General features: G+C 39.5%; 1 protein-coding gene and 2 pseudogenes across 1 annotated transcript; 1 reads left to right on the top strand and 2 right to left on the bottom strand.

Annotated features, from left to right (window-relative positions):
* Positions 1 to 30,698: 30,698 nt before the first annotated feature.
* LOC140243471 (putative nuclease HARBI1) lies at positions 30,699 to 49,282 on the top strand (annotated as a pseudogene).
* A 14,959-nt stretch (positions 49,283 to 64,241) lies between these two features.
* Positions 64,242 to 239,794, bottom strand: LOC140243862 (transmembrane protein 198-like). Its single transcript, XM_072323535.1, has 5 exons — positions 239,646 to 239,794; positions 172,471 to 172,809; positions 134,461 to 135,024; positions 98,955 to 99,088; positions 64,242 to 65,249 (listed from the first exon to the last, which is right to left on the bottom strand). Exons 2-5 carry the CDS (start codon positions 172,682 to 172,684, stop codon positions 65,025 to 65,027), a joined length of 1,137 nt encoding a protein of 378 aa, XP_072179636.1. The 5' UTR covers positions 172,685 to 172,809; positions 239,646 to 239,794; the 3' UTR covers positions 64,242 to 65,024.
* On the bottom strand, positions 88,900 to 97,249 carry LOC140243954 (uncharacterized; annotated as a pseudogene).
* Positions 239,795 to 247,982: the final 8,188 nt, after the last annotated feature.

A 247,982-nucleotide genomic window follows, 5' to 3' on the forward strand; every position in this document is an offset into this window, starting at 1 on the left:
GAACTTTGTATTTAAGAGAAATGAAATTTAGAAAAGTGGGTTTAAAAAATTGCACACCACTTTGCTAAGGTTTTCCTACTCGATGGTAGATATGAGGAACGTCCTATTTTGAGAGCACAAGTCACCTGACATTGAAACTTGCCAGCTTTTTTCGTCACCATGTAGTTAAACTGTCTGACGTATTTGTAATTTGCTTCTCTGAATTATATTTGTCTGCAATATATTAAAAACAAATCTTTATAACGCACTTTGAGAAGTAAAACAAAGCGGTGTACGATTTGATGAAAATGGTAAACATAATAGTTCCCCAAAAGAAGATATAGTCATTTTTGTCTGTAGTCTGGGAAGACACGCCCACACAGCGGGCGCTCATATGCATTTGATTCGCGCCCTTATCTTTGCGCGCACTGCAGGCTTTATTACTACACTGCAGTGCGCGCATTTTCACTCTTGTGCTGTGCAAGGTCACGGGCAAGACATCCGTCTTACGTTATGGAGGAGAAAATTATGGAGGAGAAAATTAGTAAGTTGGAGGAAAAGCTTGATAGCTTGAGCTTTATGGTAGAGAAACTCTCCTCTACACGTCTTTCTTCGCAGCCCTCCCAACAGGAGCCCGATGAGGCAATAGTTACTTCGCCAGACCAGGCCACAGTTTCGGTAAAGTTTACTTCGTCACTCTTTACGTAGAGCTGTCTGATGCATTTTAGTGAAACACATGTCACTCAAAGTAAAATCTGTATAAAACTGACATAGATGCAACTCTAAGTGGAACATGCGTTTGATTTCTAAGAAAAGTGAATTATGGACAGTCGATTTCGCTTCTTTGGGTATAAGTAAAGGTAATATCGGCATTATCGCACTTTTTTCGTTACACTTTACACACGGGTAAATGATGAATTCCAAAACTCGTAACTGGTAGAGCACTTCACCGGGCAAATCGTAAAATGCTTGTGCTAATGCACAAGGAATCTTTTTTTTTTTCGTCGTTACTGTAAATAACGCAAATAAGCGAACGTAGTGTCATGACCCTGTTCCAGTATTTTATGATTTATTCAATTTGGTAAAACGCATTAAATTCCTTTTCACTTACCCTCTAATTACAACTGACTGATGTATTCGCAGAACAAGCAGCATCCATTTCGAAAGAAAGTATAATGATTGAAGGTTCCATTCAAACACGTAGCTGGCAATAGTTACGATTTCGTTGGTAAATCGGTGTGCGAATTGATGAAATTGCTAAACATAATAGTTGGCCTGAAGAAGATATCGTCATGGTTGTCTTTATTTTGTCAGCCTTTATGGTAGAGCTGTCTGGTGCATTTGCGTGCACAAAATGAAACACAGGTCAATGGAAGTAAATTCTTCATCAAACACATTGATATACAATGCAACTCTAACGAATCTGGAACATGAATGTGAGTTATAACAAAAGGAAATTATGGACTAAGTCGATTTCGTCTACCTTGAGCATTTGAAAGCAAAATACATGTGTCCTGGAGACTGCCCTAATACATTTGAGATATCTAGTCCAAAGAACAAATCGCTAGTTTCAAATTCGTATCAAAACCAAATGAGATTCGTACAAAGTAATATCATCGTACAATACATAAGCATGTGCTTATGTATTATACGATGTGTGCTCTATCCACTTCGTCACATTTGCCGCCTTTTTCCGTCGCATTTATATTGAAGTAACTCGTATAATTTCAGAACTCACATGGAAAGCACAAATTTGTTGGAGATAACGTCTTTACTGCCTTCTTTCGTCATCTTTTATGTACTGTCTCAATGCTTCAGGAATCAAATCAGAAAGCGTCCATTTTGGAAAAAAAAAGCAGGATATAGCAGACTGAGAGGCACTTTTGGTCACAATACGTATAAACCAAGTATCCAATGCAAAGCGAGAGTCTTTTGGGAAAAAACTTAGTATAGCACATTAAAAAGCATTACCTGTCAGTAAAACATTATAAAGATATCTGAGCGTACTGGTGGCTAAAGCGATTTCGGCATCATTTTATTTTTTCGTCACCCTTTACATAGGGGTAAATGATGAATTTGAAAACTCTTGTAGAGAACTTTACGGAGCAAATCGTAAAATGCTCGTGCTTACTCAAATAATTTTTTTTCAGTTACCCTTTTCTTACAAGTGACTGATGTATTTGCACACTAAGAAGTATGCATTTCGAAATGAGGTAGTATAATGATATCAGGTTCTATTCAAACATGTTACTGGCTGAATCGATTTCGTCACTTATTATCGGTATAAGTAATATATAAAATCGCTATATCACTCTACTCTTAAAGTGCTTCATCAAGAACTTTGTATTTAAGAGATATAGAATTTAGAGAAATGGGTTCAAAGTACATTGCACACCGCTTTACTATGGTTTTCCTTCTCGATGGTAGATATCAGGAACGTCCTCCTATAATAGAGAGCACAAGTCACTTTGACATTGCAACTTGCCGCCGTTTTTCGCCACCACGTAGTCAAACTGTCTGATGTATTTGTAACTCGCTTCTCTGAAACTGACACATGTATTTTAGCAATCAAATGGGAAGCACAAACTTCTGGGAGAAAAACGTCTTTACTGAATTCGTTCGTCACCTTTTTAGTACTGCCTGTACTTCACGAATCAAATCGTGAAGCACTTCAGTTAAAGTGAAGTCCATGTCAATTTCTTCAAACTTTCCATACCGTAACTTTGACCCATCCGATGCCCAAATATGTAAATAAAATCATAGGTTCATGTGCTTGCTTTTCTTCTACGGGACTTCTGCCGTCCTGTACCCAAATGATAGCGTTACAGGATCAAGACCAGACTGGCACAAAATCTGCAATGACAGACTTAAATTCCCATAATTCTTTCAAAATCCACGTTATTTTCTCCAAATTTGCAAGAATTGCAGAAAAAGAGACGCAAAATGAGGAAAATGGTTTAAAGTTAGGGTTTACACTCTCATTGTAGAGCATGAAGCGACCTCACGCTTCAGAAAACACCGAAATCTCTCAAATCCTCATCGACGTTTTCTGTTTAGGGGTGAGCTAAAGGACAAGGTTCATAAAACGTATTCTGTACATTCAAAACCCCTGTCATTTTCACGAAACTTCAAAGTGTAGAAGAAGGCTTACTAATGAAAAAAAAAAAGAAAATAAAAAGAGTCGGGGTTCATTTGCTCGTTTTTGTGCTAGCAGCGCCCCAATACGACATATATTATCGTAAGTCCCCAAAATCTGGTCACGTACCTTTGCAAGGATGCCCTGACAGGGTGAGTTCATAAAACTTATGCTGTACATTCAAAACCCACGTCATTTTCACGAAACTTGACCAAATTGTAGACGAAGGCTTACTTATTCCAGAAAAGCAAGAAAAAGCGGGGGTTCATGTGCTAGATTTTGTGCTGGCAGCACCCCGATATGATAGAAATAACCATAGGACCCCAAAATCTGGTTATAAACCTATCGTGGGTGCCTTGATTAGGTAGGGTTCATGAATGTCATGCTGCGCATTCAAAACCCATGTCATTTTTACGAAACTTTATCAAATTGTAGAAGAAGGGTTACTTAATGCAGAACAATTGTAAAAATGGGGGGTTCATGTACTCGTTTTAGTGCTAGTAGAGCCTCCTTGCGACCGATATCATTGTAAGACCCCCAAATCTGACCAGGAACCAATCCAGAGATATACCGTGCTAGGATGCATGAACCTCATGCGGTTCACTCAAAACCCCATTTCCTTCTTTTTTTTTAATAGTCAGAAATTAAGGTTCATGTGCGTTTTTGCTATCATTTTCCCTACACAGCCATAATGATATTATGTGGACGAAAGCGGAGAACTCCACATAGACATGCTTGTTTGTTTGTTTTCCCCACTTGCTGTAACCATGTGCAGAAAGTGATAATGGAGGAAGAATATGCGGCACTTGAACATCAAGGTTGACGAAAAAAGGCGGTAAGGATTGACGAAGTGTTTTTTTTTTTTTTTTTTTTTTTGGGGGGGGGGGTACTCAAGGTACATCTCCATAGTTTACAACACGCGCTTTACCAACCACTGCAACAACCAACACATGCAAATCAACTTCATTATATTAAGATTTGTTTTCCTTAAAGGACCATCCGACTAATGCCAAAACTGTCATTTCCTTATATTTATTCTTGCTTTTCTGGAATAAGTAAGCCTTCGTCTACAATTTGGTCAAGTTTCGTGAAAATGACATGGGTTTTGAATGTACAGCATAAGTTTTATGAACTCACCCTGTCAGGGCATCCTTGCAAAGGTTCGTGACCAGATTTTGGGGACTTACGATAACATATGTTGTATTGGGGCGCTGCTAGCACAAAAACGAGCAAATGAACCCCGACTTTTTATTGTTTTTTTTTTTTAATTAGTAAGCCTTCTTCTACACTTTGGCGAAGTTTCGTGAAAATGACAGGGGTTTTGAATGTACAGAATACGTTTTATGAACCTTGTCCTTTAGCTCACCCCTAAAAGAAAACGTCGATGAGAAGGATTTGAGAGATTTCGGTGCTTTACGAAACGTGAGGGCGCTTCTTGCTCTAGAATGAGAGTGTAAACCCTAACTTTAAAACCTTTTTTCTTGTTTTGCGTCTCTTTTTCTGCAATTCTTGCAAGTTTGGAGAAAATAACGTGGATATTGAAAGAATTGTGGGGATTTAAGTTTGTCATTGCGGATTTTGTGCCATTCATGGTATTGATCATGTAACACTATTATTTTGGTACAGGACGGCAGATTAGTCATTATTCTTCAAAGTCCCGTAGAAGAAAAGCAAGCAAATGAACCTAAGGTTTTATTTACATATTTTGGCTTCGGTTGGGTCAAAGTTACGCTATGGAAAGTTTCAAGAAAACGACAGTTACTTCACTTTAACTGAAGTGCTTCACGATTTGGTTCGTGAAAGCACAGACAGTACCAAAAAGGTGACGAACGAAGGCAGTAAAGACGTTTTCTCCCAGAAGTTTGTGCTTTCCATTTGATTGCTAAAATACATGTGTCAGTTCAATATAAAGGGTGACAAAAAAGGCGGCAAGCGTGATAAAATGGATTTAGCCTCCAATTTGCTTTGCTTATGTATTACGGTTATATTACTTTGGCTAGAGTTGCATGAATCTCATTCAATTTTATTACGAATTTTCTGCAAGAGATTTGTCCTGAGTACTAAATAGCTCAAAAGCATTAGACAGTCTCCCGGAGACATGTGTTTTGCTTTCAAATGCTCAAGGGTTACGAAATCGATTTAGTCCATAATTTGCTGTTCTTATAAGTCACATTCATGTTCCATTTCCGTTAGAGTTGCATGCCTGTCAATGTGTTTTATAAAGAGTTTACTTCCATTGACATATATTTCGCTTTGTGCACTCAAATGCATCAGACAGCTCTACATAAAGGGTGACGAAATAGAGACAACCATGACGATATCTTCTTATGGCCAATTACTATGTTTAGCAATTTCATCAAATCGCACACAGACTGTTTTATTTCTGAAATTGCGTTATCAAGAATTTTGTGTTGCAGACAAATATAATATAAACGGGTGACAAATACATGAGACAGTTTTAACTACAGGGCGACAAGAAACGGAGACAAGGGCCACGAAAATACCTTTAGCAAACGATATGCAATATACCAAATCGTTATTCACATTGCACATTAGTATATATACTGGTGCTTTGTATTCCAGTGCTCAAAAATATATGAGGCACTTGAACATCAAGGTTAACGAAAAGAGGCTGTAAGAGTGACGAAGTCTATTTACCCCACAATTTGCTTTGCTTGTACATGACGAACATTTATCACTTTGGTTCCACTTGAATTCATCTCATTCTGTTTTATGACGAATTTTTTTCAAGTGACCTGGGCTGTCAAAGAAGTTCTTGATATCCAATATCGAGAAGCAAAATTTTAGAAAAGTGTGCAATTTGATGTAACATCTAAGCATATTTGTTGGCCAAATGGATTTCTTCACACCTGTTGCCTTTTTAGTTCTTCACCTTCAATTTACAGCAGTTTGATGCATTTCAGGCAGCTAATTCAAATCACTTGTCAGTTGAAGAAAATTCTTCATAAAACACATTGAGAAACTCCCAACTGTAACAAAAGTGGCATATCAATGTAATGTATAAACGAAGCAAATCGATTTCCCTTGCCGACTTTTTTTTTTTCGTTAAGTGATACTAGGAGTTACAAAAAAAAAATTTCCCACTTTTGATCCTTAATAGTTCAAAAACTATATGTCAAATAACACTCACATTGATATGAGCAAGCTGAATAGTGTACAATTCTGTTGGAGGTAATTTGAAATGATAGCATAAACCAGTTTCACTAAATTCAAATTTTATTTTGAAGTTAGGCTTTATATTTTGCTCTGTTTTCAACCTTCTATACAAAATTGGTGTGTATGGCAGTGTGTGGTTAACACCCTGACAATGGTCCTGAACAATAGCCAGGATTGGAATGCTGTATTACATATTCAGGAAGAAATTGCACTGTCACAGCTAGTCTTTATTCATCCTGAAATGTAGGTTATACAAGCACATAAAAACATGTGCCTATTTTTTCATTGTGCATGCATTTTACCCGTTACCATGAATTCAGACTAGCAGTACCCAGCAGGGCAATCCATCTTGAATTATTAATCAAGCATTAATGTGCCTTGAAGCAAGAGTCCAGAAGCCTAGTCAGCAGAGATCTGAAAAGGTGGTATTCGTGGCATTCATGTCTTTTTGTTGAGGGTCATTGTAAGCACACACTCACATACACATCACTGGTTCTTGTGTAAAGGCCAATTTTGAACAGAGGGTTCAACTTTGACCAAAATCTGGAACTAAACGAAAAAAAAAAAAACGACAACCATGACGATGTCTTCTTGGCCAACAATTTCATCAAATCGCACGCACCCTTGTTTTACTTCTCAAAGGGCTTTATCAAGAACTTTGTATTGAAGACAGAAACAATTGATAGAAAGCGGTTACAAATACATCAGACACTTAAAGGCATAATTTACCATTTGCAGATGAAACAAAAGCCCAGCTTTAGTGCTTCAAAATAGTTCTAAAATGTGAGTTAGGGATGGAAACAACCAATGTATAAAAGTTTAATCAGTATAATCAATGTTAAGTATTGTTAAACATACAAAATGTGAACAATAAGTCTAATAAAAAATTTTCTAGACTAAACCGTCTACAGTTACGGTTAGTTGAGAAAAATGGTGATGCCTCTTTATGTTTTAGGCTTTATTGCAAAATTCTTACGCGGTATAGGATGTTTTGTGATACAACTGACCTACACTATTGCATTAAATGTGATATCTTGAACATTTATAAAATTGCACTCCCAAAGGTAAATAGAACCTTTAAACTACGGGGTGACCAAAAACGGTAGCAAGGACGACGAAATCCCTTTAGCAAACGACTATGCGAGTAATACACCAAAAGGTTATGCCAAATTGGACAGGAGTATCTTTACTGACGTTTCGCCCAAAGACTTGTGCTTTGCATTCGAATGCTCAAATATATGAGGCAGTTGATCATAAAAGGTGAATTCATCTCATTCCGTTTTATGACAAATTTTCTTCAAGTGACTTCTTCTGTCAAAATAGCAAGTTGTTTATGCCTAACATTTAAAAATAAAGCTATTTAGTAAAGTGGTGCGCAATTTGATGTAACATCTAAGCATATTTGTTGGCCATATAGATTTCTTTGTAATATTTGCCTTTTTAGTCCACGATCAATTTTACGAAAGTTTGATGCACTTGAGCCCTCTAATTCAAATCACTTGTCAGTTGAAGAAAATTCATTAAATACATTGAGAAACTCCCAACTGTAACAAGAGTGATATATCAATGTCATGTGGAAACGAAGCAAGTTTTTCGTCAAGTGGTATGTCACACTGCTGCATGTGTCTAAATAATCTAATGCAAAGCGGATGTTTTTAAAAGAGAATTTAGTTCGGCTGACACATTGACAAGCATTGAAACTCGAAAACGAAGTAGTATGACGATATTGTATATTTTCTTTGGTTAGATAGATTTCGTTGCAATTGGCACCTTTTTTTCCGTCATCCGATAGGATGTAGGATGTATACTTGCTTCTCTACATTCTATTTCTCTTTGATACAAGTATTTCTTGATAAAACACTTTAAGAGTATAGTGATGTAACGATTTTATATATTACTTGTACCGACGAGAGTTCTTTGAGAATATAGTCATATAACGATTTGTTTATATTACTTATATCAACAATAGTGTCGAAATTGTCACTATTGCCAGCTACGTGTTTGAATGGATCCTTCGATCATTATACTTTCTTTCGAAATGGATGCTGCTTGTTGTGCGAATACATCAGTCAGTTGGAATTAGAGGGTAAGTGAAAAAGAATTTAATGCGTTTTACCAAATTGAATAAATCATAAAATACTGGAACAGGTTCATGACAGTACGTTCCCTTATTTGCGTTATTTACAGAAACGACGAAGAAAAAAAATGATTCCTTTAAATAATGCAGAAGCATTTAACGAATTGCCCGGTGAAGTGCTCTACCAGTTACGAGTTTTTAAATTCATCATTTACCCGTATGTAAAGTGTGACGAAAAAAGTACAATAACTTATTACTTATACCGACAGAAGCGAAATTGACTGTCCATAATTTACTTTTCTTAAAAATCACACGCATGTTCCACTTAGAGTTGCATCTATGTCAATGTGTTTTATAAAGATTTTACTTCGAGTGACATGTGTTTCACTAAAATGCATCAGACAGCTCTACGTAAAGAGTGACGAAATAAACACAAAAATGACTATATCTTCTTCTGGCGAACTATTATGTTTAGCATTTTCATCAAATCGCACACCGCTTTGTTTTACTTCCCAAAGTGCGTTATAAAGTTTTTATATATATATATATATTGCAGACAAATAGTAATTCAGAGAAGCAAATTACAAATACGTCAGACGGTTTAACTAGATGGTGATGAAAAACGGCGGCAAGTTTCAATGTCAGGTGACTTGTGCTCTCAAAATAGGAGGACGTTCCTGATATCTACCATAGAGAAGGAAAACCTTAGCAAAGTGGTGTGCAATTTTTTAAACCCCATTTTTCTAAATTTCATTTCTCTTAAATACAAAGTTCTTGATAAAGCACTTTAACAGTAGAGTGATATAACGATTTTATATATTACTTATACCGACAATACTGACGAAATTGATTCAGCAAGCAACATGTTTGAATAGAACCTGATATCATTATACTACCTCATATCGAAATGCATCCTTCTTAGTGTGGAAATACATCAGTCAGTTGTAAGTAAAGGGTAACTGAAATGATTCCTTCAATAAGCACAAGCATTTTACAATTTGCTCCGTAAAGTTCTCTACAAGATACGAGATTTCAAATTCGTCATTTACCCGTATGTGTGACGAAAAAAAATACAATAATGCCGATGTCACCTTATTTATACCAACAGAAGTGAAATCGACTGTCCATAATTTGCTTTTCTTAACTCGCATTCATCTTCCACTTTGGTTAGAGTTACATCTATGTCAATTTGTTTTATAAAGATTTTACTTCGAGTGACATTTGTTTCACTTTGTGCACTGAAATGCATCAGACAGTAAAGGGTGACGAAATAAACACATAAATGAAAATATCTTCTGGTCAACTATTATGTTTAGCATTTTCATCAAATCGCACACCGCTTTGTTTTAGCTCTCAAAGTGCGTTATATCAAGAATTTTGTATTGCAAATATTAAGAGAAGCGAGTTACAAATACATCAGACAGTTTGACTACATGGTGACGAAAACGGCGGCAAGTTGCAATGTCAAAGTGACTTGTGCTCTCATAATAGGAGGACGTTCCTGATATCTACCATCGAGAAGGAAAACCATAGTAAAGTGGTGTGCAATGTATTTTGAACCCATTTCTCTAAATTCTATATCTCTTAAATACAAAGTTCTTGATAAAGCACTTTAAGAGTAGAGTGATATAACGATTTTATATATTACTTATACCGACAATAAGAGACGAAATTGATTCAGCCAGTAACATGTTTGAATAGACCCTGATATCATTATACTACCTCATTTCGAAATGCACGCTTCTTAGTGTGCAAATACATCAGTCACTTGTAAGAAAAGGGTAACTGAAAAAAATATTTCAATAAGCACGAGCATTTTACGATTTGCTCCGTACAGTTCTCTGCAAGATACGAGTTTTCAAATTCATCATTTACCCCTATGTATAGGTTGACGAAAAAATAAAATGATACCGAAATCGCTTTAGCCACTTGTACGCTCAAATATCTTTATAATGTTTTACTGACAGGTAAATGCTTTTTAATGTGCTATACTAAGTTTTTCCCAAAAGACTCTCGCTTTGCATTGGATACTTGAAAATCCTTGAAAAACTTATGTATGTCAGGACGGTGAAATTTTTTAATGTGAACCAAACCTCCAATTTTCAATTTGGTTTTCGTGAAAAGCACACAACAAGTAATGCTATTTTACATTTTATTGATAGAATTTCTACGGCATTGGATAATGGCATGCACACAGTGGGTATTTTTCTGGATTACTCCAAGGCTTTCGACACTGTTGATCATACTATTTTATTACAGAAGTTATCTCATTACGGAGTAAGAGGGAAAGCCTTGGAGTGGTTCACAAGCTACTTATCTAACAGGAGGCAGTTTGTCTCACTGAATGATGCAAAATCGGGGTTACAAAATGTCACATGTGGAGTTCCACAAGGATCACTACTTGGACCACTATTATTTCTTATATATATTAATGATTTTCAATATTGCTCTGATGTATTCTCATTTATCTTATTTGCAGACGACTCAAACATATTTTTATCACACAAGAATCCTCAGGTCCTTTTACAAACAGTTAATATTGAGCTAAGTAATATTATAACTTGGATTCATGCAAACAAACTGTCATTGAATTTTCAGAAGACCAATTATATGCTTTTTAGTAATTCTGTTAAAATACTACCAGGAAATGTTTTGTTTGGTGGAGTTGCGTTAGATAGAGTGAACTCAACAAAATTTCTTGGTCTGTATATTGATGACAAACTGAATTGGAAAATACATGTGAATAACAATTGTAAGCTCTTATCACGAAATACTGGTGTTATATGCAAACTAAAAAGAGTTATTCCCAAAGAAATATTGTTTATCCTATATTCTACTTTAATTCTTCCATATCTTAATTATGGTATAGTAGCGTGGGGTAATTCTTCAAAATCGCAAAATGAAAAGCTATTTTTGATCCAGAAGAGAATTATAAGAATAATTTGTAATGTACATTTTCGTAGTCACACTAATGCTCTCTTTCAACATAAAATTCTGAAAGTGGAAGATATCTATTTAATGCAGTTAGGGTCTCTTATGTATGATCTTAATGCAGGTGAACTCCCACTGGCACTAGCACAGCGTTTTAAGAAAAATAGTGATGTTCATGGATATAACACAAGGCAGGCTTCAGGTTTGCACTTAACCCGTGCAAGGACACAATTTACTCTTAAAACGCTAGTACATACTGGACCCAGGTTTTGGAATTCGCTTGATGCAAGCATTAAACATACTTCAAGTAAATCAGCCTTCAAGCGTAGGCTTAAGTCTCATCTTTTAAATACTTATTGTGTTGATTCGTGATGTCGTTAAAACAATGTTAACAATGTTAATGTCAATAACTGAAAGTAAGTCCTGTATGTTATATTACAGATGCATATACTTTTATGTCAGACTTCCCCTTTAAAGAAAAGAAAGAAAGTATCAATGTATAATATTATTGAAACCCAGTTGTCTTCTTGTCATGTTTTGTTTTGTTATATCTTGTTTTGTTTGTTTTGTGTTTTTGTGTTTGTGTTTGTGTTTGTGTTTTTGTTATAAGTGTGTGTGTTTTTGTATGTATTTCATCGTCTCACATAACCCTTTTTTATCCTTCCTTTCCACCCCCTCCCTTCATTCCTACCCTTGTTTTATGTACATAATCTCCCTTCACCCCATTACACATAGCCTCCCTTGTCTACTCCCTGTTTCCGTTTGGAATTGTGTACCTTTTGTTATTTTTTTCCCACTACGTATACATAAATATATATATATATATACACAATGTATTTTTTTCCATCTTTTATTCCTGAGGGACCTTGTCTCACAAGCTATGCTTCACTAACGTCTCCTCGTTTGCCTTTCTCAAAATATTTGTTACCCTTTCTTTATCATTTCTGGTATGTAATCATATACTTATGTATTTGCAAAAATTTTAGTATTAGTTGTTGTTGTTCCTATATATTCTTCAAAGAAAGTGTCAATGTTATTGTTATGTTATTGTTATATTGCCTATTGTTGGAAGAAAGACAAATGAATAAATAAACTTGAAACTTGAAACTTGGTTTATACGTATTGTGACCAAAAGTGCTTCTCAGTCTGCTATATCCTGTTTTTTTTTTCTAAATGGACGCTTTCTGATTTGATTCCTGAAGCACTGAGACAGTATATAAAAGGTGACGAAAGAAGGCAGTAAAGACGTTTTCTCCAGCAAATTTGTGCTTTCCATTTGAGTTCTGAAATTACACGAGTTACTTCAATATAAATGTGACGGAGAAGGCGGCAAATGTGACGAAGTGGATAGAGCACACATGGTATAATACATAAGCACATGCTTATGTATTATACGATGATATTACTTTGCACGAATCTCATTCGGTTTTAATACGAATTTTAAACTAGCGATTTGTTCTTTGGACTAGATGTTTCAAATGTATTAAACAGTCTCCAGGAGACATGTATTTTGCTTTCTATTGCTCAAGGGTGACGAAGTCGACTTAGTTCATCCTTTTGTTATAACTCACATTCATGTTCCACTTTCGTTAGAGTTGCATTGCATGTCAATGTGTTTGATGAAGAATTTACTTCGACTGACCTGTGTTTCATTTTGTGCACTCAAATGCATCAGACAGCTCTACATAAAAGGCTGACGAAATAAAGACACCCACGACGATATCTTCTTCTGGCCAACTATTATGTTTAGCAATTTCATCAATTCGCACACCGATTGTTTTACTTCTGGTGCGTTAGCAAGAATTTTGTAGTGGAGACAAATATATAGATGGGTTACAAATACATCAGACAGTTTTCACTACAGGGCGACAAGAAACGGAGACAAGGGCTACGAAACCCCTTCAGGAAATGCAATATACGAAATCGTTATTCCACATTCCACAGGAGTATATATAATGGCGTTTCTCTCCCCCCCCCCCCAAGACTTGTACTTTGTATTCCAGTGCTCAAAAATATATGCGGCACTTGAACATCAAGGTTGACGAAAAGAGGCGGTAAGATTGACGAAGTGATTTTTTTTTTTTTTTGGGGGGGGGGGTACTCAAGGTACATCTCCACAGTTTACAACACGCGCTTTTACCAACCACTGCAACAACCACCACATGGAAATCTACAATCAACTTCATTATATTAAGATTTGTTTTTCCTTTGAAGGACCGTCAGACTAATGCCAAAACTCTCATTTCCTTATAGCTATTCTTCTTGCTCCATTATCACTTTCTGCACATGGCTACAGCAAGTGGGGAAAACATACAAACAAGCATGTCAATGTGGAGTCTTCCGCTTGCGTCCACATAATATCATTATGGCTGTGTAGGGGAAATAATAGCAAAAACGCACGTGAACCTTCCTTTCTGAATATTTAAAGAAAAAAAGGAAATGGGGTTTTGAGTGAACCGCATGAGATTCATGCATCCAAACACGGTATATCCCTGGATTGGTTGCTGGTCAGATTTGGGGGTCTTACAATGATTTCGGTCGCAAGGAGGCTCTGCCAGCACTAAAACGAGTACATGAACCACCCCCCCCCCATTTTTACAATTGTTCTGCATTAAGTAACCCTTCCTCTAGAATTTGATAAAGTTTCGTAAAAATGACATGGGTTTTGAATGCACAGCATGACATTCATGAACCCCACCTAATCAGGGCACCAACGATAGGTATATAACCAGATTTTGGGGTCCTAGGATGATTTCTATCATATGGGGGTGCTGCCAGCACAAAAACTAGCACATGAACCCCCACATTTTATTGTTTTTCTGGAATAAGTAAGCCTTCGTCTACAATTTGGTCAAGTTTCGTGAAAATGACATGGGTTTTGAATGTACAGCCTATGGTTTTATTTACATATTTGAGTTTCGCATGGGTCAAAGTTTGAAGAAAATGACATGGACTTCACCTTAACTGAAGTGCTTCACAATTTGATTCGTGAAGCACAGAGAGTACTAAAAAGGTGACGAACGAAGGCAGTAAAGACGTTTTCTCCCAGAAGTTTGTGCTTTCCATTTGATTGCTAAAATACATGTGTCAGTTCAATATAAATGGTGACAGAAAAGGGGGCAAACGTGACGAAATGGACTTAGCCTCCAATTTGCTTTGCTTATATATTACGGCTATATTACTTTGGATAGAGTTGCATGAATCTTACTTACTTACTTACTTAGACTTAGTAGCTCCCGCGTCGCCCGACGCATGAGGCGGTCATCTTCTTCCAGCTTCGTCTATCGGCGGTTAGGGCCTTGATATCCTCCCACTCTTTTAGGTCTTTGACATCTCTGCAGACAGTCTGTTGCCAGTTGGTTCGTGGTCTGCCTCTTCTCCTTCTGCCTGGAGGAACCCACCAGAGGGATTGGTTAGCTATACGATCAGGTGGAAGTCGTGCAGCATGCCCAAGCCACTTAAGCCGCCTTTTACAAATGATGGAGGATACTGGAAGTTGATTAGTTCTCTCTCTGACTTCCTTGTTGGTAATGAAGTCATTCCACTTAATGTGCAGTATTCTTCGGAGGCATTTTGAGTCGAATGCATCAAGCTTGGACTCTTCAGATGTTTTCAAGTTCCAAGTTTCACAACCATAAAGGAGTGTTGATAGGACATTTGAGTTGTAGAATCGAAGTTTATTTTTCAGGCAGAATTTCTTGCTTGACCAGATCGTGTTCAGCTTCTTGAAGGCAGCCGAAGCCTTCCCAATACGACAGTTAAGTTCCTTTGCAATCACACCCTCCTTGTTTAGAGAACTCCCAAGATATGTGAAGTCATCCACAATGTTAATCTTTTCTTGACCAATAAAGACATCAAGTGGAGGTTGGTGGTCGCCTGATAACATATTCTTTGTCCTTTTAGTGCTAATAACCAGGCCCATTTTCCCTGCTTCCTCACTTATACTTCTAACTAGTTGTTGAAGGTCAGATGGTTTATCAGCTATAGCTGCTTTATCATCAGCAAAGTCAAGATCAGATAGCACTTGGTCCTCCATCCAAGTAATCCCCCGCCCTACTGTTGCTTTTTTCATCACCCAGTCAATTGCTATTGCAAACAGAATAGGTGATAAAATACATCCTTGTCTGACACCAGTGAGGACTTTGAAACCAGTCACTGATCCCGTCATCTGTTCTAACGCAGCATCTAGAATCTTGGTAGATCTGCTGAATTGCATCAACAACTTTAATGGGATTCCATAAGAAACGAGAACCTTCCATAACGATGGTCTATGAATACTGTCAAAAGCCTTACTAAAGTCTATGAAATTGACTGCCAATGGGACTTGATACTCATAGCTCTTTTCAATGATACGCCTGAGAGTGAAAATCTGCTCTGAACAGGAGCGCTTGGGTCTGAAGCCAGCCTGTTGTTGGCGAAGTTTCCCATCAACCACCTCTCTCAATCGGTTCAGAATCATCTGACAGTACACTTTTCCAGGGACGGATAAAAGAGCTACTCCTCTCCAATTGTCACAATCAGCTAAATTTCCTTTCTTTGGAATGCAGACAACAGCCCCATCTTTCCAGTCCTGGGGCACCTTCCCACCATTCCAAGCACTGTTGCAAATTTCAAGTAACCATGCAATGACAGTCTCTCCACCAGCCTTTAGCATCTCTGCTGAGATCGCATCCATACCCGGCGCCTTGTTGTTTTTCATCTTCTTGATGGCTTCTCTAATTTCTGCACGGGTGAAGTCATCAGTGTTAATTGGTAAGGTCTCATTAGGTTGGACTGGTTCAGCAGGTGATTGTGGTGCAGGCCTATTGAGTACACCTTTGAAATGTTCAGCCCATCTTTCAAGTTTCTTTTCCCCTTCAGAAAGAAGTGTTCCATCTTTTGCTTTAATTGGGCCAGCTCTCGAAGCAGAAGAATCTGTGTGAGTTATCTTCTTTGCTATGCGATACACTGTTCTCATGTCATTTCTCGCTGCTGCCTCCTCAGCTGCATCAGCTTGAGCATCCAAGCCATACTCTTTTGTCACGTTGAGCACTTCTTTTCACCTCCCTGTCTTTTTGCCAGTAATCCTCTCGGGCTGGGTCAGTGTTATTCTGTTGCGCCCTGCTTAGATGTCTTCGGTGGATCTGTTTCCTTTCTTCAATTAGATTCCAGGTATTATCGCTTATCCAGTCCTCCTTGAGTGATTTTCGATAGCCTAGGATCTCCTTGCCTGCTGAATCCATGGCATCCTTCAAGCTATCCCACCACTCCTCTGAGTCAGGTTGGGGTTCAGCAAGGGTATTGAATCGATTCTGAAGAGATAATTCAAATTGGTCCCTTACATTCACATCTTTCAGCTTAGTAACATCAAAGTTCTTAGATGTCTTTGATTTCTTTTGCTTCTTCAGTTTTATCTTGGCAATTTCAAGAATGTGGTCACTGCCTATATCAGCTCCTCTGTAGCAGCGTACATCATGAATACATTTTGCTCTCCAAGATGGACCTAAAGCAAAATGATCAATCTGATTTTTTGTCACATGGTCATTAGAAATCCAAGTAATCTTGTGGATGTCTTTATGTTCAAACATAGTAGATCCAATTTTCATATCATTCATGGAACAGAATTCTATGAAACGGTCGCCATTATCACTTCTTCTGCCCAGGGCATGGGGTCCTAATATAGTTTCAAAGCCTGCCCTGTCACCCCCTATCTGGGCATTTAAGTCACCCATGATGATCTTGATGTCATGGCGCGGTATCTCGTTAACCAAGTCTTGTAATTGAAGGTAAAATTCGTCCTTGTTGTCCTCTTCATGTTGGTTTGTAGGGGCATAGCATTGTATAATTGAGACTCTTGCATCTCATTTGATTTTATTACGAAGTTTCTACAAGAGATTTGTCCTGAGTACTAAATAGCTCAAAACCATTAGACAGTCTCCCGGACACATGTGTTTTGCTTTCAAATGCTCCAGGGTGACGAAATCGATTCAGTCCATAATTTGCTTTTCTTATAAGTCACATGCATGTTCCATTTCCGTTAGAGTTGCATGCCTGTCAATGTGTTTTATGAAGAGTTTACTTCCATTGACATGTATTTCACTTTGTGCACTCAAATGCATCTGACAGCTCTACATAAAGGGTGACGAAATAAAGACAACCATGACGATATCTTCTTATGGCCAACTATTATGTTTAGCAATTTCATCAAATCGCACACGGATTGTTTTACTTCTCGAAGTAAGTCGAAGGGGACGGAGTGTGACCCGATTGGTGAAATAATTTTCTCGAAGTGCGTTATTATACAAATGATGCACAGGATAGAGTGTGTTAGTGAAGGTGCGGCGCGCTCGACAGTATTGACAATGGTGCGACATGCACGAGGCGCAGCCGAGTGCATGTTTGCAACCGTTGTCAATACTCGAGAGAGCGCCGCACCTTCACTAACGCCACGAAATAATCCTGTGCATCATTTGTTTTATAAAATGGGTCGAAAACTAACAGCATTTTACGTACCTTTGTGGGTCAATACCAGTCAGCTACATGTAGCACTCGCTCAAAAGTCAAGATGTCCGAAGATGTTCGTCCCAAACATTTACGCACGTCGCACTCGGAAATCCCGCACATAAACTGTACGTACGTACGTATAAGAGTATACGTACGCCACGTACTGTTATGCACATAAAGGCCGCCGGCTGTTGTGGCAGCCCGCGGCCCGAACTAGAAGTTGTTTACAGGATTGACAGCGCGTATAGTAGCGCGTGACGCACTTGTAACAACTGACTGAGTGCGCACTGCTAGTGTAAACATTGTGACGTACGTCAGGCCAGGGAGGTGGAAGAGAGACTCTTCTTAGTGCATACCTGAAGAAATTAATGCACGCACACGTGACTCATTTCAGCGCTTTCAGTTGGCTACATTCTTGAACCCATTTTATAACAAGAATTTTGCGTTGCAGACAAATATAATATAAACGGGTTACAAATACCTCAGACAGTTTAAACTACAGGACGACAAGAAACGGAGACAAGGGCCACGAAATACCTTTAGCAAACGATATGCAATATACCAAATTGTTATTAACATTGCACAGGAGTATATATACTGGTGCTTTGTATTCCAGTGCTCAAAAATATATGAGGCACTTGAACATCATGGTTGACGAAAAGAGGATGTAAGAGAGACGAAGTCTATTTACCCCACAATTTGCTTTGCTTATACATGACGATCATTTATTACAGTGGTTCCAGTTGAATTCATCGTTACTTATACCGACAGGAGCGAAATCGACTGTCCATAATTTACTTTTCTTAGAAATCACACGCATGTTCTACTTAGAAATGCATCTATGTCAATGTGTTTTATAAAGATTTTACTTCAGGTGACATGTGTTTCACTAAAATGCATCAGACAGCTCTACGTAAAGAGTGAAGAAACAAACACAAAAATGACTATATCTTCTTCTGGCGAACTATTATATTTAGCATTTTCATCAATCGCAGACCACTTTGTTTTACTTCTCAAAGTGCGTTATTATAAAGATTTTTTTGAAATATATTGCGGACAAATATAATTCAGAGAAGCAAATTAGAAATACATCAGACGGTTTAACTACATGGTGACGACAAACGGCGGCAAGTTTCAATGTCAGGTGACTTGTGCTCTCAAAATAGGAGGACGTTCCTGATATCTACCATCGAGAAGGAAAACCTCAGCAAAGTGATGTGCAATTTTTTTCAACCCACTTTTCTAAATTTCATTTCTCTTATTAAATACAAAGTTCTTGATAAAGCACTTTAACAGTAGAGTGATATAACGATTTTATATATTACTGACGAAATTGATTCAGCCAGCAACATGTTTGAATAGAACCTGATATCATTATATAGGTTTTCCCATCCATTTTCGCACTTATGTCATTCAATTTCAAAGATTTATTATTCAATTTCGTCCCGAGAAGCAGGTGGAACGCAAATCCTGACTTCAATTTCGTCAATTGTCATTGTAATTCGTTTTTCGTCAAACATTTTCGAAGACATAGCATTCAGAATCGTAAATTGTCATTTAAATTCGTCCCTCCCGCTGACGGATCGCAGAATGTGAAGATCAAATTCGTCTTTGTTCACACAATTTCATGAATTTTTCATTCAAATTAGTCAGATATTGTCGATTCTTTATTTTGATGGTTAACCAACTTTAAAGGGTGTGTCTGGTCTGTTCTGTTCGAGGTGAGGATTTAGCTTTAAACGTTTTGTGAGATATTCAGAAACCAAGCTATGAGATGTCAAAGAGCATGCAGTTCTAAGGGGTATCAAAAGTTTATTCGATGAAAATCGGTTTCGAAATGGCTGACATATCCAAAAACAAGGTGAAACAAAGAGATCCTAATAAAGTTGTGGCATGTCGCCTTTTATTATTAGCACTTTTTTGGATATCTCGGCCATTTGAAAACCAATTTTCATCAAATAAACGTTGAATCCTTCTTAAAATTAAATGCTCTTTCATATTTTATGAGGCTTTTCATTATCTCACTCAGGAATGTTCAAAACATGGATCCCCACCTCAACCAGTACTATACAGTCCCTTTAAGCCGACATATTTTTACTTTCTCTCGTAAACTGTATCGTTACACATTATTCCCTAACCATTTGCTTTAACAATACACACAAAAAACAAGACTGCCAACGAAAATGATTGAAGAATAAAAATGTCAGTGTCACATTTTGAACTTTAACTCGTAATGTTCAGGTTTTCGCGTCATAATGCATGAAGCAAAGTTTAAATTTTTGTACCCTGGAAAGCAGCAAACATAATTATGTTATCCATTCTTTGACATTAAACAGGCGACAATTCTACACTTAAATTTTGTCTTTAATAATGTTTGCCTAGAAATCGTTTGTCAGTGTTTTCGTTTGCGAGACGGTATACGTCTGTTTGTATCAGTGTGTACTCGGATTGCTTGTGTGTGTGTGTGGGGGGGGGGGCACTTGTGTGTATGTTAACTTCTGAATGTAAAATGTGAACGGTTACAGAAAAAAAAAAACAATACATGAATGACTGGAAAATCACACCGGGTAGAGATATGAGACGAATGTGAATGAAAATTTAACGAAAATGATTGACAAAAGACGAAATCGATCCTGCTGTTTTGAGTGCTGCGAGTGAGACTGACGAATTTGAACTGTAAATGACGAAAATGTATGCCAAATGACTAAACTGAATGGACTTTATTTGAAAATGAACGACGAAGGACGAATTTGAAAGTAAGATTGGCCTACTCCCGACATTCCGCGACGAAATTGAAGTAAAATTTCGTGAAATTGAATGAAAAAAGTTAGAAAATTAATGGGAAAACCTATACTACCTCATTTCGAAATGCATCCTTCTTAGCGTGCAAATACATCAGTCAGTTGTAAGTAAAGGGTAACTGAAATGATTCCTTCAATAAGCACAAGCATTTTACGATTTGCTCCGTAAACTTCTCTACAACATACGAGATTTCAAATTCGTCATTTGCCCGTATGTGTGACGAAAAAAATACAATAATGCCGATATCACCTTATTTATACCGACAGAAGCGAAATCAACTGTCCATAATTTGCTTTTCTTAACTCGCATTCATCTTCCACTTTGGTTAGAGTTACATCTATGTCAATTTGTTTTATAATGATTTTACTTCGAGTGACATTTGTTTCACTTTGTGCACGAAAATTCATCAAACAGCTCTACGTAAAGGGTGACGAAATAAACACATAAATTACGATATCTTCTGGTCAACTATTATGTTTAGCATTTTCATCAAATCGCACACCACTTTGTTTTAGCTCTCAAAGTGCGTTATATCAAGGATTTTGTATTGCAAACAGATATTAAGAGAAGCGAGTTACAAATACATCAGACAGTTTGACTACGTGGTGACGAAAAACGGCGGCAAGTTGCAATGTCAAAGTGACTTGTGCTCTCATATTAGGAGGACGTTCCTGATATCTACCATCGAGAAGGAAAACCATAGTAAATTGGTGTGCAATGTATTTTGAACCCAATTTCTCTAAATTCTATATCTCTTAAATACAAAGTTCTTGATAAAGCACTTTAAGAGTAGAGTGAAATAACGATTTTATGTATTACTTATACCGACAATAAGTGACGAAATCGATTCAGCCAGTAACATGTTTGAATAGAACCTGATATCATTATACTACCTCATTTCGAAATGCATGCTTCTTAGTGTGCAAATACATCAGTCACTTGTAAGAAAAGGGTAACTGAAAAAATTTATTTCAATAAGCACGAGCATTCGACGATTTGCTCCGTAAAGTTCTCTACAAGATACGAGTCTTCAAATTCATCATTTCCCCTATGCAAAGGGTGACGAAAAAATAAAATGATGCCGATATCGCTTTAGCCACTAGTACGCTCAAATATCTTTATAATGTTTTACTGACAGGTAAATGCTTTTTAATGTGCTATACTAAGTTTTTCCCAAAAGACTCTCGCTTTGCATGGGATATTTGGTTTATACGTATTGTGACCAAAAGTGCTTCTCAGTCTGCTATATCCTGTTTTTTTTTCCAAATGGACGCTTTCTGATTTGATTCCTGAAACACTGAGACAGTATATAAAAGGTGACGAAAGAAGGCAGTAAAGACGTTTTCTCCAGCAAATTTGTGCTTTCCATTTGAGTTCTTAAATTATACGAGTTACTTCAATATAAATTTGACGGGAAAAGGCGGCAAATGTGACGAAGTGGATAGAGCACACATCGTATAATACATAAGCACATGCTTACGTAATATAGATGATATTACTTTGCACGAATCTCATTCGGTTTTAATACGAATTTTAAACCAGCGATTTGTTCTTTGGACTAGATGTCTCAAATGTATTAGACAGTCTCCACGAGACATGTATTTTGCTTTCAAATGCTCAAGGGTGACGAAATCGACTTAGTCCATAATTTCCTTTTGTTATAACTCATATTCATGTTCCAATTTCGTTACAGTTGCATTGCATGTCAATGTGTTTGATGAAGAATTTACTTCGATTGACCTGTGTTTCATTTTGTGCACTCAAATGCATCAGACAGCTCTACATAAAAACTGACGAAATAAAGACAACCATGACGACATCTTCTTCTGGCTAGCTATGTTTAGCAATTTCATCAATTCGCCCACCGATTGTTTTACTTCTTGTGCGTTAGCAAGAATTTTGTATTGGAGACAAATATATAAATGGGTTACAAATGCATCAGACAGTTTTAACTACAGGGCGACAAGAAACGGAGACAAGGGCCACGAAATCCCTTTAATGCAATATACGAAATCGTTATTCCACATTCCACAGGAGTATATATAATGGCGCCCCCCCAAGACTTGTGCGTTGTATTCCAGTGCTAAAAAATAACTAAAATATATGCGGCACTTGAACATCAAGGTTGACGAAAAGAGGCGGTAAGATTGACGAAGTGTACTTACGCCACAATTTCCTTTGCTTATACATTACGATCATTTATAACTTTGGTTTCCATGTTAGCATGCCTGTACAGTGTCGGGCGATCGTTAACGGCCGTTAACGATCGCTCCGTCACTGTACAGACATGCTAACCTGGAAACAATAAACTGCACATTACTTGAATAAATTATGAAACCATTCTGAAGCAAATAATTTTCACACAACAATAGATATATAATGTACTCTTAAATGAATCCCAAAAGGATTGGAACAACCATACCCCAGCATTCCTACTGATCAGTTACTAGCCATCCCCCTCTAAAGTAAAGTAAAAAGCAATTAAAGTACAATGTAGAATCAATTTGATTATACATATAGAAATTATGTCATTCATTTGTATGCGCATACGAAGTCGTGTGTAATGAAAGACAACTGTAAATTCACCAGTGTTTTCATGCAAGAGTGGAGTTCGCCAAGGTGAAAACTTATCCCCAGTACTCTGCAATATTTTAAATGACTACCGGTAAGCAAATTTTTAGTGACAGGTAAACCGGGGTAGAAGTTCTTACAAATAAAAGAAAGGTGTTGTGAATCAGAATGAAATTTAAATTTTTATGAATTTGAAACTACGTACAGCTGACTATGTACTCTATCATATATACAGATGATGCCCTAATTCTTGCTGAATCTGTATGCAAACTTCCAAAATGCATTAACTGCCCTATCCATCTGCTGCTGCAAATAAATGGTTTGTTGGTGTACGATGCAAAGTGATGGACTTTGAACAGAAGTACATGAGTACTGATCCTTGCTATATTCCATCTTGTCAGTGAAGCACCGAGGAATAGCGCCCTCTTAAATGAAATTCATTTTACAAAATCAGATTGAGCATTTGGAGTTCAGAATCTGTTCAGTATTTTCAGTCCACCCTGAAAGTTGTTTGTCTAAATTAAAGCAGAAAATGACAGGAACAGGACACTGAAATCTGAGCAACTTCTGATCAAAACTACATGTGTAGGAAAGTTATTATTACTATTTTTTAATGTTTTGATCAACCAGACACAAATTAAGAACTTTGTGATGTAATAATTACATGAGCTCACTTTCCCATTGTCGATCTGTGCGTAAAATTCCATTACCGGTAAATCTCTCCCTTTTCATTATTGATGATGATAATGATGACATATATATATATATATATATATATATATATATATATATATGATAAAACCTAAAATGGTATTAGACTAAAAACGCTTTATTCTGGCGAGGAAAGCGTATGATATAGAAACAAGACACCAAACAGGTTAGTCATCGCATTCAGTATTCACCAGCGACCAGGATGCAATGTCATGTTAGATTAAAATCCGTTTCTGAAGCAGACATACACACAAGGGTATACGTACATAATACGTATACCCTTGTAATAATGTCACAATAAAGGAATGCATTAAATGCCAATTGCCTTGATTTTATTCAAAATCCGAATTTTCGGGGGCCTCCCCCTTCGTCAGGGATGACAATGCGAATGAATTTTCACAGTGATATCAACAGTGAGATGTTAATATCCTACTAGCACGCGTAATCTCAGTGTAACCAAAACAAGAAATAATATACAAATGATGCACAGGATAGAGTGCGTTAGTGTAGGCGTAGTGCACTCGAGGGTATTTACAATTGTGAAACATGCACGAGGCGAAGCCGAGTGCATGTTGCACTACATTGTAAATAGATAACAACAAACGCATGTTGCACGCTTTATGAGTGTCATACTTTACGTCATAATAGAGAAGACGTCACAATGGGATTGCGCGCGCTGCACATAAGGATCATGAGACAATAATAACAATAATAGTAGAAACGTCATAATGGCAATGAAGTGATACAGTGAAAAGTGCCAATGGATTTTTCACAGTGGTATAACAGTCAGACCGCAACACCCTGAAAAGCCTTCTCATTTATCGTACGCGTATGCATGGACCTTGCGGACATGAATACGTAATGAGCTGGAAGACCATATTTTTAGAGTTCCTGTAAATCTAAACGACATTACCAATCTTCCTGATTAATACATCGATAAAAAGCTGAAAAGTTGTACTTTAATGACATCCGACTACTTGAAAGGTTGTGACATATAAAATATACTGAGCAAGGAAATTATAAAACATAAAATTTGCATATTTTTCATTTTTCTTAGGGGGTACATTAGAACAATGAAATAAAGGTGGACCAAAATCGAAGAGGTATGAAATGAAAGAGGAAATATCATACTATGGAAATATGATGACTTCATGTGGACTGATTATTGGAACGGGTCAGGTGATCGAATAAATCATTGCGTTGTACAGTTAATTTTTGACGAGATTTCAGTTTGCCGCGAATACGCGTTTCTGATTGGTTAATTCCCTCTGAGTGGAGAGTTGAAACAGTTGGTCAGCGCGGAAGGACAGTAAACGTGTGCTGTACATACAGTAATACTCTGTGTGTAGATTAAAGTGTAGGACCCTATGAGTGTGTGTGTGCGCGCGCACGATGTATGTATACGCGCTCGGGCTAAGATCTCCACGTCAACAACAAGAACAACACTCCACTCTGATCGACAGTTCAACTTTGGCTTGGACTTTGTTTACTCAGCTAGCAGTAACTGTTGCATTAATGTATGGCTCATTATTAATCAATAATAAAAGATCTAAAACTTATTGTGCACACATAGTTCTTTGGGGATCTCTATTGTGAATTACAATAATTATTCCATCTAATTCCACTGTATACATCGCTGAGTAATTTAACTAATGATACCCTGAGAGCACATGATCATGCATGTAATTTGAAATTGCCACTCCACGATTTTCACTCGACGAGACTTTTAATTTTTATAGTTTTCTAAGCGAGGGACCAATTCAGTTCTTACTGTGCTATTATAACAAGAATCTCTAGAATGTTGGATATCAGTAATGAGTTGATTCAACTTTGGAACGGGTCGGGTGATCAATAAATAGAAAGCCTTGTCATAATATGTTCTAGGATCGTTTTAAAAAATGTCAGTAGGATGCGGTGATAAGAATAACGGTATCATAAGTTCATTTTACATGATATAAGCATTAAAAGGTCTGATTAATATCAAATATTCACAAATCATGTCAATTAGTCACGGAGAGTAGATCTTCATGTCGTCAATATATGAATCTCGTAGACCATGCACTTTGTCTCTCAATTATCTCGCAAAATCTCGGGTGTTGAGAAGGACATGCGCAAAAACCTGCGCGTACGATAAATTTTTGATTTGAGCTCATTAACAGCAGCGTTGCGGTCTGACTGTATAAACAGTGAGGTGTTTATGTCCTACTAGCGCGCGCAATCTCAGTGTAACCAAAACAATAGATAACAAATAATAACAACAAACGCCTGCTGAGTTGCGCGATTATTGGTGCCATACTTTACGTCATAATGTGCTTGTACGCATTATATAGAGAGAAGAGAAGAGAGAGCAATAAGTACGAAAGGAGGAAATAAGGAGAGAAGAAAGAAGAAAACAAGAAAAAAAAATAGAAATGTCGCTATGGCGACTGATATGCCTCCGCCATAATGCATGATTCTCCTAATAGGTCTATATAGTACATGTGGACAATGTGTGATTACATTTTCTCAAAACTGGCAAAATATTGAAATGACAAGTTTGTCACAAATGTGTTGAATATTCACCTTCCTTGACCTTGGTTTAATTGGATGAATAGGAGAGCATGTATTTGGGGATTTAAGGACTTTAACTTGACTTTGACCCACTCATACATTTATGCATTTAGTAATTTTCATGGTACCGGTATGGAGAAAAAGTGCAACTTCTGTACTGAATAGTAAATTGTTACCATGTTCATCTAGTCTTTGACCCTAAAATTCATAAGATAAATATGCAGTAAGTTTCACGATAAATTGAGCTACTTCCGAAATATGGAGGAAAAAGTTAGTTCAGCACTTTCACTTGATCTTTGACCTTTTGACCTTTGAGGCAAAAAAAAAAAAAACTCTCCAGAGAATTTCTATTAGGTTACACATGCATACACCAAGTGTAAAAAAAAATAATAATCCTGCTGGCATTGCATGAACATGAGGGAAACAGTAAAATTTTGAAGTGTTGCACTTGACCTTTGACCCCCTGACCTTTGACCCCATGAACCCTACATTCTCTAGATAATCACTGCCAGTCAGTACATGTATATACTATGTTCCATGAAGATACCTTGAACAATTTTCCAATTTACAGAGAAAAAAAGAACTTTTAATACTTTTACTCGACCTTTTGACCTTTGACCTTTGACCTCATGACCCAAACTTTCACCAGAGAATCTAAATTGGGTAATACATGTATACACTAAGTTTCAAGAAAATATCTTCAAGCATTGCATAGATATGGTGGAAATAGTGAAATTTTATGTATTTGACCTTGACCTTTTGACCTTTGACCTTGAGCACGCGCACCCAAAAGTTGATAGGCACAACTTCACCCCCTAATACACATACATGCCAAGTTTCATTAGGATACCTCAACAGCTTTTGATAGTTACCTTGTCCACAAAATTCATTACGGACGGACGGAAAGACGGACGGACGGACGGACGGACGGACAACCCGAAAACATAATGCCTCCGGCACCACTTCGTGGCGGAGGCATAAAAAAAGGGGGTGAGGAAAATGCCATATAAATGTGGTAGTTTTACTAGTAACACATCAAGACTGCGTAAGTTGTCCAGTACCAGTAAAATAAATTGAAGACCTCTACAAGGGCGAAATTATCATCAATAGCGGAATAGCAACTTCAATTGATTATCGGAAGAAAGTGTATGGGCTGAGCCAGGAAAGATCTTTGTTCGTGCCTGTTTCAAAACTGCGGCTCCGAACAATGGATCGCAGTTCTGCCCACTTCCTGTCTTCTTCTGATTTGTAACCCCCGCCAAAGATGCAGACTTTCAAGTCTTCCATCGAATGGCGGGGGTCACTGAAGTGGTTCGCTACTGGAGTATCTTTTCGCTTCTTCAGGATTGAGCTCTTGTGATTATTAAACCTCATACGGAACTTCGTGCTGGTCTCACCTATATATGACACCCCTGGGCATTTAGTGCACATGATACAGTAAAGAACATTACTGGAGTCGCATGTCTGGTCCGGTGGTTTGATACTGAGTGACGGAGAGATTTGTACCACTGTTTATGTCACCAGGTGGTTACAAAATTTAATCTGACACTGTGGTTTGCCGCGCCTCTTGTTACCCTTTTGGGTTGCAGGTTTGTTAACTCACTCCGCACCAGAAGTGATCTCAAGTTGGGCGGTTGTCTTTGGGAATGTAGAGGGGGTTCCCCCAACACTGTAGAAAGTTTGGGATCAAAGTTGAATGTTCGCCCACTCTTTCTTGGTAGTGGAGACAAACTTTTTGACCTGTGGGTGGAATGTGGTAACAAGAGGGATGCGATCGTTCCTCTCATCTTCAGGTTTAGTGTCTAGGAGGTCACCTCTGCGTTTTTCGCTGACTCTTTTGAGGGTATTGTTTACGAGGCGAACCGGATAACCCCTTCTGATGAAATGTTTTCCCAGATTTACAGCATCTTCTTCAAACACTTTGGGGTCAGATGTGATGCGTTTGTACCTGACTAGTTGGCTGTACACAATTGATTGCTTTGTGTGTAAGGGGTTGATTGCTTTGTGTGTAAGGGGTGGAACGAATTGTATTCCAAGTAGGTAAAGGAGTCCGTGGGTTTAATTTACACAGTAGCAGAAAGCATATCCCCATTCTTAGATACAATGACATCCAGGAAGTGGATTTTCTCTCTGGAGTTCTCCATTGTGAACTGAATGTGACAATTGTGTTTGTTAAATGCCTCGTGAAAGGCTACAAGGTCTTTTTCACTGTGGGGCCAGATTATGAAAATGTCGTCGATGTATCTCAGATACATTGACGGTTGGAGAGTGCATTTAGAGAGGAAATCTTCTTCCAGGACAGCCATGTATATGTTAGCGTACACAGGCGCCATCCTGGTCCCCATGGCGGTACCTTTTCGTTGAAGGTAGTGTTTGCCGTCAAACTCAAAGTAATTGTGCTTCAATATGAACTCTGTCATGGACATTATATCATCGATGTCACTGTTAGGTACGTCCAGTTTTGTGAGGAACGTACGGAGAGCGTCTACATCGTGATCGCGTGGGATGTTGGTGTAGAGGCTCTTCACGTCCATGGCGACGAGTATGCAGTCTGGGCTGAGGGTAGCAGATTTAATCTTATTCAGAAAATCCGTCGTGTCTTTCACGTAACTTTTGATTTTGGGTAGGTACGTCTGAAGTTTTTTGTCAACAGTTTTAGACATTGGTTCTGTCCGAGAATCAACGCTTGAAACGATAGGTCTGCCAGGACGGATTACATGCTTATCCCTGGCTTCATTAATCATTTTTTGAACGTCAGACACGTACCCCTGCATCAGACGCTGTCTCCACCATATTGGGAAGTTTGTGAATCTTAGGTAATAGGTAGAATTTACTCACCCGGGGATTGTCAGGGACCAGTGTACGTTCAGAGCTATTAGCAGACTTAAGGTTCTTTACACATTATTGGGCTTGCTCACGATATTCTGGGGTGGGGTCTTCAGCCAGGGGATGGTAGAAATCCTTGTCCGAGAGCTGGCGTTGAGCTTCAGCGATGTAGTCCTTCGTGTCTAAAATCACTACGGCTCCGCCTTTGTCCGCAGGCTTGATGATGATGTCCGCGTTGTTCTTCAACGTGTTGATTGCTCGGAGTTGTTCCTTCTCTTGTTGGCTGGGTCGTTGCTCGTTGACGTGACGTAGGAAATTGTCGAGATGTCGCTCCACTGCAGAGGTGAAGTGGTCAATGTAGGGATTCCTTCCAGCTGGAGGGGTCCACTTAGCCTTTGTCAGCGATGATGGCTGCGAGATGGGTTGAGAAGGAAGCCAGGTATAAGCATGTAATCCCTCCTGGCAGACCTATCGTTTTAAGCGTTGATTCTCTGACAGAACCAATGTCTAAAACTGTCGACAAAAAACTTGTACGCTAAAAAACGTGTACGCTAACATATACATGGCAGTCCTGGAAGAAGTATTTCCTCTGTAAATGCACTCTCCAACCGTCAATGTATCTGAGATACATCGACGACATTTTCATAATCTGGCCCCACAGTGAAAAAGACCTTGCAGCCTTTCACGAGGCATTTAACAAACACAGTCGTCACATTCACTTCACAATGGAGAGCTCCAGACAGAAAATCCACTTCCTGGATGTCAATGTATCTAAGAATGGGGATATGCTTTCTACTAGTGTGTGCATTAAACCCACGGACTCCTTCACCTACTTGGAATACAATTCGTTCCACCCCTTACACACAAAGCAATCAATTGTGTACAGCCAACTAGTCGGGTACGCATCACATCTGACCCCAAAGTGTTTGAAGAAGATGCTGTAAATCTGGGAAAACATTTCGTCAGAAGGGGTTATCCTGTTCGCCTCGTAAACAATGCCCTCAAAAGAGTCAGCGAAAAATGCAGAGATGACCTCCTAGACACTAAACCTGAAGATGAGAGGAACGATCGCATCCCTCTTGTTACAACATTCCACCCACAGGTCAAAAAGTTTGTCTCCACTACCAAGAAAGAGTGGGCGAACATTCAACTTGATCCCAAACTTTCTACAGTATTGCGGGAACCCCCTCTACATTCCCAAAGACAACCGCCCAACTTGAGATCACTTCTGGTGCGGAGTGAGTTACCAAAACCTGCAACCCAAAAAGGTATCAAGAGGTGGGGCAAACCACGGTGTCAGATTTGTAACCACCTGGTGACAGAAACAGTGGTACAAATCTCTCCGTCACTCAGTATCAAACCACCGGACCACATGCGACTCTAGCAATGTGTTTTACTGTATCATGTGCACTAAATGCCCAGGGGTGTATAGGTGAGACTAGCACGAAGTTCCGTATGAGGTTTAATAATCACAAGAGATCAATCCTGAAGAAGCGAAAAGATACTCCAGTAGCGAACCACTTCAGTGACCCCCGCCATTCGATGGAAGACTTGAAAGTCTGCATCTTTGGCGGGGGTTACAAATCAGCCGAAGACAGGAAGTGGGCAGAATTGCGATCCATTGTTCGGAGCCGCAGTTTTGAAACAGGCAAGAACAAAGATCTTTCCTGGCTCAGCCCATACACTTTCTTCCGATAATTAATTGAAGTTGCTATTCCACTATTGATAATTTCACCCTTGTAGAGGTCTTCAATTTATTTTACTGGTACTGGACAACTTACGCAGTCTGGATGTGTTACTAGTAAAACTACCACATGTATATGGCATTTTCCTCACCCTTTTTTTTTCTTGTTTTCTTCTTTCTTCTCTCCTTATTTCCTCCTTTCGTATACTTTTTGCTCTCTCTTCTCTTCACTCTATATAATGCGTACAAGCACATTATGACGTAAAGTATGGCACCAATAATCGCGCAATTCAGCAGGCGTTTGTTGTTATTATTTGTTATCTATTGTTTTGGTTACACTGAGATTGCGCGCACTAGTAGGACATTAACACCTCACTGTTTATAGCACTTATCATTTTGTACCCATTGTAATGAAGAGAAAATTGGTGATGAATTTCACTACCTTTTTTCAGTGTAGACTCTTTAACGAACAACGAAAGAAATACTTTAAAAAATATTACTGGAAATACCCAAACACTATGAAGATGGATCAATTATTTAATTGTCAAAAGAAAACAGTCCTTTCCAACTTAACCAAGTTTTGTAATTATATAATGACACATGTTTAGATTATTAGTATTTTTTATCCTTTTTGTAAATACTACATGTCTTTTTTACAGGCTGTGCCTTCTTTTATTGATATATAACTTATTTGTCTTTTCACTCTCTCCTCCTTTTTTCTTCCATCTCTCTACTTCTTCTTCTTCTCGTTCCCGTCTCCATATTTCCTTCATTCTTGTTCACTTAGCGTATGGCTTCATTTCCGTATGTCTTTGCGTTTTTCTTTTTTCTGTTTCTATTTTTCTTTTTTTTTTCCCTGAACCAAAAATCACTCGTATATCTTTTGTTAATTCACCAGTCTTGTGTCCTTCTCACTCTCCCTCTTCACCTCTATATCCCTTCTCTCTCTCTCCTCTCTCGTCATATTTCCCTTTCTTTGTTTTGTTTTGGTTGTTTGTTTGTTTTTTTCCTTTTCATCAATCGCATTTCATTCTTTCTTTTTTTTTTGGTTGTAGTTGTTTTGCACACTTTTCAGAGTTATTTGCAATTATCATTTATTGATATTATAATGTGCTACCGGTATATGTTTTTCATTGGACTCCGATACCCAGAGTTTGGGTTATGAGTAAATAAACTTTCAAACTTTCAAACTGTGAAAATCCATTGGCACTTTTCACTGTATCACTTCATTGCCATTATGACGTTTCTACTATTACTGTTATTATTGTCTCATGATCCTTATGTGCAGCGCGCGCAATCCCATTGTGACGTCTTCTCTATTATGACGTAAAGTATGACACTCATAAGCGCACAACATGCGTTTGTTGTTATCTATTATTAGCCATGTCTACACCTATCCAAAAACTTGTAGTTGTACTACCTACGAGCGCAAAAAATGCGTTCCCCTAACCACGACAAAACTTCGATGCCGTTCACACCTACATGCAGTTAGCAAAACCTCGAGGTAAAGATAACTACGATAGAAAATAAAGGGCGCCTAGTTTGCACATAGGGTTGCGCACTATTGTGGAAAAACTGAGCGTCGTGGTTAACAAAACTCCGTTCACATCTGTCATAGTTTAAGCGCGCTTAAACCACGACAACACCCTAAGAAATCTTGTGGTGTTGTCGTGGTGTCTTCGCCTTAAGGTTTTGTCGTGGTTTTCTAAACTACATGCGTGTACATCTACGCTAACTTGGAGTTTAGTGCCTCGTAGTTTACAAAACCTCGAGGTTTAGAAAACCTTAAGGTAAAGGGGCCTAGGTGTGAACCTCACTATTTTTTTGTTTTGGTTACACTGAGATTACGCGTGCTAGTAGGATAATAGGGAGCTTTAGATTTTAGACGCGCGGACGTTCAAAGAGAAAAAAACATGATCTGAGTGTGCGCAGTAGCACGGATCAAGTTACTGCGCACGCTCAGATTATGTTTTTTCTCTTTGAACGTTCGCGCGTCTAAAATCTAAAGCTCCCTATTAAAGCCCAAAGAAAGTTCTGGTACGCCTGCAAAAGTTGTCAAATTTTGCTCCAAAATGTGAACGTATGCCTAGGAAATGTGCGGAATAACGCTGTAATAACAAGATATTCGATGGGTAACGACGAAAATGGGAAATATTAACCAAAAACAGTCAGTCTCAGAACTTACCAGAACGGGGTCAGGCTAGACTCGGACTCGGGGATAACTCGGTCTAGCTTTGTTTGACGGCGGGATGAGTTGTATTGGTTGTCCCTCTGGATTGTACAGCGTTGTATAGTAAGGGTACTAGGTCTCGCGCAGGGACCTAATGATCGCGCATAGCGTAACTGCGTATAGCAAGCGATATTACGCGTAGGACTAAGCGCAAAATTTGCCGATACGCCCATGGAATAAACATACCTGACTTACCGCTCAACATGAGAAGGAAGCAGGTAAGAAATTTTGATTTCCAACAAATTTTCCACTAAATTTCCAATTTTTTACCTTGTACAAACCTACCTTCCCTTAAAATCTGTTCTAAGGATGTGGTAGCCTAGACGTGTCGTCTCGCTTGTCTCGTTCGTAGTCGATAGAATTCGTAATTTGTTCGATCGATCGTTTACCACGTGACGTCATCATACACAAGAACAATGTATGCTGCCAGCTACGCTGAAATACTGTTAATAAATGTTGTTTTAAGTCAAATTTTAACACAACGATTATAATATTACAAAGGAATAAATATTTCAGTCTATCGAAGTTGAAGTGTGATTTCAATTTGAATTTGCTTGTGATTTCTTGCGCTAACTTCTGATATATTTGTGACAGGGGAGGGCCATAATGATACTGAAGAAAACAAATTAGATGAGAGTGTGACAAATGGGTGACGAAAATGAGAGGGTGACGAATGGGTAAGCACACACACAAGCACACACACACACACACACACAAAATATATGTTCATATTTTACTTTTTTCCATTTTATATTACGTGTATATTGTTGGTTAAAGTGATTAGAAATATTGTAAGAAAACTTTATAAATGAAAATTATTAACGATTATGAAAATATCAATGATAAAAATAATGATAATAACAAGGATAAAATGATAGTGGTTGAAGTGATAATAATAATAATAATAATGAAAATGATATTGATGATGATGATTATGATGATCGATGATGGTGGTGGTGATAATAGTAATAATGATAATGATAATAATAACAATAATAATTAATAATAATAATAATAATAACACATATAATAATAATAATAATAACACATATAATAATAATAACAATAATATACACAAGTTAGGTAAAACTGCTGTTGCTTAACAGGGACAAATTTAATATCAAGTGAAAAAATATTCTACGAAAGCCGGAGCACGTTACAGCCGCAGAGGGGCAGACACTTTCACGCATGAAACTACAGAGGGCAGCTGCGCGATCTTTACATACCCCGAGAAATTGAACGCATAAAAAAAAGTCCGACATACAAACGGCGACAGCGCACTACTCCGTCATCGTATCATCAGGAGATTCTGGGAGGCGATTTTTCTGCATTTTCGTGATATTCATTGAGAAATTCAGGTACGATTATGGAATAACTTCTATTATAAGAGCATTTCAAATTTTCGTGCGCGATATCTAGACCCCTCAACCATACTATGCATATGGGAGCGGCCTGTATAAACAGCATTGTAGCGTTCTGGCTACTCGCAGTAATGGTCCGAGTTGTTACAACGCGCGCATCCAAAACCTCTTTGGCGCGCATGCAAAATTAGTGTGCGCCTCTCAAGCACCTCTAAAAACAATCAAAGACGCTTGATAAACAACAACAAAAACTTCAAAGACCGCGCGTCTCAGCAACTGAGGTGATGTGCGTATTTAGGCTTGAGGACCGCGCGCTGTCCATTTGTTTTGTACAGGATTAGCACGCACTTTCCTGTCTGCTCATCAAGGCCTTGTTTGGTACCCGTAGTATAGAGTACTGATGAACATGGCGATCACGAACTGTGTGTAAATTGTCTGAAATAGGGTCGAGTTTTCCTTGAGACCGAGTTAAGCCTGGAGCCTTCTGGAATAAAAGTCGGTCTACCGACTTTTATTATTTTTCTCACAATACTCCAAAACGACTCATCATTCCGGCAAACCGCGTCAGCCAGGTAAGTTTCTTTGTAGACTCTTTCGATATATTGCAAGCAAATATGAAATGGTGTCAGACGGGTTCTCAGGCCCTTACCAGAACTTAGTTTTCACTTTAACATCTCACTGTTAAAGCCCAAACAAAGTTCTGGTACGCCTGCAAAAGTTGTCAAATTTTGCTCCAAAATGTGAACGTATGCCTAGGAAATGTGCGGAATAACGCTGTAATAACAAGATACTCGATGGGTAACGACGAAAATGGGAAATATTAACCAAAAACGTTCAGTCTCAGAACTTACCCGAACGGGGTCAGGCTTAGCCTTTTGTCAAGGCCCTCTCGCTGTAATGGGCGAGCGAAGCGAGCCCAGCCGAGCGCGCCAGCGCGAGGGCCTTTTGAGATCTGCTTTACACATTATTATTCATGAACGTGAACCCTTCTGAATACTCATTTTAACGGGTTCCGGTCAACCAATGGAGTGGCGCGCTCCCCGCATCCTCAGCCTCGGTGTTGTCATGCCTGTTCGCATGCATCACTGACCGCCCGCGGAGGTCTGCCACAGAACTCTACACACTCTGTGTGTATAGAGTTCTGTGAGGTCTGCGGCGTGCATTCGCTCTATTCAAATCGGGTTCGAGCAGACAGACACGCTGATTGGTCGTCGACTTTTGCTCCCAAAATCGGGGAGCAAAAGTCGGTAATTCAAAGGGCTAACAAAAGGATGCGAAGCAGATCTCAAAAGGCCCTCGCGCAACCCCACTCAGCTGGGCTCTCTTTACCATACAGCGAGAGGGCCTTGACAAAAGGCTAGGTCAGGCTAGACTCGGACTCGGGGATAACTCGGCCTCGCTTTGCTTGACGGCGGGATGAGTTGTATTGGTTGTCCCTCTGGATTGTACAGAGTTGTACTATGCATATGGGAGCGGCCTGTATAAACTACATTGTAGCGTTCTGGGGTGGTATTCTGAACACCGTTTTATCTCTGTTGTAACTTGTGTTGTAAGTCCGTGAGTTACAACACCGCTAAAACAGTTGTAAATCGGTATTCTGAAAACTGTTTTAACGGTGTTGTAAGTCATGATAACCACGCCCATCGCAATAATCATATCCAATAGGAAATATTGTTAGAAGTAGCATCTAAGGCATTTCAACCAATAAGATTGCTCCCTTGGGCAAATGCGCCTTGCTTAACTCTGCGCGTTTTAACAAGCGCTCATTCTCTGGCGTGCGCACAAATAGGACAATGGCATGCGCAGGTAAAGAGAGCCAGAGATAAAATAAAGTTACAACAGAAGCTTGATCATTATAGTAGACCAGCCAAACCTCAAAAAAGGCTCTAGATAAGGATTCGACGGCATTTTTTGTTAATGCTCTGTTCTCATGATGAAAGTCTTGCAAAAATACTAAGGAATAGCGTACGGCCGGATGTCAAGCGTATTTTTGCCGAAAAATGCCATTTTTAGCTCAAAATTTAGAAGCATGTCAAAAATCACGATTTTTATTTTTTGCTTGCATTCAATTCATATTTGAAAGATCTTGAGTTTCAATTGTCCCTTTTCATGAAATTGCAATTTAAATGAGTTTCCTTAGCATTTTAAAAGGTCATTTTGTACAGCCATATATGGGGCTCTCAAATGTTTGGGTGTTGTTTTCTCGAAATAATATTCACAGATTAATTAACGTTCTGCAAAGTTTGTTTTTCCAAGCTAATTAGATGATCTTCCAAAAGTAATTTAATGTTTTATAAAACTACAAATGCTTCTTTAATTGAATGTGTCAATATTATTTCCAAGCTAATTAGATGATCTTCCAAAAGTAATTTAATGTTTTATAAAACTACAAATGCTTCTTTAATTGAATGTGTCAATATTATTTCTAGTTTTCTTGAAGAAATTTTTACTTTTAATAAAAACTCTGAACATGTAGGAACTTAGAAAATGCATTTTCGAGCATTTTCCAGTAGCCCCGCGCTGCTTGTGTGCGCGCAAATACTGAATACGTGTGCGTACGTCTACAGGTAAAGTCTCTCGCGCGGGGATCAAGGGACTCGACTAGGTATAGAGCTGGGGTGGTATTCTGAACACCGTTTTATCTCTGTTGTAACTTGTGTTGTAACTTGTGTTGTAAGTCTGTGCGTTACAACACCGCTAAAACAGTTGTAAATCGGTATTCTGAAAACTGTTTTAACGATGTTGTAAGTCGTGAAAGCCACGCCCACCCAAATAAGCATATCCAATAGGAAATATTGTTAGAAGTAGCATCTAAAACATTTCAACCAATAGCCGGGTTCACACGTACATCAATTAGCGGGATACAAATCTCGAGATTTGCATCGCGATCGTCATCCCGAGTTTTTTGCACGTGTGGACAGAAAAAACCCGAAAACTAGCGGGATAAGCATCGCGATGCTAATCCCAAGAAATCTTGCGCTGGTTCGCCAATTAGCGGGATAATTGGCCCCGCGCTGGTACGTGTGAACGGTCGGGATTAGAATCTCGAGTTTTTACATCCCATCATGCAATGCGCACATCACAACAGCGAGGCCTCTGCGAGGAGGTCCTTCACCTCTTTGGAGAACAATAACAACAGCGCGCGAACCACACCAATGACGCGTAAAAGACAATGGACAAAGGAAAGTGCGCACAGGTGGTGATAGAGAAGGGCGCTGTGTGACCCAGTTTGCAGGCTTTGCTGTTATCTCTATCGGCAATTAGCGGGATAATTCGGTACGTGTGGACGCTCGCCAAATTAGCGGGATACCGATCGCGATCGCTATCCCGCTAATTTGGTACGTGTGGACGCTCGCAAAAAAACTCGGGATGAGCATCGCGATCGTCATCCCGCTAATTTGTACGTGTGAACCCGGCTAATAAGATTGCTCCCTTGGGCAACTGCGCCTTGCTTAACTCCGCGCGTTTTAACAAGCGCTCTTTCTCTGGCGTGCGCACAAATAGGACAATGGCATGCGCAGGTAAAGAGAGCCAGAGATAAGTTACAACAGAAGCTTGATCATTATGCCTTCTTACCGGTTTTGACGTATAGTTGGTGCGGTAGGGGATTCGCAAAGCTATCTCAGATTGAGTCTTTCTAATTTTGTTTAAAAAATAAGAAGATATCTGGCGTTTATAAGAGGAACCCAAATTTCATGGTTTATGGGGAACTAGACGCTTCTAAATTAAGTTAAGCCCTTGCAATGCCATGTTATCATTATTATAAGAAGTAGTATAATAGAAGTAGAAGTATTAGTATTATTGTTGTTGTTCTTGTTGTCACTATCTTCACAAGATATCTCTTGGAGATCAATATCACGTCAAATTCCATCATGGAGCCTTAGACTTCTAAATACTTTTCTCAGGATTCGCGCCATCCCCAGCAATAAATATTTTTGAAACACTCAAAGGTACTGATAATGAATTCTTATTGGTGAAGATAGTGAAATCATATAAAAAATGTTTAATATTTTGAAAGATATTTTTTGAAATGAAAAGTGCTTAAAACAAACTGCCGACGGTGCCGGTAACCTTTCTGTTCATGTGTTTGTGTTTTTGTCTATGTGCATAATTACAGTATGCTACGCGTATGTACTTGCAATGTTACTGTTACCAAAATTTGTATTGTGGAATGAGTTTACATTTTGTCAAACTGCTATATCTTTTGCCTTTCTGTACATACATTGTTTTTATTTTTTTTGTATATCTTTCTTATTTTGAACTCGCATACCACAATATTGAGTTAATGATTTACCTCTCTATCTAACATAAGTTAAAGCGAAAGTTACAACGGAGTTAAAACACCTTCACCCTGTTTTATCTCAGAAGCATAAAATGCACGGGGCATGACTTACAACAGAAGATAAAACAGTTTTCAGAATACCGTGTAATCTAATGGGTGTTCAGGTTTGCGCCCACTGTTACGCGCGTGCGCATACCCTAAGACAATGGTATGCGCAGGCAAAGAGTGCGCAAGATAAAACACAAGTTACAACAGAAGTTACAACAGAGATAAAACGGTGTTCAGAATACCGATTTGTTACAACAGACTTACAACAGAGATAAAACAGTCTCAGAATACCACCCCTGGTAGTCACTGATCAAAAACGAACAGAAGTACATATATATATATATATATATATATATATATATACATATATATATATATATATATATATATATATATATGTTCAAACATGTTGCGAATTCACGTATTGGCTCCAATATAGCGAAGAATCAAGAAATAAACTAGTAATGCATTATTTCGCCAATAAGAATGAGTTTATTGAACAACTCAAATTTTCGGTGGCCTCCACCTTCTTCAGGAGTCTCGACGGGGAATGTCAATACCAAAACATAAATTGAACATGAAGAGCGCGCACTCACGTACACAGAATTGGTTGCTATGAGAGTGCGTACCCTTCACAATGATGTTGCCATGTAGACGCAATGTAGTCAAGGTACCCCACGCATAAGGAGAAGGCGACTCGCTCTGCGTGCCCCCGTATAGCGCGTTTACCCTACAAACCTGTTGGCCGGCGAGCGGAGCGAGCCGCCTTTATCCACTCGTTCAGGGATGTGTACTTTTGTCGTTGTTGTTGCTTTATATTCTTTCACAAATTTGCGTACAAATTTGACGCAGAAAATAAACACGGCACCAAGGCAAGCCTCGTTAATATTAAGTAGAATAAGAATAGTTAACCAATCATAATAAAACCTGCGACATATTCTCAAACTTTCAATTTGGATTCAGGGAAAATCACAGCACAACACACGCACTACTTGCCCTCATCGACAAAGTCACACAAGCACTCGACACACATTCACACACAATAGGTATCTTCTTGGACTTCTCCAAGGCCTTTGACACGATTAACCACGGAATACTTCTCGCCAAACTGTCTCATTATGGAATACGTGGAAAGGCCTTGGAGTGGTTCACGAGTTACCTATCAGAAAGATCCCAATTTGTATATGTTAACGGCTTTGACTCTCAAAGTAAAACAATTGCATCTGGTGTTCCACAAGGGAGTTTATTAGGCCCATTGTTATTCATTATTCATATTAATGATTTTCATAGATCCTCGGAGAAACTATCATTCATATTATTCGCGGATGACTCTAACCTTTTTTTTTCTCACCCTGACCCAAACATTTTAATAAGAACAGTCAATGAAGAACTGAAAAAGGTTATACAATGGATATACGCAAATAAATTGTCATTAAATATTCAAAAAACAAAAGTTATGCTTTTTAGTAATTCTTTAGATAGCCTCCCAGGCAAAATAACATTTGATACTACTCCCTTAGAAGAAGTTTCTTCCTTTAAATTTCTTGGTGTTTGCGTCGATAACAAGCTTTCATGGAGGAATCATATTGATAAAATATGTACAATTATATCACGTAACATTGGCGTAATGAATAGATTAAAATATTATCTTCCTTCATCTGCATTATTAACTCTTTATTCTAGTTTGATACTACCTTATTTAAACTACGGGATTCTTGCTTGGGGTAATACATATCAGATGTTACTTGATAAACTTCTTTTACTGCAAAAGAAAGCGCTTAGAATTGTTTTTAATTTACATACCCGAGAACATACAGATGCTTTGTTTTCTGACCATAAAATATTAAAAGTAAATGATTTGTATGTGTTTCAACTTGGCCAGTTTATGTTTAATTACAACAGTAACTTTTTACCTAAAATATTCCATGATTCATTTCATCGAAATAGTCATGTTCATAACTATCCCACGCGACGATCCGACGAATTTCATCTTCCACTAATGAGAACCGCACATGCCCAAAATACATTTCTTTATACCGGACCCAGACTTTGGAATAACTTAGATAATAGTTTAAAAGATTCCCCCAAATTTGTTACATTTAAATACAAACTCAGAAAATATTTACTTTCTACCTATAATCTTAGATAATTTAAATTGTTTTGATTCATGCTTGAGCCTTCACCTGTCCTGATGTCGCAGCACTTGGCGTGTTCTGTGTGCAGACTTCTCTTCTTTCTTCTCTCCTCTTCCTTTCCTGTCTTTTGTTCCTCGTAGACTTGTATTGTTACCGTCTTCTCTCCTCTCGGTACTGTCTCGCGTCTTACAGTGTATACGTGTGGGTAATCGAATGTGTGTACGAACGTGTTGTCCTTGTCATATTTTCCCGGTACACGTGGTTCAGTGAGCAGTGTCCGGGCACTAGCATTGGTATTCTATATTTTTTTCCCAACCGGTGTATCTCAAAATAATTACATGTATATTGTTATAGAATAGTATATAATTTACTCATTATTTGTCTAGCGATCCACGTCCGACAAGCTATGCTTTTTAGTGGATCACTATTTTCCATAATCGAATTCATTTTCCGCTCTCCCACGAAGTATTTATACAGTGTTTTCCTAAATATTGTACATGTTATATGTTGTTCTATAACTTGTCTCGTATATATATTACATGAATCTTTTGCAAACGTTTGAACAATATTTCATCACATGTATACTTTGTACTATGTTTTTTTTTTTTTTTTTTGGATTTTCGTTGATTGGAAATAAACTATGATTGATTGATTGATTGAATATATTAACGAGGCTTGCCTTGGTGCCGTGTGTATTTTCTGCGTCAAATTTGTACGCAAATTTGTCAAAGAATATAAAGCAACAACAACGACAAAACTTGATTAAAGTACACATCCCTGAACGAGTGGATAAAGGCGGCTCGCTCCGCTCGCCGGCCAACAGGTTTGTGGGGTAAACGCGCTATACGGGGGCACGCAGAGCGAGTCGCCTTGTTTAAAGGCTAATAAGAAGGAGGACATTGACATGTTTATTACGTAACAATGGTGTTCAATTACTTTGTGTTATCACGCTATGATATCGACATAGTACTCATCAACGTACCATAAGTTACAAAATTAGGTTAAAGAGCGCTCCAACAATTAAATTGTTTCATGACTTAAAATACAAAAATCATCGGTAGGAAGAAGTCAGTACAACAATTCCTGTTAAGAAGCAGATGAAATCATCAATTACAAAAGCCACAGTTTGGTGTCTCGCTGAAATCTAAACAGATTTGAACATGCAAGTGTGAAATTGATTGACTCATACAACTGAGTGATAGGATGACAGTGTGAATCCATCTACAGAAAATAATGCAAAATAAGAGTAAATTGATTATTAAGATGGAGACATGAAATCATAATATTCGCTATAATCATAATCTCAGACAGAATAACCAACTAATTTCTCTATCACAACACCAGTGGTATTGAAACAGTTATCAATTAGAAAGATGTTTTGAAAAAAATATCTTATAATCCTCATCATGACTTATTCCTCTCTTTAACGGAAGAATGAGTAACCGTTTAGAATGGATAAATCCCTGTTCAACCCTTCACCTTGAAAGCTCTTACTCTTCACGATTACCCCGTCGAGACTCCTGAAGAAGGAGGAGGCCACCGAAAATTTGAGTTGTTCAATAAACTCATTCTTATTGGCGAAATAATGCATTACTAGTTTATTTCTTGATTCTTCGCTATATATATATATATATATATATATGTATATATATATATATATATATATATATATATATATATATATATGTGCCTACACACACATATATATACTTATATATTGCGATCGGCGGTTGCATAGTAAAATATGGAGTTTGTATTGAGGGTGCACCACTGAACTAAAACATATTTTAGTTCGGTGGGGTGCACATACAATAGAAAAATTACTTGGTAGAAAAATGTCCTATTTAACAAATAGGGGCTGAGTTTGTAAGTGACATCGCAGAACTGCTGATTTGTATTTGATCAATGACAACTTCAAAATGTCACGACTTTCTCAGTTTTTAGCAGCATTTGATCCAACTTTCATCCTCTTGTTCTCATTTTAGTGCTTCTATTCGAAAAAAAAAAAGATTTCGGGGGGGGGGGCTGTAGAGCCCACTAATGTCAAAATCGACCACTAATGTCATAACACGTCGACGACAAATGTCATACATTTAACAACCATTAATGTCATAACACGTCGACGACAAATGTCATAACAACCACTAATGTCATAACACGTCGACGACAAATGACATAACAACCACTAATGTCAGAACACGTCGATGACAAATGTCAAAATCGGATTAACCACTAATGTCATAACACGTCGACGACAAAATTATATATCAAAATTTCCATTTTTACTGCAAATGTCATAACACGTTGACGACAAATGTCAAAATCGGATTAACCACTAATGTCATAACACATCGACGACAAATGTCAAAATTTCCAAATTTTACTGCAAATGTCATAACGCGTCACAGGGGCATATCCAGGAATTCCGTCAAGGGGAGGCGCCTTTACAAAATCAAAGGCTGGCGAGACCCTCCCATAAGGGGACCATAAGGGGATGCGTGCCCTCTCCATCTATGATTGCGTTAACCACAAATGTCAAAACTCATTGCTTGCATTACAGGGGCGGATTCAGGATTACCGTAAAGGGGAGGCGCCTTTACAAAATTAAAGCTGCCGCACCCCACCCCCATATTTCCCCTTTTTAGTTTTATTGTTTTAACTAAAGAAAGAGAGAGAGAGAGCGAGAAAGGGGGGGGGGCACCAGAGGGGAATGCGCGCCCCCTCCTCGATCCACGACTGTGTAAACCAAAATAATGTCAAAACGCATTGCTTGTAATACAGGGGCGGATCCAGGAATTGCGTAAGGGGGGGGGGGGCACCTTAACTAAAGAGTGGCACATCCCCATGTTTTTGTTATTATTTATGTTGTTTTGAAGAATTTTTTCTTTTTTATTCATGTTGTTTTATGAGGGGGGGGGGGGGGGGGGCACCAGAGGGGGGATGCGCCGTCTCGATCCGCGATTGCGTCAACCACAAAATGTCAGAACTCATTGCTTGCATTACAGGGGCGGATCCAGGAATTCCGTAAAGGGGAGGCGCCTTTACAAAATTAAAACCTGCCGCACGCCCTATTTTTTTTTTCATTTCATTTGTGTAGTTTCTACAACAACAACAACAACAACAACAACAACAACAAAATAGCTACCGCACCCCTATTTTTTTCTTGTTATTTCTGTTGTTTTAACAACAACAAGAAAAAAGATAGAAAGGGGGCACCAGAGAGGTATGAGTCCCCTCTCGATCCGCGATTGCGTCAACCACAAATGTCAAAACTCATTGCTTGCATTACAGGGGCGGGTCCAGGAATTCCGCAAAGACGTCTTTTCAAAATGAAAGGCTGGCGTAACCCCCCTCAACTTATTTTATTTCTTTTTATTTTTACGGAATTCCTGGACCCGCCGCCACGGCCCCTGTAATGCAAGCAATTAATTTTGACATTTGTCGTTGACGCAATCGCGTATCGAGACGGGGAGCATCCCCCTCTGGTGCCCCTATCTATTTTTTGTTGTTAAAACAACAGAAATGAAATGAAAAAAAAAATAGGGGGAGCGGCATGTTTTAATTTTGTAAAGACTACTCCCCTTTACGGAATGCCTGGATCCGCCCCTGTAATGCAAGCAATGAGTTTTGACATTGTGGTTGAGGCAACGGGGGATCGAGACGGGCGCATCCCCCTCTGGTGCCCCCTCTTTTTTTTTTCTTCAAAGCAACATAAATAATAACAAAAAGATGGTGGGTGCGCCAGGCTTTTATTATGTAAAGGTGCCCCCACCCCCCACCCCTTTACGTAATTCCTGGATCCGCCCATGTTTTACAAGCAATGAGTTTTGACATCTGTGGTTGACGCAATCGCGGATCGAGAAGGGGGTGCATCCTCTCTGGTGCCCCCCTTCTCTCTCTCTCTCTCTCTTTCAGTTAAAACAATAAAACTAAAAAGGGGAAAATGGGGAGGGGGTGCGGCAGCCTTAATTTTGTAAAGGCGCCTCCCCTTTACGGAATACCTGGATCCAGGAATTATGACATTTGTGGTTGAGGCAATCATGGATCGTGAGGGGGCGCATCCCTCTCATGTGCCCCCTTTCTTAAAAAAAAACAACAACAACCCAACATAGATAAAAAGAAAAAATCTTCAAAACAACATAAATAATAACAAAAAGATGGGGGGGGGGGGAATGCGCCAGGCTTTAGTAAAGGTACCCCCCTTTACATAATTCCTGGATCCGCCCCTGTATTACAAGCAGTGAGTTTTGACACTTGTGGTTTGCGCAATCGCGGATCGAGAAGGGGGCGCTTTAATTTTGTAAAGGCGCCTCCCCTTTACGGAATTCCTGGATCCGCCCCTGTAATGCAAGCAATTAGTTTTGACATTTGTGGTTAACGCAATCGCGGATCGAGACGGGCGCACCCCCTCTGGTGCTCCCTCTCTTTATTTTCTTAAAAACAACATAAATAATAAGAAAAGGATGGGGGATGCGCCAGGCTTTAATTATGTAAAGGTGCCCCCCCCCCCTTTACGTAATTCCTGGATCCGCCCCTGTATTACAAGCAATGAGTTTTGACATTTGTGGTTGACGCAATCGCGGATTAAAAAGGGGGCGCATCCCCCTCTGGTACCCCCCCTCTCTCTCTCTCTTTAGTTTAAACAATAAAACTAAAAAGGGAAAAATGGGGGGAGGGTGTGGCAGCTTTAATTTTATAAAAGCGCCTCCCCTTTACGGAATTCCTAGATCCGGCCCTATAATGCAAGCAATGAGTTTTGACATTTGTGGTTAACGCAATCATGGATGGAGAGGGCACGCATTCCTCTATGGTGCCCCCCTTCTATTTTTTTTTAACAACATAAATAAAAAGAAAAAATGAGGAGGGAATGTGGAAGCCTTTGACTTTGTAAAGGCTCCTCCCTTTTACGGAATTTCTGGATCCGCTTCTGTAATGCAAATGAAGGGTTTTGACATTAACCTGTGGTTGACGCAGTGGCGGATCTAGAGGGGGCGCGGCGGCCCCTCCCCGTCTCTGTTTTTGTTAAAATAAAAGAAAGAAAAAAGAAAAAGAAAAAGAAAGGGGAGGGGTTTCGCTGGCCTTTGAGTTTGTAAAGGCACTTCCCCTTTACGGAATTCCTGGATCCGCCCCTGTGACGCGTTATGACATTTGTGGTCGACGTGTTACGACATTTGTGATTAACCCAATTTTGACATTTGCGGTTGACGCAATCGGGGATCGAGAGGGGCGCATCCCCCTCTGGTGCCTCCTGTCTATATTTTGTTAACGCAACAGAAATGTAAATAAGAAAATGGAGGGGGGGGGGGGAAGGGTCTCGACAGCCTTTGATTTTGTCGGAATTCCTGGATATGCCCCTGTGACGCGTTATGACATTTGCAGTAAAAATGGAAATTTTGACATTTGTCGTCGACGTGTTATGACATTAGTGGTCACTATGACATTTGTCGTCGACGTGTTGTGACATTAGTGGTTGTTATGACATTTGTCGTCGACGTTAGTGGTCACTATGACATTTGTCGTCGACGTGTTGTGACATTAGTGGTTGTTATGACATTTGTCGTCGACGTGTTATGACATTTGTGGTTGTTATGACATTTGTCGTCGACGTGTTATGACATTAGTGGTTGTTTTGACATTAGTGGTCGATTTTGACATTAGTGGGCTCTACAGGGGCTTCCCCTTTAAGCAAATGTTCATTGCAAGTATTGGCGACATTTGTGTTATTTGAGCCAATTTTTCATAAGGTTTTCTGTTCTCTCTCTCTCTCTCTCTCTCTCTTTCAATCAGTCCATCGTGCAGCCACTGATGTACCGTTATGTCGCCCCCTCCCCTAAAAAAGGAAAAAATTACAGTCGCAATTTCCACATGATAACTTTAAAAATAATGAATCAATCCAAATGCAATTTCAAGGTATGAAACTATAACTTATTACCTGCATCTTACAGAAGATCCAATCTGATTTGCTTGAGAGGAAAAAAAAAAAAAAAAAGAGAAATGAAGATCTAGAGAGCTGTAAGGAATCCCTTCCCTCCAAGTTCCGTCCACTGTGTTCACATATCAACCCATTCCATACTGGATTCTGAAATGCCCATAGATTTTGAATACGCATGCCACCAGGTTCAATATGGAACGGGTTAATGCACAGTTCCAAGAGCATCCAAGTGCTATATTTGCAAGATACGAACTCATATCATGCTTTACGATCTTATACATTTCTGTGTGACCACTTAACCAAATTGAATGGGGCTTTCTGCAAAATGTAGCTGAAAAGTTATAGTTTAATTCTCTGAAATAGCACTTAAATTGTTTAATCAATTTGAAAGTTATCAATGTGGAATCTGATTGCAATTTTTTTTTTTTTGGGGAAGGCCCGGTCCCACTGCACTTACGGATGCAAAGAGGATGTAAAGCTTAAAAAAAGATTTCGCCATCCGTTGGAAAACGCTACGCATCCGCTGTATACTCATCGCATACGTGTTCCATACGCTCTATCCATCGAGCATCCGTCCATGGTGATTTCATCCGCGCAAAAATTTTTAAGCTGCTCAAAACTTTTAGAACGGATGAACTTTCCGCCGTGTACGATGTAAATCCGCGACATATACGAGCAACAAATGTTGTACGTCCGTTATCATCCGTTAAACGTCCGCTGTATCCTCTCTGCATCCTCTGGGCATCCTCGCAACTCACATCCGCTGCAGCTGAAAACGGAAAGAGGAAGGAAAGATATGGTACATGGAACGTCTCTACATCGTTAATAGCACGGAAATAGAAAGGATGTAAGCGTATGCATCTCGTATATAAAGTATTTAAAACGGACAAAGCGTTTGTATCTGGGATGTATCTCGTACATTTACGATGTTTGGAGTATGTCTTGAGTATGTAAAAGGACACCTAGCGGACAACCGATATTTTGTAAAAAAAGGGGGAGAAAAATCATCTGGATATCAGTATGAGTCGAGCAGCCGTGGTGTACAGGCCTCATCACCCTTGGTCTTGGTCTTCAACAATTATTGTTTTCCATCATGGATGATCAAAGAGTCCATATGATAGCTGCACTCATTCAACAGCAGAACCACAACCTGTTCAGACTGTATCAAGTTTTAGACAGAAGGAGAAGAAGGAGACGTCCAAGAGCTGTGTGGGTCCGAGGATGGATCGTGAGAAGAATGGAGTTTGGACTGTATGACCATTTTGATGGTGGAGCTGAGGAATGGAGACCCTCGTGCATTCCATCTCTTCATGAGGATGCCACCAGCCATATTTGACGAGCTTGTCTAAGACCCAGGTTGACCAAGCCTAGCATCAACTTCTGTCCCAACCTGGACCCTGGACTGAAGGTGGCCCTGACTCTGCGGCACCTGGCCTCTGGAACCACATACAGAAACATGCAGTATGCATGGAGGGTGCCACACAACAGCATCAGCAAAGTCGTCAGAGAAGTGGTAGAGGTCATCGTTGAAGAATACATTGACGAGCTCCTCAGGTGCCCCACTACTGAACAAGGCTGGAAACAACTTGCAGAAGATTGGTATCAGAGGTGGAACTTTCCTCACACTGTAGGAGACATAGATGGGAAGCACGTGGCCTGCAAAGCTCCAACCAACTCAGGGTCCACTTATTACAACAACAAGGGCTTCTTCAGTATCATCCTCTTTGCCATGGTTGATACTGACGACAAGTTCATCTACATCGATGCTTTAGGCAACGGTTCGCTTCAGATGAACAGATATACAACACAAGTGACCTCAAGGATGGGCTGGAACGCAACTTCATCATGGGTTTTCCTGGTCCAGACCCCCTTCCCAATGACACACATGATGTGCCCTACTTCATCGTTGGTGATGACGCGTTCTCCCTCAGAACCTACCTCATGAAGCCGTACAGTTCAAGATACCTCACCCGTGAAGAGAGGATCTTCAACTACAGGCTGTCCAGGGCAAGACGGGTGGTGGAGAACGCCTTCGGTTTCCCGGCTAACAGGTTCCAGATACTTCTCACCACCATGCAGCATGACCCAGAGACTGTGAGGAGCATCGTAGAAGCTTGCTGCATCCTGCACAATCTCATGCGCACCCGCTACCCAGTATTGCAGAACAGACTTGTCGACCGTCAACAAGGGAATGGGGACATGGATCCTGGGGAATGGAGGCAAGGACTTAACCTGATGGACACTGTGGATGTACAAGGCCACAACAGAGCTTCACGTGAAGCGAAGAAGCAGCGCAACCTCCTGAGACACTGGTGCAACTCCCCAGCTGGATCAGTGGAGTGGCAAGACAGGATGATAGATGATTAGAATGGATGCTTCCTTGAGACTGTTGCATAAGACTGATGAGATTGTGCCATAAGAACACAGTGTTACAATGTTGTTGTATACTTGTAGCTGTTTATTGTTGAATGCATGTTATGGGGTCCTACAATGATTAGGGCATTAATAAACAGCTTTGTTTAATTCAAAATGTGTTGATGGCTGAATATAAATTGTATTGATAATAAAGGTTCATAATATGTGTGGCAGCTGGGATGGTGGACCATAAAGTCCCAGTATAGTTACACTGCCAGCGTAAGTCCAGAGGTTTCCCTATCCCACAATTTTCCAGAAGTCCAAAAGTCGTTTATTCCCCAGATAATAGTAAAGTACAACATCAATTCAACCATAGTTTATTTCCAATCAACGAAAATCAAAACGTAGTACAAAGTATACATGTCATGAAATGATATTGTTCAAACATTTGCAAAAGATTCATGTAGTATACGAGATAAATTATATAATAACATATATGAGGAACAATTGTTTGAACAATATCATTTCATGACATGTATAAGTTTGTACTATGTTTTGATTTTCGTTGATTGGAAATAAACTATGATTGAATAGAATTGAATTGAACATCACTTGTGTAAACGGCCCTTTTTGCCCATCAATAAAAAATAAAAACCAGACTGTGGCCAACTGATCCCAGGCCAGACTATGTTGTTGGACCATAGCATGCTGTCATGGTTGCACTGTTAGTCAGAATTCCCTGTGTCCAATTATTCACATATAGTATATGACTTAACTGTTTTGATAAATAAGGTAACGAAAAACAACAACAACAACGACATTATAATCTTTGGCCACATAACTTATATCAGGGATTTTCCCCAAAATTTGAGCTAAATTTAACGTGTATAACGTTAAGTTTTACTCAAATTAGCGTTTCAAGTGTTCAAAACAAGTGTTTCAAAGACTTTACCAACACTTTATTAAGGAAAAAATGCAAAGTTTTAACCTTTTTTTTCAAAGTTTTTACCAACACTTTATTAAGAAAACAAAAAAGGCAAAGTTTTGACCATGTTTACAAAGACCAGATGTAGAGATGTATCAGTGTAGCCTTCTTCGTAGTACAGATGTACCGATGTAGCCACCAGCACGTCTGACTGCGTGCGTGCTGCATTCACGGAGCGGACGCAATTCATACTCCCCGCATGCGCAGTGAACGGTTTGCATCCGATATATATCTGCACGGCATCCCCTTTGTTTCCGTTAGGCGTACGTGATGCATCCGCTTCATCCGCTCTGCATCCGCTCTTTCCGCTATGCGTCCGCTTCGCAATTATCCCTGGTAACCCCTTCGGAGCTGTCATCCACTTCCATCCGCTTTCATCCGCTATAGGCTTCCCATGAACATCCGTTTAACATCCCTGCTTCATACGACCCAAGTCCGTTCTTTTCCATTCTGTTTTCGCCAATTTTCGCCAATTTTGTCAATTTCTGGAGCGGATGAAAGCGGATGGAACCACCCCCGAAATTTTGCTCGTCCACAGTGTCCTTTCTGCATATGCTTTGTGTCCATCGGCCAGTGGGACCGGGCCTTTAGGGCCAGTGGAGCATTTTCAAAAGTGTGTGTGTGTGTGTGTGTGTGTGCAGAACCCACTTCCGGGTTTCATGAGCTAACAAGCAAAAAAAAAAAATACAGGTCCTCAGCTCATCTTTCTCCTTCCATTTCCAGGTTTCTTCAGCTGACAAGCAAAAAAAAAAAAAAAAGGGTCTTCAGCGGAAAAACATTACCTCGCTCACACTTCAAGATCTCTATTTCCTTTTTTTAATGCCACTTATGTACTTCCAGGTTTAAAAAGTGGGGGGCCCAAAGTGATGACACCATATGTATTCCTTAGTATGGTGCCCAAAAAGTGTGGGGGGGGGGGGCGAGCCCCTCCCCCCCATGTCCATGGCCGTGGCCATGGACATACTGTAGAATAATTGGCATCACGTGAGTTCATAAGTAAATTGAAATGAACATAAGAATGACACTTAACCTGTTGAGGACGGTTTGATTTTGCTGCAACACGCATTTCCCATAGACGCTTGCCCGAGTATACTCGGGACTAGCCTCAACGGGTTAATTTTACAGTGAGATAAGACAAATGTTCAAAAGGATACAGCCAACAGGATACAGCCAACACAATAAAAAAAAAAGTAAAAAAGGTCTTCAGCTCATCTTTCTCTTTCCACTTCCGGGTTTCATGAGCTAACAAGCAAAAAAAAAACCCCAAAGGTCTTCAGTGCAAAAACATGACCTTACCGCGCTCACACTTCAAGATCTCTATCTACTTTTTTTAGTGCCACTCACGTACTTCCGGGTTTAAAAAAAAGGGGGGGGGGGGGCAAAGTGATGACACCTCCCCAACCTGGTTCCGCCGGCCATGAATACAATAAGTAAACTCACATGGCAACCTATGGTAATGTTTGTTTCTACACCATAGTCAATTAACTCTAGTTCTGCTCGTACCATGCAAAGAAAATGTGCAGCTGCATGCGGTACATAATAGTCAGGGGAACATAATGATGTTTATTGTGTTCCATTTTGTGCCTTTTACTATATAGTCATGATTTACAATTACAATGTTTAAACTTCTGGCAAACTTGGTCTCGTGCCAATCCCTTAAGAAATTAGTTCCCTCTTCATTTCACAAAAAACAACAACAAACAAAGTAGGAATGAAATAAGAATGAAGTCAGTTTTACACATTATGAGCCATATTTGAATACCTGGTTCACTTGATATCATATCAATATGCACATGCAAATAGCCACAACTATAATAATATTGAAAGGAGTTATACTAAAATACTTCTACCATTGTTTGTCGCAGACTCTGAAATCCATACTTATCCTCAAATTTTGAAGCTAGCTTTTACTTCATGGTAGTCTTTCCTGTTTGATATTGTAATTGAAATAGTTGTATAAAGCTACAGTGTCTCTTTGGTATCAGATATGTGAATATTCAATAATTTGATGAAGTTTAAAAAGAAGGAAAATAGACAACTAAGCACACAAAGAAATGTAGGCAGATATATGGCAGAATAAATAGGTAGATGTAGATGCTATGGTAAAATGGAGGTGGAGAGGGATGATGTTGACGAGGCTTTGCCTTGGTCAATATTACACTGATATGTCAGCTCAAAACATAGTTGTGGTACGCCTGCAAAAGTTGTCAAAGTTTGTTCCCAAATGTACACGTATACCTGAGAAATCTGTGGAATAACACTGTAATTAAGATATTTGTTGGGTAACGACAAAAATGTGAAATATTAACCAAAAATGTTTGCATCTCAGAATTTACCCGATTGGGGTCAGGCTAACTCGGACTCTAGGACAATTCGACCTCACTTTGATGGCGGGGCTGAGTTGAATTGTACAGTGTTGTACTACTTGTATACAATGGGAGCACTTCACGTTCTGGCTTGTCGCAGTTATGGGTCGTGTTGCTACAACGCGCCCATCAAAAACCTCTTTGGCACGCCAGCAAAATGAATATGCGCCTATGTAGGCCTATAGAACAATGGCGATCATGAACTGCGTATAAATTGCCTGAAATAGGGCCGTGTTGTCTCTGTGACCGAGTTAACCCGGATCTTTCTGGGATAAGTCGGTATACCGACTTTTATTTTTAATCTCAAAATACTCCGAAACAACTCATCATCCCGGCAAATCGCGTCAGTCAGGTAAGTTTCTTGGTAGCCTCCTTCAATATATTGCAAGTTAAAATAAAATGGTGCAAGACGGGTTCTCATGCCCTTACCAGAACTATGTTTTCACTTAAAAAAAAGAAGAAAAAACTGTCTTGCAATATTCAAACATTTCTGTTGGTTTCTCTTGGTTTTATTTTTGTTTTTCATACCAACCTCCTCCTCCCCCCCCCCACCAGATTGAATCTGACTAAATCAAAAGAATTGCTTTCACTTAACCTTGTCTGCTCATGTTTGTATAATTACACATATATGTAAAATATGCACTTTAGAAAATTAAGAATAATATGCTATGAACTCTACAATTTTCTTTTTTTTTCGTCTTGCTTTACACTCTGAGGCTTTGCATAATGTGGAGGGGTGCTCATGGAGAAACGACCCATTGTCAGATTACAGGAAGAGTCACTCAGGAAACATGCATAATTAATTGTCAGTTATTAACTTTTTATCCCACAAGTCAGCAAGAGGTCCAAATGTTGTTGGATCTAGACTTTGAGTCATGTTATTTAATGCAAAATACCATGTAAATATACGTGTCGATTGAGTGAATGCAACAATATTAGGAGAACATATCAGTGAAAGTTTGTGGAAAGTGAGACAGCCCATTCAAAATTTGAGAATATTTAAAGCTACAGTGCAGCCATCATGGGGTGAGAAGACTACTACAGTTTGTGACATCACATACATGTACTATGAAGAACAATATGAAGAAAAAAGGTAAAGTACATTGAACATATTTTCACTTTTCTACCATAATGAGAGAGTACTTGACTTGCCTCTATTAGAGAGCAGAGGGCATAATATCATCCTTAACACATGTCGGTAAGAAGTCAAGCGAATGTGTATTTTTCTTTATATTCTTTGCATGTGATGTTACAAACCGTAGTTGTCTTCTCATCAAGCGATGGCTGCACCAAAACTTAAAAATTCATTAATTTTGAACGGATTGTCCACTTTCACTGATGTGTTCTATTAATATTACTGCATTCACTCAATCCACATTTAAATTTTACTTTCATTCCACTTAAATTCAACAAATAATCAGAGCGAGTATCATAGTTTGAAATGGACTGCAAAAAAATTTGATGTAGACTAGACAACGCATGTAAGCTCTTTCCACTTTTAATTGCAGCTCATAGCAATCCATCACATCACAAGTGAAAATGCATTCATCTTGAACATTCTGTCATAAACAAGAATACATCATTACAAGACATATGATTATGTGCACATGACGTGGCAGACACTTGCCTAATGAGTAGCTTGACTATGGTTACATGCTTGTTGACAATTCATTACACACAGCAGACTACTGGGCACAAACACGAGAATATACTCAGTACCACTTTTCATAGATTATGACTTAAAAAGTTGACTGCTATTAGCTTGTTTATCAATGTTACTTTCAATATTATTGAAGAAATAAGATGACATATTAATCAAAAGAAGCTTTAGCCGAGCAAAAAAGAAGAAGAAATAAATAAACCACCCCCCCCAAAAAAAAAAACCCAACAAAAAACAAAACAACACCCCAGTTCATTCAACCTAGAATTCCCCACTACCTGACACAGCAATAATTTTGTCTATACATGTATGTCACTGAGGAAATTTGAAGTGCTAAAGTACAGTTAGAATATGTACACTGACTTGCTGCATTAATATATAATCATTATTCAAATTATTGAACAGATTGCCACTTTGCATTAAGAAATCTGTAAAGACTGAATATGTACAAGAACCAAGATGATATCAGCAGGGTATCGATACGCACGTCATGGACAAATAATTCAGTCATGAAAATATTACAACACTGAAAATAAACTTGTCAAAATAGAACATGATAAATAAATGCAGAAAGTCTTCAAGAACTGTCTTTTAAACTGCAATACTTACAGACTGTAGGCACAAACACAAGTTATAAATGTACACAAGGCATGAAAAAAAAGTAAGTATAGTAATATAAAAAAGTGGTTGCTTTACTATTAAAGATATATAAGTCTTTATACAGTGACTTAGCCTTTAAAGGGAAACATGTCATGCTGTCACCATGCAATGGCTAAATAACTGGCTTGCTATAAACAAATGTAGCTTCATGTTAGTGAAACTGACACTGCTTTACTGACACTAAAATTGAATTCCAAACTACTACTTGATATTCATCATTGGCTTCATAGTAGTTCTTAATAGTATTGGCAGGCACTACTTTCTGTTCCTAAGATTCTTTAATCTAACATTAGTGTTACTCTTCACAATAAAGTTAAAAGGGGTACACAGTTCTGGTTGAGGTGAGGATTTAGCTTTTAACGTTTTGCGAGTTATTCAGAAACCACTACTGTATATGAGATGTCAAAGAGCATTGCAATTCTAAGGGGTATCAAAAATTCATTTGATGAAAATCGGTTTTGAAATGGCTGAGATATCCAAAAACAAGGTGAAACAAAAGAGATCTTAATAAAAGGCGTGGCCTGTCGTCTTTTATTATCACTTTTTTTTGATATCTCAGCCATTTGAAAACAAATTTTTCATCAAATACACTTTGAATCCTTTTTAAAATTACATGCTCTTTCATATTTCATATGAGGTTTCTCATTATCTCACTTAGGAATGTTATAAACCTGAATCCTACCTCAACCAGTACTATACAGTCCCTTTAAAACATCTCACACACTTATCTTAGTTTGGAGATTCATTAACAGCAGGACATTTTGTTGGGAATCCCATATGGAATATGAAAATATGGGATGGCATGTAGAACGACATGTACATTACAGCATTAATGCAAGGCTTGACATGACTGGAAGCCCAGTGGCCTTGGGCTGCCAAAAAATTATATCAGGCCACCAAATTTCAAAAAGGCTGTGGGTGGCCCAATCGAGCAACGAAGATTCAAAATGGCACAAACCAGAGGGAAAAGGTTAGTGTTGATCTCTGATTTATGTAAATATTACAATATAGTAACCTAAATTGGCCTACATTCATAACTTCATGAACAAGAGGCAAGACTCCCAACATTCAAGTTGATGGTACTGAAATATATTTTGAGTGAAATTATAGTGTATTATATAGAGTCAACCGATGTGTTGGCTCAGTGAGTAGAGCGGCTGCCCTCACAATCGGGAGGTCGTGGGTTCAAACCCCAGCCGCGTCATACCAAAAGACGTTAAAAGATGGGAGTTGCTGCTACCTTGTTTGCCATTCAACAGTTGAAAAGGTTAGAGCAACGTCGATCTGGCGCTGCTCAGTGGCTGCCGGGCCCACGATCAATTGGGCAAAAAGAATTTCCATTCTTGGACAATAAAATTTGGAGTTTATATCCAAAACAATCATTATTATTAGAGTCTAGTTGGTTTAGAATGTGAAATCTTTCAAAAGCAGTCATTTTAATGTCCACTTTGCTCTAACTTCATAAAAAAAAAGAAAAAAAAAACCCAGAAGGACAGACCCACACTACCACTCTGTACCCAAAGGAATCCACAAGATACAGGACATAGAGGCTTCTATTTCTTCTCTTAACATCTAACAAACGGTAATTGATAGATGACTTTATGATTTCTGATAAAGGTATGTCCTCTGAGTTTCATGCAATTTACCTACAATGAACAAGATGCAAGACTCACTACATCAATGCATACAGTCTTCTAGAAACTTAATAAAATTATTTTTGAAAAATCATGATTTCCTCCTTGTGTAGCAACACTAAAATATCAAACTTATGTCCCCAGGAGTACTGACACAAACAAATATAGCTCTGCAGAACACAGTAAACATAAAATCTTAATGGCTTTAAATGGCACATTGTCAAGACATGATATAGCATGCATGTAAATACAAACTGTTCTTATCTATGCATACCTGTGCTGTTGGGGTGACAAAACCTCGTATCTGAAAAATGTGAAATGTTCAGGAGAGTGTAAAAACATGTCCGAAATGCTTTTTAAAATGAATTATGCAGATTCTGGCAAAACTGAGTGGACATGTTGTGTGATATAACATTTCAGCTTTGCAGTTTAATTCAGAACAAAATTTGACCTTAACACAGTGTGACACGAAAACTTTTACATCTAAAACGTTACGGAAAATACACTATGAAAGAGGTGGAAATTTGATTTTCATTTTTTCACCCTTGGGTAACATTTTTCATGGAATTGCCCGTAGGATTTGGACAAGACATCACTTAACTGATTATCTGACAATTAATAAAGAAAGTCATTTAAAAAAAAAACCAAACTTTGAAATACTAGGTCTTGTCACCGAAGTGACAATACGCAAGATATGAATGCACAGAAAACAAGAAGAACAATACATTATATGACCAAGCACAGTCCAACATGAGAAACAATTCTGCGAATATCAGTCATAAATCTGAGGATGTAGAAAGAAAAAGTGGAGAATTCATGATGTGATTCTATAGATCCAAAATAACAGAAACAAAATACTACTAATTTGCCATTTTATGGTCCTATAAACCATAGGACCACAAAATGGTAAATCAGTAATATATGTGTTTAAACACAATCAAGCATGTGTAAAGATGTCGCAGCATTACTTGAATTTTAGAACTGCCACAGAAAGTCTATATCTGATCATTCTGATCAATTACAGAAACATGTGCCATATACAGTAGTATTCTAGAATAGAGGTCTTGTATTAAACAGAAGAAATATAGATATCAATCTTCTTAATATTATGCCTTGTCCTTGAATATGTAGATAGCTATTTTTTCCTGAAGTAGCTTAGAAGTGAACTATTACGTAACATATTTAACCAAAGATATATTCAGGACATAGAAAGGGCATCAATTCTCCTATAAGACAGTAAGCAAAAGAACCTAGCATATGTACACAATCATAAAAATATATCAGCCTCTTTTACAGCCCATCTGTCTCCTTTACCTCATCATGCCAAATTTCTGAAATAATGATTCCATATCAAATGTTCTAAATTACAGGAAGCCACCCAAACTCTCAACGGCTTTGCTACCATAAACATGAGGGCATCGTCTTGATCTATAATCTTAAATAAATTTACGACAAAGAATTTCATCATTTTGAACACCGTTGTAATTGTAGCTCCACACCTTGAGGTAAACAACTATTAACTAAAATGGCTAACAAGACAGAACTTACATTTGATAAAAACTATTACAAGTGCACTTGTGAATGTGAAAAAAAGGCATGTGAAAGCACCTCATAACACACTAAAGCAACACATAGAATAAAAAAGTGCTTTCATGCAAATGAATGCTGATTGCAAGTTTCCTTCTCCTCCCTTTTTGGCTAAAAAAGTAATAAAGTAAAAAGAAATTAATTAATTTCAATAAAGACTGAACATGCAGTATGCATACCAACAAATTTTGTTCTTTGTTGACAAATAAGGGAGCAAGAAACAAAGGAGTCTTTTCCCATGAGGAGCTGATATTGATTAACATTTCTTCAATACAAAGCCTTTTGGGTTACAATTATTACTAAGCTCTGTAATTTACAACTCTATACAATACATAGCCTGGTGTAAACTCCCTAATGCACACAAACAAATACATTCACAAAACATGGACATCATAAATGGATTGTATAACATTGCACATTGAAAACGTAATATCACAAAACTGAAACTATACACATTTATTAGGAAGTTAATTCTAAGAGGAGTCTGCATTCAGCAATCAACATAACATATAGGAGTGATCTGATTGTAAAATGCTGACCTGGATTCATCTGTTTGCAATGAAATATCAGCAAAAGAAAAACTGTGACATGACATTTGTTCTATAAGTTGTTGTTTTTCAATAAATCAAGAAATTCTTGTTTTCTTTCCTTTTTTCCCCCCATATTACATGAACCTAACAAAATACACCATGAATCAGTTCATGGGAAGGGGTAAATGAGCCCAAACTATCATTTCAGAGTTAGAAGCTTTACTCAGTCTCATGTTTGCTCAGTCAGACTCAAATGCAGCATTTCCCAACTGCAATATGTACAAAACATTTGGCTCCACAAAACTTTGCTTGCAGTAACGAACATGCAAAGTGAAATATGCCATCACATTTAACGAGTAGCGCGACCTGAACAAGAAGGTTAATTAATCCAAGTTACTTTAAAATTGAACAACGTGTATCATATAAAAGCAACAATACAGGGTAAAGTGATTCATCATCACAAAACTATGAGGCAGTGTGAGGAACGTTGAAGAGTACTGTTTTCATACCTACTCTCACATCCAGACATAATTCTGGATAGTTGAGGGTTTGGCATTCAATCCTTATTCAGCAGACACAGCTCAGTTTCTAGACTAAAAGACACACTACCTTTACAATAAATGCAAGGTGTGTAAATCTAATGACAAGTATCACACTTTTTCCGAGACAAAAAACACACATTTGCTCCACACATCAATTTCACTCTACCTTTCCATCATCTACAAACTACTAGCTTGCAATTCACTCAATATATTAAATTCAGACATACCTTAACCCATTGAGGACGGGCTGATTTTGCTACAACACACATTTCCGAGTATATTTGGGACTAGTCTTCAAAAGGTTAAGGTACCAGCACTCATAAAAACACGAGATAAAACTAGAGACTGAATACAAGCTTATCAAAGGCAAATAATCTCTTTTTTTATGTACATGCAATATGTCAATTCATACCAAACCTTTATTTGATCTCGAACTACTCACTATTTGCATTTATTATAGCATTGTTCACATTCTCTAGCGCATCACAGACACTTGTATGTACAGCTTTTGAGTAAATTTCAATATTGATGCATCAACAGATTTCTAAAGGTAACATGACTGCAGTCAGACCGCAACGCTGCTGTTAATGAGCTCAAATAAACAATTTATCGTACGCGCAGGTTTTTGCGCATGTCCTTCTCACCACCCCAGATTTTGCGAGATAATTCAGAGACAAAGTGCACGGTCCACGAGATTCACTTATTGACAACATGAAGATCTACTATCCGTGACTAATTGACATGGTTTGTGAATCTTTGAAATAAATCACACCTTTTAATGCTTACATTATATAAAATGAGCTTATGATACTATTATTCATATCTCTGCATTATATCGATATTTCCCAAACGACCCCGAGACAAATTAGAACAAGGCTTTCTATTTATTGCCAACCCGACCTGTTCATAGGTTGAATCACCACATGAATGATAGTCAACGTTTTAGATATACTTGTTATAATAGCACAGTAAGAACTGAATTGGTCCCTCGCTTAGAGAACAATAAAAATTGAAAGTCTCGTTGAGTAAAAATCATAGTGTGGCAATTTGAGATACATGAATGATCATGCGCTCCCAGGGTATCATTAGATAAATTACTCAGCGATGTATACAGTGGATTAATAAGGAATAATTATTCTAATACCAAATAGAGAGCCCTAAAGAACTCATGTGCGCAAACCTAGTGCTAGATCTTTTATTATTGATTCGTATGCTATCTATTAATGCACGCTACTCTATCTAGTTGTGCAAACAAAGTTCAAGCCAAAGTTGAGCCGTCCATCAGAGTGGAGTGTTGTTCTTGTTGTTTACATGGAGATCTTAGCTGCAGTTGCCTGAACCTGAGCGCGTATACATACATTGTGCGCGCGCACACACACATACCATAGGGTCCTACACTGTCAGCTACACACAGTGTATTACTGTTATGTAGAGTACACGTTAACTGTCATTCCGCGAGGTTCGTTCAACTCTCCACTCAGAGGGAATCAACCAATCAGAAACGCGTATTCGCGACAAACTGAAATTTCGTCAAAAATTAACTGTACAATGCAATGATTTATTCGCCAACCTGACCCGTTCATAGGATCAGTCCACATAAAGTCATTATGTTTACATAGAATGATATTTCCTCTTTCATTTTATACCTCTTCCATTTTGGTCCACCTTAATTTCGTTGGTCTAGTGTACCCCTTAAGAAAAATGAAAAATATGCAAATTTTGTGTTTCATAATTTTCTTGTTCAGTATATTGTATTTGTCATAACCTTTTAAGTGGTTGAATTTCATCAAAGTACAACTCTTCAGCTTTTTATCGATGTATAAATTATGAAATTTGATAATGTCGTTTAGATTTACAGACACTCTAAAAATGTGGTCTCCCAGCTCATTACGTATTCATGTCTGCGAGGTCCATGCATACGCGTACGATAAATGCGAAGGCTTTTCAGGACCTTGCGGTCTGACTGACTGGTAAGTATGTTTTTCAATAGGTAACCTTCCCTAGCCTTACCAAACACAATTTCATCCATGTTTTCATGAACATCTTCAAGAAAGAATTCTCATGCCACAGCAAGCTGGATGGTTCATATTGTAATCACTCATAAAAAAGGCAAATATGAATTCATGCTCCTTATACATTGAGTCGGAAACTCAGGTGATACTCCTTTCTAAGTGCCTTTTCAGGAGTTAAGAAAATTTGCACTGATTCTTATCAATTTCAACCAGAAATCAGGTGATTTATATCAGGAATCATGAATATTTAAAGATACTTCCTGCAAAATTGAAGTTGGGTGAGAGGCGGCAGAGGCAGAAGAGACTAGAAATGTTGCTATGGCGACTGGTATGCCTCCGTCATAATGCATGATTCTCCTAATAGATCTATAGTACATCTTGACAATGTGTGATGACAGTTTAACATAATTAGCAAAATGTTAAAAGGACACAATTGTCACAAATGTGTTGAATGTTCACTTACCTTGAACTGGGTTTAATTGCATGATTTGAGGATTTTTACTTGACTTTTGACTCTTATACAGTTTTATATGCATTGAGTAATTTTCAAGGGATGGAGAAAAACTACAATTTCAGTATTAAATAGTAAATTGTTAGCATTTTAACCTAGCATTTGACCCTTGACCTTTGACCCTAATATTCCTCCCAATACAATAACTGTCAGGCAGAACATGCATAAATATGTACTATGTTTCATGATGATACCCCTTGAGGCACTTTCGAGATACGGAGGAAGAAGTGAAATTTACCCCTTTCACATGACCTTTGACCTTTTTGGTGAAAGACTTCCCAGTGAATCTTTATTATGTCAAATGATTGGATTCTGGTTGAGATTAGTCAAGGGAAAAGAAACCAAACACTCATGTACAATTTTCAAATTTCTTCTGCATTTACAAGGAGACATACACTCCCCGTCAAAATCACAATGGTTATTATCTATCGCAAATATTTTTTATTATGCAGGGCTAGGGAATGTGTGGTTAGCACAAGGGGGTGGATTTAGTGCTGCATGGATTTCACACACCTCAAAAGTTAGACTTTTTGATATGTTTATTCAAGAGTGGAGAGCAGCAACATGGTCAAATAGAATTTGTACAAATTATAGAATGTTTAAGGATAATTTGATGTTAGAGAAGTATTTACAAGTCTTGTGTAAGAAAGATTATATTACATTAAGTAAATTCAGATGTAGATCTAATGGATTACCCGTTAATAAGGGCAGGTTTGATGCAAGCCTGACAGATGAATTGCATTGTACTATTTGTTCATCCGATGATATAGGGGATGAATTTCATTATATTTTTGTTTGTCCCTTTTTCAACAAAGAGAGATTATTGTATTTACCAAGTAGCTTGACGGCCAGTAGACCAAGTGCATTACATATGGCCAAATTATTCAATTCAACTAATGCTTGCCATTTGAAAAAACTAGCCAAATTTGTCAGAATTATTATGTTTCAGTTCTCTTCAATACCAAAGAAGAAAGACAGTATTTTTGTAGAAAGTAAAGTAGATGTGAATGTTTGTACACGTAGTGGTAGAGTAGTTAAACGTCCTTTACACCTTGTTTTGTAAACATATTTATTTATATCTGTTATTTTCACACGTACATGTACATTATCACTTATATTTTTGTATTCATATATTGTAAATATGTTTGTACTCTCATACCCCGAGAGGGGGTCGATAGAGTCAATAAAATCTTACAAAATCTTACAAATCTTGTGTAATACATGTATACACTAAGTTTCAAGAAAAATCCTGCAGGCATTGCATAAATATGAGGGGAAAAAGTGAAATTTTGAGGAATTAACCTTGACCTTGACCTCTGACCCTTGATCCTATGACCCCAAAATTCCCTACATAATCACTTTCAGTCAGTACATGCATATGTACTAAGTTCTATGAAGATATCTTGAACCACATCTGAGATATGGAGAAAAAATTGAAATCTTAACACTTTCACTCGACCTTTGAACTTATGACTCAAAACTCTGTCTAGAGAATCTTCATTTGGTAGTACATGTATTCACTAAGTTTCAAGAAAATACCTTTAGGCATTGCATAGATATGGGGGAAATAGTGAAATTTTAAGCACTTGACCTTGAGCATGGGCCTCCAAAAGTTGATAGGTACAACTTCGCCCACACATACATACACATGCCAAGTTTCATTAGGATACCTCAAACGTTTTTTTTTTAGTTACGCCGTCCACAAAATCGATTACGGACAGATGGACGGAAGGACGGACGGAAAGACGGACAACCCGAAAACATAATGCCTCTGGCAACACTTCGTGGTGGAGGCATAAAAACAGGAGTGAATAATCCCATCGCACAGGGAGTGGAGCAACCATATTCATGACTACCAGTACTCAAATGCTTTCTTCACACTCATAAATTTACAAGAATATCATGACACTATTTTATTGCACTGCAACAAATGTGACACAAGCTTATGACTTCTGTTTTTTTGTTTTCAAGATTGAGATCAAAAGATTTAGCATTACATCATTGAAGATGATTGTAACAATTTGGCAGTACTTCTTTTGAAATACATATAACATGAATACAGACTTTTCACACAATTCAAGAGAGGTTTGCAATTCTGGAATTTGCAATGATTTCATTTACAAAGGCAACAGACAGGAAACAACAATTAAGTTGTGAATATTCAAAATGTCACTGCAGTCACTGCAATTTATTGCAATTTACAGTGCTTGCAAACACCATGATGAAATGAGAGACAGAATTAGCAAATTGATGTTAACAGAAATGTTTCAAATCGACGGAGAGCTGAATGATAGTTGTATCACACCATTACAAGGGACTTTACTGCTACAATGTACATCTCAACTTGAGGCGAAATTGCTGATGTCTTCATATGTATGGCAGTCAGCTGATCTATAAGACTCCGTTTACAGTGAGTGAAAGGGTCGGGCTCGGCCACGGCCGAGCCCGGCCCTTTCATTTCACTGTTAACACGCAAAAGGCCAGCTTTGTTGTGTACAACACACAAAAACAACATGCATGACAGGAAGCTTGTTTTTTCTTCTCCTTCATCTTCCATGAACAGTGTGTTTCAAACAAGCAAGCATACTGTTTAATTCAATTTTAAATCATGCATTTAGTTAAAAGTAAGATCTTAATTTAAAGAAAGTTAGCAAACATTGTTATCGTGTATATCTGGCCCAATTTGCATTTTTATATTTAAGCTGGCAATGCTGGGTAAGCGAAACTGTGTAACATTTATACTCTGGCTCACTAACATGTTGGAGAATGCTACCAGTCATTAACTGAGTCCATGCAAGTTTACAATCTCCAAACCATAGAAGCAATATTCCAGTTTATTTTGTTGTAAAGTGTTCAGTTTTTGTTGTCTGGAAGTCCTCTGCAGTTTTCACTTTTCCAGTAAGTTAAATATATGAGCTACTTTCTTGAAAGCCCCCAAACTGCTGCTTTATGCTGACACTCAGTTGATAGCTGCCCTGATCTCTATGACCAGGACAATGACTGGTGATGTAGGTCACAGAATCATGGCAACTGGATTATTGAAAAATTAGAGAATACAAGGCTCATTAAGTTTGTTGCCTTGCGGTTCATCAAGCATTCTTCAGTCTATGTACAGTGCAGATAAGGTATCCTCCTTGTGGGTCCAAACAAACTGAAGTGAGCATACTGGAATTTTCAATCTATCCCTTCAATATAACAAGAAGCAGTGCAAGTGAATTACTTTGTACATCAGAATCCCTTGTATCTGATGGGTGGTTGCCAGAAATGCTATACCTCAACAATCTCAGCTTCGTCTACCTTGGTCATGCCCTCAACAGAATCAATGGTTTTGGTTGGAATCTCATCCATGGTGGTTTGCAGGGTGGTCATAGTGTCAGTATTGGTGTCAGTGAAGGAAGCAGCAGGGACTGCTGGCTCAGGTGGGATGTGCTGGATGGAGGCAATGCGCTGCATCTCTGGTGACAGGTGGTCTTGGATGCTTTGCAAGTAGCTCTGTTGTGGATTAATGTAGAAAAAAATAAGATACGAAATGATAACTTTACAATCACACAACCACAAAAACTTCATTCTTATTTCTTCTCTTTCCTTCCTGCTTTGTGATTTATACATTGTAGGTGTGAAGCAAGTACGGAGTACTTCAATGTGGCTAGATGAGTACCCCCAAAACAAAGCAGGATACACTAATTGACACCAATGTTATTTTATTTCCACTGATTCCATTACACACATCTGAATAAATGAGGTACTTGAAGGGTACCACTGGGCAAAGGACTTTGTGTGTTTGGTATATGATAGACACACCACTCATAAACATGAAGTGTGACTATTCCATCTAAAAATTAATACCAACTCAACAAAAGGACAATATCTGTTCAATCTTCTGTCAGGTGATGCTCCATAATGATACCATCTCTCCATGCATTTCATGCAGCATCATGGATCAGTATATCACTGGCCCCTGCATGCACCAGTCAAAACCAATGCATGTGCATGCATTATAATAGTTAGCCTGTACCTACTCTATCTGTGTGCTTGTTACTAATACTTCAAAGTACTATAATACTGTTGTGCTGCCTGAAATTTCCTTCTGATATTGAAAGTATGAGACTCTATATTTCTAATGCCTGGAACTGTGATTAGTCATTTACAGAAATTTATAGATTTCAAACCTTAACAACGAAAACCTTAACAACGAATTCTGCATCACCACATCAAATTGAAAGGGTATGCATTGGTAGCAGTTCCACATATTGTATTTCTGTTCATCAGAACAGCCACAATTCAGTCATCCTCTTCATTGAGTTGTAAAGAAGACTTTTCTTTTAAAGAGAGAAGGTTTACAGGTTTTTTCCAAGTATTTCTCACTTGTATGAATTAATTCAATTTTCTTTACGGTCATCAATGGAGAGTTTTTCTTTTTGTTTCTTCAACAGTGCATGTTTATCAACTGCTTTCTTGAACCTTTCTTCAAAGTAAGAATATGCACCATGAGCATTATGCACAGTTTCAACATCATCCCAAATGATTTAATTTACATCTTCAACAAATTCACTCAAGATTACTTTATCAAAAGAGAATTTATTCTACTAAATACAGTCATGACAAGGGGTAGATAGTGTTCCCTAGGAGGTATAGGCAAAACACCAGACTGACCAAGTTTTTTCATCCTTTCGTTACGTAATGACTAAATCTATGTTGTTGTTGTTATTTTAAAGATCGAAAGAAGAGAGAGAGAAATGGGGCCCTATACAAATAATTTGCCCCAGACAGCACTTATAACATAAAACAAACATTATAGATCTTTAAGAGATATAAACAAGAATATTAAATGCATACCAAGTCTCCTCGAGGGAGCTCATATCGTCTCCACGAGGGAGCTCATATTGTCTCCACAAAGGAGCTCATAAAGTCTCCACGAGGGAGCTCATTATTGTCTCCATAAAGGAGCTCATTACGTCTCCACGAGGGAGCTCATATGATATTGATGAATACCTCATATTATTCTTCAGACAAACTCAAATAACTACACAATACACGCGCGCGTGTACCGCACACTAACTCATCCACGTGCACACACTCAACCACATACACACACCTTCAACCACGCACAGACACATCCATATCATGGTTCAACCCAAAATAATGTACAGTATTTAAATAGAGCACACACACAATGATATGTTTTTTACAAAATAGATAAAATTACTATAACTGTATCATTGTTTCGAAAGAAAGAAGAAGAAGAAAAAAATATATATATACAGTGTTTCTATCAAGGAGCTCTAAGGCGTTGATATAGAAAAATATTTGCATATACAGAAAAATATTTGCAGTGTTTATATCAAGGAGCTCTAAGGCGTTGATACAGAAAAATATTTGCAGCAAACAACGGAGAAATATGATACAGATATAATCCTGGAATCAAAGACGTATGAGTATACCTGCGGGCTTCAAGCCCCCAAAAATAAAAAAGTACAATTTAGTGCCAGAAAGTAGGAGTCATAATAATCTTCAAAATAAATTCAAACCACAGATTTAAAGTATTAATTAGGTGCAGGTGACTCATACGAAAGGGGATTAACAAATATTTTTAAGTTGTTCTCACCACAAAAATGATGAAAGGTGTATCATTTATAAAATTACACTATAGGTATATGAACGAAAGGATCCCCTGTTCTTGCTAGGGAAACGCACGCAAGGAACGTAAGACAATATACATGTATACATTTTATATAATAGAGACCCATTGAGGGAGATGCCGGGATCTGCAGCAGCGAGTGACTCCCCAAACCCGCTTGCTGCAGATTCCGGCACCTATAGGCAATCTATGTTTGATGAAGTTGTGCGCATGACTCTGGCCTGACCATCAATAACTTGCACTAAGTTGCAGCCATCAAGCAAGTCTACAAGGCACTTCATTTGCCAGAAATTCATATTTTATCTTGTTACAATCAATATCACCATGAATAGAATGTATGTCATCAGAACTGGACGAAAGAAATCAACCTCAGTTCAGATCAGTGATGTGATTGTCAGCTATGCATTTGTTTTGAGAATTTCAAAGAGTTCACAATCCTTTCTTTATCTGTCTGATTTAAGACAGACATCTATTTTTTTAAGAAAATCTTTTAAGTCAAAACATAAAACGGAATTATCTCTTTGAAAACTTAAAACTGAAACTATGGAAACAAAACTAATTAAAAAGAGAACGCCGTCCTGCTATACATGTAACTGCAGAGGGGCCAGACAAGGGTACTTATTTCCACATTCCAGCAGAACTTTGCATACAAGGCATACACATACTGCCAGAAAAGGCTTCTCTGGCAGGCCTCATGTACCGGAAAAGAGAATGACTAATCGATACCCCATCTCTTCATCTCATCCCACAACCTGTGAGAGTTTCAGGCTGTTTGAACTGGCAATGAGTGATGGGCTTTTTCATGAATTAAATCAATACAGCATGTAGGTTGAGGTGTACGTGCAAGAACTTAATTGGCCTCAAAAACTTAATTCTTGCCATGGTATGAAAACAAGTGATTTCCAAAACAAATTACCAATCTTTTAAAGTTTGTATAAATTGGAAATAAAGTCTGTATTGATGACACTGTGAATCCATCAAGTGCAGCATTTCATTTTTCATTCAAGTGTTTGGCACAATGTGCCTGGTTGATACCATTTGCTGACCAAGGGGTCAGTATCATCCGTCTGTGTGCGTAGGTGGGGGACCACTTCACAGGGTTAGCACTGACTCTTTGTGATGAATGAATGAAGTGGGATCTTTTACATGCATGCATTGTAACTATCAAGGATTCATCTGAAAGTTTGTTCCTAAAGCTACATCCAAAATGTTGATACTTGTACCATATGCTCCGAGTTCTTCACACTCAAATTCCGCTAATTCACTGTTGAAGGGATTGTATAGTTTTGGTTGAGACTTAACTTCAGGTTTCTAATATTTTTGGGTGAGATGACAGAGTGAGAAACATCTTATGAAATATGACAGAGCATGTAATTCCATGAGGAATTCCAACATTTATTTGATGAAAAATGGTTTTGAAATGGCTGAGATGTCCAAAACAAAGTGACCCTAACAGAAGGGCAGCTGAGACCCAGCTTTTATTACAATTGCTTTGTTTTACTTTGTTCTGGATGTCTCAGTAATTCCAAAACTGATTTTCATCAAAAAACTTTGAAGTCCTCTTAGAATGGTATGCTCTGTATTATTCCATATGTGTTTTTTTTTTTTGGCACTTCGCAAAAAGTTAAAAGCCCAATCCTTATCGCCACAAATACTGTACCATCCCTTTAACTGCAATCTCCAAAAGAAAGAAGTATCAACACACCAGTGACTTTGAAATTCTGCAGCTCGCCTTTCAATGCTCACTCACAAAAATTCAAACCCTAATCTATATCTCCAGTTCTAAGGTCTCTTCACTGGTTCCCTGTGAAGAAATAAATCTCCTTTAAAATCCTTTTGCTGATATATCTTCCCCCAATTACATGTATATGAGTAAATCAGTCACATGCAGGTGCACTTATATTTCATGTACCAAAAGTGAAACGCACATTGGGTGATTGAGTATTTTTTCTTTACACGTCTCAAACTTTGAAATGATCTCCCAAGACTATTTGTCAAGTTTTCACAATCAAGGCAAGTTTAAAGGGTGTGTACAGTTCTGGTCGAGGTGAGGATTTAGCTTTTAACGTTTTGCGAGATATTCAGAAATCACTCTATGATATGTCAAAGAGCATGCAGTTCTAAGGGGTATCAAATGTTTATTCGATGAAAATCGGTTTTGAAATGGCTGAGATATCCAAAAACAAGGTGAAACAAAGAGATCCTAATAAAGTTGTGGCATGTCGCCTTTTATCATTAGCACTTTTTTGGATATCTCAGCCATTTGAAAACCAATTTCCATCCAATAAACGTTGAATCCTTCTTAAAATTACATGCTCTTTCATATTTCATAAAAGGCTTTTCATTATCTCACTTAGGGGCAATTCCACGGTAACTAGGACACAGGTGCCAAAAATTCAAAATGATATTTGTTTCAAACACCATACATTTTCAGACAGTACTTGAGTTGAAGTTTTAAGAATCATTATGTTTTTCAATAAAAGCGGCCATTTTGATTTTCAAAATGGCTGCCAAAATATGCCTATAACTCAATGGTGAAAAGAGTGTATTGTCGCATAACTTACTCTCTGTATATCCACTTTATTAGTACTCTAAACAACAATCTTTCATATGTATGCAGTTACCAGAGAAGTCTTTTACCACAAGATAGAAAAAAAAAGCTGGTAGCTTTAAAGAATTTGATAAAAACTGTTAATTACTTTGGTAATGATGGATGTAACGTCAGTTACCAAAAACAAGGAATTTTTAAGTTTATTCATCAAAGGAAGTGAGCTGTATGATGTAACTTGGGATTTCTAATGTATGCCCATATGCCTTTATTTTGATACCAGAAATAAGGATACTTGGCATACTGGAGAGTCAAAATGAACACTACAAAATGTGTAACGTCAGTTACCGAAACGTCATACACGAGTATGTAACGTCAGTTACCATGACAGTAATTACAACTGAGGCAAATTTTTTGACTTTTGGCCATTTCAATACATCTGGGAAGTCAACTTACAACAAAGAGCAGCAATCCCTTTCATAGGAAATGATGCCATTACCATGGTATGTCCATGGATATTTTTTTAAATTTTATTTTATTTCTAAATTCATTTATTCATTCATTTACCACGATTATCTTTTTTTTTGGGGGGGGGCGGCTTGAGCTTTCGATTTTTGATTCAGCACAAGTTTAAGGTTAAATCATCTGGAAGTTTAGTTTGCCACATGCAGTATATGCACTCAAATTAGTACATTCCCAGTCCTACGGGATGATAAAGCTACCAAAGTTTGTAGGCCTAATCAGTGACATGATTGCATGTTAACCACATTTTCTATAAAAACAAAAAACAAACTTCTGCTCAGCTGTATACCAACAGTTTAACAATCTTCACCAATGTTTACTTTTGCTGGCATTTTTTTTTTTTCAGGAAGCTTAGTCAAGTTTCTACCTCAAGGCAAATGCACAAACAGATATTTCTTCTCTTGCACTTAAATGTGTGGTGTAGTTAACATGGCTCATCTTCTATTATGGTACGTAAGGCATGTACTCATTATTGTTTGAAACTTAACACTGATGTTGCTCAAAGTGAGAGAGGATTCTATAGGGTTTTTTAAAAAAATTGTTCATACAGTGTGTATTTGTTGATTACTTTATTCTATTCACGCAGAGACATTTTGTAATACAACACATGATAATTATGAACAGGAAGAGTTTTTTATATTGATTTTAGTATTCTTTCGTTACAAAGTCTGATTTCTTGGTATCTCGAATGTATTTGCAAGCCGTGATATATCAGTGAAAAGGAAAAGAAAAACAATTAAATTACTTCAAGCTAGGAATAAAATAATGCTCTTTTGACCAAAAAAGCATTTATTTTTCTTCGTCACAGAGAAATATTAAAAGTGCGACACTTTTCATTGAAATCAATTGATGATGGAGATCATCAGGAGTAAGATAAAGAAAAGAAGGAGAAATATATCACAATAGATTTCATACATATTTATGCATATTTATGAGTTGATACATGTTTTTTTCCCCATGACCTGGAAGATATTTTGATATTATTTTCAAGCACAAAAATATCCATGTTTTGTGTAGTACTGCAAGGTATTATGGGTGGAGCACTCTATGTAGATAAAAACTTTCCTGTTCATCAAAAAACAAACAAACAAACAAACAAAAAAGCCCTTAGTCATGTCAATATATTTAAACTTGGAACTGCTTAATCTATTACTGGCTCTGTGTAATCATAAATGTTGAATAAAAATTCAATCTTCAGACAAATGTCAAGAAATATCCTCTTGTTCATTTACATTATTTTTGCCCAACTGTGCTATGGCATGGGGGGGGGGGGGGTGCCCCCTAAGGGCCCACCCAATATTATTTGTGTCTTTAGATTTTGTTTTAATTTGTTGCTGTAGTTGCCTGGGATTGTCACTGGTACATTGCAGCAGTATAATAACCTGTTAAATAAATTAGTTCTATGTAAACCCCACGGCAAAGTATGTGTACTGTAACGTCAGTTACGTAACGTCAGTTACTGACATGTTTACCTTTAAGTTTTCATAGAACACAAAGAAAATGGACTACTGTTTCATTTCATTGTGTATTTATGACTGATGAACCGAGGTATGACTCCATATCAACCAAATCATTCTGAATGGTCAGAATTATGAAATATCACATAGCTATTCCCAATCAAGATTTTGCATGTGTAAACCCTATGGCAAATGTAAGCGTAACGTCAGTTACGTAACGTCAGTTACCGTCATGCCTTCACTGAAATTGGCATGGTGGTAAAAGGAGACAACTAAAGTGCACATTATTTTGCACACCTGTTCCTAAGAACCTAGGTGTATTGCCATATTAAACACATAAAGGCTCAAAGTCAGGGACATGAGATATTTCCATTTACACCTACACCATAATTTCCCATGTCCTTTTTCCGTAACGTCAGTTACCGACACATTTTCACTTGCTATGTGATAAGAAATGCAGTTTGAGAGAAAAACTTTCCACCTATTTCTTCATTCTCATGAACTTATTCATCAATGCTAATTGCAAGCCCAAGGTGCTTTCATTCACAAAACTACAAGGTAAACAATTTCATGAAAATCCTTACGTGTAACGTCAGTTACCGTGGAATTGCCCTTAGGAATGTTCAAAACATGAATCCCCACCTCAGCCAGTACTGTACAGTCCCTTTAAGGACGTTCCTCAGTTGAGTTTGTGCGCATCCTAGCTGCGCAGGTTGGCAGTGACGTAACAAAGAGCGTAGAAGCGCACTCACGAGTGATGAGCTGAGCTAGCTGAGCTAAGCAGCTGCTAGTATATCGAGCCAGAGTGTGGTACGTACAGATACCCGACAGCTCCCCACCGCGGCCGTGCCGGGTGGCCTCGCTCGGCTCGCATGCCGACTGTACGCGTTACAATCTGTACATACTATGCAAAGTTCAGCTGTCCGAGCCGCATATATATGGTCATGGTAGCACAACACTGCATCAACATGGTAAAGTGGAGTGCTAAGGTACCTAGGGCCTATAGGCCCTAGATGGAGACTAGTCTACTAGATCTGTTAAAAACAGCAACAACAACAACACAAACATGTGACACACATTTTATCTTTAGGTCTAGCAACCAAAACAATATGAGTATCTCTGTTAAAATCTAATTAGATCTAAACTTGTCATTACTAATACAAAATATTGTTTTTTTTCTAATTTTTTGGTTACAAAATACAAGGTCACGAAAGTATTATCAAACAAGAATTTATCACTTTCACCATTAAGATATTGATTTTTGATTACCAAATCTGGTGTAACAAAAGGAGAATCAAAGAATTATTATTTATTTATTTTTTTTTTTTTGGGGGGGGGGGTACTCAGGGTACATCTCCTTAGTTTACAATTTACACATACTTTACAAACCACTGCAGCAACCAACACATGCAATCTACAATCAACGTCATTATATTAAGATTTGTTTTTCCTTCGGAGGACCATCAGACTAATGCCAAAACTCCCATTTCCTTATATTTATTCTTCTTTCTCCATTATCACTTTCTGCACATGGTTACAGCAAGTGGGTAAAATAAACAAACAAGCATGTCAATGTGGAGTTTTCCACGCTTGTGTCCACATAATATCATTATGGCTGTGTAAGGGAAATAATAACAAAACCGCATGCACATGGACCTTCCTTTCTGAATATTTTTTTCACCATATCACTGCAATTGTGACACTTTTTTGGTGGGTTTAAAAAAAGAAAGAAAAAAAAAGGGGGTTTTGAGTGAGCCTCATAAGATTCATGCATCCTCAAGCAGGGTATATCCTAGTCTAGCGGGCGACGTATTTTTAGCCTAAATCAATCCTTGATTGCCAGTCAAAAGAGGGCGCGATGGTGGGGGAAGTCAAGTCAACTAAAAATATGTCTAGTAAGAAATCTCCGAATAGAGGTGTGGAACCGGGCGTGGCAATACAGTTGCCAGTCTCCAATATCGAAGTTTCATTGGCTGAGCACCAATGTCAATCAAATTACATTGCAGAGCCCAAAGGAATTCTAGTCTACTCTCCTAGGTATGATACAGATTGTCTTTCAGTAAAAATAGAATTTTCCTGTCTCTTTCACATTATTATAGCATTTTGTCATTCTTTCCCATTCATTTTGAGGTGTAGAACATCTTACCTTACTTCAAAAGAGAATGATAGCAGTCAATGCAACTACATACATTTGAAAATATCCACGAGGGTTCTGCACGTGGCAACTACTCCAAAATTACTGCCGAATGCAAACCTCTCACTGTTGTTGTAAAGTCTACGAGATATTCACTGTGACTGTCGGTTTTGAAAGTGCAATTTATGAATTTTTCCCATCAGTAATTTTGTTCACTTTGAAATACTCTATATTTTTATACTAAATCTATTAAGATATTTGCTAAACATTAATAAATCTGCCGTCAAGATAACAATCTCTATTGCCAAGCACCATCTACATTAAACAGGCATTTTGTGGGTGATCACACTGTCATAGGAAAACCTGTCCGTGCAAAACTCTCTCTGGAGAATCTTCATTTGGTAGTTCATGTATACACAAAGTTTCAAGAAAATACCATCAGGCATTGCGTAGATATGGGGGAAATAGTGAAATTTTGTGCATTGGACCATGACCTTTTGACCTTTGACCTTGAGCATGTGTGCCCCAAAAAAGTAGGCATAACTTCATCAACTCATACATATACATGCCAAGTTTCATTACGATACCTCAAACGGTTGTTTAGTTACGTTGTTCACAAAATTGAAGGGGGATTATCGTTTCTGTAGATTACAATATATGAGGGTGGGAAGGGGCTGATAATGATCAAGGGTGTACACAGTAGTCTTTCAGAAGGTATCATCAGTACACGCATGCGTGACATTTTTTTTTTTTTTTTTTTTTTGGGGGGGGGGGGGGAGCCCTTAGGTGGCCTCTTGTAATAATTGTTTCTATTCATATGTCACGCATGGCTCATCATAATGATGTCATAGATGACTATGGGAGCATACAGCGGAGAGGGAGAAATTGTTAATGTTTCCATTAACAATGCAATAATATTTGCAAATTGTACAATTGTATTTCAGTTCACCAGTGAGTGCATGGGGTGTTTGTGTATTTTCCACATCTCTCTCTTTCTCTGGTGTATATGCCTGTTTTCGTTCAATTTTTACTGCGTAATATCATACCTTTTGATATTGATATTCAATTCAATTCAAATTTAATTTCATTTTTCGAAAAGAACAAACATTTAATTTTTTTGGTAAGAGAGAATAAGGTTGCATAACCAAAACTAAGTAAATTGAGAAAAATATAATTGTGGAACCTTGGAGTAACAATAACAAAACATTACAGTCTTCGGTTTCAAAAAGTAGTTCATTTCATTTTCGGAATTTGAACTTTATTTTGTTTTTGGATCAATGATCTTTCAAATACCTTCGACAAAGAAAATGAAAGAACCCAGTATTAATAAAATCCTGTCAAGAAAGATGGGAAGAGTTTATTTCTGACAGAACTAAACAAATAAGTATTTACGTAATCAACAAGAACTTTCCTCTAAACGAGATATTTCTGGTGAAAACGGTGCCAGATGCTTCAGTTGAGTCACACGGATCTTTGGCGCTTTGGACTCAGTCATAGATTTTGCGTGTTGCGCCCCACTTTCCTAACATGTCGTTTTTGTGCATCATCCACATACTGGTTGGTGTTATTCAATTTAGCTTCACATTTTTCTGCACAGACATGCATTCCGAATGGACAAATTGAAGAGATGTCCTCATCTACATAATTATTTGTGTGGAAAATGTTAATCAGCATCGACTTCCCTTTACTATACCTGTGTCGCCATCATTAAGCCTTCTGTAAGACTGGCGTCTCGTAATTCGTGATTGCAAAGAATGCAACATATTTCCCCTGGCCTTTGGCTTTGCAGGAATCATTTTGTGTCGCAGATCCTCTCTTTCCCCTTTCACAAGAAATGTTCCACGGACGGGATTTCCTGTGACAGTGTGATCACCCACGAAATGCCTGTTTAATGGAGATGGTGCTTGGCAATAGAGATTGTTATCTTGACGACAGATTTTATTAATGTTTAGCAAATATCTTGATAAAGTTAATATGAAAATATAAAGTATTTCAAAGTGAACAAAATTACTGATGGGAAAAATTCATAAATTACACTTTCAAAACCGACAATCACAGTGAATATATATATATATATATATATATATGAGGAAATGTAGTGTACAATGTACATGTATGTACCATAAATGCAAAACCAAACTCATTCATAATACTTTTTGAACAGAAATGTCTTGAATATCTCGTAGACTTTACAACAACAGTGAGAGGTTTGCATTCGGCAGTAATTTTAGGGTAGTTTCCACGTGCAGAACCCTCATGAATGTTTTCAAATGCATGTAGTTGCATTGACTGCTATCATTCTCTTATTTGAAGTAAGGTAAGATGTTATACACCTCAAAATGAATGGGAAAGAATGACAAAATACTATGATAATGTGAAAGAGACAGGGATATTCTATTTTTACTGAAAGACAATCTGTATTATACCAAGGATGTTTTATACATTGGAGTTCCAACTGGCTGTGATTATTCAAACAGTTGTCAGATTTCTATTGATGTACAAAGGAATTCCACAGGTGCACTTGTGCCTTTGATGATCGATGTTCCTTGCCGCCGTCTTGCTCAGCATTCTGAAGAGTAATTATGAACGTTATCATAATTTTGGCCATATTTTGCTTATCTATTTATGAAATGAAATGAAATGAAATTAATGATAAAGCATGTAAAACAAAAGACTTTTCCGTCCAGAAATTTGCGCAAAAGTGTAAATCTGAGCTGTATCATGTGAAAATGTTTAAAACTGTTCCATCCTTGAAAGCTGGTATTATCACTTTTCCGCTTAGTTTCCAGAAATGAAACTAATAGGGAATAATCTTCAAGTATAATTCTTTATTGATAGATATATGAGATTAGTGCCCGCATATGCCCAGTCAAGTAATTTTCATCTTCATTTCAGCATTTTTTGCTCAATTTCTATTCGCGCATCCTCATGTTTGTACCACCTACCTTTTATAAGAAGAGATAGCGAAAAGTAATCACCATCACAAAGAAATATCTTCCTTTGAAAGTGGCTAGTGATTATGCAATGAGACACGAGTCAATTGTCTTCCTATCTGCGTGGCAGATCCTGTTTTGCACATGCTTCAAATATTTTTGAGCGGCGGCTTCGAACATCTAGCAAAGGAAATAAGACGGTTGTGACTCCATTCTCTAGAACCTCCTTGATTATACCTAGGAGAGTAGACTGGAATTCCTTTGGGCTCTGCAATGTGTTTTGATTGACATCGGTGCTCAGCCAATGAAACTTCGATATTGGAGACTGGCAACTGTATTGCAACGCCCGGTTCCACGCCTCTATACTGAGCTTTCTTACTAGACGTATTTTTAGTCAACTAGACTTCCACACTGTCGCGCCCTCTATGACTCGTAATCAAGGACTGATTTAGGCTAAAAATACATCGCCCGCTAGACTAGATATATCCCTACATTGGTTCCTGGCCAGATTTGGGAGTCTTATGATGATTTCTGTCACAAGGAGGCTCTGCCAGCACTGAAACGAACATATAAACCCCCCATTTTTACAATTGTTCTACATTAAGTAACCCTTCTTCAACAATTTGATAAAGTTTCGTAAAAATGACATGGGTTTTGAATGTACAGCATGACATTTATGAACCCCACCTAATCAGGGCACCCACGATAGGTTTATAACCAGATTTTGGGGTCCCAGGATGATTTCTATCATATGGGGGTGCTGCCAGCACAAAAACTAGAATTATCAATGAAGGTGATTAATACCCCCACCCCTAGTGTTGCTTTATAGTATGTGATGTCATGAGGGCAATGACGTTAATACCAAGTTTGTGCACTTGTCGAATTGGAAGCAGAATAATTTTAGTTTACTGTACAATTACAGAGTTGACACCGAGTTCCACAAGGTTTGGGTAAAAAGTGTGGTTACCATGGCAATGCATTGTCTGATATAAACACAAGGGACATTTTGCATAACTACACTTAAAGACCATCATACACACCAAATTTGACCTTCATAGCTTGAATGGTTTATTTTGATACAAAAATGAGTGGTTACCATGGCAACACATTTTCCTGAAACTAACACATTGGTGTCTTGCAAAACTACACTTCTAGATCATGATACATACTAAATTTGACTTTAATTGCTTGTATGATGGAAAAGTTATTCGATCTGCAAGGTTTGGTAAAATTGTGGTTACCATGGCAACGGTTTGTGTGACAAACACAAAAATTATGTGTTCCACATCTATACCTCAGGGCCATAATGCCTCTCAAATTTGGTTTCAATTGCTTGAAAACTGTGGAAGAAGTTCACTCCACAGGATAAAAAAAAAAAAAATGCAGTTACCATGGCAATGCATTGTCGGATACAAATACAAAGGACATTTTGCAAAACTACACTTAAAGAGCATCATACACACCAAATTTCACCTTCACAGATTAAATGGTTCAATTTGATACAAAAATGAGTGGTTACCATGGCAACATATTTTTCTTATATTAACACATTGGTGTCTTGCATAACTATACCTCCCGATCATCATACATACTAAATTTGACCTTAATTGCTTGAATGATGTGGAAGTTATTCCATCCACAAGGTTTTGGTAAAATTATGGTTACCATGGCAACGCTTCGTCCGACAAACACAAAAATTATGTGTTCCACATCTATGCCTCGAGGCCATAATGCCTACCAAATTTGATTTGATTTTAATTGCTTCAAAACTGTGGAAGTTGTTCACTCCACAAGATTTTGAAGAAAACATGCAGTTACCATGGCAACGCTTTGTCAAGTACAAACACAAAAAGTGTCTTGCATAACTACACCTATAGATTATCATAGATACCAATTTTAAAATTGATTGCTTAAATACTATGGAAGTTATTCAATCCACAAGGTTTTGGTAAAATTATGGTTACCATGGCAACACATTATCCGACAAACACAAAAAACATGTCTTGCACATCTATACCTCAATATCATCATTTACCCTAAGTTTCATTTAAATTGCTTCAAAACTGTGGAAGGAATTCGCGACGCAAAATTTTGCAAGAGACCGACCGACCGACCGCCCGCCCGCCCGACCAACATCACGGTGATTCCTATATACCCCCTTCACACTATGTGTGGTGGGGGTATCAGTAGCACATGAACCCCCACTTTTTATTGTTTTTGTGGAATTAGTAAGCCTTCTTCTACAATTTGGTCAAGTTTCGTGAAAATGACATGGATTTTGAATATACAGCATAAGTTTTATGAACCTTGTCCTTTAGCTCACCCCTAACAGAAAACGTCGATGAGAAGGATTTGAGAGATTTCGGTGTTTTCTGCCACGTGAGGGCGCTGCTTGCTCAAGAATGAATGTGTAAACCCCAACTTTAAAACCTTTTTCTCGTGTTGGGTACCTTTTTCTGCAATTCTGGCAAATTTTGAGAAAATAACATGGATTTTGAAAGAATTATGGGGATTTATGTTTGTCATTGTAGATTTTTTGCCAATCATGGTCTTGATCCTGTAACGCTATTATTTTGCACAGGACGACAGATTAGTCATATTCTTCTAAGTCCTGTAGAAGAAAAACAAGCACGTGAACCTATGGTTTTATTTACATATTTGGGCTTCGGATGGGTCAAAGTTACGGTATGGAAAGTTTGAAGAAAATGACATGGACTTTACTTTAACTGAGGAACGTCCTTAAAACAAAACTCACAACAGACTTGTTCAACCTTTAATCACCTATGCCTTATTTGTATTAGTAATTGCTGATTAATTGCTTCTCTGTCTCTGTGTATCATGTCATGTGTAGTTGGTTGTTTGTACATAAGTGCTTTGAGCATCAAAAGGTGGACCTGTGTGCTATAAAAGTAGCAATCATTACTGTTATCATTCTGGTGTCCAAATCACAGTTAATCTACAATTAACTGTAACACTGTCACATGATTGAAACCTGGAGTTGCAAAGGGTTTCCACCTTTAGTGAAATACCATATGCAACTGCAAATACCACTGGGCAAAAATAAAGTGCATTTTATAGGTTATGCAGGAGGGTCTGGCACATCACTCTTCTTTCAGCAGCTGGTGCCCTCCTGTGGGTCTGCTGTTGCCTAGCAACAGGTACACACTCAAGTTCAAATCCTTTCAGCTCGCCGATTTGTCAAAACAAGATCAGCTTTGAAAACAGCATTTCAGCTTTGTTTTCATGTCATGCAAATGAAATCCAGTAACCTCATAATATCTCATGAACTGCCATACAAAAATGTTCAATCCTAATCGAAGGCAACATAAGATTTCATGAACAATATCCTAGTAAGTCAGAATCATTTTGTTGGATCGCACATTCACAGTATTCTTTCAAAGACAATGTAATCTGCAAAGTCTTTGCGAAGAAATTTTTTTATTCTGATTTTCAGCAACAGTCGTATCCAACAGTTATCTCCTGTCTACACAAAACAAACACGTGCAGTCACAGAATAAGCAATTGGTACACGTACAATGTACTTGTAGAGAGGATTTAAAAGTATTCTATTCACCTTCATATTCAAATTTAAAAGTACACTGTAATCTTAGCAAAATCTTGGCACATCTTTCTCTGCAGACACAGGAGTAGGAGAGAGTATTGCTAGAAATTTCAGAGGGAAAAAAATCATTGCCACAAAATACCTGATATAATCAGTATCATCACTATAATCATGGTGAAAATGGTGTGATGATTCAGCAGCAATCTATGGGCACTGGTCAAAAATTCAGTCAATACATTAAGAACAAACACTCTGTAGTAGTCCAGTTAAAATATGGAATGACCCAAAACAAATTGCAACAGAAACCATTCCACTTGCATTTAACCTGGAAGAGCTATCACAACAACATATTAAAAGTTCCCTAAAATTTGAATGGTAGATCAATGCCTAATTTGCATAAATTCAAAATGGCCGCCATGAAACCTATTAATGCTTATATCGTGGGACATAAAATCCATAGAAAGTCAGGCCTCGAGTTACCTGGGCGGCAAAAGGCAGTTTGCCCCCATGCCCTATCTACTTGCCGCGATGCCTCTCTCAAAATTACCATGCTTACGGCAACTTGTTGCCATCCCCTCTTTTTGGTTTGCCATGATTACCATGCTTACGGCAACTTGTTGCCATCCCCTCTTTTTGGTTTGCCATGATTACCATGCTTACGGCAACTTGTTGCCATCCCCTCTTTTTGGTTTGCCATGATTACCATGCTTACGGCAACTTGTTGCCATCCCCTCTTTTTGGTTTGCCGTGATGCCCTATGTGCCATGTCATCTGTACTCGGCTGGGATATCGATGCAACGCGTACGCATTGTATGTAGAAAGCGCTGAATAGAAAAATGTGAGCACACGCAAATTGCTGCTTGCGTACTGTATACACCGAACGGAATTTCGCATGCGTGAATCCCTGCCGCCTACGGACCCCAGGATGTTTACATCGATCGCCATGGCATCCCCGTGTGTGGCCGGCTACTGGGGAGCGCGAGTAGCTACACATTGCATAACCAGTTTCCAGCCACATACTACTGGTACTGCCCTATTTCGTTTTGAGGCGGGGTAGAATGTGTTCCGTTGTACAATGTCTGCTTCTTTTTCTCTTCTTCTTCATCCGCTTTTCCCTTGCCTCCCAAGTACGAAATGACTTTTAGAGTGTAGTGTGTTTTTTTTTTACGTTATTGCATCATTTTTCTGCAAATAAGAGGTGAGTTTCTGTTCATGTGTTCATGTGCACTGCAGTACCAGTAACAGTAGTGCAGGTGAAAAGCGTTCAAACTTTCTTTCCTGTGACTCGATATATTTCTAGGCCTATTAAAGGAGATCTCATATAACAGAATACTTATAACAAACTATTTTCCAGTCCAAATGAATTAATTTCCTTTGTTTTGTATCGTTTATTGACTGCTGATCCCAAGGATCTCGTCGCGATACCGAGTTTCTACTGTATATTTATTTTCTCGTAGCTTTCGGTGCTGCAAACTTCTGCTAGAGCCTACTTATCGTTTTATTTCTGTCATTTCTCATGCCTCACTTGGTACAATTTCTTCCGTTTGATATCACTTTATCCGTTCCCTTTATACTTTGAAGTATTTAAACGTAATTCTTTCAAGTGTCTCGCACTGTACTATGCATTTTTGTAACGGCGCTTTCTCTGCTTTGCAATATTTCGAAGCCAGTTTGATCCCAGCCGCTTCGGTGTGCTGTGTGTTATCTTTTGTAATGTTTGTGTTGTTGTCAAGAGGTTGTTGATACTTCGTATTTGTGATTTATTTTCCTAGGCATTTATCTCGAGTGATGATGAAGGACGGACGGATGGACGGACGGAAGGACGGACGGAAGGACGGACAGAAGGACGGACGGACGGACAACCCGAAAACATAATGCCTCCGGCACCACTTCGTGACGGAGGCATAAAAATACAATAGTCATACACCTCACAACAAAAAGAACCACATGCTAGCAACCTTCGTAAAGTTAAATCTAAATGTTCATTACCAGCAGAGAATAAGGGGAAAACACGAATGACAGTAAATAGAACTTCTTTAGAAGCGAAGAGATTGTGTAACTATGCAGTCTCTTCGGCTCGAAGAAACTTGACACCCCACCCCTCTCCCCTTCAAAGTGGAAATTTCCACAAAAGCAGGTGCCAGACCCAGGTGCGTACCAGACGAAAGAATGCGCACACTGGAATAAACAACGTGTAAATATCCTGGAAATATCGATCGAAGAACTAGCTCATCAGTTGAATTAAAGGAATCATTGCAAAGATATCATGATTCTACAGCCTTTCTTTTGGCACATAGTAGGAAACATCGAACAGTCGATTATAGTGTACTTGATCGAATATCTTACATGTTCCCTGAATAATAAAAAACAAAAGCATTGATTAATCATTCGATTAAAAATGCAATCACAGAAATACATGAAAGGTCTCGTATGCTCAGACAAATTCTTTATGAGTAGGTCCTATGAGATGCAGCCATCACCCGGTTAGACAGCAAAATCATGACAATTAATTTCAAGCTCATCAAAACTGCGTATTACTTTTCAAAGTTTTGGCAGTCAACATTCGTTCGTGGGTGTTTTTTGTTTTTTGTTTGTTTTTTTTCCTCGTGAAAGAGGTAATGATTTCTTCGTATTGAACATAAAGTGTTACCGTAACTCATCTATGGCGCATTCGATCCATCGAACTTGCAGTAACCTCTAAGGCAGGAACACATGGTGCATTCCTTTAAACTTGAAAGTGAAACCACGCGTTTTGCACATCGGCACATCAACACACAGCGCAGCATTTAACGATCATCGTTATGGCAGACTTTCCGATTCCAGTCAGGGGAAAAGAAATTGGAATACTTCGGAAAATGATGATGTTTAAGATCCAATAAAATGACAAAGCCTGAAAACGATGCATAATTATGTTTTATAGTATACAATAATTGGAAACACCGAACAGAGTTTTGCATTCGCTCACACAAAAGCTCACTTGAGAAGATGAAAGCATTCCCCCTCCCCTGCTAGGTAGTGGAAGTTTCCATAACCAGCCCAGCAAGTTTTAGGTACATAGATGCACTAGTACACATTCTTTGTGAGCGAGTAAGCAATCAATCAACGCTGAACATTGCGTAGTTTGGAATCTTTATCGTGCTGATGACCAGCTCGGTACTTCGTAATGTTATGTTTAGCGCCTGTACGCCTCATAAGTCGGCGAGTTTATTTCAAAATAATAGCAAAAAGAGGAAGATTGAAAAATACGAATTATGACTGAATTATGACTGAATATCAAAAGAGTCGATGCGGCAACTGAGAATCGATGCGGGCGGGGAGCGGGCTGGGACGAGAATTATGAATTTCTTGGTATTTTCAGCGCCATTTTGAAAATAGTAAATAGTAAAAAATTTGATGCGGCGGCCCAAATCGATGCGCGCGAGGACGAGAAACTGGTTTCTTTTTTTACTTGGCCTAATATGAATACATTCCTACTTTTAGGATATGTATACATATATATACATACAGCCTGCACAATGTTGATTGTGATGCCTATTCTATTAATTCAAGGGCAAATAACATTTCCATTATACAATCTTAATGAACATCCTTACACCTAGTTGCATGAATTTCCATGAATTTGCAAGTACTTTTAGGCCTATTTTATCACCCATTATTTCCTCAAATAAAGCCTCTGAATATTAATCAATGTAAACAGCATTGAACAGAACCGATTTTCATTTAACTTTAACTTAAAATTAGCTTCCAAGTGTGCCCAATAGATACAGAAAAATTGAAATCTTGTTTAATGCGTATTTGTAGCTATGTTACAATCCTTTTCTTTGTTTTTTTTTTTGCAAGGAGGGTACATCAATTCATTATGAGCATGTTTATCTATGAGTTGATATACAAAAGTTACATGAGTTTGGTATACATTATAGTAGATGTTTTTGTCATATTTTGGTGCCTTGGTCACTCAATGACTTTCCGAACACGAGACCCACTGGTTCAGAGCTCACCTGAGTATCTCAAGTTCACCTTCCATGCAGTCTTGCAGACTGTTACCTAGGCAGAACACATCAAAGTTGGAAGCCTTTAGAGATCTCCAGGGCCCAGGGAGACATGACATCCATATGTTTTCATTCCATGACACTTGCCAAGTCTGTAGAAAATGTGATGAGTTTCCAAAAAGATTAAAACTTAAAACTGGTCCCTAATGAATTAGTTCTGGCAGCAACCAAACAGGGGCACTCCTGGATCTGCCATGAAACATTTGAAAATACATGTGCCTTCTACAGCATAAGGTCCCAGTTTGCAATCATGGCCTTTACCCATTTCTGATTATAGAGGGAAACATGAGGATCAGGCGTGATCCTCTTATCTCCGAGATACATACGACCACCTGTTACAGTATGCTATTATTCCCTATAATTGCCCATAGAGCGAACTAAAATTTTGAGACAAATGGCCTACCATACACCGCCTGTGTCCCCCGGGTTGTATGCACGTAACCCGTCACCCGCCATGACACTTCCTCCAGTTCCAAGCACCAAGAGAAAACCTGTAACAGGGACACGCAGACATGTCGCGCTGCGAGGCGAGGGGAAGACACAGATAGGTGGTTGTATGTACCTTGTAGATAAGAGGATCACGCCCGATCCTCATGATCTACTATCAGTACATCCGGGCCCCGTTTTATCAAGATAAAGTTAGCGTTGATTGTTATCCAACTTGAAGTCCGCTATAACTTTAAATCAACTGTAAGTTTCCGTTTTACGAAGAGACTTAATAGACGATTATAGTTATAGCTCATCACCATGACTTAATTATTGATTTAGTCAAAACAAAAAACACAGGACGAGGCTGGTTTCCATTACTGTCTACCTAAAAACAATACAATACATAAAGCAAAACAAACAACAAAAACACGTCTGTACATGATTGTTTGCCATGGCCACGGAAGCGTAGTCTGCTAGCACAACGCAGTATTACGCTACAGCCGCTGAATTAGATGTTTGCAACAGAACCGCAAAATACGCTGTTTTGCGTTTTATTGAATAAAGTAGGTCAATAGATCTAGCACATCTCGAGCTCAACGAAAATCTGCATACGCGCGTACTGTAAAGATCCGTCACACTACGTAGATCTCAGTAAATCTAACGTTATAACAGTATTCATTGACGTACACGGATATAAACGTACAGTATCTGACTATCCAAGGTGAAGGTCGTGTACGCATTGTTTCAAGTTCTGTGTTTACGTGTAGGATTATGGAAACTTGTGAGAGTGTGGTGACTACAATAGCTTGTTTTTACCTCTACGTTGCAGATTGGCTTTTTAAAGAATAGATCGTGAGTCTACAAGTCAAAATTCTAGACCTAGTAGACGCTCTAGTCTGCAGTGTTATGGTAAGTACAAACGACTCGCTGTTACGTTACTTAGGCCTAACATTAGGCCTATTCACTGGTTAGATCCTACTGTCGTACTCAGTGCTATAGAATTGAACTCTTTATTTTCCGTATGATATTATAGGCCTACTAAACTCTTAATTAGTATCTACTAACGAACTAGCTCTACGTAGGGGCCTACGCACATCAGAAATCACTGGTTTCCTCGTATATGGGTTCTTTGGCAAGATATGCATTGCACACAGACGCGGTTCCAGTTACTCGGTTACTTGCCCTTGCTGGCGATGGCTTGATTGGCGAGCGGGCGGGCCGAGGCGCCGGGCGCGCAGGCTGGGATTGAGACTGCTGTCTAGGATATTTGTGTGCAGCAGTTGCGCAAGCAATGCGTGCCGATCATGAATTTTATGCAAGGAAAAGACCATAATTACATGAAAGAAATGCAACTAAAGGTTAGAGAAAGTGAGCAGTTAACAAACATTTGTGACAACACCCCAGCTAGACTAGGAAAGTGTGACAGTCATCTTTCTTCTGTAAATTGCTTTACTATTGAGTCTACCCAGACTGTCTCTACTTAGAGTTAATATTTTATCAACTGTAAACTTATCATGGATTTGGGGCGGTTAAGAAAACTTATATGTTGGTTTTGGAGGAAGTTGGAGTTGATTTCAACTCTGGGTCTCTTGATAAAACGGACTTGAAGTTTTTTTGGAAGTTAATCATAGATTAAGTGGACCTAGAGTTGATTTGAGAGGTTAATCATATATTATCTTGACTTAATGTTCGATTTATCTTTTGATAAAGTGGGGCCCCAACCACCTATCTTTTACAGCATGCTAGACCGACACGGACTAAGCAGGAGGCTTGGCTGCAAAGGGCGGTGTATTAGCAGGACTTAGGCGCAGACAGCAGGGCTGCCCGAGAGAACGAGGGCACTGTGGCGGGGATGTCCCGGAGATAGATGAAGGAGTTTGGGGATCGCCAGTTAGCTGCCTTCTGAATCTCAACAGACACACCATTAAACAGAGCCCAAGAAGCATTAATCCCCCTTGCATCGTGTGCACAGGGCGACACACCAGGCGAGAGGGCATTTGGGCCGGCCACTCTGATGGCAGCAACAATCCATGGTGTCTCTTGAAGCTAGTGAAAAAGGTTCTTTCGTAATCATGAAGAGCTGATCACTGGAGCAATGGTCCTTAGTGCGCGCCCAATAGTACTTGAGTGCACGCACTGGACACCAGACCTTATCCTCCACCACCGAAGAGTGGGCAGACAGCAGTTGGGTATAAATCTTAACTGCATGGGAGCCAGCTGTCTGGTTCTTTGCCAGAAAGGACGGGCTGGGAATGAGGCGCACCCCTGTGCATTCCCAACGCACATGCCCTGGCACCGCCGACAGTGTGTGCAAGGCACTGCGGTGCTGACCAGAGGCAATCGCCAAGAGAAAGACCATTTTAATGGTCACATCTTTAAGGGAGGCCTCAGCAAGGGGTTCAAAAGGCGCCCTAGCGAGGGCCTCCAGCACCAGAGGGAGGCTCCACAATGGGAGCAATCTCTGAGTCGGGGGGCGCTCCAGGAAGAAAGTGCGGACCAGGCCTGTTAGGGAGGGGGCAGTGGGGACACTGGCCCCGTCCACAAAGCCGGCATGAACGACCGCAATAGCTGAATGGTAACCAAGGATGGTCAAGACAGTCAAACCCTTATCAAAAAGGGAAATGAGAAAGTCTGCCACATCCCTTAGAGGTGCAGAACAGGGATTTACCCCCTGTGATTCGCACCAGCTAAAGTATCCAGCAAAATGGGAATTATACGATTCCCGGGTGGACTCCTGTCAGCTGCAAGCAACGAAAGTCGCAGCCCGCTCTGAAAGGCCCACCTGAGCTCCAGATTCCCTGACAATGGCCAAGCAGTCAGGTGGAGCGTGGCCGGCCGGGGTGCAAGGCCCCCGACACTGGCTGGGAGATCAGGTCCGGGCGAGCAGGGAGGAGCCTCGGGTTCCCCACTAATAGGCCCGTTCTCTTGGGCCACCACGGTGCTATGGGGATGGTCGCTTGGTCCTGCCTCACCTTCCGCAGAACGCGGGGAATGAGAGCGAACGGCGGGAACACATAGCCCCTGAAGTCCTTCCACTGGAAGTAGAAGGTGTCTATCCGCCAGGCCGCCCGGGTCCTGCACCCTCATGCAGTACATCGGTAGCTGTGCGTTCAGCTCCGAGGCAAACAGATCCACATTTAGTGGGGGAAGCTGACACACGAGCAGTTGCATGATCTGCGGGTGGAGCATCCACTCTGAAGGGAGAACCCGGCCCTGGAACAGAAAGTCTGCGACCAGGTTGTTCAAACCTGGTATGTACGATGCAATGGTGAAGACTTCAATGTGTCAGCACCACCTCCACAGCTCTGCCGCCAGAGCGTTCAGGCATGTGGAGTGTGTCCCTCTCTGCTCAACATATGCTGCCCGGGTCCCGCACCCTCGTGCAGTACATCAGTAGTGCGTCGGACCTAGGCCACTGCCGGCCACAGGCCACTGCCGGGCGGTTAAGCAGGTGGCTGTCCACCTGCACAGGGAACGTGGCTTCCCTGGGCAGAGCACCAAGCATCGCAGGGGCATGGCTCGCACCCGCCTTCTGGCAGGGGGAGCGGCTCACTGAGCGATGGCGAGGTTTCCACGGGCACGGGAGGAGCGGCGGCGGCAGCAAGCGTGTCGACCAGCTGACCGGGAAGCGCCCAGCTGCAGCTCTCGGCAAACCGGCTCATCATCGCGAAGAGCTCAGCTTTGCTAGGCTGGGTTTTGCCTGCCTTGCTCTTCTTGCCTATTTTCTTAGTCTTTTTAGCAGAGGGAGAAGCTGACAGGGCTGATGCAGGCCGCTTCTTAGACTTCTTCCTCTTGAGTCACCAGGGGCGAGCTCTGAGGCTGTCCAGCCAGAGGAGTGCCGGTGGAGGAAGCCACAGATAGCTGCCAGTCTTATCCGGGGGCCTCAACCGGCACCGCCTGGCTAGGCGGGGTGGGGAGGGCTCCAGCGGAGGTAGCTGCCGGCCTACGGGAGGCACGGGCACTCACTACCAGCCTCAACTTGCGGGCCGGGTAGGAGGGCACTGGAGGTGTGGGGGGTGGATGGCTGGGAAAAAACCGCAGCTGGCACTCCCCCGCTCTCAGACCCCACTGACAGCCTGACCGGGCCGGGGGAGAGCGGACAGAGCCATGGCTGGATGCCACTCTAGCAGCAGGGATGACCAGCCGGTTGGTGTTACGAGCGGACGGGGTGGGGGCGGCTCTCCTGAGTGAGTGCGCTCGGGGAGGCTCCCCACCGCTCTCAAACCCCTTGGACGGCCTATTAGAGCCGGGGGGGGGGGGGGGGGGGGGACAGCGGCCAGCAATACTATCGTGGCGCCATGGGTGGCACTACTCCTGCTCCTCCGAATTGCTGCCCCCAGAGGCGAGAAGCTCAAGGGGAGGGTCGGCTGTGCTGAGCTCTCTACCCTCTGGCTCAGACACCGGTAAAGGCTCTCCCTCTACAGGGGGGTCCCATGCAGTAAACTGCCCTGAATCCGCCGGCCGAGGAAGGGGCCAGGGCTGGAGTCCTCAGGATCGGGGGGTGGGAAGACAGCCAAGCCTCAAGCAGAGCCCATGTCGGGTCATTCCACGTGGAGCAAACCGCCCAGGGATCAGGACGGGAGCACTGCCTGCGCAGCGGGCAACACGAGTGCGTATCCCAGTCCGGCAATCCCCGGCGGCAGTTCTGGCATCTAAGAGTCATTCCTGTATATCATGCATGAGAGAAAGGGACTCAGAAACAGAACAATATATATATATTGTAGACAAAAATGTGTACAAGACAAGGGGCAGGAATTATACAAGTGCTGTGCAAACAAGATGGTCTATGTTGAAGGCACAGCGAGAAAATGCCTATGAATAATCATACATGAAACATGTATGAAAGGCAGCACCAAAAACCCTGGGCCACATAAATGACATATGTTAATTATGGCCAAGGTGGCCCGCCAAAGGCAAAAACTACAATAAAGGCCGCGACTGCCTGCCATAGGCGAAAACTAAGAAAGGGGCCTCGATGGCCCGCCATAGTAAAGATTTTCCTTGATGTTTCTATAATTAGCCAAACGGCAAGAAACTTTACCTTAAACGAACTCCCGAGATCGAAAAACGTCTACCGGATAAAGGAAAATCTAGAAATAACAAGTATGCCGTACAAGGTAGGCAAGGTGAAAAAAGGAGAAAATCAAGCTAGCACAAGTCACGCTCCGAAGCCGCGGTGCACACAACACACTACATGTATGGGGAAATGCAATCTAAACGAGGTTAGTTAAGACTGAGGAAAAAAGCTTGATTCTCCCCTTTTTCGCCAACATCAATGTAACAAAAAACGATATGCTAGCCTGAAACAATCAAAGGGTTAGAAAATGGAAACGACTGGCCTGATTGTTGCGGGTTCACGTCGATGGAGACAGATTTTCACTAGCGATCGTGCAAGATGTCCAGTTCGTATGAAGGCGAACGGAAAGAAGGAAGTGTCATGGTGGGTGACGGGTTATGTGCGTACGACCCGGGGGACACAGGCGGTGTATGGTAGGCCATTTGTGTCAAAATTTTAGTTCGGTCTATGAGCAATTATAGGAAATAATAGCATACTGTAACAGATAGGTGGTCGGATGTACTGATAGCAGATAATGCATTCAAAGATTCCCTTAATTTGGGGGATTTGGGGCATCTTGAAGTCCCCATGGGGTGCATGGTACCATTGTGACTAAATGATATGATATTCTATCACCTGCCAAGTTCGGTCAAAAAAAAAATGGCCACGCTTTTTGTAAAGATGATGAAAATGTGAAAATTGGTCCATAATTTAGTACAGGCCGAAAGGGAATCACCCCTGGACCTGCCATAAACAATCTTACGAGTACATTCACTGATGTATCTACTCAAAGCACTTCTGGTTTTATAGAAACAGAGACTCTAATGCTACTTCTTTTAGAGGTTGATGGGCCACTTTGAGACTGTTTTCTCAAGATTTCCTGCCCTCCCTAGAGAGTTCGTAGTTATCATGCTCTAGATGGCTGTGTGTGTGTCTCTCTCTCTCTCTTAAGATTTTTATTTTTTTTTTTGCGCATGTCACAAATTCAACACCCAAGAGTCATACAGCCCATGAGACTAGACAAATAAGGCCCATGAGTCTGACACTAGGCCAAAAAAAAAAAAAAGAAGAAGCAGAGTCCGACACTACGCAAACAAAGCTTATTCATAAGCAAATTTAAGCAAAGAAGACCAATGACCTTCTTCAATGCCGACCTTATTTACTCGTGGAAAAAATCCCAAAAATATTTAAATCACGAGAACAGATCCAGGGGTGATCCCCTTCGCATCCGCGCCAAATTAGGGACCAATTTTCACACTTTCATTATCTTCACAATTTTTTTTTTTCTTGGTCTACACTGTTCAGGGTACTTTCAAGTGTTTCATGGTAGATTCAAGGGTGTCCCCTACTGAGGACAAGTTTTAAAGTTTTGATCTTCTTTTTGGAAATGTGCATGATCACGTTTTTTACAACTTTGGCAGGTGTTTTCGCCAGTGTCATAGAATAAAAACATATGGATGTCATGTCTCCCTGGGCTCTGGAGGTCTCCAAAGGCTTCCAACTTTGATGTGTTCACCCTAGGTAACAGTCTGCAAGACTGCATGGAAGGTGAACTTGAGATACTGGGGAGCTCTGAACCCATGGGTCTCTTGTTCAGAAAGTCACTGAGTGACAAGGCACCAAAATATGACAAAAACAATTTCCATACCAAACTCATGTAACTTTTGTATATCAATTCACAGACAAACATGCTCATAATAAATTATTGATGTACTCTACCTCTTAAAAAAAAAATATTGGGTGTATGCATTAAATATAAAGGTAAATTTCCACATTGTATGAAAGTATGAGATGTTTTAAACTATTCAAAGACTTCAATTTTTGTGTACCTATTGAACACACTTGGAAGCTAATTTGGAGTTAAAGGTAAGTGAAAATTGATTCTGTTTGATACTGTTTACAGTGATTAATGTTGAGAGGCTTTATTTAAGGAAATTATGGGTGGTACAGTACTTGCAAATTCATGCAACTAGGTGTAAAGATAATCATTAAGGTTGTGAAATGTTAATGTTCTTTGCCCTTGAATTGATATACAGACACCACAACCAACATCGTGCAGGTTGTATGTATATTTACAACAAAAGTAAGTGTATATTGGTGATTTGAATAATAATATGTACATTTATGCAGATTTTCATGGACTTACTCCTGAATGTAGGCATTGCAGTAATTATTCCTGGCAGTGAAGATAAGAGACATGAAGGGACCCATTTACAGATGAAATAATTGGAGATGGCGGCCATTTTGAATATAATCATACGCATATATGCAAATTATGTATGTAGGAATACTTTTAAGTTACAAAGTCTGACATCATAATTGTGTTCATTGACGTGAAGAACATAGATATAGGCGCCAAAATTTACGTTCTATGTACAAGTTTTATGTACGGAGATATTAAAAGGCCATTATGGCGGCCATTTTGGATGCATGTATATATGCAGATTTATGCAAATTATGTACAAAGGAATAATTTTAAGTTACTGCTGATGTCATAATTATATTCCTTGACCTAAAAAACATACGTTTAGATGCAAGAACTGACTTTCTATGGGTTTTATGTCCCAAGATATAAGCATTAATAGGTTTCATGGCAGCCATTTTGAATTTATGCAAATTAGGCATTGATCCACCACTCGAATTTTACTGAACTTTTAATATGTTATCTTGATAGCTCTTCCAGGTTAAATGCAAGTGGAATGGTTTCTGTTGCAATTTGTTTTGGGTTGACCCCCTTTTTTTCATATTTTGACTGGACTATAGATGTAACACTCTATCCTTCATAGAACACTCAGTACACAGTTGTTCAGATGGGGACAGTGTACCATCATGGTTTCATTGTGAATTTTATGACACTGAAAGGATAAATCTTTGCTCCACCAATGTTTTTTTTTTTTTGTTCTGTGCAGATATCAGGGACATTTGTGTGCTTGAGTGTGTCTCTGCAAGTATGAGTGTGTGTGTTTGTGTGCACAAGTGCATGAGGCTTGTCACAGAAATGAGACAATGTATACTTATCAGTTTTAGGTCACCGGTCGAAGAGACTTTATTTCTCTTCTCCACCAAACACATGCCTGTGGCATGACCTCTGATCAGAGTCAGGGCGCGCCTGTACAGATGTCTCGCACAATCAAAGGAGCTCACGAAAACATCATACGGAATTCTTACGTGACAATTAGCCCCCCAATTAAGATAATTTACCCTTGTAAATTTCCAAACCACAAAGAATTCCTGGCCCTTATTGTGGTCTTTTGATTGAACCCATAAACAGCCCTACGTAGACATCGACCATGCCCCTAATATTTGTCATTCATGGTCGCATAACTTTGTAACTACAGTTAGTATAGAACTCCTGATTTTGCCCACAATGACTAACGTTCCTACGTATGAAACCTTCATGTGATTCAGCTTGAAATTGGTCCAACATTACTTCTGCCATATATGTACACTACATCAAAACTATAATATTTAACTCACTGAGCAAAACATTTTAAAGCCTATCTTGATACAACCCAGCACTAATATCACGTCCTTTTTTACATTTATAAATCTTTTTTCAGATTGATCACCAGTGTATACTAAATATACCCTCTCAGACATTTGATAAGTGTAGCCATTGCCAAGACATATGACTACAAATATGCCCCACATAGTAATTCTGTATTGCATATTACTCTGTGTTCCATTTGCATTGAACCAATTTTCTGCCTATGTGTGGTTTATCTCACACACAAAACATCTCCACAAACCATATAATACAAACCCCTATAGAAATTTCAACATCTAAATGACTTGTAGGTATGAAATTATCCCTGTTGATACATCTTACCCTGAAATATGAATTTCATGCAGATACCTACACATGATTTAAGCTGAACTGTATAATATGGAACTTTACCAACAGAACATTGTATTCTGTCACATATGTTGATGGATGTCATGTTCCAACCAACACATCCTGACTTACTTACTAACAGACATGTATTTAACATGTATACTTACTGTGTACATAATACTATCAGCATATTCTAACATGTAGCTCACTGTTTGTACAAAACCTCACATCTTGGGTGTCTTGAATTGCAAACCAAACTCTACCATGCACTATTCATGAACTTTTGCACTTTTGTCATCTAGGGACATAAACCTTGCTATGCATAACATGTAAAACAAAAACCCAAATATATATATTACTTCTCTTTACTTACACTCTATACTGAGCTACTGAGTTGTTATTTGTGTGATTACGCTAAATCCCACTTTTAACTTACTTCGCCTGGCATTCCTGTCATAGTATTTCTTGTACTTTGCTGCAGCCCCTTTGAGTGATTCCTGAGCTAATTCCCATGTCTTTACTAGTCTCTCACGGAGCTCAATCACATACTCATACTCATCTCTGCACTCACATCTCCATTTGTCCACAACTCCCTCAACACCTCTATGGGTCCACAGACATTCCTCCCAAATAAAAGCTCAAATGGAGAATATCCAAGACTATCTAGAACTAGGTGTCTCGCGTAGAGCAAAGAGAAGTGCAGGCAGATATCTATCCCACTCTTGCGGTTCGTCTGCACACAGGCGTCGCAATGCCGTTTTAACCAGCCCATTGTACCTCTCCACCAAACCATTACACATGGGGTGGTATCTAGAGCTAGTGACCTGTTGAATTGACAACAATCTGGACACTTCCTTCATTAAGCTTGACATGAACTGGGGACCTAAGTCTGACATAACTTCACTTGGTATGCCTACACTGCTATACACACCAAGCAGTGCTTCGGCCACTTCCACAGTTGTTAAAGACTTCAAAGGTAAAGCCTCTATGTACCTAGTAGCATAGTCTACCACTGTCAGTATATGTGTGTGACCTCTAGCTGACCTCGTGAAGGGACCTGTTAAATCTATAGCTATCCTCTGAAATGGAACACCTATGATTGGCATTCGACCTAGGGTCGTCTTGAGCACTCTACCTTTGCTCACTGTCCTTTGACAAATGTCACACGACCTACAAAAGTTCGCAATGTCTTCGGCCATTCCAGGCCAGAAGAACTGGTTCTTAATCCTGGCCATTGTATTGTTTCTTCCTACATGACCTCCCATCAAAGACTCATGTGCCACTTTCATGAGTTTCACCCTCTGTGACTTAGGGAGAACTACACATTTGTGCCCCACACCAATCTTAGGATTTTTTTCATCCCTCCTCTGTCTGTACAAACAATGTCCCTCTGACACGAACATGTACTTTGACTTTTCATCTCTATCTGCTTTGTTCCATAGTGATTTCAATGATGGATCTTCCTTTTGTTCACGAACAAAATCAACAGGCTTCAGACAGGAGATGCATGGGATCACCAGTTTTCAAACCCTTGAGCGGTTTGACCTTAGCCTCCTTCTGAGACCGAGTTTCAACTGCCATCACCTGTGGATCATCTTCTTTCGCCTCAGAAAGATTGTCAACCTCCTCCTCATCAACGTCATCAACATGATTATCTACAGTTTGCTCATCTCCAATAACGTATCTACCACCATCATCCTCATGATCAGCATTGTCACTCAATGCTTTGCTCCCTCTGGGCACCAACTTCAAATCTGGATCATTGGGCTCACGTGCACCAGTGACATTCCCAACAATAATACTTCACACAAGCAATCCGGCATACACAATACTTCAACCTCATCTGAAAAATATGGCGACTGGAAATTGCTTGACTGTTCCATCAATCATCCTCACTGTCTGATACCTCCCAGTCAGCTGATGTCTCTCAACCAGTCTGGACTTAACAACGCATGTACTGCATCCTGTGTCACAAAGAACTGAAATTGGAACTTCACCAGGATATAACCTGCCTGAAACAACTGGCATGTGGTTCATCATAGCACTCACTTCACCGTAGGCCATACCCAACCTTTCAACACCCACTTTCTCATGCGTGATTGGATTATGCGTTTCAATGGGCATGCACGCTGCTGTCTGCGCAGGCTGTGACTGTCTGCTACTCGCGTCATTAGAACGTAACGGACCAAGTGACTCTGTGAAACTACTACTTTGCGGCACGCTTGCAGCACCACCAGACTGTACTGGTCCTGGACTGTTTGCAGTCTCTTGCATCATTGCCTGTCCATGTTTTACATGAGCCAATGGGCAGTCTCGCTTGAAATGTGATGGATTACCACATATGTAGCATCCTTTACCTGACCGCATACTTGTACCACTTGACTTTTCCCCCTTTGTTCTGGGTGGACGTGGTGCATGTTCCTTACTGTTAGTGTTGCCTTTGTTTACTACTGGCTGACCTGAATTTACCCCACCTAGTTTGCCTGTAGCTGTGGGTCTGAATCCCCCTTGCTTGCGAGGAGCGCAAAATGTATGCAGTCCATGAGCCCCTACATACACCGTAGCTCTTTCCACGATCTCATCAATACTACTGCGTTGCCCCTCTCTCACAAACACTTCTATTCCTGCGGGACAGCACTGTACAAATTGTTCCCTCATTATCAAGTCAAAAAGGGCATTGTAATCTTCAGAAATCCCAGACAATTCTATCCACTTCTGTAGATAGCCCTTCTGTCAAAAACTAAACTGCCTAGGCTGTTCGTTCCTCTCCGGCCTGGCCGTACGGAACTTTTTCCTATATCCATCTGCAGTTAGGTGATAGAACGTCATTAATTCATGTTTCACTGTTTCGTAATCACTGCGATCTTCACTTGACATTCTATTCACCACCTCCAAGGCTTGTCTGGTTAAATTAGTAATTAGATGCAATACTCTTGTAGTGTCAGGTACACCTTGGCTATGATTAAATCAAATTTGCATATGTATGCGTCAAATCTATCGTTTGCGTCATTGAACTCGCCTACCTTCAACTTCACTCCACCAATAGCAGCAAAACCGGTTCCTGAGGATCTTCTCCCCTCTACACGAAGTTCCGCCAACCTCACTTCGTTAGCACGGTCCTTTTCGCGTTCTATGCGCTGCTTTTCCCTCTCCTCGCGCTGCTTCTCATTCCCCTCTCGCTGCTTTTTATTTTCTTCGCTCTGACTTTCAAGCTCTTTCAGCCTCGTTTCCGCGCAGCGCTCTGACACAACCTTACTAAGCTCACCACCAGTAAGACCTAAATCTCGACCTGGTATCGAAAATTCCCTGATCTGATCGATACAAGCCATAATTATCTTACTGTGAATACTGCATGAAAATGAAATTGTATTGCAATTAAATGCTGGGGATGCAAGCCACTTGTCTACTCTGACAGACAGTATCAACACCGTAACAGCTTACCAACAGTACCGGAATACCTTTACATGAATGTACAGTACTTTATTCTAGTCACTGCTAGTACAGATCTAATTCCAGCCAAGACACGTTCACCATGACTCTAAAACTAAAATCAAAGGAGCTCACGAGAACACAATACGGAATTCTTACATGACAAGGCTGTAAACAGATGTTAAAATAAGGTCATTATCCAACCAGAACCGACTACCCTTTTTTCAAATTCAAGGATGATGCACGCGGTGATTTTTCAGTGGGTTATAAGATTTTAACCATTTCAACTATAGCCCTGTGAGAGATAAACAGACCACAGAACTTGGGGTAGCCTCCGTTGAATATCCCAAGCACATTGTTACCCCATGACAGCTAAGATGCCTGACAGTGATTAGACAATCTCCGGGTAATCTCTGCAGGAACCCAGGGTAAATTTTACCCTGGACCATTTTACCCTGGACCATCTAGGGTTTTGTGTGTGTGTGTGTGTGTTCAACAAAAGGTGAGGCTTTCATCGTGCAATGACACTGGACAATCTGACCAAAGGGACTAAAACAAAGACGCTTAACTGAAAAGACAGGAAAGTGCGCGCTAATCCTGTACAAAAAAATTGGACAGCGCGCGGTCCTCAAGTGTATTACGCACATCACCTGAGACACGCATGTCTTGACGCTTGATAAACAACAGCAGCGGCTTCAGGGACAGCGCGTCTCAGGTGATGTGCGTCTTTGCCTGAGACGCACTATCTTTGAAGATGTTGTTGTTTATCAAGCATCTTTGATTGTGAGATCATGTTGTTGCCAAATTTTTACCTCCACGAAATAATCCTTGTTACTTTAAAATCTCGTTCTTCAAAATAATCCCCATAATCGAAAAAAAGCTACGACTATTATTTTTAAATCTTTTTAAAATGATAAGAATACCACTACCTTTGGAAATGAATGATGTTTCTAGGTGTACTGAGTTTGTACCTAGCTCTCTTTTGTATAATCATGTAGGATAGCCATTTTGTGTCCATTTTTATTTCGCACCTTCTTGTCTTGTTATCTACTATCTTTGGACTAAAACAGATTCTGACAAACTATATATTTGTCATTCAAATGGTCATAATTTTCCTGAGACTTATTCACTTACACGGAACACTTCCCTTGATCTGTTTGGGGTGTGAGAGTACTTGCAAAAGAAGATTTAGAAAAATCTGAAACTTATAAGAATATAAGTCTGAAGTGAACATTTTAATGCATTTGATCAGCGAAAAAAGTCTGAGGAGTGAGTTTTGGGTGGTAGAATAAAAAAAAAAGAAGAAAATCTGAAATCAGAGTAAACTCTGAACTCTCACATCCTTTTTTGTTGTTCTGGTTTTGCTGACTTGTTACCTTCCTGAAAAAGCTTTAATCCAGCCACACCTTCCCAGATGCCTGCTATTAATCTTTTGTTAGTGGGACAAATGCAAATTGATACATTATTTTTCTGCAAAATAAGCTAATTACAATCATCTTTTGTAACAGATATCATCAACAGGGCAGCATGACATGACAATGAAAAGATGTGTTTAAGAAATGGCATAAAGTACCTAAGTACTGTCTTGTGATTACAATCACTTACTTGTGTCACTATGTCAGCATTTCTGCTGCGTGCACGGTAGAGGTCACAGTATTTCTGCACCCTGACTTCTTCCCTTGCCTCTCGCTGTCTCATCTTCTGCAGCTCCACTCGCCTTGTCTTTGAATGCCCTCGAACTGTCATTATAACAAAGAGACAGACCAGCCATTACAATCCTGAACAATGTAAACCCGAGAGCCAAGGAAAGAATATAGGTCATCAAATCAGGTGAGGTTATAAAATGTGGGGCCTTTGAGACAGGAATCACACACTCCACTTCTTAAAAAATAAAAACAAAACTTAAAAAAAAAAAATCTGCACTTGTATTAGACATTTTGGCCCGAATTCACGAAGGTGGTACAGATGAAACCATGGTCTAAACCAAGGACAAAAACCATGGAGCGCCAAGTGTCACACGGAATATTTCGTTACGAAATATGTCATTTCGTCGACAAAATGACTGTTCGTTAACGAAATTATCATTTCGTGGACGAAATGTTCATTTAGTTACAAAATAATCATTTCATCGACGAAATTACTGATTTTGTAGCGAAATATCCCATGCGACACTTGGCATTCCATGGTTTTTGTCCATGGTTTAAACCATGGTTTCATTTGTACCACCTTCGTGAATTCGGGCCTTTAGGTACAACTAGAGAATGATCTCAACTGCTTTTAAATTCAGTATAAAAAAAAGCCACATCACACAATCTTTTGACAGTAAGACCAGTTGAACTGGCTTAGATTTCAGGTATTAACTTGAGGTCAGCTGACCTTGATGACCAGAAAGCCCCAAAGTGGGATATTCTGTTTTGGTATACTACCCCTGATAGTTTACTTGATGCTCATAACCATAGAATTTCTTGTGTTTTATTTGTTTTATCTATTTATTTGTGTTTTATTTGTTGATGATAAAAGATGCCCCAATGGAGCACTGTGGTCTGTGGCCCCATTGTAAAGAGATCTCAATGAGCTTGTGGCTGAGCTCAACCCTTTCCAAGGGCTGCAGAACTTCTGATTGTTAAGTGCCATACAGCATTTGCATTCAAACTAGCTTTAAACAAAAGTGCAAACAAATGTATCAAACATATCCAATAGTAAGTCATGTATTTGTTCCAGAAGGAACAGGTTTACTAATCATTGGCTACAATTGTGCTTGTGGTGCTGCAAAGTCTTGTTCACAAGGATTCACACTTTCCCACTAACACATGCTATTTTGCAAGGAACTGTTGTCACCACATGTGGCATATTACACACTTCTGACACTTATCAAGTGGTGCCCATGGAATCAAGCTACAATGTACAAAGACTTCCTATTACTGGTTATACATTGTACACAATACATGAATAAGCTTGTGGTTAAGGAGTAATTTTTGTGTTATTCATAATGAGTTGTCAATGATGATACTTGGGCACCTGCATGATTATGCCTATAGATGCTTGTATGTTGAGCTGGAAAATGTACCAGGCAATATGGAAATATTCAACAGAACTTTACCCTCGATACTGTCAATTGATAAACATGTTCATCGATAAGGTCACTATATATCTTTAGCATCAAATTAACAAATTCAAACCAAAGCCTGGCAGCCTGTTAATGTTTACAGTGCACTCCCATTATAACAGAGTCCTCAGGAATGGCATTTTTTTCCCATTATATCGAACAGTCAAACAGTAAAGTACATAAAAAAATATATATATTTTTGGGACCTGCACTTTCATGTCGTTGTAATGTGAACTTCATTACAACCAAGTCTATTTTACCAGGAGTGCACTGTACCAGTAAAATTTGTGTTAGAACTCCAGACATTTTTTATTTACTACCTGGTAGTTTGCTTTACACAGGAACACGAGTTCTGAGAATGCCAGTGGCCAGTTATGAACAGGTGAGTAAAGCTTGCATCTGGGATTGTCTACTATGGTGTGCTACATGGAGAATGCACAGTGCATTTTCACCAGCTAGAAGATTCCAAAGCATGTCCTACTTTTTGTACTTAAATCCAATTCCGATAACATGCCTGATTACAATACAGTAGGCTATAGTAAACTGAAGAGAAGTTGCAACTACAATGTACACCACACAAATTCAGCAGACAACTTGAAACTTTACTTGTAGAGTTAGTCTATATAGTCCGCAAAATAGTCTGCTGGTAGAAAGCTTGGACTTTGATGGCTGTAAATTCAACATTAAAGGCATTATTTACCATTTTGCAGATGAAACAAAACCCCTGTTTGGTGCTTCAATGTAGTTCTAAAATGTGAGTTAGGGATAAAAACAACCAATGTAAAAATTTTAATCAGTATTTAAGTAATTTTAAGTATTGTTAAGTATACAAAAAGTGAACAATAGTTATAATAGAATTGTTTCTAGACCAAACCGTCTACAGTTATGGTTAATGTTTACGTGAGAAAAGTAGTGATGGTATATCTCCTTATATTTTAGGCTTTATTGCAAAATTAGGATGTTTTGTGATACAACTGACCTACAGGCCTCACGCTCCTAATTCAACTCGCGCATTGCCTACAGGGAAGGCAGTACATAGATGAGGTAATGTTATTTTTTACCAAAAAAAAAAAAAAAATCATTAAAAATCAGTCAAGTGGAAAATTGCCACCTTTGGTATGTTTGACATTGCTTGAGAACAGGAGCTTCTGCAGGTTATGAAGAAGGTGAATGAATCAGGGCTTTTGTATTTTAATGAATTTTTATTGATATATGAGGTAATTTGCTATTTTCATCGTTTTTGAGAGTGACTGTATGACTAGTCTCGTATGGAGGCTCTTAACTTTTTTAGAGCTGGAAAACATCCCAAAATATGTTGTTTGCTTGAAAGCAGAGAAAATTTTCCTTCATCTGCTTCAATTTAAAAAAATTCTATGATTCGGTTGATTTTTTTATGATTTATGGAATATGCTGCATTTAACACAGGTTTCTATGGGAGCCCAGAAAAGGAGTGTGAGGCCTACACATAAATGTGAGATCTTGTACACTTTTTAAATCACTGCTCCCAATGGTAAACAGTACCTTTAAAGTGAAGAACTTTGTGATTTTCAACAAACAGGTGATATACAGTGGTTACACATACTCAGTACACTGTACCGGTACATTACATGCAATAGCAGTTCGCACTACCTGCTGCACACATAACCCAGTGCCTGTCACAACAAATTTCTTCATGCCTTTTGGAACCAGCAATAGCAGGAAGTCTGCATGCTCCACCCTCAGATAGGTATTGACACATATTCACTCAATTACAATATGTGTCATCCCTGATCATTCACAAGGAAATTTGTGGTAAAACCTTATTGATATTTTAAGGGGCACAGTGAACCTGCTGACTTCTTTCATATTTTGTTCTAGTCACAACTGGACCTCATTCTTTCACTTGTGTTGTTTTTGTTTTTTGTTTTTACTTTTTTTTTAAGTTCAGTGCACAATGGTACCAAATATAAATAAAATGGCTGTCCTTATACCAGCAATGAAAAATCTTCTTGAAATTGAATAAACTCCCTATTAACAATTTCCTTTCATTGCACAACACAACGAAACAAACAAAAACTAAACACACACATAAGGAATGGCCTCACCTGTAAATTCAATAGGGAGTGATTCAGGCTTTGTATGTATCCGTCTGTTTTGACCCAATCAAATTCAGTTTAGGGTATATATGTCACTTACGACCTAACTCACCAATTTACGAATCAGTTGAGCAACAAGTTGAGCAACAATCACACTCTCTGTCCCATTTTTGATAAAGACCCAAAGATATGTATGTACATGTAAAAGCTACCAGACATTCTAAATGGGAGATCCAGACATATTTCAATGTCAAGGGATCTTAAAATATCCAACAGAAGCAACTCCCCTTACAAAAAATAGCATGATTCATGATTCCATATTTATCCCCAGATGTACTTCAGAGTGTAGAATCATTTCCCTTCCAGTAATCTTTGCAGACACGGGGGTTAGAGGACAAGTCTACCTTCATATACATGTGGATTGAGTGAATGCAAAACTATTAGTAGAACACATCAGTGAAAGTTTGGGGAAAATCCGACAATCTGTTCCAAAGTTATGAATTTTTACAGTATCTGCACAGTCACTGCTGGATGACAAGACTACTACACTGTGTGATGTCACATGCGTACAACGATATAAGGAAAATAAAAAGAGAATATCACAAAACTCTATTTTTTGAATAAAGTGCATATTTCTTTGACTTGTTACTGACATATGTTAAGGGTAATATCATTCCCCCTGCCTTGTGAAAGACAGAAGTCGTGTGTTCTTTTGCTATGCGAGAAAAGTGAAAATATGTTGAATTTTCTTTATTCTGTCTTTATATCGTTGTACACATGTGACATCACAAACTACAGTAGTCTTCTTGCCCAGCCGTGACTGAGCAGAAACTTCAAAAATTCATAACTTTTGAAAGGATTGTCCGATTTTCCTCAAACTCTCACTGATGTGTTCTACTAATATTGCTGCATTCACTCAACCCACATGTCTGTGAAGGTGAACTTGTCCTTTAACTCTGCACGGAACTGTTGATCGAAATATGTCTTGACTTCCAGCATAAACGATTGTACAGCTGCTCTTTCAGTGTTTGTCTTTAATATTAGGGTCAACATCTTACAAAAAGCAGTGACTTGTGAAAAAAAAACAACTTTCACCTAACATATTCTTAAAAGGAGACAATATAATTACAGCTCTGTCAAGTCAAAGCTTCTTTTATTGGTTGTTCTTGCATAGCGTTGAAATGTCATGTAGATATCACTGAAACTTTCCACCTCCTATCAGGTTAAGCCATTGGCTCTCAGGACAGGTATCAGACTAGAAATGTCGCTATGGCGACTGGTATGCCTCCGCCATAATGCATGGTTCTCCGAATAGGTCTGTAGCACAATGTCTTGACAATGTGTGATGACAGTTTCACATAGCTGGCAAAATATTAAAATGACAGGTTTGTCACAAATGCATTCAGTGTTCACTTTCCTTGAACCAGGTTTATTTGGATGAATGGCTATACTGTCTAAGAGTGCAGGTATTTGGGGATTTGAGGATTTGTACCGAACTTTTGACCCTTTTATAAGTTTAAAGAAGAAGTGAAATTTAGCACTTTCACTTGACCTTTGACCTTTTGGCAAGAAACTTCCAAGAGAATCTGTATTGGGTAATACATGCATACACTAAATTTCAAGAAAAAATCCTGCAGGCATTGCATAGATAAGAGAGAAATAATGACATTTTGATGAGTTGACCTTGACCTTTGACCCATGACCCGTAAATTCCCTACATGATCACTGTCAGTCAGTACATGCATATATACTAAGTTCCATAAAGATACCTTGAAATATTTGTGAGATATGAAGAAAAAAGTGAAATTTTAACATTTTCACTTGACCTTTGACCTCATGACCCAAAGCTCTCTCTGGGGAATCTTTATTTGGTAGTTCATGTATACACAAATTTTCAAGAAAATACCTCCAGGCATTGCTTAGATATAGGGGAAATAGTGAAATTTTGAGCATTTGACCTTGAACTTTTGACCTTTGACCTTGAGTATGTGCGCCTAAAAGTTGATAGGCAAAACTTCGCCCACTCATACATATACATGCCAAGTTTCATTAGGATTCCTCTAACAGTTTTTTAGATACGCTGTCCACAAAACTGATTATGGACGGAAGGACGGACGGACGGACAACCCGAAAACATAATGCCTCCGGCAACACTTCCTGGCGGAGGGATAAAAACAGAATACTCAGAAGTGAGTATCTTATTTACTAGCGTAGCCATACTTACCCATCCCAATTTTACAATTGCTATTCGTCCCCTCAACGCGAATAGCCACCGGTAATTTCTTTGCATTTTCCCTTTAAGCCCCTGAGAACCGAAGCGGGAAACCCCGCCAGGGGCCTATATAAGCAGCCCTCGCGCTGCGCCCTTCCTCTTTCGTACCCCTTAACCAAGTGGTGAAATTGCCACCGGGGAGGAGGGAGGGTTCATGGGTAAGTATGGCTACGCTAGTAAATAAGATACTCACTTCTGAGTATTCTGATTTACGGCGCTTTGCCATACTTACCCATCCCAATTTTACAATTGCTAGATTCCAACGGATATTTATAGGAGGAGGGTAGGCAATACACCACTGACAAATTTTCGTTACTACTGGTTTCACCTACCATTTCTTGTCTTTCAAGTCCGCGTTAGACCTGAGAGGGGCACGATAACACTGCTTTTGCAAATTCTGTCCCTTGGCTTATTACATCAGAAAGGTAGTAAGAGATAAATGTGTTTGGGGTAGCCCAGTATGCTGCTTGCAGGATTTCTTCTAGAGATACTCGGGACTTGTCCTCAACGGGTTAAAGAGGGCCCATGATGCTGCTACTCCTCTCGTGTCATGGGCTCTAAGCGATTCTGAGGATAAAGTTTCATCCCCTCCTGCCTTTATCCCTTGCACTATCCATCGGGAAATTGTGTCTAAGGAGGCTGGGCCGTGGGGTTCAGTTGAACTGACAAACAACTGTTTAGATTTACGGATCTTTTCGGTGCGATTAATGTACCATTTAAGGGCTCGTACGGGGCACCAAAGTCTGTCCTCTGATACTGACGAGAATGCTTTCATAGCTGGAATTACTACCTCACAAGGTTTTGAAGATTCTCTCTGATTTTTGGCTATAAAGCCCGCTTTCGGGATCATACGAACTCTGTCCTTTTCCCAGCGAATGTGACCTGATTCGATTGTGAGGGCATGGACCAAACTACGTCTCGCACCTGTCGCTATGGCTAGGAAAAATACCGTCTTTACTGACAAATCAAGCAAGGAAGCCTTGTGCATTGGTTCGAATGGAGCTTTGGTAAGTCCCCGTAGGACGCTGGGCAGGCTCCACCTGGGACATAGAACTCGCCGAGGGGGATGCTGTAGAAAGAAAGCTCTGGTTAGTCTACACAGAAATCTGCAATTGGATACTGTTTCTCCGTTACTAAAACCTGTGTGGATAGCTCCGATAGCTGATCTGTACCCTCTAATTGTGGAGATACTAAGTCCCTCATCAAATAGTAAGAGTAAGAAATCTGCTATCTTACCTAGAGGGGCTGAGGTTGGATCAATCTGCCTGTTGTCACACCATGTGTAGAATCGTTGCAGTCTTGAATCATAAGTGTTCCTTGTGGAGGGTCTGAGAAATCTAGCAGCCATATTGGCAGCCCTTTCTGAAAGGCCTGCGTCTTCTGCGCTTCTCCTGAAATGGGCCAGAGTGTCAGGCTTAGTTTCCCGGGATTCGGGTAATACGTTTGTGTACCTGGTTGTTTCAGTAGGTCTTTCTTTGCTGGGAGCGTTCTGGGGATGTCTACGAGCAGTTTCGTCAGACGTGGGAACCATGGTCTTCGAGGCCACCATGGGGCAATAAGGAAGATTGTTGCGTTGTCCGTTATTACCTTCTCGAGCACTTTCGGGATCATTGAGAATGGTGGGAAGGCGTAACCTAACATCCCTTTCCACGACGTCGAGAGTGAGTCTATTGCAAAGGCTTGTGGGTCGTGATGTTTCGTGCAATATATGGGAAGTTGTTTGTTTAGAGAGGATGCAAACAGGTCGATCTGAGATTGCGTTATATCGATTACTCTGTGCGCTATTTCCCGATTGAGTTGCCATTCGTTGGGGAGATACTTCCCGCGGGATAGAAAATCTGCTATGTAGTTCTCCTTCCCGGGTATGTGGCATGCTTTCAGAGAGATGTTGTGTTTTAGACACCATTCTAAGATCTGCACTGTCAGGCGGCAGAGGGTTGGGGATCTTGTGCCCCCTTGCCTGTTTATGTACGATACTACTGTCATGTTGTCTGACTTTATCAGTATGCATCTGCTCGTTATTTGTGTTTGGAATTCTCTCAGTGCCAGCTGGACTGCTTTCATTTCCAGTACGTTTATGTGCAGCTTTGCTTCTTCTCTCCCCCAACATCCCGAAATTTTCTTGTCTGAGATGTGAGCTCCCCAGCCCTGGAGAGATGCATCTGTAGTTATTGTCAAAGAGGGGGAGGGGTTCCTCGTTGGTTTTCCTTTGTGTAGTACACGAGAATTTATCCACCTCTGTATTGCAGTTGCGACCTCTGGTGATAGAGGGACTAGTTTGTCGAGGGGATGATATCTGGGTCGGTAATGTTTCAGCAGGTGAAGTTGGATGGGTCGCATTAGCATCCTGCACATATGTACCACGTCTACCAGACTCGACAAGAGTCCTAAGAAGGTTAGCCACAGTCTTGCCTTCGACGTTGTTGTCGACAGTAGTTTCTTCCCTATTGTCATTACTCTCTCTACTCTGTGTTCCACTGGGTAGGCTACTAGCCGGGGTATGGACAGTTTGGCCCCTAAGAACTCTGGGTCTGTTGTTGGTGCAGTGTTCGACTTTCTCAAGTTGATTATGAATCCCAGATGGGTGGCTAGGTCTATTGTCATTTTCAGGTGGGCAGTGATTATCTCGTGGGATGGGGCCAAAATGAGCCAATCGTCTAGGTAGCAGAATAGAGTGACTCCTCTTCTTCTGAGTTCTCCTGCTAGGATCCTGATTAATCTTGTAAAAATTCTTGGCGCCGATTTTAGTCCGAATGGTAGGGCTTTGAATTGGAAGTACCTGTTGTTTACTGAGAATCCTAGCAAGCGTTGGCTGTCGTGGTCGATGGGAATGTGATAGTAGGCGTCTTTCAGATCTATCGTAACTGCGAGGTCTGTGGGTTTTACAGTTGGGAGGATTGTGGATAGGGTTTCCATTTTGAAGGTTTGGTTGGATAGAAATTTGTTCAACTTTTTTAGGTTCAGTACCATCCGAAATCCCCCCGATCGTTTTGGGGCGAGGAACACTGGAGATAGGATTAATGGGGAGTCTCGTGTTACCTCGTCTATTACTTGTTTTTGCAGTAGGGTGTCTATTTCCTGAAGGAGAGCTGTTCTTTTTTCTGGGTCTTTGGGTAGGGGAGTTTTCTGGTAGATCTTTATCTGTTCTGCGGGAGTGATTAGCTGAGGGGCGTAGCCTGTCTGGACAATAGCTATGGCCCATTTGTCTTGAGAGATGTCTTCCCATTCTTTTCCGAACCACTGTAGTCTCCCCCCGACTGGTATTTGATTGTTGATTTGGAGCAGATCTGGGTCTAGATAGTCAGAATTGTGGTCTAGGGTCTCGTGATCCCCTTGCACTCTTGTGCACACTTTGTGAGAAGAAGGGTTGAGGTATTTTGTCACCTTTGCCTCCATGCCATGTAGCCCTTTGGCCACGAAAATTGTCCTGTGGATTACTAGTGCTAGTAGTGGGTCTACTCTGTCTGCCCGTGTAGGGGGCATCACGCCGATACTGACGGCGGTAGGCTGGCACTCTGTCTTGGTTCGAGAAGTTTGCCTGATGTCTACCAGTACTGCTGAAGGGCCTAGTAGGCTTGTATGTAGGTCTAGACAACTTGTATATCGTCTTATCGGCTGTAGTGCTAGCGGTGATATTCTCATCGAGGATGGACTGGAACTTACCACTGAACAGGTCCTTTCCCTCGGTCTCGACTTTCATGAGGGCTTTTGCTGCATCTCTGTCTAATTGCAGACCCTCTATCACCTTCTCCCGTCGTAGCCGTGTGCAAAGATGGGCAGTACGTGTCGCCTGTTCGTACTGGATGTCTGCCACCTTTGATAGCATGTCCCCGATTTTTTCTTTGTCTTGTTCTTCGACGCCAAGTCTTTCCGCTTCTAGGAAGGCGGTTGTGAGGTAACCTTGGTATATCGCAAGTCGCATTGACGCTCTAGCTGAAGCATCGATGGCTGACAGATGCCATTCGCTATTTCGGAAGTTGTGTGATCGCAGGCTATTCGGATTGCCCTGCTTTTTCACACTCGCATCGCCAACGCGAAAAGCTACGTCTGGGACTGACGGGGTAGTGAGAAACTTTTCGTAGTCGTCTTCCGCGATTCGAAAGTTTTGATTTACTTCTTTCGAGCATATTTTCATTTGTGTACGCTGTTGGTCTAGCTTTTTGAAGCAGTCTTTATACGGGGCATCCATCTTAACTGCGCTTTTCTTCGCGTTTTGTGTGTCCCCGAGTGTAGAATGTATACGGAAGATCGACTTCTCTGTTTCTTTTGCCTGCTCGCTGGCGGCCAGCTGAGGGCAGTATTTGGTCAGAATGTACGCTGCAGACGTTGTGTCATCGTTGTCATCGGGCGCAGCACTGGTACGTGATGTCAAGCAAGCGGTGCGTGCCGCCGCAACGCCGGAGTTAATAGGTTCACTTTCTGATACAGAGTCCGCTAGTTCGTTCTCTGGGTCGTGATTTCCCTTCACCAAAGCGTAGCGGGCTGTGTTAACACTATTTCCCGATTCCGAGAATGAGCTAATAGAGCAATCTCTCCAATTTCTGGCGCGGCTAGAAATGCGTGGCCGATGGTAATCGAGATCTGAATCAGACTCTCCCATGATTGAAATTTCTGCGTCTCTGTCCTTCTCTCGACGTTCTCCGCTAGGATTGTTTTCGCGGGCTGCCCGAGATCGCGACTGCGTGTAATAGCTAGTGCGAATATGGTATCGGGAGGGTCTACCTAGGCTCGAATCGTAGTTTTCCTCGCCAGTTACGTCTAGTGGATCTGGGTCGGGGAAGGTCGATACCCCTCCCGAGGAGCGTGGCTGCCTCGTTTCCTTACCCACTACAGCGGAGGCAGTCTCGATGGGGATTATTCCTTTCGGAATTATGTTCTGTAGGGCTTTTATGAGCCACTCCCCCGCATCTTCCGGGTTTGGGAGGGTATTTGTGCCTGTGGTTGGTATTTTAGCGGGAGTCCCTTCGTTTTTCTTTTGAGAGGAGGGTTTTCTTTTTCTTCCTCTGGTTCCCTGTGAGGTTTGGGATGTCACGCTACGGGGAGATTTCTTCTCTGAACCAGTGGCGGGTGGGATAGGAGTTGCGGGCTCGCCTGCGCGTTCGTGTGGTTTATTCTTTGCTGACTGCACCGCCGCATTGCCGCTGTTCTTCTCCGGCGGCTTTCCCTTCGCCGCGGAGTTTTGGGTCTTACTTTCTACGTTTTCATTTCTCTCTCTCGGCTTTTCCTTCGCCGGATTTCCTTTCGAGTTTGGCTTTGCCTTCGCCGACTCATTTTGTTTGTCAGACATCCTTGTAAGTGGGATAATAGGGGCCGTGTTTGTAGTCACACGTTGAGGTTATCGAGTACAGTTAAGATTTCTACCGGTGTTCATGAAGTCGGGCGGTAACGAAAGAGGAAGGGCGCAGCGCGAGGGCTGCTTATATAGGCCCCTGGCGGGGTTTCCCGCTTCGGTTCTCAGGGGCTTAAAGGGAAAATGCAAAGAAATTACCGGTGGCTATTCGCGTTGAGGGGACGAATAGCAATTGTAAAATTGGGATGGGTAAGTATGGCAAAGCGCCGTAAATAAAATAATCATCAAAACTTGGAAGATTTATCAGTGAACAAAGAATGCGATTGCATGTTTTCCCACCTTTCACGACTTTGTTTGATTTTAATCAAAGTTTTACTTCAAAGTTAGAATGAATCATATGGAATTTGTGTCCATTTGTGTCTGCTGATTTATGTATTTTGACTCACAATATGGATAAAGTGAATCTACGGTTTATAGTGACCTCGTCTACAGCCACTATGTCTATTTTCCAATTGGTCTACTGGCATATCGTCTATTACCGATTCGTCTAATACCCATTTGGTCTACAACTCGTTTTGTCCAATACCCATATTGTCTAATAGTCACTTTGCCCACTACCCGTACTGTCCAATACCCAACTCGTCTAAGGAGCATTTCGTCTACAAAACAATTGATCTAATAGCCAAATCGTCTACACTCACAATGTCTATTTGCCATGTCGTCTAATATCTATTTTGTCTACTACTAGTTAGTCTACTCCCACCTAGTCTACAAGTCATTTAGTCTACATTCACTTTGTCTAGTTATCATATCGTCCAACCCTTAGTTTGTCCATACCCAATATGGTCTATACCCATCTGGTCTACTCCCAACTCGTCTACTCCTAATTGGTCTACTCCCAACTGGTCTACTACCAACTGGTCTACTCCCAACTGGTCTACTCCCAATTGGTCTACTCCCAACTGGTCTACTCCCAATTGGTCTACTCCCAATTGGTCTACTCTCAATTGGTCTACTCCCAATTGGTCTACTCCCAATTGGTCTACTCCCAACTTGTCTACTCCCAATTGGTCTATACTCGTCTATACCCAATTGGTGTACTCCCAACTGATATAGTTTTACTCTCAACAATTTACCCAAACTGATCATTTCCATCTGGTCATGCTAATAATGAATATACCACTTTGTCTAGTGTCCAGTCCGTCTCACTGTCATGAACTATTCATATTAAACCCTGCCCTTGATTAGCACAAAAATCAATATTAGACTATTCTAGTTGTTAATTATTCCGCATATGCTGAATATAAAGACATACTAATCAATGGTGAGACATGACTATCCAGTCTACATTCTGGCCGTAAAGTAACTAAATAATGATAAACTAGCTCAGTTACAATCCTCCATCACAAACGAATTGTCAGTCATACGAAACAGAATTACATTTCGACCGACCACCCCAGTCCATCCGTACCTCCGTGCGCATGCATGCAGTGATCTTGGCGGGATCCCGAATGAGGAATTATCGAGTACGAGTGTAATTTGATTTTCATTGCGTTTGGTACACTAGTGAAGGTACTAACGATCCGCGCGATGTGGGCGTGTAGTTGGATGGATTGACACCGGATGCTGGCGTATACTAGTACTGTGTTCCGTTTGTGTGTGTGTGAGTGTGTGTGTGTGTGTGTGTGTGTTTACGTTTACATGTATGTAGTGCTGGGATGTGGTTATAGTAACTGTGAGAGAGATGCAGTAGGTTGTTGTCCAGTGGCCGGGGTGACTCTCTCTTCGAGAGAGTGTGGCCCAAAAGACGCAATGTTCAGATCATTCTACTGATTCACAAAATTAGTAATTTACCAATATCCTTTAGCGAAAAACTGTTATCACACGATGGCAAGGTGCGGTATTTGAATGCTGAGTTGTAATTGCTTGATTGTAATTACTAGCAGACATACTCGTAAACGTATGGTGGTATAGTTGTACATATGATAACGTGTAATAATGTGTTCCTTTTCATTTTTTACCATACTTATGATTTGTATCAAAGTTGAATGGATGGAGTGTTGAAGTTTGGACATATAAATGCTGCATGATTGCTTCTGATATAGATTACACATCCACCACAAAAATAACACAGCAAGTTTTTCACACTGTGACATTATCTTTTTTTCCTAAAAATTGTCATAATTAGAACATAAAAATTTAAACCAAATGGGGCACCAAGAGTGTTCAACCTATTTCATTGGGAAAAAAGAAACAGGATGAAGTAGACTTACATAACAAAAAAAAAAACACACAAAAACAAACTATAACTAGTAGTAGACCAGCTGGCAGTTAGACGAGTTGGCAGTAGACGAGTTGGCAGTAGATGAGTTGGCAGTAGATGAGTTGGGTGTAGACCAGTTGGGTGTAGACTAGTTGGGAGTAGACGAGTTAGGAGTAGACCAATTGGGAGTAGACCAATTGGCAGTAGACCAGTTGAGAGTAGACTGACTGGTTATTAGACTAATTGACTATGGACAATGAGTTGTAGACCAATTGGCTATTAGACAAAATGAGCTGTAGACTATTTTTTATTCATAGACCTTATGATTAATAGACGAAATGGTCAATAGACATAATGGGTGTTAGACAAAATGTGACTTAGACAAATTGGACATTAGATAAAATGGCTAGTAGACAAAATGACAATTAGACTAATTGGCATATAGACAAAATGGTTGGTAGACTAGTTGGTAGTAGACAAATTGAGTTTAGACGAGATGGCATTAGACTAGGTGGACAGTGGACAGGGTGGTTGTAGACGAGGTGCCAATTTACCGAATCTACAGAGCACTTTGTCTTGTTTGCATTGTGTCTCCAGGCTCTGTGATACTAACTTGGTGAATGTCTGTTCAGTAAATAAACAAGGAAAAGTAGAAATTACGCGGTGCGTAATATATGTCCCCGCCGGAAGTAGCATTTAGTAGCAAAATGTACAATATAGGTAAAAAGATCAAGGTCAAAGGTCAAAGAAGTCAAAGGTCAAAATTCTATGTAGAAGTTTTGAAGCCCTCACCTAGTGCCATCACATAAAGCAAACGGAATCGAAATCGGGTTAGAAATGGCGAAGGAGTAGCATTTTGTAGCCAATGTACAATATAGGTCAAAAATCAAGGTCAAAGGTCAAAGAAGTCAAAGGTCAAAATTCTGTGTAGAAGTTTTGAAGCCCTCACCTAGTGCCATCACATAAAGCAAACGGAATCGAAATCGGGTTAGAAATGGCGAAGGAGTAGCATTTGGTAGCAAAATGTACAATACAGGTCAAAAATCAAGGTCAGAGGTCAAAGAAGTCAAAGGTCAAAATTCTGTGTAGCAGTTTTGAAGCCCTCACCTAGTGCCATCACTTAAAGCAAACGGAATTGAAATCGGGTTATAAATGGCGAAGGAGTAGCATTTTGTAGCAAAATGTACAATATAGGTCAAAAATCAAGGTCAAAGGTCAAAATTCTGTGTAGAAGTTTTGAAGCCCTCACCTAGTGCCATCACATAAAGCAAATGGAATCAAAATCGGGTTAGAAATGGCGAAGGAGTAGCATTTTGTGGGCTATGTACAATATAGGTCAAAAATCAAGGTCAAAGGTCAAAGAAGTCAAAGGTCAAAATTCTGTGTACAAATTTTGAAGCCCTCACCTAGTGCCATCATATAAAGCAAACGGAATCAAAATCGGGTTAGAAATGGCGAAGGAGTAGCATTTTGAAGCAAAATGTACAATATAGGTCAAAGGTCAAGGTCAAAGGTCACAACTGAAATTCTGTATAGAAGTTTCAAAGCTCCCATGTAGTGCTATCATATAAAGCAAACAGAATCAAAATCGGTTTAGAAATGGCGAAGGAGTAGGATTTTGAACATTTTGATCACACACGGACGCACGGACGGACAGACGGACACACGGACATACACACGTACAGAGCCCGTTTCATAGTCCCCTGCTCGAACTCGTTCGGCGGGGACAATAAATCATATCAAAACCAAAAATTTTGCCAGGAACAGAGAAAAAATGAAGGCTCAATAGCACCACAGAGGGAGGAAAGGAAGAAATCTCTACACATGTGCAATGCTCTTACTATCATTCTATGAGCTGGTATTGTACAATTATACAAGTACTGTACTGCAAAATATGATTTTCAATTGTGATAGCAAACTGTTCAAAATACTAATTAGACATGTGTACTACAAATGCACGTTACCATCAAATGACTACAGCAGAACTCTATAGCCTACAGTAGATGTATACAGTAGGTATCAGAGCCATCATTACATAACCATGTTGTGCCATAAGCCCCTGTTCCACTATGCCGTTCTCGCTACGATTTGACAATTTTCTCAGATCGGGAAGGATCGGGTAAAACCTAAGCCGATCTGACACAGTACGATATTAGAATGCTCTAAGAACGCTGCAGTTACGACTACCATGTGCTTGTTACGCTCTCACTACGATGATCGGGAATGAGACATTACAATCTCTGCCGCTGCAGTTACGCTTTAGACGATGTAGCTACGCTGTCAGTGTGATGTTGCCGATGTTATCTGATCGATGCACGCTTTATTTACGCTCTGAACGATCTATACAATCTTATCACGCTGTTACCCCGTCCAGAGAGCTGAAAAGTGCTTGATGTGCCCTGATTCGACTGTCGATCCTCAGTCAGTCGACTTATTAGCATGCAGAACCAAAGAAATATACTGTGGACTTTGAAGAGGCTCCTCAATTCACTGTTCTTTTTGCAGCAATGCATTGTTAATCAAAGACGTGCTGATCTTTACAAGGCTTTTTCTTGATGTCCGTGCTTTTATCGTCCGTCTTCATCCAGTTGTAGATGATTTCATATTCTTCAAAATTCTACTGTCCTCTTCTTCCTCCTCTTTTAGCATCACGTGCAGTCCTTTGTGTAGCTGCTCCGCTGCTTTCTTCTCTTTTTTAATCTCTTCTTCTTCAAAAAAAATTTGAGCTCCTTCTTCATATTCTGCCTCGACAGGTGCAGCGACAATCTCCTCCTTCTCAACAGTCTTGCCTCTCGATCTCTTTGATCTTCTTCTGGCAGACTTTTTGGCTGCGATTTTTCCAGCGTATCGGCTGCGTCCCTTTTAGAGCGGCGAGAGTGGAAGACGTGATTAATTGAGTCTACGAAGGCGTAGGAACAGCGTAGCTAAAGCGGGAACAGCATAACTAAAGCGGGAATGAAGCGTACTGAGAGCATCGTAGGAATGGGCCTTGATTCTATACGAGAGTAGAGAATGTATTGAGAGCGGCGTTAAAGTGGGAAGATCGTGCTTTGATCAGGGAAGAGCGGCGCACCAACAGGACCACGTTGGTGTCTAAGTTTACTTCCCATTCTTGTGCCGATGTTACTACGCTCAGAAAGACCTTGTTCCGCTCATCCCGCGGTGTTTACGCTGCCACTATACTCTCCCCGCTTGCTGTACGATTCAAAATAGGTCAATTTTGATCGGGGAGTTCGGGAAGAAATTTTGAACAGGTTCAAAATTTCTTCCCGATCTGAAAAAATGCCCGCTCCGACCCCGACCTCCAAACGCTGCTACTACGATGCTTCCGATCCCCGTACGCTTTTGCCGCTCTCTCCCGATCTGCTAGATCAGGACAGATCGGGGTCAAGATCGTGATAGTGGAACGGGGGCTATACACTTGTAGCTCTCAAACAGTGTTTTCACATCAAATACAATTTGATGACTACATTAAAATGCCTTATCTTTGTTTTCACAACAAATAATTAATACTGTACAACTACACCAATTTATGTACACATTTACAATTGCGTATTATCTCTATTACAGAGATACATAGTGTATATTAAAATGCATGTAGGCCTAGACTGTAGATCTCATCATCCTCTAGATTCTAGAGGATTAAGAGAATATGCACCTGTCATGACAGCCCCAAGAAGTGAGGAAGGTGAGAGGGATAGTGCAGAATTGAGGGAATATCAACCTAACCCATGGCATAACCAGGTGACCATAATTTGTCATCAGTGATAAACAAATCATTTCTATTGAAACAACAATTTACAATTTCTTTAGATACTGGTGTGGAGGACCTTGCATTAACAGATGGTAAAACTGTCACTGATCTGGGATTGACGGGGGCCCTATAGCACCAATGGAAAGCTGTAATCATGTTACTGCACCACGTATTTAAAGTATATTGTAAAACACAGGGTGACTGGTACTGATATCCCTGCTTCGTATATGTTTTTTGTTGTGGTCATTCCTTTATCTAACCTCAATGAAACTTTCATTATTTTGTCTGATTAAATCTAATCCACAGTAAGCTTGAACATGGAACATGATATTACAGCAAAATCTAAAATATGTAATTAGGTGATCCGAGTATCCTCTCGGATCACCTTCTGTATCTGTACTGATTCTTTCTTCTTTGTTTCTTTATTTCTCCTCAAAAGTTGTGCAGAGGTTAGCTCAGAAAGTCCTCTGCCTATCAATTTCAAAATCATACCATGTATGTATCATGTCACAAAGATGACAGATCTAATGTATCATAGTGATCAGTCGACCGTGACGTCACGATGACGTCATTATATGAAAACACATTTTCATTCATATCTCATTAATGGAAAGGAAATTTTCAATGAAATTTACGTCACATATATTTCAAGTCAAGCGCATTCTACTCATATTATCAAAATTCATATTTATTATTTAAACGTGCGCGTACGCGCGCGTCGAAATATTTGTATGCTCCAATCGAGCTCAAAATCATTTTGGACACGTTTCAGACCATTTGGAGCATTTTTTGAAAAATTGAAAAAATCGGACGGACGCGTACGCGCGCGCACATATACGCACGCACAGCTCATATGCAATAGAAATTTCCCGTTTTTTCACATTTATCAGATGCTTGAAATGTCAAGGAATATTTCTACCAAGTTTCAAGTTAATCCGACCCAATATGACGTCATACGGGCCCTTCAAAGTTGAAATTCCGCGCGCGCGTCAATGGCGATATACGATGCAACTATGCCAAAAAACCGCCAATTTTAAATCCGATTTTACTCGTCAGGATGGACGGTGACCCCCCATTTTCTTTACATATTTTGAAAGCTGATGAGTTGTACATGTCATTTCATGGGGTGGCAATGCTGGCAAAATGATTAAAAGATATCAAATTTCTTAATAAAGTAAAAAAAGTAAATTTTCAAAATGACGTCATCAAATTTCAAGTTTATTCGAGCATATCTCACTAATCCTCTGTCAATTTTCACCCAGATTTCAGTATGTTGTAGCTTATTAAATGCTCTTTCATTAATATAATAACAGTATTTTGATTAGATGACGGCATCACCTCGTAAAAATGGATTGAAAGTAATCTTGTCAAATTTGACCAGTTTACGTGTTATCTCTATGGGAGTGCAGTTTTTCTGGAAATGAAAATTGACATGACTATCTTTATCGAGCACTAGCTCACTCATGCTTCGGTGAATTTCTCCTAGATTTTAATATGTTGTAGCTGAGACTTTGTGCTATCGTGAATGTGCCCTTTGTTTTTTCATACGATGTCTGCATCACGTCAAAAAACTTGGTTGAATTTAGAGCTTATCTTCGATGTATTGAAATATTTCTTTCTTTTGGCAACTTTCTTTGCAATAACTCAAGAAAAGCATATCCTATCACCCCCATATTTTGCACATGTTTAGTTCATGTCACGTACATTATTTGATGAAATAACAACTACTTGATCAGACGCCATCTTTGGTATGTAAATTAGGGTCAAAGGTCATAAATGTTTTATTCTGTATCTTTGTGAATACATGTCCTATCTTTCCCATATTTTGCACACGCAAAGATCGTGTTACAAGAATCATTTCGCAAAATAACCACTTCTTGCTCAGATGCCATCTAGGTTGTGCAAAGTGGGGTCAAAGGTCATATGTACTTGTTGCTGTATCTTCGTTATAGTGTATACAGATTTGGTACCAAAGATGGCAGATATGACTCCCTTTTCTAAATGAGAATCCAAACATCACACGGCCAATGTCTCTGAACACAGATGAAACCTGCATGGTCATGCCTATTGCGATCAGGACTTGAATCATTGATTTAAAAAAAAAAAAATCGGATCACCTTAATTTGTCAGTGATGACAAATTACAATCTCTAGTTATTCAAAAGGTCCCTGCAATCCAAATGTAAGTTGACCTCCATTGATGCATTTTACTATGTACATATCCAGATCACTAAATATTTTCTTTTTTTAAATTTGATTTTGTATGATAAGTATTTATTTATGACATACTGGTTGTACATGTTTTTCATGTTCTAAATGTTTTGATTTAAACATTCATTTATGTAAATAAAAATCCCACACAGAATTTCCTGTAATATTCCTACTGGACGATTAGAATGAATTGAATAAACTAAATTGAAATGGACTTCATGAAAATATGCACCACACATGCATGTTTACTTTCAAACACTTTTTTCCCCCCCTCAAAATCCTCTAGATCATTTGCTAGCTGTGACATCATCCTCCTGTAATAGTCGAGTTGATGACTAGACACGATTATGTTCCTAACCATTCATTGCTACATCAAACATTTGTCACACATTTGCATATTAAACAAAGACCATGTGAAGCTGTTGCAAGTGCAGGTAAATTGAATAGCAAAATACTCTGAACACATACACACATACTGTATAGGCCCCATACAGTTGGATACAATATTATCATCCTTGACAACTAATTATCTTTGCAGACTTGTCCTCATTTACATCATTCTGTAGACAGAAAGGAAATAAATGACAGAGAAATACTGTGTATGTATCACAACGAATGGTCACTCGTATCTTTCAGCACTTGCCAGCTCTGTAAGTTTTACAGATACAATGTTAGTACCTTGCACATGGTAATTTCCTTTATAGTTTGAAACTCTGATGAGCCATCTTTTGTGGGTGGAGAAATAAACAATGTGTGAAAATTTCAAGATTACAAAACTATGTCATGAAATTACAGTCAACCTCGGATACCTCGAATTAGTCGGGACTGAAGAAAATGGTTCGACGTACGCGTACGCGTACGTCAAATTTTCTTCGACTTATTTGACGTTTATCGATGTTCAACATGGTATCTGTTATAGTGCCTACCGATTGTTTGCATGCTTGTCAATTGGATTTGCATCGACTTTAATATGAATGAATTGAATGAAAATTGATGTTCTTCTTTCAAGACTGTTTTCTGGTGGGCAATTGAATCACCTATCACCATAAAAACAAAAAGAAAATACCGGTACGTAATCGAGTGCTTGACGGGGTTGCAGAACATGCCTCCTTAATGTACATTGCGTGTGGATGACCGTGGTGTGTCTACAGAATACTATATATGCATTTGCATAATTCTCGTACACGTCATGTGGAGAAACCCGTCGAAACACAAACTAAATTTACCAAGCACACAGTTACGCAAGAATCACATTCTTCACTTTGCAAACTATTAATATTTCGCAAAACAATGGGTGTACCTGTAGCTCACCAAGAACATCTAGAGCTACAGGGAGCGACGGCAATGTCACACAGCTATGCACCGGTCTTCCGTGTGTCTATCAGCAGCAGTCACAGTCAGCCGATTGATACCGTTAATCATTTCCAAATGTAAAAGCAACAATCTGTTATTTATTTTAACATCATACGGAGTAGAATATTACCATTATTCATTTCCAAATTTAAAAGCAAACATCTGGCATTTATTTTACTATCATACGGAGCCGAATGTTACTGCTGTCCACTTCCAAAAGTGAAATGAAACATCTGACAATTATTTTAACATCGTACGGAGCCGAATGTTACTGTTTTTCATTTTTGAACGTCAAGGCAGACACCAGACATTTATTTTACCATCAAACGCAGCTGAATGTTACTGTTATTCATTTTGAAATGTAATAGCAAATATCCGACATTTATTTTAGCATCGCATGGAGTAGAATGTTACTGCTATTCACTTCCAAACGTAAAAGCAATAATCTGACATTTATTTTGGCATCTTCCGGAGCCGAATGTTATTGATATTTACTTTCGAACGTAAAATTAGACATCCGGCATTTATTTTAACGTCGTACTGAGTTGAATATTATTGTTATTCATTTCCAAATGTCAAAGCAAACATTCGACATTTATTTTAGCATCTTCCGGAGCTGAATGTTATTGCTATTTACTTTCAAACATCAAAGCAAACATCAGACATTTTATCGTGGTACGGAGTTGAATATTATTGTTATTCATTTCCGAACGTCAAAGGGATCATTCGACATTTATTTTAGCATCTTCCGGAGCCGAATGTTATTGCTATTTACTTTTGAACATGAAAGCAAACATCCGGCATATATCTTTATCATAGTATATGGAGTTGAATATTATTGTTATTCATTTCCGAACGTCAAAGCAAACATTCGCCATTTATTCTAGCATCTTCCGGAGCTGAATGTTATTGCTATTTACTTTCAAACATAAAAGCAAACATCAGACATTTATTTTATCATATACAGAGTTAAATATTATTGTTATTCATTTCCGAATGTCAAAGCAAACATCAGATATTTATTTTATCATATACGGAGTTAAATATTGTTATTCATTTCCGAATGTCAAAGCAAACATCAAACATTAATTTTACCATCGAACGCAACTGAATGTTCATTTCGAAAATTTAAAAGCAAACATCCGATAGTTATTTTGGCATCGTATGGAGCAGAATATTACTGCTTTTCATTTCCAAATGTAAAAGCAAACATCTGACATTTATTTTAGCATCTTCCGGAGCCGAATGTTATTGCTATCTACTTTCGAAAGTAAAAGCAAATATCCGACATTTATCTAATCATCGTATGGAGTTGAATATTATTATTATTCATTTCCGAACGTCAAAGGGGTCATTCGACATTTACTTTAGCATTTTCCGCAGCTGAATGTTCTTGCTATTTACTTTTGAACGTAAAAGCAAACATCCGGCATTTACTTAATCATCGTACGGAGTTGAATATTATTATTCATTTCCGAACGTCAAAGCAAACATTCAACATTTATTTCAGCATCTTCCGGAGCCGAATGTTATCCTTATTTACTTCCGAACGCAAAATCAAATACGACTGTATCTGACATTCTTAAGCACCGTACGGAGCTGAATCTTACCGTTATTCATTTCCAAAAGTATAAGCAAACATCCGACATTAATTTTAGTATCATACGGAGTCGAATATCACCGTTATTCATTTCCAAAATTAAAAGCAACATCTGACATTTATTTTAGCATCTTACGGAACCGATTGTTACCGCTGTTAACCTCCAAAAGTAAAGGCAAACATCTGACTTTTTGTGGTGGCCCGACGTGCGTTTTTGGTGGCCCCAGGCCACAGTTAGTGTCGAGCCCCGAATAAGTGCAGCACACGAAGGATGGGGTACTTGGTTGCCAAAAAACAGTAGTAATATTGCAAGATCAGATTTGGGTTATACGGTTTCTTAGTACAGTGCTATTACTGTAATCATAAACATTTACCGAAGAGGATTGTTCGCATAAAAAAAAAGAAGAGAAACAATCTTAGGGGGCCTATACGATTGTGCTAGAAAAGAAAAAAAAAAATTACCGAAAACTCAAATAAGATTCAAGTCAGAACAGGGGTAAAGTAAATTTTTATTTTTTTTTAAAGTATGGTGAACAAGAAAAAAATGTCGGTATTCATAAACAAAGTGATTTATATATTTCTGCAAAGCTTAAGTCTCTAGGAATATGAATAGTTAACTTTCAGAAGGTGAAAATGTCTTTAGAACGATTGAGAGATGGTGTTTTGAGGCCCTTTTTAGACCACCTGCACCCGATCTGATGGCCAAATTTTGGTGACCAAAATTATGACGTCATGACATGGACGAATCAGCCCTGCGCTCGCTGATGTCTTGCTGATGTGATACGCTAGCTAACTTTGCACCTATAGCTACGCTCTGTATCACGTCGCGCCAGCCGTGGTTCGCATTCAAAGCGTGAATTCCGCATGATGACCTGAGTGCACCGAGGTATCTGTACGTGTCTTGTTTACTCTATCAAGCAAAAGTGAGTTATAATTTCACTTATTGAATCCATCTTCCTTCGAATTACCATGAAGTATACCTTTTTTAAATTTCTACTTGCGCTTTCGCGCCTCAGTCTCTATTCTTAAACGGCTTATAGTAACCGTTTAATAGGCCTAGTTAGTACAGTAGTAGAGCCTAACGTTACGGTAGAACAAGAACTCTGACCTAGCTAATGTAAGGATCTACGTAGTGGAGTAGCCTATGTAGGGTTGGACCTACTACTCATCGACCGCCTAGTTGTTACAGGTTCTAACGTTACACTCTACTAGATCTACCAAGTCTATGACTAACGTTAGATCTAACGGGCGTTAGCGTCTATACTGTAACAGAATATTGTAAATCATATAAAGAGCGACCACATGAAATTTGACGTAAGACCTAGGCCTAGGTCCGTGCTGAGCACTTGTTGACTCCGATCTCGATGTAGGTCCTACAATATAAATTTACAGGGAAAGTGTTTAGACATAGCAATAAGTCTTTGATTTTCCTCGTAGTTCTGGCCCTGGTTGAGTTTGAGATCGCAGAAATTAAAGGCAGTAGGTTCCTAACCGTTAGGAACCTAGGCCTAAATACAGACTTACAGTTGACAATATAACTACCCAATGCACAAAGACCCCGTTTACAGTGCGAGGCTCGGCCGTGGCCGAGCCGCGGCCGAGCCCAGCCCCGCTTCAGTGTAAACGCTCAAAAGGCCAAATGCGAGGCCAAAATTGGCCTCGCATTTGGCCTCGCTCTGGAGGTGGTCTCGGCCGCGGCCGAGCCGCGGCCGAGCCCGGCCTCTTCTTGGTGTAAACGCAAACTGGGCCAAATGCGCGGCCAATTTTAGTCTGGTTTCCAGACCCTCTGCCCGTACTATTTCTCTATTCACGATATTAACCCCCTCAACGTGGAAAACTAGTATAGTTTAAGGTGGTTTTGTCCTGCAAAGGATTTTTCCTTCGGCAAAGGCCTTTGCCCGAACGGCGACTTTGTCGCCACGGAATCCAGTTAGCAAAGGGTCTGAAAACCAGACAATACCAAATTGCATTTGTTTACAAGCAGAGCGCCACTACGACAACATATTGAAAGGTTTGAATCAAAAGCGCGGCCGAGCCCGGCAGTGTAAACGGACAAAATTGCGGGGCCCGGCCTGGCAATTGAGGCTGGGCTCGGCCGCGGCCGAGCCCAGCCCCGCACTGTAAACGGGGTCTAGATCTATGTCGTAGTTAATTTACGCACGTAGGAAGTTACATGACCAACCATAATTTATAGACGAACACACAATAAGTCACTCCCTCTAACACTGGCAACATGCATCATGCAGTATATACCAGTGACCAGCAGTGGCACTGCAGCAGTCTCAAGACTTGAATTTCGTTCCGTACAATACGGTGACTAGCATAAATTTACTGTACTGAGGACAGTAGCCTAATAACACCATGAAGATGGAGTGTTTTCCTACACTACCACTCACCAATACCAGTACTAGTGTAAATTAGGCCTAGTCTAGTAATAATATGGTTGGCATAAACACTAACGACTAACGTTACTGCTAGGGTCTAACGTTAGAACTGTACCACACCAGTGAAACTGTTGGACCTACCAGCATGCAGCAGGGACCTACCAGCATGCAGCAGTACCACTACCAGTAATGTTAGTAACTTTCCAGGCCCTTCTATGGGATACTGTAAAATTTTAGTAGTAGAATATCTAGTTCACAGGCATATACAGGCAGAGTACGGTAATGAAGGCCCCCTAACTGTCATGTTAGGCCTTATCCGCTATAGTTTATATAAGGACGCTAACACTAACAGTAACACTCAAACAGCACTGTCTACGCCACGGTACAGCTAGACCCTACATAGCCCTGGAGACCGTGCTGCTGCACTGCACGTTTGGGCTGGTCGCAGTTAGACCCTACAGTAACTTTGTCAATAGGTCTAACCTTACTCAATCAATAGAAGGAAGGACAAAGTCTTTCCATACAATATAAGGTAACTAGAAATGTCGCTTTGGCGACTGGTATGCCTCCGCCATAATGCATGATTTCCCCAATAGGTCTAGATAGTACATGTGGACAATGTGTGATTACATTTTCACAAAATTGGCAAAATATTGAAATGACAAGTTTGTCACAAATGTGTTGAATGTTCACCTTCCTTGACCTAGGTTTAATTGGATGAATAGGAGAGCATTTATCTAGGGATTTAAGGACTTTAACTTGACTTTGACCCATTCATACATTTAGGCATTTAGTAATTTTCAAGGTACAGGTGAGGAGAAAAAGTGCAATTTCTGAATTGAATAGTAAATTGTTACCATTTTCATCTGGCCCTTGACCCTAAAATTCATAAGATAATCACTTTCAGGTAGAACATGCATAATATGTACTAAGTTTCAAGATAACTTGAGCCACTTTGAGATATGGAGGAAAAAGTTAGTTCAGAACTTTCACTTGATCTTTGACCTTTTGACCTTTGAGGCAAAAAAAGAAGAAGAAAAAAACTTTCCAGAGAATTTCTATTAGGTTACACATGCATACACCAAGTGTAAAAAAGTAATAACCCTGCTGGCATTGCATAAATATGAGGGAAATAGTAAAATTTTGAAGTGTTGCACTTGACCTTTGACCCCTGACCTTTGACCCCATGAACCCTACATTCTCTAGATAATCACTTCCAGTCAGTATGTGTATGTATATACTATGTTGCATGAAGATACCTTGAACAATTTTCCAAGGCACGGAGAAAAAAAAGAAGTTTTGATATTTTTACTTGACCTTTTGACCTTTGACCTTTGACCTCATGACCCAAACTTTCACCAGAGAAATTGGGTAATACATGTATACACTGAGTTTCAAGAAAATATCTTCAGGCATTCAATAGATATAGCGAAAATAGTGAAATTTAATGTATTTGACCCTGACCTTTTGACCTTTGACCTTTGACCTCACGACGCAAACTTTCACCAGAGAATCTTAATTGGGTAATACATGTATACACTAAGTTTCAAGAAAATATCTTCAGGCATTCAATAGATATGGTGGAAATAGTGAAATTTTATGTATTTGACCTTGACCTTTTGACCTTTGACCTTGAGCATGTGCACCCAAAAGTTGATAGGCACAACTTCACCCCCTAATACACACACATGCCAAGTTTCATTAGGATACCTCAACAGGTTTTGATAGTTACCTTGTCCACAAAATTCATTACGGACGGACGGAAGGACGGACGGACGGACAACCCGAAAACATAATGCCTCCGGCACCAATTCGTGGCGGAGGCATAAAAATTAGACATTGAAATGTTTCTGCCGATAAAGCAGATGCGACTAAAGACAGGCAAGGTAGTGTATTGTATTGCATCCGCTCACAATGAACTATGTGCTTTATGAATGGCGGACTCGATGTACAGCTAGCTAGCGCTGCACACACTCGATCGTAAAGGGTACGTTCGTCCATGTCATGACGTCATATTTTAGGGCCCCGAAAAAGACGCCTGTTCTGGAGCGAAAATCGGTGAAGTAAATCAGTCAGTTTTAACTCGCGATTTTTCAGTGGTACGAATATATTTTAAAAAGTCACATAAAAAATCTGTTTTAGCAGACATTTCCCTCTGCTTTGACACCTTCTTTTGTATGATTTTCTTGATTTTAATGTCTCGTTCACCATCCTTTAAGGGGGGGGGGGGGCCTGGAAATCGTACAGCATATCATTCTGTAAAACTAGCAGGAGATTGATGTTTGGACAGTGGACCGTGATTAATGCCAAAGATATAACTGTCAACACCTAAGCAGTTGCGCCATGATGGTTAAGAAATCTACGCGCATGGCATGACTATCACGATTGCAAATCAGAACACAGTGGTTAAAGAAAAGAAGATGATGGGGCAGAGCGTAGAGCTATCGTAAGCACTCCATTGGCACGGGTGCTATATATGCATACCGTGTATGTGTGTTGGTAGGTGTTGGGGATTTTTGTTGTCAGCTGTGTACCGGGTATTTCTTTGGGCGCACGATTGTTCTGGTCTCAGAATATTTACTATCGAGAGTGAAAAGATTTGTGACATGTCTTCCTGTCCACGTGCGCTTAATTGGAAATGCTAAGTGATGTTTGCAATTTCGATTTGAGCAACATGCTAGGAAAAACAGTAAATTAATTAAGATAGAGACATTAGATTTCCCTTCGAGGTAACCGAACTACGCGAGTTTTGATACACGGAAACTCCATAGGAACAATCGGGACTTTCATTTTGCCCCCGAGGTAAGTGATATTCGGCTAATCGAGGTAAGCGAGGTTGACTGTAGTAAGGGTTATCAAACAGGCATACCATTATACATAGAAAGACCCATTCACTGATATCTGACCATTTTGTTTAAATAATGGCAAAAAGACAATTTTTGTCAGTCCTGTCTAACTAATTTATGCCATGCCGTCCTTTTTACCATAGCATCAAAATGAGAATGAGACAAGTCAGTTCTTATAGACCTGACAAGGCAAGTGTGTTACTATTCAGAGACAATTACCTCTTGAGATGTCACTGGGGGGTTGCCAGAGGCCACCTGTTTTAACAGGCGATACCCAGAATGGCGGCACAGGAACTGGTTGTCACCTGACTCACCCTCAACGTTCTGCTCTAGGCTGCTTGAATTTTTATTTGCCAGGTTGGTCCAAGGCTTGTCACATGTGTGCAGGTAATACAGAACACCTCACAAAGTGTATCTTTTTCCATACAATATGTAGAAATTGTAGGCCACGGCATGGGGGGTGTCTTTCCCTGCCATTTTCTGCTCGTAAAGGGATGGTATAGAATTTGGTAGAGATCAGGATTGGACTTTAACTTTTTGTGAGATACCAAGAAACCACTTTTGAAATAATACAGAGCATGCCATTCTAAGAGGAATTCAAAGTTTATGAGATGAAATCGGTTTTGGAATGGCCAAGACATTGAAAAACAAAGTAAAACGAAGCAATCCTAATAGAAGGTGAGTCCTATCTTTTATTAGGATTGCTCTGTTTCGGAGATCTCGGCAATTTCAAACCCAACTTTCATCAAATAAATGTTGAATGCCACCTGGAATTACATGCTCTTTCATATTTGATATGAAGAGGTTTCTCAGTATCTCACAAAAAAATGTAAGAAACGTGAAGTTAGATCTCAATCAAAACTATATGATCCCTTTAATCAAGTGAAGCAAAATTTGTTGAAAAAAAATACAGCTCACCAGCATCATCAGACAAAGCACTGACATGAAAGTATTAATATTTCACACCACTTAGGACAGCAGTTATGTACATCATTGTGTTGTCTCTAAAAACAGCTATTGTTTAATCCTTACATGTAATTCCTTGCTTCTGTCACTTTCACCTTGTACGTTAAAATGACATGTTATCCTGCTCATATATAATCAGTGCACTTTTCTTCTTTTTATTCATTTGAAAGATGAAATATCTTATTTCCTTCATACAATAACCGTGTACATTTGTACAGTACCTGTAAACTACATACAGTAATTAGACTGCATGCAAATACAAACATTTACAACTATTTATTCAGTTCACCTTCTCAGAACCAATCTTAGGTACACAGAATATTGAGTTGGATTTCAAACAATTACGATTCAACTCAAATACAAATTTGTACTGCCAACCATATCCAACATACAATGTTGTCAGGCAGATTATTCTGAGAGCACAGCTGGGATCGTTTCCCTGGTCAAAATGCTCAATACCCAAGATATATTGCATCAGGTCATTTTCAGACTTTATTGCTTTGCAAATGGGTAGTATACAATCATCTCCCTCATTAAAGTGACAAGTCAAATTATCTACTGATGGAAAAAAGTGGGAGGGTACTTAGAGCATTACAGGTTACCTCTGCTATATTGCCAAAATTGTGATTTAAACCTGCATTCATAAGAATGTTTCCTGATACAAAGTATGTTCCATTTCTCATTATCTCTCCCTCTCTCTTCATCCATCCATCTTCTTCCTTTAGCTACTTTGAACTGTTAGCATAAATTCCACCCAAACTTTGACATGGCAGCATGCACAATATGCATACTTAATAATAATAATAATAATAATAAAAACATTGGATTGTACCGACTCTCCAAGCTGAGATGACTATTAGTGATTAAATGCATAGTGCAAAATAGATAACATGAGGTGTTTGGAAAAAAGGTATATATATATGTACTGTATGTACATACACATACATGACCAACCTTTCATGTCTATCAATGGTTTCCTGATGAAACAACATACTGTAAAACATGATATTTTCGTGGCATGAATTTTTTGCGAATTGGAGCTGACGGCCGTTTTCGCGGCATGAAATTTTCACGAACTGCCACTGGCATTCAATGCATATAGTGTAGACAAGAACTTTTGCGTGCATTTTCATTTCGCGAATCTTTGCGCTCGCGAAATTCGCGAAATTAAAATGCATGCGAACATTCCTTGTTTTACAGTACATGTACTGCAATTCACAAACTCTCTGGTATTGTACTCTTCCACCCTGGCTGATACAGGGTGATTTTCATGCCATAATGTTGAGGTACTTATTGTAAGTGAGTTGTTTAAGGTAAGCTACAAAGTACATACGTACATTCTGCAGCCAGCATTGAGCAGCAGAACTAAGACTGGAACATGGTTTGTATCCTATTCTGTTGTGGATGCGATCCAATAAGTGTAGTGCTTATTAGGAGGCTATGGCCCCCTTACCTTAAAATGCTACATGCTAATGAATACAATTTAACATGACCTTCTACATTGGAATGCCATTGCTAGTTCTGCTTTTTCTCCATTTATGTGAAATATATATTCCTTACCTACATCTCAATTCCTGTTTTCCATCTTTAGAACATAAATTATAGGGAAGGCATTAGCTACTTCATGTGGCTACACAATTAAATTACAGGTCTCTCCAGAAGACACTGACATCAACTAACTTTAACCAGGGAGGTGGAAGAGAGATGGAGATGGCACTCTGAGAGCTTCCCTCAGAGAAAAAATCAAGTGGTCTTACACAGATTAATATCTTGAAACTCAACCCTCAATTGGTGATAAATATGTCAAAATCTGGCCTTATCGGTCCGCCCATCACCCTCCGGCGCGCTAAAGTGATGCAACATCATCTCCTTTCCAGGCCTTCCATAAACAAACGCTCGTAAAAATCAGGCTTGAAGCGATGCGTGGCACCGATAATATGACGTCATATTCAAAATTTTGGCTGTCTATTACATTCAGTGAAAGACATCCCCCTTCGAAAGCTACAACTTATGGCTCAAGAATTGGGTAGTGTGGTATGTCTATACCTTTCGCTGGTTCAACAGACTGTGCTGAGGAGATTGCCGTTTGAACCAGCGAAATCGGTACACAAACAACGGAGTTACTGAGCAGTAAGTTTTGTGTGCTGCAGATGTCATCATATTGTTTCTGTATCAACTATGAGAAATTCCGCACATTTCCACAAATTTATAATAGTTAGAGAGGTAGGTCTGACCTTGATCTTCAAAATGATATAAGTTGCATGAGCGTGTTCGGGCGTGTTTTAAAACAGTTCGAGTGTAAAAGTAGTGCTTCATAGCGAACAAAGCGTTTTTTTTTTTTCGTCTGCACCCGAGCGAGCTGGGGTTTTTTCAGCGTACTTGTCGGGTTGTTGTAGGGCCGCCGCATAGGCGTCGGGCCAGTGTTCGTTGCCATTGTTTCGGTGAATTTGAGTTACTAGTAAATACATATTGGAATGGAAAGTTGAGTGTTAAAAGGTGTAAATGAGACATATCAGCCTTGATTATCATAATTTTCCGTAGAGAATTAAAGATGATATCTATAAAAGCCTAAATGTATGATGCCGTAAGTATATTTTAGAAGGAAAAACAGGGCCTAGTATACAGCTCTCTGCCTCACTCTCCCCCCTCCTCGATCATTCATCGTAATCTGGGTAAATACGGTAATCGGCTTGACTCTGAGCACACCTCCATGACCATGGGCATGGCCATGCTAACGTTACAAACAAGGCAAGTGCCAAATTGTGTCTCGCCCATTCGCGTACAAGGAATTAATATCTTTTATGACTCCCAGAAGTTAATTGACCTGCTTATGACCTTTGACCTTGTTGTGACCTTCAACACCCCCAAGGGACATTTACCATCCAAGTTTGGTCACAAACGGACAAAGGGATCAAAAGTAATGAGCTATAATCGAAATGCGCCATAAAAACTTAACATTGGGCCCTAAAAATTTGTTGACCCCTTTTTGTGACCTTTGACCTTGTGATGACCTTTAACTCCCCAAAGGACATCTACCGTCCAAGTTTGGTCACAAACGGACATAGGGATCAAAAGTTATGAGCCACAATCAAAACGCGCCCTAAAAACATAACATTGGGCCCTAAAAGTTTGTTGACCCCTGTATGTGACCTTTGACCTTGTGACGACCTTCACCTCCCCAAGGGACATCTTCCATCCAAGTTTGGTCACAAACGGACAAAGGGATCAAAAGTTATGAGCCATAAACGAAATGCGCCCTAAAAACTTAACATTGGGCCCTAAAAGTTTGTTGACCCCTGTCTGTGACCTTTGACCTTGTGGTAACCTTCAACTTCCCAAGAGACATCTACCATCACCCAAGTTTGATTGCCATTGTAGCAACATGTGCTGAGTTACGTGTGATAAGAGAGTCTTGCAAGTAAACTTTAACATATGACCTCAAACGACCTTTGACCTTATCATGTGACCTCTTACGGCACCATAATATGAAGGTACCCCCAGTGCATCCATCACCCAAGTTTGATTGCCATTGTAGCAACATGTGTCGAGTTACGTGTGATAAGAGAGTCTTGCAAGTAAACTTGAACGTATGACCTCAAATGACCTTTGACCTTATCCTGTGACCTCCAACGGCACCATAATATGAAGGTACCCCCAGTGCATCTATGACCCAAGTTAGGTTGTAATCCAAGCAACTTATGTGAAGTTATTTGTCAAAAGAGAGTCTTGCAGGTAAACTTTAAAGGTAGGGAATCCCATTTGCATGCCTTAAATGAAGAGTTGTATAAATACAGTGGTATGTTGAAGAGAGTATCATTTTAGAAACTCCCATAAAGTATTGAAAGTGGAAGGTAACATTTAGTACATTTTTTTTGACTGTTAGATTTTGAATTGAATTGTTTTCGGGGCTCACCGTAAATTCCAGTACATTACTAGGCTACCTTTGTAGACCCATGTACTGCATTTGTGTCCATCATGTATATTTTGTGAAGAAAGTTCATCAACACTTACAAACATTTCTATATACAGTTGAACCTCTCTTATCCGGCCTCCCTTTATCCGGACCTCTCTATTATACGGACGTAATCTCGCCGTGATTTTTAAAAATAATTACGGGAGGAAAGGGGGATTCCCAACTCAATCAACAATGGCGACCTACAGTCGACTTTGCCGAGTACGGTTTATTTTCAAGATCTACTTGATACATTTCTTAATAATTATTTAGGTAAATCATTCCAAGAATTTATAAAAGAAAATGATTTCATTCTTACAAACACGAACCTCTATTTTGGGGTCTGTTACTGAGTGTAACAATGAAAAGGTTGCAGTATACACATTACTACATGTGGTACTACAATGGGCTACATCAGTACATGTGTATGTATATGTACATGTATAAAGCATTGAGTCTCCCGTATCCGGCCAAATCCCTTATCCGGATGAGCCCCGGTCCCGACTTGTCTGGATACGAGAGGTTCAACTGTACATTCTTGCCACACACTCTATATGTTATTACATCAGCTCTTGTACTTTTAGATTTGTGTTTATAGATCACAAATACAGAAGAATGCAACAAAAAGGCTTAAGTGTGGCTGACACACAGAACTACTGAGTAGTTGAGTTTTGTGCATTATTCAAATTTTAGATAACTGTTGACTTCCAAATTTCTAAGCAGTGGCCTAAGCAAGTCCCCTGAGGTTCATATTTAATGTTTTGCTGCATTTTGGGCAGTCTGTAAAAGGTATCCCCTACCTTTAACATAGAAAAGAGAGTCTTGCACATACTCTTTAATATATGTGACCTCAAATGACCTTTGACATCATCACATGACCTCCGACAACACCATAACATGAAGATACCCCTAGTGCTTCTATCACCCAAGTGTGGCTGCCATTGCTGTAACAGTTGCCAAGTTATGCATCATAAGAGAGTCTTGCAGGTAAACTTTAACATTTGTGACGGATGACGGACGGACGATGGACGGACGACGGACGGATGCCATTTGGATCCCTTAAGTCTCGCCTTCACCTACAGTGCGAGACAAAAATTAAATTAAAAAGTAGTAGAGCACACCTCTGGAGCTAGTAGAATCTTGCGTTAGATTCTAGTTTATGAAATACTAGAGTCTACTAGCTAGGACTAGGTATGCTTTCGCTAGGCAGCAGACCTGATGCTGACAGTGTCCTGAGCCTTGCCCTTGCCTTGGCTTCCAATTTCCAAGGCAAGGCCCAACTTACTTTCTGAGTTTCAGTTTCAATTGTAAATCAAATTTCGTTAAGTTGCAGTGTCAATGTGATTTTGAATTTGACCTTCTTACTGTCAGTCTTAGCTCCCCCTTTTAATACTAATTAAGTTTCTAGGCAACATTAATATACCATTGTAATTGAGTTAATAATACAATTAAGTCCTGTTGGTGTACTATTGCCAAAGTACAGCGCAGCAAAAACATTAGGGCGATGAGTCCTTTTTGCCCAAATGACAGCCCAAATAGCCCCCAAATTTCCCCCAAACCTAATGCTAACGACCCAGTCACATAGACATCCCGGACCACCCCGGATCTGATCCGGGGTGATCTGGGGAGAGATCCGTGTTGACGCCGGGAGGCCAACACGGCAACTTTTGGAGGTCAAAAACATCCGTATGTCATCCGGGGACTGCCGTGTTGGCAGAGCAATCCGGGATGGTCCGTGTGGCTGCTGTGTTACTGCCGTGTTTATCCATGTAGATGCCGTGTTGGTCCGTGTAGACGCCGCGCTCTTCCGGCCTTATCCGTGTAGCTGCCGTGTTGATGCCGTGTGTACAGTCATATCAACGCTCGTTGACGCTCCATCGAGGTCGAAACTATCCGGAACTCCCCGGATCATCATGTAGATCCTTGAGGATCCGTGTTTATATGTGACTGGGGCATCAAGAAGCAATTCCTCCTCAACAAACTCGTCTCCGTCAAAATCACGATCGCCAGAACCACCACCACTGCTTACACCGTAGGACGCCATTTTGTTCCCCGACCACAACACATTTCGCGTCCTGAGTTTGGCCACAAGATTTACGACTTGCGGTGCACTGAGCGTGAGTAATTTGAATATGGTGGGATTACGGGAGGGGGAAAAAAACACTGTCGGTGCCACGCATGACTTCAAAGGGAACTCAAAAGAGCACACACCATCTCTCTTCCACCTCCCTGCTTTAACCCCCTGTTCAGAAGCAAGCCCGTTTATACCAAAACTCGATAAAGAAATGACATATAAAGAATCATCATATGATGCATCAAGCGTTACCCTGGGGTACCGTAGTACCCCGGGTACCACGTTGTGTAGCGCCACCTCACGTCCACTCGTGGACAGCCGCAGAAAAATGCATGCACAGTGTGTGCCTGTACATAGTCATTCCCATGCCACTGCACGTTATACTATGCATGCATGGCACGCTGTGCTAGCAATAACGTGTGCTTAAGTGCAGTGCAGTGCAGTGCAGTGGCTAGCGCGAGCTAGCTTCGGCACCAAAATAATTCCCACTTTTTGGCAACCCAGGGTACAAGCTTTTAAAAAAAAAAAAATAATTCAAATAAAATGGCTGATTTTTATTTGGTACCTTGGGATACCATTTATGTCATCATATAGCCAACAGACCGTTAATCTCAACCGTTCTTGAAAGCGTTGTATAGATGCGCAGTTTTCCACTGCACATGTTGTTATTGGTCATGACATGGCTGCTGGGCAAGAGGAATAGGGTCACCTCACATTAAGCCCTGCCCAGTTATATCGTTCCATGATTGCCATAATTTCAGACGCACAATGGGCACAATGGAATGCTGATTTGTTATTAAGTTCTAGTTTGAAACGATGTTTTGACCCTCGTTTCATTATACGTCGTTTCATTAGTCAGCATTCAGATGTATAAATTCATCGTATAGCTATACCATTTTAGTATATTTTTTTTTTCGTGTCTGAACACCCTGTTAGTAATAGGAAATTACCCTTCTCAAAACTTACCTTGCTTATGGTTGAATCCTTTTGCAGTAACCTTGAACTGAATGATGATTCCTACAAGTGACACGAATGGCCAGAGTGCCAAAATAAGCCAGCTATACCAGCAAGGATGCAGGGATTCTGCCAACCGAAAGCGGTCGTAGACGTAGTTCACCATCCGAAATAATTCCAGGTAATAGTCCGTGCATGTGGCCACAATGGCGCCACCGATCAGAGACGTGGCAAGAATGACAAACGTTCTCTGGAATTTGAGCGTGAGGAGACCAAAGATGACGCCAAGCCCAAAAGCAATGCCGATGGTCACCAGGAGCTGGTCCACATGGATAAATTGTTCCAAAATGATCAATACAACAATAGCAAGGAAGAGCCCCATGTGCACCCCTGTCATGAAGAGGCCTATAACCTGGATCAGCATGGTGATTAGACCACATAACAGGCCCACGGAGAGGGCAATACCAGCATTGGCTCCTGTTGCTAGGCTGCTTTGTTCCTGGCAGATGAGGAAGGAAACCACTGAGGCTAGGATGAAGCCCACCAAGAACATAATGGCCTTGAAGCAGCGGTATCCTAAGAAGAACAAAACAAGAAACATGAAACCTTTTTAAGATACATGTACATAGGTTTTGGAATTGAATTGTGTCTTATTACATAATACAAAACATGGGATGCAGCCTAAAAATCTAATGTCATGGAAAAACAACATTCATTTCAGTTTGATCATTAATGAATAGCAGGTATTCATATGATGATTGGTTTAGAAACCTCTCTTATTGACAGAAAAGCACCTTAGTGTTTGGAAATATTTGACATGACAGGTCATAAAAACAGGGAAATAAACAGCATCCTGTATTTTGCCATACAAAACATAGTTTACTGACTTGCAGTGGTTTGGGTATATCCTGTAAGCACTGCATGAAGTAAATTTGCAAATTAGATCACCAGGTAGATTTCAGTGTCTTACCTTTAGCTAGATACAACAGTTTGACAATATGATTGATTACACAAATGACATATATACATCATAAGTTCTATTTACAATTCAACCATAGAAAAATTGATTTTTAAAAATCACAATATCAACAAGAGACTCGGGTGTCACACGCTCACCTGAGTATTGCAAGTTCACCTTCCATGCATTCTTGCAGACTCTTACCTGAGAACACTGGAAACTTATGGTAGGGATAGCTTTGAGAATGGGGGCATGGTGTCCATTTACATATTCCATCCACTGGTAAAAATACCTGCCAAGTACACTGTACTTTAAGAAACATTGGATTATGCAGCTTGGGAAAGAAGACTTAAAGACACTCAGTCGTCGCAGGCGATTTTGCAGCTCAGTAGAAAAGCATGACACGTTGCTCCTCCCGTTCCGTACCCCCCGTACGTACCGAATGCCGAACACAACACTACGCAATGCACCAGCGAACACCCAGCTAGACTACAAGAGCCGTGCGAGCCGTCCACCCTAATTTCAACATGGACGCCCGAATACCTACCGAATTGGGTGGAATGGGTGCACGCACAAAACCGCATAACAGCCATGCGCATGAAAATATCTGGTGGCTCCGACCGGTCATGACGCAACTGAGAGAGCTGTAGTTGTGTGTACGTACGTACCTGGACCAGTCTCTGTTTATTTGCACTGTGGTGCCAATTTGAGCAATCTAAGCAATAATATTTAAAAATTTCTGGAAATATCCTATAACAATATTATAGAGTGTTCATATATTACGTTATTAAATATTTGATTTTATAAATATGGTTTAATGAAGAAATATTAAAACTCTAAGCTTCATATATATAGCAAGTTGCAATGCATACGGCAGGTTGTTTTGTTGTTTTGATCATTGTGCATTGTCTGCTGCACATCCCATGTCAGCTGTGAGACGTTCGGCCGGATCGTAACATACAAAGACGATAGAAAGTCATCGGTATGTCAATATCAATGTGTGTGGTGTGCGTGTACTGTTTGCAATAAAAAGTACTGCTTCAGTTCAGTTCAGTTTGGCTTAGTCTTGGTTTGGTAATGAAACTTCACAATGGAGATCAAACAGCCCTCCAAGACTGCAAATGTATTTACTTGTATGACGCTATCGACGAGTGGATAACGCAGAGAGCCGTGTTCTTAGCATGCTTACTCGGACAAGTAAGAGACCAGAAGGGGAAGCTTCAGCGTCAGCATGCCGATGAAAAATTTGCTTTTCACTTGCTGGAGTTGCACGAACAGTTTTGTAGGAATTTAGAATGTGCAAATTCGTGTTACAGCATGCACGGTCGGTGGAATTGTAACTCAGCCTGAGACATCGACCCAGCTGCCTGCATGTCCAAATGTCACGGCTTACGCCAATCAAGCAACCCCAGGCCAAGTCAACAACTTCAAGGAATCCAGATCCAGATGATGTGTAAGTACACGAATGATTGAAGTGTATGTAGGGCCTATAACGTTACAGCGCCTCTCTAACTCCCATAAAATTATAAATTTCTACTCGTACTGCCTATTCTCAAAGACTAATAGTCTAACACGGTTAGACTTGACTCTGTCTGAGGTAGAGCTTAGTAATCTACAAGTACAAACTGTAATACCGTCTTGGTCTAACGTTAGATCTATAAAAAAAAAAGGTCATAAATTTACTCGTAACGGTTAGATCTAACGTTTATCTAGACACCGACTCTTTAATTTTACTTGAGTAGTTTAACTACAGCTGTTGGTAGTAGATTTCTATACACAGCCCAGTCGCTGTTATTAAATAAGGTTAGATGCTGTGCTTCGCGTCTGGTCGGGCTAGGGTAGTTTCAAATCATTGTGTGTTTATTACGCAAATTCGCCAAGAATATAATTTAGGATTTGCGAATAAAGTTTAAATAATTGAATAGATCTATCTCAAGCTACATCATACATGTAGTCAAGACAAATTACTAATTAACAGATAGAGCTACTGCCAATGTTATTGTGATTTGATTCTGGTGTTGATTAGATATAGATCTATTTACAGAAGATGATGAAACAGTGTGTCGGTTGGTGCACGGCCCCCTTTTACCACGGCCACAAGTACACTGTGCAGTGCAACTGTGGCCGTTGGCCCTGCACGGCCACAGCCGCTTCCCCGATTTGTAATGTATTTACAAACGCCTGACAAGTACATGATACAGGGTCTCCGACCCAATCCTCCATGTTCAAAATAGACAGCTCAGCGGTCATGTTTGCAACCCATGACGATGTATCATCGTCCATGATGGCCATCCTCACATTTACCTCCACACATGTATCTATTGTCAACTGATTGTGGTCTGTAGTTGTACTCTACATGTAGTCTGATCTGTGATCTGATCTGACGAGTATAGCTGACGAGTGACGATGATGCGATGATGTATAGGAGGCTGCTATACTACAGAAGGTGCGTATATGTATGTACATATGTAAAGGCAGCTCAGGCGCTGTAACTATGGCCGGCGATATTGCGATTGCTACCGTATACCATGCATGCAATTCACATGTACAGTACGTATACACATCTCAGCTGAGCTAAGCGCTCAAGCGAGGAATCGAGTGGAGATACTATAGCGCAATACATTGCAGCAGGGATGTCTTGCACACACACACATTTCGCTTCGCAGTAACTTCGGAAGCAAGTTTACGTGCGGCTGAAATATGTCCATGTACCCTCCCGACTGAGTGTCTTTAAAGCCCTATCACTTTTGATTACAACTAGAGAAAAATATTATTGAATATTCATTAATTTAGGAGGTTTGGACCCCCTGGGGCCCCCAAGGAAAGCATGGTGCCCATTCAAACACTTTGAGATCTTATCCCTATGGGAATGCTACTTGACAAGTTTGGTGAAAATCCATTATGTTGTTTTCAGCAAAAAGATGAAAATTTAGGCCCGCATTTGGACCCCCTCCCCCATCCCATCCCGCTTCCTTGGGTCCCAAGGGGGTGGGGGGGGGGGGAGGGCACCCCTGATTTTCCCATGATCAAACTTGAAACAACAGTCATCAATATACTGACTCATTGTATTAACTTAGCTCAATCACTTCCAGTTCTATAGAAAATCTGTAAAGATTCCTTACAGGAGGGGGGGGGGGGACCCCTGGGGCCCCCAGGTGGGGCACGGTGCCCATTTGATGGAAGTGAGATTCTATCGCAAATGTGATCGCAATAGCTCACTTGAGCCTTCGGCTCAGGTGAGCTAAAAATGCATTAGTTTGAATTTAGTAGGAACAGATGGTTCATATTTTGCTCCAGTGGGTCAGGTTTGGTGTAATTTGTAGATGAATAAAGTGTGTAAAACATACAACCATGAGCTTTATAAGATGGCCTGTTGTCTTATCCTTTGAACTTCAGTGTTTCAAAAGGCTCAACTTTCAATGCTAATTGCTGTGTCGTGTTGCAAACACTCTATCCCTTTGTGACGGAACATACATTATTAATAGTAATTGAATTCACATCTTGAATTCTGTCTCTCTAGGTAAAAGAGAATACCATCCTGTTGAAATACAATCATTATTGTATCAATGGTTTAATACAACATATGACACCTACACATGTAAGTTACTATAATCACTTTGTCACTTGCAGTGACAATTCAAATTTTGAGGAGAAATATTCTATTGTCCTGAAAACATTTTTAGAAATATGTCTAAAACCATTTTTGTTTTCTTTTCCAAGAAACTTCTACAGGAAAACCAAGTGATGTGCATGTTGATAAAAGGGCAGAAACATTTCATCAATTACATTTAAATTGTATATTGGAAGTTTATTGAAGTCTACAAGATGACAAGTAAACCAGCATGCAGAGTTTATGAAGGCAATGTATAGTCCCAGACTGGTTTCATCTCTCTCAACTAAAACAGAGGTCAACTTGGGCATAATTCAGATTGGATTAAAATATTGCTTGCTAAGTGCAATAATGACATTTGTAAATAAAATACCAGGTGTATGTGGGTTTGTGATATACAGGCTACTAACTTCCATTAAGGAACCATGCTTCTTACAATTCCATGTTGCCTGATTAGGTTGTAGGGATTGCACAGCTGTGTACTGAAGAATGTTGGGTGGGGCAAAAAAGAGGGGGTTGGCATATGAGAAGGGCATGCTAGCCACTTGATACTTTACCAATCAAATCTTATGCAGTGATGTGTATTGCAACACTATCTCTCAGATGTGGTTTCATGTATGGCGAGCAAAGAGCACGAGAGTCATATTATTGCTTGGTGATTGCACTGTAAAGCTCCTCAAACATTATTGCCCTGCAAGGGGAAGGGTAAATTCAGACTTTTATTGGACTGGATATGTTTGTGTCAGATGGAGAGTTCATTATTGATGGCATCAAGAATATGTGCTGTAAAGATAGCCCTTTGAATCATCTGTTAAAAGAAATATATGAATTGTGATCCACAAGATTTGATATTGATAGAATCACATAAGAGTATTGTTATATAATGTGTATTTTAAGTTTTCTAGACTGCAGAAGCTTTCAAACAATCTAAAATTCAAATTACAACTTTTCATAACACTGAAAACAACTAGACCCTTCGAAATGGTTTAAGAAAAAAAAAAGCTCTGATGAAGCAGTTACTGTAAGCTTGCTGGGATCAGGCACTCATATATATTTAGTTTGTAGCTCAAATTGATATGCTTCAGAATCGAATTACCAATAAATGTTTCCAATTTGAAGACAGTTTTTTTTTTTAAATATATGAAATTTGAACAGGAAGTAATTATAATACAACTAAAGCTTCTACTTCTTTTTGGCAGTGAGCTTCTCTAATAGTTTTCTTAGCTCTAGACATTCAACTCTATCACAGTCAGTAACAATGGGTCACATATAGTAAAGCTTTGAATAAACCTGTAGGTCAAAGGACTGAACTCGAATTCACTAATTCTGTGATTTACATTTTGCACATATCATGAAAGCTGATTCCTTTAAGTGTGGATTGATATTTGACTAAGATAGGGATTTGTGCAGGTCAACTTGTCCAATATCCTATGTATACACAATTAGATCCCATATCACTACATGAACTGCAAACAACAATACATAGCTACACAATAAAGAGGCCTCCACTGTGTATCAAAATTCTAGCTGTGCATAAAGGGAAATTTACTCTGCATTGCATGTATCTAAGCATATAGAGCTAAAAGATAAAGATATGTATCATATTCTGATATCAAAAAAGATATCACGTTGTAGTCTAAAATCATGTATTATGTATTCACAGAGGATATGCATCATGATCAGAAATCATAGACGGGATACTGACCTAACCCTTGAAGGACTGGGGACACAGGTGTGCTATGACGTCAAGCGCCATGCTCAATTTTATGCATGATGCCTTGGGTTGGTGCTATGCTCAAATTTCATGCTTCAGGTATTGAATTAGGAATCAGCAAAGGTGGATGAAGACTTTCGATATTGAATTAGGATTCAGAAAAGATGGATGACGACTTTCATGCTCTTCACTCTCTCTCACCCATCTTCCATTAATTAGCTGAAAATTACATGCAACCCCAAGCTGTAGGAATAGTTTCCAAGATATCAGTACCCTTTATGTGAATTAAGAAGACAACCTTATACATGCAATGATAATGATTTGAGCATTGATCACTGACTATCATACATGTACCTGTGTTCATTATGTACAAGTTATCACTTCCTTTCAAGCATAACTTCATAACATCAAAATAAAATGCTTTTAACTAATTGACTTGTGAAAATATCAGCAAAGAGCACTATTTAACATTTTAATTGAAAACAGCAATGACACTAGGTTAGTAGAATACATTTTTGTATTTTGTTGAAAGTAATTTTGAGTTACAAAGCATTCTGTCCACATCATGGTCATTTCTGAAATGTTTAAAGGACAAGTCCACCTTCATAAACATGTGGATTGAGTTAATGCAGCAATGTTGGTAGAACACATCATTGAAAGTTTGAGGAAAATCTAACAATCTGTTCAAAAGTTAAACATTTTTGAAGTTGAAGTATCTATGCAATCACTGCTGGATGAGAAGACTACTACAGTCTATGATGTCACATGCGTAGAACGATATAAGGAAAATAAAAAGATAATTTCACAAAACTTTACTTTTTGAATAAAGAGCACATTTCTTCAACTTGTTACTGATGTATGTTAAGGGTAATATTATTCCCCCTGCCTTCTGAAAGAGGCAAGTCAAGTGTTCTTTTATTATGCGAGAAAAGTGAAAATTATGTTGAATTTTCTTTATACTTTCTCTATATGGTTGTACACATGTGACATCACAAGCTACAGTTGTCTTCTCATCCAGCCGTGACTGAGCAGAAACTTCAAAAATTCATAACTTTTGAATGGATTGTCCGATTTTCCTCAAACTCTCACTGATGTGTTCTACTAATATTGCTGCATTCACTCAACCCACATGTCTATGAAGGTGGACTTGTCCTTTAAAGTACATGTAATTTATGCACACATCTTCATCAACAATAGTGATTTACTGGAACATTATAATAAACTGTCAAACTGCAAAGTTTTGCTATCAAATAAACAAACATTATTGTTCTCGCTCCCTGTAAATGAATGAGCAGGCATTCAATATTAACAATGGCCACATTGGACATCTAAATGTCATCATGAGATATGCTGACATGACTTAGTGAAATACTCAGCTGTATAAAACAACAACAACAAACATGTACAAAGTAGGTCGATGACATATGTTTTGGAGGTGAAATTTGAATTCTGCAATCATGTTTATAAAGGACCTTTGAAAAAAAATTAAAATCCATAGAAAGGAATTGACAATTAGTCTCTTTTGAACATGTTTTCAAGCATGATTTCTTCAATTTTAGATTTCTCATTTCATTGTTAAAGATTAATGGTAAAAATAGCATTATGCAATGTATTGCATTAATGCCATCACAGTAACAGTCCTAATTCTGATTCCCCATTCCCCCTATAGAGCGTGTTTCTACTGAGCGATGAAAATTTGTGGTGATGCGAGGTGATTCTCGGTGATACATGGTGATGTGCAGTGATGCACGGTGACACCTCAAATTTTTCCTTAGTAGAAACAGATTGGGTAGTGGTCGATGCGCGCTGATGCGAGGTGCTCTGTCGTCCACCTTTTGAGGTGGTCGATGCGCTGTGATGCGAGGGACGATTTTCAGTAGAAACACACCGGGTAGCGAAATTTGCGTTGTACCAGAAGTCTCGAATCATTGGGAGCTTTCGCCCTGTGCTTTTCAAATCGGTTCATCACACACTCCAACACTTGTGTACACAGCGACCGTAGTTTCGCACGCATCATGCCTTGTACCAGCTCCTACTAAATACATGAGGTGGTACATGTGAATTGCATGCATTCATCGTCTATTGTTTGCGTGCCCAACAGCCTATTATACTATATACATTGTACTCTGATTTTTACACTACATTCATTTCCCCATAATATCGTATCGTCTCGAAGTTTTAGATTCCCAAATTCGTTTTCGCTCGAATACTAACATTAGTATGTCGGAGCCCCGGGAGAGCATTAATGGTAATGGTAATGGTTTATTTAAAAATTCATTTGCAGCCATGAAGATGGCTGAGTTGCAGAATTTTGTACAATGTCATATTTCATTTTATAATAGCATACATAATCATACAATCAGTCTACGATTAAGATATAAAACTACACAATTATATAAAAGACACTTGATGACCAAAATAGCAAAATTAATCAAATACACTTATACATACACATTGAGAAAGCTGCAAGAAAAATTAAACGTAATCTTCATTTCACCATCACATACGCATGTATACACAAACTTATAGATTGAAATATATAAAAAATGCACAAATCATTATACTTCTCCAACAACTTTCAAATTTTGTTTATAAAAAATACATGTACTGAAAAAACAAATTAGGTGGGCAGTAATAACATAAGAGATATCAAACACTTGTGTATTATGGAGATGGAGAGAGAGAAACACAGAAGGGTAGGAAAGAGATAGAAAGAGAGATAGAAAGAGACAGAAGAGAATACTTGGAATGAGATGTGCAAAGAGATATAAAATAATAAATCTATTTCTTTTTCATCTTGTAATTCTATTAAAATCATCATTTCAATCCATATAATCTTTTAACATTACTATCTTTTTAACAATATTATATATCATTAATGATCAAAATTATACAAAAACCGAAATACATTATAAAAAAGGGGGTGGGGCTACCCACGCATATGCAATAAGCATACAAACACAACAACATTCATTTACATTTCACATTTCAGTTATTCTCATAGCAATTAAGATTATTTTCTACTAATAATCTGAATACATAAGCTCAATCAGTATCACACAATAATCTCAATTCAACTCATTATCATTATTATAAAAAAAGATATGTGTGCTATAAAAATTGCACCATCTTAAAAAGAAATATATATATATATATATATATATAAAGTTGTCAATATAAATCCTATGGTAAATATAAAATGTCAATTTTATAAATGCAGATGTGAAATACACACAAAATGTATGGATCAGAAAAAAGAATATTCCAAAAAACTCACAGAAAATATTGCAATATCAAAACATTCAGGAATAATTATTGCACAACAGGAGTATTGCCGAAGTGTGGCTTGCTTGAATTTCAATCACATAATTATTATTATGACCACTGATGGATGGGGAGGGCGCCCCATGAAACCGTATCAAACAGACATGTTGCTTGGTATACTCTTTTGATGTAGAGGTATGAATATTGCAAATGAATCTCTAATGATAACCAATACAGGCGCAGTGGAGCACCCCAATTTGCATCTCATTATCGCCCCGTTCTATTTGAATTTCCAACGGGCATCCACGGCTGCCCGAAACTGTGTGCATGAAAAAGTCAAATCTTTACCTTCTCCTTGTGCCGCTATGCGTGCCGCTAGTAAACTCAAACTTCCCACACTATCTAAATTTTTAAAAACCTTCCTTTTGATGAAAAAATTATGAAATTTGCTGCACTAGAACTTGAGATAATAAAGCGTTTTGAAAATCACCTCTCGCAAAACATGCTCTCTGTTTTTTTCCCGACTGGACTATGGCCGGGCTCCAATGTGTCGGAAATTGGCAACATAAGTTTATCAGGCCTCAATCCATATATGGTGAAAGTTTCCGCTTGGTTCCACCTGTACTTTTTGAGAAATCAACTTGTTTCTACAGGGTTTGGAATAGAAAATTGTAGTCAGCGGAACAATTGAAAATGACGTCATTTCTTTTCCCGTAATATTGGGCATGTGTGGTACGTGAGATTCAGGATTTCGTGCTCATTGTTGGTTTGCATGTGACGCAGTCACTTTTGCTGAGTGTCGCACGGCGGTGACTGCTGAGCTGCTGCCGCGCACGCTGCATGCAGCAAAGCGTTGTGTGTGCTGTGACATGCAACGCTACAGTCACGCAATTATATATACATGGGACCGACCTGTACGCTTTGCGTTCGTGTCATTTTTGACATCACCTTCTGTTTTTTTCCGACACAACCATGGCCGGGAATATTACGGTACGACATTTAAAATGCAAGCAGATAAATAGATTTCGGTGTACTTTGTTCGAATGGCGCTTTGGTTCCGCAATCACACTTCGTGAATTTTAGGATGATTTTCGAGGCATATTTTTGGTAATTTTGCTCGCCAGGTTTTCGCTAAAATTTCACATTTTATCATTGTCAAATCCTTTAATATGTTATATGTGCATATTCGGACATGTTTTCAAATTCAAACTAACTCAATTCTAATCCGATAATAGGTTTCCTTAAATTGTTGTTAGCTTGAGAAGTTGTTTACTTTTTCTCAACTACGCGAGTACATGTTGTTTACTTTATGCAAATGAGGCTCGGCTGCCGATGGATTTCTGCGAGATAATTGGGGTGCTCCACCGCGCCTGAATAAACTCTGAATGCCCCTGAGAACCATATTTGGATGGTGATTTACAAAACGTTGCGCTGTTTTGTGTAAAAGTAGTTTGAAGAGAGGGGGAGAGAGAGAGAGAGATAGGAAGAAAAAAGCGAGGGCGAGAGAGAGGGAGAAAGACAGGAGAGAGCGAGATAGGCCATTGACATAATGCCTCATAGATAATGCAACCGAACAATCTAATATGAATTATGTAACATACAACCAATCTGCAACTTAATTTTTACAATATACCATACAAATGATATAACATTATCAACCTGATTAAAAAGAATTCAACAAATCAATGAGATACGGTACTGAACTGTTGCGGAATCACTGGGTTTTGCATCTTCTGTTGTTCTCTGACATTTGATTTGCGTAAATGTCTAATGTTCTTACATAGGGGTATGAGGCAGGGAATCTTATCATTTGAAAACATTTCTTAAATCTCAAATGATAACCAATGTACTCTTAACACCACTGGGAACCATATTTGGATGGTGATTACTTTGCTTTGCACTATGTCACATAAAAGTAGTTTGAAGAGGGGAGAGATAGAGAGGGAGAGATGGGAAGAAAGAAGTGAGAACGAGAGGGAGAGGAGAGAGCGACATAGGTATAAAGGTCTATAGAGATAATACCTCATAGATAGTGCGACTGAACAATAAAATGTAAATTATGTAACATACAACCAATTTGCAACTTAATTTTTACAATATACTGTCATACAAATTATATAATCATCAGCCTGATTAAAGTGAATTCAACAAATCAATGAAATACGGTACTGAATTGTTGTGGAATCGCTTAGTTTTGCATCTTAATTGTTCTCTGACATTTGATTTGCGTAGTTTTCTAATGTTCTTACATGGGGTTACGAGGTAGGAGACCGTATCATTTGAAACCATTTCCTCAGCAAAAGTCAGACATAATTGTTTCCTTCTGTCAGCCAAGGATGACAAGTTCAGGAGAGTCAGAGCTGTCTCGTATGATGGATAATTCGTGCCTAAGATTATTTTCAGACTTCTTTTCTGCACCCTTTCTAAACAATAAACTTGTTCTTTAGTTTATTCAAAACAGGGCAGGCATACTCCATTCAAAACAGGGTAGGCATACTCCACAAGGGGTCTGATGAAGCCAATGAAGATGGTTCAGAGATTCTCAATTGACAATCCGTAACCTTTCAAAGTCTTAATGAGATATATCCGTCCGTTGGCTCGCTTAATCATAAAACCAACATGATCATTCCACTTTAGATCATGACGAATGTGGACTCCCAGTCCACAACTGGACCCTCAACCTGCAACAATTCCTAATACTGCAGTAACCAAGTGGCAGGAAATGTTGGTGTGGGGCATTTTGGACAGAAAGACTAAACGAAATTCAGTGGCCTACCACAAAATGGCTGAGGCAGCGCGACCCAATCTGTGACCTGAAAATATGCGACTTCCGGATTCACTGCATTTGGCACGTCACCTCGCATCATCGCGTATTTTATCGCTCAGTAGAAACAGCTCGAGCGGTTGTAATATACGAGGTGATGCCGGAGACAAACTTCGCGGTGATGCGAGGTGCTCTCTCAGTAGAAACACACTCAAATACATCTGAAACATTCAACAAACAAAACCAGTAAGACCTTCCGCCAAGAAACAATCATCATTCATATGATTTTAGATATTGCCATTACACTGTGTATGAACAACTTTTATTTTTGTCTTTGGTACTGCCTAGATACGTTTGTAAATACCCTCAGTTTGTTTATGACACAGTACAAGACATTCAAATTATATCAAAATACACACCTAAATGTACAACCTGGTCTTTCTAGGGGTTCCTCAAGTTCCCATGTACAGTTACTGGATGTGCAACAATTATTTGGCGACTGTCTGCTCTATTCTTGTGTACATTGCACATTCAATACAATGAATCATGATGCTATGCTTCCATGTCAATATCACCCTTGAAGCAAAACAAAGCACCTACAATGGCTATTTACCACTAACTGTTTGAATACGTCATGAGTCATCCATGCTTTGTATCACAGGTTGCTTGCATGGATTTAAACGCTGTACTGTATGTCCTATCATTTTTCAGTACTCTGTTGCTGCGGATATTGCTATTGCTTGTTGATGTAATTCATTCCTACACTGTACAAGTAACATGCGTTCCCTCCAGCAAAATTACTGCATACAATTAAGCACACACTATACAGGGGATAATGTACAAATACTATTTTTGTTTCTTTCATTTACCAGTCACATTTTCTTTCTCTTTTGGGGGTGGGGGGGGGGGGGAGTGGGGGTACATGTATGATCTCCATTACGAGAACATTATAAGCAGGGTGCTACATAAGCACTTGCCCAATTGCGCAGGGCAAGTGAAAAATCAAATTCGGGCAAGTGTTTTTGAACAATGAGAAGAAATGCTTGCCCAAACTGGGCAAGCAAAAAGTTTTGAAGCCACCTGTTTTTCACTTATTCCCCCTCCCAACAAACCCACGAAGTCACCCATACAGAAGCCCAAAGATAATGGCTGTTTAGATCATGATGTAACTCACTTTATAGATCTTTCAGCAACTTTCTAACACTTACATGAAGAAGCCCCAATGCAATGCAAGGGCAACACTTGATCAGACCCATTTTTTTTTTTTTTTTTTTTTTACTCCATTGTGTTTAAGCAGGCAAATCAATGTGTGCTGTTTATTCAAATGATTGTGTTTTATTAAGCCCTTGACTTACACATGATTTTCTATGTAATTCCCTTATATTTTGGAATGTCTTTTTGGGAAAGTAAAATTCATGTTTGGGCAAGTGTTTAGCAGCAAATTTGAAAATCTGCTTGCCCGACCGGGCAAGTGGTAAAATAAATTTATGTAGCACCCTGATAAGGTTTAATTGCTCGCTGCAAAATGTTCGTCCTTTCTAAATGAATATATTAAAAAACATCCCACCTAGGGACACAAAGATAAATACCTTGTTAAAAAAAAAGTTCGCTTTGCTCTCTTTCCTTTCCTAGTTAATTCAACAAAGTTTAAAAACAAAGGAAGGTCTGAACACACAAGTGTTACTGCAGATATAAAACAAGTCAACACAAGTTTCTGATCCATCCTTCTTTCCCCTACTGTCTAGAAAGAATCATGAGTCACCAAGAAGAACTGACAAGGCAAGTCTACTGTGTGTTTCCAAGACTGCTGCAAGTGCTTTAAGACAATGTGTATCTATCAATAGCACAATGAAAGTGGCTTACAGTACTGTACTAATGGCTGAGAGACATGATAACTGTATAACATAGCACAGAACAATTTTCCTGGTACGCATGGCAATGAGGTTGGATATGACTTCTATACAAAATGTCACTTGGGTAGCAATTTCATTATGTGGAATTGTATACCATCTTGTTCAAAAATATAAAGTATGTCCATCAACTAAAAAGTGCTATTCAATTTCAAGAAGAAGAAATTATTCCCTGCATAGTATGATTTACATTATTTCATTTGTCATACTATGAATCTAGGCTGCTTTCGTTTACATGCACAGGTATGGTGTATTACCAGTTGATTAGAAAATTGAAACTGAGTCAAGAGCAAAAGAGCTCAAACTTGTATGTGATGTACGCACTCGCACTAAATCACTCTCCCAATACAAAAAGTAAAATTTACATTAGCAGGGGCCATACTGTCATTACAATGCTACCAAAGTAAGGACAACTCTTTTTTCCCTTTCTTTTTTGGCTATGAGAGACATATTGCTCAACATCTTCCATTCAAATTAGTAATGAGCTCTGTGTGCAATGTGCTTGGTATTGTTCTTAAACTGGTCGAGTTTATGAAGTTGCATGGGATGTACCATCATATTATCTTTTTTCTTCAGCATTTATTCTTGGGATCATAACTACCATGCAGTGCTGTTTAAAGATAATAAAAAGTTTTGGTACCTCGAAAGTTTCCCTGAATTTCTGTGTTTCAGGTTAAAGTACCTTTCAAATAACTAACACTGTGAAACTTACTCGCCCCAAAGTGCTCTCATTTCTTAGTAATCATGCAATTAACTGCGACCAGCAGCCCCATACGCATAGCGTAATGGAGCTTCGCATTGTAGCATTCAGGATCATGACAGATTTAGTATCGTGGGTAAATATCCACTTAAAATCCAAAAATTCTTCAATTCGAAGACTTACCAATTAAGTTGAAGTCTTGAAAACAGGCTTCGGGCAACGTTTGGTTCCGCCAATAGTCCCTTTCTGTTCGAATTGATGACTGAATGTGACTCTGTCGAGAGGACCTTGGGAGAGCTGCATACACTGATTACTATGGCCAGCGCATACGCACACATCACATGCAAACAAATTTCAAATCCACGAACGGATAAGATGTTTGTGTGCGCATGCGCTGGCCATCAATTCAGTGTGGCTCTCCCAAGGTCCTCTCGACAGAGTCACATTCAGTCATCAATTCAAACAGAAAGGGACTATTGGCAGAACCAAATGTTGCCCGAAGCCTGTTTTCAAGACTTCAACTTAATTGGTAAGTCTTCAAATTGAAGATTTTTTTTTGAATTTTAAGTTGATATTTACCCGCGATACTAAATCTGTCATGATCCTGTAAGCTACAATGCGAAGCCCCATTTAGCTATGCGTATGGGGCTGCTGGTCGCAGTTAGCTACTGAGTATGCGTATGGGGCTGCACGCTGCTGGTCGCAGTTATCATGCAATAATGGTTTCGTACAATACGTGTACTACCTCGCCGCCGTACGGCGGCGGCTCTGGTACGAAACTATTATTGCATGATTACTAAGACATGAGAGCACTTTGGGGAGAATAAGTCTCACAGTGTTAGTTATATGAAAGGTACTTTAACTTGAAACACAAACTAAGACAAGGAAATTCAGGGAAACTTTTGAGGTAATACCAAAACTTTATATTATCTTTAAAACCAAGTTTCACCTTTATTTAGCAAAGTATCTACCATGGAAATCTATACAGAATCACTTTGGAGATATATTACTGTATAGAGAATTACAAGTGTCTAACGAAACATTTTGAACTGGGGAAAAAAACAGCCAGGATAAGTGGGATGGATCACATATTCCATATAAAGTATGGCAATGCATTAGTGTAGCAGAGATGTCTGATCTATGGAAAAGTCTAGATGGCATCCACTCAGTATGAACAAGATAGCACTAGCGAGAGCCATGCATGTAGAGTTGTACAGTAGCTGATGAGTCACAGGTAGACTAGAAGCTAGAGCACAAACAGGTAATGTGCAGGAAAGTGAACTAAATCACCGAGACAGGTTGCGTCCTACTGACGGGATGGAGTATGTACCAGGAAGCCGGCTCTGCTTGCTGATAGCTGCTATCAAATACATGTGGGATTTAAACACTGAGGAGTGGCACACTATCAAAGTCTGGAGCACTTTTTCAAAGGGTTGACCAGGTGAAAACTAGACATTATCATGATTTCACTTAGGGAAGGGATATTTATTATCACTAGCGTTCTAACGCGGGGTCCCTAAATTTGCGGTAGGACGATTTGCCGTGCGCGCAATACGCGCTGACGTTTTTTTCCTCGCACAGCGGCAGGGGAAAAAAAAATATTTTGCCATTGTGCTGAGGAACGCGGTACGACGAGCATGATTTATTCTTTGTGTGCAAGCAACTATGGGCAGATACTGTAAGTGGTGCGCACACATCCTTCCCCCGATGGGTCTGTGGAACAACCTTGCGCTGTGTTGTGACATGTGAACCACTTGATGGCCAAGCAAATGCATGAATGATACACTCGTAGTGCCACATACGACGTACACTGGCGCTGAAAATCTACAGTACATGTATCATGTTGTAGTGTATGTTTGGGCAGCTCGTGCTTCTCGGGGTTAGTATAAATGATGCGTTTCAATTTCTAAGTTCTCACGATCGTAACATGTACACTTTCTTTCGACCTCACCCTCAGCAAAACTGCATTTTACTTGTTTGCACTTAACAAATCTAAGAGGTCTGTCCAGCACGATCATGGCAAAATTTTACCAAAAACTTTCTTTCAAAATCACGCTCAGCAAAACTGGGTGTGACTTGTCTACAATCTAGTAAATTCTTTCAGCTCTCTCCAGCACGATCATGACATTTTTTTTTTATTCGATCTCATGCTCAGAAAAACTGTGTGTGACTTCTGATTTTTTTTTTCTTTGAGTTCTGTACAGCACAATCATAACATGTGATGTGATGTAGACTTCAGTCTATCTCACGCTTCATCATAGTGAAGTTGTGCAAGCGTTTTGGAACAAGGAGAAAAGAAAATGCTTGCCCGAATCAAGCAAGCAAATAATTTTGAAGCCATCCTTTTCCCCCACATTTTCCCTCTAACAAACCCATAAAATGATGTGGACGGAAGCCCTAAACTAACGACTCTTTAGCTCTGCCACGCAGTTTCAACAACTTTCTAACACTTACTTTTTGATGCAACGCGAACACTAGATCACTATCGGAAGTACACGGTGTACGAGTAAGTTGTACTTGAATATTCCATTGTAATTTGTGTGTGAATAACGTTCCGTGGTGACAAAGCCCAATATTTTGGAACTAGTAAAAGTATTGGCAGTAAAAGTAGCCACAGCAGAGGAAACTGCCGTTTTCTGCTCGCGGTAAGCTGTCTGCAGGTGAGTAGGTTAATTCATAAACAGTCATACAGTAACTGTGCACCACGTGTCTGTAGAGCACGCAGTGAGGAATTCGGAGAAACAAAACACAATGCAGTCAAGACAAGGTTGTGAACACCAACTTGACCAAAAAAGAAAAATCCCACGATGGCAAATCAAGGTGCCAGACTTGGGGGTTACAGCTCGTTATTCCGAAGGTTCATTATTCCAAAGGCTCTTTAGTACGACGATTCGTTATTCCGAAGGTTCGCTATTCCAAATTTCATTTTTGGATTAACGAACCTTCGGAATAACGCCACAAATGTTCGGATTAACGAACATCTAGGTACAGGGAATTTGCGTGTTTCGGATTAATGAACCTTTGGAATAACGAACAGCACCCGACTTGGGGAAGGGTGGGGCGGGTAGAATAGAGAGCATTCCACAAAGGAAACCGCACGCACTGGTGCATTCCTGGAGGTTATAAACAGTCTGGGGCCTGGGGGAATAATGGACAGGGAAAGAATGTTTAATCATAAGCCAGCTGAAGTCGAGGACCGAGGGCGAAGACCAAGGATGTCAAACATTACGATTCTTTATCACAGACTATTTTTCTTCTCCTTTTCATTTCTTATCTGCATTATCTCCCATTCATCGGTAAAAAAAAATAGTAAACGATGTCAAAATTCAAAATTTTTTTTTTCCTGCCTTATTTTCTTTTCCATTAAATTATCTCTTTCCTGAGTTAGCCCCAGTGATCGAAAAAAAAATGTTACCAGTACTGTTCGTTTCTCACAGTTCACAATCCAAAGTTTTTTTTAATAAAGAAAAAAAAAAGAAAGAAAGAATAAAGTTTCAGTTTTCCGATGGTTCACTTATACCGAACATGAAAACAAAAAGAAGAAAAGTTTAGTTATTTTGAAGGTTTGTTGATTCGAAAGCAAAACACAATGTGTAATTCTGAAAATTCCTCAATCTGGAAACCAATAGGCCCTAAGTTTCGTACCACGCGGACCTATACATGATTATTCATTTTAAGATTAACAAACTTTTTTTTTTCAGATTTACAAACCCTATAGGAATAATGCCACATTAATATTCGTATTAACGAACCCTTACATTTTCTTTAACAAACATCTGGAGATTCTGCGTGTTTCAGATTCGAAATATCGGGGTCATCCCACGAGACCAACACCCATGACTCATACAGCCCACGAGTTCGACACTAAGTAAAAACAGTCCACGAGCTCGACAGATACAACATGGGGTTTAATGTGTTGGTCTTCAACTTGTGGGCCTTGTTTCCTTATGTCGTACTCATGGGCTGTATGACTCATGAGCTGTAGGACTCCAGGGGGGTGTTTCATAAAGCTGTTCGTAAAGTTACGAACAACTTACGAGCGACTGGTGATCAGTTCGGGGGGCATTTCATCAACGAGTTCGTCGGAGTTTTCACCGACAAATTTGCTATCAGCCAATCAGACGCATGGATTTCATTAGCTTTTAACAGTTGTCAGTGTAAATCCTTGCGTCTGATTGGCTGATAGCAAATTTGTCGGTGAAAACCTCCGACGAACTCGTTGATGAAACGCCCCCCTGACGTGCTATACTTATCAGAATTTCCATAATTCAGCACAAGAACTGATCATCAGTCGTTCGTAAGTCGTTCGTAACTTTACGAACAGCTTTATGAAACACCCCCCTGGACTGTAATGTATGACTCGTGGGTGTCGGTCTCGTGACGTGCACCCGAAATAACGAATCATTAGAATTTCCTTTCAGCGGAATAATGAATACCATGAAAAGAAATCAACCATTCTAAACTAAAAGATATACTTATTTGTTACAATTAATATTTCCACTTTTTCTATACCTCTTTGTAAGGTATCACTCACTGCTATGTACTCAATGATAAAAAGTTAACTATGTCGAACCATGTAGTTAAAGTGAAAACATAGTTTTGGGTTTGAGGGTTTGAGAACCTGTCTGGCACCATTTCATATTTGCTTGCAATATATCGAAAGAGTCTACAAAGAAACTTACCTGGCTGACGCGATTTGCCAAGATGATGAGTCGTTTTGGAGCATTTTGAGAAAAATAATAAAAGTCGGAAAACTGACTTTTATTCCAGAAGGATCCAGACTAACTCGGTCTCAGGGAAAACTCGACCCTATTTCAGACAATTTACACGCAGTTTGTGATCACCATATTCTACTGTATAGTACCAAACAAGGCCTAACTGAACAGAGAGGAAAGTGCGTGCTAATCCTGTACAAAAAGCCAGAATGCGAAGCGCTAGTTTATACAGGCCGCTCCCATAGTACAACACTGTACAATCCAGAGGGACAACCAATACAACTAAGCCCGCCGTCAAAGCGTGGCCGAGTTATCCCCGAGCCCGAGTTTAGCCTGACCCCATTTGGGTAAGTTCTGAGACTGAACCTTTTTGGTTAATATTTCGCATTTTCGTCGTTACCCATCGAATATCTTGTTATTACAGCGTTATTCCGCACATTTCCTAGGCATACGTTCACATTTGGGAGCGAAATTTGACAACTTTTGCAAGCGTACCAGAACTATGTTTTGGCTTTAACTTATCTTGCCTTAAAGATTCTGTCTTTTCCTAATAATCCAAAGGTTCGATAATAAAAAAAAATAAATAAATAAAATTAGAATTATCACTGAAGGTGATTAATACCCCCGCCCCTTGTGTTGCTTTATAGTATGTGATGTCATGAGGGCAATGACGTTAATACCAAGTTTGTGCACTTGTCGAATTGGAAACAGAATAATTTTAGTTTACTGTACAATTACAGAGTTGACACTGAGTATAAAACTTACAGCAAATGGAAACATGCTTTCCCCCAGCATCACTACACTTAAAGACCATCATACACACCAAATTTGACCTTCATAGCTTGAATGGTTTATTTTGATGCAAAAATGAGTGGTTACCATGGCAACACATTTTCCTTAAACTAACACATTGGTGTCTTGCAAAACTACACTTCTAGATCATGATACATACTAAATTTGACTTTAATTGCTTGAAAGATGGAAAAGTTATTCGATCTGCAAGGTTTTTGTAAAAGTGTGGTTACCATGGCAACGGTTTGTGTGACAAACACAAAAATTATGTGTTCCACATCTATACCTCAGGGCCATAATGCCCACCAAATTTGGTTTCAATTGCTTGAAAACTGTGGAAGAAGTTCACTCCACAGGATAAAAAAAAAATGCGGTTACCATGGCAACGCATTGTCTGATACAAATACAAAGGACATTTTGCAAAACTACAATTAAAGAGCATCATACACACCAAATTTCACCTTCATAGATTAAATGGTTCAATTTGATACAAAAATGAGTGGTTACCATGGCAACACATTTTTTCTTATATTAACGCATTGGTGTCTTGCATAACTACACCTCCCGATCATCATACATACTAAATTTGACCTTAATTGCTTGAATGATGTGGAAGTTATTCAATCAACAAGGTTTTGGTAAAATTATGGTTACCATGGCAACGCTTTGTCCGACAAACACAAAAATTATGTGTTTCCCCATCTATGCCTCAAGGCCATAATGCTTACCAAATTTGATTTCAATTGCTTCAAAACTGTGGAAGTTGTCACTCCACAAGATTTCGAAGAAAACATGCGGTTACCATGGCAACGCTTTGTCAAATACAAACACAAGGAGTGTCTTGCATAATTACACCTATAGATCATCATAGATACCAATTTTGAAATTGATTGCTTAAATACTATGGAAGTTATTCAATCCACAAGGTTTTGGTAAAATTATGGTTACCATGGCAACGCATTGTCCGACAAACACAAAAAACATGTCTTGCACATCTACACCTCAATATCATCATTTACCCTAAGTTTCATTTAAATTGCTTCAAAACTGTAGGAGGAGTTCGCGACGCAAGATTTTGCAACAGACCGACCGACTGCCCGCCCGACCAACATCGCGGTGATTCCTTTATACCCCCTTCACACTATGTGTGGCGGGGGTATAAAAATGAGAGGAAGAAAGGATCAAAGGTTCGTTCATTTGATAACAAAAATTGATTCAGTATACTGGAAGTTTGTTTATCTGAAAAAGTTTCGTACGACGTGATTCATTCTATGATCAACGAATTTTATTTCATTTCCAGAGAAACGAACCTTCGGAATAATGCCACAAGTCGGATAAACGAATCTTGTTGACATTTTCGGATCGATAATCAGAAAAAAAAAATGAGAGGAAGAAAGGATCGAAGGTTCGTTCATTTGATAACGAAATTTGATTCAGTATACCGCAAGTTCGTTTAACAGAAAAAGTTTCGTACGATGTGATTCATTCTCTGATCAACGAATCTTATTTCATTTCCAGAGAAACGAACCTTTGGAATAATGCCACAAGTCGGTTAAATGAACCTTGTTGATATTTTCGGATTGACAAACTTCTATAGTCGGCACTGGGAATCTGCGTGTATCGGATTTGCAATAACGAACCATCGGCATAACGAACCTTTTTCTGTTTTTTTTTTTTTATGTCAGAAAATGAACACCACGCCTAAAAATCATCAATGTTGAATAAGAATGAAACTGATTTCTTATACCTCAAAGACCATTCTTTTCTGAACTTTTTTCCAATGCCCGAATAAAAAGAATGGTTAGAGCGTGTTGCTCTGAAAGTGCTTTATTCCAAAGGTTCGTGAATCTGAAAATTAAATAAGGTTCAATTTTCTGATGGTTTGTTAGTTCATAATATATATATATATATATATATATATATATATATTATATATCTTATACAGTAAAAGGCGAAGTTGTTGTTGTTGTTGGGGCCTTATGTATTTCCTGTTTTATTCCGGCGTTGCTGGTTTGTCTATCTCCTCCCGAGCCGTCGGCTCTGGGCCCCCGAGACCGGTGCCGTTGGCAGCGGGAGGGTCTCTTACATGCCTTCGACCGGGTTTCGTCCGCGCTCCGCCTCCGTGTCGACGTCGAGGACGAAAAAGAAAAATTAATTAGATAGATGCATAATGCATTTTTGTGCGTGACGTCAGAGCCGAGTGTTTAAATATTCACCGATCCTGCGCTGGACTCCTGCTTTCTCGATCGTCCATCTTTTAGCTTGCAGAGACAGTGGGGATACTAAAGTCAAAAAGATGATGGCGTGCGGCGAAATCTCTGTCATCTTCCGGCGGACATGCACGCACGCACACAATGTACTCTCGGGTACGGTATGCCAGTGTGTGGCCTGCGCCTGTGTATGTATTGACGATGGTTACACGAAACACTATCTGCGTGCGTGTGATATGGACACTCATTATGGTATAATACACGGCGCGGTCATTGTTAGTACAAGGGCATTTACGTACAGCGACGTTCGCCATTGGCGTGCCCAAATGAAAACAACGAATGCTGTTATTTTATTGTATTTTGCACAACTGCAGGATATTATGCAGCTCAGGTACGTCATTTAGTTTACTCTCAAGTTGGGTATCATTGTACTCAGACTGTTCAGGACGGCTAAATATCCACTTAAATTTTGTCCTTGCCGATCGTTCCCTTCCATATCAGAGTACACGCGCCGCTGTTCATTCGTTTACTGCATGCATGGCTGCCGTAAACATGAATATTCATAAGGCGTGCGGACGCGGGGGAAACCCTCGCTTTGCTGACCGCCAATTTTTGAAGTTACAAGTGGACATCAAATGTGTGGTTCTATGATGCATCAAACCAAGTTTTGGTGATAAAAATAAAAAAAGAGGGAGCAAATGACTACAAAAATATTCTTCTTTCTCCCATAACGTGGGAAAAGAAATATGAAAGAAAAAAATACGAGGCCCTGAGACCCATGGATTCCCACGGGTGCCTACTTATTAAACCTAATGACTATGATCTCCCCCTCCCCAAATACAACAATGATGATTATAATGATAATAATAATAATAATAATAATAATAATAATAATAGTGATAGCTATAATACTAATAGTAACAATAATGATGATAATGTACAGTCTGAAGCAGAAGAAGGACATTAATGATTATGATAATAATGATAATAAAAATGTACAGTCTGAGGCAGATAAACGGGTGGTTCTATGATCCATCAAACCAAGGTTTGGTGATAAAAACAAAAAGAAGAGAGCAAACGAAGATGAAAATATTTTATTTCTCTCAGCACAATAGTAACAAAAACACTAGGGGTCTATATATGAAGTAGTCCTACTCAGCCCAAGATTACGTGGTTAGTGCAGTGAAGCAGTTTTGGACAGTTTGCGCAGGTCTTCAGAAATGCTTTTTATCAAGAGCAGAAAAATGGGGGAAACAGATTTTTACAATTCTTAACAAATTAACATTTCCGCCTCCCTTGGTTGATCATCCCTATATTATGACTCTACTCTCTCCTCTCCCCTAAATAATAATAATAATGTTAGTAATAATAATAATGATAACAACAATAACAATAATACACTAAAACAATGATAATAATACAATAGGCCAATGCAAATAAATGGGGAGGGGGTGCTATGATCCATAACTTAAGAATGGGCGGAAGAGACACAAACAGGTACTGGATTGTTTTGATGCTTAAAATGAAATAGCAATGATAATGAAGCTATTTGAAACGTCTATCAGTCGTAAAGAAACCTTGACATGACGGAAAAAAAGATATTCACTATCGTTGACCGATAAACTTTTTTCCTTAATTCCCTTGATTCATCCCTATGTCAATGAATAATATAAAATAATAATAAAACCGAAGGACTATGATCTCCCCTCCCGAAAAATAACAATAACAATAACAATAATAATAAAAATAATGGTAATGCTATTTATTATAATAAAAACAATGAACAGTATCAATGAGATAAACGGGTGGTTCTAGATCCATCAAACCATGTTTTGGTTATGAAAACAGAAATGAGGGAGCAAATGAAGACGAAAATATTCTTTGTGTATTTCTTCTCTCATTACGTGGTTGAAGAAATATCAAAGGAAAAATACGAAGCCCTGAGACCCGTGGATTCCCACGGTGCCTAATACTTATAAAACCTAATGACTATGATCCCCCTCCCCAAATAACAATAATAATTATAATAACAATATAACAATAGGGGCCTAATGAGAATAATAACATGATGATAATAATGATGATGTATGGTCTGAAGCAGATAAACAGATGGTTCTATGATCTATCAAACCAAGTTTTGGTAATTAAAAACAACAAGAGACCCGCGGGTCTAGCGCTCACCTGAGTATCGCAAGTTCACCTTTCACGCAGTCACTAATCTAAATTATTCACAGCTCTACCAAAATTTGACCAGGCATTCTCAAGTAGAAGATGAAACTGTACAATAAGGACCCAAATTTTTTAAGATCCCTTAATTTGGGGGGATTGGGGCCCCCTGGGGCCCTCTGGGAGGGGCATGGTGCCCATTTTTACATATTGAGATCCTGACCCCCTAGAGATGCTACCTGTCAAGTTTGACGAGAATACATCATCAGGTTTTCAGGAAGAAGATGAAAATGTACAATTCAGGTCCCCATTTGGACCTTCCCAACCACCCCCCCCCCCTGCCCCCAAGAGGGGCACCCCTTGATCTCCTATGAACAAACTTGAAAATACAGTCACTAATGTACTCACTCATAGTATTATCTTACCTCTATAACTTCTGATTCTAGAGAAGATTTTTAAAGATTCCTTCATTTTGGGGGGTTTGGGGCCCCCTGGGGGCCCCCTGGGTGGGGTATGGTGCCCATTTTAAGAAATTGCGATCCTAACCCCCTAGAGATGCTACCTGCCAAGTTTGGTGAAAATGGGTCATGGGGTTCTCAAGAAGAAGATAAAAATGTACAATTTAGGCCCCATTAGGACCCCTCCTCACCCCCCTCCCCTGGGTCCCAAGGGGAGCATCCCTGATTCTGCCATGAACAAACTTGAAACTACAGTCATCAATGTACAAACTCATAGTATTAACTTAGCTCTATCACTTCTGGTTCTGGAGAAGAAGATTTTTACAGATTCCTTAATTTTGGGGGGTTTGGGCCCCCCTGGGGGCCCCCTGGGTGGGGCATGGTGCCCATTTTAACAAATTGAGTTTCTAACCCCCTAGGGATGCCACCTGGCAAGTTTGGTGAAAATGGGTCATGGGGTTCTCAAGAAGAAGATGAAAATGTTCAATTTAGGCCCCATTAGAATCCCTCCCCACCCCCTCCCCTGGGTCCCAAGGGGGGCACCCCTGATCCTGCCATGAACAAACTTGAAACTACAGTCATCAATGTACTAACTCATAGTATTAACTTAGCTCTATCACTTCTGGTTCTAGAGAAGAAGGTTTTTACAGATTCCTTAATTTTTGGGGGGTTTGGGCCCCCCTGGGGGCCCCCTGGGTGGGGCATGGTGCCCATTTTAACAAATCGTCAGTTGAGAATGATAAGGGCGTTAAGTTGCCGCTAAACCCATAGTGTTCAAGACCACTTAACGCCCTTCTCATTCTCAACAGACGAAATTGAGTTCCTAACCCCCTAGGGATGCTACCTGCCAAGTTTGATGAAAATCGGTCTTGGGGTTTTCAAGAAGAAGATGAAAATGTAAAAAGTTTACGCACGATGCACGACGGACGCCGGATAAAGGGCGATCGCAACAGCTCACTTGAGCCTTTGGCTCAGGTGAGCTAAAAAGGAGGGAGCAATTGAAGACGATCAAAAATATTATATTTTTTTCTCATAACGTGAGAAAAGATATACGAATGAAAAAAAAAATGCTAGGCCTTGAGACCAGCTGTGGATTCCCTCGGGGGCCTGCATGGATGCAAGAGCAGGGGGTATAATTAATATCAAAGTCATAGTGTCAATAGTATCTCCCCATTCCGACGGGAAGAATCTGTGGGCAGAACTTCAGGAGAATCTCATAAGCGTTTTTGGTAATTTTTCCCTGAATGTTTGTTTTGGGGTTTTGTTTTGTTTTTTGTTTGTTTTGTTTTGTTTTGTTTTTTCGTTCTGCGGGGGTGGAAATGTGTGTGTGTGTGTGTGGTGGTCATGGGTAGAAGAGATCAAGCACAAGTAACGAAAGAATGAGAAAAAATTTCTTTTTATTTCATCAATAACAAGAGACCCGCAGGTCTAGCGCTCACCTGAGTATCGCAAGTTCACCTTTCACGCAGTCACTAATCGAAATTATTCACAGCTGTACCACAATTTGACCAGGCATTCTCAAGTAGAAGATGAAAATGTACAATAAGGGCCCAAATTTTTTAAGATTCCTTAATATGGGGGGATTGGGGCCCCCTGGGGCCCTCTGGGTGGGGCATGGTGCCCATTTTGATAAATTTAGATCCTGACCCCCTAGGGATGCTACCTGCCAAGTTTGACGAAAATCCATCATGAGGTTTTCAGGAAGAAGATGAAAATGTACAATTCAGGCCCCCATTTGGACCTTCCCAACCACCCCCACCCCTGCCCCCAAGAGGGGCACCCCTGGATCTCCTATGAACAAACTCAAAACTACAGTCATTAATGTACTCACTCATAGTATTATCTTAGCTCTATAACTTCTGATTCTAGAGAAGATTTTTAAAGATTCCTTCATTTTGGGGGTTTGGGCCCCCTGGGGACCCCCCTGGGTGGGGCATGGTGCCCATTTTAACAAATTGAGATCCAAACCCTTAGGGATGCTACCTGCCAAGTTTGGTGAAAATGGGTCATGGGGTTCTAAAGAAGAAGACAAAAATGTACAATTTAGGCCCCATTAGGACCCCTCCTCACCCCCCTCCCCTGGGTCCCAAGGGGGGCACCCCTGATTCTGCCATGAACAAACTTGAAACTACAGTCATCAATGTACTAACTTATAGTATTAACTTAGCTCCATCACTTCTGGTTCTAGAGAAGAACATTTTAAAAGATTCCTTAATTTGGGGGGGGGGGGGGGTTGCCCCCCTGGGGGCCCCCTGGGTGGGGCATTGTGCCCATTTTAACAAATTGAGTTCCTAACCCCCTAGGGATGCTACCTGCCAAGTTTGGTGAAAATGGGTCATGGGGTTCTCAAGAAGAAGATGAAAATGTACAATTTAGGCCCCATTAGAACCCCTCCCCACCCCCTCCCCTGGGTCCCAAGGGGGGCACCCCTGATCCTGCCATGAACAAACTTGAAACTACTGTCATCAATGTACTAACTCATAGTATTAACTTAGCTCTATCACTTCTGGTTCTAGAGAAGAAGATTTTTACAGATTCCTTAATTTTGGGGGGTTTGGGCCCCCCTGGGGGCCCCCTAGGTGGGGCATGGTGCCCATTTTAACAAATTGAGTTCCTAACCCCCTAGGGATGCTACCTGCCAAGTTTGATGAAAATCGGTCCTGGGGTTTTCAAGAAGAAGATGAAAATGTAAAAAGTTTACGCACGACGCACGACGGACGCCGGACGACGGACGCCGGACGAAGGGCGATCGCAATAGCTCACTTGAGCCTTTGGCTCAGGTGAGCTAAAAATGTGCAAAATCGTATGTATGAGAAAAAAAAATAAAACCCCTCAGACCCCTGGATTTCCACGGGTGCTGCTAGTATATATATATATATAAGGGTGCTGTTCGTTATTCCGAAGGTTCGTTAATCCGAAAATGAAAAAGGGTTCGTTAATCCGAACATTTGTGGCGTCATTCTGAAGGTTTGTTATTCCGAATGTTTGTTAATCTGAAAATGAAATAGGGTTCGTAACGAACCTTCGGAATAACGAGCTTTGTATCATTTTCGGATTAACGAACCTTCGGAATAACAAACCTTATTTCATTTTCGGATTAATGAACCTTCGGAAGAAAAAACCTCATAACATTTTTGGATTAAACAACCTTCGGAATAACGAATCTTTGGAATAACTAACCTTCGGAATTGTAACAAGAGACCTGCGGGTCTAGCGCTCACCTGAGTATCGCAAGTTCACCTTTCACGCAGTCACTGACTAATCTAAACTATTCACAGCTCTACTAAAATTTGACCAGGCATTCTCAAGTAGAAGATGAAAATGTACAATAAGGGCCCAAATTTTTTAAGATTCCTTAATTTGGGGGGAGTGGGACCCCCTGGGGCCCACTGGGTGGGGCATGGTGCCCATTTTGATAAATTGAGATCCTGACCCCCTAGGGATGCTACCTGCCAAGTTTGACGAAAATCCATCATGAGATTTTCAGGAAGAAGATGAAAATGTACAATTCAGGCCCCCATTTGGATCTTCCCACCCCCCCCCCCCCCCCCCAAGAGGGGCACCCCTGGATCTGCTATGAACAAACTTGAAACTACAGTCATTAATGTACTCATAGTATTATCTTAGCTCGATAACTTCTGATTCTAGAGAAGATTTTTAAAGATTCCTTCATTTTGGGGGGTTTGGGGCCCCCTGGGGGCCCCCTGGGTGGGGCATGGTGCCCATTTTAACAAATTGAGATCCTAACCCCCTAGGGATGCTACCTGCCAAGTTTGGTGAAAATGGGTCATGGGGTTCTCAAGAAGAAGATGAAAATGTACAATTTAGGCCCCATTAGGACCCCTCCCCATCCCCTCCCCTGGGACCCAAGGGGGGCACCCCTGATTCTGCCATGAACAAACTTGAAACTACAGTCATCAATGTACTAACTCATAGTATTAACTTAGCTCTATCACTTCTGGTTCTAGAGAAGAAGATTTTTACAGATTCCTTAATTTTGGGGGGTTTGGGCCCCCCTGGGGGCCCCCTGGGTGGGGCATGGTGCCCATTTTAACAAATTGAGTTCCTGACCCCCTAGGGATGCTACCTGCCAAGTTTGATGAAAATCGGTCTTGGGGTTTCAAGAAGAAGATAAAAATGTAAAAAGTTTACGCACGACGGACGCCGGACGAAGGGCGATCGCAATAGCTCACGTGAGCCTTTGGCTCAGGTGAGCTAACAATATATGTTGAAAAAAATGGTGTTATGTTGGGGCGCATGTAAACACATGATATAAACACAAGAACACACGATGCACAAACTGGAATACAATCGTAATCTCAATTTGTGGAATTGATGAATTATGTATCTACTCCTGACAACACTGTGACGAAAGAAAAAAAATCTGCTTCTTTGAATACATGTGTGCGGAGATGGGTTAAGATGACAGGTGAGTGGTCGAGTAGCGACTTGATAATGTTTTCATCAGCGTAAACTCCATTACAAACAGTTAAGAAAATGGTGTTATAATGAAAAGATATCAAGGAAAGAATATTAAATGAAAACATGCACCTACACAGAATCACGCACATACGCGTTTAAAGCTGACACACATGGTAGGCGTGGGTGCTGTTCGTTATTCCGAAGGTTTGTTAATCCGAAACACACAAATTCCCTATACCTAGAGGTTCATTAATCCGAAAATGAAAAGGGGTTCGTTAATCCGAACATTTGTGGCGGTATTCCAAAGGTTCGTTATTCCGAAGGTTCGTTAATCCGAAAATGAATTAGGGTTTCCTGTATATTCCCAAGGCTCGTTTATCCGAAAATGAAATCGGGTTCGTTATTCCGAAAATGAAATAGGGTTCGTTATTCCGAAGGTTCGTTGATCGGAAAATGAAATAGGGTCCCTAACTAACCTTCGGAATAACGAGTTTTGTTTCATTTTCGGATTAACGAACCTTCGGAATAACGAACCTTATTTCATTTTCGGATTAATGAACCTTCGGAAAAACAAGCCTTATAACATTTTCGGATTATTGAACCTTCGGAATAACGAATCTTCGGAATAACGAACCTTCAGAATAACGAACTGTAATCGGTAGGCGTAAATTCACACACGAATACACGATACATGATACACAAAGCGACGAACTGGAATATAATCGTAATCTGAATTTGTGGAATTGATTTTATCATTATCACTTTAATTTTCTCCTTCTCTTCCTCTCCCTTCTTACGAAACTGTGATGAAGAAGAAAAAAATAATTTTCTGCTTCTTGTATAGGTTACTCCATATTATTACACTTGTGTGCGAAGGTAAGGTGAGGGGTACCGAGTGGTCAAGTGTCAGGGTCATCCAAGGAGACATTGGACATTGGAGTAGTGCATACAGATGAGGCTTATAAATATGTCTTACAGTATTTTTGAAAAAGCGGACCTTCCAGACTTTTATTTTATTTTATTTTTTAATTTTTTTAATTTATTTATTATTTATTTATTTATTTATTTATTTATTTATTTATTATTATTATTTTTTTTTGGGGGGGGGGGAGGGTGGCGTATACACACCCAACTTCACCTACCCCAACCCCGCTACAGGCCTGCTGATCCTGATCATCCTCTTTGAAACAATGGACTGCGTGTTCCCCTTGTCAGATAGATCAGCCCTTCTCATCATCATTTACAATGATGACCCCCCGTCTTCGCCGCAGGTTATTCAATTTTAATTCGATTAAAGGAGTGGTATAATATTGGTTGATTTTTTTTCTAGCCTTTAGCAAGATACTCACAAACAACTTTTATGAAATGTTGAAGAACATACAATTCTAAGAGGAATTGAAAATTCATTTGAAGAAAATCTGTTTTGAAATGGCTGATATAAAAACAATGTAAAACAAACGATCGTCAAAGTGGGTCCCATCTTTTATTGAACTGCTTTGTATATCTCAGCCATTTAAAAACCAATTTTCATCAATAAACTTTGAATTCCTCATAGAATTATGTGCTCTCTCATATTTCATAAGAGATGTCTCATCTAAAAGAAAAAAACAAAAACTAGTCCCATCTCAAACAAGAGACCCGCGGGTCTAGCGCTCACCTGAGTATCGCAAGTTCACCTTTCACGCAGTCACTAATCTAAATTATTCACAGCTCTACCAAAATTTGACCAGGCATTCTCAAGTAGAAGATGAAAATGTACAATAAGGGCCCAATTTTTTTAAGATTCCTTAATTTGGGGGGAGTGGGGCCCCCTGGGGCCCTCTAGGTGGGGCATGGTGCCCATTTTGATAAATTGAGATCCTGACCACCTAGGGATGCTACCTGCCAAGTTTGACGAAAATCCATCATGAGGTTTTCAGGAAGAAGATGAAAATATACATTTCAGGCCCCCATTTGGACCTTGAACTTGAAACTACAGTCATTAATGTACTCACTCATAGTATTATCTTAGCTCTATAACTTCTGATTCTAGAGAAGATTTTTAAAGATTCCTTCATTTTGGGGGTGTGGGCCCCCCCTGGGGGCCCCCTGGGTGGGGCATGGTGCCCATTTTAATAACAAGGAAAAGTAGAAATTATGCGGTGCGTAATATATGTCCCCGCCGGAAGTAGCATTTTGTAACAAAATGTGCAATATAGGTAAAAAATCAAGGTCAAAGGTCAAAGAAGTCAAAGGTCAAAATTCTGTGTAGAAGTTTTGAAGCCCTCACCTAGTGCCATCACATAAAGCAAATGGAAATGAAATTGGGTTAGAAATGGCGAAGGAGTAGCATTTTGTAGGAAAATGCACAATATAGGTCAAAAATCAAGGTCAAAGGTCAAAGAAGTCAAAATTCTGTGTAGAAGTTTTGAAGCCCTCACCTAGTGCCATCACATAAAGCAAACGGAATCGAAATCGGGTTAGAAATTGCGAAGGAGTAGCATTTTGTAGCAAAATGTACAATATAGGTCAAAGGTCAAGGTCAAAGGTCACAACTGAAATTCTGTGTAGAAGTTTTAAAGCTCCCATGTAGTGCTATCATATAAAGCAAACAGAATCAAAATTGGCTCATAAATGACAGAGAAGTAGCAAATTGAACATTTTGATCACACACGGACGCACACACGGACGGACGCACGGACGGACGGACACACAGACACACACACGTACGGAGCCCGTTTCATAGTCCCCTGCTCGAACTCGTTCGGCGGGGACAACAAATTAAGATCCTAACCCCTTAGGGATGCTACCTGCCAAGTTTGGTGAAAATGGGTCATGGGGTTCTCAAGAAGAAGATAAAAATGTACAATTTAGGCCCCATTAGGACCCCTCCTCACCCCCCTCCCCTGGGTCCCAAGGGGGGCACCCCTGACTCTGCCACGAACAAACTTGAAACTACAGTCATTAATGTACTAACTCATAGTATTAACTTAGCTCTATCACTTCTGGTTCTGGAGAAGAAGATTTTTACAGATTCCTTAATTTTGGGGGGTTTGGGCCCCCATGGGGGTCCCCTGGGTGGGGGCATGGTGCCCATTTTAACAAATTAAGTTCCTAACTCCCTAGGGATGCTACCTGCCAAGTTTGATGAAAATTGGTCTTGGGGTTTTCAAGAAGAAGATGAAAATGTAAAAAGTTTACGCACGACGCACGCCGGATGAAGGGCGATCGCAATAGCTCACTTGAGCCTTTGGCTCAGGTGAGCTAACAAAACTGTACCATCCCTTTAACGAACCTTTCCCTGTGGAATAAGCAACTGTCGGAAAACTCCACAAAAAGTCCAGATAGGATTCCGTGAAATATGTGGTGGCCATATTTTACTCTTTCTTTACAGACTGATCTGCAATTCCAAACGGTAAAAACAAATGTCAGTCCCGTCTGGTCAAAATGGGATGATGTTCGTTATTCCGAAGGTTCGTACTTCAAAACTAATTTTCATCAAATACAACTTTGAATTCCTCATATAATTATGTGCTCGTAAGCAGAAATTAGTAGGGACATACTCAGCAGCTCCAAAATCCGTATTTTGCCCTCAGAATAAAGATTCCGATGTTCAGCGTTCATTGATTGCTTATGTTATACCAAGGACGCAATATCTGATCTCCAAAAGCTTCGGGGGGGGGGGGGGGGGTGCGGAAACTCCAACTGCCTTTCAGGGGAGGGGGATACTTTGATCTTTTCAAGTGAGCTTTTGTGAGAGCGAATGCAAAACTTTAATGGGTATTTTTTATTATTGTTTACTATAAAACATAGACATGCGTTGTTTTCAAGCTTTTTCATTTTATTGAACTTTAAACAACACCATTTCCAAAGTATATTATTCCAGTTTCTTTTCCCCTAACCAAAATCTGAAAGTCTGCCACATGATCGCTAAACGCCACGCTTTGCGTGGATGTGCCGATGTACGAAATATGTGGTTTCACTCAAGTTCAAAGGAATGCACCATGTGCTTCTGGCTTGTTTGAGGTTACAGCAAGTTCGATGGATTGAATGCTCCTCATGACTTGGTTACGGTAAACAGTTAACGTTCAATTGATACGAAGAAATCATGAAGTCTTTTACGAGCAAAGAAATAAAAATGAGAATGAAGAAAAAAAAAACCCAAACGAAAGTTGCTAGCCAAATCATCTACGTAAAATTTAGTGGAAATTCACAGTATATTTTTTTTTTTCACAGGTGAAGTTCCTTCAAACTTTGAATAGAGATACAGTGTATGCAGTTTTGATGGGCGTGAAATTGTCATGATTTTGCTGTCTAACCGGGTACATGTAGCTCTCAATAAGCATGCGGTTGCATAACATTCTTGTAGTGAATTTGTCTCGGTATACGAGACCCTTCATACTAGTAATATTTCTGTGATTCCATTTTTGATTGAGTGATTAATCAATCCCTTTTATAGTTCAGTGAGCATTAAAAATACTTGTATTCAAGTACATTATAATCGACTGTTCGATGTTGCCTACTATGGGCCAAAAGAAAGGCTATACACAATCATGATGTGTTACTTAGAATCATGATCTTTGCCAATTACAAGCTGATTGTTGTTCAATCGATATTTCCAGGCTATTTATACACTGTTTATTACCAGAAGTGCACGCATTCTTTCGCCTGCCACCTGGGGTCTGGCAACTGTTCTTGTGGAAATGCTCACAAGTGTGTGTGTGTGTGTGTGTGTGGGGGGGGGGGGGGCGGTGTCAAGTTTACTCTATCCGAAGAGACTGCATACACAATCAGCTCTTCGCTTTTATTTTACTGTTGTCAATGTTTCTTTCCCCCCTTATTCTTTGCTGTTAATGAACATCTAACACTAGCATTAGTAATTTAATCGAAAATAAAAAAGGTTAAACATTCAAATGGTTGGTTAGTCAGCAATTCCATCCAAATTGTAAGTTAGTGTATCATAAAGAGCAATACATGTACTAGCATTTGACAATTACAACCAGTGAAAGAAATGATACCAAATTTGATCCTGAAATTTGATCCTAATGGTGATGTAGAAGAGAGGGAAACATGGCAGATGGAAGGATTTTTTTAATCATTGAATTTAAAGAAAATTACAGATCACCAGTATATTTCATTTCGTCAAAACTATATCGTGTTTTTGTGTGTATGTCAGTGCGTGTAAGTGGGCATGTGTTAACTTGCGTGTTTTCATTCAACTCTCATCGCATAATATCCCATAATTATACTTATAATTACAGCAATTCTGCGCATCCTGAGAAAAAACTGACAGATGTAGCATTTCCTTGCTCAGTCTTGTACTACGCTTCCCCTCCACCACCCCCACCCCATGAAAACTATCCTAACATGCATGTAGTGTGTTTGAAAACACCGCTATGCTTCTCAAAAAAAAAAGAAGAAGAAGAAAACAACTTTACATTTCACGTCAAACGTGTTGATTGCACGCCGGTCTCCCACCACTCAAAGAACATACTACTAGTACATGACACCGTGGGAGCTGAACATGAAAGTTGCGTTCTCTTCCCACCTCCCTGGTTCTTCCCAGGCACGTACAAGGACCCCAGCGTCGCGCACATGTTTAATGACAGCACGTGGTTCTTGCGCACCTCGCATAGGACACATCCAGTACGTGTACGTACTAGTAGACATCTTCTGCTTCTTCTGCAATAAACTGTTCACAGATTCTTGCAGACTGACTTGATTATAATTGTTCTCAGACATTCAACTAGTGTACGTTTCTCTTCATAATGTTATTATGTTGTTAGCCTGCAGGGAAAACAACAGCTCTTTTGATATGGAATTGTTGGGAATATATCACAGGTTACTACTGATTTGAGAAGAATTTGCTTTCCTGTCTTCCAAGTGGTATGTACAGGCAATCTCCCCTAAAAACCTAACCAATTTAACGTAAAATCCAGTGGATTTCTTGAGATTGAAACGGTATTTTAGCAGCAGCCGATACTCCTGTCGATTGATAGGGAGATCAGGAACAAAATTACACATCGTTTAATACAAGGGCGTCATTATCACGTCCTTACACACAGAATGAGTTGCCCGTCGAGGCGTGGTAATTGGGTTTTATTATGTAGGCCTAGGTGTACCACTATACCAGATTAAGAACTATAAATTTCCTTAACACAGTATCCCGACAGTGAAAAGAACTGCCGTGTTGGTAAAATAATGTCAATGTGACGATCAAGCTATAATATTAATGTACAAAATATATTATTTTAATCTACAAACTACAAGAAAGAAACAATATCAGTATTTTAATATTACACTTGTTCATCGGGGGTGAAATTCATCTAAAAGGCGAGTCTAATCAAGCCTTCAAGGTATGTGACTGTCCCACATGCCCTATGTAAATAATCAAATCATGACAGATGTGAAAATATCGCTTCACGATGTCTTGTTTTTGTGTTTATTTTTTGCCAGGTTTTTTTTTTTTTTAAAGCAAAACCACGGAGCTTTGATATTTGAAGCTTACTTTTCCCATTGGCATTTACATGTCAAACGTTGCATTCTTGCAATTCACTTGCCTGACAAAGAATACTGAGTCACGTGTAGATAATTTTTTTTTTTTTATTGATTTCGTTCAGAACGGCTTTTAGTCACATCAACACAAGACTCAAGAGTTGTCATGCCAAATTATATAGCTCATTTCATTGTCGTAATCAAGATTTAGGTACAACTAGAATTCTGGTGATCATAATCACTTCATCCTTCTTGGACATTACACTCATTTTTTGAGTGATCCCGATAAAATAATGACTCAACTTGAAGGTTGCTCGACGATATTTTTCCACCTACTTTGTGATCAAACTGGCATTAGTACGGCCACAATTTCAAGCCCTGTAATTCTAGTCTTACGCTATAAAAACCGCCATACGCAGCGTAGTACACCTAGCTAGCTTTTGGCTCTCGTTGATCGTTGCATGGTTGCGTTGAGTTCTTACCTCTGTTGTTTGGGATCACACGGCGCAACACAACCAAACCGGGCTCCCACACACACGCACAGAGCATGAGACGTGACCAAAATGCTCGAGCATGCGTTGCATGCTTTTTTTAATTTTGAAAGCAGCAGCGGTAGAACGTGGGGGGACGCCAGTTGTCCTACAGCGGTAGGACGATTTCTCTTGTACAGAAAAAAAATCGGAACGCTCCACCAGCGCGCACATCATGTCAAATGTGCCTATATGCCCGAAAAATCCTCCTCCAGCGTTCCATGCGTCCTCCTGCGGTAGAACGCTAGTGATAATAAATATCCCTTCCCTTACAGAAGGCAGATATGGTCACTTGTATTGGTGTGACATAACATAGAGTAAACATTGACAACTTTCTCATTACAAATGTTAATGTTTAAGGATCAATGCCGTATGTCCAAAAGGATGTGCACATCCTTGATACATTGTGAGCAGAGTCCTGGATGCTGCGATCCCTCTTACATGAGCCAAATAAAACTCACTGCCTGGGAAAATTTCATTGAAAATGTTAACTTTGTGATATTCAATTAATGGACTAGATCTATCATTTTCAACATCTACATGTATAGAAATCAATATCAGCAGGTCATCGTTTAGAAGAAAATAATGAACATGCTTACTAAGTCCAAACTGCATTGCTGGAAATAAAAATGCACTGGAGTCAGTCCCTCTTCCAGTTTTCTTCATAACTGTAGGCAGTTTGCTTGCAAAGGCACATGACAGTTGCTGTGCCCCTCTTGATTTCTGATCTAACCAATCACTCCACCAATTTCTTTCCTCCTGTAAGTTATTTTGATATTACCCACACAGTGATACTTCGTGCATGCACATTATTTCAGTACAGTGCTAACCCGCTAATCAGGAACCCTTAAAGGAAACCCAAACCCAAAGAGAAATGTGGATTGAGTGAAAGCAGAAACATTAGTAGAACATATCAGTGAAAGTTTGAGGAAAATCAGACAATCGATGCAAGATGTTAAGAATTTTTAAAGTTTTGGTGAACAGCTGGATGAGGAGACTACTACAGGTTATGACGTATGTGTGGACAACAATATAAAGAAAACATAAAAGAATTCCACAAAAATTCATTTTTCATGAAAATTACACATTCCATGAACTTGATACTGACAAAGAGGTAAGGGTAGCAATTATTCCCCCTGCTTTCTGAAAGCGGTGAGTCATGTTCTCTTTCATTATGCTAGAAAAGTGAATTTTATATATTTATTGCAATAATAACACTGTAATGTAGACTTTCATTGATATTTGCACCTTACCTGTATTTGAAAATGTTCGACCACGCATCTTTCACATATAATGCTGAAGACATTAAAACATTGCACAAAAAGAACCACTTACCAAAGAAATTAAAAATAATTCCAAAGATGAAGCTGATGCCACACACAATTGCTGTAGGTACATTGTAATGGTAGTTCATCACTCCACATTCAGGAGGCGGGAGGGTGGGGTAGGAGGAGGAGGGAAAGATGGGACCGATGGTGTCATTGGAGATATCCATTGGAGCCTGGTACGAATAATCTGAAGATGACGAAGATATGACAGAGGGGTCCATGGAAGAATACCCTTTGTCTGGTGAGCCCCCAACTGATTATGACAAACTGTGTTATGCCTTCCAGGTGTCACGGGTCATCTGTGTTGTTGGACAGCACTTGCCGAGATGGAACTTCATGCTGTATGCTACAAATGTATATGAGCAAAGAAGAAAGAAGGGAAAATGTTACATCCTCATCCATCTGTTCAATACAGAGCATTGCACTCAATGTACTACAAGATTTCTTTTTCTTCAGAACATGCAAAAAGGATGATGTTCCCAATTAATGATAGTCAAATATACAATTTCGGGCTGTTTATTTTTTCATCATTAAATTTAAGAAGAACAAGGAAAAGTAGAAATTACGCGGTGCGTAACATATGTCCCCGCCGGAAGTAGCATTTTGTAACAAAATGTGCAATATAGGTAAAAAATCAAGGTCAAAGGTCAAAGAAGTCAAAGGTCAAAATTCTGTGTAGAAATTTTGAAGCCCTCACCTAGTGCCATCACATAAAGCAAATGGAATCGAAATTGGGTTTGAAATGGCGAAGGAGTAGCATTTTGTAGCCAATGTACAATATAGGTCAAAAATCAAGGTCAAAGGTCAAAGAAGACAAAGGTCAAAATTCTGTGTAGAAGTTTTGAAGCCCTCACCTAGTGCTATCACATAAAGCAAACGGAATCGAAATCGGGTTAGAAATGGCGAAGGAGTAGCATTCTGTAGCAAAATGCACAATATAGGTCAAAAATCAAGGTCAAAGGTCAAAGAAGTCAAAGGTCAAAATTCTGTGTAGAAGTTTTGAAGCCCTCAACTAGTGCCATCATATAAAGCAAACGGAATTGAAATCGGGTTAAAAATGGCGAAGGAGTAGCATTTCGTAGCAAAATGTACAATATAGGTCAAAAATCAAGGTCAAAGAAGTCAAAGGTCAAAATTCTGTGTAGAAGTTTTGAAGCCCTCACCTAGTGCCATCACATAAAGCAAACGGAATCGAAATCGGGTTAGAAATGGCGAAGGAGTAGCATTTTGTAGCAAAATGTACAATATAGGTCAAAAAATCAAGGTCAAAGGTCAAAGAAGTCAAAGGTCAAAATTCTGTGTAGAAGTTTTGAAGCCCTCACCTAGTGCCATCACATAAAGCAAACGGAATCGAAATCGGGTTAGAAATGGCGAAGGAGTAGCATTTTGTAGCAAAATGTACAATATAGGTCAAAGGTCAAGGTCAAAGGTCACGACTGAAATTCTGTGTAGAAGTTTCAAAGCTCCCATGTAGTGCTATCATATAGAGCAAACAGAATCAAAATTGGCTCATAAATGACAGAGAAGTAGCAAATTGAAGATTTTGATCACACACGGACGCACGGACGGACAGACACACGGACGGACGGACGGACGGACGGACGGACACACGGACACACACACGTACGGAGCCCGTTTCATAGTCCCCTGCTCGAACTCGTTCGGCGGGGACAAAAATAGCTGGACTTTTAACATGTTCATGCCAATGATTTTACAAACTAACATAACAGAAATTTGCCCATCTTCCTTAGAACCATTGTGAATATAGTAGAAGCTTCTACAGTACCACTACGTATGAGATATGACTTCAATCAATTCCCTTTTTCTCATTTGCTGCTCTCCTTTATTTTCTACTTGATTTATCAACAAAGCACACATTGTGCTACCCGCTTTCTTCTTTTTGAAAAAAAAAAAAACCCACCAAACACCAGTAGTAAGTTAATGTTTTCACAAATGTAGATACACGTGAAGCTATACTGTAGAGACTTATTTTGAACTGAATCTATTTTCCCTGCATGTGCCAAGTGAGCTCATACAGGTTTATTTCTTCCTATGTCATCCACCATGTCACACCTCTTCCACAATATGGTACACTCCACTCTCCTTCTATGCCCAAGGCACATCTCCATGTTCTACCAGTACATGAGCCATTGTTAGAATTTCCCTCCATTTCTCCTGATTGGTTTTCCCTGTAATGAATATTTATGTGTGCAACCATCCTTGTTACGAATTTACATACTGGAGTCATGAATAGTAATTCTCCTTTGTTGAGATCCTGTGTTGAGTCTCTTGAATATTCAGATCCTTTGTTAACTTATTTGTATACAATGAATAGTCACTGAATGGCAAGCGCCTGAACAAGAACTGGTTATACAATAAAATTGCTGGGACAGTTCACCAGCAGATCTCGTACAAGCAAGACCTGTATCAGCTGCCTCCTAACTTCCACTAAGTTGTACTGCCTCTAAGAATATGAGAGCGAACTCGGAGCCCTACAACTGGTGGCAGCGGTGCTCCCATTTTGTGCACGCAGACATTTTTGGAGTGGATCACTGAGATTTTGCAGCATTCTACACTCAATTTGTGAATTCACCCTGCTTCATACACTCAAGTGGATTTTGGAAAGCACATGTTTTCACCCTCCATCTTGAATGTAGTCCTGTACTTATACTATTGTGCAGTTAGCTTACATCCGCCATCTTGGATTGCCCATGTGCTCTGTGCATGCATCCTCCATCTTGAATTACATAAGGTGAATTCTGTTACCACTTTGGATTTGGAATCTGCCAATTTTGATTTGAAGTCAACTGCTTTTGGAGAGTACTTCCTCCATCCTACAAACTTGGGCAATTTTGTTGAAACTGCTGCTACTCAATAAGGAAGCTTAATACCATACCTGCCATCAGTTTAGCGTGTCAAAGCTGTTATTCTTCGGACAAATAGTGAATCTTCCCATGCTAACTAGTAGCCAGTTCATTAGCCACATGTACACCTACTAGCAACGCAATTTTTAAAATCGCGATATTTTGGTTCCACCGTTTACACTCGGCGCAAAAGCATGTGAAGTTTGAGCTTCACGAAACATCGCGATTTTTTGGTCAGTAGTGCGCATGTGTAAATTACCTCTCTTCAACACCGTAGACCAGTGGAAGCGCAGGCTATTCATATTCACTGCAGTACAGTCTATTTTGCTCACAGCTAGCAGGGAGGTGAGAGGAAACCTCCCTACAGCTAGCTAGCTAGTTGGAACGTTGAGCCAGGGCTTTTTATCAGTCCAATGCACACATAAATTTGTGTTTCTCGAGAGTGTAAACTTACGGCAAACTATATAGCTAATTGCTATATTAGATCACATTTGTAGCACGTGTGTAAAACTTCAGCTTAGTATGGGAAAGTTGATGAAAGTAGCATTCAGGAGGATCATGAAATTTCGCCAATATGACGAAAGTGAGAAGTAGGCTCGTTTTTTAGGACTGGTATTTCTTTCATCAGGCGACAGCAAGAACTCACCATTGTTTTACCGACACTTGTTACATATTCCTGTATTCCACAGACTCAACGTATACCGAGAGCAGTATGGGTACTCCAAAATCAACACATTTCTGGGGGAACATTATTTTGTTAAGTCGTTATAGGGTGATGATACGTGGTTGGAGAACTTCAGGTTTGTTACGAGTTTTCAAATACAATATAGTTTCATCAGGGAGGTGAGAGACCACGAGCCGAGGATCGGCCGTTTACCTGTACAGCATGTACCCTGTACTCTGGTCAGTGGCCGACGTAACTCTCTACATGTTCCAAAGAGGGATTGGGAGCGCGCGTAAACTCCTGGTGCAATCCAAGACCGAAAGTCACGGGATGAAAAATTGCGATATTTCTGCAGCCTGGGTTTACACTCGCTAAACTTCGCCTCAAACATCGTGATGTTTCAAAAAATCGCACTCCGGCTGGCGATTTTTCTGGCGAAGTTTTGAGGGCGTTTAGGTGTAGTTGCTTAGCAACTTGTACCCAAATGTCGCGATTTTAGAAAAATCATGATTTTTCCACGCAAGTGTAAATGGGCCTATTGAGACAGACCAATACGAGTTCTTTTCGGATGGATTTACCAGAAGTTTTTTCACGTGATGATGGAAAAGATTTCTATCAATGGATCAGACGTTTTGAGTTGGCTGCAGAATTTATACAGGGTGCATCAGACAGGATACACTTGCTTCTACCAGCATGTTTAGCAGGACCAGCTTTTATTCTGTGGGAAGGACTGTCCGAATCAGAAAAGAAAGACTTCAAAGTGATGAAAGAGAAATTATCAAAGGCTTTTGGAAGGGAGCAGGACCTCCAGACCTTCCAATCATGCATCACAGCTTGTAAGCGTCACCCTGAGGAACCACTTGAGGTGTATGCCACAGCGATAATCACGATGGTTGAAGAAGCCTTCCCAAAGTATGACAAGGAAGCCAAAGAAGGGGAATCCTTCAGACGTTTCACAGCAGGACTTGATCCAGCTTTACAGAAAAAGATTCATGAGTTAGGGGGTACAACAACGACAGATGCCCTCAACATTGCATTTCGTGTTGAAAGAGCAAACCAACAAGCCCCAACTGCTTCTATCTCAGCGGTTGAAAAGGACATTCTCTATCTGCAAATGATGAAATGCCTTGATGAACTGGAAAAGAAAATGGACCGACTCAGTCTCAAGCTACAGTGAGATGGGCAACATAGACCGTCCAGATCACCAAGTCCAAATAAACACCATGGATACTCTCACTACTGTGACCAGAGACCACCAATGCGACAGAATAGCAGCAGGTACAGGTCACCAAGTCCAGAACACAGATATGCACCAGATTACAGGCATCGTCATCCACCGAGATCACGGGCAGAGTACTCTCATAGTGGACAGGAATGTTCTCAATCTCCCAGTCCACGAGCTGAGTACCACCGACGTTCACCGAGTCCTTGCTCAGACAGTCGACATCGCTCCACCATAGGACTCCACCATACGCCAACCCCACCTGGACACCTGGTCATTCATCACGAGAGGATTGGCGCCAACAAGCATATGGTCGTCAAGTCCACTTCGCTGATGAGACGGGAAACTTCCATTAGCTGGTGATGAGGGCCAATCATCAGCCCAGACTACCCAACCCATATCAATATGCAACACAACCAACCTGACCCAAAGCCACCCTACATCCCGGTTATCCTAGACAATACCTACGTCGTAGCCTTTTTAGACTCCGGAGCACACACATCGATCATCAGCTATGACTTTTGGGAGTCTGTTCCAAAATCCCAAAGGAGCCCCCTCATTAAGTCGATGACAGCTGCAACATCATTGACCGAAGAATCAATTGACATTGTTGGGACAGTTTGTGCAACGATACATCTAGGAAACATGACACGTGAGCACAATGGCATGGTCGCCAGAAACATCACACACCCAGTTATTCTTGGATGGGATTTCTTCTGCAAGAATGATGCCTCCCTCTCTACCTCTACATTCCACATGTCGGGACAGACAATACCACTTGTGAACAAGCACCAACACCAAGTACCCTCGAAATGCAATGTCTCACTGGTGGGAAAAGCAGCCATCCCTCCCTTGTGTGAAACTCACGTTCATGGCCGACTATCTTCTATGCAAGCCGACCATATCCCAACAGAGTATGATGGAATGTTTGAGCCGGATCCACAACAGCGCTTTGATGTTGCCTCAGCCAGATGTCTTGTAAGACCACAAGATGGCCTCATTCTGATCTGACTCATCAACCCTTCACAAGAGCCAGTTGATATACCGGCTAACACCACACTTGGACAGTTCTACTCCATAACAGGCGATCTACAAAAGGAGTATGAAATTCTGGATGGTACACATACAGAAGGCAGAGCAGCTACTTTCAGCCTACTCTGACATATTTAGTTCATCCTCGGAGGACATCGGTCAGACACATTTAGCTCACCACCATATCAACACAACAACTGAAGTCCCTATTCGTCAGCGAGCATACCGCACCTCCCCAGCCATGCGAACGAAAATCCAGTCTCAAGTAGATGACCTACTCAGAAGGGGAATCATCGAGGAGAGCTATAGCCCATGGGCGAGCCCCATTGTAATGGTCAAGAAGAAGGATTACCTATCGTTTATGCATTGACTATCGTGCCCTCAATGCTGTGACAGTTCATGATTCACATCCGATACCAAGACAGGATGATTCCATTGACGCACTATCATCTTCATCCTACTTCTCAGTTATGGACCTGTCAAGTGGTTATTGGCAGATACCTCTACATCCAGATGACAAAGACAAAACGGCATTTACAACAGGGACTGGACTGTACAGTGAAACCCCGTTAAAACGAGGTCCATGGGACCGGCGATATTACCTCGTTATAACCGGTACCTCGTTATAACCGTACGCATCAAAAACAAAGAAAAAAGAAAAGATTATTTCATGAATCATTTCGGCTGTAATTTTATACAATGTATGATCGTTGCGTCCGAAGGGACTAAAAATGCATTCTTTATTTTCTTTCGAAAATCTCTTCGCGTTCTGCACATCCTTGAACTGTTAAATGCGTTTGTTTCTTTTTCCAAACACCGATTAAGTAGGTTAACTTGCGTTATTCAACTATTTTTACGCTACTGTAACCCGGCGAGATCGCAATGATTTTATTCATTATTTCGGCTCTAATCATACACATTCACATTTAAATTGTCATTTGTTAAATGATAGGCCTAATGAACAAATCCAGATCTATTCAAATTAATAAATGCGTTTGTTTCTTTTTCTGAACACCGATTAGGTAGGTTAACATGTGTTATTCAACTATTTTTACGCTACTGTCACCCGACGAGATCGCGATGATTTCTTTAATTATTTCCACTTTAGTCATACACACTCATATTTAACTTATCATTTGTTAAATGATGATGAACAAATCCAGATCTATTCAAATTATTAAATGCGTTTGTTTCTTTTTCTGAACACCGATTAAGTAATAATAATAATAATAATAATAATACAGGGTACTTATAATGCGCCAGTTCCACATAGTTAACGTGCTCAAGGCGCAGTAGAAGAAGTAAGTTATGAAATACAAAAATCCTTACACAAACATGCACATGAAAATGAATGACACAATAATGATAATGAAAAAATATACATCATAATACAATTCTACTGGAAAATGGTCATGAACAAATGAGTCTTGAGGGCAACTTTAAAGGAGTCAACATTCGAAATGTGACGGATAGCTTGAGGCAACTGATTCCACAGGTAAGGTCCAGCATGTGCAAACAACCGATCCCCCCATGATTTCTTCGTTTTTGGAACAACAAGCAATCTACAATCGGATGACCTTAAACATCTGGAAGGATTATAAAATGTCAGTAAATTAACATTGTACTCTGGGGCAGATCCATGTATGCAATGAAAAACAAATAGTAATAGTTTGAATACAATGCGAGATTCAACAGGTAACCAATGCAATGAGGACAAAACAGGGGTAATGTGAGTATTTCTCCTGGTAAGGGTAACAACGCGGGCTGCTGAATTTTGCAATTTTTGTAACCGTGAAAGTTGAGATTGTGGTAGCTGAAATCGTGAGTGCATTACCAAAGTCAAGTAGGTTAACATGCGTTATTCAATTATTTTTACACTACTTTCAGCTGGAGGGATCGTGATGATTTCATTAATTATTTCGGTTCTAATCATCCACACTCATATTTGCTAAGCAGCAAAAGAACTGGAAGTCGGAACTAAAAATGGAAAGGATATAATGATGAGCTGCACACGCATTCTAATTGTCCATTTTTGGCCACAAGTGTCGCTACATGAAAGTTTTTGAATGCATTATCTTTTTTTCTTTTTTTTTCTCGTTGCGGTGTGGTCTGCCCTAATATCACGCATGCGTATCTCGTGAAAAAGAAAATCAAATGATTATGTTTAATGATTTATTAGTAACATCGGAAGGCATTCCTGTGTCTTATCGCGTGATTTAGAAGAAAACATGGAAGAAACGGTTCTCTGCAAAACGGAAAAAAGACGTGGATAGCGTGAATTCGGTTTTCAGTGTTTAACAAGATGCACCGAAATTGTCCTCGTTATAACCGGAATCTCGTTATAACTGAACTCGTTATAACCGATTTGTTCTGCCATAGGTTTACACGCAAAGGAAAACGGGACCGACGCGATCACCTCGTTATAAGCGGTTCCTCGTTATAACCAAACTCGTTATAACGGGGTTTCACTGTATCAATTTAACGTCATGCTGTTTGGTCTAGTCAATGCTCCCATGACTTTTCAGCGGGTAAAGGAAGCAGTACTACATGGCCTCCACTGGTCTACATGTCTGATCTACCTGGACGACTGCATTGTGCTTGGAAAGACATTTGATGACCACCTACACAATCTCAGAGATGTTCTCGAACGTTTCCGAGGGGCTGGCCTCAAACTGAAACCATCAAAATGTCAATTCTTTTGCAAGCAAGTCACATACCTCGGTCACACCATCAACACAAACGGTGAACTTCCAGATCCCAGCAATACCAAGAAGGTTGCATCTTGGCCTCGTCCACTCAACCCGACTCAAGTTCGCTTGTTCATTGGATTAGCATCCTTCTATCGCCGCTTCATTCGAAACTTCTCAAAGATTGCAGCTCCACTGACCAATCTGACTCACAAAGGGGCGAAATTCATCTGGACAGATGAATGTGAAGTCTCCTTTGAGACACTGAAGCAAGCTCTCACCACACCACCCTTACTGGCATACCCGGACTTCACACAGACATTCACCCTGTCTACCGATGCCTCCCTTACTGCTATAGGTGCTGTACTCTCCCAAGTACAAAGGGGAAAAAACGAGTAATTGCCTACTTCAGTCAGATGCTCTCCACTACCCAACAGAAATGGTCCACGTACGACAGAGAGCTTTGGGCTATTGTTGCGTCCGGGTGTCATTTTCAGCACTACTTACGAGGACAGGAGTTCACAATGTTTACGGCCCATCAGCCTCTTCTGGGATACAAGAAGGTATCAATCCAAGATGACGTGTCTGGACGACGAGCCCGTTGGATCATAGAACTCAGTGCCTACCAGTTTCAAATCAAACATCGCAAAGGACATCAAAACAACCATGCTGACGCTCTGTCTCGTGTGCCACCAAGCCCTCCGCAAACTACAGATCAGACATGTGCCACGACAGACGAGCTTACTCTCTGTGAAGCTAACAACCAAGGAGAATGCAGCCTCGTCCAAACTCGCTCTACTACAAACCAAGCCAGGTCGAATCCAGTTGTAGACCAACCACAAGTACAAGGACCACCTGAAAATTCCAGTCTTTGTGCACAAGATCTGCGACAGCACCAACAACAAGATGATGACATCAAACGAGTTATGACCTACTTGACAGAAGGCTACCTCCCAACCACCACAGAAATTCGTCGAGATTCTCCTCACATGAGACGGTATCTTTGGAACTATGATCGTCTGGTCATCACTAACGACATCCTGTATCGTAAGACACAAGATAACCTCGGCAATATTAGGCTACAAGCTGTAGTACCTCGAACATTGGTCCCTACAGTTCTCAAACAACTACATGGAGATCCAACTGCTGGACACTTCGGTACACACAGAACACTCCAAAGGGCAAAGGCAACCTGTTTTTGGCCATTCATGCATCGAGATATATTGAACTACTGTCAGACATGCGACGCTTGCGAATCAATTCGTCTACCAAACCCCAAGTACCAAGCTCCACTACAAAGCATCTCATCTGACCATCCTCTCGAAATCATGTTCGCCGACATTGCAGAGCTACCAATCTCACGGAAAGGCTTTCACTACATCCTAGTCGTCATCGATCACTTCGGTAAATTCACGAACACATATCCAATGAAGGCCCAAACTGCTCCTACAGTAGCCAAACATATCTTCGAGTATTACATCAAAGAGCACGGATTACCTAAAACCCTCCACACAGATCAAGGCAGACAATTCCAGTCTAGACTAGTGCAAGATTCGTGCAACAAACTCGACATCAGGAAATCGAGGTCATCCCCATACCACCCTCAAGGAGCAGGCATAGTCGAAAGGGCCAACCGAGTCATAAAAGAGCAGCTAGCCAAATATCTCGCAAAGGAGGTGAGTGGGACTCCCACGTCTCTCAAGTTCAGTTGGCATATAACACTAGTGTTCATTCAAGCACAGGACTAACGCCTTACTTCATCCTCCATGGAAGGGAAGCCCGACTACCCGTCAACATCACCTGTCCAGTACCACCGCTGTCACACTCCTCACCACAAGAATATGTCACCAATCTGGGTAGCCGCCTGAAGAAAGCCTTTGTACATGTCAGACGACAAACAGAGCATGCACAAAGTCGACAGAAGGAAAACGACCGAAAGATGCGACTCGCCACATACAACCCAGGTGACGTAGTATGGCTACATGATCCAACCAACAGCCGAAACAAACTCGAACCAAACTGGACGGGTCCATATGAAGTCATATCCTCCTCAGACGACAGACACACCTACCAGATCTCTGACATCCACGATGGGGAGAGGAAGAAAGTTGTGCACCACAACAGACTAAAGATATTCCGGTCAAGAAAAGACCTGCAGAGAGAGAAGTCTTCTACTCAACCTCATTCATCTACCAAGCAACCACCCAAAGTTCCTCCTCCATCTAAGCCACCTGCACCTCACTATTTGGAGGTGACATTTCCAAAACCAGAGCCTGCGTCACTGCGTCCTACATCGAGCCAAACCACCCCACATCGCAGACCAAAACAGTCTGACCAGTCTCTACCCGGGCAAAACATCCTTCTTCAGGGGCAAGGCGAATTTGACCAAACGCCAAGGTCAAACCAGCCAGGCTCAACCAAGCCCAGTGTGCGATATGCTGCAGACCAATCACACCTGCAGGTGAGTGAATTTGATCACGTGCCACGGTCAAATTTACCTCACTAACGGCAGAGCCAGAATTATCTCCACCAGCACCAGCCAGACCAATCCTTTGGGAAAGGCGAGTTTGACCTACCATCAGGGTCAAACCAGGCCGAGCAACTCCAGAGGCTGAGCCAACCTACTGCAGAGGCCGAACCAACCAACCTATCCCTGCGGCAGAGGTCAAACCAGGCTGACCTACTTGTACCTCTGAGACGGTGCCAACCTATCCAGGCCCCAGCCCAGGCAGACTCCAGTGAATCCAGTACACAACCAAATGCTATGCCTCTACCTAGACCACCACCAAAGAGTGCGAGAGAAGGACCAACCTCTGCTCCAGAAGCCCAACCGGTACACCAACCCAGCCTATATGTCAACCCATCAACCCAACCTGTAGGTCAACAACCAGCAGAGTACCAAACGCGTTATGGACGCTGTGTTCGCAAACCTACAAGATTCGACGAGTTCAAATTGTGAGCGAATTTAGTCAATTTGTGGGAAATCTCTACCTGTTTCAACCCATTGCAAAGAGCTAAAATTGAGCACCATTGGAAGCGATTGTGAAAAATTGTGTTGAGAAACTGTGATTTACCCTATGCGGGAAGGAAAACAAAAGTTTGAGATTAGTGTGTGATAAAGTGATACACCACAAGACACAGATTGAATAGTGATATTGGCGTGTACACTGTCAGTGAGAGGAATGGACCCAAAATATATATAAAACGACGTTGACTGTATGGACAATGGACCATAATACACAGAGGAACATCGCTATATTGACGAGTGACATGAACACGGAAACATTGCTGGAACATTTAAATTAAAATGAACAGTCGAATCATGAGTCTTGCTAATGCTAATGTCTTCAGTGAAATGGACGCTTTGATAGCGCGGTTGATCGAAAAGGATGCTAAACGGTGCATTTGAAATGGACACTAAACAGTGCATCTGAAATTGACGCTAAACGGTGCATTTGAAATGGACGCTAAACAACGCATTTGAAAGGGATGCTTAAATAGTGTATATGAAACATCATATATTTGTGTTTTGTATTTGAGTGTATTTCTTGTACATGTCAGAATGAAAAAAAAAACCCCAATTTGAGACAATTCTCACAGCAAAGAGTTAATTTGCAATAGAATTTGTGTGTATACATTGTATGCGAAAAGTTGCGTATTCAGTACCATGTTGAGTTTTGACCCTAACATGTATCTCATCACCCAAAATCAGTGTATAGAATCTGGCCTCTCAATGGGAGACAGAAGTTTCAAAACCCATGTTCATTGTAATGTATAATGTTTCAAAAGTTGGATTTGCTTAAAGATAATAAAAAGTTTTGGTACCTCAAAAGTTTCCCTGAATTTCCTTGTCTTAGTTTGTGTTTCAGGTTAAAGTACCTTTCATATAACTAACACTGTGAGACTTACTCGCCACAAAGTGCTCTCTTGTCTCAGTAATCATGCAATTAACTGCGACCAGCAGCCCCATACGCATACATTGTAGTGTAATCGGGCTTCGCATTGTAGCATTCAGGATCATGACAGATTTAGTATCGCGGGTACATGTCAAGTTAAAATCCCAAAATTTCTTCAATTTGAAGACTTACCAATTAAGTTGAAGTATTGAAAACAGGCTTAGGGCAACGTTTGGTTCTGCAAATAGTCCCTTTCTGTTCGAATTGATGACTGAATGTGACTCGGTCAAGAGGACCTTGGGAGAACTACGTACACTGAATACTACAGCCAGTGCATGAGAACACATCACATGCATGCACACAGATTTCAAATCCATGAACGGATAAGATGTTTGTGTGCGCATGCGCTGGCCATAGTATTCAGTGTATGTAGTTCTCCCAAGGTCCTCTCGACCGAGTCACATTCAGTCATCAATTCGAACCGAAAGGGACTATTGGCAGAACCAAACGTTGTCCGAAGCCTGTTTTTAATACTTCAACTTAGTTGGTAAGTCTTCAAATTGAAGAAATTTTTGGATTTTAAATTGACTGTTACCCGCGATACTAATTCTTTCATGATCCTGAATGCTACAATGCGAAGCCCCATTACGCTATGCGTATGGGGCTGCACGGTGCTGGTCGCAGTCAGTGGTACCAAAACTTTTTATTATCTTTAATTACATACAGGCACAGATTTATCGAATCCAGAATATCGAGAATATGGAAGCCAGTATTTGCTTTATGTATCCTCAGATGAGATGAATAGATACATGTATCAGAGAATATGTTGTGATTGGAATCTGAAATTGGAAGGACTTTTTTTACAAGTCAGTTTAATGAGAAATAATTGTAGTTGTGTTTATTTTATGTATACTGGTTAAAGGCCACATATAAATTTTGACAGATTTGGATATATTTGGTCTGTTGAACAGTACCAAAGGTTAACACTTTGTAATTGATATATTTGGTTTTATAGATATGGAGGTCTACACACAAGAATACCTCTCATGTTTGTTGATTAGAAAACCTAAAGGATATACACTGTGTATTGACATGAACTGTTTCTAACTGCATTATGCCTGTAGCTGACTCAGAGAAGTCAACCAGCAACTCTTAACTCTATGCAAAACAAGCTAGGACTGGTATCCTCCTCTAGTAATGTTTATCAAGTAGAAATACCTACTGTATAAAGGCTACTTTAAAAAAGTAGGTGCTAGCAACTATCCAATAGTGACCATAAATATGGGAAAACATGATTCATAATACTCAACACCAACCATTATCACTGCCTGTTTACCTATGCATCACTACATATTGGTAAAGAGTGTTTCAGTTCAATTCAACTTTATTTACTTTTTCATTCTTTTGCTAGAGGTTTTGTACTCAATACACAAAACTACAAAAGATGAAGTGTTGCATGGGATCAAAAGAACCTCCCTTTACACTCCAGATTGCACCGCAAGACAGACTCACCATGTATTCTGAGTTGCAAGATGGGGGAAAAAGCGAATCAAGAATGCCAATATTTGCCCATCTACAAGAACCACACTCATACATATGTAATATCAAGTCAAGACTTCAGAGCATCTTTATGAGTCACTCCAGAAGCTGTATGAGTCAGATGCTGTACATAGCCCACAACAGGGTGCTACAAGCAGCACTGGGTGTTGGAATACCTGCACTGCATACTTTACTGCCCGTGACAGAAACATCAAATTTAAAGTGAACTTGGAAGTACATGTAACACAACTTAAAGATCAACTTTGTCTAACAGGCACTGATGCGGGCATTTCTTACAGGTCTTATATATATATATATACTTTTTTTTTTTCAGTTGAGCACTTTTCTTCACAATACAGTTTCTAAACTAATCAATTGAGATGACTAGGGTGTTAGATACAATTGTCCAAAACAAAAGTGATAAGAAAGTGAATCATCCCACTCCATACAATAACCTACCCCAGGTAATTATCACTGACAAGCTCAAACTAGTGTGCCTGTATTCACTCATCCCAGATAAGATTTCATGGATTTTCAACAGCATGTTTTGCTTACATAAACTTGTAATAAAGATGTATAATGCTTAACTGAAATAAATAATGGCACATTTCATCAACCTTAAGAAAAAAAGTCTCCCTACATATATAGCTTTTTATATGTTGTACAGCATGTTGGTTCATTCAGATAAACATGTTTCCAAGTTTTCATTTTTATACAATTTGTAGGGTGAGCATACAACATACACTATACATTGTAAACTCACTCAAATTCAACTACAGAAAATGCTCCAGAAATCACAAAAAAGTACAACTTTGATTATACCTTCAGACAGAATGACCCCCAAAACAGGAAAAAAAAAAAAAATAACCTGCTTCTTATCCAATATGGGGCATGGCCAGGATTCATTGGCCTGTTAAACAGACACTCTACAGACAGACAGACACACACACACACGCAGAAGGGCAGGCTACAATGCATCAATCCATTACTGCACATGCTCGTCCATGTTACAAATAAATTCCTGGTGACAAAGAAAAAGAGATGACAGCAGAAGGCAAGATTCCTATCTAACAGAACCTGAAGATTTAAATCCAATAGAACCAGTGGTAGAAGTAAATTCTGATTATGCAACATCTTGTCTACCTTTGTACACTTGTGCACAAATTATCCGTCTCATGGATGAAGATCTGCACATCATGTGCAGTACGCTTTCATAATTGGCTTAGATCAAAATAGACCAGGAGTGCTGGTGTCAAGACCACACAAAAATTATGATCCACTGTCTACGTACGCACATCTACAATCTTAGTACACTACCGGTATGTCTCACAGCACATGCATTCTGCAGCAAATTTCTTGCAGCCACAAATAGATGGAAGCCCTGAATGACGACAATTCACATCCTTCCCACCCTCAAACTTGCTGCCTCTCTCACTTTCTCTGCCCACTCCCCTCCCTTCCATGATGGCACAGAGCAAGACACTACCTACATATTACGTACAGACAGTGTATCCCATAGGGATGTGTGTGTATTACATCAATGTAAAAAAAAAACAAACAAAAAAACAAACAAACAAACAAACTTCATGTTATATTAGAACAATACTGTACGAAAGCATGTCTTTGTTTATTGGTGCTTGAAACAAAATGCACAGCATCATGTCACATACATGTAGCTAGAGTTCCACCTCAAAACAAGGGTGAAAAATAGAGTTTGATCCACACCACAAAAATTAAAATAATATTGTGATGAATCATTTATCCTTATGACAAATCAAACTTTTAAAATGTAATCTCGGGCACACAACAATCACTTTAGAACTTTAGTTGGGTAAGGCAGTTAAATCATAAAATGCATAAAAATATATATGTACAAGTGACTTTTCCCTATGTTTCTACAACACAATTTTCACAAACACTCTCCTAAAACATGACCATGATTTTTTTTTTCTTCAGATATTTCAGAGTAGAGCTCTGTAAAATTTTACTTTGTTGTTTATCACAGCTCTCCTGGCAGAGAGCCAGCAGCTAAAAAAGGCATTACTCTTTTTAGTTTATTTTAGACACATTACAAGACATTCAACCATGTGTGTCTGTATATATCCATGCATATGTATTGGCCTCACTAGTGGATACTGAATTATTATTTAACAGGTAGTATTCAATATTAAACACATTGGTACATCAACAAACAATGAATGCCACATGCTCAAGAAATCTTGTGGAAATGGAAGCTTTTGCATAAGAGCACTTCAACCTCTAGTAGGACAACTTTACAATAATAAAGAAAAAAAAAACACACATAAAAAGTGAGATTTTAATTGAGCTTTAAAAACAATACATAAATGAAGGCAGCCACATCTGATGCTACTCCACATTCCAATGAGATGTACATTGTACGCCAGTAAATACAATGTAAACACAAATTTCTGAGACTGAGAGAACTATACTGGTGGGCTCCTCATGAGTGTCTGCAATGAGTGTAGTACGGTGCCACATTTAGTGCCTCATTCAGTCATCCTTGGCTAACCTTGCAAACCTAAACTGCATTATAAGTAGAGAAGAGAACCCATGGGTTTCAGTCTTTGTCTTTATCACAGCGTCCTTAATTGACCCAAAGTCAGGTGGGTTGTCCCTTCTTCTGTAGATAGTTGGGCCAATAAGAAGGGCTGAGTCATTCTCAGCGGTGGTCAAATTCATTATGCGATATTAAAAGAAAAAAGATACTTCATTCTAATAGGAATGGAACGAGAACTTCCTTGGCGAGTTCCACATGTCTGTAGTTGATTTAAAGTGGATCCGCACATGTCATGGAGAACGTTGGCCACTTCCTGCTCATCAGGCTACTGGCGAGAACTATGCAAGTGGCTCAGAATTAGATTTGCTTACCAGAGTAGCTTGCTAATTCTGGAACAAATTACAGTGGGGTTAATCCCTGTGCAGGCAAGAGTGTGATGACTCCTATCACAGGCACACAGTTCTCTCAGAGTCTGATTGGAGGCATGTGGACCCTTCAGCTTGCTGGACAAGGATGCACAGCTGAGCTGGAAGGGGAGAGCATGATTTTTCTTGTCAACTCCAACCAAAGACACGTAAAAAAGTGTATACTACACCTGTGATGTAGGAAATCTTCAATAAATGTGTAACTTATGGTGAGTTTGGGAATGAAGCCATGAACTATCGCCATGTGTATTGTGGGGAATGTTGATGATTGCTTGGTATTAACTAAAAGCATACTAAATCTGGGTGTCTTGCTTTGCTAACCCACCAAATACTTTGTACATAAAGTGTACAAAGTGACTCAAAAATTCTGTCTCAAAAACAAAACAAAACAAACATAGCCTCATTCTATTCTGCAGTGAAACAAGGCTTTACAAATGCTATAGCATTCATAATATGTGCAAGTATCAAAAGAAAATATTTCTTTTTTGGTCTGACATCAAAATGGTCATTTTTGTATCATTCTGTAGGGAATTTTTTTCTCTTTCTTTTGTACTTTTGGGGTGCATTTCTTCCTGGAGGCAGGTGATTGCAAGAGTGAAAATTCAAAGTTTGTAAATTTCTTACATATTGTGCTTAAAAAAAAAAAAACTATATCAGAAATGATAACATGGGGATATTCTTGGGTACTGGTACAAAGAAATTTAGGCAAAAACATCCTTACCTGAAAAAGAGTATGCCAGAGCCACTGAAATTCACCAACAGCAAAATTTACAACAATTTGCAACTTGATTAAAAGTTATTTTGCAAGGGCGCAGTGATAACCATGTAGCATGCTCTTTCCAAGTAAGTTCCTGTCTTGAGTAGACAGCAAGAAAAACAATCTCATTCTTCCCCTATGCACAGTCTAAGTTCAATCACATTCATCAGTAGAGAGATGTCTGTTCTTAAGCAACCATCACAATACAGAATAGTTCAGTATGTACAACAAAGAGCATTGCTTAAAAAAGGATGACGTTTCACTGATCATGAATGTGTGTATAGTGTAGTAGACAAACAAGGTCACAAGCTAACTACTTTGGTATTTTCGCCAAAAAGAATAAGGGAAACACATGTATGTCAAATATGAGACAAGATGGATAAAACTCACTATGTATAAAGTACCGTAATACAAAAAAGTATTGATGCACTAGAATAGTACTACATCTATCAGGCAACAATGAATCATCGTTCATACATTCCACTTTTTCACTCCATCTTTCCCTTATTGCAAAGCAACAAGAAATTAGTTTATTGCAGCTTCTAGTGACATATCATATAGCAGTTTTTCTTTACAAAATTCATTAAATATTTACCATGCCATACCATGATTATTTTCTGTGGTGATACTGGTGATATGATCACATCTAGATGAATCAGACACAAAAGTTTGCCATTTAAAACGATACAGTATTTTCAGCACACACAGCAAAATACCATGACAAGTTGACCCAAGATTATCCAAGTTACGAGTTTGATTTCACAAAACAATTTCAGCCCTGATATGGCGGAAAGGGAAGGACTAACTAAAAGGTGTTTTTTTAATAAAAAAAAAAAAAATCATAATTTTTCAGTGCCTCATTTGCACAACATAAAAAAAGGCAGCGTCAATGTCATTACATATCACAGGGGTCAGGAGAGGAGAGGCCCAGGCTCAGTTGATTTTCTAAAGGTCCTTTCATACACACTAGTTGTTGGGTGTCTGATCATCATGCCAAAATTGATCATTTTCCCTGCCATTTACACATGGCCAGAGAAAGCAAACAACTTTAAATATATTCAAACACTGCACATGCCCAAGCAATGAACACAGCATGACCCCAGGCATCATTACCCTAGATCTAGCGCAGTGAGTTGCACCATGGGAGTTATAAAAAAAAAGAAAAAAAAAAAAACAAGAGACCCCCGGGTCTAGCGCTCACCTGAGTATCGCAAGTTCACCTTTCACGCAGTCACTAATCTAAATTATTCACAGCTCTACTAAAATTTGACCAGGCATTCTCAAGTAGAAGAGGAAAATGTATAATAAAAAAAAGGGCCCAAATTTTTTTTTAATTCCTTAATTTGGGGAGACTGGGTGGGGCATGGTGCCCATTTTGATAAATTGAGATCCTGACCCCCTAGGGATGCTACCTGCCAAGTTGACGAAAATCCATCATGAGGTTTTCAGGAAGAAGATGAAAATTCCATGTACAATTCAGGCCCCCATTTGGACCTCCCCCCCCCCCCCCCCGCCCACCCCCAAGAGGGGCACCCCTGGATCTGCTATGAACAAACTTGAAATTACAGTCATTAATGTACTCACTCATAGTATTATCTTAGTTCTATAACTTCTGATTCTAGAGAAGATTTCTAAAGATTTCTTCATTTTGGGGGGTTTGGGGCCCCCTGGGGGCCTCCTGGGTGGGGTATGGTGCCCATTTTGACAAATTAAGATCCTAACCCCCTAGGGATGCTACCTGCCAAGTTTGGTGAAAATGGGTCATGGGGTTCTCAAGAAGAAGATGAAAATGTACAATTTAGGCCCCATTAGGACCGCTCCCCACCCCCCTCCCCTGGGTCCCAAGGGGGGCACCCCTGATTCTGCCATGAACAAACTTGAAACTACAGTCATCAATGTACTAACTCATAGTATTAACTTAGCTCTATTACTTCTGGTTCTAGAGAAGAAGATTTTTACAGATTCCTTAATTTTGGGGGGTTTGGGCCCCCCGGGGGCCCCCTGGGTGGGGCATGGTGCCCATTTTTAAAAATTGAGTTCCTGACCCCCTAGGGATGCTACCTGCCAAGTTTGATGAAAATTGGTCTTGGGGTTTTCAAGAAGAAGATGAAAATGTAAAAAGTTTACGCACGACGGACGCCGGACGCCGCAAGACGGACGCCGGACGAAGGGCGATCGCAATAGCTCACTTGAGCCTTTGGCTCAGGTGAGCTAAAAACCCACCTCTGTGTGCCAGAACATACACTGCATGAGACATATTATGAGGGCTTCCCTAATAAGAGTAGTAAGCAGAAAGCATTTTGGTCACCAGCTTAACAATGTTGCAGGTTTAAACCAGAGTAAGGAATCAGCATTGGATTCTTGTTCTCTAAAATGTAATCCACTCTGAAGAGAATTCAGTTTGAATTTCATTGTTAATTGCTGAGAAGCCTCAAGAAATTAATGAGCCATCAAAGGAGTCTGTATTCTGACTTGACCCGTTGAGGACAGGCTGATTTTGCTACAATACACATTTCCCATAGACATGGCCCAAGTGTACTCGGGACTTGTCCTCAACGGATTAAAGGTACTTCATTAATACTATGTACAAAATGTATGTCCATGCTACTATCAACTTGCACTATCTAACAAGTAGTGACTACAGGTTTATCCTACCACCATCTGAATCTTGACAAGCCATGGGCAGCATCTCCCATCACAGAGGAAGTGGTTTTCCTGAGTCTTATTGATTGCCTCATGTCACGTGGGTACTGAACCCAGAGTAAAAACCTAACAGATCAGAACATCTCTGCCTCTCCCTTGCATTCACAACGGACTCCCCCCCCCCCCCCCCCACATCGTTCAGAGTGTCACCACAGATCTCATCTTTTTTTACCACTGACTGTCCACACTGGTGTCTGGACTGTCCCCAAGCAGTGGGGCAATAGGGCTTGGGGCAAACCCTAACACTTACTGAAACAAAACTTTGTACTCGAGCACAATTAATGAATACAGCTGGGTGCTATTCAGTTATGGCCCTAGGTCACTCTCCCTTCCAAATTTTGTCCCTGACCTGAGTTGCTTTGCAGGAAAGGTGGGGGGGGGGTCCCAGTGAGCATCCTCGCGATGGTTTTGGAGGGGAAAGTCCTGCGGTATTGGGACCAGTGTGAACGTAGGGATTGTGACCAATACTTTATCAATGGCACAGGCCACTCTTTATCTGCTTATCCCTACAGTTAATGTGTAAAACATAACTTCTATCTCTCTTACACAGATATTGTAAGTGCTTATCTCTCTCTCTCTCTATTTGTCCTCAACTCCCTATTATCACATTGGGATAACCACACAAATTAGCTACTTCCTGTCTGTGAACTACAGGTTAATGAACTTCTCTGCTGGTGAACTGAACTTGGCTATGCACAATAGTCTGCACCCTTTACCATTTCCAGTACTGGAATATTCACAAGCTATACTGTTACAGGTTACAAAGCAAGGCTCAGACACATTCTCATTACTTTATCACTATAAAACTTGTTATAAAATGGTTATTATGGATCCTAATCAAATGACTGGCTGAGAGCAAACACGTACACAATATGTAACCTGTCTTTTATTTTGCCTAAAATGCCCTGCGGGCATAAGTTTCTAACACTGACCGTGTACTAATGACCGCTCAGAGAAATGACTTGTTGTAATCATGCTCAATGAAGTCACAATTGCATACTGTAAAACAACGAATGTTCGTGTGCATTTTAATTTCGCGAATTTCACAAGCGCCAACATCCGCAAAATTAAAATGCACGTGAAAGTTCTTGCCTACACAATGTGCATTGGATGCCAGTGGCAATTCGTGAAAATTTCATGCTGTGAGAAAGGCTGTCGGCTCCAATTCGAAAAATTTTCATGCCGCGAATATATCGTGTTTTACAGTACTTTAGCAATGCACACTCAGTCAGTTGCAAGCGCGCACTCAATCGCCTATCTACCATTCTATAAACAACTTCATGTTCAGTATCAGCATGTTTAGAACATTCTTCAGACATCTTGGCTTTTTCAAAAGCAAGTTCTACATGTAGCTGACTGATATTTACCCATAAAGGTAAATGGAAAATAGTTCATACATTTATACAGCAAGTACGGTAATGAACAGATTTTAGTTCAGGATGTTAGTGGAGATGCAGCTCACTCTCGAGTATTCGCATGTTGTGCAGCATGCACCCGGCAGCGCCTCATGCATGTTACACCAAATACCCTGGAGTGCGCTGCATCTCCACTTACACCATCTCACCCATGCGTAATTTGTATAATATAAACCTTAACATAAATCATCGAAGAAAGATCCAAGGTCACCACTTCATAAATAGATAAAACACTAAATCTATGCACGGCTGTAGGCACTATGCTGTACATTTTCCAATTTCTTCTGCACACAGGATGAAAATCTATGGTGTCTAGCCCCCTCCCTCAACACATGTGTGTACAAATACTCAAAACAGTTACAGATTTTAGGCGTCCACCCGCATGGTTGTGTTCATATTTCCATGGTCGGACATCCTGGTATTTAGCGGCAACTGGAGTGAAAAACAAACTGACAATCAGTGCACATTCTGCATATTTTTTAGACAAAATGATCTACTTTTCTTCCATAATTAGCTTTGACATTTCATGAAACTGGTAGATATGGTCCATCTTAAGATGAACCACAACTGCCACAAGAAATGTTAATGATATGTTTAAAAGAAAGCTAGATCAAGGACTTGCAACGCTGACGCTGTGTACATATATTTGTAAAATGTATGCAAAGCATTCACTATGATTCACCACACTCCAGTTCCGCACGTGTATTACACACAGGCGAGCTGTTTGTTTTCATTATACCCTGCCTGTAAAACGAGGAATGTTCACGTGCATTTTAATTTCGCATATTTCGCGAGCCAAGATTCGCGAAATTAATATGCACGTGAATGTTCTTGTCTACACTATACACATTGAATGTTAGAGGCAACTCGTGAAAATTTCATGCCATGAAAAAAAGCATCGGCTCCAATTCGCGAAAATTTCACACCGCAAAAAAGGCTGTCGGTTCCAATTCGCGAAAATTTCATGCCGCGAAAATATTATGTTTTACAGTACCCCAATCATGAGAATACACCATTATCTATGCAGTGGAAAGAGATGCTTTGAGCACTTTGCCCTGGAGATGGTTTTAAGAGACCCTTTGATAACATCAATTCATAACCATGACACAAGATTCTCTTTGTAAGAATGTGACATCTCAAACCTAACACGTACATAGCAAATTCCAGTCTTTTTTTGTGCTGAGAATAGACTAACAAACTCTTTGACCACCTTTTTTTTTTTTTTTATTTATTTATATTTTTTTATTAACTCACTTACTCTACAAAGTTTGAATGATACTTGTTATGGCTAGCAACATTGCTCCTCTAAACAGCAGGATTTTCTTCTCAATCTGAAGATCACAGAGAGTAAACTTTAATAGATCTTTTGCCTCAATTTTTCACTGCTATATTTTCTTGATGATTTCAAAACATAAACACCATTTCCCATTCTACATGTATGCAGCTGTCCATATCAAAATGATGTGAAGCACAATGGGGAGGGGAGAATGCTCCTATCAAATGTTGATTTCAGAAGGAATGGTAGAGGCGAAAGTATGTATTAATATAGATGACAACTTGACAGCTAACAGACAAGTGACAAATATCTTCAATGAAATCTTCACATCACTTTATAGCCAACATCAGTGACCACCCTGTCAAAAACAAATGTTAAGTCTCATAACTCTAAAGTTTCATGTCTTTCCCTTCAATAGTAACACTGCAAAACATATTAACAACACAAACCTGTAAAAGGATGTCATCAAAAAGCACATGATCTTAATGTATTACCAATTCATTCTTAAAAAGATGATGATCTACTTCAAAGTGCTTTGTGTTTGGATGATCTTATGTGTTACTTAGTTTTTTTTTTCCTTATATGGTCATTCTGTATGGCTAGATAGCCAGGATGTGTGAGCAACTGAGGCAAGCTAAACCATGGAATGTCAACCAAATTCAGCAAGGGCTGTTTGATGTAGCCATCAAATGTGTACTGCCTTACCAATTACAGTGCTGATCAGCATCAAATGGCAGGACATTCGCAAACACTTACTCACATCCTCTCTCTGAAGACCATGCTGTCTCCAGATATATAGAAAGATTTGAGAATAGATGATAGGAACAGGATGCAGCGTCTTGAGTCTGAGGAGGAGGAATCTTTCCTCTTTGAATCACTTCTTTCGCTCTGTTCATGTCCCCCCCCCCCCACCTCCCAGCTCTTTCCTGGGATGACAGGAAAAGACAAATGTCTAGGGAAAGAACTGATAATGACTAACATCAGAGAATTTTATGCCTCAGCTTTTCTAATCAATACTTCAAGGGGCAGTTGGGAAATCAGTGTAGTTTTTAAGCCAAATATTTCAGGGTTTTTTATTTTTGAACACAATTTTCGTGAGTCGGGTGCTATTCACAAATTTAAAAACATGTGAAAATATGAGCTCTGATCCTGATACGAGTGTGATGTGGATGCATACATTCTCTGTTTAGTCCTGTACTGTACTCCACAATTGCAAATTCAACCACTTGCGAAATTACCGGGAAGTCCCAATACACGAAAAATTAGACCCGCTAAATATAAGGCATATGCCAGATGCAATTCCCTTATATATTACACTTTCATGTCACACAGTTTCACACTTACAGCTGGCTTGCTTTGTCATGCTCAGTCTACTGACTTGGTTAAAAAATCTCATTGCACTAAAATTTATATGAAATAAAAAAACAAACAAACAAACAGACAGTAGAACAGTAGGTGGGGTTTTTTTTTTTGTTAAAACAGTATAATTTATTCAGATCAAAAATTGTATAACTTTTCTGAATTTTGATAACAAATGTCATTTGTATATTTGCATGTTTTTTCCTCGTAAATAAAAAGATTACGTTTGTTTTGCAACACTTAACGTTTTACAGGTACAGTACCAACCAAATGGCGCAGGCTCCAAGTCAGATTTTGAAAGATAATTGAGCATGTAATGTGAAGAACAATTAAACACGTGTGTGCAAAATGTTGATGTTGATGCTGATGTCCTCATTCACACATGCTGTAAAGCATGACATACAAAAGCCGATGAATTGTGTGAGATAGCGCTATTGTGTTGTGTAAACTGTGTATTATATCCATGGTTTTCATGGGCACAAAAAGAATTGAGCAGCCAAACCAACCACTGGGCATAACTTTTGACAAACTTTGTGCGACTACAAATTGTACATTGTAGATACCTATGCGGTATACTCTCCTCTATCAATGCAAGAGTTCCACTGACCAACAGTGAATGGCTGCTCGCCACAGGTCAGTGAAACTCACAATCTAAGAGGGCACAAACAGCATTTGGTAAGCAGTGAAGCCAACAGCTCTTTATAGGGCTACCATTGGCAGCACAGGCACTTACTGGATATGGCTGCTATATAAACCACATTGAAAATACTTTTACACTGACATTACATTGGAGTGTACTCAAGTCTCTCTGGCACTCACACAGCACTTCTGGCACTATCACATTGCTTCAGGGGTGTTACTCACAAACAGGCAACTCTCTTTTTCTCCAGTGGCTGTGGTAGCTATCATCCTCTTTTACAGAGAGAGGTTTCAAAAACAGCTATCACACACTTCCCTCGTGTTTCCGAAGAATTCTTTAATCTTAACCAAAGTCTACATGAAGAACTTCAAATCCTTCCTAACAATTGCCTTAAAGGGGTACTATAGTTTTGGTTGAGATCGGGCTTCAGATTGCCATTTTTTGTGAGATAATGAGAAAGTTCTTATGACATATGAAAGAGCATACAATTCTAAGAGGAATCCAAAGTTTATTTGATAAAAATTGGTTTTGAAATGGCCGAGATATCAAAAAACAAAGAGGTCCTAATAAAAGGTGGGACTCACCTTTTACTAGGACCACTGTGTTTTACTTTGTTTTGTGACATCTCAGCCATTTCTAAGCCGATTTTCATCAAATAAACTTTGAATTACTCTTAGAATTGTGTGCTTTTAAATATTTCATAAGTGGTTTCTAATTATCTCGAAAAAAGTTACATTGTGAATCCCCATCTCAACCAAAACTAAAGGATAAGTCCAGACCAGTTAAAAGTTAGTATGAAAAGATAAATGATATATGACAAGCGTAACAGTGAAAATTTGATCAGAATCAAAATAACAGTCAGGAAGTTATGAAATTTAAAAGATTTGCTTATTTTGTTACAATAGCTCTTAAACAGCTGATATGAATAATATGTAAATAAGTGAGCTGAAGACATCATCAACAATTTTCCATTGAATATGTAAAAAAAAAATGGCAAGGATTAATTTATTCTGGTTTAAGAGTATAACAAATAATGTTATTCCTGGCTGAATGATTTAGAAATAGTAAGTCAGATATAAGGATTTGAGACAGAGGCATAATTGTGTTTGATCAGTAACTGGGAATTTCATGATTTTATGTACATTACAATGGCAAATTGTGAGGACATACATTTGTAACATCATCAGTTCACTATTTGCATAAAAACATTGCCTGTTCAAGAACTGGTGTTGGTAAAACTACACAATTTCATAACTTTCTTAATTTTCATTCAAATATCATTAATATTTTTACTCTGTCTTTTTGGACTAACTTTTACATATGTATTTGTCATGGATTTCCCTATAACGTACAAACAGCATCCTCGCCAAAAAATGAAGTACGCGTGGCGGAAAAGTGCCGTCAGGTAGTTTGAAATATTTACGCGTGGTGGCTCAAACTGAACACCTGGTCAGGTCGTCGGGGGAAGAAACGGCGCTTACACAACGACACGAGTGTGCGCGAGAAGCATGTAAAAATAAGGGGGAAGGGACAAAATTGGTGCGACATCGTGCTGTCATTGCTGCATTATAACGTTACAACTTCGTAGCTAAAAAATGTTACTAAAAGTGTCCGAAATCATCCCTCCGTTTGTAACAGATCATATGCATTGTTGATACTTATCACGTAACTAAAGTGTATGGTTGCATCGCATTTTATCCTTTCGTTTATTTCTTTTTTTTTCAAGATCACGTCATTTTGAAGACGTACACAGGGGAGGAAATGAAGAAGAGAAAGAAGAAAAATAATGAAACTCGTAAAGCGGCATTGCACTATCAACGCTGCATTTGTAAAATGACTTTGGGAGTCAGGAATTATATTTTCTTTTTTTGACAAAATTATCGATATTTATCACGTTACTAAAGTGTAAGTTTGCCGTTCCATTTAATCCTTTCTTCGCGATTTTGTTTTAATTTCAAGAATCGTGCAATTTAGAAGAGAAAACAGCAAGAAAGAGATTAAAAAAAAGAAAATACCGGTGGAACTAATGGCAGCCACATCAAACTATCAATGCCTGCGTTTAACTTTGCGCCGCTGAAAGTGTGACCTTGAAATCTCCAAAATTATATTTTCTTTTATGACAATATAGTGAATACTTTTAATAAATTGTGGGTCTACATTGCTTTTTATACTTTCATTTGTGTTTCTTTTTCATATGAAGAATCACATTATTTTGAAAAAAATAAGCAAAGAAAAAAGAAAAAAGAAGGAAATATTGGTAGAACTAACGGAGCGGTATCGCACTACAACGCTGCGCTTAGCTTAGCTCTGCGTCGCTGAAAATGTGACTTACACTGTATAGTCTGCAAAATCGTCTTTTGTTTAATGACAATAGTGGATACCTATCACTTAATAAAGTATGGGTTTGCATCACTTTTTACACTTTCTTTTGCGTTTCTGTTTTTATTTCAAGGATTGCACTGATTTGAAGAAAAAAAAGAAAAAGGAAGAAAATATTGGTGTAACTATAACGAAGCGTCAACCCGCCATGAAAGCTGTGTTTACGTTAACTTTGCGTTGCCGAAAATGTGACTAAAGTCTTTGTAATTATCTTTTCTATAATGTAATATTGTTGATATACAGTATGTCACGTAATAAAGCGCATGCTTGCATCGCTTTCATCCTTTATTTTTGTGTGTTTTCTTATTTCAACTAGTGCAACTATCGTAACGAAGCAGCATCCCTGCTCTATCAACACTGCATTTAGTTCAACTAAACGTCTCTGTGAAGTGACTTAAGTGTCCAAAATTCTTTTCTTTCATGACATGATTGTTGATATTTATCATGTAACTAAAGTATATATTTCAATCGCATTTATACAATTTCTTTCACATTTTTTTATGTCAAGAGTCGCGCAATTTAGAAGAAAAAATAACAGCAAACTAGAAATGTCGCTAAGGCGACTGGTATGCCTCCGCCACAATGCATGATTCTCCTAATAGGTCTATAGTACATGTAGACAATGTGTGATTACATTTTCACAAATTTGGCAAAATATTAAAATGACACGTTTGTCACAAATGTGTTCAATGTTCACCTTCCTTGACCTAGGTTTAATTGGATGAATAGGAGAGCATGTACTTGGGGATTTAAGGACTTTAACTTGACTTTGACCCATTCATAAGTTTATGCACTGAGTAATTTTCAAGGTATAGAGAAAAAGTGCAATTTCTACAATGAAAAGTTCATTGTTACCATTTTCATCTGGCCTTTGACCCTAAAATTCATAGGATAATCACTGTCAGGCACAACATGCATAAATACATAGTAAGTTTCAAGATAACTTGAGCCACTTCTGAGATATGGAGGAAAAAGTTAGTTCAGCACTTTCCCTTGATCTTTGACCTTTTGACCTTTGAGGCAAAAAAAAAAAAGAAGAAAAAAGAAAGCTTTCAGAGAATCTCTATTAGGTTATACATGCATACACCAAGTGTAAAAAAAAAAAAGATAATCCTGCTGGCATTGCATAAATATGAGGGAAATAGTAAAATTTTGAAGTGTTGCCCTTGACCTTTGACCCATGAACCCTTAATTCTCTAGATATTCACTGCCAGTCAGTACATGTATACTGTGTTCCATGAAGATACCTTGAACAATTTCCAAGATACAGAGAAAAAAGTTAAGTTTTAATATTTTTACTTGACCTTTTGACCTTTGACCTCATGACCCCAAACTTTCACCAAAGAATCTTAATTGGGTAATACATGTATACACAAAGTTTCAAGAAAATATCTTTAGGCATTGCATAGATATGGTGGAAATAGTTAAATTTTACGTATTTGACCTTGACCTTTTGACCTTTGACATTGAGCATGTGCACCCAAAAGCTGATAGGCACAACTTCACCCCCTAATACACATTCATGCCAAGTTTCATTAGGATACCTCAAAAGATTTTTTAGTTACACAAAATGTATTATGGACGGAAGGACTGACGGACGGACGGACGGACGGGCGGACGGACGAACAACCCGAAAACATAATGCCTCCGGCACCACTTCGTGGCGGAGGCATAAAAAAAGATTAAAAGAAGAAAGTACCAGTGGAACGAACTGAGAGCAGAGTCAGCGACATCGCACTACAATGTAAATGTGACTTTAAAAATATTTCCAAAATTATCTATTCTTTTATGACAATATTGTGAATACTTATCACTTAATAAAGTGAGGGTTTGCATCACTTTCATATTTTCTTTTGCGTTGTTTTTTTTTTTAATTTCAAGGATTACACTGATTTGAAGAAAAAGGGAAAAAGAAGAAAATATCGGTGCAACAAGATAATAGAAGCCTGGCATCCTGCTATGAAAGCTGCGTTTTAGCTTCCTTGCGTAAAAGAGAATATGACTTAGAGTTCATTTTATTTATGTGTCTACCAAGGGGATCAGGTAACTGGAGAGACGAAGAATTAAGATTTTATTCCTTGATCTGTGGGCAGAGCCTGAATGCCACAGCTTATTGGAAGGTATTCATCGAAATAAAAACGTAAAGGCCTACAATAAACTGACTGATCAGTTGGCAGAATTACAACAGGAGGTCAGGCTCGAGTTGCAGAGCTAGAGACAAGGTCAAACTGCGCAGTGCGCTGTGCAATGGCAAAGGATGAGCTGAGCCAGAATCAGCATTGCGAAAGCCCGCATGAACGCTCTTCTGCGGAGACCGTGATTTGAAACGCCGTTTTGAATCATTATTCATGTTTGTGATTCTGGCTACAAAATTTGCATGAACGCGCATTAGAATCAAAGGAATCATTACAAGGATCATGATTCTATAGTCTTTCTTTTAGCCCATAGTAGAAACATCGAACTGTCGATCATAGTCCGGGATAATAGGATACACTTGATTATTTTAGATGTTCCTGAACTATAGAAAGGGATTGATTAATCACTCAATTTATGGAATCACAGAAAGACAATAATTATGAAAGGACACGTCTCGTTTGCAGACACAAATTCACTACGAGTATGTGATATGCAGCCACTACCTGATTAGACAGTAAAATCACGACAATTTCAAGCTCATTAAAACAGTGTAGTACTTTTCAAAGTTTGAAGAAACTTCACCTATGAACTGTGATGGTCCACTATATGATGCACCACGCGCTACCCCGGGGTATCGTAGTAACCCGGGGTACCACGTTGTGTAGCGCCATCTCACGTTCACTCGAGTACAACCGCAGAGTTACTGCGTTACGTATGCGCACTGTACTGACCTGTGGTACGGTGCGATACTCAGTATAGCGCTTCATGCACTGACTACACGCACTATTATAATAGCCCGCTAGCTGTGCCAAAGTTATGATCTCGTAGACGGTAGTTTCGATCCCGTAATTTTGTAAGCTTTGTGCACTTTGTGCCGACCAAAATATCCTTTCGCAATTAGGATCAAGCTGCAAAAATGCCAGCAGGTGATGGGGGCTATGCCGCACTGAAAGGAAAGGGCCGGAAAAGAAGGAAAATTTCCAGAGAGGAGAGGCTGGAAAACGCGAGGCTTCGCGCCACTCGGAAGTTGGGGAAGGAAGGGGCCGCCGATGTTCTGGAGGTGTTTCAGAAGGCCAGTGACGCCGGGGATAAGGCGGAGGCAGATGGCATTATTATGACCCTGCTGGCTCAGGGATTAATTGAGAAAACTACAGGATGAAGAGGGTTTTTTTTACAAGAACAATGGCCATAATTGAATGTTGAAGAATTAATCACACACAAAAAAATTAATTTCCCACTTTTTGGTAACCCAGGGTACAGCCCTAAAAAAAAAAAAAATAATTCAACAAAATGGCCGATTTTTTTCTGGTACCCCAGGGTACCATTTATGTCATCATATACGAAGATGATTTGGCTATCAATATTTGTTAGTTTTTTGTTTTGTTATGTCTTGTCTGTTTGTTTGTTTGTTTGTTTTGTTTTTATTTTTGCTCGTACAAGACATGACGATTTCTTCGTATAAAATGGAAACTGTTACCGCAATCAAGCCATTAAGAGCAGCTGTGGCGCATTTGATCCACTGAACTTGCAGTAGCCTCAAACAAGGCAAGAGCACATGGCACGTGTTTCGCACATCGACACATTCACAATTTATGCATTTAGCAGTCATCATTATGGCAGACTGTTTGATTCAATCATGGCAAAAGAAACTGGAATACTTGGGAAAATGATGATGTTTAAAGTAAAGTTTTTTTTCTTTGAGTGTTAAGATTTTATGTTTAGGTTTATATAAGGAAAAAAGAATTTGAGATTTAGTTTATTGTTAGTATCCATATGATATGTTAGATGTGATGTTATAGGATTTGGTATTGTTAATTGTTGTTATTTTTACTGAGAAAGTTAAAGTAGAGTTTTTGGAGAAAAAGTTAAGAATTAAGGTGTAAAGTGAATTAATGGTAATGGAGTAAAAGGAAGGTATAAGAAAAGCAGGGGGAAGGCAGAGAGAGAAGAGAGAGAGAGAGAGGGAGGGAGGGAGAGAGAGAAAGGTTTTATGAGAACAATTTATATAAAACGTAAAGAAATGAAAATAATAAAATGAGATGAAGTTGTATTATTTTGATAATAAGGTATGTTTTGAAATGAAATATATGTATTGCATATTTTAATTTGTTTGTGTATAAATGTATCTTTGGTAAATTTGTTTGTGAGTACGTAACTGTAACCGAGTGTGTTTTTTTTACAATGTATGATGTATTTACATGTTTTTCTGTATTGTCCTTTGTCTTTGCCTTGTGCCTCCTGTTCAATCCAGGAGACAACCTAGGCCTTTCATGTTACATTGTTTATTGATATAATAAAGAATGCTGAACACACACAATAAAATGAAAAAGCTTGTAAAAACGCATGGTTATGTCACGGCTCCACACTAACTTTTATTTTTGGTGGCCCGATCGGGCCACCAAAATCATTGATTTTTATCTTTTGGTGGCCTGAAAGTAAAATCTGGCGGCCTGAAAAAAAAAAAATCAAGAAAAACACAAGAAAAACTAAAGTGGTCATACTAAACATAGAAAAACGAATATTAAGCATTACTGAAGTGATACAGGTACCCATGCCTAAAATAAATGAATAGAAAATTCAATCATCTTACCATTATTCTGAGTTCTAAGATTTAGCATATAGGCTTAAGGATTATCATAAAACTTGATGCCTATTTAGGTGGTCAAAACTTACGTTTGAAATGAGAAAGTGGGAGCATTTGCAGACATTTGTAAACATCCGACATTTGTTTTAGCATTGTAAAGAGCCGAAAGTTATACCGTTAATCATTTCTGATTGCAAAAGCAATCATCCAACATTTACTATACATTTTAATAGCACATTACAAAGCCGAATGTTACCGTTAATCATTTTCAAATGTAAAAGCAAACAACCAACATTCAATTTAGCATCTTACAGAGCTGAATGTTATCCTTATTCATTTCCGAACGTGAAAGCAAACATCTGCTACTTATTTTAGCATCTAACTGAACCGATTGATACCGTTAATCATTTCCAAATTTAAAAGCAAACATCCACATTTATTTTATTATCGTACGGAGCCGAATATTACTGCTGTCCACTTCCGAGAGTGAAATGAATCATCTGACAATTATTTTAGCATCGTACACAGCCGAATGTTACTGCTATTCACTTCCAAACGTAAAAACAATCATCTGACGTTCATTTAATGATCGTATGGAGTTAAATATTATTGTTATTCATTTCTGAACGTCAAAGGTATCATTCGGCATTTATTTTAGCATCTTCCGGAGCTGAATGTTATTGCTATTTACTTTCGAACATAAAAGCAAACATCAGACATTTGTTTTATCATCGTACGAAGTTGAATATTATTGTCATTCATTTCCGAACGTCAGAGGGATCATTCAACATTTATTCTAGCATCTTACGGAGCCGATTGTTACTGCTGTTCATTTCAAAAAGTAAAGGCAAACATCCGAAAAAAAAAGGAGGTTGAAAAGTACGAAATAAAACAAAACTAGAAATGTCGCTACGGCGACTGGTGTATGCCTCCGCCATAATGCATGGTTCTCCTAATAGGTCTATAGTACAATGTCTTGACAATGTGTGATGACAGTTTCACACAAGTGGCAAAATATTAGAATGACAGGTTTGCCACAAATGTGCTGAATGTTCACTTTCCTAGAACTAGGTTCAATTGGATGAATGATTAAAACTTCAGAGTGCAGGTATTTGGGGGAACTGATGATTTTCACTTGACTTTTGACCCTTTTACAAGTTTATGCATTGAGTAATTTTCAAGGTATTGAGAAAAAGTATAATTTCAGTATCAAATGGTAAAATAGTATTATCGAAACCTGGCCTTTGACTTTTGACCCCACAGTTCCAAAGAGAATCACTGTTAGGTAGAACATGCATAAATATGTAAGTTTCATGATAATACCTCGAGTTACTTTTGAGATATGGAGGAAGAAGTGCAATTTAACACTTTCACTTGACCTTTGACCTTTTGGCAAGAAACTTCCCACAGAATATATATTGGGTTATACACGCATACATCAAGTTAAAACAAAAACAAAAACCTTCAGGAATATTGCATTTTAAGGAAAGTAGTGATATTTTGAGGAGTTGACCTTGACCTTTGACCCATGACCCCCAACTTCCCTAGATAATCACGGTCCATCGGTACATGCATATATACTAAGTTCCATGAAGATACCTTGAACCATTTGCGAGATATGGAGAAGAACATGAAATTTCAACCTTTTTTTCACAAAATAACCTGTGACCTTTGACCTTTGACCCTAAAATCGAAACAAAGTATTATCCCCCCAGGATATACCCTCATACCAAATTTGATGCAAAACCACCTCACGGTTCTTGAGATATCGACAAAAACAAAACGGGACGGACGTACGGACGGACGTACGGACGTACGGACGATCCAAAAACATAATGCCTCCGGCCACTTCGTTGGCGGAGGCATAAAAAAATATGAATTTTAGAGCTGCTGAGTACAGTACTAATTTGTGCTTCCAAAGATTGGCAGCTTTGCGTACTGGATCACTTGCACATGGCTCGCTCTGCGATCTGCTACTCCAGGGATTGGGTGAACGTGGTATAATATTGCGCTCACTGTACCTGCGTATGCTGGCAAGCAAAGTGGAATCGGTAATGGACCACGTGCTATGCGGGTACGTAGCACATGAGCCAAGCAAGTACTAGTAACTGTCGAGAATGCGTTCGAAGGAAACCGCAAAAAATATTTTAAAAAGGGACAAATGACAGAAAGGGGAAGAAATATAACTAAAAAAACTTAGGCATGGCGCAATAGAAAGCATGGCAACTCTGAAAATTATGCGTGGTAGTCCAAATTTACGCATGGCGCAAAGTTGGTTGCGACAATTTACGCGTGGCGCAAAATTGGCTGCCACAATTTACGCCTGGCAAGGACGGTGCGTACAAACATGTATATAGAATAAATGTAACATTAAATGCTAATGACCTGATTTCAATGCAGTACTGACTGATTTGTTGTAGTACTAATGATAGCTTTGATGGAGGGAGAGCTTACTAAAACTCTTCTCCCCTATCAGTACAGTTTTGCAAGTATTTTCCATTTCAATGTTACAGGTGAGAAACTAGAAATGTCGCTATGGCGACTGATGCCTCCGCCATAATACATGATTCTCCCAATCAGGTGTATGGTACAATGTCTTCACAATGTGTGATGACTGGCAAAATATTGATATGACAGGTTTGTCAGAAATTTTCTTACATGTTCACATTCCTTGAACTAGGTTTGCTATAATTGTGTAAGAGTGCAGGTTTGTATGTATTTGGGGAATTGAGGATTTTTACTTGACTTCTGACCGACCCTAAATAAGTTTATGCATTGAGTAATTTTCAAGGTATGAAGAAAGAGTAATTACAGTACAAAATAGATCTTTTTTTTATGCATTTAAACCTGGCCATTGACCCTTGACCTTTGACCTTCTGGCTGGAAATTTCCCAGAGAATCTTCATTAGGTAATACATGTACAATCAAGTTTTAAAAATAACAATGCAAGCATTGCAGATACTAGTATATGAGGGAAATAGTAAAATTTTTGAGGAGTTGACCTTGACCTTTGACCCCCTGACTATTGACTCATGACCCCTACATTCCCTAGATAATCCCTGCCGGTCAGTACATGCGTATGTACCAAGTTCCATGAAGATACATTGAACCATTTACAAGAAAGTGAAATTGTAACATTTTCACCTAACCTTTGACCTTTTGACCTTTGACCTTATGACATGAAACTCTCTCTCTGGAGAATCTTTATGCAGTAATACATGTCTACACTAAGTTTCAAGAAAATACCATCAGACATTGCATGGATATGGGGGAAATAGCAACATTTTTAGCATTTGACCTTTGACCTCTTGCCAATGTCACTAAAATCTACTCAACTATTGCCCATCATACATCATCCTTGGACCAAGTTTGGTGAAAGCTGCTATATCCAGTTTTGAGTTATCATGTAAACAGATAAATTTTAGGATTTGACCTTGATATTTGACCTTTGACCAATTTCACTCAAAAACTAATCAAGTAATTGTCCCATCATACATCATCCTCGGATAAAGTTTGGTGAAATTTGCTTGATCCAGTCTTGAGTTATTGCGTACACGGATACAATTTCATGATTTGACCTTGACCTTTGACCTTTGGCCTCACGCCGATTTCACCCAAAATCGAATCAAGTAATTGCCCCATAATACTTTATACTTGGACCAAGTTTGGTAAAATTCCAGCCGATATTACTCAAGTTATCGCGTAAACGAATGCGGAGGGACGGACGGACGGACAACCCGAAAACATAATGCCTCTGGCACCACCTCGTGGCGGAGGCATAGAAAGTTCCACTTGGTCTCTCTCTTGAGTTGAATGGTTATAACCTGATCTGATTTCTGCATAGCTTTTCTCACGAAACAATAAAAACGGGCATCTCTCCATCAATCATTGCTAAAATGCTCCAGAAAGAGCAGAGTCCAGCAGAAGTCAATCATATTGGGGTTTATATGAGTCACACATACACATTGTACATTGTATCTGAAGGTATTTATTATATGAAATAAAGTTCATTTATCTCTCCCTTTAATACCATCTTCATGAAAAGATTTCCGTTTGATTTGCAAACTTAACATACACTCTTTGGTGTTTTAAAATTATTTTACACTGAGGCTTTACTAGCAGGGATGCATTGAGGGTTGTGTCTGAAAAACAACAGTTCTAGCTCCCTGCAACTGGTATCATCTACAACCTATTTACGACTGGGATGAGAAAGGTGGAGTGGAAATGTATCTACCTGGCATAATTTTATGTACTGTTAACTCAATGAAACTTATTTGCATGGCACAGGCAATTCATATGCTTGTGGTCCTTGCTAATTGTGAATTTCCAACATTCAGTCTAGCTTGTTGTAACCTAGCCTGGCAAGTAATGGGTGGCAAGTTGGAGCCTTACGAGGTTTTACTAAATTGTACTTTCCCTGTTTGTGAAATACAACAGATTTGAGCATCTGATCTTAGATACAAATACAGTTTGACCTCGATTATCCGGCCTCCTTTTATCTGGAAATCTCTATTATCCGGATGCGTTCACGCAGTGAAGGACTTTTTTTTTTCATCCAAAAATTGAGGAAAAAACAGTGACTTTCATGGATCTATTTCACTAATTTCATAAGAGGTGAATGATAGGTTTCTCAATATTTAATAAGGTAAAACATGTATGATTTTCACATAAAGATATACTTTATCTTTGTGAAGAAGGGACTACAATTTTGCACAGGCTAGCATAGATTACACCACCGTTGCGGGGTACGCTACCTGCCTAGCTGCCAGTGCACTGGGACGGCAGCTTGGACGGCAGCTATATACATTAACATTGTGTCTCCCATATCCGGCCAATTCGCTTATCCGGATGAGCGCCGGTCCCGACATGGCCGGATAATCGAGGTCGAACTGTAGCTCAGATCAAATGTGGCTACATGCAAAAGTACATTTCCACCATGAAATAATTTTGTCATTTGGAGTTGCAAGCTAAAAGCATGCCTTAACAGGTGGTAAGAGAGCAGTGACTCTTATGTATCTGATCCTTGTTAACCATGACATTTCTTACAGACAGATAAGTTTGGTTGTTGTGATGCTGCCTGGAAAGTGTAAAAGGTTTGAGCTGAATTTACAATGAGTTCTGTGAGAAACAAAAGATAAACCAATTATTTCCATGATAAACAGATTTTGTTTACATTTCTTATCTAATGATGCACTTCACAATGTGACTGGTACTGGCATCACATTGTCCTGCACAATATAATAATGTCTAGTAGTACATGGGAAAAAAGGTTGCAAAAACATTGCCATCATTCTGAATGGCATGAACTGAGAGCAAGTTCACCTACCTTATAAGGAACTCTGTGAACAACTTTAGCAATGCGGTGAAGAACACTTATTTAAAGAACCTAAGTTTTCACTTTACAGAGGGCTTTCAGAAAGTTTTCACTTTACAGAGGGCTTTCAGATACCAGCACTTCGAAGATGGCAAGAAATTGGCCTGCAGACAGATATGCAAAAATTTCTTCAATATAGCCATGAAACTGCACTATAAACAGTTGACTTTTTCAAATGTCACACAACTGATAAAGAGAATGCCTTCATAAATCAAAGAAAGAGAACAGCAAGGGAAGATGAGGAAGGGTATTAAAGAAATCTGAATTTGATGTTATTTGCTCTAAATGCCAATCAATGGCTTTGTGCCCCTCAGAGATATAGGGAATTTTGCGCTGCAGCTACCCATAAACAAGGACTGACGCCAAAGCTGGGGACTAGCAGGGAGGGGGTACTAACCTCGACTTCTTATGCTTGCTTGACGAAGGAGATGTAGAACACAAGGCAAGTCTGCAGAAACTGCTTTAAACAACTCAGATCATGTGGTGCCAGAATGGTTTCTCTGTATTCTCTCACATTATGCCAACTGATAGAGCAAATATGCTTGTATAATAAATATGGCAGAAGAACCTCAGAGTGTTGGTGTCTACTTACCTAAAATTCCTCTTTTTGAGGTAGAATGTTCAATCAAATGTCTGCTTCTCTTCAATCTGAAAGTCTCTCTCTCCCTCTCTCTCATTAATTTCAAGGCTTAAAGTTCCCCTGTCTACAAATGTTCCAAGTTGCAAACGTGTCCCTATAATATTTTTACGTGTATGTGTTTATACGAGGCTTTAATTTCGACTAAGTTTTTTTTTTTTGTGTGTGAGCTTTGTGCAACTAATAGCCGAGAAGCAGTTCTGGATCCTTCAAAGTAATAAAGCACTTATTGTAATTTGTCTTATGAAGTCATATTTCACTATTTGCAGGTATTTACTGCATATTTACCTGATATGTATGCATTTAAAGGCAATAAAGTTCAAGCAATGCCTTCCTATCTCACAGAAACATAATATGGCAGTTTGGAAGAAAGGGTTGGTTTATGGATGATGAATTTGGATACGAGTCCTTTGGAGGACCTGGTAAACAGCTATGTATTCCACCTACACTGTACCACCACGTTTTTGAAGAAAATGCACTTCAGTACTTGGAATCCAATTCTCGCTATCGCCAATGACGTAAAAAGTACCCAGATGTGGCTTTTTCGTCAAGATTTAGTGCACTTCCTGGGCTAGGGCACTTCCGGCGCGGGGCATGTTTTGCACAGTGCTAGTGTGCGCATACGTGTACCTTACCTGTAGCGCCGCGCCGACCACAGATACTAGTACAGTAGGCGGCTGTACCCGAGCCAGCCAGTGGACAGGCCTGTCATACTCGTACACTGTAGCTATAGCCCCCGCATTGCCCTTGGCCGGCCTTGCATATATAGCATGCACCACCGCACGCATACAAGTTAAGCTAACACATACCGGTACATCGTACTGCTTGATCATGCGATCGATGTGCACATCACTGATCAGTCATCTCTGCATACCCTGAAAATATGCTGGAAAATATTCACCCACCTGGATATCGTCATGGAATTATGCCCATCTTTTTTTATTTGTTCTCTGTCGAAGTGTCGCGAACACAATCGGGAACGAACCGTGATCTCGAACTTATCCTGTCTCCGAAGCAATTTCTTCCAAGCAAGTACTACTACTAGTAAGTCGCGCGAGCATGTACTGCGCTGTGGAGTCACCCGCAAACTTCACCCACGCGGCCGTCACGTCTCGCATGCCAGTAAGGGACCTATTTCTGTAGTATTTTTTCATTTATTGTCGTGCGAACAACACATGGCAGCTTCGCAGTAACAACCCATAGTCATTTTTAACAGCAATTTCTTAAGAATGGAGAAATTTCAAATCATATTAGAGCTGAAATTCAAGTTGAGAAAACAGTAAGTACACATAGAATATAGTCGATTGTGTGTGTAAACAGCATTAGTCACGTATCACGCGGGTACAAACGGAAGTGACTTTGCTACCGGACTATCCCATAATGCACCGTAAATGACGCTTAAATCAACATCCGGGTACTTTTTACGTCATTGGCGATAGTGAGAATTTACATGCATTACAGTATTTGTTATTAGATTGTGGATCAAAAAAATTATCCACTAGTGATTGGTTGAATGAGCTTCACAATCACATATTTTCAACTATTTCTGAATGTTGGCCTCTCTGACACTCAATTGTCTCTTTTTTTATGATAACATTTTCCAAATACACTGTAGTACACTATCTGTGACATGATGTTGTGACATCACATGCTGCTTCACAGGGTCACTTTGTGAAATAAATGTATGACAAACAAAGCAATTGCATGGCATTGTGCCCTACTTCGCACAGTCAGTAGGATCCCTCTACATCATCGCATCTTCCATGTACCACACAACTTCTCCCCTCATTTTTTCCCACCTTTTGTTTAGATTTTCTTATTCAAAATATAAAACAAATATCCTCTGCCCAACTTGGAATTTCTGGTTAAAACTATGGGATTTAGTGCCTCCAAGAGCATTATTCACTTTGCAGCTGCACCTCAGGGTGAATAGTACTATTTTGGAGTCACCGCTGCCCCCCAGTTTTAAAGGGTGTGTACAGTTCTGGTCGAGGTGAGGATTTAGCATTTAAAGGGGAAGTCCGGACGATTATCAGCCGTTTCCCGTGTAAAGAACAATATTTCATGAACCTATTACCCTTTTCCTGACGAGAAAAGACCGTCAGATACATTTACTATGATTTTTTTGAAAAATAAGGTAATTCTTTATGTTCGAATCCGTCGCGAGCAGCCCTTCGTACTATCTGTCCCAGTATGCATTGCGCGTGACGTCACAGACTCACTTTCCTCAGCGGAGCACCGCGAGCGCAGCCCAGCTACGAATCGATCTCCCATTGCACTGCTGACTGCGGCGCAGTATCTGCATGCCTGCCAAGGTCTGCCTCGTTGGCGCTACCGCAGGAGTCCGTACACTGTTGTAGGAGTGCTGTTGCCAAATGCTGTATTCCTTTATTCAAATGATCTTCGGTATATATCTATATAAAATCCGTCAAAGATTCATGTAAAATAATTGCAATGTTATAACATTTTCATTTTATTAAAATATCATATGCATTGTAATACTGCCGTACTTAAGTGTGTCCACCCCATCATTTACAATTCATTGGCTATCGTTGTCATCAGAGTGATCAGGCATACATGTACGTCTGCTGCTGCCAAATGCTATCACAATCCGCGATTGTTTTTTTCAACTTCTGAGTGTAAACAATCTGAAATCAGTCTGTCAATTTCAGAATTATTGCCTCTCTTGTTGTCCGAGACTGCTGAGTATGTCTGACGGTGGTAAATTACGACAGTATAACTTGAACCGCGGAAGAAACGCCAGCGCCAGCTTCATCATAGTACCGCCGTCGCTAACTGCGACCAGCAGCCCCATACACATAGCGTAATGGGACTGCGTACTGTAGCATTCAGGATCATGATCGGGTAGCATCGCGGATAAATATCAACTTAAAATCGAAATATTTCTTCAATTTGAAGACTTAACAGTAAGGTTAAAGTATTGACAACAGGCTTTGGGCAACGTTTGGTTCTGCCAATAGTCCTTTTCTGTTCAAATTGATGACTTAATGTGACTCGGTCGAGAGGAACCTTGGAGAGTTACACTGAATTATTGACGGCCAGCACAGGCGCACACACAAAGAGACATCTCTGTGCGCACACATCTCCGGTTATGCGCTGGCCGTCAATTCAGTGTAGCTCTCCCAGGTTCCTCTTGACCGAGTCACATTAAGTCATTAATTCGAACAGAAAGGGACTATTGGCAGAACCAAGCGTTGCCCGAAGCCTGTTGTCAATACTTCGACTTCACTGGTAAGTCTTCAAATTGAAGAAATTTTTCGATTTTAAGTTGATATTTATCCGCGATACTACCTTATCATGATCCTGAATGCTACAGTGCGCAGCCCCATTATGTTATGCGTATGGGGCTGCTGGTTGCAGTTACGCCGCCGATGGGGAGTATGACGAGGCTGCATCGAGTAGTATTTGTAAGTTTTGACGACAAACTTGTCAATTAAAATATTGGAGAGCCATCTTGCACACCTTTCCCGCTCATTTTCTGGGTTCGGAATGGCAAAAATCTCTTCTTCTGGCCATCGCCCGGTTTATTAGAACACCCAAACGCTCAAACATCGGCATTTTCGATCATGCCGCGTGCATCCGCTGCGTGGCCGGAACCACGCGGAACGCTACCGCTTGCTCGGCCCGTGTCGCCGTTGCTCAAGCAGGGCTCCCCAAGCCAGCTGACGCTCCAAACAAAAAGCGATGTGATTCTAATACGTCACGCCGTCACATGATCTTTCTCGCCGGCCTACAGAAACTGAACAGTTACGATTCAAAATTAGTGATGCTAAAAAATCGATTGTGACGAGTTGGGAGGGTATTTTTCAATGAAACTTCTCCTTTAACGTTTTGCGAGATATTCAGAAACCACTCTATGAGATGTCAACGAGCATGCAATTCTAAGGGGTATCAAAAGTTTATTTGATGAAAATCGGTTTTGAAATGGCTGGGATATCCAAAAACAAGGTGAAACAAAGAGATCCTAATAAAAGGCATGGCCTGTCGCCTTTTATTATTATCACTTTTGTGGATATCTCAGCCATTTGAAAACCAATTTTCATCAAATAAACGTTGAATCCTTCTTAAAATTACACACTCTTTCATATTTCATGAGGTTTCTCATTATCTCACTTCAAGACATGAATCCCCAACTCAACCAGTGCTGTCAGTCCCTTTAAGCAGAAACTCTCAAGGTAAAGTATATTCAAAGTATAATATGGCAAGCAGGCCTCAGGGCAAATTTTATGTGGTCAGCAATGCTTGCTACAAAGGTACCATGGGGCACTGTGTATACAACTTTTGTTAATTGGTGTGGGGGAGCTGAACAAAAAGGTTGCTACTTTAGCTCTTCATCTGATAATCGCGTAAGGATCGCCCCCATGCCTTCCCGTGCTTTTTTTTTGTGCACCTATCTCCTCCGAAGCCGTCGGCTCCGGGCCCCCGAGACCGGTGCCGTCGGCAGCAAGAGGGTGTCTTCTATTCCCCGTCTGGGTTTCGTCCGCGCTCCGCCTCGACATCGAGAGCAGCGCAAAAAACAAAGAAAAACAAAAACATGCGCTGGACCCCTGCTTCAGTGGGATAATGGGGTGCAGCGAAAGCTCTAGATCACCTTTCGTGATCACCCAGCTGATTGCTCGCAGAGAGCGTACGCACGGTAATACATTGATACACAGGAGCTTGCCTATTCCGCCATGTATGTGTGTAATACTCTACTGAGAACGTATCTCGCCCAGCTGATCGCTGGCAGAGCTGACAATGGATATGACACACGCACTATATGCGTACGGGCAATATACCATTGCGAAGAGTGGCGTGCATGCATTGAGCCTGTCGCTGTGTTGCATTGCATATCATGATACGTTCTCGGACTCTCATATGGTAATAAATGGCGCGGTCATACAAGGGCACTGACGTACAGTGTCAGGGACGTTCGTGTTCCCAAATGAAAACAACGAATGCTGTTATTTTATTGTATTTTGCACAACTGCAGGATACTATGCAGCTCAGGTACGTCATTTAGTTTACTCTCAAGTCGGGTATCATTGTACACCGACTGTTTAGGACGGCTAAATATCCACTTAAATTTTGTCCTTGCCGATCGTGCCGCTGTCCATTCATTTACTGCTTAGCTGCTGTAAAACATACATATTCATAAGACGAGAGGACGTGGGGGAAAACCTCGCTTTGCCGATCGTCTATTTTTGAACTGAAGTTATGAGTGGAAATAAAATGGGTGGTTCTATGGTCCATCATACCAAGTTTTGGTTATAAAAATAAAAGGGAGGGAGCACATGAAGACAAAAATATTCTTTTCTTTCTCCCATAACGTGGGAAAAGAAATATCAAAGAAAGAATATGAGGCCCTGAGACCCATGGATTCCCACGGGTGACTAATACTTATCAAACCTAATGACTAACTCACTCTCCCCAAACAATAATGATAATATGATAATGATAGAATATATCATAATGATGATAATAATAATGATGATAATTAATAATAAAAATTTTAATATCAATAATAATAATAATGTAACATTGATGATAATAATAATAATAATAATAAAAGAACAGTCTGAAGCAGATAAATGGGTGGTTCTTTGATCTATCAAACCAAGCTTTTCTTTTTTTTTTTTAAGCAAAAGGAGGGAGCAAATGAAGATGAAAATATTTTATTTTCTCTCAGCACAATAGCAACAAAAACACTAGGGGGTCTATGAAGTAGCACAATATTACATATGTGCAGTGAAGTAGTCTTTTTACAGTTTGCGCAGGATTTCTTCAGAAGAGCTTTTTATCAAGGGCAGAAAAATGGGGGAAACTGATTATTACAATTCTTAACAAATTTACATTTCCGCCTCCCTTGGTTCATTCCTATATTATGACTCTACTCTCGATCTCTTCTCCCCTAAATAATTATGATATTATAGTAATATTAATAATAAAAACAACAATAACAATGAACAGTATAGATAAGGTAAACGGGTGGTTCTATGATCCATCAAACCCAGTTTAGATGATAAAAACAGAAATGAGGGAGCAAATGAAGATGAAAATATTCTTTGTGTATTTCTTCTCTCATAAACGTGGGTGAAGAAATATTAAAGAAAAAAATCCCACGGGTGCCTAATGCTTAAAAAAACCTAATGACTATGATCCCCTCCCCAAATATCAACAAGGAAAAGTAGAAATTACGCGGTGCGTAATATATGTCCCCGCCGGAAGTAGCATTTTGTAGCAAAATGTGCAATATAGGTAAAAAATCAAGGTCAAAGGTCAAAGAAGTCAAAGGTCAAAATTCTGTGTAAAAGTTTTGAAGCCCTCACCTAGTGCCATCACATAAAGCAAACGGAATCGAAATCGGGTTAGAAATGGCGAAGGAGTAGCATTTTGTAGCAAATTGTACAATATAGGTCAAAAATCAAGGTCAAAGGTCAAAGAAGGCAAAGGTCAAAATTCTGTGTAGGAGTTTTGAAGCCCTCACCTAGTGCCATCACATAAAGCAAACGGAATCGAAATCGGGTTAGAAATGGCGAAGGAGTAGCATGTTGTAGCAAAATGTACAATATAGGTCAAAAATCAAGGTCAAAGGTCAAAGAAGGCAAAGGTCAAAATTCTGTGTAGAAGTTTTGAAGCCCTCACCTAGTGCCATCACATAAAGCAAACTGAATCGAAATCGGGTTAGAAATGGCGAAGGAGTAGCATTTTGTAGCAAAATGTACAATATAGGTCAAAAATCAAGGTCAAAGGTCAAAGAAGTCAAAGGTCAAAATTCTGTGTAGAAGTTTTGAAGCCCTCACCTAGTGCCATCATATAAAGCAAACGGAATCAAAATCGGGTTAGAAATGGCGAAGGAGTAGCATTTTGTAGCAAAATGTACAATATAGGTCAAAGGTCAAGGTCAAAGGTCACGACTGAAATTCTGTGTAGAAGTTTTAAAGCTCCCATGTAGTGCTATCATATAAAGCAAACAGAATCAAAATTGGCTCATAAATGACAGAGAAGTAGCAAATTGAAGATTTTGATCACACACGGACGCACACACGGACGCACGGACGGACACACGGACGGACGCACGGACGGACGGACGGACAGACACACGGACACACACACGTACGGAGCCCGTTTCATAGTCCCCTGCTCGAACTCGTTCGGCGGGGACAATAATAATATTAATAATAATAATAGTATCAATATCTTGTTACAGTGTACATATTATGAACAACAAAAGAACAGTAAAGATTCAAGACTACAAATTGGTATGTATTCAAAATCAGGTTCAGGTGCCCTCTAAAAGAGCATTCAGACAGTCCTATTTCAATTTAGAACATCAAGTGGCTTGCAGACAAGTGCAATTTCATATTAAGTTACCAATCACAAAAAAAAGATAAATAAATAAATTTGCTTTCAACACATGTACTGTCAAAGCACTTGCGACTTTGAACATCAGATATCAATCAACAGCAATTAACCTGCATCCCAAGACAATAATTCAGACAAAACCTGTTCCTTGAAGAAATATTAGTACACTGTATCTATGTTAAAAAAAAATAATCAAAATTCAACAGATGCATGGCTCTGCGCTTGAAATACCCTTGTGCAAGAAAAGATAAGTGTCAGTTAAAAGTTGAGTTGTTTGACGGTGCACTAGTGTGAGTGGCTGTTCAAAAAATGGCCCATACATGTACATTAATGCAGGGAAGTTAACATGAATTCCCACGCTTCCTCTTGTGGTACTGTAAAACCCTTTTGACACCTGATGTCTACATTAAAAGAAAACTGTACTGACATTATCTAATTGTCTGATAATTCTAATCTACATTTTTTGATGCCTACAACTGGAAAGAGAGGATTCTAAAACCCAGGATAAGCCTGTAATGATTTTTTGAAAATAAATGAAAATGAGCAAGCCAAGGAACGATCCACACAATTTGGCATACGTCACAGGTGCCACCCTCCGACTTTAGCAAAACGAACTACACATGTCAATTTACTGATGAAATCTCACATGAAGTACTGCAAAAACTGTTATTTAATAAAATTGCATTATGGAGCTGAAATAAACATGTTAAACAATATTAATTGATTTTTAAAAGGAATCTCTTCAAAAGCTTTTTATTTAGATAAAATTTGTGGGGAATATTCTAGATGTGCAAAATGAAATTGGCATCATTGTCCGAACGTGCTGCCCATAGAAAACGTGTGTAAGTAACGTTGCACTAACTATACTATGCATTGATGATGAGCGATAATGGTTCGACAGTTCAAACTTAGATCTATCTAATGAAGATGAGGACTGAGTGATAGTCAACGGCAATCGCGGTTTACGGCTAGTTAGAAGAAAAAAACGGCACCCAGTACACATAGACTCTAGACTAGAACTAGGACTAGGACTAGTGAGCAGTCAAGGACCGAGTAGATTCTAACGTTACATGGCAGTTCAAGTCTTGATGAGTAGGCCCCTACACTCACTTGTCGCCCCGTCGACAGCTGTACATGCACAGCGCTAATAGGCACAGCGTAAACGTTATAGTATACATACCCCTGCTGCCAGAACTTGAAGCAAGTCCAGACGAAAGTCCAGACTCCCAGGTCTAGCGTTGCCGTTAGATCTAGGCCCTTGTGCTGCAGGCCCTGTTGTTTCTGTGCTGAATTTTGCAGGTAAGGTATCTGCTTTATGGATTTTCGATGTTTTTGTAGTCGAGATAAATCTCATGGTGGTCCTATTAACACCAAGGACTAGATCTAGATCTAGTTTAGTTTTAGTAGGACCCATACCTGGGAAGAGTGGCCTGACCACGTAGATACTAACAGTGCCGCCGCTTCGCGATCCAAGCGCTGGTGTAGGTATAGTGCTAGTGTACTTCCATATCCATGTAGATATCTCAAAATTCACTTAACCAAATTGCACCAAAATCAGAGGAAATACTTTATGACTCATAATCACTTGCTCACGCTAATTGGAACCAAATCGCAAGTCGGGAAGCGTAAGTGAAGTTGTCGACTTTCCTGTCGTCGCTAAAAATAATCTGCTCTGTACGACTAAACAAGAGTGATCTCGGCATAGGCCCTACCTGCCTGCGCACGCACAGACTGAAGTTAGCCGTGTAATATGATGAGACAAATCTTTCAAGTAATCGGGAGCAAAATATCAATTTATAAATTATTTGAGCTAAGTCGAATGAAAAATATAGTTCATAAATCACACAAATTGCCAAAATCATGACATTTTTAGTTTAGTTCCCGCGTAAATTCCCCGTTCGCAAAGTACTAGTCGGCTAACTTCAGTTCTAGATTGTGCATGTCGCGTTTACCATGATCTCTCGCAAAGAGTGAGTTTTTTTGAGTGACGACTTGAAAGTCAGCGTCAATATTGATACTTCTCGATTACCGATTTTGTTCAAATATAAGACAGTATTTTGAAATATGCTTAGAAGTATATCCTGTAATTTTGGTGGGATTTGGTTCAGCGAAATTTGAGACAGCTGCATGAATAGGACAATACACAAGTGCAGCCTGCTAGCTAAATTGGGCCTAAGCGTTGTCTGCTACTCTGTACGATTTAACGCACGTGTATGCGAGAGCTTGTAATCAGTGATATAGTTGGCACCTGTGACGTTACAACATCCAAGCTCGTCAGCTCATTAGCATAATTCTCACCCAAAAAGTTCAATTTTTAACATGAAATTACGGGCTAAATCATTATGAAATTTTGATTCTGTTTGCACCGCTGGGTCTTTTAGAATTAAAAGAACAACATATAAAAAGATACAAAACCGGTACAATGCCCTTTTAAGAAGTTCATCATACATTAAAGGTAGGGAATCCCATTTGCATGCCTCAAATGAAGAATTGTATAAATACAGTGGTATGTTGAAGAGAGTATCATTTTAGAAACTCCCATAAAGTATTGAAAGTAGAAGGTAACATTTAGTACATTTTTATTGACCGTTAGATTTTGAATTGAATTTTTTTCGGGGCTCATCGTAAATTCCAGTACATTACTAGGCTACCTTTGCAGACCCATGCACTGCATGTGTGTCCATCATGTATAATTTGCGAAGAAAGTTCATCAAAACTTACAAACATTTCTATATACATTCTTGCCACACACTCTATTTGTTATTACATCAGCTCTTATACTTTTAAATTTGTGTTTATAGATAAAAAATACAGAAGACTGCAACAAAAAGGCTTAGGTGTGGCTGACACACAGAACTACCGAGTAATTGAGTTTTGTGCATTATTCAAATTGTAGATAACTGTTGACTTCCAAATTTCTCAGCAGTGGCCTAAACAAGTCCCCTGAGGTTCATAAATGTTTTGCTGCATTTTGGGAGGTCTGTAAAAGGTATCCCCTACCTTTAAGAAGTTCATCTACACTATGTACATATTTGTGCATGTACCTATTGTTTACTTAAATATATGCAGGTAGGGTTTAATCTCGATTTGATGAAATTTAAAATGTAAAACATGCACAAATTATATGTGAGGAACTCTTTGAATTAACATAAAAATACATATTCAGCACAGCAGAGTGGTATTACAGTACAAATTACACATATGCCACTTACACCCAAACTGTAGTGCTCTGAACACAGTGTAATTCATGTAACTGTTTCTGCCACACATTATAGTTGTTTTTTCCTTTGTTTTTTTAATAATCTTCTTAACATCTATTTCCAGTCTGATTATGGGTTAAGGGCTAACATTGATTAAGAATGAATATGGGTAGTACTGTATACGCCGAATATTTCCCGAATTTCACGAGTCCGCTGCTATTCGCGAAATTAAAAACACACGAAAATATTGACTTTAATCCCGATATGAATGTGACGTACAATTGTACGTGCATGCATTTCTTCATTCAGTACAAGACTCCACGATCGCGAATTTAACCACTCGCGAAATTGTCAGGAAGTCCCGATTTGTTAAAATTTAGACTCGCGAAATATACGGCATATACAGTATCTTGCCGGTAGTTGCTGTTAGCTTGGCTCAAGCAGCATCTTTTGTAACTGAACAGACAGACCTCTGTGTGAGTGACACTCTGTCTCAAATTGTATGTAACATTTCTGCATCTGGTTAAGCATTTTTCAAGTCACTGATGTACAACCTGTACTGGACAATAAAAATTCTGATGTACTGTAAAAGTGGATATTTTCGCGTGACTAATTTTTCGTGCTTGGCCGGATAAGAAGAGTTTCGCGTGTTTTTAATTCTGTGGAATCAGGACATCAGCTCCTGGAACATATGGCATGCAAAAATATTTGCGTGCTTTTATTTTCGCGCTAGCTTCTGGTTGCGCGAAAATTTCAACACTGCAAAAATTTCCACTTTTACAGTATTGTATTTCAGACTTTGCTATCACTACAGGCATTATACAGAAAGCTGCCTCCTGAAAGCCTTATGTGTGAACACAATCAAATCAAAATGGGATGGGCAATACTTGATAGCTACAAATGTATCATTGCACATGTACACCTGGCTGAGATACACACACTAAACAGTTGTACATGCAGTAGATCATTATGAAAACCATACAATTTTGAAATAATCTAGACTTTTTATGCCTTTAAAGGGGAAGGCTAGTAACTGATCAGTTGGAATCAGTGGAAATGCTGGGAGATGATTATTCCAATCCTTATGGGATTCATTCAAGAGTTCATTGTATATCTATTGTTGTGTGACAATGATTTGCTTCAGAACGGTCTCATATTCAAGTAATGTGCATATTAATGCTCCGTCACTGACCAGGGACGCTAACCTGGAAGCATTAAACTGCACATTACTTGAATATGAGACTATTCTGAAGCAAATCATATTCACACAACAATAGATATACAATGAACTCTTGAATGAATCCCATTAGGATTGGAACAATCATCTCCCAGCATTTCCACTGATTCCCACTGATCAGTTACTAGCCTTCCCCTTTAACTTGGTAGAGCACTTGCACTGGACTGGATTTTCTGTCTGCTTATCACAAATGAAAAATTTCTTACATTGGTAAGAATTATTGAGATGAATGCACTTAGAGCTTAAGAAATCTTGTCCTCTTCCCAGTGCCTATAAAGCAGCAATAATGAAATTCCTGTCCAAAATTTAAATTTAACTGGAGAGAAACAAATGTATGACTGTGGTACCATCATGTTATGGAGGCAAATGTACATTGTATCTTTATAATGTATACAATGTACTTCGTGCCAGTGCTGATGATTTTAACCTAATGCCCTGAATGCAATGTACACAATGTTGCATAGCTATCAAATCAAGGCTTATGCAACAGCAGCTGTGACTATAATAGAAAGTATCATCTATTGGGTAACCATGAAAGATTATATGTTCATGTACATATGTATTGAATAAATGGTTTATCAATATTAGCCTACAAGTGTGTATGACATTCTAGTCATAAAGAAGACCTTGTCTCCCTCTTCCTTGTTTGGTCAAACATTGATAATCATATTTTGTTTACTGGTACTTTAAGACCATTTGCAGATGAAACAAAAACCCAGCATTAGTGCTTTAAAATAGTTCTAAAATGTGAGTTAGGGATAGAAACAACCACTGTAAAAATTTGAATCTGTGTTATCAATGTTAAGTATTGTTAAATACACAAAATGTGAACAATAATTATAATAAGAATACTTCCAGACTAAACCGTCTACAGTTATGGTTTATTGAGAAAAATACTGATATCTCCTTATATTTTAGGCTTTATTGCAAAAATTGTATATATGGTAGGACGTTTTGTGATACAACAAATCTATACATATGCATCAAAGGTGATATCTTGAAAAATTTCAAAATCACTTCTCCCAAAGGTAAACTGGACCTTTAAGTATGGTACCTGCCATTTGCTCTATATGGGGTTGAAAAATCCTGTGTACCTGTGTCCAGCTCCATCTGTATTACTCTGGGGTACACAAACATGTACTTCCCCAGTTTTGACAACTCTGTAATGATTGAACAGTATCAAAATTACCAGAGGAAAAAGAAAGAAGATGTCGGACAAACAACTTGACATTGCCCTGTCAAATTCCAGAAGGCATGCTATCTCTGGCTTGTGATTAGCAACCTCTTGTCAAGCAGTGGTGTAGAATGAAGTGTGTGTGTCATGAGGAATGTGAATGAATTGTGATAGGAGACTGGCCTGTGGCAACAAGATATAATGAGCTGGCATTCCAAGATGAGAACAGGGTGCTCATAGCTCACTACATGCTGCCCTCCTCTTGAAGACATGTATGTTTGCTTATCCACAGTACATTCCTCCCTTCAATACATACACCTGTATTTAATTTTGATTAAATATACAGGACTATAAAAACAGTTCATCAACAATATAACCATGTATGGTTAAAATTAGAGATCATCATCAAATTTTGCTTAGTTAATATCAAAATATTATACAAAGTATGTTGATAGATGCACTGGTATTATTAAAGGGATTGTATAGTTTTGGTTGAGACCCAATTTCAGGTTTCTAACATTTTTTGGTGAGATAATGAGAAACCTCTTATGAAATATGAAAGAGCATGTAATTCTATGAGGAATTCAATGTTTATTTGATGAAAATTGGTTTTGAAATGGCTGAGATATCAAAAAATAGTGATTCTAATACAGTGTGGGACCCACACTTTATTATAATTGCTTTGTTTTACTTTGTTTTTGGATGTTTCAGTCATTCCAAACCCAATTTTCATCAAATAAACTTTGAATTCCTCTTAAAATGGTAAGGTCTGTACTATATCATAAGTGTTTTCTTGGTATCTCGCAAAAAGTTAAAAGCCCAATTCTCATCTCCACCAATACTGTACCATCCCTTTAAGTGATAGTGACAGAGGACCAAGAAATTATACCTTCACCTTAAGTAGATCATGAACGCAATATGGAAAATAACCTGGACAATCTTTGTACCATTCAACAATAGCTACCCTAATGCACTCATTTTGCTTACTGCTGTTGACAGATATTACACATAAATCACCAATAGGCAATCTATTTTTTCTCTAGAACCATAATGCACCTAGGCAAAAGCAACAAGACCAACACTAGACACATCTGACAGCTATGCAAGAGACATGTGCTTGGAAAATATCAACAATTTATATCTGAAGTAAAGTAAGAAACAACACGAGTAAATAGCTGTTGTAATGGCTGGGTTGACCTGTGATGTCATTGAGGAATGCCATGGCAATGATTTGCCCAGTCCTGAAGCCACTGTGTGCAGTAACCAAGTAATCATCTAGCAATTTAACATTCATATATTGAATGCCAGACATGTTGAATAGCTCACTCTACTCTGTAGAAAGATCAGTATGGTCTCACCACTTTATTTTTAATAGCAAGTACATGTAACTGTTGATTGTCACGGCCACTAGATATGAATGTCATTTACAATGACATTTTAGTTGGAAGTTGAAGGAATGACAGTTGGTCTTCAAACAAACATTAACAAATAAAAAACATACACACAGAGAGGAAGAAGAGTAATAAACATGTCTATTATTTCTTCAACTGTATGCCCCAACCACCTTGATAGAGCTGATACATTGTAATGTAGATGAAGCGGTAATGAATGAGTCTTCTATTCCTACAATTTGTCTTTTTTTTTTTCAAATTATCCCTCATCAAACTAACATACACTGTGACATACGAGTGTACTGTACAGTGTACAAGTGTATGTCTGCCTTTATAGTGCAAAGTTCATTCAGACTTGTGTGAGGTCTGCAACAATGGTTGCAGCCATCTGGAAGTCCCACGAGATTGAAAAAATAAGATATATTGTTCCACCCACTCAAAATCTGTTCATGAACATAGAAATAGTAAAGGATGTGTATGGTACATTAGCCTGTCCATAGAATCATAACAAAGAATGCCTTCATCAGTAACCTCCACTCAATGCTTTCATTCGCACCTGTGTCACAATACAGTGTGAATGATAACACCTTGGTCACAATATATAATACCACATGTACAATGTACCTGGTGATATGGCAGTGAGAAATCTTCTCATCATTATAGATCTTGCATTTTTAACACATTGTGCAGTATGGACTGTGCAAAAATCTGGAATGAAATGTGGACCTAAAATTACAATCTTTTACTGAAAGTAATATTTATGCACTTGTCAATGTAATAACTCACCCCACTACCCCCGGACATGGGTGCGTCATTTCCTCGTTTGGTCCGTCAAATTTGTGACCCAGGTGTTCCGTCAATTTACCAGCTTTATCCGTCAAATATTTGACCGAGGGGTGCGTCAAAATCCCATCATTGTCGGTCAAAATTTTGACCGAGGGGTGCGTCATGGTACGTCACTTGGCTATGGAAAATAACACGCATTATTTTGAACCGAGGGGTGCGTCATGGTACGTCACTTGGCTATGGAAAACTGCACACATTTTTGCACGCTACCAGTACAGGATACACGTACCGCGAGTGAAATTACAGTGAGCGCTTTCCCGCGGCAAGTGAAAATCAAAGTCGGGAAGCGTTTTGGAATAAGAGGGAAAAATGCTTGCCAGAATCTGGCAAGCAAATAATTTAAAAGCCACCCTTTCTCCTTACATGTACATTTTCCCTCCAACAAACCTATGTAATCATGCATACTCAATCTCAAACCAGGGACTGTTCAGCGATGTACACTGTAACAACTTAGTTCAACCTTTACTGTCGAACACTTAGTGCCTATTGCATATTGCGATGTAACACCAACACACATTGCTATTGAAGAAAGTTCATTTACATTCCAATACAATGTGCGTCTAAATGATGTTCTGTGGTGACAAAGGCGAATTTTTGACAGTAAAAGAAGCGGCAGCAGAAGAAACTGCCTGCCGCATGCCATTTTCTGCTCGCGGGATAGCCCGACCAGCAGACACGCGACGCTGTTAGCTGTGCGAATCTCTACGTACAGCGACTGTGCTGTATGTAGTTACTCGCGGGAATGCGTGGCGTGGTGTGTACCTGCGCTGCAGCAGTATGCATCCACCGGACCAGCAATGGCCGCGCACACACAGCGCATCTGCACACATGTGATTGTCATGTATGGATTGCATGCACAGAATACATACTACTGTACGGAATATCGTAGCAGCAGCGTGATATCTGTACAGTGAATGACGGTACGGTGCTTACAGGGCCATGGTAAGGGAAACTTGATGAAACTTTTACAAATTATGTTTACGAACTAAAAGAAAATGAAATTGCTTGAATAAAACGTATGCAAAAATCGTTTCAGTATTAACGGGGGTGCGTCAAATGTACCGAGGATGTCCGTCAAAAAAGTGACCGAGGTGTGCGTCACTTTCAACGTGTTGTCCGTCAAAAAAGTGACTGTGGTGTTCGTCACTTGCAGCGTTTTGTCCGTCAAAAAAGTGACTGTGGTGTCCGTCAAAAACCCTGTGTGGTCAGTCAAAAAATGACCATGACGCACCCATGTCCGGGGGTAGTGGGGTGCGTCATTACATTGACAAGTGCATTATGTCAAGGACTTCAAATTTACAGTACGCGCAATAAGAAACGCCTCCGTCAATTTCGTTTTCCAACGAAAGTTCGTTATCGATCGAGTAGCAACGAAATCTGGACGAAATTTGGACGAAATTTCGTTATCGATCCATTAGCAACGATTCTGACGCTTTGTGGACGCTTTGTGGACGCATTTCACGCACGACCGCCCGCTCAATTCCGTTCGGCAAATGCGTTGCTCGTTCGGAAAATGCGTGTTCGGAGCTCGGCAGTTTCGTCCAAATTTCGTTAGAAGCGTCCGTGATCCAAGGCGCACATGGAATACAGTACACACGTGAATCACTGCAAGATTAGACTCAACAAGTAGCACAGCGGTCGGGAATGAGAACAGTAGACAGGCGTGGAATTCACCTGATACACATAATAATATTAAAAATGGTAACATGTATACATATATCGATGCCGTTTTCATTGAAGCAATTTGTAAAAGTTTTAGTTTCCCTTACCCTAGCTGTAAGTACGGCACCGTTAGCAGATTATTCACTGCATTTAGTGAAAGTCACCTGATACATCACATGGTGGTATGCGGGCTGCATGTAACCAGGGAATGTGCACGTATGGGAAAGGCGAGTGCGCCGTATGTGCGTCGCCATTGCTATGGCATGGCTCGCTCGGCTGAACGAAACAGAGATGTTATACGATGTAGTAGTTCACGTGTTTTGTTTTGTTTTTTACAAGCAGAAAATAAACAACTGTTGATCATGAAATAGACTAAATTATCAATCAGAGATCATTCGGGTTCATAGTATTTAAGAGAAATCACGCAATTTTGGCGAGGGTGAACCCACAGGAACCCACAGGAACCTTATCGTAGAATGCCGACCAAAAAGAAAATGGTTTCACTAAAATTGCGTGTACGTAAAATCCATTTGAGTATACAAAGAAAATTAACCCCCAAAAAGAGGAAAAAAGAAATTAGAAGGATTTGTTCGCCGTTATTTGGTCATTAAATATTTTGTCTTTCTTCAGCAATTGCGCGTTATATTGCCCGTTTTTTTTTTTATTGAATCAGGGCCCTGTTGCATAAAACCCTTACCGCTGGACTTACCGCTCCTTTCTAGCGATAAGTCTTCAAATCAGCGGTAAATTTTATAATCCTTGATGCTGATTGGCTGTGATGCCTAATTTTGACGGTAGTTACCATTGAAATTCAATCTTCAATGGTAAGTTTTATGCAACGGGCCCCAGAAAAGCAAAAAAAAAAAAAAATATTCAAAACAAGACAATACGTTTAATTCTTAGTTTGATATCGTTTATTTCTGTATTGGACAGAGAGATAATTCAGACGGTACGTGGAATTTTCAAAGCGACTAATTCAGACTGATTCTTAGTTTGACTTGGCTCTTTCTTTCTTTCTTTCTTTTTTTTTTGGGGGGGGGGGGGTTGAGGGTCATGATCGTTGTACCCATGCACCCATAAGGTTCGTTAGTACGAAAATGAAACATTCAGATATACACGCGACTTCCCTACACGAAAAATAGATGTTCGTAAATGTGATAGTCAAATTATGATTCATAATCCGAAAATGCACGAATGTTTGTGATTGGATAGGTGCGTTTATTGTCGGATTAGCAAACCTTCGAGTACTGTAGTATCGAGCCTGTTGTATTCACGGATAAACGAACTTTTGGAATAATGAATTTTATATTCAGAGCAAGACAATAAGTTTAATTCTTATTATAGTTTGACATCGTTTATTTCCTAGTTGTGAAGCGGGAAGCGAGAGATAATTCTGAAAAGAAGTATACGGACGGAACATGAAATATTCAAAGCAGCTATGAGATTAAATCTTAAGTTGTTTATTTGTTTGTTTGCTTGCTTGTTTGTTGTTATGCTCAAGTGTTGGTGTAATTATATATACATTTTTTTTTTTTTTTTTTTTTTTTTTTTTTTTTTTTTTTTAGGGGGGAGGTATTTTTGAAGTACCCACTGCACGTAAAGTTCGCTGATGCGAAAGTGATAAAATGTTCCGTAACACGCAAATTCCCTACACCATAGATGTTCGTACCTAGTGTGAAAATAAAATGTATTACTATTATTATTTTTTTCCCCATTGTTCGATTAGCAAACCTTCGGAGTGTCAATCCTTTCGTTTTCGGATAAACGAACTTCCTTAACTCACAACACCACTTTCAGAGTAACAAACTAGTCATTATTTTATTCGGGCATTGAGAATACACGTAGTTCAGGAAAATCTTTAAGGCAAGAATTACGATGGATTCTTATTTTGAAATCATTTTATTGATTTCCGTGGTGTTCATTATTCCGAAAAAAGAAAACGGGTGCGCTATTCCGATGGTTACGGCGTTATTTCGAATCCGAAACACGCATATTCCTTGTGCCTATCCATGTTTGTTGATTCGAAAATGTAATCATGCTGCGGGTAATTGCTATAGGGCCATATATTGTTTTATTTCTGTCTATTGTTATATTATTATTATTATTATAATTCTTATTATTATTATTATTATTATTATTATTATTATTATTATTATTATTATTATTATCGTCTTTAACATTATTAACCAATATTTTGATTAACGAGCATTTTGTTGGCTTTTTTTTTTGGGGGGGGGGGGGGCATTGCCCGATTAGCAAACCTTCGGAGTGTCAATCCTTTTGTTTTCGGATGAACGAACTTCCTTTCCTCAGACGAAGAAATCAGAGTAACAAACTAGTCATTATTTTATTCGGGCATTGGGAATAGTTCAGGAAAGAAATAGAAGGGAGGAATCCGAAACACGCATATTCCGTGTGCTTATTTATACGTCATGTTTATTGATATGCTGGGGCTAAGGGCCTATTGGAGGTCGTTATACCTCTCGTTTGGTGTACGATTTCTTTCGTTTCATATCACTTTATTTGTTCCCTTCATATTCTTAATCTAAAGGTAATTCTTTCAATTGCCTCGCACTGTGTACATGCATTTTCGTAACGGCGATTTCCCGCTTTGCTGCAGTATTTCGAAGGGTGTTTGATGCCAGCCGCTTCGGTGTGCTCTGTGGTAATGTTTATGTAGTTGTCGGGGAGGTTGTTGATACTTTGTCTGTTGACATTTATTTTCGTACAGGCAGGGGCGGATCCAGGAATTCTGTACAGGAGGGCGGAGGGGCGCAACTAATATTTCTGGTGCCACTTCCGGGTTTCACTTCTATTTTTTTTTTACGATAAATAAAGGGGGCGTGCGCCTCATGCGCCCCCTCTGGATCTGCCACTGCTACGTGTTTATCTCGAGTGATGGTGATCGTGTTTCTAAATGTTTATAAAAAAAGGACATTATCTGAGTGATGCCTGATGATAGTGCAGGTGATGTTAATCAACGATGCTGATGTAAAAGACGGCTTGCTGTGGATGCTGAGCGTTTATACGTGCCCTTCGTTTATTTAAATAAGTTTTCCCTCTTTTACTCTTCTTTCCCCTCCCAAGAATGATAAAAAAAGAAAATACTGTACCTACACCTCACAACAAAAGGAACCACGTGTGAACAACCATCGTTAAGTTCAATCGAAACGTTCATTTCTAGCAAAGAATAAGGGGAAAACACGAGTGACGGAAAATGATAGAAGCGACGAGATTGTCTTCTTGTGTATAATGCGGTCTCTTGGGATTGGAAAAACCCCACCCTCGGATCCCTTTGTGGAAATTTCCACAAAACCAGGTGCGTGCCAGACCCCAGGTGCCAGACGAAAGAATGCGCGCACTGGTGTAGTATATCGATCGAAGAACTCGCTGGTGAGTTGAGTTAAAGCATTCATTGCAAAGATGTTCTGATTCTTTCGCCTTTCTTTAGGCGCATACATCGAACAGTCGATTATTGCGTACTTGATCTAAGTACAATGTATTTATATGTTCCCCAGCTGTAAAAAGGAATTGATTAATCACTCAAAAATGCAATCACAGATTATGAAAGGTCTCATATGCCTAGACAAATTCACTGAGATGTCCTATGTGAGATGCAGCCACCACCCGATTAAACAGCAAAATCATGACAGTAAAATTTCACGCTCACCAAAACTGCCTATTACTTTTCATATGAATTTTGGTTATCAACACTCGTTCGTGGATTTGTTTGTTTGCATGTTTTGTGTGTATTATTCCTCGATCCTGAAAGACGTAATAATTATTCGCATCGAACGTAAACTGTTTACCGTAACTAAGCCTATGGCGCATTCGATCCATTCAACTAGCAGTAAAGGCCCGGTCCCACTGCACTTACGGATGCAAAGAGGATGTAAAGCGTACAAAAAATCCTGCCATCCGTTGGAAAACGCTACGAATCCGCTGTGTACCCATCGCATACGTGTTTCATCCGCTCTATCCATCGAGCATCCGTCCACTGTGATTTCATCCGCGCAAAAAGTTTTAAGCTGCTTAAAACTTTTAGAACGGATGAACTTTCCGCTGTGTACGATGTAAATCCGCGACATACGAGCAACAAACGTTGTATGTCCGTGCGGCATCCCTTAAACGTCCGCTGCATCCTCTCTGCATCCTCTGGGCATCCTCGCAACTCACATCCGCTGCAGCTAAAAACGGAAAGAGGGAGGAAAGATATGGTACGTGGAACGTCTTTACAGCGTTAATAGCACGTTAATAGAAAGGATGTAAGCGTATGCATCTCGTATATAAAGCATTTCGAAAGCATCCCCTCTGCATCCGCTCTGCATCCGCTCTGCATCCACTCTGCATCCGCTTTTTCTGCTATGCGTCCGTTTCGCAATTATCTCCGGTAACCCCTTCGGAGCTGTCATCCCCTTCCATCCGCTTTCATCCGCTAGGCTTCCGATGAACATCCGTTTAACATCCCCGCTACATACTACCCACGTCCGTTCTATTTCCGTTCTGTTACCGCCAATTTTCGCCAATTTTGTCAATTTCTGGAGCGGATGAAAGCGGATGAAGCCATCCCCGAAATTTTGCTCGTCCGCTGTGTCCTTTCTGCATACGCTTTGTGTCCGTCGGCCAGTGGGACCGGGCCTTAACCTCTAAGGCAGTAAGTTAGTAGCACCTGGTGCATTCCTTTGAACCACATGTTTCGCATATCGGCACATCCAAACACATTAGCGATCGTCGTTATGGCAAACTTTCCGATTACAGTCAAGGGAGAGGAAATCGTAATACTGTACATGTACTTACGAAAGTGATTATGCTTAAGATCAAATAAAATGAAGAAGTTTGAAAACAACTTGGCAACACTCAATCAAGTTTTTCATTCTCTCACACAATAGCTCTCTTGAGAAAATGAAAGCATTCCCCCTCCCCTGATAGATAATGGAAGTTTTCATTACTAGCCCAGCAAGTTTTGGGAGTGTACATTTTATGAATGTTTTTAGGATAGAGTCAAAAGGGACCTAAGCTTTCGATTATAGCAGAACCTTCGTCAGAAGCAAAATGGCAAATAGGCAGAAAAAGCAACCACACACATGTAAAGCGACTTCACACAACAAGAACAGTCAGGGCAAAGGGACACGGAACAAAGAAAACAAAAGGAGAGGGTAGGAAGTCATGGGCAAGGAGCCCAACAGGTAAAGGGAGGGGGATTAGAGCAGGAGGATGGACAGACAAAAGGCAGGGGAAGGTTAGTAATGGTCGCCGTGAGGGCCAGGGGGCAACCATTGAAGGAAAAGGATGAATATGGAGGCAACATCAAACAAGATAAGGAACAACAGAGAGATAAAGAAAGGTAAAGCGTGAAATAGCAACAGCAAAGGGGGGGGGGGGGTGAGCAAACAGCAAGCCCTAGAAAGGATCTGTACAAGTACCAAGAGGATGCAACAAAATGAAAGTGAGAGTCAATCAACAAATGCAATTAACCATATCAAAGTATGGTAATATTTATACAGTAATAACGATGATATTGACAAAACAAATTAGAATAATAATCATTAAAGCACATAAAAAAAGGGGGACACAAAGTCCATGGGAGAGAAAATGTATACTTGCAAAGCAAGTATCAATAGGCAAAATAAATACATTTCAAAGAGCTGGTTCATATGAAATCACCTTTGATTTATGATTTTACAAACAAGAATTTTCATCGCTTACCTATTTCTTTTATTACTTTCGTAATGTCATGATATTTCATGATGGCATGTGTTCTGTCTTTACATGGCAAGATAAGGTTTTTTTTTTTTTTTTCCATCCAGGGTCAAAAGAAGAAAGTGATAGAAAGATAATTGAAAGGATAGAATGAAACACCTACTCAGCAGGCTCTTGATATAACGCAAAAGCAATTCGTCAGAAATGCAGTACAGTTCTAAATAATTTATCAGTGGAAAAAAGAGCAAAGAAAATGGGATTTCGAGTTCAATAGGAGTAGGAACATCGCAATTTACAGACTTGGACCTGATACAAACATATTGTCTAGCTTCTGGTTGAGTTTCTTCAGAGACATAAATTTTGGTAGTAAACCAGTGAACAAGCAAAAGGATACAATTAAGTGAAAAAATAAAATGCAGGTCTCTAGACCACTCCAGTGCACGATCGAGCGAACAACACTAAAACAGCCCCCAGGGCCAGGCCATGTCGTCAGTGTCACTCTCGTCTTAGATCATACAGGCCTACATTGTACATACATCGTTTCGTACTCGTCATCGCCAACGTCATGATGGTCGGTCACACGAAATAAATTGCATCATCATAAGAGCTCTTATATCAACACCACTAGATAGTAGAATCATTATCATTATCACTATCATTCCAGTCAATCTCATCCAAAGCGAAACCCTCAAAATCCTCAAAATCATCGTGGTTAATACTCTCACAAAACACAGCTGTAATTTAAACGATTCAGACATCGCAGACCTAGCTACACATCTTGCACACAACAATGAAATGGAGGTGGAAAACTACGATGAATACACAAAAAATATCGACGATGGCATTTTACCGTAGCAGAAAATACACAGAGTATCTTGCACCGGAAAAAAAAAATGGATGTGGAAAACTACGATGAGGAAAACTAGGGTGAAAACCCGATGCGTGAAGACGAACGATGAAGACACTTTTACGGTAAAAATACTTACACGGAAACAAACGAGTGGGTACGATATTCTCGCACACACGAAGATAATCGACACATCGTTCAATCGAAAAACTCAACAAACACTCGAACAAAAACTCACCCCAAATTGTGGCAAACAGGGTAATCACTTAATAAAAATGAGAAAAAAACACTCTCAGAAGTATGATTGTACTCTGAAGAGAAAGGGATACAATGATACGGAAGCAAAAGAGAGAAAATGAGAGAAATGGACGTGAAACCTAGAGAACTTCGACGAAAGAAGAGCTAGCGATTCGCGAGTAGAGCTAACTTTGTATACACTGTAGCTAGCTGTGTGTGTGATCGCGCGTACAAAGGGTTGAAAGCGTTGAAAGCGTTGAAAGCATTGAAAGCGTTGAAAGCGTCCACAGCTTCGGAAAAGCGTTCGGGGATTTCGTTGAATTCGTTGAATTCGTCCAAAATCCGTCCATGAAGTCTGGACGCAAAAAGCGTTGAAAACGTCCCAGGCGAAATCAATAACGCTAAAAGCGTTGGGACGAAATTTGGACGCACTTTCGTCGGGCGTTTTCTATTGCGCGTACTGTACATAAGTACAGTTTGTATGTATCGGGTGTGAAATATAAAGAGAAGCATGACTGCCTCACAAATAAACAAGCCCACTAGATACACCACATGTAAGGTACATAATAGAATGGGTCGCGAAAATCCTGTGATCTCATTGGTTGAAAACTGTGTGTTGATTTTTTACTGGCCACATGCTGTCTCACAGAGTTAAACATGTTATCGCTTACTTGTAGCAAGAGTACGCGCACTACGCAAGTGTTTGCGCACTCAGTATGATATGCCTATTGGCTAAAAAACCATGCATCCGTCTAGTATTATGCAGCAAACCTTTCAAGCAAACCAGGAGCAAAAAAATAATGTTCATATGATTTATGGCAAGTTGACTTAAGCTGGATGAGAAATGCAGTTCTTAGATAGCACAAGACCACACACACATACACAAGCACGAGCATGATTGAGCAGACAGGGTGCTATGCTGTGCGTGGCAAACAATGCAACTCAACGGCGGTAAACCTTTGACCTTCATAAGATTTTGAATGCATGGATACTGCAAGGAGGGGATTTCTAATTAACCTATCGCAGAGGGCATGATATGTCAGCTGTCCTTGGAAAATTTGTTCTTTGAAAGAATGACAAAAATATCCAGAATAATCTGTTACATGAGCAGCCACCAAATGCACACACACACACACACACACACAGTGTATGCGCTTCACCTGCATGAGTGGTTTGTGCGAATTGCAGTGGTGGCAGATGGATGAAAGAGGCATAAAGATATCTACATGATTAATACGGCTAGCTAGGATGTTAAAAAATTGGAAGCTGTTCACCTGTTGAATCACAGACTTCCTCAAACTTTGCACAATCTGGCAATTATCTGCAATACGAAATGGTATTGCAAGAAATCCCACAGTGTGCGGTGGGCTTAAAATCATGTACACGTACGGTAAATATGATGGTATGTAAAGCTCATTAATCCTGCAACAGAGAGCAACGGCATGCAATATCGCTCAGTGTTCGATGAAACACATTGTAACTGTACCTATTGCTTGTAAAAATCGTGGTGCGAGGTGAGCTTGTAGCAAATATACTTGTCAAATGGCATTCCCTACAATAACTCCTTGGTGGGTGGTGGTTCATGAGATACAAGGTTGTATCATCATGATCATTCAAAGGGCAGAACAGTATTCTTTGTTTCCAAGTTAGAGCTTCTCAGTGCCATCATACAGTTCAATTTGAGCAGTTGAAAATGAATTTTTTCAGCTAAAAATATTGCTGGATGCACTCGAAAATACTGGAATGACCCAGACTTGCTCGTCGATCGCTAAGCATTAACGGTGTGCACGAATTCGTCAAAGGGCCTGTATGCGTACTCCCTGATGAAGTTAGTGAGCCACTGCCGCGACATCGCCAGGGTATGGTGGCTTCAAATGGCCAAGAACTATAGGGAAGTGGTGGCTGTTTTGCTCTTGGCGGGTAGTGATGGTAATTCGTTCACCAGTTTCACGGTATTTTTTAGTTCATCCAGCAATATTTTATGGCTGTTAATTCATTTTTCGACTGCTCAAACTGAACTGTTATAATGATGGCACTGAGAAGACGAAACATATAAGAATTTCTACTGTTATGCCATTTGAATAATCAAAGAGGGCTATCATTTTGGGGGTCATAACTGATCGAAAGACTGGTCTGTACCTTGTTGTCAGGGATATGTTCCACGGAGACTACGTCTGGCTTCACGGAATCCCCTCTTATACAGACCGAAGGCTGTCCTCCTGTCTCCTGTAGGGCTGCTCTGCCCGCTGTCGCGCGCGGACCAAGTGCTACCATAGCCCCATTTTCTTACAGCTTTTTTACAGTCAAACAAGTTTGACATGATATGACACATTATGCAGCAATATTCGGGTAACTTTCCCACATTATGCAGCAATATTTGGGTAACTTTCCCACATTATGCAGCAATATTCGGGTAACTTTCCCACATTATGCAAATGAAATACTCACATTTAACTAGTTTAGATCGCAGAAATTTGTATCCATATTGGCGATATCTCAACATTGCCGCTAGCTAGTTGTCAGTTGCCATTTGATACATATGTACATAAGCCATGCTCTAATTGGCCGAAGGGACCATTCCGTTGCATGTGCATTGCATCTGATTGGCTAACGGATTCATACACGTTGCAGAGCTGTTGCGAATATATCAATGGGCTGGTAGTTGCGTGTTTTCCCATGAAAATTTAACTCAAACAGCTGGTGAGTGATTATATGAAATGTTGATTTTACAATAGAAGTTCGACTTTGCAGATCCATAAACTGTGAATTAGATGCAATTGAGAAGGGTGTGGTACCGGTACCTCACCCAATATTTGTCATAGGGACAGTGGTAAGAGTCCCCCTACAGCGACATGTTTAACATGCTTCTGTACTGTCTACAGAGGAGAGCCTATATAAATGTCAAAAAATGATAAAAATCTCCTCTAGACAGACAGATTTTTCTGTCTAGGGTCATAACTGCCTTCTGCCCCTAAACTCTGGGATTGCCTAGAGATAGTCTCCGCAGAACATAGTTCGGAGCAACTGCAGAATACCCCACCATGCGGAAGCGTAGAACCAGTATTCATAGGTTTACCAACTACCTACGAACTGGAGTAGTACGTGGTATAAAAGCTAACTGGATAACATTGCTTGAAATTACAGTGTGCAGTCTTGGGCCAATGTACCAACGAACCTGCGATAGGCCTGTAGCATCTTCCCTCCTTCCTTTTTTTTTCTTTGTTCTTTTCTTTCTTTATATCTTAATTTCCATGACTAATTTTAAAAATAGATACAACCTCAAACAACCCTAACCTCGCTTGCTAATGCACGGATACACTCACCCTGCGGTGGGAAGTCTTCGGCCATAATTTCACTATCATAGATACAACCCTACACTGCCCTAATCTTGCTTGCTAATGCACGGATGCATGCATGACTCTGGCCAACGAACCAATGAACCAACTAAGCTACACTTATGTACAGAATGTGATGTCTCTGACCAACGCACGCACGTAACAATTACTGAACTAGCACACTTCGTGGGTCATTGGTTGACCAACTATGGTACCGCGAATCAGTAGTTTTTACAAGTACCTGTACTACATAGAGTAACAGATCGCTGGCAATTGCTGGACAATGCTCATGTAACGTCAATTATCGTATACTAGTTGCCACTTGCATGTATTTCCTATGCACTCCCGGGTTGGCGAACTAATGAAAGGCACTGAATATAGTTCGCTGCCCATAGCGCGCCACGTATTATTAGCGTGTGTGTTATACACACACTTCAATATACGATGCATTGTGCATCATCACGTTTGAAAAACTTTGTTAATCTGCCACCTCAAAGTCAAATCCATACGAAAACAAAAACTTTCATACATTAAAAATGGTTTTGTCACCTGTTACCATATACATGCTATGGTAAAATACATTTGGATTACAATTATTTGTGTTTTTATGGAGGAAAGAAGGTGGATTTGGAATGTCTTTTGAGAGCAATGAAATTCCGTCACCCCAGCTGATCTCCGATCGCGGCGTGCATTACATGCCAGGGCTGCCAACATTGGAAACTAGTTTAGAGTGAGACTCCCATAGGCCAATGCTATAATTTAGGAGTCAAAATGAGTGAGATCAATAGAAATGCATGCCAATGAAATAAAGTTTTAGAGTGAGAAAGGACCAAAATGAGTGAGTCTCACTCTCAATGAGTGAGAGGTGGCAGCCCTGACATGCGATGTGAATGTCTGGCGACTTTAGGTACGGTAGTGGCGACATTACTAGTATTCTATTTGCTTTGAGATCATTGGTTGACCAACAATCTCATACAAAGGAGTGGTGGGGTATTCTGCAGTTAAGCCCACAGAACCTCAGTACTGTCCCTAACGCAACGGTAACACACACAGACTGAACTTTTGGTCAATATTCAAGGTGGAGGAGTTTGTCGCTTATCATTTTTTGACATTTACGGCTCTCCTCTGTATAGCGTATAGGAGGGGATCCAATGAAGCCAGACATAGTCACTGCTGCAGAACATATCCCTGTCAACAAGATACAGACCGATCTTTCGGTCAAGGTTTGAGACTGCAATGCGACCTTATCTAGGGTCTCCAATCGTAGATAGACCACTACAGCTATCGTGTAACGTTACACTCTACTCAACAGTAGAAGAGTAGGCCTAAATACTATGACTAACATTAGTAACATTACAAAGTCAAAATGTCACTAGCGTTAGATAGGGTTCTACTCGTTAAGATCTATTACTGACGTTAGAAGGTCAGTAGTAACACTAACACTCTAGTAGATCTTAACACCGACCGTTAACTGTTAGTCGCAGTCGTACTCGTAGCCCACATTTGTGCAGCTCTTGAGGTTCCAACACGTCGCAGGGCTGCCAACATTAGAAACTAGTTGAGAGTGAGACTCCCATAGGCCAATGCTATTAGGTAGGTAGGTCCTAGATACTCTATTAGGATCTAACCGTTAACGTTAGAGGTCAGAATAACATGTAACGTTAGGGCCTAACACTTGTTACAGGTGAATTTGATGACCCTGGGTCAGTCTAATTTAGGAGTCAAAATGAGTGAGATCAATAGAAGTGCATGCAAATGAAATAAAGTTTTAGAGTGAGAAAGGACCAAAATTAGTGAGTCTCATTCTCAATGAGTGAGAGTTGGCAGCCCTGACGTCGGAACCTTGAACCTTGAATCCCTGTAGGCTGTAACGTTATTTAAATAGTGTTCCAGCTTTTCGTGGGAAGCCCTAACGTTACTGGGATGGCACACGGTGACATCTGGCATCATCTTCTCCCGGTTTCAAGTGCAACTTCAGTACAACGACAGGGCTGTAGATCCCCTATTAATAAATTTAATTAGAGTTTCTAAATTACATGAGAAGTTAACGAGAGAGCAAAAGGAGTAGAAAATATTCATACCTCATCCTTCGTTCAATTTTCCGTCAGACGGTTGACATGCACGTCATTACTTTACTTAGACGATGGTCTCTTCCAAATCGTCTTCAAAATACAATATTCAAGTCACGGCCACGGGACGGACGCACGGCGTTGACGATACATAGTACACGAGATCGCTGGCGCGGCTGCGGCGGCATTGATCACTGCAGTAGAATAGATAACTACGGACAACGGTACAATACCTATGCTTATGCTATGTGTGAATGTATAATGTACCGTGTAAACTTGACGGCGCAATCGAATTTTCGGCCGGCCACAAGAGTAGCTGTACTACATAGTGTAGTAATACGTAAGTCAAGCACTAGATGGCGCTCTTCAATATGCAATCAGTCGGATTTCTGTGGGGTTTGTTTTGTTTGTTGGGAGTGGTTTAAGAATGGGAAGGTTAAGTTGGGCACCACCCTGATCGTGTGATGGTATGGAGCAATATACTGTAAAAGTGGATATTTTCGCGCGACTAATTTTTCGCGCTAGGCCGGGTCAGAAGAGTTTCGCGTGTTTCTAATTCCGCGGAATCAAGACATCACGCACAGGAACGTATGGCAAGCAAAGTAATATTCGCGTGTTTTTATTTTCGCGCTAGTTTCTGGTTTCCACTTTTACAGTATAGTCTTTATTACCTTCCAGTATCATTTCGATTATAAGCTTTAACTTTCGATTTCTCCTTTGAAAATTTCATGTATTGTGAATTTATGGCAGGGGGAAGGAAGCAGAATTTCAGTTAAAGCAAAAACATTATTAGAGCAGCACCTCCTTGGATGTGTAATGAATGGGGTGGGGCTATAATTTCATATCCTGCCATTATTTTCATCATACTCACTAAAAACAAACACACAAACAAACAAACAAACAAAAAACCAAAGCAAATAATAGCCATGGATAATTAGTGTTTGTGAATGTATTTTTCATCATTGACTTTGTCTGAAATGATTGAATGTAATCATTTAATGTAATATGTGAATGTATGGCAAGAGGAATGAAATAAGACTTGATTTAAAACAAAAATTCTGAAAAAGTTGATTCTCTTTATAAAGTTTAGTTCCAATCTGCTCATGTACACTCAGTGAACACTTTTCCAGTTCATATTTTTTCAAAGGAGACTTTGAGGGGGAAAAAAATCCCAATGTATCATTTATATACCACATTGAAGGCAATTTAATTGGTTATCAACCCAGTAGGCAAATACCAAAGGAAAATTTATGCATGAGTGAACACATTCATTTCTGTTATCCGAGGCACAAAAGTAAAACTTGCAAAATTTGACGTGTTGTCATTCATTTGCAAATAACCTTCAAGATAATGATAACAAAATACCAATTTAACATAATGAGAGTCATGAATAAAATAGCAAATTTCTGTTCTCTTGTATCTCTTTATATCCTCAAACACAAAGTGGGAACGTGGCACATGAAGAGTTATATCTCGTTGTACATGTTCTTACAAAATTAAACAGACAAGAGTCAACATCAAACTCATCAAACTATCAGCTTAAAGAGAGGAGAAAACAGGAGAAAAAATGTATGGAAGAATAGATGGATACAGAGAGATGGAGAGAGAGGGGGAGAGAGAGTAAATGAGAGAGCTATAATGGATGTGAACATGAAGCATTCTATAAGCATTGAAGAATTTCATCCTTTGTACAATACCTCTTGAACTTCAACCTCCATTGTTACTTTCTGTCTCTTGTCTGTTAACATTTTGTTGTTGATATTGGTGGTGGTGGTGTGCACACCATTATTATACATGACCTAGTGCATGTTATATATATATATATATATATATATATATATATATATATATATATATATATATATACGTACTACAATATATATAAAATGGTCCATAGGACGAATATATGTCCAAAAACGAGGTATCTTATGGGGAATTCACGCCAAAGGGGAAATTTTTGATTCCCCTTAAGGTTTTGACAATGTTTTTCAATGCCATCAAACCTGTCTTAGCGACCGCCTGTCTATAGTAGCCACCTGCCATATACAACCAGTAAAAACAATTCCCTCCAAGAGAAAAAGCATGTTAAAGAACCTGTGAAATGGCCACTCTTTTCATCTCCCTCGGATGGAGGCAAAACACAGGTTTGACTGTATATATGTATTTGATACATACAGTCAAACCTGTCTATAGTGGCCACCCAAGGGAGATGAAAAGAGTGGCCATTATGTATATTTGATACATACAGTCAAACCTGTCTATAGTGACCACCCAAGGAAGATGAAAAGAGTGGCCGTTATTGAGAGGTTTTCCAACTTTTGTGTGCATTGCCTACATGTAGGGCCTACATGTATCATCATTGTATACATCTATAAGTACTTTCATGTACATGTAAATGATGCACACATGTTTCATGCATTGAACAATGCTAGTGTTTATCAAATTGTTGCACAGTAGCATATGTGTACAGTCATGCATTACTGTGACTAAATGAGTGATGAATGCAGTGGTGGTGATCACTGAACATTGCCCATGAATGACTGGCTCGACTACAAAGCAGAAAAACATGCTGAATTATTGGCTCGGCTAGGGCTCCATCGGGTGTGTGGCCACTATACACAGGTTAATATCTACCACAGGAAACAAAATTTGTGGCCACTGGCCATGTAAGACAGGTGGCCGCTATACACAGGGTCTTTAACAGGGCTTTTCTCTCAGGGGATTTTTCAATAGCCTCTACAAACAGGTGGTCAGTATGTGACCCGCTACAACAAAAGGATCCTAAAGTCGCTGACGGGCGAGCCAAGCATGGCCCAGAAAAAATGCTATTTTCTGGCCTTTCCTTTGATCATTTAGCTTCGAAATTTCGGCAGATGATAGAAGATACATTAGACTACAAAATTATGTAAAAACAGAAATCCGAACGTTTTGACAGATTTTGGTGTTCTGACTTCCAACTTGATTTTCTCAGCTCACCCGTCAGCGACTTTAGGATCCTTTTGTTGTAGCGGGTCACGTATAGACAGGTGGCAGGTAAGGCAGGTTTGACTGTATTATCATTGTGTTACATTGTGATGTGAACCAAATAATTACTAAAATGTACAGACATGAAGCACAATTCCAATCTCTTAAAATTAATTGATTGGTATGTCCCTGGCACACACATAAAGGATTTACGAGAAAGAAAGAAAAAGTCCTACATGATGGCAAATGCTATGTATACCTTTAACCTGTCCTTACATAATACATGTATTGTATTTCTTTGTTTTGTGTATGTCTTTGGGTAAAGGCAACATTTTTTGTCAGCACCAGTTTGGGCAGATTAGGAAAATAGTTAAATTAATTGACATTGAACAGAATAAGCAAAATGGTATTTTCTGAGTGAAAAGATATCAAAGCAGGTCAAACGTGTTTGAACACATGAAAGAACTCACGATAGTCTGCATCTCACACAGTTTCAAATGTGCACTGAAGTTGGATTTATTACAGAAAACCATGACTACATCAAAGTAGAAATGAACTTTAATGCACATTAGATTCTATGGATACATTTAGAATACACCTTTGTCATTGCAAAATACCAGGTAAGGTGCAATGGGATATTTTGGTTGTTCACTGACAATATAAGTCAATATAATATGCACACAATGTCAATCTGCTCTTTTTAAGCAACATACAGAAAAAATACAAACACAATGAAAAATACCATGCTAATAAATATTTTAAATGAAGGAAAGATACTTTCAATCAAGAAAAATAGCTGTCATGACATAATTGACAATTTGACATAATTAAGATTATTCATCTGAAAACACACTGATGCAAGCATAACATCACCTCACCATGTTAAGGATAATCATTATGACTTCTGTGAAAAATTGCAATATCTTTTAAGCAAAATTATCAGATGAACTTGACAACATCAGCCATTTATAATAACATTAACAGGAATACTGAGTCATTTATCACGGTACACACACAAACACACATGTACACAAAGTCAACTTGATTTAACAATTAGTATGGAATGGTGACGGACATAATATCAATGGCAAATACACACAAATTCTATGTATGTGTTTCCATGGTCACTGGAAAAGGTAATATCTTGATCATATCACAACATCATGACTAATATATATTACATAGGAAAGAGGATAAATTGAGGAGGTTGTGACCATTCCATTTTCCATGTTATAGCAAATAACTCATTGAAAGAAAGAAAAATATTATTCAGAGGGGTGAAGGTTCAGGTGCGAGTTTCTTCACTTTGTCTCCCTCTACAAATTAAATTTGTTAAGATCGCAACTGCTGATCTGTAAATAAACAAATATGTTGGAAAAAGGAACCAGTGTGACTCGAACCTGTCATCTACTGCTTTCCGGGGAGCGACACTACCACCAGGCTGTCCCTGGTTGCCGGCAGTGACATGATGAACATGGAACAAATACCCAAGCTCCGAAATTCCGACATTGTTATGTTAAGAAGTCCAAGGCAGACAAGGCATATTAAATGAAAGAAAGAAAAATATTATTCAGAGGGGTGAAGGTTCACGTGTGAGTTTCTTCACTTTGTCTCCCTCTACAAATTAAATTTGTTAAGATCACAACTGCTGATCTGTTAATTAACAAATATGTCGGAAAAAGGAACCAGTGGGACTCGAACCTGTCATCTACTGCTTTCCGGGAAGCGACACTACCAACAATAATAACTCATTATATCAGTAATCACTAAATGCATTGCACAGACATATGCTTAGACATGTACATGTATGTGTGACTTTCTAAAACATGTTTATATTAGTGCTGAACTGCAAAGTGTTGAGTATAAATATTCTAACCTGTCAAATGAAAAAACAAAATACAAATTAATAAAAAATCCCAAATGAAATAAGCTTTTTCCCAGTTCATCTCATTATTTCCTAAATGTAAGACTTGTCACATGCAGCGTTCCTCACAGACATAATCACACACTGTCCTGTCTAAATTTGTGTGTTTACTGTGGGTAATGCACATACATGTGGGCATGTGCAAACTGCATTGTACATGACACAGTATTTTTGCAAATGTGGAGCAGGTGCCACTGAATTAGATTCAATCAATGGCGATGCACATGAATAAATAATACACTAGGAAACTTGCAGTAGACTGCCCTTCAAGTATTAGAACAGTCATGCACAAAATCAATATTACAATCACACCACGAAATGGATTTCAAAAGGTTTCCTGTAGAAGTAAACTTGACTCACAGTACGACAGGTAAAAAACATGATTAGAAAGGCTGATCATACTTAAAGAGGCATTCCGGACGATTTTCATAATTTCACATCATGTAGTACATAAATCAACAGCTTCATGTATAGATTTGTAGAATTTATTGTGGTTCTTGAGCAGAGAAACAGTACTTTCAAAAACCTTAAACAAATTACACTGAACAAAGATGATGACATAGGAGCCTCACATATCTCAGAAATGTAGCAGTGACATTCCATTACAATACGGCATGCTTGCAAGCTCACCTGTGTGTAATCTATGCATGCCTTCTTCTTTTGTGCTGCTTCCTTGAGCCACATCTCAAGCATTCTTATGGTGAGGCTGCCATGTCATCATCCTTGTTCATTGCAATTTGTTATAAACTTCGAAAACATTCTTATTTTTCATCCCAATCATTATAAATCCTCAAACTCTGTACCCAGTATAACTGATTTATACATGTTCAAATGTAAAAATGTGAAAATCATCCGGAGGTCTCCTTTAACATAGATCAATAAACTGTTGGACTACTGTACATGGAAACAATTTGTTGTACAGGATAGGGCAGTATGCACAAACAGTAATGATAATAAATCATGACATTCCGGTGTCCATGCCAAAAAAATAATTTGCCTTGAAACGATAAGATAAATGTCATCAAAAGCAAGCCCCTTTCCCAAGAAATTCCATCTGTTAAAAAAAGAAAAAGAAAAGAAGAAAACTTCTGGATGTTCTAGCTGGGCAAGGAGAGAGCAGAATGTCACTGAGGAATTAGAAGTCAGTTACTTCTCACTTGCAAAGTTGTATCCCCCTTAACCCATTGAGGACAGGCTGATTTTGCTCAAGTATATTTGGGACTAGTCTTTAACCGGTTAAAGCCCACTCACTGTGTCACATGTATCACGACAATGATGTGGTAGTGTGACAATTCTATGAAAAAAGGTATTATTCTGAACTGCAGGATCAGCAAAATTTGGCTTCTTATATGAAGACTATGGTACAAAGCAGCATACAGCATAATAGTGTGATAAGTACTAGGGGTTTCAAAAAAAAATTCTCAACTTTTGATCATTAATAGTTCAAAAACTATTCATCCGATAAAACTGTCATTGATATGAGTAATAGCTGAATAGTGTACAATTTTGTTGGAGATGATTTGAATGTGAAAGCATAAATCAGTTTCATTAAATCTAAGATTGATTTTGAAGCAAGGTTTCAAATTTTGGTCAAATTTTAACCCTCTGTACAAAAATTGAACTTTGCACAGGAACCAATGATGTGTATGTGGGTGTGTGCCGACAATGGCCCTGAACAATGGACATGCCTGAACCACCTGTTGACTAGGCGTCAGTCTCCTGCTCCCAAGCACATGAATGCCCAATCAATAATTCATAAGGATTGCCCTGGGCTGCAATATTTTTTTTCCCAGGATGGGAAAGTCACTAGTGTGTGTAAAGTCTACGGCAGTCTATTGACAAAGAAGGTCTGAAACCTAAGACTATAGGGAGACAAATTGTGTTCGCATACTTCAAAAGCCCAATGACCATCAATCTCGGCAGCTCCTCGCTGTGGCACGATGTGATAGTGCTCTGATCATGGAGCTACCAGATGGACGGTGATTCGAATCCCAAGTTGGGTTTTGCTCAACATCTTGTTTTCATTTTTGCTCTTAATTTCTAAAGTATATTAAGTTTGTAATGGTTTCTTCCGTCAGGCTTAGAGAGAGTAATAAAGTCAAAGACTTGATAGTTATTCTCTATCCAAGTCACCAAGACAAATAAATGCCTTTCCCATCCTGGGAAAAAAAATATCGCGCCCTGGGCACTGCTAGTCTGAATTCATGCACGGTAAAGGGTAAAATGCATGCACATGGAAAAAGTAAGCACATGTTTCCATGTGGTTGCAAACACCACATTTCATTCCATCTGGCAATCATTTTCAAATTTTGCTTCACATATCACTAAATTTGGGATATAAATAAGCATAAATGATCTAAAGTTCTTCATTTTAATACAACTGTCTACTAATAGTCTGACAAATTTGTTGCTTTTTCGATAAAAAGGGATCATTTTTGGTAAAGAGTTCAGCAGCATTTTTCATTGGGGCGATTTGTTTCACAGTAGATTTATTTAAGGCTCCATATACACAAGTGTATACTCTAATTGATTTTCTTTGTTTCCTGTCACAATGTTTACTACAGAACAGAAGGTATTCATTGTAATTTCGTTTTTCAGAAGTAGGGGAGAGCACTGTCGCGACTCAACGACAGTATCGGCAGGCGTTTGACTTTACACAGATACTGCCAGAGGCTGAATAAAAGACTAGTTGTGATAGTGGAATTTCTCATGAAAATAATGAAGCATTCAAACCCTGGCCACTGCTCAGGACCATTGTCAGGGTGTTAACCACACACTCCCATACACACCCATTGACCCCTGTGTAAAGTGAAAGTTTTGTACAGAGGGTTGAAAACTAGAGCAAAATCTGGAACCAAACTGTGGATTTAATCATGGATTTCATGAAACTGATTTATGCTTTCATATTCAAACCACCTCCAACAAAATTGTACACTATTCAGCTATCACTCATATCAATGACAGTGTTATCTGATATATAGTTATTGAATTATTAAGAATCAAAAGTGGGAAATGTTTTTTGAAACACCTAGTACCTGCAGTATACCAAAGTGTATTGTTTAGATAAGCCAGTTTGATATTAGCTCATGTGCACATTTGTACAAATGACCTTTCTTTTTTTTTCTTGGTTGGTGAGGTACTGCTATTGTTTTCAAAGTGATATAACGCATAGGCTTGCCTGACATAACAATTCAGTGAATTTGTATTCAAACAAAGAACAAAATAGATGGACCAGGTGACCCAGAATGGTTTATCAATCGTGACCCAGAATGGTTTATCAATCAGAACTTGAACAAGTTGGCAAAGCATCCATTTCATTGTTTGGCAATGAATGCATCAAATGTTTTCTCTTGATATTGTCACATAATGTACTAAGCTTTAATGAACACTTTGTTGCTGTCAGGTAGATGTACTAGCAAGCACCATATATAAGGTCTACATGAATAATCATCACACTACAC

The sequence above is a fragment of the Diadema setosum genome, chromosome 20 (genome assembly GCF_964275005.1).
Source record: "Diadema setosum chromosome 20, eeDiaSeto1, whole genome shotgun sequence".
NCBI classification, from domain to species: Eukaryota; Metazoa; Echinodermata; class Echinoidea; order Diadematoida; family Diadematidae; genus Diadema; species Diadema setosum.

What these genes read in the sequence shown, in the direction of transcription:
- LOC140243862 (XM_072323535.1), bottom strand. Translation starts at nt 172,684, where the DNA reads ATGGACCCCTCTGTCATATCTTCGTCATCTTCAGATTATTCGTACCAG. An exon ending in AGGATTCAACCATAAGCAAG is followed by an intron (nt 99,089 to 134,460) that starts GTAAGTTTTGAG and finishes TTATAATGACAG; the next exon opens with TTCGAGGGCATTCAAAGACA. An exon ending in ATGCTGACATAGTGACACAA is followed by an intron (nt 65,250 to 98,954) that starts GTAAGTGATTGT and finishes AATCCACAACAG; the next exon opens with AGCTACTTGCAAAGCATCCA.